This window comes from Oryctolagus cuniculus, chromosome 12 (assembly GCF_051225735.1).
Source record: "Oryctolagus cuniculus isolate XC-2025 breed Fujian yellow rabbit chromosome 12, ASM5122573v1, whole genome shotgun sequence".
Lineage (NCBI taxonomy): Eukaryota > Metazoa > Chordata > Mammalia > Lagomorpha > Leporidae > Oryctolagus > Oryctolagus cuniculus.
Window position 1 is genome coordinate 63,564,442 of NC_142878.1, and position 274,204 is coordinate 63,838,645.

At 56.2% G+C, this 274,204-nt stretch overlaps 11 protein-coding genes, 1 long non-coding RNA gene and 1 pseudogene across 37 annotated transcripts; 9 read left to right on the forward strand and 4 right to left on the reverse strand.

The window, feature by feature from the left end:
* The first annotated feature begins 5,135 nt into the window (after positions 1 to 5,135).
* Positions 5,136 to 11,827, forward strand: LOC138844667 (mitotic checkpoint serine/threonine-protein kinase BUB1 beta-like). The gene is made up of 5 exons (XM_089310060.1): positions 5,136 to 5,284; positions 6,244 to 6,386; positions 8,960 to 9,131; positions 9,873 to 9,979; positions 11,298 to 11,827. The coding sequence occupies exons 2-5, from the start codon at positions 6,295 to 6,297 to the stop codon at positions 11,527 to 11,529; spliced, it is 603 nt and encodes a 200-aa protein (XP_089166186.1). The 5' UTR covers positions 5,136 to 5,284; positions 6,244 to 6,294; the 3' UTR covers positions 11,530 to 11,827.
* A 13,980-nt stretch (positions 11,828 to 25,807) lies between these two features.
* PAK6 (p21 (RAC1) activated kinase 6) lies at positions 25,808 to 58,767 on the forward strand. Of its 7 annotated transcripts, XM_070053987.2 has the most exons (13): positions 25,808 to 26,568; positions 27,306 to 27,389; positions 28,980 to 29,174; positions 38,050 to 38,137; positions 43,724 to 43,820; positions 49,496 to 49,704; positions 50,411 to 51,064; positions 54,576 to 55,073; positions 55,200 to 55,333; positions 55,590 to 55,716; positions 55,795 to 55,920; positions 56,283 to 56,417; positions 57,538 to 58,767. In XM_070053987.2, the coding sequence occupies exons 6-13, from the start codon at positions 49,501 to 49,503 to the stop codon at positions 57,703 to 57,705; spliced, it is 2,046 nt and encodes a 681-aa protein (XP_069910088.2). In that variant the 5' UTR covers positions 25,808 to 26,568; positions 27,306 to 27,389; positions 28,980 to 29,174; positions 38,050 to 38,137; positions 43,724 to 43,820; positions 49,496 to 49,500; the 3' UTR covers positions 57,706 to 58,767. The 7 variants fall into 7 exon arrangements, with proteins under 7 accessions (XP_069910088.2, XP_069910085.2, XP_051678508.3 ...); XM_070053984.2 differs by lacking the exon at positions 28,980 to 29,174; XM_051822548.3 differs by lacking the exon at positions 43,724 to 43,820 and having other exon boundaries at positions 25,810 to 26,568.
* KNSTRN (kinetochore localized astrin (SPAG5) binding protein) lies at positions 28,348 to 161,833 on the forward strand. Of its 5 annotated transcripts, none has more exons than XM_089310057.1 (10): positions 28,348 to 28,393; positions 150,734 to 150,834; positions 150,986 to 151,077; positions 154,511 to 154,643; positions 155,240 to 155,287; positions 157,395 to 157,500; positions 157,727 to 157,820; positions 159,582 to 159,637; positions 160,337 to 160,411; positions 161,061 to 161,833. In XM_089310057.1, the coding sequence occupies exons 3-10, from the start codon at positions 151,011 to 151,013 to the stop codon at positions 161,190 to 161,192; spliced, it is 711 nt and encodes a 236-aa protein (XP_089166183.1). In that variant the 5' UTR covers positions 28,348 to 28,393; positions 150,734 to 150,834; positions 150,986 to 151,010; the 3' UTR covers positions 161,193 to 161,833. The 5 variants fall into 5 exon arrangements, with proteins under 5 accessions (XP_089166183.1, XP_089166182.1, XP_089166184.1 ...); XM_089310056.1 differs by lacking the exon at positions 150,734 to 150,834 and adding an exon at positions 150,460 to 150,566 and having other exon boundaries at positions 28,351 to 28,393; XM_089310058.1 differs by having other exon boundaries at positions 28,373 to 28,393; positions 150,761 to 150,834.
* On the reverse strand, positions 59,608 to 64,868 carry ANKRD63 (ankyrin repeat domain 63). Its single transcript, XM_051822556.3, has one exon. The coding sequence runs from the start codon at positions 63,457 to 63,459 to the stop codon at positions 62,293 to 62,295; it is 1,167 nt and encodes a 388-aa protein (XP_051678516.1). The 5' UTR covers positions 63,460 to 64,868; the 3' UTR covers positions 59,608 to 62,292.
* On the reverse strand, positions 67,873 to 85,876 carry PLCB2 (phospholipase C beta 2). Of its 2 annotated transcripts, none has more exons than XM_002717795.6 (31): positions 85,027 to 85,876; positions 82,517 to 82,594; positions 81,851 to 81,919; positions 81,257 to 81,397; positions 81,046 to 81,125; positions 80,906 to 80,959; positions 80,726 to 80,801; positions 78,409 to 78,509; positions 78,071 to 78,237; positions 77,829 to 77,975; positions 77,512 to 77,669; positions 77,175 to 77,257; positions 76,862 to 76,946; positions 76,233 to 76,395; positions 76,020 to 76,132; positions 75,802 to 75,898; positions 74,866 to 74,950; positions 74,604 to 74,728; positions 73,999 to 74,153; positions 73,326 to 73,490; positions 72,657 to 72,756; positions 72,076 to 72,180; positions 71,826 to 71,920; positions 71,635 to 71,710; positions 71,041 to 71,263; positions 70,791 to 70,953; positions 70,623 to 70,699; positions 70,451 to 70,546; positions 69,710 to 69,767; positions 69,064 to 69,150; positions 67,873 to 68,775 (listed from the first exon to the last, which is right to left on the reverse strand). In XM_002717795.6, the coding sequence occupies exons 1-31, from the start codon at positions 85,108 to 85,110 to the stop codon at positions 68,602 to 68,604; spliced, it is 3,480 nt and encodes a 1,159-aa protein (XP_002717841.3). In that variant the 5' UTR covers positions 85,111 to 85,876; the 3' UTR covers positions 67,873 to 68,601. The 2 variants fall into 2 exon arrangements, with proteins under 2 accessions (XP_002717841.3, XP_008267425.3); XM_008269203.5 differs by having other exon boundaries at positions 71,635 to 71,725.
* Positions 93,004 to 96,657, reverse strand: LOC149123083 (uncharacterized). Of its 2 annotated transcripts, none has more exons than XR_016217568.1 (3): positions 96,597 to 96,657; positions 95,565 to 95,679; positions 93,004 to 94,613 (listed from the first exon to the last, which is right to left on the reverse strand). It is a non-coding gene; the product is annotated as an uncharacterized LOC149123083 (long non-coding RNA). The 2 variants fall into 2 exon arrangements; XR_016217567.1 differs by lacking the exon at positions 96,597 to 96,657 and adding an exon at positions 96,158 to 96,584.
* Positions 94,518 to 99,896, forward strand: INAFM2 (InaF motif containing 2). Of its 2 annotated transcripts, none has more exons than XR_016217566.1 (2): positions 94,518 to 94,655; positions 99,574 to 99,896. XR_016217566.1 is itself a non-coding variant. In XM_089309436.1 (2 exons), exon 1 carries the CDS (start codon positions 97,326 to 97,328, stop codon positions 97,791 to 97,793), a length of 468 nt encoding a protein of 155 aa, XP_089165562.1. In that variant the 5' UTR covers positions 96,907 to 97,325; the 3' UTR covers positions 97,794 to 98,237; positions 99,574 to 99,896. The 2 variants fall into 2 exon arrangements, 1 of the variants encoding a protein (XP_089165562.1); XM_089309436.1 differs by lacking the exon at positions 94,518 to 94,655 and adding an exon at positions 96,907 to 98,237.
* CCDC9B (coiled-coil domain containing 9B) lies at positions 104,238 to 112,982 on the reverse strand. Of its 10 annotated transcripts, none has more exons than XR_016218029.1 (11): positions 111,953 to 112,164; positions 111,084 to 111,197; positions 110,721 to 110,828; positions 110,073 to 110,228; positions 109,857 to 109,982; positions 109,138 to 109,276; positions 108,792 to 108,850; positions 108,307 to 108,360; positions 108,118 to 108,208; positions 107,570 to 107,615; positions 104,238 to 107,485 (listed from the first exon to the last, which is right to left on the reverse strand). XR_016218029.1 is itself a non-coding variant. In XM_008269198.5 (11 exons), exons 1-11 carry the CDS (start codon positions 111,962 to 111,964, stop codon positions 106,949 to 106,951), a joined length of 1,485 nt encoding a protein of 494 aa, XP_008267420.5. In that variant the 5' UTR covers positions 111,965 to 112,881; the 3' UTR covers positions 104,238 to 106,948. The 10 variants fall into 10 exon arrangements, 8 of the variants coding, with proteins under 8 accessions (XP_008267420.5, XP_089166179.1, XP_051678473.3 ...); XM_008269198.5 differs by having other exon boundaries at positions 109,095 to 109,276; positions 111,953 to 112,881; XR_016218028.1 differs by lacking the exon at positions 111,953 to 112,164 and having other exon boundaries at positions 111,084 to 111,938.
* On the forward strand, positions 129,580 to 144,070 carry DISP2 (dispatched RND transporter family member 2). The gene is made up of 8 exons (XM_017348144.4): positions 129,580 to 129,757; positions 135,239 to 135,565; positions 135,819 to 135,848; positions 136,015 to 136,138; positions 136,418 to 136,533; positions 136,705 to 136,832; positions 137,155 to 137,252; positions 138,507 to 144,070. Exons 1-8 carry the CDS (start codon positions 129,642 to 129,644, stop codon positions 141,759 to 141,761), a joined length of 4,194 nt encoding a protein of 1,397 aa, XP_017203633.4. The 5' UTR covers positions 129,580 to 129,641; the 3' UTR covers positions 141,762 to 144,070.
* A 10,830-nt stretch (positions 161,834 to 172,663) lies between the features above and the next one.
* Positions 172,664 to 183,458, forward strand: IVD (isovaleryl-CoA dehydrogenase). Its single transcript, XM_002717982.6, has 12 exons — positions 172,664 to 172,815; positions 174,302 to 174,391; positions 174,561 to 174,612; positions 177,136 to 177,305; positions 178,114 to 178,207; positions 178,405 to 178,541; positions 179,648 to 179,744; positions 180,764 to 180,857; positions 181,168 to 181,249; positions 181,982 to 182,086; positions 182,158 to 182,230; positions 182,616 to 183,458. The coding sequence occupies exons 1-12, from the start codon at positions 172,672 to 172,674 to the stop codon at positions 182,747 to 182,749; spliced, it is 1,272 nt and encodes a 423-aa protein (XP_002718028.2). The 5' UTR covers positions 172,664 to 172,671; the 3' UTR covers positions 182,750 to 183,458.
* A 14,862-nt stretch (positions 183,459 to 198,320) lies between these two features.
* Positions 198,321 to 223,471, forward strand: BAHD1 (bromo adjacent homology domain containing 1). 4 transcript variants are annotated; one of them, XM_017348141.4, is made up of 8 exons: positions 198,321 to 198,449; positions 200,164 to 200,304; positions 215,090 to 216,529; positions 218,450 to 218,832; positions 219,739 to 219,898; positions 220,251 to 220,327; positions 220,813 to 220,913; positions 221,329 to 223,471. In XM_017348141.4, exons 3-8 carry the CDS (start codon positions 215,104 to 215,106, stop codon positions 221,516 to 221,518), a joined length of 2,337 nt encoding a protein of 778 aa, XP_017203630.1. In that variant the 5' UTR covers positions 198,321 to 198,449; positions 200,164 to 200,304; positions 215,090 to 215,103; the 3' UTR covers positions 221,519 to 223,471. The 4 variants fall into 4 exon arrangements, with proteins under 4 accessions (XP_017203630.1, XP_051678469.1, XP_051678468.1 ...); XM_051822509.3 differs by lacking the exons at positions 198,321 to 198,449; positions 200,164 to 200,304 and adding an exon at positions 201,267 to 201,606 and having other exon boundaries at positions 220,822 to 220,913; XM_051822508.3 differs by lacking the exons at positions 198,321 to 198,449; positions 200,164 to 200,304 and adding an exon at positions 201,267 to 201,606 and having other exon boundaries at positions 218,453 to 218,832.
* Positions 223,472 to 226,063: 2,592 nt separating this feature from the next.
* Positions 226,064 to 228,235, forward strand: CHST14 (carbohydrate sulfotransferase 14). The gene has a single exon (XM_008269193.4). It carries the CDS (start codon positions 226,279 to 226,281, stop codon positions 227,407 to 227,409), a length of 1,131 nt encoding a protein of 376 aa, XP_008267415.3. The 5' UTR covers positions 226,064 to 226,278; the 3' UTR covers positions 227,410 to 228,235.
* An 11,891-nt stretch (positions 228,236 to 240,126) lies between these two features.
* Positions 240,127 to 241,095, forward strand: LOC100346904 (protein BTG4 pseudogene; annotated as a pseudogene).
* Positions 241,096 to 274,204: the final 33,109 nt, after the last annotated feature.

Genomic DNA, 274,204 nt, shown 5'->3' on the forward strand with positions numbered 1-274,204 from the left:
CCGGGGAAGTGAGACAGCGCAGGCCTGGCACCAGAAAGAACAAACGTGGCACCCACCGCTCCTTTTAAGGACTGGCTGCAGAAGCTGCAGGCCCCCGGGCGGGAGGTGAGGCCCACACAGCAGTACCTCTGCCGGGCGGGCGGGAGGCGGGGACCCTGGCCAGCCTGCCTCCTCCTTAACGAGCTCTCCAGGGTCCCTTCTCCTCAACTGTCACAACTAACGGACGGTGGAGGCTTTTTCCTTTTTCCTACAAACTCTGGGGACACAGCTTTTCCTCCCCCAGCAGGGCAGCTGGCTTCAAGCGAGAGGAAAAGGGTCGCAAGTCACGTTGATAACCATCTGTCAAAACAGAAACATCCCAAGCTTAGGCTCCAGAATCCCAGGGCCAGGCTGGGCAGCTGGGGTGCCAGGTTCTGTTTCCTGAGGCTCACTCACACAGCAAGGGGGCCACAGCCTGGACAAACTCCCAGGCGATGCCAACGCTGCTGGTCAGGGCCCACAGCTTCCTACTGCCGTCGTGCATCAGGTTTTCCCAGAGGGGCAGACGTTCCCTCGAGACGGCATTACTCGGTGTGTACACACTGTGCTTTTATTCCCAGGGTCTCAGGGCCCTTTCACACCTATTACCTCATGAATTCCCACTTGGTTGGCAGAAGAGAGAGAGGTCAAGGATTTTCCACTAATGCCATTGCTCAGTTCCCAGGGTTCCTATCTTCCGGTTCAGGGGTCCCTCCCCAGCCACATCCAGGCAGCAGATGATGGCGCAAGTGCTTGAGTCTCTGCACCCCCATGGGCGACCCACATAGATGTCCTTGCTCCCAGCTTTGGCTTGACCCTGCCCTGGCTGTTGTGGGCATTTGGGGAGTGAACCAGCAGATGGAAGATCTATTTTTTTTCCCTGTCTCTGCCACTGTGCCTTCAAGTAGATGAAGACATTTTCTAAACGAGAGGTTATTATATAAATCTCACAATATATCCAAACCTACTGAGTATTTTTTCAGTTTTATCTTTTTGAGGAAATCTTTTCTGAAACTCTCTGGCCTGCTCCAGTCTGGACAAGTTATACAGGCTTGCCCCACACTCAGTGTCACCTGAAAATTTCCATTCATGCTGGGTATTTGTATTACCTTTCTCTTCCATTGGATGTGTAGTTTCTTGGAACTCATTTTTTCTTCTTTCTTGGTTTAATCCTTGATATTTTGAATAAACACATCTTTTAGTGGCTTCCTTACGAATGGTACATACATTTATTAAAAACTGTGTATCAGAAAACTGCTCATTCTGCATCTTTTTTTTTTTTTTTTTTTTTGACAGGTAGAGTTAGACAGTGAGAAAGACAGACAGAAAGGTCTTCCTTCTGTTGGTTCACCCCACAAATGGCTGCTACGGCCGGCGCGCTGTGCCAATCCAAAGCCAGGAGCCAGGTGTTTCCTCCTGGTCTCCCACGCAGGTGCAGGGCCCAAGCACTTGGGCCATCCTCCACTGCCTTCCCGGGCCACAGTAGAGAGCTGGACTGGAAGAGGTGCAACCAGGACAGAATCTGGCACCCCAACCGGGACTAGAATCCGGTGTGCAGGTGCCACAGGCAGAGGATTAGCCAAGTGAGCCGCGGCATCTTTACTTAATGATAATTTGTCTCAAAGAATTCTGGGGCTGGCACCGTGGCTCACTTGGTTAATTCTCTGCTTGCGGCGCTGGCATCCCATATGGGCACCAGGTTCTAGTCCCGGTTGCTCCTCTTCCAGTCCAGCTCTCTGCTGTGGCCCGGGAAGGCAGTAGAGGATGGCACAGGTGCTTGGGCTTCTGCACCCACATGGGAGACCAGGAAAAACACCTGGCTCCTGGCTTGAGATCAGTGCAGCGCCGGCCATGGAGGCCATTTGGGGAGTGAACCCACGGAGGGAAGACCTTTCTCTCTGTCTGTCTCTCTCACTGTCTAACTCTGCCTGTCTAATAATAATAAAAAAAAAGAATTCTGGGGGCTGGCACTGTGGCATAATCAGTTAAGCCTCTGCCTGTAGCGCCGGCATCCCATGTGGATGCTGGTTTGAGTCTTGACTGCTCCACTTCTGATCCAGCTCCCTGCTGATGGCCTGGGAAAACAGTGGAAGGTGGCTCAAATGCTTGGGTCCCTGCACCCACGTGGGAGACCTGCAAGAAGCTCCTGGCTTCAGATCCACCTAGTTCCGGCCATTGCAGCCATTTGCGGAATGAGCCAGCAGATGGAAGACCGCTCTCTCTGTCTTTCCCTCTCTTTGTCTGTAACTCTACCTCTCAAATATATAAATAAATCTTTAAAAAATTTCTGAACTTTTTTTTCTCAGAATTTTGAAGAATTCCATTATCTTTTGGCTTTCCATATTGCTTTTGGAATTTTTTTTAAGATTTTTATTTATTTGCTTGAGAGGTAGAGTTACAGACAGGGAGAGATAGAGGTCTTTTCAAAGATTTTATTTATATGAGAGTATAGTTACAGACAGAAGTAGAGACAGAGGTTTTTTTTTTTTTTTAAAGATTTTCTTTATTTATTTGAGAAGTATAGTTACAGATAGAGAGAAGGAGAGACAGAGAGAGAGGTCATCCATCCACTGGTTCACTCCCCAGATGGCTGCAATGGCCGGAGTTGGGCCGATCTGAAGCCAGGTGCCAGGAGCTTCTTCCAGGTCTCCCACGTGGGTGCAGGGGTTCAAGCATTTGGGCCATCTTCCACTGCTTTCCCAGCACATAAGCAGAGAGCAGAATCGGAAGAGAATCAGCCAGGACTCAAACATGCCCATATGGAATGCCGGTGCTGCAGGCAGAGGCTTAGCCTGCTACGCCACAGCACTGGCCCCATGGGATGTTTTCCATTCTGAGTCTTGAAGCTTTGTATGAAACTATTTGGATCCTTGGAGGATCTTATGTTTGTCCTCAGCATTCTGAAATATCAGTTACCTATTTTGGTAACATCTGTTGTCACCCAGGCCATTTTGATCTGGAAACTCTTGTAATTCTAAGAAATTTTCTTCGATCGCTTCGGTCTTCTGTTTTTTCTGTCTGTAACGCCCTCTACTGGGATAGGGGTCTCCCACATAGTGCCTCTGACAATCTTACTTTTGGCCTCCTAGTTTCTATCTCTCTGACTTTTTGCATCTGACTTGCAATCATCTCTAGGTATCCAGGCAGGATTGGTTGTGCAAATCTATCCCCACTCCACCCTCCAAAGTCTGCAAATGCTGAAATCTCTCAGATAATATGGCACAGTATTTGTATATAACCCATGCACAACCTCTGATATACTTTAAACCATCTCCACATTCCTTCTCATACCAAATTCAATGTGTTTGCTTTGCAAGTAGTTACACCGTATTGGTTAGGAAACAATGACAAGGAAAGTGTGCATTTTAAGCACAGGCATAGTTTTTTTCCTCAAATATTTTCAATCTGAGGTTTGGTTCAACTTGCAGATGCAGAGGGTTGACTGTATTTTATCAACTTTATTTTCAGTATTTTTACTGGGCTTTTTATTTCTTTCATCTGTATTTGATTTGCAAGAGCTCTTTTTCTCAGAATTTTCTTTGTGGCATTCCCTTCCTTTCAGAGGTAGACCATTTGTGATCTCTCTGAGAGATTAATGATGCTATGAGGGTTTTTTCTCTCTACATCATCTGTTTACTTTTGCTTGTTTTTGTCTGTCTTGACCTCTGACTTTCACATTGAGGCTGCCTCTCTGCGTATTTACATATGGGCCACTGGAAGCTAAGGGAGAGCTCTGAGCCTGCGCGCCTGGGGGGCCCTTGCTGGCTGCCGACCTCTGTAGGATGATGGAGCCTGGACGTTTATTGGAAAACCGCTGATCTTTATGATTTTTGTCTTGAGCTGATCAGATCCCTCCAAGAGGACTTCCAATTTCCTGCCTGGAGCAGCCAAGCCTGGCTGCTTGCTTTCTGAGAGCTGAGTGAGGAAATGAGGCTGGAGAATGGGAGGGCTGGGAGGTGCCTCTTAGCATCTGAGACATGAACTTTGTCCCATTGGCCGTATCCCCAGCTTCAGTGGTGCCTGGTGTCCTGTGCTCCGGAGCCTTTCTCTATCATCCTCTCTAGGAAATGAGCTGGGTCAGCAGGAATGGGGCAAGGTAGTTGCTGGGTTGAGCTCCAGGACAGGAAGGGAAGTCTGGGGTCTCCCTTCCTCTAAAACCGGGTCCAACCCCTCCTGTTCAAGCTCTGTTCTCAGCCCTGCTTGCATAGGTACTCGGCAGCACCAGTCACTGGCCGGAGCTGATCTTGGCATATAAATGTGGTTGCCCTTCAGTGTTTTCTGCTGCTAGAATCCAGCTTTCCTGGTGTCTTCTAAGTAGATGGTTACCTCTTACTTTCTTTCCAGCTTCCAGAATTTTGTTGTTATTATGTCCTTTATTGTAGATTTATGCCTTTTAAAATATCCTTTCACTGTTCTGATGGGTTATCAGAGGGGCTGGAGAAATGTGTTTTCAATCTGGTAACTGAAGAGTTAAAAATTGTATATGTGCGGGTGTAGAAAGTTAAGCTTAAGCTTACAGGTTTGAACTTTCCTGGTGCAGCTGTGAAAATAAGACAGAGTAGAGTAGCACCTTGACAGTAGGGACTCCATTTTGGAGCACTTGAGACTGCATTCTGGGAAAGCAACACCCCCCCCCCCACCCGCCCCGTGAGACTCTGGTCTGAAACTATGATCTCAAATAGTCGGACAATAGCAGTGCACTACATCACCCTTGGCAACGCACAAAAACCCCCTAGCATGATTGCTCAAGCTTAAAAGTAGAAAGGTTGCACCTGGGTTACCTGGGCTAATAATGAAGATGTGATTTGTCTATGTCTTAAAATCATAATTGCTGATTGTAAGATTTTAGCAACCGCTTAGCAACCGTGTATTCTCTCCCTCCTCCTGATTTTGCGGTTTTTGCCTTTATAAACCCTACGCTGTAGTTCCTCACTGCTCCTCTGTCCTTGTCAGAGGGCCCCAACATGTTGGATCAATAAATTTAACCCTTTGCTGGTTGCATGAGAGAAAAAGTCTCTTGAAGTCGTTCCTCGGGCGGTGGGCTTTTTTTAGACCCTAACAGTAACCATAACCGTGGGTCTAATTGCTCTTATTTTTAAAATGTAATGTCTTATAGGTATCGGCTCAACCTGTCCCATGGGACTTGTACATCAACCTCAAGTTAAAGGAACGTTTAAATGAGGAGTGTGATCATTTGTGCAGCTGTTACCAATACCAAGATGGCTATATTGTTTGGTACCAATATATAAACTGCTCCACCCTGCAGGTTTGCAATCATACTAAACACATGTAATTTAAAGGGCTTGGGTAGAAGGATTCAGGCTCCATTTAGCAAAGGAATTCAGTACAAAATTCCCATCAGTCTTCTAAAAATAGAAGTTCTAAGTTACAAGATAAAAGCATTGATCATTGTCTTCTCCCAACTTATTTTGATGAAGGATCTCTTAACTTTTTGACACTTTTCAAACATAAACAAGAGTAGACAGAAGTTTACAATGAAATCCCAGAAGCTAGTCCTCCAACTATGGTAATGATCAGCTCATGGCCACTCGCTTTTTCTATGTTATCCCCACTGGGTTTTGTTTTAAACCCAGACACAATAGGTCATTTTATTCTTTGTTATGTTCTTAAGAAAGATTTGGGGGCCAGCAATGTGGCACAGAGGGTGAACCATCATTTTTGACGCCAGCCTCAGCTATCAGAGCATTGATTCGAGTCCCAGCTGCTTTCCTTCTCATCCGGCTTTTCTGCTAATGCTCCTGAGAAGGCAGTGGATGATGATCCAAGTGCTCGGACCCCTGACACCCATATGAGAGATCAAGATGGGGTTCCTGTCTCATGGGTTGTGTAGCCATCTGGGGAGTGAACCAGTGGATGGAAGGTTGATCTCTCTCTCTCTCTCTGACACTCTTTCAAACAAACAATAATTAAGAAAGTTTTACTGCAGATTTTCATAGTAATATGAGTTCCCAAACATGGCTGGGATGAAGGTATTTTAAGCATTTATAGGGTATCTGATATGCGCCAGGGTCATCCTTGGTGTTTTTCATTCATTGTCTCATTAAATCCTTACAAGTAGTCTTAAGAGAGTGCACAGTGGTGTTAAAACTAGGCTGGAAGCCCAGGCTACATTCTAGTAGAGAGGGAAGCAGCAGTTCTTGAGGTACTGAGATAACGACAGCTGACCCCACTTTGGAAATTGAATTTTCTGTCCCTCTTTTCCAGGATCTTCTCCAACACAGTGAATTTATTACCCATGAAATAACAGTGCTGATTATGTATAACCTTTTGGCAATAGTGGAGAAGCTGCACAAAGCGGAAATAGTCCACGGCGACTTGAGTCCGAGGAGTCTGGTTCTCAGAAATAGGTTGGTCCTTTTCGTTCTGCTGCAGTTCTGTCAGCTTTCTCTCGAGACATCCTGCCGTTTTTAATGTCTTCTGATAAATGCCATGTCAGTAAGCACATTATGTTGAGAAGGTTTGCTCTTATATTTAAAATGTAATGTCAAAAATAAATAAACATTGGAAATAGTTAAAGGCATTCAAAGAAAACCACACGTTAAGGAAATATATGGATTCAGAAAAAAAAATTGACCAGTCTATATTGTGATGATTCATTCAAAAAGCAATCTAAAACGTGAGTATTTTGAGGCACATGAAGTAGGGGATTTGCTCATTCTGCAGGTGGGACCAGTACCATTCACGCAAGGATGTTAGCAAAATGGAAGCACTGCTCGGTTTCTTAGGCCAAAGTTTTAGCCCACACTGAGGTGGTAGCCAAAAGAGGTTGGTAAAACCAGAGTGCAAATACAAGTTATGCCACAAAAGGGGGCTTAGTATTTCAATTAAATCCAATGTGCCCATCAGGTTCAAGGGGAGCACAGAGCAGGAAGTATGGAATGAAGTGCAAATACTAAGGCCCAAAAAATACAGAAAACATTGAGGCATGAACGAAGTAAAGATAGCCCACGATTTCAGTTTTGGGAAAAGGATCAGAGAAGCAGCCTACCCTTTCAGTGATCATTGGCTTCATGGTATCTTAGGAGAGCAGTCTGGCTTCGAGATGCTTTGTTGGCCGCTTGTCTCTCTCTAACTTTCTTCCTAAGGCTGTTTGTGCACACTGATAGCTGGAGTCCTTTACGTTTCTTTTGGCTTCCTAATCTTTAAGAAGAGACTGAACTAGACTCTAAATCGGGGTGGGGAACATCTGGACGACGGGCCCTGTAAGGCCTACAGAGTCATTTGATTTGGTCTGGCCCAGGCCAGGCAACCTCAGGCAGGACTTGAAATTCAGTAAATCTAGAACAGGCTAAATTTTAAGTTGATAATTTTGTATGGCCCACGAATGATGCTATAAATATCCAAATGGCTCTTTGCAGAAAATAAGTGTCCTCACCCTTGCCCTAAATCATAGGGCACGGAAACGAAAAGCACCCTTGATGTATTTCAGCAAGGGTAACCAAAAGAAGCAAAATCCCACCTTCTCTCCTTCGGGGCAGTCAGAAAGGCTTCCCCAGACACAGTGTAACAGCATTTCTCATCCAGGCCATTTAGGATGAGACCATTTTTGGTGCAGGCTTGTTCCAAGCTTCACAGGATGTTTTATATCCCTGCTGCCTCAAAACTCCATCTACCCACCTAACTAAGGGCAAGGAACATTCCTCCAGCCTTTGTGACCACTGACAAATCCCCCACGTTAAGCACAAAAGCTCAGAGGCCGATGCTAGAATTCTCAGGGCTATGGGAATTGGAAGCAGAGGTATTTCCTAAGCCTTTTTAAAGTTGGGCATCTGTGGCCTGCCTATTCAGATAGGCCTTCTCTCAGCCACCAGGGACTCCAGGAAAGGATTCAGTAGTAAAGGGATGTTTACCTTTGTCACTGCTTCTCAAATATGAAGGGAAATTTCATATAAATTCACAAGGAATTAATAGCCAGAAAGAACCTTTGAAATCACTTATTTCAGTTTCTACTCTTTTTTGTTATTTTCGTTGTTATAAGGAAAATAAGATCCCAGAATGTAGAAAGTCTTGCCCCTGGACACAGTGAGTTAATAGGAGCTGATTAGGAAGCTCATGCTTCCTTTTATTAATGTAAGAAAGTTTTTCCGACCTCTCTCAAATTTAAAAAGTATTTTTAAAATACGTCGTTTTATGGCGACTAAAAAAGTTGTAGATTTTATAGTAAAATAGTTCATTCTGTGCCTGGGAGGTATATGATTGAGGATAGTCTATATTTAGGAATATAGTACCTACACTGATACCAGGAATTTGTAGGAACTAATTGAGAAAGAGACATGAAATAATCCATTCTTCTCTCTCAGATAAATGGTTTCTTTGTTTCCTTGGTAAAAAAAAAATGTCTTGCAAGGACTGAGTGAACCCAAGGACAATATAATTAGTTGATAGGAATTAGTGTTGGAAAGTATTTCAGGAAATAAGAATTGAAATTACACATAAGATACAATATGACCCCAGATTAATAAAAACAGGAAGTTTTATGGTATAAGTAGCACTTTAGCCAAAACAGCCTATGTATCATATTTTTCATTAAACTCTAGAAGGAAGACTTTGAATGATACTTGGAACACCCATTTGTAATAGGCTATGGCACCTGTAAAACTCCGTTTTCCCCATCATAAATCTTGTTAGTGTATATGAATCCTTGCTATTGTACGTGTCATTGTGGAGATTCCGGTTCAGAAACCTGCACTCTACTTCCAGGCTCACCCTATAGAAGATGAGAATCTGTGTGTGCTGTGGTGGCCACACCACCACTGCTCTTACGGGTGCAAATTCATAACTCACCACTGGAGGGAGCAGTTGGCATAGCTAAGACATACCTGCAGTCTTTTTTTTTTTTTTTTTTCTCCCCTAAAGACTAGCTATGCAGCTTCCTTCATGGCCTGTTTTTATTCTCTCTTTCTCTTTAATCTGCACTCAGAATCCACGATCCCTATGATTGCAATAAGAACAGTCAAGCTTTGAAGATAGTGGACTTTTCCTACAGTGTTGACCTTAAGGTGCAGCTAGATGTTTTTGCCTTCAGCGGCTTTCGGACTGTCCAGATCCTAGAAGGACAAAAGATCCTGGCTAACTGTTCTTCTCCCTACCAGGTAAGTGTCAAGCAAGCCTGAGCAAATATGGAGAGGATTGCTGCTTCTCTTCTTTATCTAGATAAGCTATGAATGCTAGTGTTTGCTGCTATTGACTCTCCAAGAATAGATGACCTAGTTTTTGAATACTGTATCACCCTGTCAAGCAAAATGTACTATTTTCCTGTCACAACGCTGAAGAATATATACATACACATCCAAACACACAACTTGCTCAGCCACCTAAGTGACAGGGCCATTTCTACCAGTCCCCATCCACGTGGTCTTTCTTAAGACATTTTCTGTGATCTCCGTAACGGGATAACATTATCTGCTCTTTGTCTATCAGGGTTGTTGTGAGGATTAAATGAAATGTGTGGGAAAAGATGATTAGGATATGTTTTTCTGTATGGTGGCATTTTATGCAAAAATCTCTTGACTCAGTGTTAGACATGAGGCGTTTGCTGACTGTGTGCAGGACGAACCTGAACTGCTCGTGTGGACCACATGTAGAGTGCAGCTGGTTCCGTGCAAATTCAGGAGGTACACACATTCGATAGTCCAGATACTTGGTCATCTTTTGTTCCGAAGGGTAATTCCTGGAGTTGGCTATACTGATCACTTCCTTGGGGAGCTTCTCCCCTAGTGTGAGTCTGCTCAAATATATGCCACAAAATAAAGTTAGTGAAGCCCTGTAACACCTTTCAACTCCTGCATAAATAAGCAGAGTCACTTAGCTGATGGTGCTTTTTGTGATTTCAGGTGGACCTGTTGGGTATAGCAGATTTAGCACATTTACTGTTGTTCAAGGAGCACCTACAGGTCTTCTGGGATGGGTCCCTCTGGAAACTTAGCCAAAACGTTTCGGAGTAAGTATTGGCGGCTTCAGGGTCTTTGCCCGTCCAGATAGGTTTTGGGTGCTTCCTCTGCTTTAGGAGCTTGCCTTTTCTTAATCCCAAGGCAGTGATTTCCAGAATTCAGCCCAGTTTCCTAAGAGTATCGGGAAACACCTAATGCAGTCTTCGGGCTGCTCTGACCCCAGGCTGCCACACATACTACACTGACACATACTACACTGACCGTGTGGAAGCTCCTAAGTGTGGAGTGTCAGCAGAAGCACTTAATGAGAATCATTTCCTACAACTGGTGCTAGCCTCAAGCCCCTTTTCAACAGGTGTTGTTATCACAAGTGAATAAGCATTGTTGGAAGAGAGAGAACTTTCTAACTTACATGCTAATTTGAGGATATTACCTATTTAACGAGCATGTCAACTCAAACCAGAGCGCTGAATCCCTTGCGGAAGTAAATGACCTCCTAATAAGAGCTGCTTGGTCTCAGAACTCCCTCACGCCTGCTCATAAACCTGCTCAGTATTACATGTTCCAGTTCAGCTTCTCTTGGCTAATAACTTTCTCCCATAAACTTACCAATTTATGATTCCTTTGATTAAAAAAAAGGATTCAGTGTTGAAGATTTGATGTTCCTTCCCTGTTTTATCCTCCAAAGCATTGGATTGTGCTTCTCTCTTTATTTAGTTCAGAACTTGGCCATTCTTACTTGTCTCTTAAGTGTATTTTAAAAATAGGTTTTAAACACAGTGTAAGATGTAGAGGCTCGAGTCAGGCCCCTCTGATGGCTGTGATCCAGGTGTTTGTGGACCACAGTCAGAAACTCGTGGGGTAAGCTGGAGTTCCCAACAGCCCTGCCCTGTGCAATACTAGAATCTTCTTTGATAGAAAGAAGCTCGTAGTAAGCAGAGGCACAGACATCAAAGATGTAAGTGGGTTTACTCAGTCAAGCTCAGGATTCTCAGAGAGTGGTGAAGACGAGGAATTCCTGGGGTGGGGGTGGGCCGCTGTAGTTTTTCAGTGGCCTCCACGCTGGGCAAGTTGGAGAGGAGACCAGCTCACCTCTCTTCTTCTTGCTAAAGAAACATGCTACGTCTTAGGACACAGAGGGAACTGATTCTGATCGGAGTTTGTTTCTCTTTCGGTGCACCGAAATGCGGCTTCTCCCACTCTGGTAGTCCTTTTTGTTGTTTTCTCCCTGAGCTTTCAAAGGACTGTTTGAATTCTCTCTGACCCTAGGATTCTCTTAAATCGTCTATGTGCCATAAGATTAAACACAAACAGAATTCCAATTGTCATATGCCTGATCTTGATGGAAATGGTTTGTTGTATTTTTAGGCTTGAGAATGGTGAATTGTGGAATAAATTCTTTGTGCGGATTCTGAATACCCGTGATGAGTCCACGGTGTCTGTTCTGAGGGAACTTGCATCAGAAATGGCTGAGGTTTTTGACAGCACCTTCCAAAGTCACCTGAACAAAGCCCTGTGGAAGGTAGGGAAGTTAATTAGTCCTGGGGCTTTGCTGCTTCAGCAAGACAGGCCATCGAGTCTCACACAGCTTCCTGCCTAGCACCAGGGCTTGTGTTGTGGATCCATATACGCTGTCTAGTCTAATTTAGGACACTCTATGTACACTACCAATGCTTTTCCACCTTCGGGTAGAAGCAACTGGGGTGTTTTTACACAGCAGTGTACCTACTTGCACCTTTTTCTGATTTTAGCAAAGAACTGTTTTATTATAAATGGACCCCATACAAACGGGTACCTTGTTACCATTTAGCCCGTTTGTGTCCACTCTTCCCTTTTGTCATTGGTGACATGACTCATGATCCCCATGTGTTTTGTAAATAATGAAAGTATATGTTCAACTTGTGCTGCTAACATTTCATCTACTTTTTGCAAACTAAGATAATAAATGGCTTAATTTCACAGAGAGGAGCTATGTTACCGTGGAAATGTATACATCTTCGATTTGGGACCATCAAGATGGGGTTGTGGTGAGAAAGGATATCCACGCCTTCCCCTGGGGGTTCCTGCCCTTCCATAGTGGTCTAGGTTGAAAAGTAGGCGGAATGATACACACAAGCCCAAAGTTCCTTACATGTCAAGTGGCAGAGCTGTGCGGAAGCCAGCTGCTCTGGTGTTTTCACTTTGATTCTGCGAGCCCCTTGGCCCTTTTATGTAATCTCAGAGTGCTCCACCACTGGCCGCTTGATGGGAATGTGGTGTTAGAAGGAAAGAACATGAGGCCGGCGCCGTGGCTCAATAGGCTAATCCTCCACCTTGCGGCGCCGGCACACCGGGTTCTAGTCCCGGTTGGGGAGCCGGATTCTGTCCCGGTTGCCCTCTTCCAGGCCAGCTCTCTGCTATGGCCAGGGAGTGCAGTGGAGGATGGCCCAGGTGCTTGGGCCCTGCACCCCATGGGAGACCAGGAAAAGCACCTGGATCCTGGCTCCTGCCATCGGATCAGCATGGTGCGCCGGCTGCAGCGGCGGCCATTGGAGGGTGAACCAACGGTAAAGGAAGACCTTTCTCTCTCTGTCTCTCTCTCACTGTCCACTCTGCCTGTCAAAAAAAATTAAAAAATAAAAATAAAAAAAAAAGGAAAGAACATGTTTGAACGTGGTTTAGCAACCTTTCAGAAATGGAATAATTACCATTCTGTCGTCATATGCAGAACAAACTGGAGAGGGCAAGGCCAGCAAAGGAATTTTTTTTAAAAGATTTATTTATTTATTTGAAAGTCAGAGTTACACAGAGGAGAGGCAGAGAGAGAGAGAGAGAGAGAGAGAGGTCTTCCATCCAATGGTTCCCTCCCCAATTGGCCGCAATGGCTGGAGCTGCACCAATCTGAAGCCAGGAGCTTCTTTGGGTCTCCCATGTGGGTGCAGGGGCCCAAGGACTTGGGAAATCTTCCACTGCTTTCCCATGCCATAGCAGAGGGCTGGATCAGAAGTGGAGCAGCTGGGACTAGAACCAGTGCCCATACGGGATGCCGGCGCCTCAGGCCAGGACAATAACCTGCTGCGCCACAGCACCGGCCCAGCAAAGGAATTAAAAAGTGATTTGTTTGGAAGATCTGAAGAAGCAGGAATTCAGAATAAAAAGATAGCTTTGAAGCATGGGATGACTTGGGAGAGCATAGGTCTTTTTTTTTTTTAAAGATTTATTTTATTTATTTGAAAGACAGAGTTACAGAGAGAGGTAGAAACAGAGAGAGAGGTCTTCCATCCACTGGTTCACTCCCTAGATGGCCGCAATGGCCCGAGCTGTGTAGGTCCGAAGCCAGGAGCTTCTTCCTGGTCTCCCAGGTGGGTGCAGGGGCCCAGTGACTTGGGCCATCTTCTACTGCTTCCCAGGTCATAGCAGAGAGCTGGATCGGAAGAGGAGCCCATATGGGATGCCAACGCTTCAGGCCAGGGTTTTAACCTGCTGTGCCACAGCGCCAGCCCCTGGAGAGCATAGGTCTTGAGAAAGTATCAGACACCCAAAGGGCAGCATTGAATTACACCTGGTCTTGGAAAGGGGAAGAGAGTGGGTAGAAAATGTCCATGTAAGTACTTAATCATCCATTTCATATGTAAATATGAAAGTTATCTATTATTCCCGTTTCCTGGGGCCCCAGTTTTTTGTTTGTTTCCCTCTGGCTCTCAGTGTTACTGCTGTAAGATTGCTGGAGAGCAGAAAATCCCAAGCATTTTTCAACTAAAAATATTTAAGTGTGGTGTATGTTGTTGAAGCGCTGAAACATGACTTGGGTCTGAAAGGTAATCAACTGAGAAATATTTGCTCTTACCCAAAATACAGCTCTTCAGACATTCTCACGTCAGCCCCTCACGCAGCTGCTGGAGGGATCGATGTGCGTCTCCCCTGTCATCAGTCCCTCTGCACATTTCGCCGCCGTTGACTTGGCCCTGGAAGCCATTCCTCTGGAACCGGACCACACGTTTACACTCTGCCTTTACACGGTCTTTGCTATCATCCAGGGAATTCTTAGGCAGCCAGGCCAGCGAGGCCACTATAAGGACAAAGCTTTGTCCCTGCAAGGGAGAGGAGGAAAGGCGGGAGGATCTGAGGGGCTACTGTATTAGAAAAGCTGCGACTATTTCTACTCCTCTCCCTCGGTTCGCCACGTCCTCCAACCCCAGCCCTTCTTTGAAGAGGGGAGAAAATGGTGCCTAGCCGCTTAGTGCCTGTGAGGCCTTGGGCTTGGGCTGGCCCTGAGCATAACAGCACACAGTGGGATCCTTCCCATTTCCCTTCTGTGTCATGCTTGTTGGTCTTGGAGAAGGAGGCCTTTGTGTTTGGCAGAGCTTTCAGCCAATTCATAGTTCTTGTGTCGCTCAGGTGGGCAAGGGTGGGAAGGGATGCACACAGCCGAAAAGCCAGAATTCGCACTCGTATTTGGAAAGAGACCACGTGTGTCTGTCCACCATGTGAGAAGTCACATCCTCCTGAGAGAGCAAGAAACCTTCCACCCAGTCAGAACCCTGACTCTGAAGGAGTGGGCCTTGAGACTGTTGGCAGAACTGCTATCCCAAGGTAGATTTAAAATAATAAACATAAAATCTTTCAGGGGAGTAGCGGAAAGTTCTCTGAAATAACTCTTGTTGATGTCTGGAGGCCAAGGTCTTTAAGTAAAGACAGCAAAGAAGTGCTTTTCTGGTGCATTTCAAACAAACTTTTTAATATAGAAAACTTCAGCCTCAGTGGGATCCTTGGTTCCAACAAAGGCATAACAGGCTACAAATGTTGAATAAGACAAAGATGGCATTTTAAGTCAATCTAGGAAAGGTGAATTGTAATAGCTCATGTTGAAACAGTGGGTTAGATCTTGAACTCTATTTCCAGCTCCCTGCTATTGTACATGAGAAAGCAGCAGCAGATGGCTCAAGTACTTGGGGCCCCTGCCACCGTGTGGTAGACCCAAACGGAATCCCAGGCTTGTGCGTGCTCGCTCACTCACTCTCTGTCTCTCTTCCTCCCTCACTCCCTCCATCCTTCCCTCCCTCTCTGTAACTCTGCCTTTCAAATAAATAAATTTTTTTGAGATTTTTATTTATTTTTTTGTAAGACAGAGTTACACAGAGAGAGGAGAGGCAGAGACAGTGAGAGGTCTTCCATCCACTGGTTCACTCCCCAGATGGCCGCAATGGCCAGAGCTGTGCAGATCCGAAGTCAGGAGCCAGGAGCTTCTTCTGGGTCTCCCACACGGGTGCAGGGGTCCAAGGACTTGGGGCATCTTCTATTGCTTTCCTGGGCCATAATAGAAAGCTGGATAGGAAGTGGAGCAGCTGAGTCTCAAACTGGCGCCCATAAAGGATGCCAGCACTTCAGGCCAGGGTGTTAACCTGCTGCACCACAGGGCTGCCCCCCAAATAAATAAATCTTAAAAAAAATAGATAAATACATGAACAACCCACCAAAACATTTTTTTCAAAAAATTTATTTAGTCTAGGCTAAGATATGATTGGCTTTGTTATTGAAATCTTTTCCTTCTGTTATCCAAAAAAAAAAATTTTAGTCTTTTTAAAAACTGGGAAATTTGGAAAGACTTATCATCCAAATATAAAAATAAGATTGATTTGGAGCTTATAAGAGAGTAAAATAAGATAATATATCTAAATGTCTATTTTTAACACATTGCAAAATCATTCATGTTTAAATGTTTTGTAACGTTCTGAGATATGCTTTCTAAAATTACTGTCTTCCTACTATTAGACTTTCCTAAATCTATCAGCAAGGTACTGAATTACATATAATCCAAGCTTTTTTCAAAGTAAAATACATTTTGTGGCTTTCATATAAAAGCTTGAGTTTGCACACACTGCTGTGTGATTCAGAAGGAAACATGATGATGAACGCAGGCTAAGTTTCTATCGGCGTGGTCTTTACTTCTCTTGGGAGCATGCTGCTTCCAGTAATCGCTCCTGAGGGGCACGGGGAGACTTTGGCCGCTGAGCAGTGTCATCGCCTAAGTTCATATTGGCCGCTCTGTGGGGAACAGTGGCTGCCCAATTAAACTGCTATTTTTTAAGCAAGAGACTGTACCTATTAATTTTATAAACTCCCTGAAATTAGCACATAGTTTCAAAAAAATCAGTAGTGAACTAACATACTGGAAAAGAGCCTTGTCAGCTAAAAAACTTCGTTGTGTTAGAAACTTTCACTGTCCTGCATCCTCCTTTGAAAATTAAATGTTCTGGGGGCCAGCGCTGTGGCGCAGCAGGTTAAAGCCCCAGCCTGTATCCATATGGGCACCATTTCGAGTCCTGGCTACTCCACTTCTGATCCAGCTCTCTGCTGTGGCCCGGGAAAGCAGTGGAAGGTGGCCCAAGTGTTTGGGCCCTGCACCCGAGGCAGAGAAGCTCTTGGCTGCTGGCTTCAGAACAGCTCAGCTCTGGCCATTGAGGTCATTTGGGGAGTGAACCAGTGAATGGAAGATCTCTCTCTCTCTCTCTCTCTCTATCTCCCCCCTCTCCTCTCTCTCTCTCTCTCTGTCTTTCAAATAAATAATACAAATTTTAAAAAGTTAAAAGTTCTTTTCACAGATATTTTTCATCAAAATGTGTACTTGAATGGTTACATGGATCAGCTAATGCTGTATTTTGAAAGTAATTTAATTTCACTGGCCTGGTCATGTGATGCATTGTATTTAATTACTTCAGTCTTGAAATCAGCAGAGTGAGGATGTCATTTTCATAAAAACAAGTAGCAATTAAGATCTATAGGCAGAAAGCTAGGTGGATGTATATTTATTTGTTAGCTCTTGCATTTCAAACAAAATTCAGAAGGAAATGTTTTGATGCTAGAATTAAGTGATAACAAAGTTGGAAAAGGTGACAGTTGTGAAGTTCGAGTGAGGTTGGCTCATTCAGGGGACTGCTAGCCCAGGGCAGCAGTGAGTCAGAGTCCCGGCCAGCGGAGGGAGTCAGGCTGGCAGAGGATGAGTGAGGCAGAGTAGACAAAAATGGTAGCAGTGCTGGGGGGACCTGCCATATCAAGCGTACCCCACACCACAGAGGTAAGAAAGCCGAGGCAAGCACATCCAGGATCCTGGCCTGTGGGCTGGTGGTTGCAGTTCCGCGGTGCGGACCACTAGGGCAGTCCCATCGCTCCTGTGCCGCATTGTTGTTGCCTTGAGCTAGTGTGTGTAGTGTATGCATTTCCTTGCCGGCTCAGGGGAGCTCCTCGGGGCAAGCTCTCTGTCTTGGATGTGGTGCTTCCCTTGCTGAGGGGTCCACTTTATAAGGCCGAGGCCTGCTAAGAACCTTCTGATGTTCGGGTGGCTCCCTGTGTATGGTGCCAGCCCAAATGCTGGCATGGTGGTTGGAAATGCTGTCTTCAAAGCCAGATGGCCTGGGCTTGAGTCCTTGCTGTGTGACATTGAGTAAGTTATTTCACTTCTCTGAATCAGAATCACCAGCTATAAAATGAGGACAACCTGAGGTCCTGCTTTTAGCATGGATACTTGTAGATGATTCTATTGTTTAATGGGCTGAGATTCTCTGGAAACCTCTCAGGTGGATTTTGATCCCAGCTGGTTGATTAGAGTCCACTGTCTTCATGATACTAAGTATAGCTAAACCCATATTATGATAAAAGTGTGAGGGTCTGGGGAGCCAGCACTGTGGCGTAATGGGTTAGGCTGCTGCCTGCAGCACTGGCATCCTATATGGACACTGGTTCAAGGCCCGGGTGCTTTCTTCTGGTCCAGCTCCCTGCTAATACATCTGGGAAAGCAGCAGAGGATGGCTCAAGTGCTTGGGCCCCTGCACCCATGTGGAAGACCCAGAGGAGGCTTCTGGCTCCTTTCTTAAGTCTGGCCCAGCCCTGGCCATTAGAGCCAAATAAATAAATCTTAAAAAAAAAAACAACCTAAAACACTTGAAAAACAGATGTAATGGTCTGTAATGTAAGGGAAAGGAGGAAATTAGTTATTTCTATTGGAAGTAATAGTTTTACTCGCAGCAGAAACATTTGTACATTAAAAACATGATCTTAGAGCAGGCATTTGGTATTAGCAGTGAAAGCACCGCTTGGGACGCCTGACACCTGCATCCCATCGGAGTGCCTGGGTTCGAGTCCCAGCTCTGCCTTCAATTCTAACTTCTTGCTGATGTGCACCCTGGGAGGCAGCAGGTGATGGCTCAAATACTAGGGTCCCTGCCACTGTGTAGAGGACCCAGGATAGAATTCCTAGCTCCTGGCTCCAGCCTGGTCCATCCCTGTCTGTTGCTGGTCATAGCCCTGGTTGTTGCTGATGGAAGATCTCTTGTCTATCTCTGTCTTTGCCTCTCTCTGCCTCTCAACCTAAGAAACAAAAAGCAAAACAAAGACTTGAATTAGGCAAATACCAAGGTAGCAGAAAGGTCACTGTGACCCCCTGCTTTCAGTCCCAGTGCAGGGTCCCCTGGGGGCTCACAGCTGTGCTGCCGGGCCACAATGGAAGCGCAGGAGGCCTCCGAAGGCTGCCTGGGTCCTGCTTGCTCTGACGCACCGGCATGGCCTCGCTGCCCACCAGCCACTGGCAGACTCCCCTCACCCCCCGCCAGGAGAAAGGCTTTGCGGCTTAGGGAGCAGAGCTCACTGACCCCATTTAAGGCCAAGGCATTTAGCCCTCCCTGAGACTGTTCCTGCTAGAGCTTTGGCTTGCGGAGCTATTTCTATCTGGTGCTTTGCTACAGCCCTCTCCTGAGCCAGTGACTAAAAGGCTCAGTAGGGAAAAGGCATGGGGAAATGCAGGAAGCCCTGAGAACTCAATTCAGATGCCCTTGTTTTCCCATCCATAAGCGAAAGCCATGGCTCCTCCCCGAAAGGGTTGTTGTGAGAATTAACATGAGCTGGATGATGGATGTCAGAGTTCCCCAGCTTAGAGCAAGCAAGCTTTCAGCCCGAGCGAGCCACGTGGGAGGCTGTAGGAGCTGGTGTGAACCACTTCTGGATCTGAGCCACTGCCGAGAGCCCTGGTGTCTGCACTCACTCCGGCCCCCAGCTGCCACCGGTTGACTCCTCTTTCTCTTTGTTGAAACACGTTCATTGATCCCCTCCAGGGCAGCCAATAACATCTGGGAAGGTGGCAAAAGAAGATGAGCCGGCAAACATGTATTAAGCTCCACTAGGGGCTCCAGGCTGATGACAAAGATATAAAGAAACGCAAGGCATGCCCACTCCCTTCAGCAAGCTTGTAATTTGCTTAGAGAAACAGGATATAACCGCTGGAGAGCCAAGAGAAAATGGGAAGTAAGTCTGTCAAAAACATCTTCAGGGAAGCCGGAAGCCAGATGCCATGAGGTGGAGCAGGTGATAGGTGTGTGGGAACTCAGAGGAAGGCAGGGCGGGGGTGCGGTGGCCTGGAAGCCACCATGGTCTGGCAGGGACTGGAGCTGGCTTATATTAAGGAGGTGGTTTTCACCTGCAGAATCAGACCATCCACAATACCGGAAGGGGTTCCAGTGTCTGTTCAGCAACCAGCCTGAGCCCAGCAGCTCGAACTGTTTCCACCTTTCTTCTTGAGCCACCACCTGCCTCCCACCACCTGCCTCCCAGGGTGTGTATTCACAGGCAGCTAGATGAGAAGCAAAGACAAGACACATACAGGATGCAGGCATCCCACGTGGCAGCCTAACCCGCTGCACCGCGGTGTCCGCCCGTTGCCACCTTTCTGCTCTGCCTCCCTCAGCACGTTGCCTTCTGTCCTCAGGCTGGGCCCCTTGGGGAACCCAGTTGGCGACCACTGTTCCAGGCTCAACAACTTGGAGCAGCCTAAGAAAGTTTTTCCCAAAAGCCCTTCCAGCCAGTTTCCCCTCATGGCTGTCGGCCACATTATCAGATATCTGGGGCTTATGCCAATACCTGGAAAAGGGAAGGGAAGTAACCAGCTCGGTCTACAAGGATCGCAATCCGCCCTGGGCTGGGGCTGGGGAAGGGCCTTTGGCTGAGCACACAGGTGGGGAAGGGCGTAGGTTCAGATCATTTGGACTTCTTACAGCAACTGACAAGGGAGATGAGATGGACCTAGAAAGGCAATCAACAGTGTCTGCCACACAGGTCATGTTGGGAAGAAAACAGGACAGATCTGACCCCAAAGTAGCATCCTCGACACTGAAACAGATGGCCTGTCGCTTAATGACCTGAGCAAGTAAGATAACCACAGAAAGCCTCAGTTCCCTTATCTCTGAAATGGGATAGTAACGGTCGCACCAAGATGTAAATTCTGGGAGGACAGGGACTTGTCTTGCTCCTAGCACAGAGCACTGGACCCAGCAGATTCGTCATTGGTGTTTGTTGAATGGACTAATTAGCCAGATTATTGTGAGGATTAAATGAGTTCTGGTATGCAAAGGCTTAGCATGCTAACGTACAGTATGTACTCAAAAAATGATTGATTTTTAGCCGCAGCCTCTGCATAGGCCTGGCCCTCTACCTGTGCCCCGTGTAGCCAGCTTCACCAGCAGCCCTGGGCCATGGAGGAAGCTGAGGCTTGTGGAGAAGGCTAGGCTCCTGGTGGGCTGAGGTGGCCCAGGTCCATCACATACCCCAGGGAAGAGCCCAGAGCTTGGGGCTCCGCAGTTCGCGAGTCTGACTTCTGAGTAGCTCCTCACAGGTCACCCAGGAGGCCTCCTTGGACCAGCCTCACTCACATCTAAGGCCGTCTGGCTGGATTCAGAGGGACAGCCGAGGCCACCAGCCCTGAGGTTTCGGGCCCAGCCACAGAGGCAGGCAGCAGCAGCAGGTGGTGAGCCGGAGAGAGCGGCTCCCTTTTCACCACCTGCACCTCGGCACAGTTCCGTCAGAGCTCCTGCCTGAGCCGTGGGCATCACAACCTAAACCAGGGCTGTGCGTTATGTAGACACGCTGGGCTTGGGCCCCCACCTGCCAAGGGGATAATCCTCCCACCTTGTGGTGGCCCGAGGAGCCAGCAAGATAGCAGATGGCGAGAGCCTGAACAAGATGACTCTGCCTCCACCACCACGCCATGCCACGCCACACCATGCCACACCATGCCAAACCAGGCTTTTTCACACCTCTGCACACCTGATCCTGGGGAACATAATTCCACTCCCCGCTTACTGCCTTGCCAAACCCTGTTTGTCCCGAGGCAAGTCTGGAGGCCAACAGTGGAGTCCCTTGCCAGGGTCAGTGCCCATGCTGCCCTCCCTCCTAGCCCTTACCTTGCAAATGGCACCCACCGTGGCCCTGTCTTCTGAGGCTGTCTTCCTGACCAGGCCCCTGCTGTCCCAGAGGCAGGGCATTGGCCAGCTGCTCAGGGAACAGCTCTGCCTTCCCCAGACCGCACTGCAGTCCCTTCTGCTCACCACTAGCCCTGTCCACTGGGACCCAGGCAGGGGCCAGAGGGGCACGGCCGGGCAGCACGTTCTGCTTGTGGGCAGCACTGCTCTCCCACAACACTGCCCTTGGGAAGGAAGAGGCCCTACAGACATTCAGTCTCCTCCATGGAGCATGCTGGGAGGCACGCACTCCGCCCCACCGGCTGCCCTCTGCACACCTGGTCTGGCCTCCCCAGCCCATGCCCACCGGGGGGAAGGGGAGCAGGACCCAGGGCAGTGCACAAAGGGGCCCTAAAGGGGCCCTACCTGAGAAGGACCTTGACCTAGTCATTCTGCCCTCTGCTGCCAACATCTTGGCAGGGGGCGCTCTGGCCCTCAGGCACGCACCTGCCAAGCAGGAAGCCACTGGCAAAAATCCCTCAAAGGTGGGGCCCCGCCTCTGTCCTAGCTCTCAGGACTGCAGGGCACCTCCAAGGAGTGGAGTGGGGGTGGCACAGGCCTCCACGGCAACACCTGAGCCTTCATCCAAGCTCTTTTCCGGAGCCTGCGTGCCACCGCTTGGGTTGTGGCAGGGAGGGGGAGGCAGGTGGAATCTGTTCCTCCCTTGCTGGCCTGGTGAGAGGTGCTGACGAGTGGAGGCAGGCCCGCGGCGCCATCAGAAAGGCCTGCGTAAGGCACTCCCTACAGGAAGCACGAGAGAGGGCTGGAGAAGAATCTAAAGATCTAGAAGAACGTGGCAGTTAAAGGGAATTTCTTCCCACACACTGTAACCCAAGACTGTTCCTAAAAAACGCTGTTCTTTGGGAAAACTTGGGAAGCACCGGTTTATGAGACTGTTAGGAGCTGGTTGTGAATGTGGCTTTTCCGAACACACGCCCCTGTGAATTTAACAAGCCGGGCCAAAGGACGATGCTGCAGCCCACACAGCTGAGCCCGACTGGCCTGGCCGGGATGGTGCAGGCAAGGCGCGCCGCCTTTAAGCAGACCAGTAGACGTATGTCCATTCACAAAAACAGAAGAGAGTAAAGTGAAAGGCGTTAGGAAGAAATTGTAAGGCACTGGCGTGGCTAATGCAGGCGCTGCAAATCCCTGGGAGCCCAGCTTCAAAGGCGGAGCCCTCTGTGTGACAGCACGGCCACTGTCTGTGACCGAATTACAGAAATGTTACACTCAGGCTTGCTGTGTGGGCAGCACGGGGATCTACAGGGGCCTGAAGAGACAGCTGAGCTCCAGCGCCGACTGCCTCGAACTTCCTCTGCGGCTTGGCTGAGTCACTGACTCTCCCGGGACTGCAGCTCTCCGAGGCCCAGGACCCGGGAGTTCCTTTCAGCTCGGCGGCACAGAACCTCGCCAGGTGTCTGTTCTTCCGTTCAACCAAGTTTAGGTGAGCATCTGCTGTGTGCCCAGCCTCGGTTTCCTGCCATGGAGAGCTCAGGCGTCCAGGCTGGCAGAGAGGTGACTCCACGGGGACAGAGAGGGCAGAGGGCCCCCCACTACTACCGGGCAGCCAAGCCTGGGCAGGGCACCTTCCTAGAGCTAGATATACCTCCATCAGTGAGAAAAACTAGATCCAGCGTGCACTGTCAGCCGATCCCGGAGTCACGCCGCCCGATAGAGCGGAGGAGCCGGTCTCAGTGTGCACAGGACAGCAGTTCCTGAAGTTTGTGAAGACAGGAGGGACCAAAGGTGGACAGTCGCTGGCTGTCAAGCTCGGGAACTGAGAAAGACTGGAAAACGGCAAGCACACTCTGGCGACCCCTGGCGGGGTTTTGGCCTCCAGCCCCCATCCCCTATCCAATTCTGAGAACAGAGGCACCCCCGCCAAAGTTGAGAGGAGGCATGTGGCCCTCGTGCAGCTGTGGTGGGAGCCCCTTACTCCTGGTGGGGGCCAGGGTAGGCTGTGGGGTCAGTTGCACCCACCCCTGGCCCGGCCTGGCCCCTGGCTGATACAGACAGAGGTGGGGGAGGGAGGGGGCTTGGTTCTCCCTTCCTTTCATGAAATGACTTTTCTCTTCCTCTCCCTCTCTCTCTCTCTTAAAGATTTATTTACTTATTTGAAAGGCAGAGTTACAGAGAGGCAGAGGTAGAGAGAGGTCTTCCATCTGCTGGTTCACTCCCCAAATGGCTACAACAGCCAGAGCTGCGCTGATCCAAAGCCAGGAGCCAGGAGCTTTTTCCAGGTCTCCCATGCTGGTGCAGGGGCCCAAGGACTTGGGCCATCTTCTACTGCTTTCCCAAGGCCTTAGCAGAGAGCTGGATAGGAAGTGGAGCAGCCGAACTCAAACTGGCGCCCATATGGGATACCGCCGCTGCAGTTGGTGGCTTTACCTGCTACGCCACAGTGCCGGCCCCGACTATTCTCTTATCTGCTAGCCTCTGTGGCATAAATCCGGGGGAAGGTGATCTTTCCCGATTTCTGACATTGTGGATGATTTCTTCAGGCATTTCTGCCTGCTGTATTTCTTCAAGAGAGTAACGGCGATTGTATCTGCAGGAACTGTTGTTCCAGAGCATTGCTCCTGCCTTAGCACCTTGCCCCGGCCTCTAAGACGCGGCGTTTCTGGGCATTTGGAAGACAGGAGGGAAGACCGAATTTTCCTTATCTCCACATTGCCTTAACGTGGAATTTGTGCAGGCAAATGCTCGCAGACAAGCTGTAAGGACCCGTCACAGCCTTGAGTATCTCAGTTAGTGTTAAAGGCATACACTCTGATTTTTTATTTTATTGTAAGTACAAACAGTACACATTCAGCGAAACTCAAGCAACAAAAGAGTAAAAAGTCAAAAGCGGAAGACCGCCGCCGCCACACCCACTCCCCAGGTACCCGTGGCGGCTTTGCCGTTAGACACTGAGACTCCCGTTCAGCAGGCACGGGATTGTGCCAGTACCTCGCGCAGCAGCCCTCCGGGCACCCTTCCCCCCCACACACAGACTGCGCGACCTCCCTCTGCCCACAGCCACAGACCTGGCACTGCATGGGGCTTCTGCTGATGCACGTCTTGGTGGCTTCCAATATCTGGCCGTTAGAAAAGCTGCTCCCTTGCAAATATCTCTGGGCCTTCGTGCAACTAATTACCTCGGACTCCTGGGCCTGCTTTGTGGGACCAAGTGAATGCAGATTTTGAAGTTTTGATCAAGACTGTACACTTGTTCTCTGCATAGTCTGCATCAGCTCATTCTCCCGCCTCATTTTCCCCCAGCTGATAAGGGGCTGGTCTACATCTTCTGTCTTAGTTTGCATTCCTTGGATCATTAGTGAGGTGGAGCAGAAGTGGGTTACTTATAAATGAGTTAATTCACAACATTATGTTGTGATACCAAAACAAAGATTACAGAGTTGGCCACTAACTGAAGTATCATGTTGAATGTCACGGTGCCCGGCCCTGTGCAGGTCCATCCCAAGGTGTATGTTTAGCTTGAAACCTTCGCACAGGAGGTGAGGTCACGGGTCTGGGAGATGAAGCCGCCGCTCACTGGTGAGTGGATGAGGATGAGCAACACAGTCACACCGGGCAGAGGAGAAAATAAAGTTCACGAAGCTCACAAGATGAGTAGTTGCTTTGCCAGGAGCTTTATTCGTGTAATTCCCATAAGCTCATGAGGCAGGTGAAGTCATCTCCATTTTATGGATGAGAAAATTGAGGTTCAATTGGTTAAATAACATAATGGTGGCACTGGGATGTGGGCTCAAGACAGGAAGCAGAACCTGGGCATTTACCTAAACAACTGCTTCTGTAGAAGAAAAACCTCAGAAAAGGTTTTTAAAATATGTGTAACCTAGAGCCACCTCAGCGTGAGAGGCTGGGAGGATGGCAAGCCAGGAGAAGTCCCCGCTTCCCACCGCTCAGCAGCAGTGGCAGGGGGAGCTGGCCAGTGCCTGGGGCAGCCACACCATGGGTTCTGGGGCCAGCATGTGCCAGGCTGATGCTGACAGCCACGGGGAGAGAGCCTTCAAGGAAAATGGTGGGCGATCGTGGGCGGAGATGAGCAGCAGCATGGACACCCACAACTGGACGCTGGGAGAAGAAAAGGAGCCGGCGAAGGTCAGGGAGGGAGAGCGCCATGGGACCTGGGGAGCCCGGCAAACGCCCCTGCTCCTGACTGGGGATGAAAGGGGGGTGGTGCGGGAAAGGAAGCTGTTGGTGGCGGCCGGCTCTGTGCCCTGCCTCTTTTCCCTGCCGACCCAGGCAGCGGGCACAGCAGGACCAGCCCGGACCCCAGCCAGGGGAGCTCAGCCCAGCTGCGGCCAGCGCCCCCTCCCCACCCCCGTCCGCCCCAGGTCTGCATTCCGCAGCTCGGAGACTCGGCCCCCACCTCCGGGGGCTGAGCCCCGGAGGACCGGTTCTGGCTCGAGGGTGGGGCCGACGGGGGCGAGGCTCGCCCGCAGCCGCCACGCAGCCCTTCCTCCCCCTCCCCCTCAGGAAAGGAAGGCAGAGGAAAAACGTGTTTTTATAAATAGCTCCAGCCCCAGCTGATTTGTAAATTCAGTGGGGTTTTTTTGTGTGTGTCAATGACATCACCCTCCTCCCCATGGCAACCCTCGACGATATCAAAATTGCCAAGCAACGTGGGAGCAGCTCGCGCCCCAAACCAGCAGGTCGCTGCCTGCGGGGTTCGCGGAGCAGTCGCCGAGGGCGCCGGGGCGCGGCGGGGGAGGGGCGCGCGGCCGGGGCGGCCGGGCCCTGCGGCCCCAGCGGGGCGGAGCGGCCGAGCCGCCTGCGGGCCGGGGCCGGCGCCCGCGCCGCGCTCCCCGCGCCAGCGCCGCGCTCGGCGGCAAGGCGGGCGGGCAGGCGGGCAGGCGGGCGGGCCCCGCTCCCTTCCGGACGCGCCGGAGCCGCGAGCAGCCATCCAGGTGGCGGAGCCGGCCCACCGCCACTGAGTCACCCGCCCGCCCGAGCTCCCTGCCTGCCCTTCGCCATTGGATTATTTCGGAAGCCCGAAAACTTGGAGCTGCACCTGAGTCCCGCCCCTTCCAGCCCTCCCCTCCCTACCTTGGGCTCGGAGGAAGATGGGGCTCGCGGTGGGTCTGCCGTCACCCCCTACGGATACGGAGGCCGCGGCGGGGGCCGGGCGTGCCTGCCGGGAGCTGCAGATATGGTGACCAGGCTGCCGCTGTCCCCCGGAGGTGTGGGGACAGAAGGGGAGTCTCGTCCCTCCCAGCTGCCTGGAGGCCGGCCCGGCTGGCTTTGAACTCTCCCTCCCCCCGCCCCCCGCCCGCCCGCTACCCCACCCCCCCGGGGGTGTTGCTGGGAAGGAGTGGCTTCTAGGGTCCCCGTGGCATTTGGAGAGCGAGGCTGCATTGGCTTAGGCCGGGCAGGTAGGTGGCTGCGCAGGGCGGGCGTGGGCCCACGTGTGTGCGGGTGTGAGGGTGTGTGCACCGGCCCCCTGCTGAGGACTGCAGCTGCCTGTGGCCGGGCTGCGGGTGGCCACTTGACAGCGGTTCTCCTAACTGGTGCTGGGGCGCTGTCCGGGAGGGGTGCTGGGGACAGAGGAGACCACCCGGCACATGGCCTGAGCCCTGGGCCCAGCAGCTGCCAGGGTGGGCTGGCGCAGATCCTCCCTGGGTCCACTGGACAGAGACACAGCCCAATGCCAAGGTAGGGAGTGGTCTAGAGGGGCTGGCCAAGGTGGGAGCCAACCAGCCAAGGGCATCAGCTGCCCCCTCTTCCTGAAAACCGTTTCCTACCAAGAATCACTTCTGCGGGGCCGGGCAGCACCCATGAGCTCACCGCTCGGCGACAAGGGTGCTGGGGTGCTGGTCACTGCTCCACTCTGCATAGTTGGGGCCCAGTCCAGGCTGCCCCAGGGCCTGGCCCCACAGGGCATGCCCCAGTGTGGCAGGCAGAGGGGCGTGGGCTCCCTGCCAGCCACCCCCCACCCCACCTCCCCCACACAGCTGGCAGCCTCGCGGGCACACCGGTGAGTAAGCTGCCAGGGGAGGAGGCTGTGTGCCCACAGAGGCAGGACGCCACCAGCCAGGAGCCTGGGGAGAAGCGGCTGGGCTGGGCGAGAAAAGCACTGAGCTTTTCTTTTCTTTTCCTTTTCTGCCTGAAGGGAGAGGCGCTTCCTGGGCTAGGAACAAGCACCAGCCTGCAGTGGGAGAGCGCCGGGCGCAGCGGCCCTGGGGGAGCAGCCCAGGTAAGGTCCCTGCCCCTACCACCGCTGTCCCCTCCTGGGCCACAGAGCCCAACCCTGCGCTCCTCTTGAGTCTGGGGGTTCCTGTGCTACCAAGCCCCATGCCCCAGCTGATCCCAGCAGGCCCCGGGGCCCCAGGTCAGAGGGAGATCATGCTCACTTCTGCTGTTCCTGTATTGGCTTCTGGGGCCTGCTGGGTCAAGCCAGGGCCACCAGGGCTCCCCTCCTGGAGGCCCCTCTCACCTCAGCCCCTCGGGGCCATTCCCTGCATGGATTCATTTCACAAATATTCATGCAGCATTGCTGGGTTCCAGGCACTGAGTCACACCCTTTGGGTGAGCTTGACTTGGCACAGATGCTGACTCTGAAACTTGGCAGCAGGCCAGGGTCAGGGGCCACCTGGCTGACTGCTCCTCAGGGGCCCCGGGCTCCCTGATCTGCTGCAGGGTTCCTGACCTGGGCAGCTGTGGGGACTCTGGGCCAATGCAGTGCCCTGGCGTCGACCACCAGCACCAGAGGTGTGTGCATGTCTGCTTGGGGTCTCACCTGAGGCTTTGTTCTGTGGAAACTGGGCTCTGGGAGTATTGGACAGTGGGGGCTGCCTGGCCCTCGGAGCCTGTTAGACCCAGCACTTGGCCCTGTAGAAGCTCATCTAGTGGCCATTGAGGCCTTTGGGGGGCCTCCTCCCGTTAGGGGGCAGTAGCCCTGGTGCCCGGCTCAGAGGTGGCAAACTAGAGCCTTGGATGACAAGGGCGCCAGCGCAGGGGGTGGGTGGCACTGGGAACCGTGGATGTGGATGGAAGCTCTGTGCACTGGGGAGGGGCCATTGGGAGGGAGCCTGGGGACTGCAGGTCCCGTCTGGTCCCCTGGGGGCCAGACTGAGTCTTTGTGAGTTGTCTGGGACATACGAGGCACAGGAAAGGTGCAGGTGGTGGGGTCCCCAGCCAAGGCAAAATCCAGTCTGCACAGCTCTGAATGACCAAGAGTGTCCTGGCAGAGTACATGGGACCAGGGTCCGAGTCTCCCCAGGCGAATCAGTGAATTCCCACACCTGGCTCCAGCTGTGGGTGCTGCCTGCCTCCTTGGCGAAGGCCTGGGAGTTCTCGGTGTGCAGAGCAGAGAAGCGTCCACCGCCCAGCTGCTAGGCCGAGTGACGGAGGCTGTAGGTGGCTGCTGCCTGGGCCTGCAGGGGGCGGGGGCAGAGGGCAGGGGGCAGGGCCTAGGGGCAGGAGAGGAAAAGGCCGCCTTGGGGTTTCTAGAGGACTCTGGAGGAAGGGCTTGGGACAGGTGCTGCCTCTGGGAACTGCTCTGCACAGGGGACTGGGCCCTGGCAGGCGGGGAAGGGGCTGGCTAGCTGAAGCAGCGCCACTCACCCGGGCGGCCCAGAGACTCCACCAGTGCACTGAGTCCCGGTGCAGAGGGCATGGGAGGCTGGCTGTGGCCCGAGGCCGAGGGCTCTCCCCAGCATGCCCTTCCAGGAGGATGCCCTCCACACCATCGCCAGCGGTTGGGGGGCCCTGGAGTCAGGAGCCATTCCTAAGGCTTGGGGCATAAGAAGGAGGTCATCGGATCTCAGAAATGGGCTTCTTGCAGCCTGCCCCTAGGGGGCTTGGAGAACGGAGCTCATGTCTGCGAGCCTGCTGAGAGCAAGTAGGGAGCAGCCTGCACCGTTCAAAACTGGAAACCCCTGAGGCAGCGAGAGAAGCCCTCCCCAGGCCTCGAAGCCCAGGGCCAGCAGTCTGACGGGTCCAGGGAAGCTGCCCCTTTCTGCAGAGCCTGCAGGCCGAGGTGAGCGGCGCGAGGCATGCGAGACAGGGTGTCTTGTCTTTCCCTGGTGGCTTCATCCCCTTCCTGCTGACATACACGAATCCCTGAGACCCGGCAATTGCTAGTAGACGGTAGTCACTAGCTCTAGCAACTAGTAGTCATGGTTCTAGAGGCCGGGCAGTGCGGGCTGGGGGGGTGGGGGGCTGCTCTGTGGGCCTCTGCGTGGCACATCCCGTGGCAGGAGGCAGAAGGGCTGGAGAGAGCCAGAGAGCCAGAGAGCCGGAGGGCCAACCCCTGTGATGGTGAGGACTCTGCCCTGGTGACCCAAACCCTGCCCTCCACACAGGTAAACCCTAGCACCCGGCAAGGCGGGGGTCCAGGCACTGTGTGGTTCTGGCCCGTTGGCTTGCAGGCAGGAGCCGTGACTGCCTGACTGCTGAGCACACAGCAGTGGAGGCGGGGGTGGGGGAAGGCGCCGACAAATAAGCAGGACGTAGCTCCTGCCGGGGGAAGCCTGCGGCCCACGGAGGCCTGGGATGGGACACTGAGCGTGGGCCCAGCCGCAGAGACGTGGCCAGCAACCTGGTGACCTCATCTTCTTGCCCACACCGGGCCCCCGGTGACCCGTCCAGTCCAGATGATTTATAGATCCAGACCGATACCAGGAAACGGGGCTGAACTGTCTAAAGATGGGCACAAAGAGACGGGTGGAGAATGAAAAATGAAGGCAGCAGCAGCTTCTCGCTTCCGTTCGAGGCAGGAGATGAACGCTCAGGGGGACAGGACAGCGCGGATGGGGGCACAGCACAGTCAGCAGGGTGAGCCTTGGGCCCAGCCTCACACAAGTTCCGTCACGTCCGTTCCTGTCCACGGAGGCTGTTACAGTACCCCTGGGAGAGGGTTGTGGAGAGGGCCGAATGAAACCATATGGCAGTGCTGCTAGGATCACTGCGAGAGCAGAGTGCCAGGAGCGATAATGGCCACCGCTTGTTTAGGGGAATCAGGGAAGGCTTCGTGGAGGAAGTGGCTTTGAAAGAGCCTTGCCCACATACAAACACACACACACACCAAGAGAGCCGAGGCTCCTATGGCCAATCCACCTATACCCAATAAAGCTGGGGGAAAGGTGACACGAATCCAATCGAGTCTCCCGGAGGTCCACTAAGGAATTCCTTGGGGCTGTTTGCAAGTTCTCTCTCCTTCCCAGAGCTAGAGTTTGAGGTCTTGAGGACCCAAGGGAGCTGCACCTAGCAGGCCCTGTCCCCTCCTCTTTGGGCCTGGAACCTCTTGCCACATAGTGGCCCCAGCTCCTTAAGGAACTGCAAACAAATAAACCCCAGGAAAGCGCAAAGCTTGGAGGTACTGTGCGCAGGGGGCCGGCTGGAGACCCCCGTGGGTGGCTTGGAAATGCCTGCTCACAGAGAACTTTTGCTTTTCCTATCAAAGGCTTAGCTGTCTTACGAATTTAGAAAAGAAAATCCCAAGTTTCTAGTCCCCTAAAGAAGCAAGACAAGCCCAGAGCGTGAGGGGCTTCCACACGCTGGGGGAACGAGCGTGTGGCACACGGCTTCCCACGGCCACAGGAGAGGCCACATCGGCCTCGGCCCCAGCAAGGGGACCCCGTGCTGGCCAGCGTTCTCCGAAAGCCTCACCATGACCCCTCAGGCCGAGAAGGGACCCAGGAGGTAGAGAGGGACAATGGTGTCCTTTCTTTGTACACCGTGGGCTCTCCGGGGCATCCTGTCCCCCTGAGGCACTGCCTCTGTCAGCAGACCCTGGCATCCGCCTGCCCGGCGACAGCTGCCCTGGGCCTCTGGCTTAAACGGGGTGGGAGGCGGGCCGGGTCCTTCGTCCAGGACCAGGAGAGGGGTTCTGGATGCTCAAAGAAGCAGGTGAGAAGGCTGAGGCTGTGCTGCACTGCCCTGGTCTCTGACCCCAGGGCAAACAGCTGCGAACCCGTCTCCCCTGCTTTCCGGGCTCCGAGGGTGCAAACCGGGAAGACTGGTTCTGTGCTTCAGCTTCCCCGCCAGGGCACCTCCAGCCTCCATTTTCTGCATCTCAGCTCCTGTGAGGCTCCACAGGGAGCAGGGGAGGGAGCCCGGAGACCACTTACCCCAGCGCCTCCCTGCGGCATTGGAGGTCAGCGCGGTAGGAGCCCCAGGGAGTGCAGGGCTGGTCCAGGAAGGAGCTGGCCCCCTCGGATCGCTCTGCACAGGAGCCAGAGGACGCCCCTCTGAAGGTAGAATCCAACCCCCACGGTGGTCTAGAGGGAAACCAACGGCCAGAGGAAGAAAACGGGTCCCAAGATGACCCAGCTACCTGGCAGCAGTAGTAGACGCAGTGTCAGGCCTGGGGTCCCCGACTCCCTGTCCAGTGCTCTCTTGCTGCCCAACAGCTGCATCAGAGGCCGGAGCCAGCGAAGGGCCAGCTTGATGGCTGCCTAGAGGCAGCCTGACCTGACACACTGGGACGCTGGACAGTTGGTCGTCGTCCTCTGTGCCTCCTGGAGGTGGGCCCAGCCATCCGCCCTGCCTCCTGCTCAGCCCCCGGCTGGTACCCCAGGGAAGACCCGGGCCACTGTCACACAAATAGAGCACACTCGTTCGTAAAGGAATTGACTCTGGTTTCGTCTGGCCCAGGGAGCATCTTCCATTTTGACCAGAAGCACCTTAATGTCTTGAGCCTAAGAAGGAAGCCATGAGGAGCGGGCCTGGAGATGCAAGATGCTGGGCCGAGGGGAGCGGGGTGCTCTCCTGACCCCGGGCCACCACCAGGAGCGAGAGGCCTGTCACCTGCCACCCAGCCTGGCCTGGGCCAGAAGACGCTCCCATTGCACTCAAGTGTACCTTGCTGGACGGCCGTGTGTCTGGGGTGCAGGTACAGAGAGGTGTGACGAGGTGGAGGCTTCAGCCCTTGGGGGCAAGGATGCAAGGCCAGGACAAGAGGAGGTGCTGGCTCTGGGGCATCCATCACCTTGTGTGACCAGGCCCCACATGAACGTCCAGCAGGCTGGCGGTGGTCAGAAGTTCTGTCAGTGTGTGCCACGGGGAAGGAAAGAGCAGGAGGAGAGATGGCCGCACAGCAAGGGGCAGCTGTGTGCAGTGAGCCAGGTCGGCCCACCCAGGGCAGTCCCAGAGTGCTCAGGCTTCCCAGGAGGCCACACTGCCCATAGCCTGTGTCCTTCGTGCGTTGAGGGCTGAGGGAAGGGCTTGGGCAGCCAACATGGCACCTCCTCCCACCTGCTTTCTTTCGGTAAATCCCCAAACCCGGTCCACCTGTCCACGGACGGAGAGCCAGTCACTGACCCCAGGGTGCTGGAGGCTGTCGCTTACCTCCCGGCCCCCCCGCGCAGCCAGGAGTGAAGTCCTTATACACTGATCCTGGGGCTGAGAGGTGTGTGCTCAGCTCCCGTGCAGGCTCGTGGCCCTCCTGGGAGAGTGTTCTTTGGGGAGTTTTAGTGATGGCCCCGTGGGCTGCCGTCAGTCAGCTGGCAGTGACTGTCCCAGGCTTGGGTTCCTGGAAAAACCGTTGAGACTGAACATCAAGATGTTCTAGATAAATGACCTCCTGAGTCTGATCGAGGACCCTGTGGGGCGGACTGCAGCGCCCCCTTCTGGTCAGTGAGGGGATTTTACTAAGAGGTTGATGTGCAAACTTTAACTTCCCTCCCTTAATACTCCTTCCCTTGAGGGAGAGGAGACCTTGAGAGATTCAGGCCTGATAGCAGCTCCTTCTGCATCAAAGTCCCAACACAGGGGGCTCAGTTTCACTTCCCTGGGGCTTGGGCCTGGGCCCTTGCCTGGCCACGCACAGGCCTTCTGCTCGCCTGGCCCTAGATTCCACGGCAGGGGTGCCACAGTCGCAGCCCTGCCCCAGCCAACTCTCGGAGGCCCAGAAGAGAGAAGAAAGGCTAGGAAAAGCTTCCATTCAAGGGGAATTGCAGCTGTTGGTTCTGCCAGCTCCGGAGCTGCACTGCAGAGAACTCTGATGGAATGCGGGGGCCATTAAGAGCAGGAGCTGCAAGAGCAGTGGTAGCGGGAGATACTGAACGAATCTGTCATGTCTCTAGAGCGAGTGTCCCCAGCACCGAGGTGGCACTCGCTGGGCCCACAGGAGCTTGGCACAGACCCCCAGGTGCCTGGGAAGGGTGCTGCAGTCGCAGCCCGCAGCCCGCAGCCCGCCACACTCCCTGCAGCCCAGTCCCATCGGGCCGCTGTCAGTTGGTGTCCAGGGAGGCCAGTCCCGTGTATTCCCATCGGGCTAGGAAGCAGAGACAGAGGCAGAGGCAGACCTGGGAGAAAGGCTGGCGGTGCTGGGAGTGCTGGTTTCCCTCTGCTGAGGTCCACGATCTGTCTGTTCAGGAGCCAGGCGGGGGCCTCTGCAGCTGGCCCCACCTGTCTCCCTCCTGGCTGAGGACTCCCTCAGCCCGGAGGTTTGCCCTGCTCCTGGGCCCCATCAGCAGAGATGGGTGGTCCCAGCAAAGTGAGGGGCATGGCCCAGGCCAGCCCAGGAGCAGGAGAGGACAGTGTTTGGCAGCCTAGGAGAGGGGGACGGAAGGGGCCTTTTCCGCAGAGTTCTTTGCTCCTGGGGCTGGGGGCTCCAACGTGAGTGGGCAGCAAGCCCTCTGGGATCCCAGCCCCATGGGCTGCTCCTGCTGAGTGGGGAGCAGGTGCATGGGTCCCTGCACGTGGGCCTGGTGTCTTTGGGAACCATCGGTGGCCTGAGGCAGGAACATCAGGCCTGCACCTGCTTCCTAGCAGGGGACTAAGTGAGAGAGACAGTGAGGAAGGGACCTCTCTCTCCTTCCCTCCCAGTGCCATGTGGCGGGCCTCGTGCCAGTCAGCAGTGGGCGGGGGGCATCCTCCCCTGCCTCTCCATACCTCACGTGACCCACCTAGCTGGGCAGTGGTCTGAGCTGACCCCTCCCACCCACCGTTCGGACAGCTCTCACAATGAGGGACCTCTGAGTGCACGGTTAAGCTGGGTCAGACAGGCTAGGGCTCAACTGCTGGTTCTTGCATTCACTACCTGGCTTATTCTGTTCCGAGAACCATAGACTGGGCAGCTTGGAAACAACAGAAACGCATTTCTCAGGGCTGAAGAAGCAGAGAAGCTCAGGATCAAGGTGCCAGCAGACCTCGTGTCTGCCGAGGGCGGCTTGCCAGCTCACTGGGGTGCTGCCTTTCTCCGTAACCCCACAAGGCAAGAGGGGTCGGGGATCTCTCTGGGACCTCTTGTGGGGGCACCAGTCCCACTCCTGGGGGCTCTGTCTTCATGACCCCGTCACACACACCCCCAAAAGCCCACTGCCCAACATGTTCGCACTGGTGATCAGATTTCAACCTTCGGATCCGGTAGGGGGCCCTTAAGCTAGTCACCACTCTGAGGCTGTCTCCCTGTTTGTAAAGTGAGAATATTAGTGTGCTGCTCACCTGCCCGGGTCGCTGTGAAGGTGCAGGTACCATGTGCAAACAGCCCAGCGCTAGAAGCATGTGGTGTTGGGAGAGCTCGTTATCACTGCTATTAGAGGAGGGCGCAGGCCTCCCAGCGAGGGCCCTGGAAGGAGGTGAGCTTGCTCGCAGCCTCCCTGATCCCTGGGACCTGTCTCAAGTCACAGCGGCGGCGCAGAAGGGTGTGGAGATAGGAGAACGTGTTTGCATTCCTCAGCTGCGGAGCAATCCTCTCTTTCCTCCTTGGCCCTCACCTGGGCTCCCAGCGCTGGCTGTTGTTGCAACAGGACTGGCTGAGAGACAACCAGGAAGTGCCCGCCCTAACGCCCTCCCAGACCATCCTGGGTGGCCAATGCCCAGGCCTGGCAGGAACCCAGAGTTCTTTCCTGTGATGAAATGTCTGTTCTCAGTGCCTTGTCCACACCTCCTGCCCAGCTGGTAGAGGGGCAGTGCCTGGACCGCTCCCTCAACCAGCAGGCCTCTGCCAGTGGCCACGGCTCTTCAAAGGAGGGCGTGCCTGGTGCTCGTCCTGGGCTCAGCGCCAGAGGGAGGCGCAGGGGTGCTGCCATTGTGCTGGCCTCCTGGCACTTCCTGCACTGTCGCTGTGCCCTCTCCTGGGTAGGGCTGAGCTGGACATGGGTCCGAGACTAGAGAAGGCGAGGGGTCACACCCCAAAGTTAATCACTTGGGAGCTATTCTGTGTGTCCCAGCCATCCCACTGGCAGGGGTCATCCAGCCCCCATGCAACTGAACCCTGTGCAGACTAGACTGGAGGTGCAGAAACAGCTTTGTGATGGACCCGAGAGGTCACCTCGTCTCATCTTCTATCTGATGGGAACTTTTTCTCTGGCATATCTAATAGTTTTTTTAATTTATTTATTTGGGAGGCAGAGAGAAACAGACATACACATAGCTCTTATCTGTTGGTTCATTCCCCAAATGCCTGCAGTAGCCAGGATTGGGCTGAGCTGAAGCCTAGAGCTGGGAGCTCTATTCCGCCCTCCCACACAGCGGCAAGAACCCAATCCTCTGAGCCATACTCTGCCTCCCAGAGTCTGAATTAGCAGGAAGTTCAGAGCCAGAGAATCAGGCGTTGAACCCAGGCATCTTGACTGCTGTGTTAACCACTAGGCTAAAAGGCTGCCCCCAGTGGATATTCTCGAATATCAGCGTTGGGGAATTCATTAACTCCTTGGTCAGTCTCGCTTAGAAGCCTCTTCCTGTCTCACGCCAAACCCCATTGCAGCTGCCAGGGTGAGAGGAGGCCTGGCTTCCTGTATTTACTCCCTATAGGTTGAGGATGGGACTTGGCCAAGCCATCATGGAATACCCAAGCCTGGATTCGCATCACGTCTCACAGTATTCTGATATCCACACTTCATCATAGTTCAACGGTTCAAAAGGGCTGCTTGGACCTGTGGTTTTATTATTGAAGTCATGTGTATTTAATGGAGATAATTCACATGCACATTTGTGAATCAGCAAAAAAAAACAATTCAGGGTGTTGATTCTAGGTTCAATGACATAACACATTTCATTCTAGCTTGGTTCCTTGCTCATTTCCCCCTTGGTCTCCCTCACCCCACAGCACAACCTGCTTCCCATAGCCTTCATCCGTGCACCTGTGTCCCTGAGTAATTAATCCAAGAGGAAAGCCACACTGTATGACCTGTGCCCGTCCACTTCTTGTAGCCACAGGAGGTCAGGGTTTGGGGATAGGGTCAAGCCTACGGTGGTGTTAGGTCAGCAGGAAAGTGAAAGGATGGTTTGGCAAAGACACACAGAGGAGGAGGGAGGGGCAGAGGAGGTAGAGAACAGAGACAGCAAGTGTATGGGCTGCAGGGATGGCAAGAGGACCCTGTGTTCCCCGGCTTCTAGCCACCCTCCCACGGCACACAGGGCCAGTGTCACCACTTGGCACCGTGCCTTCCCCAGGGAAGATGAGGGCATCCGGCTTATGGTGCAGCCAGGCAGGGTGCAGTCCTGACGGGGCTGGGGAGTTCCCTCGTGTCACCTTAGCTGTGTCGTGGGAGCCCTGGTGTAGACTGCGCAGGCGCCGTGGAGTCCAGGAGGCGAGTGACGTCACCTTCAGTAGCCCTGATGTGTCTAAAGAAGTGACCAATGTGGCCATGTGGCAATGGTGGCCTCAATTAATAACTGAAGTTTGTGGTCCCCAATAGTAATAGGCACTGGACTGTGACTCTGGCTGTTGCCACTCGAGGGCAGCCGCGGGGACCCCAAAACGTCCTGAATTTCCAAGCCAGCACAGAGCCCTCAAAGTCAGCAAGGGTCTTCTCACTTCCTTGTTAGGGGAAGAGACAGACAAGAGGCCCCTGCCCCTGCCCCTCAGAATGGCCATGCTAGGGCCCAGCTCGGAGATGCCAGTTCTGGAACAAAAATACAGGTGGGGGCGGGGACCGTGGGGGCTCCAACTTGCCCCATTGTCAGTTTGGGGCACCGATGCCTTGTAAGCTGCCTCCCTGAGGACCACTATCCTCAAAACCTGAGGCTAGAGGACTCAGCAAAGTGTGGCAAGGGAATTGGAATCCCTGAAATCCTGATTTCCTGCCTGCAGAGGAGGGCAGTCCCAGGACAGCCAGGGGCCTTGCCCGGCGGGGGCAGACAGGTCACACTGCAGGTTTTAGGACTGAAGCCGGGCTCTCCAGGATGTGTGGGTGGAAACGCAGCCTCTCCGAGGTCGGGAAGAGTCGGCCCGCGGCTTCCAAGCGTGCATCTGCAATGCAAAGCAATGAGTTAATTACACACCACCCGCGCTCCACAGATCCTGCAGGTCTGTGTCCGCGCAGCTCATCCGGGCGCGGCGGGGTCAGTACCCGGAGGCGAAGGGCGGGCGGGCGGGAGCTGGAGCCGAGCGAATGCAGGAAGGAGTGGGGCCCCGGCCCCGGCGACTCTTCCTGGGCCCTGAGCTCGCTGAATCTACCTGAGGCCACGCCCTAAAATCCAACTGGCGGCCAGGTGCGGCCGGCGCGGCCCAAACAGGTAAGCAGGGCACCTCCTCTTCTTTCCCGGCCCCGAGCTCCCTCCCGCCTTGGGCGGGCCCGGCTCCCGCGTCCTCTGCGAGCGCCCCTGCGCTTCCCGCTTGGCAAGTGAGTGTCGCCGCCGCCCTGCCAGGCTGGGAGCCATCTCCGGGCGGGGGCCGCGACAAGGGGTCAGGCCTCGCCTTGCGCGCCGCCCCCGGACCCGGTTTGCACTCCTGAAGTTCAGGGCTTGCGGCCGGCCGGGCAGCGGCGCTGCGCCCCCACCCCCACCCCGTTCCCGCCTCCGGCTGGGCTCGGCTCGTCTCAGGCACCTGGGACTGTCGCCCGGTCGGTCGGGAGGCGGGGGCGAGGGGTGGTGCCCACTGCGCTGGACTCCAGCCAGCCGCCAAAGCCCGCTGGGACACTCACTGCATCTGCCCCAGTGTGCCTGTGTGTGTTTCCGCGCAGGCTTGCGGAGGACTGGCCCCGCGCCGCTGACTGCCCAAGAGAGCTGCCCACTGCAGGAGCCTGAGGAGCCTCGGAGAGCAGTGAGTGGGTGAGTGAGGGGTCTGCCTTCTCCAGACCTGCTTGACAGACTGTGGGCAGGCAGGTGGCCCCCGGGGCTGGGGCCTCTCTGCCACACTTGGCAGCGGCAGGGGTCCTATTTCCCAGTCCTTAGGGGTGCAGGGTAAGTCACTTGCATCTCAGCCCATGGTGGGTGGGTAGATCTGCATGGCTTCAAACAGATGCTAATATTTTTGTGAATTTTTACTTTTATTGCTTAGAAAGGCAGAGAGAGAGAGAGAGAGAGAGAGAGAGAGAGAATCTCCCACCTGCCCACTGGTTTACTTCCCAAATGTCTGGGCCAGGCCAAAGTCAAGAGCCCAGAACCCCATCTAGGTCTCCCACGTGGGTATCAGGGGCCCAAGAACTTTGAGCCATCATCTGCTGCCTCCCAGATGCAGCTCGACCCAGAATTGGAGCCCCAGGCACTCCAGGATGGAATGTGGGTATCCCATGCAGCATCGCACCTGCTGCACCAGGTGCCCACCTGTGACCTGTGGTTGTCATCAGGTCTGACACCTGTCTGGGACGAGGCAGTGTCACCAAGGCCAGGTGCACTAGATGCATGCTTGGGGAAGAGGCCTCCCCAGCAGGACGGTGGTAGCAAGCTCAGCCTGAGCTGAACAGGGCTGGAGGCGGCCGCAGAGGTACCTGCTCTGCACGCCGCAGCCTGCCAGCTCACCCCCGAGGTCTCCCACAATGAGTGGCATTCGATCTGGGGTGTAGATGCTGCTATGAACACCAAGGGTAAGATGCGGAGAATTCCCAGGGCAGAGGCTGCATTCGTCTTTTTCTTGTTGTTGTTGCTGTTCTTCTTTTTCATTTACTTATTTCAAAGTCAGAGTTACAGAGAGAGAGAGAGAGACATCTTCCATCTGCTGGTTCACTCCTCCAGGTAACCACAACAGCCAGGGCTGAGCCAAACTGAAGGCAGGAGTCAGGAGCTTCTTCCAGGTCTCCTGCATGGGTGCAGGGGCCCAAACATTTGGGGCATCCTCTGCTGCTTTTCCCAGGCGTGTTAGCAGGGAGCTGGATCAGAAGTGGAACAGCCAGGACATGAACCAGCCAAGGCTGCATTTTCTATATCTTGCCCTTTACAGTGAGAGGGAGAGGCAGAGAGAGAGAGGTCTTCCATCCGCTGGTTCATTCCCCAAATGGCTGCAAAGGCTAGAACTGGGTGGATCTGAAGCCAGGAGCCAGGGACTTCTTCCAGTTCTCCCACTTAGGTGCAACCCCCTCCAAACTTTTTTTAAAGTTGGTTTATTTATTATTTATTGATTTGAATGAGCATCAGAGATGGGGCCAGCATTGTGGTGTAGCAGGTAAAACTGCTGCCTGTAGTGCCGGCATCCCATATGGGTTCGAGTCTTGGCTGCTCCACCTCCGATCCAGCTCTCTGCTATGGCCTGGGAAAGCAGTAGAAGATACCCCAAGTCCTTGGGCTCCTGCATCCATGTGGGAGATCCGGAAGAAGCTCCTGGCTCCTGGCTTTGGATCGGCGCAGCTCTGGCCCTTGTGGTCAAAATAGATAAAGATCTTCCAACTGTTGGTTCACTCCCCAAATGACTGTAATAGCTAGGGTGGGCTGGGCTGAAGCCAGAGAGCCTTGCTGGCCTACACACCTGCTGGTCTCCCACATGAGTGGCAGGGCCAAGCACCTTTTGCCATCATCCACTGTCTTCCCAGTGCATTAGCAGGAAGTGAGATCAGAGTTGGAGCAGCCAGGACTCCAGCTGGCACTGCAGTACAGGAGGTCTGCATTGGAAGGGAGGCCACGATGCCAGTCCCCTCTGCACACTGTTTAGCGTCCTCGTCTGTAAAGTGGGGATGATAATGCCTTCCTCATGGGACACTTGTGAGGCCTAACTGCAGTAGTGAATGTCACGCAGCCCTGGCAGGAACTGCCTTTCCAGCCTCCAGTTGCTAGGACTCCTTTTCGGGAAGACTTTGAGGATGTTCTGGCTTTTTGGCAAGATGCTGCTGGAGGGAGTTAGAGCAAAGCTTTGGTAACAGAGTGAAGGCAGGTCAGTGGATGCACCGTTACTGCAGGCACTGCCTGGGCAGAGGGCACCTGTGGCCTGAGACTTCCAGATCCATCTTGGCTCTAAGTGGCTGTGTGATCTGGGGAGTGCACTTGATTTCTCTGGGCACTGGGCTGGGTGGAGGAGCTTGAAGTCAAAGGGATCTGGTTTTGAATTCCAGTTCCACGTTTACCACCTTGGATGATAGTTTCTCCCTGAGCCTTGGATTTTTATTTTTAAAAAAATTTGTTTATTTGAAAGACATAGAGGCAAAGAGATTTCCCATTCATGGGTTCAATCCCAAAGAACCAAGAACAAATACCAAGGTCAGGTGCATTGAATGCATGAGACCTAGAACAATGCAAATACCAAGAACAGCTGATGCTGGGCCAGGCCAAAGCCAGGAACCTGGAGTTCAATCCAGATCTCCCAGATGGGTCCTTGAGCCATCACCTGTGTTTTCCCAGTATGTACCTCAGCAGGAAGCTGGAATGGAGGGAGGAGCCAGGACTTGAACTCATGCACTCCACTACTCAGTGTCCTCATCTGTGAAAAGCAGCTCATAATACCCACCACTAACTGTCGGAGACACTGATAAAAGCGCCTGGCACAGTACCTGACATGTGGTGGGCACTGGGTGTGTGCCTGTTTTCTTTCTCATCTCCCTCCTCTCCCTGGTCACCTGCCTTCTTTGACAATGGACCCACTGAAGCGTGGCCAACCTATCGTACTGTGGTTTTGTGAGCAGAACGTGGGGAGATTAACAAAGACCCAGCAGTAAAAGGCTGTGGAAACGGGCGATCTCGGGATGTGGGGCCAGAGGATCTTTCTGGGCGGACATTGGGGACTCGGGCCTTTGCAAGGTGAGGCTACTGAGAAGCTGGGAGCCCAACAGGAAGTCCCAGTGCCCTGCACCAGAAGGGGAATGGATGAAGGTTGGAATTCTAGGTATAGCGCGCAGAGGTCAGAGGTCAGGTGCTGCTGTGGTCTGAGCCACTGTCTGTGCAGCCTAGAGCTGGGCCCAGAGACAGCCCGAGTCAATATTGACCTTCCTCCTGGCCAGTCTGGCTCTTGTGCCTCTCAAGTGTTGACACAAGCAACAGAATGAGCTTTATTAGAGTATTCTTTCCAACAACAGCCCATTATCTCTCCCTTGGGGATTGACTGGGGCCCTGTCCTGTGGGAATGGTGACAAGGACAGGGAGCCCAGACATTGTGGCATGTGTGCAGTGCCTTTGGCCCTGGCAGATGCCACATTTCCCTAGCTCACTTGAGAGGCACAGTGGAACCTCAGCCTCTCGGGGACTCCCCTGGCTTCTACAAAGCCTGTGGACAGTGGGAAGAAGGACCCCGCGGGGCAGGTGGGCAGAGAAGCAGGTGAGGCTTTCCTCCCCTGTATCTGGGGAACCGGGAGAGGGTGCTGCGGTACTGTTGCTCCAGCCACGTGTCACGTGCAGAGGAGCAGATGGCAAGCACAGACCTCAGGGGAGGCTGGAGGGAGAAGAGCTGAGCTTCCCACAAAGGGTGAGCAGGGAGAGGACCGAGGGGAGAGAGGGCAGGGGCCTTGGCCGGGGGGAGTAGCTCACCATCACTGCATGCACTCAGCCAGAGGGCAGTGCCACAGGGGGGCTGAAATTTGGGCGGGGGGCTGAGGGCCAGGGCAGATGCCGCCATGAGCCCCGTTCATGCACATCACCGCCTCCCTTTGGAAGATGCAAACTGCACAAGGCAAGGATTTTGTCTCGCTCACTGTGGCCCCAGGGCCTGGGGTAAAAGGGGTTGCATAATCAATCCTTTTTTCAGTAGAGGAATGAATAATACAGATTTATATTTAAACAAACTCCAGAAAGTCAAGTTTGAGAAGAATCCTCCTAGCGGATGAGACTGTTCCAATGAACGGCTATTTGTGGAAATTCCAAGCCAGGGAAGCAGCCGAAGCCTGCCAATCCCCAGAGGGCTGCATGGGGTGCTGGTTCCCAAAGGGGGTTCCAAGAGGCCAGATGACCCTGCTGCAGATTCAGGGTGTCCGGGCCCAGCTCCTCCTCCGTAGGCACCAAGGTCTGTGGACTGTGTCTCCCGCGAGTGGCTGTGGCGGGCCTGGGAGTGGTGCGGGGTAGGATCAGGGTGTGGGGCGTCCTCAGGTCTACCTCTTCTGTGCTAATCACTTAGCCCTTTTGGAGCCTCGCTCCCTCGCCCGTGTAGCGGAGACAGGGATCACTCTAGCTCATGGGCCGGGGAGGAGATGGCACATGTGACACTCTCAGCCCTGAGCCTGCTACTGACACCAGCTCTCCCTGAGTGACAATTATTAAAAATAGCCCAAACTGCTCCTTGAGCAAGAACACGCTGTTCCTCCCGCCTCGTTGCGCCTGCAGAAACTGACAGAGGTGAATGAGTCCCTTCCTTTGTCACCGATGGAAATGCTGAGGCCTAGAGAGGAGGCGGAGAGGAGGCCAAGGTCGCAGGCCCCAGGGTCCACCCTGAGCCTCGCAGCCCTGGATGTCCATGCTGATAAGCAGTCCCCGAGCCTCCCCACTGGGGCGCACTGCACCCTTCTGCAAACGGGGCCTCCTAGTGTGCAGCCGCCCCACCCCCCCTTCCAGATGCCTGGAAACAGTGAATCCCACCAGCCTCACGCCCACCAGACAGTTCACCAACATCCCAGACCTGAGGCAGCCGGCCAGACGCGCCCCCTGCACTGGGACAGCAGCCCCCCAGACACGCCGTCTGGGAGCCACCTTCCCAGGCTGCAGCCCCTGCCTGGGGCTGAGAGCCCTCCCCTTGCAGGGATTCTGTAGGAAGAAGCCAAAGCCGCTTCTGTGTCAGGTGCAGAGGTTCAGCTGGGTGACCACGCGAGACACCAGCACGTGCAGCAACAGCAGGGGCCAGCATTGTGTCATGGCAGATTAAGCCACCATCCACAATGCCAGCATCCCATATGGGCAGCATCCCATATGGGTGCTGATTCCAGACCCAGCTGCTCCACTTCCAACCCAGCTCCCTGATAATGCTCCTGGGAAAGCAATAGAAGATGGCCCAAGTGCTTGGGCCCCTGGACCCACGTGGGAGACCTGGACAGAGTTCCTGGCTCCTGGCTTTGGCCCAGCCCAGCCCCTGGCCATTGTAGCCCTTTGGGGAGTGAACCAGCAAATAAAAGATTGGTCTCTCTCTCTCTCTCTCTCTCTCTCTCTCCCTTTCTCTCTCTCTCTGTGACTCTGGCTTTCAAATAAAAAAAATCTTAAAAAAAATTCATTTTTATTTATTTGAAAGATAGAGCGACAGAAAAAGAGAGACACAGAGATCTTTCATCTACTGGTTCACTCCCCAAAATGCTGCAACAGCCAGGGCTGGACCAGGCTGAAGCCAGGAGCCTAGAACTCCATCCAGGTCTTCCAAGTGGGTGGCAGGAACTCAAGTACTTGAGTCATCACCTGCTGCTTCCCAGGCGCATTAGCAGGGAGCTGGATTGGAAGTGCAGGCCTCAAGTGGGGCTGGAACTGGGGCTCCGATACGGGATACAGGCGTCCTGGGCCACAGGGCTTGCTTTTGCTTTTCAGGTGTACCAGCTCTGGCCATTGTAGGTCCTGATACAACTCTTTGAAATATTTTATGCCGCCCCTTTGAAAGGAGCAAAAATCCCCTGGTTTGGACAAGGTGAGGATTAACCCGTGAGTTAGAACAGGCCCAGTCTGCACTGGGCTCTGACCAACAGGTCAGCCCAGCAAGGAACTTGACAGCTGTGCTGGTCAGAGCTGGGCCTGTCCCATTCTCTTCACTGCCCCCAGTTTCCATCAGGCTGCTCAGCCCCCTGCTCCTGGAGAAACCTTGGGTGTGTGGGGGGAGACTGCCAGCTGCCCGATGCCCTCCCGAGCAGGCAAAGTGGACGGAGCAGGGGCTTTGGAATCAGATCCAACTCAGTCCCTCAACTCACTCATTTCCTGGTCTGTGGCCTTGGGCGAGCTGGTTAACGTCCCTGAGCCCCATGGGCGTTTGTGGATAGTAAGAATAATTCCTGCTGCCCCGGGTTGCTGTGAGGCTTGAGAAATCCTCAGAAAGGCCTGACGCTCAGCAGGCTCTCACGACAGGCCACCTCCTTGTCTGGCTCTGAGCCTCCTGCCCCTGACCCCGCAGTCCGGTGGCAGCCCTGGGCCTGGGCGCCTCCCACAGTCCTGCCCTGGGCTTTGCTGGTTGTGCCGCCATTTCCTCTGGGAAGCCTCTGCCGGGTGCTGCCCACCTCCCACCTGCGGCCACTTTGGGCCGGACCCCCTGCTCCCTGAGCTCCCGCTGGGGCCCTGCCCCCTCCATTTCTACCTCAGGTCTCGGGCGCCCCTCATCTCTCTGGGGCCAGGCAGCAGGAGGAGAGCTCCCCCTTCCCCAGAGGAAGGGAGGGTGGATGTGGGGTGACAGTCACAGGGACGTCAGCCATATCCCTCAGCCCCAGGAGCCCTGTGAGCACAGGTGGAAAGGGAACCCAGCACCGGCAGGGAGCGGGCGGGAGGCAGTGCTGGGACTTGGTGGGCGGGCGTCTCCCAGGCACTCAGTGTCTGTGGGTCACTCTTTAGGTAGAAAAGCCACCCATCTTCAGACAACACTGAGAGGATGAGAAAGGCACGGTAAGGGGAGGTGGCCGTGGCAGTGCCACCTCCATGTATCTCCTTCACGTGTTCGTGGGTCTCACAGCACTGACCAACTAATGCAGGTGAAATCTTTAGAGAGAACCCCTCCTCCAAACCTAGGACTTCACCAGTTCTGCTTTGGACAAAGGAACCCTTGGTGGCTTCATTGGTCTCTGGGAGCCCTGAGCGGGCAGGTTTTGTCTCCAGCAGACTCGGAGCCTAGGGGAAGAGACAGCCAGAGTGTGGGCCTCTCCCTCTCCCACTCCATCACTGCCTCTCCTGGCGGGTCAGGGACCCGTGTCCGGCTAGCTGGGGTGTGATATGAACTCAGGTTTCTGGTGTGCTGTCTCATCGCTTCAGCTGCACTTGCTAAAGAGATCACCCACCCCCTCATTGTACTGCGGTGTCACCTTTGTCATAAATCAAATGACTTCATAGGAGTGGTCTATTTCTGGGTTCTCGTCTGTTTCCTGGGCTAGTTATCAGTCGTGGTGCTGATTCCACGCTGGAGTAACGAGTGAGGCTTTATCATCTGTCTTGGTATCTACTTAGTGGAATCCTCCAACTTTGTTTCCTAAGATCATCTTGGCTATTGCTGGTTCTTCATATTTCTCAGTACATTTTAGAATCCGTTTGTCAATTTCTACCAAAAGACAGTCGCTGAGATTGCAATAAATGTGCAGGTTAATTTGCAAATAACTTCTGTGAACATCACTGAACCGTGTCTTGCATTTTTTTTAAGGTAAAGACTTTGCACATCTTCCATTAGCTTTATTCCTAGGTATTTGCTATTTCTAATCTAAAATGGTAAAGGGTATCTTTTCATTTCAGTTTCTACTTGGTGGTTATGGATTCACAGAAATTCGATTGATTTTTGTCATCTTGACCTTACACCGGGGACCTTCTAAATTCACTTGTTTAATCCCAGTACTTTGGATTCTTCTGGATTTTCTGCTTACAATCCGGGTGTCCCAGTGTTGGCCTCCCCACGTTTCAGAAAAGTCCTCGCAGCCTTCCTTTAGGTTGTTGATTTCCCATGAACTCAACAGCCCCCTGCTGGCTCCAAGCCCGAGCTCAGCTGCTCGCTTCTGCCAGCCCCACCCTCACCTCTAGAGCGCAGGACCCCAGGGCGCCCGGCTGCCCTTTCTTCTCCCCAGGTCTTTTCTGCTGCCTTCAGGAAGGGGCTGCTCGGCAATCACTTACTGTGGACGCAGGAGCGGGGACCCCAGGCTCCCTCAAGCTCTTAGCTAATGCTACTCTCCCGTGCATCCCTGCCACGAGGCCTGAGCCCCGGGCTGGGGCCAGGCATGTTCTGGGGGAAAGTGTTAGCCAGCTCTGCCTCAGCTCCAGGGTGCATCTCTGCACCCCTAAAGACTTCCGGAGCTCAGGAAGAGGGTGAAGCAGTCGGCTCGACTAACACGGGGCTGGGGGCTGGTGGGGCTGGCCAATGAGGCTGTGAGGACAGGCCTGCTGAATGGAGCCAGAGGAACTCCAGCCCTCCCACACCCCAGGAGACCACAGCATGGAGATAGGCGGGGCCCCCAGGAATCAGGCCTGGCCTTTGACAAGTCACGCGAGAGGCCAGGGGCTCAGCATCCGTCCCAGACTTGGATCTTAGGATCTGTCCCAGCCTGAAGACACTGAGCTGAGAGGTGGGGATGCAAAGGGAGGTAGCGCTGCAGCCGAGCAGCCTCTGTGTGCTGGGAACCTGCTGACCCCAGCCCGCCTCGGCCCCGGAGCTGTCTCTCACTCACCCCTCGGGGAGACGGAGGACGCTGAGGCTCGGATCATGTCGGTAGCTTGTTCCAACTCTCCAAATTAGCATGAGGCTCCCTGCACCTCGATCGCAGTTCCTCCCGAAGCCCTGGGTCTCTCTGGGGTCCTGCACATGTGGCTCTGCCTTTAGGGGGTGTCTGGTGGACTCCTGACCCTCACAGTCCACCACAGCAGCCAACGGGCCGAGACATGCAGCAGACACCCAGACTGAGTCACGCAAGGTGAATTCCTGTGGGACACACGGTGGTCGTTCAGGCCCCCTGCCCTCCCGAGGGGGCACCAGCTGCCCTCCAGGTCAGAGACCTCCCTCAGAACTTGCAGGGGGAAAAAACAAAAGACCAGGAAGGCACCATTCCCAGAGCAGGAGCCAGGAGAGAACGCGGTGGCCTGCACTCCAGGTCTGTGGGCGGATGAGAAGTCCAAGCATTCACGTGCCTGCGGTGACCTCTCCAGGTGCCGTAAAAACCACTGAGCTGTTTGGAGCCCCTTCAAATCTGGAGCATTCACGTGGGCACCCGACCCTGACCGCCAGTGTGGTCCCAGGCCTGGGGCTCCCTCTGGGAGAGGCCCTGTGCCTGCCGGCTCCCCGCTCCCCTGCCCGTCCCCGGCCCTGCTGTCCTCCTCACTGGTGGTCGGCGGCACCTCACGCAGACCTCAGGGCAGCAGATGAGGAGGCAGGCTTGATTGGAAGTGACTTTTTGGTTTTTATTTTTAACTGGCACCTAAAAACTGTACATATTGATGAGCTCCATGTGATGTTTCAGTGCATGTACACAATGTGTAATGTTCAAATCAAGGTTAAAAATAGCAATCCTCAAACAGTCAGCTTTTCCTTATGGCAAAAAATATTTAGAATCCGTGCTTCTAGTTTTGTTTTAGAAAAATATACAATTCACTGGCATTATTTATAGCCTTCTACCATGCCATAAAGCACCAGAACCTACTCCTACCTAGCCGTGACTCAGTGCCCATTCATCAGCTTTTCCCCATCCCACCCTCGCCGCTGGCCCCTAATAACACCGCTGTGGTGCTAGTGACTGCATGAGGCCCGAATGGTCAAGACTCCACCCCGGAGGGAGCTGTGCGGCACTTGCCTTCCTGGGCCCGGCTTACTTCACTCAGCATGATGACCTGCAGCTGCAGTTGTTGGAAATGCCAAGATTTCGTCCCACTCCACGGCATTTGTGTGCATTTATCCGTTTATCAGTGGAAGGACACGTAGGCTGCTCGCGGCAGTGGATGTGAGAGTGCAGATGTCTCCTTGACAGGCGCTTTCCTTTCCCTTGGCTGTCCACCCAGGGGTGGGATTGCTGGCCCACGTGGCAGTTCTCTTTTTCGTGTTTTTCCAGAAGCTCCGTGCTGGTTTCCGCAGGCTGTACTTATTTACATTCCCGCCTGTGCTCGGAGGCTCCCTTTCCTGCAGCCCTCACCGAGCTTATCTTTAAGGTGATGTCTGCTTGTGACTTTGGTCCCATTTCCCTGATTAGTGGTGTTGAGCACTTTTTCATCGACCTGTTTGCCCTTTGTATCTCTTCCTTTTAAAAATGTTTAGACCTTCTGCCCATTTTCCAGTTGGATTATTTTGGGGTGTTGGCTATTTGAGTTCCTAATATCCATGCATGGATTTCAGGTATTATTGCAGCAGGGCCGGTGTTATGGTGCAGCAGGTTCCGCTGGGGTGTGTAATGCCGGCGTCCTATAGTGGAGCACCAGTTATAGTCCAGGCTGCTCCGTTTCTGATCCGTCTCCCTACTTATGCACCTGGGAAGGCAGCAGAAAATGGCCCAAATCCTTGGGCCTCTCCCACCCATATAGGAGACTTGGATGGAGTTGCTGGCTTCTCGTTTTGGCCTGACCCAGCCCTGACTGTCGTAGGCATTTGGGGAGGAAACTAGCGGATGGAAGGTCTCTCTCTGTCTCTGTTGCTCTGCTTTTCAAACAAATAAATAAATCTTTAAAAAATTTTTTTCTTGCACCAAAATAAAGTGATGGTTGAATTCCATTTCCCACAACCTTTGTTAAGTACTCTGTATTCTGGTTAGTAGCCCCTTGCAAATAGTCACTGACTGTAGGTTGCCAGCATTTTCTCCCATCCTGTGGGTTGTGTCTTCTGTCTGTAGATGGTCACAGTTCTGCACTGGGAGGGGCTCTCTGCCTTCTTTGAGGGCTTCACTCTTGCCACCCTTCCCCCACCCCGGGCTGTGCCCTTGGCTTTGTGCCTTTCTGGAATTCAGGCAAAGCACCTGATAGCCACAGAGGCCCTTCTGCTGTTCCTTGGTCCCGTATGATACGTGGTTCCAGCCTGGACAAAATGTCTATGAATGAGCTGGTTGGGCTTTTATTAATGTGTCTACTACATTAGCATGTTTGCTGTTGTCGAACCATCCTGGGACAAACCCAAGTTGACCGTGACCCAAAACCAACCAACCAAACAAAAACAACTCTAACATACTGTTAGGCTTAATTTCCTAGTTTTGTGTAGGATTTTCACATTTATATTCACAAGTTAGATTGTTCCAAACTTTCCTTGTCTGGTAAAGAGCCAGGGGCTCCCTGGTGTCATAAAATGACTGGCCGATTCCCTCCCTCTTTCCTGCTTTTCCAATTCTTTGACAATGAATGAAATCCTACCAGGCTTTGGATTGTATCAAAGCACACCCCCAGAGTCTGCCTGCTCAGCGGGGGACTTGGCACCACTAGCAGACACCTCTTTCCTTGTTTATTTCTGGTGCTTTTGTTGCTTCTGGGCACATTCTGCTGGGAGCCAGCCATTTCCCCGGGGAAGTAGGGGTGAGGGTGAGGGGAAACCCTGGGTGGGACAGAGGAGCTGTGCTGGGGGACAGGCACGGCAGAGGGAGCCTCGAGCCTGGGGCCCCAGCACCCGCTGCAGCCAGCCCGTGGTTCCGGGCACGAGCTTAGCATGAGTCCCTCTTGCAGGCACCATGTTCCGCAAGAAGAAGAAGAAACGCCCCGAGATCTCCGCCCCGCAGAACTTCCAGCACCGCGTCCACACCTCCTTTGACCCTAAGGAGGGCAAGTTTGTGGGGCTCCCCCCACAGTGGCAGAACATCCTGGACACTCTGCGGCGCCCCAAGCCTGTGGTGGACCCTTCACGCATCACACGGGTGCAGCTGCAGCCCATGAAGGTGAGGGGGACGGGCGAGGATGGCGGGGGGCCCAGGTCAGCTCCCTCACAGCACAGTAAAACCCAAAAGCATCTGGAGGAACCTCCACCCCAGCCGTGAGCAGTCAGTGAGCCGGTTGCCAGTCAGCTGGCCTGGAGAGGAGGGACCTGAGAGTCCCTCTCTGCAGGGTAGGAGGGCGACCAGGCTAAACAAACAAAAATACAAGATGCTCAGTTGACCCTGAACTTCAGATACCAGCGAATCATCTTGTAGCTTGAGTATGTCCCAAGCAGGTATTTGCACCTAGAGCCCCCAAGGGTCTGGGGGTTCTCACAGAATGGGGCAGTGTAGTTGTGGGGATCAAGACAGGTGGAGCCAAGGGCCTGGTAGGAGCTGAGGTCCAGGGCCCGGTCAGGGAAGCCATGAAGCCTCCTGCGGGTGGAGGACACCCCTGACCTGTTCTCTGCACACTTCTCCAAAGCTGGAGGACGCCCCCTCCCCACCCTGCACTGTGTAGCTCCGCAGGCTCGGCTGGCACTGCCACTTAGCGTGCTGGGTTGTAACCCCCTGGTTACCCACCCATCTGCCCTGTTGTGTCCCTGTGTCCTGCACCGGCACAGGCCTAACCCGCAGGGAACCTGGTAAATTAACAAACGGGTGAGTGGTACAGCAAGGGGTCCTCCCACCGAGGGGGCCCTTCTTCATGCTCCTCTTCCTCTCCCTGCAGACTGTGGTGCGGGGCAGTTCAGTGCCCTCCGACGGCTACATCTCAGGGCTGCTCAATGACATCCAGAAGTTGTCGGTCACCAGCTCCAACACCCTGCGCGGCCGCAGCCCCACCAGCCGGCGGCGGGCCCAGTCCCTGGGGCTGCTGGGGGACGAGCACTGGGCCGCTGACCCGGACATGTACCTCCAGAGCCCACAGTCGGAGCGCACCGAGCCCCACGGCCTCTACCTCAGCTGCAACGGGGGCACACCAGCAGGCCCCAGGCAGGGGCCGGGGCCCGAGCCGCAGAGTCCGCGCGTCCTGCCTAACGGGCTGGCCGCCAAGGCGCAGTCCCTGGGCCCCGCCGAGTTCCACGGTGCCTCGCAGCGCTGCCTGCAGCTCGGTGCCTGCTTGCAGAGCTCCCCGCCCGGCACGTCTTCTCCCGCGGCAGCTGGCAGGCGTGGCACAAAGGCTGCCAAGCACGGCTCCGAGGAGGCCCGGCCACAGTCCTGCCTGGTAGGCTCGGCCGCAGGCAGGCCCGGAGGGGAAGGCAGCCCGAGCCCCAAGGCCCAGGAGAGCAGCCTGAAGCGCAGGCTGTTCCGAAGCATGTTCCTGTCCACTCCCGCCTCAGCCGCTCCGGGCAGCAGCAAGCCAGGCCCTCTACCGCAGAGCAAGGTAGGCGGAGCTGGGGCCTCCCTTGGGGGGTGGGGGGCCGCTCCCAGGAGGGCAGGAGCCTGGCCTGGCAGGCATCCACTGTGGCTTGGGTGTCAGGGACCCAGGCCATTCATAGGACGGGGAGAATGTGAGGGACCAAAAAGATCACGAACCCAGCTCAGCCTCAGCTGAGGAGTCCACCCTGAACCAGCTGCTGCCCGCGTCCCCCTGAGGCCTAGCACATGGGAGGCACAGGTTGCAAGCCAGGCCCCTTCGTGGGACCAGGGCTCCTCCAGGGGGCTTATGATAGGCCCTTGCTGCCCCCTGGGGCCTCGGTGGCCCACATCGAGGGCAAACACCCTCGGAAAGGCAGCTCCCTACCCACCAGCCCAGAGCAGACCCCACCCCCACCCAGGCATAGCTGGGTGCTCCAGCCCTGGGGGTGGGAGACAGGTGGCCCTCAGAGCACTGCTGCCTCTGCCTCCCGCCTGCCCTGAGGCACAGGCCTGCTCTCCTTTGCTGAGGCTGGCCCTTGTTTGACCTCACGTCCTGTAATTACTTCCTCCTGGGCAGAGCCTGGAGGGTGGGTTCTCCTGGGTCTGGTGACAGCGCAGGTGTGGCACCTTCTTCCCGCGAGAAGGGTAGAGGGACCCTTGTGGGGACCCTTCCTGGTGGGCAGATCAGAGCCCGGCTTTGCTTCTCACCTGCCGGCCCCTTCAGCAGAGGAGCAGACACACTCACAGCGAGGGAGAGGACCCCCAGGTGTGGAGAGCAAACCAGAGAAGGAAGCCGGAGAGAGCGCCCCATGCCGGCTGCCTCCGTGCCCTGCCGGGCCCTCGCGCTGGGCCTCAGAAGCTGCTGCTGGCAGTGGCCTGCGTGATGAGGGTCTCCCCTTCGTAGTGGTGGTCGGGGGGGGGCTTTGAGAGCAAGCCCGGGGGGAGGGGTGACCTGGACCTACAAGCACGCCAAGTCACCACTGGCTGCGGCCCCCAGGGAAGGCTCCAGGCTTTGTGCACTTGAGCTCTGGGGTATGGCGGGTGTAGCTTGCGTGTCCTGTCCCTGTGAGGAGCATCTGAGCTGAGTGGTCTGTGGAAGGCTGTAGGTGGGGGAGGCATCCCCGGAAAACCAAGGTGGGCACAGGGCAGTGCCGGCCTCTAGAGAGGCACGAACTGGAGCTGGAGCCCTCTCTGGCCCTTGCAAGTCCTGCTGGGTGGGCTTTGGGATGTGGAGAGAAGAGGCACCGACAGTGGGCTGGGCACTGCCCTGGGTCTTCCTGGGCTCTGCCTGGTGCCCCACAGCAGAGGCACAGGCCTGTGCGCCCAACCTCTGCCCGCCTCTCCGTCTCTGCACCCTCTGCCGGCTGCCCCTGTACTTGTGGAGGCAGGTGGTGGTCCTGGGCTCAGAGAACCACTGGTCCTAGTGCAGGGGAGGGGTGTCCTTCCAGGCACCCTGAGCACCCCGAAAGGGCAGGGCTGAGACCTCCAGCTGCTCCGGGCCGGGGCTCCTGAGTTGACGTGAGATGCCATAGTTTGCCTGGCTCCCACCCACGAGATTGATGCTAGTACCACCCCCAGCTGGGACAAACAAAAATCCTCCAGACGTAGCTCAGTGTCTCTTAGGGGGCGAAGTGCTCCGCAGTTGAGAATCACCACGCTGGGCCAATCCTAACACACTAGGGCACACCCAACTTCTTCCTCCTCCCTCCACAGCCCACCCGGAAGCCCTGGACCCATCCAGCAGCACAAGCCCGCAGTTGGCACCGGACTCACAGCAGCTCTCACAGCGGCTGTCCATGCTCCGGTGCCCTGGGCAGGCAGGCCCGTGCTGGTGTGCCAGGGCAGCTGCGCAGGCTGTGAGCAGAGGCCCTGGTCCCCTGTACTCAGACCCGAAGCCTCTCACTGTGGCTGAAGAGCAAAAGAGGATGAGGACTAGAAGTCAGGGGCAGGGAGGCCAAAGAGGTAGGACAGGCGGGTGGTTTGGAGTTTAGCAGCAGTTCCACCTAGAGCCGGAAGGGCAAACCCTGCTGAGATACCCACTGTGAACCATGAAGTACAAAGATACAGGGCAGCAATACGCCCGCGGCATAGGGGCCGTAGGTGAGGTCCACGGGGACTGACGTCTGGCTGTGCCCCTGGGCGAGTTGCTTGACCTCTGGGAGCCTGTTTGTTTGCACAGATGGAGATGCAGCAGCGCCCACGGGATAATAAAACAACCCACAGGACTAGGAGGACCCAGTGAGATAATGAACCCCGGGCACTTGTCCAGGAGGCAAGTTTGATGATTTCTGACAACCTGTGACATGGCCTTTGTCTTCAGGACACTCATGGTACAGCCCCCAAGCCCCCAGCCAGGAGCCCTGGCCCCGGGGGACACGAGGCACTGTCAGAGCACAGCACTCTCCTAGAGGCTTCCTTTGCCCAAGGTCCCCAGCACCAGGTAACTCCCGGAGTAATCCAGAGCCTGCAGCGATGCATTAATCCTATCATCGGCCCCCTCTCCTTTCCTTGTCATGGCTCCATCTGTTTCTTTTCCTTTTTAAAGATTTTATTTATTTATCTGAGAGGTAGAGTTACAGAGAGAGGGAAAGACAGAGAGAGAGAGGTCTTCCATTGCTGGTTCACTCCCCAAATGGCCACAACTGCCAGAGCTGGACTGATCCGAAGCCAAGAGCCAGAAGCTTCTTCCGGGTCTCCCACCTAGGTTCAGGGGTCCAAAGGTGCATTAGCAGGGAGCTGGATTGGAAGTGAAGCAGCCAGGATTCGAACCAGCATCCATGTGGGATGCCGGCACTGCAGGCTGGGGCTTTAACCTGCTGTGCCACCGCGCCAGCCCCTCCATCCATTTCAGTTGGTCCTTGCCCATGGTAACCTCTTGCAGCAAGGCCACCGAAGGACATGTGGACAGGCCGCTGCCTTCTCTCCCTGCTGAGGGGTCCTTCGCCGGGAGAAAGTGGGGGCTGCTCCCGGGAGTCCTGCAGACTCTCCTTCAAAGCCTCAGCCTCAAGCCTCAACCTCGCTGATCTTGAGCTCCAGATCTCGCTGGCCGCAGGTCCCCAGCACTGGGGACCACCGAGCCCTCTGCTGGGGACATGGCCTCCCAGGGCACACACACAGGCTCCCTGCGCAGGCACAGCACTCAGACCCAGCTGCGGCCTCCCTGCCCTGGCAGTGCAAGTGGAGACCCGGATGCCCAGGGCCACCTCCCCCCGACGTGGGCCTTGAGGCGGGCGAGGGAACTCAGGAGGGAAGAGCGCTGTGACCCAGCAGCAAGGAGGGACGCCTCCTGGGGGCCCGGCTGTCAGTCACCCAGGAGAGGGACTCTGCTCTGGGTGTCTTCCCAGGGGCAGCAGAGCAGGTGCAAAGAGCTGGGAGTGGGGGGCCAGCTTTGCTCACAGCATCCTCCGGTTTGCTCTGGCGCCCTGCCTGGCCAGCCAGCACCCACAGGTCACAGGGGCCGCCCCTGCCCCCTGGGAGGGTTCCTGCACACAGTCCCACAGCCACACACCTTCTTGTTTTTTGCCTTGTCCCTGCAGCCCAGCTCCTCCTTCCGCCAGCCGCAGAAAGACTCCCTGCCAAGCCTGGTGGTCAAGGCCCAGTCCTTGCCTTCAGACCAGCCTGTGGGGACATTCAGTCCTCTGCCCCCTTCGGACACCAGCAGCCCCCTGAAGTCCCTCCGTACCAACCCGGCCACCGGCCCACTGCCCAGCCGGTCCTCACCGGCCGGCTCCCCCAGGACCCGGCACGCTCAGATCAGCACCAGCAACCTGTACCTGCCCCAGGACCCCGCAGCGGCCAAGGGCGCCCTGGCCGGCGAGGACACGGGTGTGGTGACTCACGAGCAGTTCAAGGCCGCGCTCAGGATGGTGGTGGACCAGGGTGACCCCCGGCTGCTGCTGGACAGCTACGTGAAGATCGGCGAGGGCTCCACTGGCATCGTCTGCCTGGCCCGTGAGAAGCACTCGGGCCGTCAGGTGGCCGTCAAGATGATGGACCTCCGGAAGCAGCAGCGCCGGGAGCTGCTCTTTAATGAGGTGGGCTGTGGGCCATGGGCTAGGTGGGGGTGGGGGGGCTGGGATGGTCAGCCAGGGCAGGGGTGAGCAGCGGCGGCGAGGCTCTGGGGCGCATGCCGGGCACTCAGGGCCCCCTGCTGCCCGCAGGTGGTGATCATGCGAGACTACCAGCACCTGAACGTGGTAGAGATGTACAAGAGCTACCTGGTGGGCGAGGAGCTGTGGGTGCTCATGGAGTTCCTGCAGGGTGGGGCCCTCACCGACATCATCTCCCAAGTCAGGTGGGTAGCACTGCCCCAGCCTCTGGGGACCTGTCAGATGGGCCTGTTTGGGGTAACTGAGTCCTAGAGGTGTCAGGGGAGTATGTGGGGAAGAGGAGTGGTCTGCACCATAGGTGCTGGCTCAGTTCCCGCCAGGCCGTGACCTGACCGGGGCTCCCCAGCACCTTGCCCGGGGGGAGCCCTGTTGTGCCCAGCCCTGCAGCCCCAGCACAGCTAACACCTGTGGCCCGTCCGCGGGCCCTGCATCCCTGTGCAGGCTGAACGAGGAGCAGATCGCCACCGTGTGCGAGGCCGTGCTGCAGGCACTGGCTTACCTGCACGCCCAGGGAGTCATCCACCGGGACATCAAGAGCGACTCCATCCTGCTGACCCTGGACGGCAGGGTAGGCCCCGCCCTGTCCCTGACACGGCTGCCGCCACCTCCCTCCTGCTGGTTCCTCACCCTCCCCTCTCAACTCCAGGTGAAGCTCTCCGACTTCGGATTCTGTGCTCAGATCAGCAAAGATGTCCCTAAGAGGAAGTCCCTGGTGGGAACCCCCTACTGGATGGCTCCAGAAGTGATCTCCAGGTCTCTGTATGCCACCGAGGTAACAGTCCACCCCCCCAGCATCCCAGATATGTGGGACGTGAAGTACTGTCCCCCACCACACCCCCGGGACTCCCCCACCACATAGCCCAGTTCCCAGACCCCACATCAGTCAGTACCTCGCCCCCTTTCTCATGGGGCTGCTTTCACCTGTGACTTCTCTGCCAGTGTCCCCCGCCCCCCGCTAAGTTCAAGGGCATGGAGAGGCACAACCAGGCTTCTCCACGTGTGCTGGCCTCTCTCAGAGAGTGGCCAACAGCCATGTCCCTACAGTCCATGGTCGCTTGCGCAGGGGAGGGAGGAGACAACCATCCTATCAGGCCGCTCCTGAGGCCAGGGGTCAGGAGCAGTGTCCTCCTGCAGGTGGATGTCTGGTCCCTGGGCATCATGGTGATCGAGATGGTGGATGGGGAGCCACCCTACTTCAGCGACTCGCCGGTGCAAGCCATGAAGAGGCTCCGGGACAGCCCCCCGCCCAGGCTGAGGAATTCCCACAAGGTCAGTTGGTGCACAGACCCCTCCCTCCTGCAGCATGAGGACTGAGTCTGGGCTCCAGGCCAGCACCAGCCCTGCTTGTCTACAGGAAACCTGTGCCTGGGTGTGTGGCCACATCTGCACCAGCTCCCAGGGTCATGCCACAAGTCCCTATCTGATGCAGGCCCAGGCCCTAGGCTCCCTGTGCCCCATTTGCCAGGGGATCCGACTCAGCTGCCCCTCATCCTGACCACAGCTGAGCCCCAGCTCCCCCCTTAAAGCCAGCACAGCCCTCTGTCTGTGGAGCTAGTTAACCCTTTTCTTTCAAGTACCCCTCAAACAGCCCCTGCTGGTGGGTTAACAAAGGACTTCTAGGTGGCACTGCCATCTGGTGGCCAGGGCTAGGAATGTCCCAGGGGGTTGGAGCCCAGGGTCTAAATGGCAAAATCGGTCTGTGGTCACCACAGTAGGAGTCTAGCTAGCAGCTAGCGTCTTGCAAGACACCTGGTGCTTGGACCCTATGCTGCTGACCTTGAGATTAGCAGACAGGAGGGATTGGGCTGGCTAATTCTACACCAGCCCAGGACTCGGCCTCACCCCAACATACTGCTCAAAATGAACCAAGATAGCCTTGCCTTCGACTCTAAGGCTTAGAGCAACAAAGAAATCTTCCTTTGCAGATTCTGCCTTGCTCTTTTCTATTTTTTTTAAAGTATTGCATCCCTAACCCCGACTTCTTCTTCTTAGGTGGTAGGCAGGGAGGGGGCAAGCACACCTTATCCTAAGGCCATTTTACCCGGGTTGGGGGGGGCGGACTGACTCCCACAGAAAACTGCGACTTGCCCTAGATCCAGGGCAGACCCAGGACAGTCCCTCCCACAGAGCCACAGAGCCTTACCACTGGGGGCCCTGAGAGTAAGGCAGAAGGGATGAGCTATCTTGGAACTCAGCTGTCCTGAGTCCCAGGCATCTTGGCTTGGCAGCCCCCGCTCCAGGAGAACTGGTCACTTTTCCTGGACTGACGCCACCTCCTTCACGTGCCTGGAAGGAACCAGGACACAGGAAGCAGCAATGGGGCCGGGCAGCCCGGTCACCCCGAAGCGCCTGCAGACGGTGACTTCCTCTTGGGGCCCTGTCTCCACAGGTCTCCCCGGTGCTTCGAGACTTCCTGGAGCGGATGCTGGTGCGGGACCCCCAAGAGAGGGCCACAGCCCAGGAGCTCCTGGACCACCCCTTCCTGCTGCAGACGGGGCTGCCCGAGTGCCTGGTGCCCCTGATCCAGCTCTACCGCAAGCAGACCTCCGCCTGCTGAGCCACTTCCACAGTGCACCTGCCACCTGTGCCCACAGGCAGGGCACACGGGGCGGCCAGCCTGCCCCACTCTCAGTATTCTCTCCAAAGATTGAATGTGAAGCAACCCCACCCCCCCGCCCCTCTGCCCACTGGGCCAGGCCGGACCTGCCCCCTCGGTCTCTCCCTCCCTCCCCACAGTCCCCAGCTGCCTTTGGGCTGATGGAGACTCCTGCAGGATGCCCTTTGTTATTTGCCCAGGGATATTTCTAAGAAACAGAGACTGGCGCTCCTGGCCACTGGGGCCAGCACAGCAGGCAAGGCTGCTGCGGGTTTGTCTGTGTTTTTTTTAAAGGGAGTTGTACACGGGCAGTCTGCTCGTCTAGGGGTGGGGGTGGGGGGTGCGGGGAACTGCTGTCCCCGGCGCTGGAGTCAAACCCCGGGGTCTCAGGAGCCAAGGGGAGGCTCTGACTACCTGAACCCTTCTTCCTCCCAAGTGTCTGACTTCCTGAACCTGCCCCTGACCCACCCGCACAGCCTGCTCCGAGGCCCTGGGCAGCACAGGGAGCATTCTCTGAGCGAAAGAGGAGGAAGGGGTCGCTGTCAGAGTGGTCTCACTCCACAGGATGCAGAGGGGGAACACGTGTGAGGGGGGAGAAGGCTTCCCGCCAGCCTGGGTCCCTTTGGGTCACCCACAGCCAGCATCAGGAAGGCTGCCCCCACCTCCCTCCCACTCACCAAGAGCCTGCTGCCTCGGCCTGGCTCCCCACCCCGCCAACCCACGATTCTCCCCACCCAAGGAGCGGTGGCAGTGAGTCTAAGGCACCTTCGGGGCCTCCGGGGGCTGGTGCCATGTGAGGGCTGGAGCCCAAGGGAACACGTCTGTTTCTTCTGTCCATTTCATCTCAATCACCAGGTCATCAGGGACCCATGCTTCTCTTCAGAGCCCTGGCCTGGGGGAGGTGAACCTGGCCAGTGTGAGCCACCTGCCTCCTGTACCCCACCCCCACTCCCACCTTCAGGGCTGCTGTGAGACAGGGAATTCCAGGGAAGAACTTCCGGCATCTGGGCCCTACCTAGATAATATTTTTAGATTCCTCTGCTCCCTAGTGGCCTGCAAGGAAATTTGCAAGGACTTTTTTTTTTAAGGGTCAGAGTTTTAAAAACAAAAGCATCTTCCCTAGAAATTTTTGTGAATTGTTTGCACTTGTGCCTGTTTTAAATTAAACTTGAGTGTTCAAAACCTCCCGGCTTCCTGCTGTCTCTGGGATGGGAGCTGGATGCCAGGAGTAGGTGGCAGGGGTGGCCCCCTGCTGCCCCTCGCCACACAGCTCAGTGGTCCCAGCGGGCTGCAGAGTACCCAGGCCCCTGCTGACCGAGGCCAGAGGAGGGACACAGGAAGTGACAGGCCCCTGGGACTGAGGGAGACAGGAAGGCAGGGCTCCTTCCCTCCCCCGGGAGAACGCGCCTTCTGGGAAAGACCGGGTCAAGCGCCTGCCCACATCGCTTCTCCCTCCTCCTGCCAGCTGCCCACTCCCTGGACCCCCAGCAAGTGACCAGAAACTTCCAGCGAGAAAGCCATCCCCATGGAGGGAGAGGGTGTGGCCCCAGAGGAGAGCAGAGCGGGCCTGTGGTTCTGGATAGGGGCGCGTCAGTGGATGAGACTATCCTACCGATTCCAGTACCCTCTTCCTTCCAGAACTCCCAATGTTCACGGACATCTCTTAGGGGTAAGAGGCCATCCAGACCGCTGCCCGGGGGCTGTAGTCCCAGCCCCAGTGGCTCCGTGGGAAGCGGTGCCTGTGACTTCCCCGCTGGAGGAGCCCTGGGAGGCTGGGATGGAGGGGACCTCCCCAGGACGCAGCGCCTCCCTCCACCTCCGCGTCAGGAGAGGCTGCTAAGGCAAACAGAGGCCAGTTCTCACGACGGAACAACACTGGGTTTATTAACTGCTCTTCTGAGTTCTCAGAGTCCTTCCTCCACACGCCATCACTCCCAGAGCCGGTGGCTGTGTCCCTTGGCTTCACACACAGGCCAGCGCTGCCTTGATTTCCGAGTGCTGAGCCTCGGTGGCCTGGGCCACTCTTTGCAACAGCGAAAGCCACAGAAATGGGAAGGGCAGAGTATCTGGCGCAGTCTCTTCCAAAGTGGACAGAGCAAGGGGGGGCCCTAGGCTCGCTGCCCTGAGGCTGACCCCGAGCCGGAAGGACAGCAAGGCTGGCAGACGCACAGTTCTGTTCAGACGGGAGCCAGCTGCAAGGCTGCACAAACACGACTCAGCGGCCAGGCCCCGGCTGTCCCACAGGGAGAAGCCCTCACCCGTGGGCTACCCAGTAAAGAGGGTCCCGGGTGGCATCCATCCAGGAAGCCGCTTGTCAGAGACGCTGGAGAGATGACCCCTCTTCTGATACAGTGCAGGACCCAGACCTCCTGCTGTTTTTAAGCCAAAATACTAGTCTCCTTCCATCACCATAAACTTCCTTCAAAGTCAACCCAGCGGAAGAAGGGCCCAGTGACCAGGCAAGGATCCGAAGGAAGCCGTTTGCACGTAGGGGGCCCGCCAGCCCCTCCTCATCCCCTCGGGCTTCTCCGGTGCTCCCGTGTGGCTCGCCCACCCTGCAGACCGCGGATTCTTGGGGAGAGGGCAGAGCAGCTCAGCAAAGGAAGCAAATGTCAGGAGAGCGGGACCCGAGATTTGGAAATCCTAACGGAAGGGCTGGCGGCTCCCGTTTGCGGGCAGAGGGCAGGAGCTCTTGGGGCACGGGCCCTTAACTTGAAAGATGAACCCGAGCTCCCACTGCTCCCCTGTGAGAGTTTTTGGTTCACTGGCCCTCACTTCATGCTACGAAGGGACTTCAAGTATCCGGATTTAATGTTTCACAAGAGGAGGAGGATGCGCGCGGGGGAAGAACCCGAGACGCGCGGCTTTGCTGCCGGGAGAGCGCGGCACCGCCACCAGGGGGCACCAGAGATCACGTCCGGCTCGCGCGCCTCGGCGGCCTCGCGGATCTGGGGTGGCTGGGTGCCCACACTGCGCCTGACACCTGCACCGGCCCCGTTCCCCATCTCCTTCCCACACGCCCCAGGCCCAGTTTCTCCGCACGGCCATTTTCGCTTCGGGCAGTTGCCTCGGAGTTTCTGGTCTGCAACCTTCCGTTCGGGAAAGACGTCTTGCGAAGACCGCAGCGCAGGCAGGTGAGGAGCTGTGCGCTGCACCCTCGAGGTTCAGAAAATGAGCCCCACCAGCCGCCACAGGCGGGCAGAACGCCCCGACACGTGCGCTGGCGCCGCCGCACGGTCCTAGAGCCCACGGGCTCCTACACGCCCCCCTTGCCCGCCCCCTCGCTAGGCGGGTGGGTATAAAGAGTCGGAGGGCGCGGGCAGGAGAGGACGTGGGACTCCGCGGGGAAGAGGCTTTTCGCTGCCTCTCCGAGGTGGCCCGTGACTCACTAGTCCGCCCGGAGGTGAAGCTGGGCTGGGCCGCGTTCCGCGCGGCGGCGTGGACGCAGGGGTTTCCACCCCTACCGTCCAGCATCCGCCTGCCTATCGCGGGGCGGTTCCGCGGGCGCCTTCCGGCTCTCGCCGGAGTCTGATGTAATTTAAGCCCGTACCTGCAGCTCGTGTGGGCTCCCGACTCCCGCGCGCTGCGGTTTCACGCGGCAAACACTTCAGTCAATTATCCCCCTCGCGGAGCTGCTATTTAAAGAGATATTGTCAGGTTCTTAAGCCTCGGATCAGACCCGCTGCTTACTGCTTCAGAGACAAAGGCTCAGAACACGAGTTCTTTGGGGATTGGAAGCAGCACAATTAAGCAAAGCCGTTGCCACCGTTGCACCCTGCTGAAGCACCCACGTGCGGGCCGGGGGCGCGGGGAGGGGCGGGCAGGAGGCGCCGAGTGTCTGCCTGTTTCACGCCTCTGGCAGTGGAAGGAAGGCTGGGCCACGAGGGGAGCGGCGCAGCCTTAGTCTGGGGAGGGGGTGCTGGGGCGGTGACCCCACCTTGCCAATTAGGTCCTGGGTCTGCCTGGGGCAGAAGCAGAGGGACCCGGAGTTAGCCGGAAGCTGGTTCAGGGGGCTCTGCCACCCGCAAAATACCAGCTCTCCTAGTCTTGAGGCAGGAGTTTGTCCCCAGATTCTTTCCTCATCGCGCTGCTGTCCAGGAAGGCTCGGGGACCCCTCTCGGTCCTCCCCAACTCTGACTTCGGGAGGGAAGGGAGGCGGGTACGCTGGCATTGCCAGCAGCGTAACTTGGTGGGGGTCGAGGCCTTTGCCCAGGGAAGGCCATGGGGCAGGGGCCTACAAGCACCTAGCAGCCTTAGGGATCCACCATCCGAGCAGGGAGGCAGGCTGCAGCCTATGGAACCAGTGTCCAGGGACGAGACAGGCAGGGGGTACGGAAGCCCAGCCGCTTGGGCAAGGGCATACCAGCGAGCACAAAAGGCTGGGGGAAGGGGTTGGTGGGAGTATCGTCTTGGTGGCGAAACGGGCTCTGAGGCGGGGGCAGGAGTCGAGGCGGACCCCCGAGAAAGTGAGGGACCTGGAAGGCAGGGAGAAATGTCAGCGGAGCAGAACGGAAGCCCGGGGGTGCAGGGCTCGCGTCTCGGGGCGCTTTACCGCGGGGCTTGCAGCGCCACAGCCTCGGCGCCAGCCTGCCAAGCCTTCGGCCCAGGCGTTGAGCCCGGCAGGGCGTCGGCCTCGAACTCCGGGCCACTCTCAGACCCTGGCGCATCTCCGACCAAGCTCGGGATGTCTGGGGCTGTGGAGCGTCGGCGCAAACCCAGGCGGCCAGAGCCGGGGCCGCCCTCTGGGTGGGGGCTAAGGCCGATGGGGGCTTGCACCGAGGCTGGGGGCGCTCCCTCCAGCACCTCGTGGGAGCGCCACCGCCCAGTTCCCGAAGACTGGGGTGAGTTTGGCCGCGCCATGAGGGCCCCCGCCCGTAGGCGAGCCGCCTCCTCCTCCGTCACCGCACCCAGCGCCAGGCTCATGCTCCGGCCCAGCTCGGGCCGCTCGCAGCCCTGCGCCCGATGCCGGCCCGAGCCCTTGCCGGCTGAGCCGGCCTCAATGCCGTGGCCATGACCCTGGCCGTGGCCGTGGCCGCCCGCCGCTCGTGCAAAGCGCGCCAGGAGAGGCCGCGGTAGGCGGCGGGGGCTGGGTCGTCGACGCTCCGGGCTGGGCGCGGGGGCTGGGCGGCCAGGGGGGCTATCGGAGTTGGAGCCCCGCGCCGCGGCGGCGGCCGCAGCACGGCCCCAGGGCCCGGTGAGGGCCTGCACGCAGGTCCCGTGGCCGCGGGAGGCGGCCAGCTGCAGCGCGGTGAGGCCTGCCCGGTTGGTGCGGTCGAGGCGCAGGCCGAGGCGGCGGAAGGAGCGCACCAGGAACTCGAGCACTGCCCCATGGCCGCACGCCGCCGCCCACATAACGGGGCTGTTGCCCGCCGAGTCGGCAGCTTCGGGGTCACCGCTGAACTGCACGAGCAGCTGCACGGCGTCCAGGTGGCCTCGCTCGCACGCCAGGCTGAGGGCCGTGCGGCCGCGCTCGTCCCGCAGGTTCACGGCCGCACCCTGCTCCAGCAGCAGCCGCACGAAGCGCGCGCGCAGCGCGGGGTCCGGCAGCCCCACGGCCACCATGAGCGGCGTGCGGCCCTGCTCGGCGCGGCAGTCGATGATGCTGCGGTCCAGCGCGTCCAGCACGAAGCGGGCCAAGTGCACTTTGCCCGCCTGCATGGCTTCCAAGAAGGTGCGCGTACCCGCTCGGGGGCACAGGTCCTTGGGCTTGAGCATGGTCCCAGCCGCCGCCGCGCTCGCGTGCGGGTATCCCGGCAGCTCCGCACGGGGGCGCCCCTGTTCCCGTGCCCTGCGGGGCCCCGGCCGGAGTCTGAGCTCCGGCGCCGCTCCCTTCGCCAGTGGGCGGCTGCGGCCGAGGATCCTGCGGTGCCTACTCCGGTCGCCCCAGCGCCTCCCAGGTCGCACGCGGGCGTCTCGCTGCTCCTTCCCCGGGTCTCCCGCGCCTAGAGGCGTCGGTGGCTCGCAGCTCGGGGCGCCGCTCCCGGGCCGCCACGGGACGACGGGAGCTGAAGCTCAGCCCCCTCCTGAGCCTCCCGCTGCTGTCCCCGCGTCCGGCTCCCCTCGGTCTCTCGCGTTCGGGAGCCGCGCCACTCACCCGCACCCGGGACAGCCCCCGCTCTCCTGCTGAGACGGTGGCGCCAGCCTCCAGCCCTGGCGGGGCGCGCCGCTCCTCAAGCTGCTGGCGCCGCTCCTCCGCCTCCTCCCCTCTCGCGGGGGCCGGGCCTCGCAGCGCCGAGGCGCTTGCTCCTTGCTTGGGGGGCTCAACGGCCCGGGAGCCGCCGCCCCGCCTGGGTACCCGGCTTTATAGCCTCGGGGGTCTCCATGGCAATAGGTGTCCTGGGAGCAAGCTGCTCCGTCAGGGCAGAGACGGACGCGGCGGGGGAGACCGCCCCTGACCCCCACCGCTTCGTGGGCCACGAAGTCGGGGAGCGGCTCCTCCTCCGCGCTCCCCTGGGAATGCGGCGGCGGTTGCGGGGCGGGGGCGGGGGCTGCTCGCCGGGGGCCACATGCACCCGACCCGGCCAATCCCAAAGTCGCAGTCTTCTCTCCCCGCCCTCCGCCCCCACCGGAGTCGGCTCCTTAGAAACTGGCGGGACCCCGGGCTCGTCCGAGGAGGATGGAGAGCTGCTTCCAATGGTCCGTGGCGAAAGGAAATGGAACCCCACTAGGGCGAGGTGGACGGGGTGCGAGTCTGGGGTGGCGGCGAGAGGCAGAAGACGAGGAGTCATTTGGGAGAGGGTGTACCTGTATCGCAGGCTGGAGGGCGGCGCTCAGTCTGGCTGCGAACTGCCACTCGAAGTGCAGCGAATCACGCGCTCACTCACAATTGTGCCTCCCGCACACGCTCTGAGTCCTCGCAGCGAGGGCGGGCGAGGGTGTGCGCGCTCAGAGCTCAGACGTCTCCCACCCCGTCAGTGCGCCCGCGGTCGGCTCCGCGCCTGCCGAGCGGGCGGAACGTAGACGCCGCGTCCTGGGACCCGAGAGGGTGGTGGGCGCGCCGGCGGCTCCCCGGCGCCGCCATCCCCAAAAGAGCACGGAGCAGGGTTCCCTCTAGGGTGCAAAATCACCCACTCCCGGACCACAGGGTTCTGGCCCTGACCACCCGCGGACTCCTTAGGAGAAAAGATCATGAGTTCCATTTTCCACGAGATGCTCGGAAAATGGCGACGCCCCGCCTGGCTTGGGACGAGGGGAGGCGAGGAGCAGGGCTGCGATGAGTATTTGTCATGGAAGAAATGGCTTCGCCAGGTATCGGCGCAGTCCGGATTCCTGAGAGTTTTCCATGAGTAGGACGTTGTGTTCCCAGCGGCGGATTAATAGAGGCAGAAGCGGCTCTGGATGGGAGAGACCCCCTTCTTACGGGGTTGGGGGGTGGTGCAGTCACCCGGGGACCGTACGCCTCCGCCTCATCCCAGGGCACGCGGTCCAGGGGATCAGAACAGGCTTTGGCGCTCGTTCAAAGAGGAAGCCGACCTGGGGGCTCAGGAATCAGCAGGGACATTCCCGCTGTGGCTTGGGAGCAGGGGAAAACGCCCCTAGGTGACCCTTCCAGTCAGAGGCAGGAAATAAGGGGAAGAATGGAGGGGTCCTGGGCAGAGTAACAGATGCCAGGGAAAGGCAGGGTCGAGGTGGGCTCAGACCAGGCTCACACCTCTCTCCAGCTCCAGGCTCTGCAGATGCCAGGCCAGGTCTGGGAACAGGGACACCCCACACACACACCTCTGTCATGGGGTACATATGAAGTAGACTTGCGCACACCTTGAGCACCCCCTTCTCCTTTTCCTTATTGCATTTTTTTAAGCCCTGTGTGGAGGCTCTGCCAGTGCTTTCCTGGTGTCCCAGAAAGGGCTCAGTGTTTGACATCAGTGAAGTCGCAGCTTGGAGGCATTTACTAGCCGGGTGGCTCCAGGCCTGCATATTCTCGTCTGCTCCACCCGTGGGCCAGGCAAGCTTAAATGAGAGTGTCAACAAGAGAGCTACAGTTATTTAGAGTGTGGCCCCAAAGCCCAGTGCCACCCCCAGAGCTGGTGCTCTGGGAGTGGGTAGAGATTCGCCACCCCCAGGCAGCAGAAGGCTTTTCTCCCCTCCCCCAGAATCCGCGTGTGGCCTGAGGCTGTGTGGCACCTCCCAGTTGGAGGAGTGAGGCAGCAGGCGCCCAGGACGTGCATCTCTTGGTCTTGAAGAGCCATGCCCACTCCTCCCTGAGCTGGCTCGGCTTCCCTTAAACAGCTCCTTGCAGTGGCTGCAGAGAGTTCCTGGGGAGAGCAGGTGCCCTTCTCTGGCTTGGCAGAGAGCAGAGGGCTGGGCGCCCGGGGGGAGGAGCAGCTGGTTCCATTCAGCCCAGCGGGCATGGCCATCCCAGCCAGGCCTGTGTTGGGCTGGAGACATGGCGCTGGGTCTCGGGCCCCTGCTCTGACTTCCCTGTGGCTCTGGTGTGTTCTGAACAGAGCAGAAGCAAAGCTGGGAAAAGCTGAGCCTGCCGCAGAGCACAGAGGCAGCCACCGCCGGAATTAGAAGCTGTCACTTAGGGAGCTGAGGGCTGACAGGAGCCGGAGCCGAGGCAGGCAGGGGGCAGGCAGGCGCGCCACACTCCGCCTCCCCTCCCACCTGCCCAGCCCCGCCACCCAGCTGCCAGGAGGGCTTCCTCCAGGGAGTGCCTCAGTCTGCCGCCTATCGCTCTGTCTGCAACTGCTCCCACTCCAGGACCCCCTTCTTTTCTCCTCAGGTGTCGCCAGCCCCCTCTCCGTGTCACGTTGCACCAGCTCGGCAGGGCTGGGCCTGGTGGCACGTGTCGGAGATCCAGAGAGCTGCCGCTGGGGCAGGAGGCAGGGTGAGTCAGCCGGGCACTCCAGCTTCTGAGTCAGCTGTGGGACCGGGAAAGGGGCAGGGACCCCTCCGTCGGTGCCGAAGCAGAAACTGAAGCATGGCAAGTAGAAAGGGACTCATGCCGCAGTCACCCAGCAGGGCTGGAGCCCAGGTGCCCTTCACCTGCCCCTGTGCCCCAAGGGGGAGCACCAGCTTTTCCTGTGCACATCCCAGCAGCCAGAGCTGAGTTCATCTCCAGGGCCCAGACTGGGCCTTGCCCAGGGGACAGAAAGCAGCCAGGTGGGGAGCCAGGCTGCACAGAGGCCTCTCTCAGGGGCAGGTTACGTCCCTGCCCCACTCCTGGACTTGACAGCTGGTGACAGACACCAGAGGCAACAGCCTCAGCTTCCTCTTCTCCTGAACAGTCCCTGGCAATATCTATGGCTGCCCGGCGTGGGCTCCGTCTGGCTTCGGCTCTGGCTCACCTCTAGCGCGCCTGGGTCAGTAAGTTTCTCTGGGCCTGGATCATCATCCTCACAGCTCCTACCCTTGGGGGGCGGGAGGAGAGGCAGAGATGGAGGAGAGGCCAGGGTGGCTACATCCAGTGCGTGCCAGAGGCAGGGGACAGGCGGATCAATGCCAGGCTTCAGGCTTGGGGACGAGCAGTCTCCCTAGCCTCACCCTGCAACCAGGGCACCACTAGATCCCAGCAGGCAGGCCCCCAGAGGTCACGGACAGGGGGAGTTCTTGTTTATTTTCCGGAGGCACAGGTGCTCACAGCTAATGGCATCGCTGTAGTCTCTGACGGGAAAAGCACCTCTTCCCGGAATCAAGCCCCACCCTGCCTCTCCCAAGCCAGTGCCTGGCCCCCTTTGGGATTTGGGACCATGCTATTGACACAGCGAATGGCTTCCCACAAGCCCCTGGGGAGCAAGTCTGAGGGCTGCAGCAGGGGCCTGAGCACCTGACCGCTCGGTGTCTTCCCACAGGGGCTCGGGTGGGAGGCACCTTTGCACTGGGCTCTTCCCCAGCCCTGAGGGTAGAGATGAGAGGCCACACCTGGGGGCCAGAGGAGGCGGGGAGGGATGTCATTTTCCAGTGCTGTGGCATCAGGGCCATCAGAAGGAAAGAGTCCTGTTCAAGCACAGTGGCAGGGCCACTTCACTGGGCTCTGCAAGGGACGTCACCAGTGGCGCCGGGTTCAGCTCCTAAGGGGATTCTTCCTGCCTGCTTCACGTCAAGGACATTCCACTGCCCTGCCCCCTCCCCCCCCCCCCCACCCGGCCCCGGCTGCGGAACAGAGGCCAGTGTAGGCAGGAAGGCTCGGGACAGGGCTCTTTAGTAGGGTAGGAAGGACAAAAATAAATAAACCTTGTAAGTTCAGAAGGGAAAATGATGGTACCCTTGTCAGGCAGCCCGAGTAGGGTGCATGCCGGCAAGTACCCACCCCAGACCTAGGCCTCCGGGTGGGTCGAGGGCCTGAAAGGCCACAGCCCTCCAGTCTCTGCTGCCCTTGGGCCACTCAGCCCAGCCGGCTTTTCCCTGCTGGCCTCCCATCCCCCACAGGCAGGAAAGACCCTCAGCCTGTGATTCTGGTTGGGGGTGGGGGGAGCCATCCCCTGGGAGCTTGGGAATAGCACCCGACTCTGCCTCAAGGAGCTGACCAGGAGGTGGGCTCTGAGCAGGCCTGAGCTGGGGCTTGGCAGCAGGGGTGAGCTGCCCATGGTGGGGCAGGCAGGTTTGGGATTTGGTCCTGCCTGAATCACAGTGCTAGAGGGGAAGTTGCAGGGGGGAAAGGGTGGGCATGAGGACAGGCAAAGTGGGGCCAGCACCCCGTTTTCTTCCTCCCAGCCCAGGTCCTCCTGCCCCCAACCACAGTATGATGCTCCTCTAGAGGCGGGCAGAGGGATGGGGGTACGGACTCAGCTTGGCCCCAGAGAGGCCCCTGCCCGTATCCTTGCTCCTTCTCCGGCCTGGAGTGCCAGGGCCCTGTGCTCCTCGGGGGATGGAGCCGCATCCCAGGGAAGGGCCTGAGCGTCCTCGCGGTGGGCATCAGAGGCGGCTCTCCTCTGCGTCCTCCGTGGCTGGGAGTGGATCCCGGTCACTGGGCTCCTTGCCAGGCTGGTCCCCAGCCTCGGGGAGGGCACAGGTCCTCACCAGCTCCTTCACCTCGGCCTCCAGGCCCTTCATCTTGGCCTCGTACTCAGCCAGTGCCTCCTGCTGGAACTGTGGGGACAGCAAGCACGGCTGCCTGGCTCAGCAGGGGCCCCTGCCCACTCTCCCTCCCCTGAACAGTGGAACAAGGAGCTGCCCAGCCCACCCAGAGCTCCCAGGAGATGGTGATGGGGGGATAGTAGGGCCTGTCCAGGATGCCTGCCAATGACAGCTGCAGAGTGGTCTCATCTGAGAGGGTCTGGGACCCACTGGTGAGGGAGGCTGGCCCCCTTGCCCTGGCCTCGGATAGGCAGGGCCCCGTCCCAGTTCTGCGGGGGGCCAAGGCAGTGCTCCTCTCACCTGCTTCTCCATGTCCCGGATCTGTTCCAGGCAGGCGGCCTGCTTTTCCTCCAGCTTCTCCTGGTACCGCTCCAGGTTCTCTGTCATCTGGGTGGGAGAGAGAGAGAGGCAGGGAATCAGGACAGCACCAACAGGAAACCTGGGTCAGAATCCAGCTCTAACTCCAGCTAAGCAGTTCTAGACTTGGGACAGAGACTGCAACCTTGGGCGGAGCTTTAACTTTGTAATCTGAGGATCGTGGTGCCTGTGCACTTGTGAAGCTTGTGTGGGCTTGTGAAGGAGCGTGTGAGACAGCCCAGGAGAAGCCCCTGGCACAGGCAGGGTGCAGCGGACAGCAGCCCTCTCGTTGGGCTATATCATCCCCAGGGAGCTGTATGTCCCTCTTTGGACTGCTCTTCACCCACTCACTGTAATGCCACCCCTCCCTGGCCAGCTATAGCCACGTTTCTATCCAGGGAAGCTGGCCAGAGATACCCCTCAGGCTGGCACTCCATCCTCCACACACAGGCCAGAAGCCAGGAGGCCCCTCCATTCCCAAACTACACGGACACTGCATCTGCTAAAGGCAAAGTCAGGGCCTGGGGCCCTGGCACTCAGGTGCGGAGAGCAAGGAAGATCCTCGGGGAGGGACGAAGCCTACTCTCACCTGTTTGACGACCTGTACCACTTCCTGGATGTGGGAGTTGTTGATCTCTCTCTTTAACCTGTTGGGGCAGTCAGAGTGTGAGAAAGGGGGCCAGCACTGTTGCGCAGTAGAGGTTGATCCTCTGCCTGCGGTGCCGACATCCCATATGGGCACTAGGGTTCTAGTCCTGGCTGCTCCTCTTCCAGTCCAGCTCTCTGCTGGGGCCTGGGAAAGCGGTAGAAGATGGCTTGGGCACTTGGGCCGCACCCACGAGGAAGACATGGAGGAAGCTCCTGGTTCCTGGCTTTGGATAGGCACAGCTCTGGCCCTTACAGCCATTTGGGGAGTGAACCAGCAGGTGGAAGACCTTTCTCTCTGTCTCTCCCTCTCAATTTCTGTAACTCTACCTTTCAAGTAAATAAATAAATTCTTTAGAGAAAGAAAGAAAGAAAGAAAGAAAGAAAGAAAGAAAGAAAGAAAGAAAGAAAGGCAGGCAGGCAGGCAGAAAGGCAGGCCAGGGGCCTCTGAGCACAGTTTGGTGGGATGAATGACGTCCCTTCAGGACGTGGGTGAATGAGAATCTGCGCCAGGGGAAGTGTGGCTGGGTCCCCAGCCTTCACCTCTCCCTGTACTCTCCTCAGAGCGCTCCACCCAGAGGTGACAGGTGGGCTCAATGCTTTCAGAGCCAGGGGCAAGGCCCCTCTCCCGGGAGCGAGTCCGGTCTTTCCACTCCGCCCGGGGCCTGCCCTGGCCGGGCCTCACCTTTCCTGGGCCATCTTGTCTGTGGTGACTCTGGTCATGGCCTGGATCCGCTCCAGCCTCTTGGCCTCCAGCTTTTTCTTCATCTCTTTGGTGTCACTGCAGAGAGAGGGGCATGAGGGAGGGGGCTGGGGCGGCTGAGCCCTGGCCGGGAGAGGGGGCTGGGGTCTCGTACTTCTCCGAGGACTCCCTGAGGGTCTTCAGCTCGGCCGCGTGTTTCTCTCGGGCCAGCTCCATCATCTTGGCGACTTGCTGCAGGCAGAGGAAGCAGTCTTGGATGGGTTTGGCGGAGCAGGTGCGGGAGGCCGGCCGTCCCCTGCCCCGCCCCCGCACTGTACCACACCTCGGCCGCGTGCTGCTCCCTGCGCGACAGGACGCACTGGCACTGCTCCTCGCCCTGTCGCTGTAGCTCCAGCCGCAGCCGGTCCTTCAGCTCCCGCACGAGCGTGTCCGCGCCCTCGCCCTCCGCCAGCACTGTGCCGGGGGCCTCCTCGCCGGTCAGCGTCCTGCGGAAACCACGTGGGGCCAGGCCATGAGCCCGCGGCCACTGGTGCACGCGAGGTGGAGCGCAGGGGCAGCGGCACCGCCCTTACCTCTTCTTGCGGGAACCCTTGCCCGGGCCGAGCTTCCAGACCCCGCAGCCCCCGGCGCTCAGCGGGCCCAGCTCTGCCAGCTGCGCCGCGCCCCGCTGCAGCAGCTCTTCCCAGCGCCGGGCACCGCGCCGCTGCAGCTCCCGCAGCTCCTTCTCCTGCCGCCGCTGCAGCTTCACGACGCTCTTCAGTTCCCGCAGCTCTTCCAGGCTGGCCGTGTGCGGCTCTGCGGGGGCCTGGGTGAGGCACTGCCGCCCAGCCCCCCACCCCCACCCCCACCCCCGCCCCGAGAGCCCTGGCCCCTCTCCTGGCTCAGCACCAAGTCCACCGCACTCAGCGGCCTTACAGGTAGCTTCTTTCGCGGTGCCCTCCTTCACCCTGGGGCTTGCGTGGGCCCGGGGCCAGGCTAGACTCTGCAGGGTTCCTCCCTGCCCCCTACCGTGGCCCTTGCCTGGACTGGCCTTCAGACCCAGACTCTCCCTCCCTCGCCAGGTGAAAGGCCTCGTTTTTTTTTTTTTGTTGTTGTTTGTTTGTTTGTTTGCTTTTTTTTAGAGCTGCTGAGTGCAGTCAAACAGGTGGCGGACCCCAAATGCATACCTGCTGACCCGTTGTTGGTGGGGGCTGATGCCCCATTGACCTGGCCAACAGCTGGGCTCCCAGATGAGAAGGGTTTCTGCACAGAAGCAGTCTATTGGGAAGATGAGGGGCAGCACTCCGCCCCTCCCCCACTGCCCCCGGAGAGGGCAGGGTTCCTGGGGTCCCCTGGCAGGGGTCCAGGTGACACTGACCTCAGTCACACCACCTGTGGCCTCCTTGAGCTTCAAAGACTTCTTGTCGTGGGCGTTGAAGAACTTGATGGGGTTGGCGAGGGCCACAGTGAGATCTGGGGACACAGGGCGTTCCGGGCCTGCTGTGTTGGGGTACATACCTGGAAGTGGCCCCTGTCCTCACCCTCCCGGCATGACGCACTGTCCTGGCCCACTGTGGAGGCTGGCTGAGGGAAGGGGGAAGAGAGAATGACAGCCCGGGGGCCCCTACCTGCCCAGGCGTCAGGGACGTAGTCTTTCATCTCCAGGAAGACGAAGAGCGCCGGCATGGTGAGGGGCATGTTGCTCTCGCTGTGCAGGCACAGGTGGTGGTATCCTGGTGGGCGGGAGGGGCGGCCGGTGAGCCGGCCCCACACACTGGCTTAACAGTCAGCTGTAGATACCGCACCTTCTTGGCTGTGTGACTTTGGTAGGTTACTTTAACCCTGAGACTTTCCCCATCTGTGAAATGGGGATGATGGCGTCTACCGTGTGTGTTTAAGGTGGGGATGCGGTGGGACTGTGTTCTTAGCTGTGAGTGCATTTTGAGTGTGTGTAGCCATTGGCTACTTGGGGAAACTGCCCCAGCAGTCTGAGAACATGACATTGTGTTGGGTGGGCGGGGCCCCATCCCTGTGAGGTGCCCGGGAGTGGTCCAATTCCTGCCCCGCCCTTCAGGGCTAATAGTGGGAGGGAAGCAGGCAGGGCCTCGGGGTCCCCCCTCTGAGGTTTCCGCTCCCTCTAGACCGGTGTCTGGTGCTGGCTGGGGGCTCGGAGTTCCTGGAGACCCTGCAGAAGGACTCTGCTCCTCACCAGCATTTAGGGCGTTGATGGGTATGATGCGGTGTCCGAGAAACTTGCTGCCTTCCTCCATCACAGCCACCCGGAGGGAGGCCAGCTCGGGCACCAATATCTGGGGAGAGGGGAGGACAGGCCAAGCTGGGGAGGGGAGAGGGAGCTAAGCTGCCCCTGTCGCCCCTGTCCCTGGCTCCAGAAGGCTTTGCATCAGTGTGAGAACACGGCAGGTGTCACCAGACTCGGTGAGGACAGACTGAGGGCACCCTCTAGGCCACATACCTGGACATCCTCACAGCTCATGCATGGCTAGTCTTAGTGGTGGGAGAAGGGCTGGAAGTACAGCCCAGGGCTGTGGGGACCTGATGCGGACAGCCCTTGGCAGCTTTGTCCACCTATGTCCCATGGGCACAAGACTCCCATGATCCCACGGGAGCCTGAACCCTAGGCCAGGTGTCCATATTTCTGCCTCGAATCCTAGCATGTACACCTGCAGCAACCGTCCACCAGGTGAACATCTATAAACCTGAGGTCGGGTCTCTTGAAGCTTGGGGGGTGCAGGCGAGGGGTGGGAGAGGAGTGGGAGGAGCAGGAAGCTCCTTTTATATATTTTGTGTCTGTGAGTAGAGGCCAAGAGCCAGGGACAGAGCCAGCTCCTGCCCTGCCCTGCCCTGTCCTAGCCCGAACCTTCTCAAAGACGAAGGGCTCCTCCTTCCACACAGGATTGATGGAGTTGGTATTAGGGGACAGCTTGGTGCGATAGCGCCTCTTGGGGTCCCCGGGAAGGCCAAACAACTCCACTTCCACATAGGTGCGCACGCTGCGTTCCGACAGGAACTGCCCCGAGATCACCTGGGGGTGGGGGCCGTGAGGGGCCGCATCAGACCCCCCCCCCAGGCACCCAGGGCCCGGCTCCCTATGGCTGAAGCTTCCATTCCTGAGCTGCGTGAAGAGCCCCATCAGCTCTGGCCCCTGGGGAGAGGCTGTGGGGATCCAAGGTTATAGCTGAGCTCTGAGGACCGGGGTGCTCCCAGGATCCTCGGAAGAGGTCCGCCCCCATCCTGGCCACCCTCCCCAGCCACGGAGGGAGTGACGCCCTCCCCAGGGCCTGGGGCTCCTGTTGCCCCACTCTGCCCACTCTCTCCCCTCCCCCCAGCCCAGCCTCAGCCCTTCCCGTTGGTTTCCATGGGGACCAAGAGGCAGCCTCCAGCGTGAGGAGGAGGCAGTTTCCAAGGCAACTTGCTGCTGCGAACTGGCTGGGGCTGAAGTTTTCAGGATGTTGGGGGAGGGGTTGGGGGGGGCGTGCCCTTCTTTTCAAGACCCCAGCCCTCCCGGCCACTTGTCTGCCTCGGGGCCTTGCCGTAATGGCGAGGGTGGTGGCTACCACCACGTCGATGCGGTCCACTGAGAAGGGATTGAACTGCTTGTCCGGCCGGCGCATGAACTCGTGCTTGAGGAGGTAGCCGCTCTGCCCGTTGAACTCAAACAGCGCCATGTTCTGCTGCATGGGCAGGTCTGGGGGGCCGAGGACACCGGTGAGGAAGGCCTGGGTCTGTGCCCGGTCTCAGGCTCCTACGTTCCCCAGCCTCTCTGGTTGTGGGAATCGGGAGGGTGTAGACACGAGGCTGAGGGCTCCCCTTGGGGCATCTCATCTCTCAGGAAGTGTCTAGAGTCAGCCGGGATGGACACACACAGGGGGACGGCGCGGCAGGTGCATTCTCATAGGCAGCCAGAACCCATGCCAGCCCCCTGGCGCAGTCCCCTGCGTACTGACGCACGTGCAGCCACGCAGGCCTGAGCGAATACCTTTGTACCCCCAAGTGCTCACACATCTGGGCATGTTCCAGAGCCTGAACAAACATCAGGGCACCTGTTCTAAAACCCCCACCCCGCCCATCGGTGACTGGGTGCAGGTGGGAGTGGCCAGGCCAGGGAAGGGTTTCCAGGGCCTGGGAGCGTCCTCACCCATAGTCTGGAAGTTGAGGGCGACCATCTGGCAGCCGGCGTTCCAGAACATCTGGGGCATGTAGTTGGAGGAGTCCATGCGGGTGCCCTTGGGGTAAATGCGGCTCATCTGGCGCTTGTTGTATCTGCCCACGGGTATAGGAGACCGGCCAGGCTGTGTGCACCAGGAGGCCCCAACAGGCTACCTGACAGCCCTGCCCCCAGGCCTCACCCCACTCCCCCCTCCAGCCAGGGACCCCAGCAGTTGAAGCTTCAAGGATACTCCACAAACTGCACGGAGGCCTTGGAGAGCAGGTCATAAGCCTTGAGCTCGGTGAAGGAGGAGATGACATAGCTGCGGTTCTTCTCTGTGTCGGGACAAAGAGCAGGGGGGTCCTCTGCAGGCCGCCCCTCCCCCGCCGCGCAGCCCTCCTCTTGGGGGCAGCTCCCTCTAGCCGGGAAATGCCTCCACCCCAGCCTTCCCACCAAGGTCTGAGGGTGTAGGGGCCACCTCTGCAGGGAATGTGTGGGTGACTGTGTGTGCTGGGGGCAAGGGTACTCGCAGCTGTGTGCCGTGGTCCTGGATGGGTACAGGGTGTGGGGAACACACACACACAGAGTATGAGCACGTGTACGGCAAGGGTAACACATGCCATGCGCATGCCCTGTGTGGGCGCGGGCTGCAGGCTTCGGGACGAGGCATGGATTCTGTGCAAGGGCCAGCAGCTGTGCACAGGGGTGTGCGGGAAGAGGCGCTCATGTTGGGGACATTGCTGGGGGGGTGGTGAGAGGAACACCCTGTGTGTGTGTCCAGAAGGAGAGCAGCCTAGGCGTATGGGAGAGAGGAGAGATCCCAGGAGGTGGGTGTGCACTGGCCACAGCTGGCTCCCAGGAAGTCTCAACCCCAGGAGCCACAGTGCCTGCAGCCTAGCTGAGGTGGCCCTGTCATGATGACCTGCCTGTCACTGACATACTCCAGAGCATTCTGCTTGGTGCCAAGTTGTCAGTACGGCACCAGCAGACTGGGAGCCAGGGCCACTTAAGCAAGCCCTGGGCCGGGCTCCTCTGCTGGGTGTTTATAGACAGGGCCCCAGGCCAAGGCAGGAGGGGCCGCCCCTTCCTCTGGCCACGCCCATGCAGCTGCTCTGCTGTGCGCTGTGCGCATAGCCCTCTCCTAGCCCAGCCTGCCCTCTGCTCACCCTGCCTGCTGCGCACTTACGGGCAGAGAACTCGAAGGAGATGAACTTGGTGGGCTGGATGTAATTGACCAGGCTGGACATTTCCTCGTAGGCTGTCACCTCCAGGCCTGCTGTGCCCTGGGAGTGAGGGACGAGGAGGATGGGGCTGAGCCTGGGAGCCTGGTCCTCTGGGCTCCGCCCGGCCCACAGAGGACTCCGAGTGGAGGAGGACAAAGGGGCTCAGGGCCTCTCCACGCACCTCATCCGACTGCATCTTCTTTATCTCTTCTTCGTCCAGGTTTCCCGATGACACCTCCTCTTCCTCCTCCACCTCCTCCTCTTCCAGCTCAGGTGCCGCCTCTCCCATCCACACTGCCACGCACAGTGTGGTCAGCCCCAGCTCCCTGGCCCCAGGCCTTTGACCTATCACACCCCACTCCCGGCTGGCTGAGTCGTCCTTGTCCTCGCCCACCTGTGTCCTCACCACCGGGAGCACTGGGTGGGCAGCTGCCCTCGGCCTCCCCACCAGGCTCTTCGCTGGGCACTGCTGTGGCAGCAAACTGGTTCTTCTTGTTCTTAATGAGTATCTTGCCCCGCAGATCCTCAGGGCTGGGCAGAGGGATGCCTGGTTTCAGCTGTGGAGAGGAAGAGGGTGGGTGCCATCTCATCTTCAGGGTAGCTGTGCTCCTCTGCCCTCTGCCTACTGCTCTCCACTTGCCTCTCACCAGTCCCCCTCATCCCCATCCTCACTGACATAGACCCAGTTTATGCCTCAGCCTTCAACTTCCTCCAGGAAGCCTTCCCTGAATTCCCAGGACCAGCTCAGGACTCCCAGGGTCTCCCCTAACAACACTGGGCTGCAATAGCTCGACAACCCATCAGTCTCCTCACTAGAGGGTAGCAAACCCAAGGGACTGCCTCTTTGTCACTAACAGACCCCAAAGCCCAGTGCGGTGCCTGACACAGGATCCCAGACCCAAGATCCCGCCCTCCCACTTGAGTCCCCAGATCCTCCAGGGACATGGCCTCCCTAACCTGGTCCCCACTCGACCCCAGTGCCCAGCCCCCAGGCCCAGATGTTCCACAGCCGAGGGCACTCACAGGGAACTTCTCCAGGGGCTCAGTGAGCAGCATGTCCCCGAACATCGCCCGGCAGTACTCGGCCATCTTCGCCTGCTGGCGGGGTCTGTAGGGAGCGCGAGAGGGAGTGGGGGTCAGCGCTCGGCTGCAACCCTCTTGTCCATCCGTTTCTGCCCTTGACCGCCAGCCAGGGGTCCAGGAGGTGAGGGAGGCAGGTGTACTTGGTATCTCAAGGAGCTGCAGAGGGTGGCTGGGGGCAGCTTGGGAGAGGGCTGCCGTAGGCAGGAGACTGGGGCCGGGTCGAGAGTCAGGCCACATGGGCCTGGGTACGCACGAGTCCACGTGGTTCTCAAACGACAGGATGACAGGATAGGGGGATGTCTTAAAGGCGCTCTCTGCGATGGCTTCAATTGCTTCCTGGAGGAGAAGGCGCTCGCTGGAGAGCAGGGCTGTGCACTGGCTGCCCCTCCCCCATGGCACCTGTCCCCACCTCCACCCCTCCAGGTTCAAGATGCACAGATACCTGCATGGCCACGGTTGGCCTGGTCCCTGCTGCCCACTCTGTTCCCCGCTCTGGCCTGAGTTTCAGCCATTCCTCCCAGGCCCCCTACAGCTTCTAGCCCAGAGAACTTCCCTACGCACCTGCCACCGCTGCCAGGCCCCAGCCTCACCTTGAAGAAGATGTCTGTGGTCATGGTGAAACCATGGGTGATAATGGGCTCCTCGTCGGGGGGCTTCCCCTTCCAGCAGTCCAGCTCCACACAGCGGCAGCCGGACAGCAGCACCTGGCGGTACATCTCAGCCGAGGACAGGCCTGAGAACTGACCGGCTGAGCCAGAGGCGGGGGGAGGGCAGGGGCATGACTCAGGGGCACTCTGGCTCCCCCACCCCTATGCCCCACTCCCCCCGCTCCCCCTTGCCCCACCGCCGCTAGCAGGGTCTGCCTCTCCCAGACAAGGACGGGTCAAGAGTGAGATTGCCAGCCCACCCGTCAGGTAGGTGTTGTGCGAGGAGTTGATGAAGTAATGATTCAGGGGCTGCGTCATGTCGTGGTGGAGCAGCAGCTTGTCCTGGGCCAGCACACTGTTCTCTGGCCCGCAGAGAAACCAGACCATGCCCTCGGGGGACAGCTGGCCTGGGGCACAGGGGAGAGCAGTGGTCAGGGCTGCCTTCGTTGCCAGCGCAGGCAGGGCAGGGCCACAGAGGGGTGGGGGGTCCCCACGTGCTCACCCCTCTGCACATTGATCCCGCTGGGCTCATACTTTTCGATGAGGCCTTGCACCTGCTCGGGCCGCGCGGGTGGGAACAGCAGGGAGTTTAGCCGTGGGTCCCGCTGTTTCTGGTTGATGAACTTGGTCAGGTGCTCCTTGGTCATGTATGGTTTGGCCTTAGCGTGGCTGCAGGCCAGAGAGAGGAGCACGGGTCCATATCCTTTGGGCCTGGTGGCTTGGCCAACCCCTTTCTCAGGTGCCACTGCCTGGTTCCCAGTGTGGCTAAGGGAAGAGTGGATTTCCAGCCCACAGCCCTCCCCCTGCCTAGCCCAGGCCAGCCTAGCCCAAGAGGCTCACTAGGAAGTGAAGATCTCGTCTATTTCTGGCCGAGGACACAGGCTCATGAGGAAGCTCTTGTACACGGATTCTGGGAAGTCCTCAGGATTGATGGCGTCGTTCTGGGGGAACAGTCACCTTGTCACCCCTGTCCCCACCTTCTCGGCTCAGAGCTGAGTACCACAGGCTAGGCCCAGGGGACCCAGGCAGACAGAGGAACATCCCAATGCCACGAGCACCTGCTTCTCCAGGCCCTGGTGGCCGAGCAGGGGGTGTGCTTAGCTGATCTGCCTTGCCCCTGACTTTGGACAGTGGCTGCTTCCCTAGCTGGAATGGGAGTAAGTGGTGCTGCTGCCAGGGCAATGAGCTCTTTCTAATTTTTTTTCTTTTTTTTTTTAGGCAGAAGACAAACTTTCAACTTGAATATAAGCAAACAAACAGAGCCCCAACATGGTAAGAAGCAAAAACTGGTAGAACTGGAGGGAGAAGCAGGGGATTCTACAGTAATAATGGGAAACACCCAAGGCATAAAGACCAAAACAAAGATAAATCAGATGTCGTCAGAATTGGAAGCCTTTGTGTTCCAAAGAACCACATCAAGAAAGTGAAACATAGAAAAAGTAACCATAGAATGGTTATTTGCAAATTAGGTATCTGATAGAGAGAGCAGTACAGACAAACCCACCGAAAGAAGGGCAATGGATTGGAGTAGACAGCTCTGCACAGAAGCAACACAAATGACCAGCAAGCACGTGACAGATGTCAATATCACCAGTGATTAGGGAAATGCAAATCAAAACCACAGCGAGATCTCACTTTCCCCTCGCTGCCCCGGCTGAAACAGCAGGCAGAGAGCAACAAGTGTCGGCAGCGTGTGTGAACGCTGGGCCTCCCATCCCACACTGCTGGGGTTGTAACACGATGTGGTCGCCTGGCAGTTCCTCCAAATGTTAAATATAGAGTCGCCACATGACCCCAAAACTTCACCCCTAGATGTGTATCCGGGAGAACTGAAAACATGTCCACACCGAATGACGTCCACAAATAGTCACAGCAGCTGTATCCAGAACAGCCAGAGTGGAAAAATCCCCAACTCTGACAATGCAAAGGAATGAAGTGCTAACCCATGCCACGACATGGATGAGCTGTGACGACGTCACACTGACAGTGAAGCCTCAACTCAGACGGCAGTAACCCGTGGTCCCCTTTACGTGCAGTGTCTGGAACAGACACTTCTCTAGCAATAAAACCCAGAGTAAGTTAGCAGTGTCCAGGGAGTCTGTGCCTTTGCAAGCCACCTCCAAAAAACCCTTAACTGTCCTTCAGGCCTGCACCAAGGGCTGGCAGACGGTCTGAGCAGAAGAACCAGAGGGGGTGGCTCCAAGCAAAGGGGACCTCTGCCAGGGGGACCAGAAAAGCAGTAAAATCAGAGGACGCAGTAGAGGCAGTGGCTGCGGACTGACAGCAGGCGAGCTGGGCCCCAGCGCGGCCTCGCCCATCCTCTCCCACCCCTGTGCCACTGACTTTGCCACAGGGAGTCACTAACTCCACAGAGCTATTTCAGGGGCGGAGCAGGGAGAGGGCATGGAATGTTCCTCCCGGGGCGCATGTGGGCAGGTGACCGACAGGGTCTTAGTTGTATTCATTGCTAATGTTCCAACCTCTTAGCAGGAGAAAACCCTCCGCAGGGCGCAGGTTATGACGCACACATCGGCTCTGGCCAAGGTGGCGGGGGCTGACATCCATCCCCCTGCCAGCCTCCAGCCCAGAAAGTTCTTTACTGTGATTCATATAAGACACCTCATGGGGTGACCCTGCTCACAATTTGTAATTTAAAAATAATTAACTAAAATGAATGGGGTTGGGGGGGAATGCTTTTCTGTATTGAGCTGAAGTCTGTGTCCTGGCAGCTCCCACCCTTGGTTCTGTTCCTCTCCCCCGCGCCCGCCCAGCAGAGCCAGCCCCTTCCTGTGGCTGTCAGATCCCCGCAGACTGCCTGCCTCCTGTCCCTGCTCACCCGCCAGGGTGCACACCACGCCTGCAGCCGGCCCTGAGCACGGTCCAGCAGGCACTTCCCCTCCCCTGGCCCACTGCCACCCAGGGCAGGGGATGCAGACCTGCCCGCCTTGAACCTGGCACCTCACCCTCCAGCCCTGGTTCCACCTCTGTGCCTGCATCGGTAGCTGGTGGCTCTAGGGAAGCTGGCTTTTCAGGCTATTGATGGGACTATGATGTCATCCGTGTGCCTCCCCCACCCCTGACCCCCATCCGTGGCCAAGGTGCTCTCTGGTGGGAATGAGAGCACCGGGGCTGGGCCGTGGGATGGGGAACCGCTCACCTTGCCTTTCGGGAGGTGGCAGGCACCCAGAGCAGCTTCCACCCGCTTGCGGTCAGCAGGAAACATCTGGAAAAAACTGAAGGTGCGGAGAAAGGCAGCAGGCGGGGAAACAGGTGTCAGGCCTGAGAGGCAGGGCCGTGGGGAGCCAGCGGAGGTTTGGCCGGGCAGCTGGGCACTCACTTCTTCACAGGGATCTTCCCTTCAGGGTTGAGCTGCATCTTGAGCTTCACCAGGCTGCAGGGGCAGACAGCACCGTGAGAAGGCCCTGCGGCCGGCACACCAGGCCCCACGGGCTCAGGGCGGGCAGGCCGCGCGCTCACATCTTGTCCAGGAAGGTGCTGCGGGGGGCGTTGGCTGTCAGCGGGTGCTTGGCCAGGGCCAGGACATCCTCAGCCCAGTCCTGTCGGACAACAGAGCACAGCGGGCAGGCCCTTGACCACAAGGCTGAGCCTGGCCACCCTCACGGGGCAGGCAGGCGTCTCCCGTGCGGTGGCAGGGGCTCCAGGCCGGCCCAGGGGCTCCCCGACGCACCTTGCCCACGTTCTCCTTGTAGGAGACGAAGTTGTGGAAGGTGAGGTCCACCATGTCGGGGCCGGACACCACGGTGAGGGTCTTCAGCAGGAAGTGGTTGTCGGGGAAGTCCATGTTGAAGACTTCACGGAGCTTCTGGCTCTGCAGCACGTGGCGCCGCGGTCAGGGTGGGAGGGGTCCACTGGGGCAGAGGCCCACTCCCGCCCCAGGTCTCAGCAGCTGCTATCCCGGAGAGGGCCCCAGGAAGAGATTAAGCAGGGCGCCGGCCCCAGGCATCCAGTCTGTTTTGTTCTCCACTTTTGTTAGATGAATTCTTAGCTCCCAGACTCAGGAAAGCCTGCTGCCCACCAACTCCTTGCCTCCCGCCAATTTCTCGCCCAGCATTAGGAAAATCAGCCTGGGCAGGGTGTAGGCAACACCTGGGGTGCCGGCCCTTCCCAGATCCTGGGGTGCCATGCCACCTCCTTGGCTGGGACTAGGGCCCTCCCCACCGCTTCCGGGAACCATTCTCCTTGCTCCAGGCATCAGGCCCCGGCCTCGGCCCAGTGGAGCTGGTGGCTGCACTGAGTCTGGACGGCTGCTATACCCACCTACCTTAGGCATCTTGGCAAACTTCCCAAAGCGGGTATCCCGGATGCTGGTGACATCCAGAAACTCCATCTCCTATGGCAGCAAAAAGGATGAGAGACCAGAACAAAGGGCAGAGAGCAGAGGGCTCCCGCACTGCTTCAAATCGTGGCCAACTGCCCTCGCTGGATGCTACAACTAGGACCCCTGGAGTCCCACCTTCTCTTCCTATCCACCAGGTTCCCCCTGCTCATGCCCCCCCCCCCACTCGCTCCCTATCCCTTACTTCCCTGGCACAGGGGCTGTGACCAGCAGCCTCTCCCCCACCATCCCGTTCTCCCCCAGGCTCCCCTTGCCTGCCTCCTGCCCGGCTCTGAAAGCTTCCTCTGACCTCTGAGCCCCCGGTGCCCCCCGAGGCGCGGGCAGACTGTCATCCACGGCAGCAGCTCTTCATCCTGTCTCTCTCCCTCTACAGGGATGCTAAGGCTGGAGCACCTGCACCCCAGGTCCCGTAGGCTGCAGTGACCGTGTCTCCCCCTCACAGAAGCCCCTGTCCATAGAGCAGCCCTCAGAGCCCCCATTCCCGGTGATTCTCTCAGCCCCAGCATCTATGCCTCCACCCTCGCGTGGTCAGCAGGCAGCCTGGACTCTGGCTGACAGAAGCTCAGGCCACGGGAGGGAGGGCTGCCTCACCTTACTCTGATATGTCCAGTACAAGTAGTAACCCTTGGGATCCACACGGAGGATAACGGGGGAGGCCAAGGCGGTTTCCTGCAGAGAGAAGGGGTCAGCTCTCAGTTCTTCTTGTTAAAGATTTATTTATTTGAAAGACAGAGTTACAGAGAGCGGGAGAAATAGAGAGAGGTCTTCCATCTGCTGGTTCACTCCCCAAATGGCCGCAATGGCTGGAGTGGGCCAGGCCAAAGCCAGAAGCCAGGAGCTTCATCTGGGTCTCCCACGTGGGTTGCAGGGGCCCAAGCACTTGGGCCATCTTCCGATGCTTTCCCAGGTTATTAACAGGGAGCTGGATCGGAAGTAGAACAGCTGGGACTTGAACTAGTGCCCATATGGGATGTCAGCCATCGCAGGCAGCAACTTAACCAGTTACAGCACAATGCCAGCCAACAGCTCTCAGTTCTAAGACCTGGAGCCAGCTCCCCTGCCTGGGCTGGGGACTTCTGAGCTCATCACCGTCCTGGGAGGTGCCTGCCCCAGCAATCTGAAGGCATCTCCCTGTGATTTCTAGAGCCAAGAGCAGGGAGGGATAGGGGACAGGAGAGGCCATTTCTGGAAGAGAAGAGGTTTCCCCTCTGGACAGGATGTGGGCCCCCACCTCACCCTGCTCTCAAGGGTCACCCAGGACAGTTTGACACAGAAGAGCCAAGAGTCCAAACTCTTGCACCCACAACCTGACTTGTTCCCCTCCATGGATGCCCCCTGCCCCACCAGCCAACCAAGAAGACACTCAATGCCTTCCCACCTTCAGACCTAAGCAACTGAAACGCCTCTGCCTGAAGCACCAAGGACCAGGCTGCCACCCCCCCCAAAAAAAAGCCTTCCCTGAACCAGGCTGTGACAGCTGGGGTGTGGGGGCTGCTGGTTCACAGCTGGGGCTCATGGACTCCAGCCTAGTCGGCTTGCTGCTTGGGCCCTGAGCTTGGTGTTTGCTGACTGCACACAGGAATGAATGAGTGACGGGCCTGCCCCATCAGGGCAGGCCGAATGCAGCGTTTACAAAGGAAATGATCAAAAAGATCAGAGGCGGTCATTCTGGATGGGAAAGAGAAAGTGTGTGAGAAAGCCGATTCTGGAGAAAGCTGTGTTGCAAGCGCCACTCCCTTCCCCCACCCCCCAGTGAAGGGTTGGGGGTGCCTTGTCCCTTGCCATAAGCCCAGGGAGGAGCTTCAGGGCTTCAGGGACAGCTTTCGTGACCCCTGCAGAGTCAGGTGAGGCCAAGATTAATGATGGAGTTTTTAGTAAAACCAGGTTCTGAAATAGGATTGCTTTTTTGTCATGACCACTGGACAGCTACCCAAGAGGCAATACCGCGTCCACAGCCAGGAAGAGAGCTTGTCCCACCGAAGGGGCTGTGGAAGGTTACCTGGGGCCAGGATTGGATCACGTCACGTGCGCATGCGCGGTACTTATTCACCCTCACAGGTGCCTGTGCCCTGGGACGAGGCCTGGACATTCCTGCTCTCACAAGCCAGGGTCCAGGGAACACTCAGCGCCCCACAGAGGGAGAGGGAGCAGCCAGGTACTCAGGGGCTGGCGTGGCCTGTCTCCCCGCAGCTGACCCTCTCCCCATGCTGGCGCCTGCAGGAACTGAGAGACGCCACTTCATTTTTCACTCTGAGCCACTTCCTTCATCCCAGTGCCCCCCCCCCCCGCCCCGCACTGCTCCCAGGGGAGCAGGAAGTAGCTCACTACAGAGCCCTCTCACAGTCCAGGCAACCAGACTCCTCAGCCCGGCCCGCCCCAAAGGGCCTGGACCTGAAGACCTCTGAAGCCGGACAAGCCAGCCCTGGAGGCGCTCTCCTCTCTGTCTCCCCGCTGGGGCCTCCACACTGCCTGGGACCAGCACACTGGGCCAGCCTAGCCGCCACTTCTCCTGGAAGGAGGTCCCTAGGGGTCCAGGAGCAGCCTGACCTACGGCAACAGTGTTGGGGTCCCAGTGGGACCGGAGGCTGGAGGCAGGCCCCAGATCAGAGACAGGGTGCAGGGTGGAGCCAAGCCTTCCCCCTCCCCTGCTGACAACCTGGCAAGGGGAAGCAGAAGTCACGCAGCTGCTTCCCAGGCCTCCGCCGGCCCTTATGTCCAGGGCCTCTTGTGGCTGCCCCCGCGGCAGCTGGAGAAAAGCAGGCTTCCCTGCGACAGGCCCAGCGCCCAGTGGAGCCGGGAGAAGGAGCGGGGGTCTGGGATTCCTGCCAAAGCACACACAGGCCCAGCCTCCCTCCGCCCTGGGCACGCTATCCTCCCGTCCAGGCTGGGGGCTTAGGGAGATCCAGACCCCTGGGAAACCACCTCCGGGGACCCTCGGCGCCCACCCACTTCCCACACCTAGACCCGGAGCCTCAGCCCCGGGCTTGTTTATCCAGACAGCCACCCAGGCGCCGGGGTCCTGGGCGACGACGTCAAAGAATCCCCCACCGCGAAGCCGCCTGCCCGCCCCCGCAGCCCCAGGCCCGCCCGCCCACACTCACATCGTCCCATTTGATGAAGCGCTCGCCTTGGCTTAGATAGGCCTTCACCTGCGGGGGCAGCAGGACAGGGTTGAGTAGAGACATGGTTCCACGCGTGATCGCCGGCCGGGCAATGCAGACTCAGGCGTGCGGGAGGCGGAGGAAAGAGAGCGGGCGGCAGGACGGGCAGCCAGGCCAGGCTCACATGGTACCCGCCCCAGGTCTGTCCGGAAGTCTGGGTGCTCTTATAGCCCCTGGGGTGGCCGGGGCTGGGTGCAGGGCTGAAAGCGCGAGCCAGAGGCCCATCTGCCTTGTAAATCAGCCTCCTCCCGCCCTGCCCTGTACTGCCCTGGCTGCCAGCCGCGGGGGCTCTGGTCGCTGCTGCTGCCCTGGGGAACCCCCGCCCTTGCCGGTGCCCCAGCACTTCCTGCTCAGGGCTTCCTTCCCCGTGCTGGTCAGAAGCGAGAGGCGGGTAGTGACGCCTGGTGGCCTTGCAGGCAGGGCCTCCCGGTCCCACAGGTGGCCCCTGGTGGGATCTGGCCCGAGGAGGGGCCTGGAGGAAGACAACATGGAGGCCAGCTGGGACCCCAGTGGCTCCGGCCTGAACTGGGGGACTCTCTGGGAGAACGCACCCCCACGGGTCTGTCCCCAGAGCCTGGGACCACCCGTGGAGGTGAGAGTTTTGGGGGATAGGACAGAGCCCAGCAGGGATTGAGTGTTTTGCATAAGCAAACTTTGCTGCACCCAGCTTCTCTTTCCCAGTCCTTCCTCTCCATGAAAATGAGCTGCAGGTGAGGCAATTGGTTTCTCGCCCCCTGCTGGGACTCCCTCCTGTCCGCCACCGGGCCAGATGGAGGCCTGGCCCTGCACTGCCCAACCCCGGGAGTGGCCGTGCCACCAGCGTGCTCCCAGGCACCTCCTCCGCTCCGTATCTAGGGGCCTGGGCTGGGGCACTCAGGCCAGGAGGGCTGCTCTGTCCAGGAGAGGCTCAGCTCTGGGCCTCTTCTCCGGTGTGGGACTCTTACACGGCCCAGTCCCAGCGCGTCCAGCCCGGGCCCGGCTCAGCCCCCGCCCACATCCTCTTGCCTAACTCGCTCCTTGCTTATCACCCTTCCTAACCCAGCTCGGGAGGCAGGGTCTCTAGCCAAGACTTCCTTCCCTCTCAGGGCCTCGCTCTCTGCCCCAGGCCTCCAGCACCCTCCATCACAGGCCCCCACCCAGATTCCACAGCTGCCCCTGCTGGCAAGGGCAAGGGGATGAAGGCAGAGGGAGGAGAATTAAGATAGAGCTGGGGGCCGCAGCTCTACTGATTCTGAGCAGAAACATAATCTCTGGGAAAAGCAAGTCTGGGGCAGGTAGAGCTCCCTGCCTCCACTCCCCTCCTCTTGATCTCTCTCCTCCCTCCCTCCTGCCGGCATTGGGCCGCTCTGGCCCCCCTGGGATCGGGTTCCCTCTCTGTCTGTTTGAATGGATTTTGCAAGGGAAATCCCTGCCCCTTCCCAGAGCCCCTGCACCTGTCACCTGCAGGGCTTCGGACCCAGCACCCAACTCCCTTCCTCTTGTCTGCCCTGCAACCATCCGCCCTCTGTCCTCTGTGCACCTGGACAGCTAGATGCTGCCTGTCCCTCGGCCTGGGGAGGGGAAGGGGCAGCCTCCCTCTTATTTCAAGGATTCCAAGACGCCTCACTCTGGCCCTTTCCGTCTTGGGCTCCGGCTGCACAGAACAAAGCCTGATCCATCCTGAACCTGGGATGGCACTGGCCGTTCTCAAGACTCAGGGACCTTTGCTCTCTCGCCTGCATCTTGGCATCCCACAAAGCCAGGCCTGCAAACACAGAAAACCCAGGTGGCAAGGGAAGTGTTCACCAGAGATGGCCTTTATTGCTCATAAATCCGTTCAGGTTTTTCCATCTGGGAGCTGATTAGGAAAAATGCTAAATAGTAATAATGAAGTGGATGTGAAGAGAGTCAGGGAAGTCACACACAAATACCCAGTTTGAGAAACTGAGGCCTTGGGCTCCTGGGCTGAGCTGGGTGCAGGGCCAAGCGTGCCCGCAGGTGGGCAGCAGAAGGGTGAGGATGCCCCCTGCTGGGCACACATGAGAGCGTGCGCCCCTGGGGAAAGGCCCAGCTATCCAGGGAAAGCGAGCACTCAGTTCCCGGCAGACGCCTGTCCGTGGCGATTCAGAGACGCACGTGCTGTCAATTGGCCTGGGGCCAGCGAGGGCGCTAAGAGCCTGTGCGCAGCCTGGTGCCACCTCCCAGGAGCAGATCCCAAGTCCACTTGCTCACTTGGCAGTGTTGGGTGCCAATCACCTGCTTTGGCTTCCCAATCTGTTCTTCAGAGATGTTCCGTGGTAGAAGTTGAACTCAGATCTTCTGGTGTCACTTCCAGCCAAACAAGGGAGTCAGATTAGCTCAGCCTCTCGCCCAGTGCCTGGCCTGGCCTAATGAGGCAGTGAGGTTTGAGAGTGGGAAGATCTGTGTGTGTCTTGGGCCAACAGCTTGCTTACTTTTGGAATGGAGGTGGCTTGGTTATTACATCCTCTGGGGCCTGGCACAAGGAGCTACACTCACTACTCTATGAGCCCAGCCACTTACTAGCTGGTTTATCTTGTGATACTTAATCTTCCCGTGCCTCACCTTTCCTATCTGTAAAATGGGGATAATAATGGGTGTTTGCTTAAGATGCTGCGTAGGACACCCACCCTGCCCATATCAGAGTGTCTGGGTTTGAGTCCTGGTCCCTGTGCTCCTGACTCCAGCTTCCTTGCAATGCACACCTGCAAGACAGTGATGATGGCTCAAGTAGCCGGGTCCCACTTGGGAGACCTGGGTTGAATTCCTGCCTCTTGATTTCAGCCTGACACAGCCCAGGCTGTTGCAAGCATTTAGGAAATAAATCAGTGGATGGAGGCTCTTTCTCTCTCGCTCTCTCTGTTAGTCTCTGTCTCTGCCTCTGTCTCCACACTATAAATAAATAAATAAATGCAGCATTCAGGTGTATGTTCTTTCCACAACTCGTATCTTCACTGGTTCATTCTTTGGATTTTTTTAAAGATTTATTTATGTTCGAAAGGCAGAGTTACAGAGAGACAGGGAGAGACAGAGAGAGTGAGATCTTCCATTCATTGGTTCGCTCCCCAAATGGCTGCAATGGCCGAGGCTGGACTAGGCAGGAGCCAGGAGCCTGAAACTCCATCCTGATCGCACACATGGGTGGCAGGGGCCTAGGCCTTCCCAGGGGCATTAGCAAGGAGCTGGGTTGGAAGCAGAGCAGCTGGGGCACTCACATGGGATCCCAGTGTTGCAGGCAGTGGGTTAACCCACTTCTCCAAGCCAGTCCCTGTTCTTTGGATTTTTCTCCCAGCACTTTGTGCAGATTAGGGGCTGAATCCACCTTCCCAGTGCAAGCTGTTAGGGACACTCCTAGCTATGGGCTAAAGCAGGTCCAAGCTGCCTGAAGTCATGGAGTCAGGAACACGGGAGCTCCAGTCACGGCAAGTGCCAGCCTCCCAGCAGCCTGATACCCACCAGCTCCACCGCTGACGAGACAGGCACGAGAATGACGACAGCTGTCGAGCCGCCCAGCTGCGTGCACAGCTGTGGCTCCAGAGCCAGCACTATGCCCGCAAAGAGCTGAGTATCACGCAGAGCTGGGGCAGGGCTGGGCTGCAGGTGCTCAGCGGGACAGGAGAGGCAAGGGATTAAGACCTCACGTGTCAGGGCTGGTGCTGTGGTGTGGCATAGCAGGTACAGCAACCACCTGCAGTGCTAGCATCCCATATGAGACCCGGCTGCTCCACTTCCTGTCCAGCTCTCTGCTATGGCTGAGAAAGCAGTAGAAGATGGCCCAGTCCTTGGGCCCCTGCACCTGTGTAGGAAACTCAGAAGAAGCTCCTGGCTCCTGGCTTCGGATCAGCTCAGCTCCAGTGGTTACAGCCATTTGGGGAGTGAACAAGTGGATGGAAGGCTTCTCTTTCTCTCTCTCTCACGCTCTGCCTCTGCCTCTCTGTAGCTCTGCCTTTCCAATAAATAAATAAATCTTCAAAAAAAAAAAGAAAGAAAGAAAGAAAAAGACCTCACATGTCCTGCCATCACCACCCCCTCTAGGACACAGAAGGAGCCGTCTGGGACGGGAGGAGGAAACGTGTGTATCCTGTGGCTGTTTCCCTTTGAAGGGCCATTCAGAATCAAACTCACCTGGAGGTGTGGCGAATGAACACTGGATCGGTCCTCAAGAAGCCCAGATTTTAGACCCAGCTGGAGCCAAGGTTTGCTGCGCGATCTTGGCAAGCTGCCAGAGCTGTTAAGCTTTTGATCGCTTCTAAGATTCCTTCCAGCTCTAAACATCTCTCTCATCAGCAGGGCCCACATTGGTTTTTCTTTTTTTTTCTTTTTTTTTTCTCCTGCTTTCCGGAAACTCTGAGAGATGACAAACCTAGATAAGAGAGTTGCAGATGGCAGGAAGGCTTGGCTCTTGCCCCAGCATGGTATTCTTGGGCACATTTACTCATCTTCTCTGCCTCTGTTTATCCATCTGAGAAATGGACCCATGTTTGTAAGCATAATGGAAATAAATGAGGTGATGTCCATCTCCAGGTAGGCACAGTGTTTTGCACATGGGCAGTGCCTTCAGTGTTAATCAGTTGCTTCTGTCCTTTCTCCTGTCCTGGCTCTCCTTTGTATCAGGATTTGACACAGTGGCTAAAACGCTGCCTGGGACAAGGGCATCCCATAGCAGAGTGCCTGGGTTTTGAGTCCTGGCTTACTGATTCCAGCTTCCTGTTAATGCACCAAGGCACCAGATAGCTCCGGTTCTCAGGTCCCTGCCACCACGTAGGAGAACTAGGTTCGGTTCCGGCTTTCAGGTAGCCCAGCCCTGGGTGTTGTGGGCATTTGTGGAGTGAAACAGTGGATGACAGAACTCACTCTCTTTCAGATAAAATGGCAACAATCAATAATGATGATACTTGATCACAGCACAGCCATGACCACAGAAGTCAAGCCCTCAGTGTGGATGGCGGGAAGCTGGGGAGCACAGGAATTTGTCGAGTGATGGATTCAGGATCCAGAAACACCCCAACCTGCTGGAGCAGTGGCCTAAACCTCACTAAGAGAAATGATCAGGGCTCAGCTGAGAGATCCGGGCTGGGCTCCAAGGCACCGACTGTACAGGACAGCGTGGAGAAGAGGCAGCTTAGCAGAAACACGTGTGAATAAAACTGAGGGTTTTCGCTGACAGCCAGCTCCATCTGAGTCAAACGACAGAGCTGCCAATAAAAGCGGACAGACTCTCAGGCTGCTGGATTGAAGTGGCGTGCCAAGCCCAGGCTCCATCTTGGTATCAGACGAGAATAATCTGCACGGCTCCGGCATCGCTGTGTCTCCCTTGCTGCACCCAGAGCCTCTGAATCAGCTCTGGGATCAGCAGGCAGGGAGTGGTAGGGTAAGGAGTCTGGATTTCTCAGAGCTTCACCCCTGGTTCCAAGGTGCAACCAGAACTCCGGAACACAGACAAGGAAGACTGCACCTGGCATGCTTGGGAACACCGTCCTGAGCCGTGTGCCTGGATCACAAGGAAGCACACAAGCTGGAAGACGTTTGGCGGCCAGGATGCACACACGCTCTGTGGGGATTGGCAAGGGGTGAACCAAGGCACGGAGACAGGGAGGTCCACCTGCACGTGGATGAGACTTGTTGTCTTAGGCCCCCAGGGACAGAATCCAAGGGGGCTGGTTTAGGTCAAGTTTCTCAAGCAGCATTCTGAGATGGAGATTGCTCGCAAGGAGTTTATTGGGGTTGGGGGGTGGGGCATGTTCAGAGACGACGGTTCCAAGGTGGTCATTGAAGCAGGATTAAGCAGAGATAGAGATGGGGTCCCAATGTGGTCCCCACACAGAACACCACCTTATGCGCTGCACCCAACACCTGTCCCCACACAGAACACCTCCACAGGGAGTTTGGGGTTGAGATGACCCCTCCAAGTTAGCCCCAGCTGGGGAAGAGGGTCAGTCTTTTCAATCCCACACTGCCCAGGTGACTACCCCTAGGGATGGGTCATAAAGTGAGGTACCCACCGCCCCTGGGTGAGTGAAGAAAACACTAGGGGAGACACAGAGCCGTGAGCCATCAGCAGCCCACACTTCCAGCAGCTTGGGGGACAAGCTTGTACCCACTGTCAGAGCCTGGGAAGTGCACGCAGCGACACGGCAGTCCCCGCTCTGGCCCGGCTCCGAGCCGCTCGCTTCGCAGAGTAAGTTCACTGTTCCTGCGAACAGCTCCTTCAGAACACTGGGGATGGTTTCCTGGACACTTACAGGGGTAGCCCCATGACCGCAGCCAGTCTTCGTGTCACAACTGGTCCTCATCAGCCCCCACTTCTGTTACTCAACTCTGAATTCTCTCTACCTTCAGTTTGAGTCTGCCAGGCTTGCCTGGTAGGGTGAGCAACCACCAACCACCTCATCCTGCCTCTCCAGGCCACGCTGCTGAAGTTTCCCCTTGTCACCAAAATCAGGCAAGGCAGTGTCAAGAGCTCCTGGATCACCTGGCTGCCAAGCGTATAGCAGCCGTGACGAGGGTCACTTATGCCCACCGGGAAGGGAGTCCTTTCTTTGCCTGCTGGTCTGTGGGCACAAGAATGTGAAGGAGAGAAAGCAGCCATATTAGAATGTATGGGGTTCATGTTCTGTCCACTAGTGGAATCTCAGAGAGCCTGAAACCGTAGGAGCAGGAACTACAAATTCCCCCGGAACTGTGGGAGTGGTGGGAAGTGGGCTCATTCCAACTTCTACTCCCAGTTTTCTAAACCTCTGCATTCTACTCGTTGAGCCACAGCACCATACGTTAGTTGTTAACTCGGGGCACACTTCCTGCTGCTCCAGCACCCACAGAAGGCTGCGCTGTGGCTCCCTCTGCTCTGTTCAGCCCTAGGTAGTGAGATACGCACTAAGCCCCGAAGAGCCCGTCATCGAGCACGAGGTGGGATGATGCTGCGTTGAGACCTCATGTCAGTGAGTCAAACACTCTTCAAGCCCCTCGAGAGCAGCCTTTGGGCAGGAAAGACAAATCTACACCCAGAATCCACATCAACTCAAGCAAAGACGAGTCAGTTAACCCTGGCAGAGTAGAGAAAAGCCAATGCAGTCAACTTGGCCACCAAGTCAGTCACTGGCTGGCCATCAGTTGCTGGAAGGTTGGACACCGGCAGTGACAACAGCAAGATCTGCCTTGGTGGGTGGGAGTCCATTCTCCTGCACCACACCTGCCAACATACCCACGTGCTGCCCTCTCTGCCACCACGGCCACTGTTAGGGTACAGTAGGACTCGTCTCCCCCAAAACTCATGCAAGATGATTAAACTCTGATGTCTTGATGGTTGACAATCAAGGGTGAAGGCTTGATCTAATTGTGGGGCTAGGAGGTGAGTCTGGTGGGTAGTGTTCAGGTCGCTGGAGCATGCCCTTAGAGGATGGCTCTCAGGAGAGGGTTGATTATTGTTTGACTTCGAGTTCAGTCTGGATTCTCTTTCCGTCTCCACTTCCTAGCTCACCATGTCATTGTTCCTCCACACCTGCCATGGCCAGCCTCCCACAGACACCAGAAGTAACCCACCCGATCCTGAACTGGGGCCAGCACTATGGCGTAGCAGGTAAAGCTGCCACCTGCAGGGGCTCTAACATCTCAAATGGATGCCGGTTTGAGTCCCAGCTGCTCCACTTGTGATCCAGATCCCTGCTAATGCGCCTGGGAAAGCAGCGGAGGATGGCCCAAGTGCCTGGGCTCCTGTACCCATGTAGGAGACCTGGAAGAAGCTCCTGGCTCCTGGCTGTGGATTGGCCCAGCTCCAGCTGTTGCAGCCATTCAGAGAGTAAACCAGCAGATGGAAGGCCTCTTTTCCCCCTGCCCTCTGGCCTATAAATCTGCCTCTCAAATAACAAATAAATCTAAAAACAAACAAACAAACAAACAAACAAAAACTCCAAACTGTAAGCTGATATAAACCTTTTATTTCCCAAGAAGCTCCTCTAAGCTATTTAGTTAAAGTAAGGAAACATGGGTTAATACAGCCTCCTCACTGGGCCAGCACAGGAGGGGCACAGCGAAGACCAGCGCACAGCAACTCCAAGTCAATCCATCTAGCAGGTGTACAGTGTCTCCTCCATGGTGGGTGCTCTCCGGGGGACGCCGACAACAACACGCAGCTCATCACACTGTTCTGCCCACCCCCATAGACCCTCACAGCCTTCCAGTAGTTCCCTTTCTGGGCCCCTAAGCAACCAATCCCTGGGCCTGTGTGTTTTTACATCAGGCCACTCTGCTGGGACCACGAGAGTGATTCGGTTCCTAGTCAGGTAGCAGTGTCACCCAAATCTTTAATGGGTTTGGCTGCACCACTTTCCCCAGCGCACAGCTACCCAAGTAAGTGACGTCGGGCCTGTTTGGGGAAGGGGAGGGGACATTAGGACTATATTGCTGCAGTATCGCGGGAGCCGTCCTCTTGGGGACCTGACCTCCAAGTCGGGCTCTAAATCTGGAAATTGAATCAAGTCTGGAAGCCAGACAAGGTATTGTGACTTTTCATAGGAACTGCTGCCACCAACCTCCTGGTCTTTCTTCCTTGATTTAATTTACAGCTCAGCCATTCTCAGTGTGTAGTCTACAGAGCCCTGGGGTTTCGCAAGGTCAAAATTACTTTTATAATACTAAGATGCCATTGGCATTTCTAACTGTGTTGACAATCGCACTAATAGTGCAAGAGCAATGGAGAATAAAACTTCTGGTGTCTTACAGACTGAGCCAGTCACTTGTTGTAGATAAAAAAGAAAAATAAATCACTTAAGAATATCCTTAACAAAGCAACAAAAAAATTCAGTTCTATTAAATAATGGCCCTTAAATCCATGTATTTTTTTAGCACTTCCTGTGTTCAAACGGAAACTACTGCACACAGAAGTATCATGGTTCTGCCAGCAAAAGGACTTGTGGGGTTAAATTTTTTTTAAGATTTATTTATTTTTTAATTTATTTATTGGGGTCAGCGCTGTGACTCAGTGAGTTAATACCCTGGCCTGAAGCGCTGGCATCCCATATGGGTGCCAGTTCTAGTCCCGGCTGCCCCTCTTCCAATCCAGCTCTCTGCTATGGCCTGAGAAAGAGGGTAACAGATCACATTTACAGACAGGTGCTCCCTACCGGTCAAGTATGCCTCATTCAACCAAATGCTCAGTCCCGCCTCCCCTGTATCCGTCCTGGCCGTGCCTGTTGGCGGCTTCTGCAGCGCCTCCCCTCCTAGGCCCTCACATGTCTCTGACTGGGATTTGTTGCAAATTGGCTCTATTTATTGGTCCTGTGGTTGGGGGTGGGGGGGAGGCAGGTTCCCTTGGCAGCTGTCCCAGGGATAGTTGTAGCTTCGAGCCATCACCAGGCGACGCTCCTGGCAGCGTGGCCCCTCCTCCACAACATCCATTGCAAAGTTCAGTTCCGTGCGTACGTACGAGGCAGAGTGGAGCGGCGATCAAGACCCCAGCGCCCCGGCTTGGAAGCAAAACCTCTGGTTACGTGACCTTGGGCAAATTCCTTAACCTCTTTGAGGCGTTTCTTCACCTACAAAATGAAGACACGGTGTAACTACCTGAGACAAGGAATGTAAGTACGTGGTATAACGCCTAAGGGCGTGGTCGCTGTCCCTGTTAGAATAGATCCGAAAGAAGCCTGGAAGAGCTGCCCCGGGGAGCGGACAACGAGGTACACCACTGTGCAAGGTCTTTCGTGCTCTGGGGGATGTTGTGGCGGAGGCTCCAGGATCAACCCTGGGAAGCACAAAGGCTGGCCTTTTGGGCCCATTCTGTCCCCACCCTGCCTCGATTCCAGTGGGGGAGAGGCACTTAGAGAAGCATATTCACTTTCAGGCCACTAGGGGGCCATTTAGTTGCCTGCAACAAGAATACGCTAATGGTTTCTTAATGGCTCAGGCACCAGGGAGATAGGGCTCAATTAGATCTGAAAGCATTTTGAGTTCCTGGGGTAAAAGACACTATGTAAATCCCGATAATAAATAGGGCTTATTGATGACAGGTTAAAGAATCTGGCACTGTTTGGTTTGGAGAAGAATAGGGTAAGAGGAATTGAATAAGGACTCCAAGTACATTATTCCTCAGTAAAAGAGTGGCATGCTGTTTTCCGACTCCACTGGGTACAAGCAGGAAGAAATGCTTAATTTGCAGTAGAAATGGAAATGCAACATGGAGGTGCGTTGAAGAAAGGGGGTGGAAGGAAGCTTTGTATTGGCCTTGGGGAGAGAAGCAGGATCTGTATTGCCAGATGAGATCAGGGGAGAGAAGAAAGGACAACCTCAAGTCAGGGATTTTAACCCAACAGGCTGCCCGGCCACACCAGCTCCGGCTGGCCTGGGAACAGGGTGCCGGAGAAGTTCTCCATTAACCTACAAAAAGCAAGACACATTCGGAACTTCCAATGCCCTTGACATTTCTAAGTAACAAAGACAGACTTTTCCTAATGGCATCCAGCTGGCCTCGGTTAGTGGCAGACCCATACCTGGGCTAGAAGCCTGGGGTCCCAGCCGCATGCTGGGGAGGCAGGGCTGGTGTGTGTGTGTGGGTGGTGGTGGGGGTGCTTCCTCCTGGGGGAGGGGTCTGAAGACCAAAGGTTCCTAGAGGAAGAAGGAAGTCCTGTCAGAAGCCAGGTCAGGCTGACAGTCGCTGGGCCAGGAGGACTCACCCACAGACCCCACTAGAACCCAGTCCTCCCGGCCCACACACTCACGCAGGCACCCGGGAGGTCCACACACCCTGTGTTCTGGGAGCACAGGAAGTAGCATCATTCCAGGAGGAGGGAAGCAGAAATTCTGGAGCCTTACAGAGAGGGAAGGAGGGGAGGAGGCGGGGGTGGGGGGAGGGCAGAGGAGGAGACCCCCGGGTTGTCAGTAGGCAGGAAGTCCAAAGAGTGGGCTGGAAGCCCACTGCCAGGCCCCTGACCTGGAGCCAGGGAAGACAGATTTCAAGTGGGAAGGGGACAGAGAGAGGAGGGACCACCCCCAGCCCCCACCACAGGTTCTGAGGCACCAGAGGATTAGGGAAGAACAGCGCCCTGAGCGAAGGCAACCCCCTGAGTCCAAATCAAGGCCAAACCTGGGGAGTCCGAAGGCCAAAAGTGGGACCTGGGACCTGTTACGAACGTGGGGACCTAGGTGGCAGGTGAGTGTCTAGAGTCAGTTAGCCCGTGGCTCTGTCTCAGAGGCTCCAGCAGCTTTGGACAGCCTGATTCCGGAGCACCGAGCGGACAGGGAATTGGGAAAGTTCCAGCAGAATTCTGGGTCCAGATCGCAGCCTGGACTGCGAGAAGGAGCGCGACCAGCTGAGGCCTCCCCTGGACGAGCACCCGGCTCCTTAGGGGTGAAGGGACCTGGGAGACCTGCCCAGCAAGTGCGCGGAGCGGGGCGCCAGCCGACAGCGCTAACGCGGCATCACCTGCGCGCGCGCACACACACCCGCGCGCACACACACACACACACACACTGCAGGGGGTAAGCTGAGGCCAGGGAGCCGCAGCGGGATGCTGCCGTTGCACCTGTCACGGCGGAGCAGGGACGCGCCCGCGGCCGCAGCTCCGCGCTCCGCCCGCGCTCCCCGCCCCTCCGCCCCCCCTTTCAGCTCCGCACCCCGCCCCGCTCTACGCCGTTCCCCTTTTAAAGAAGCGCCCGGGGCGCCAGTCCGCGCCTCGCCAGCCGGCGCGGGGCCGCGGCGACGTCGCCCTTTTAAGAGCCCGCCTCCCGTCACCGTGTCTTAACGGGGCGTCCCCGCGGGCGCGCGGCGCCCGGCCACAGCCCGCCTCCCCGCGCGGCACTTCCGGGCCTCGGCGTCGCCCTTTTAAGAGGCAGCCCCAGCGGCGCGCTCCCCGCCCCGGTGGCCGGCGCGCGAGGCGGGGGAGCCGGCCGGAGCAGCTCGCGGTCCGCGCGGCCACTGGAGACCGGGCGGCCGGCGGCCGAGAAAGCAGCGGCGGCGGCGGATGGGGACGCGGAGCCGGGCGGCTGTGGCAGCTGTGGCTGTGGCGGCGGCGGGGAAGCAGCTGACGGGGCGGCGGCGGCGGCGGCGGTGGCGGCGGTGACTGGCCCAGGCCCCGTCGGCGGCCGCAGCGACGCGGTGGCGGGCGACGGGCGGGCGGCGTGAGGAGCGGCGGCGGAGCGCCGAGCCGCCGGGAACCGAGGGCGTCGGGCCGCCCCTGCCCAGTCCTCGCAGGCCGCCAGGCCCCCCTCCAGCCGGGGCCGTGGAGCACCGGGGCAAAGGCCGGGGCCCCCCCATGAAGGAGCGCGACTCGGCCCCGGCCGAGCGGGGCAAGCCGGCCACCTACACCGGGGACAAGAAGGCGAAGATGGCGGCCAAGACCAACAAGAAGTGGGTCCGGCTCGCCACCGTGTTCGCCTACGTGCTCTCCGTGTCGCTGGCCGCCATCGTGCTCGCCGTCTACTACAGCCTCATCTGGCAGCCGGTGGGCGCCGGGACCTCGGGCGGAGCCTCCGGCCCGCCCCCCGGCGGCTCCAACGCCACCGGCCCGTCGGGGACTTCGGGGGCGGCGGCGGCGGCGGGGCCCAACACCACCCGGTCGTCCCGCCGCGAGGCGCCGCGCGCCGCGCCCCCGCTGCAGGCTGCGCGGCCCGCGCCTCCGGAGCCCCCTGCAGGCGATGCCCCGGCCGGGCCGCTCGAGCGGCCGCGGGGCCAGGACGAGGACCCGGAGGAGGCGGCGGCGGCGGCGCCCGGGAGTCGATGAGCCCCTCCGCTCTGGGGGCGGCGGGGAACTACCCTCTGCAAGCCCGGAGGCTAGACTTGGCGGCCGGACGGCGCGGGGAGCCCGTGGGAGTGCCCCCCGCAACCCCATGATCGCCCACTCAGTCCAAGAGCCGGTGGCCCGCAGCCCGATCTTAAACAGCCACGGGACCACGATTCGCCGGGGGCTCAGGCTTTGATCTTCCGAGGACCGTTCTGCGCCAGGGCCTTGAGCCATAAGGGGGATGGGGTGAAGGGTGGAGATCCCAGCGAGGAACCCTTGTGTGCCGCTCGCTCGCTCTGGTGTACCCTACGCGCAGGGGTGTCTCGGGCTTTCCCCTCCAGACTCAGGGGAAAGAGAGAGCTGTTGGCTCCTTTTTTTTTTTTTTTTTTTAATATAAGCTGAAGCTCTCGCCAGGAGGAGGGCACCAAAAGTAGTGGAGCTCAGGTACGTCAACCTAGTTGCAGTGGCCAGAGATGCATTTAATTTATAGATCCCTGTATATAGTTGTCGACATATGCACTAGAAGATATAATCACATAGAAGCGCAGGACCCCTCCCCCACCCTGGGTAGCTACTGACTGATGGGGTCACACCAGGGCGGGTTGCCGGGCCCCAAAGTGCACCTAGCCAGAAGGGCACAGAGACAGTTCCTGTCATCGCCCCTCTTTTCCCTGCCCCACCCTCTCATTTCAGAGAGAGAGGTTTATGGCTTTCTTCCACAAACGCTGTGATGGTTCTTGGGCTGTGGACAACCTTAGCTGTGAGAGCGGGGCCGGGGCGCAGGGGATGCACTGATGCCCTGCTCTTCCCGCCCCAGTCCCCACACCACAGTGGCTTCTTGCTGGGGCCCCAAGTGTCTGGATGCGGGCCAGGGAGGAAGGCAGGGAAGAGCCCTGCCGCCGCCGGCTTCCACGGCCACCCTCCCCTCTCGGAGGTCTTTTTAGAAGAGCAGGCTTTTCTAAGGAGAGTGGCCGGCAAGTGTGTGTGTGTTCCTGCTCCTCAAGGTCCCCTCTCGGTCTCGTCTTTCTCCCCTTCCTCAAGCTCTCATCTGATTCACCTTCGCGCTCCCTGTTCCTTGAGTCTGTAGTGACAAAGCAGCCCTGCCCTGGGACAGCACCAGCGCTTTGATGGGGTCCTCCAGCTGTAGGACTGGGGCAGGCCGGGGGGAGCTTCCGTAGCCCAGCCAGGCCAAGGCTGAATGCTGCCTGCAGCCGTGCAGAGGGGTGGCGATCAGCTCTGGGGCAGCGGAGTGGTCCTTCCTCAGTGTGGATCCCACTTCCTCCTGCTCTTGCAGTTGGGCAGTTGAGTGTGGGTAGTGACAAGATAGCAAGCCCTCTGGCGTTTCCTTTTTGGGAAATGCACTGGCTTTTTTTTTTTTTTTTTTTTTTTTTTTTTTGACAAAAACCTGACCCACCTGAGTCCTGAAGCAGTTTGTCTTGCAGGCTTCTGGCCTGCAACCCGAGCGCTGAGCCAGGTTTACAGGGGAACAGCCTTGCTCTAAGCCATGTCCTGTTGTGGGCACAATAACAGAACTGAGCTGTCGCAGCCTCCCAGCTGGCTGGCAGCACCCCCAAGGTCTCTGGCCTAGAGGACATTTCTTAGGAGCCGACCACGACTTCAGCATTAGGAAGCGTGGGAGGCCTTTTCCATTTTTCGGTGGGAGACTAGAGGGAGAACCACAAGATGCCACTTTATAACTATAATAGCTGTAATTTATATTTACTGTGTGAATTTTTAGTCCTATATTTTAATAATTTGTAAATTGATCTCTTATTCCAAGAACCCTTTGAACTCACAGGAGAACGTCTGGGAGTCCAGTTCCCTGTCCCCTTCCTGCCCCCGCTTTCTGGACTGTTTAGATCCACTTTGGGATGGATCAGAGAGGCTGGAGAGACCACTCGTAGATCCAGCTGCTGGCCTCCCGACCCTCCGACGCCTTCGCTGGAATTGGGACATTGGCTCCAGCCCTAGCTGTGAACATAACCAGAGACATTATTTATAATTCAGCCATTCAAGATATACCTGTACTCAAAAAGTCCTGTATATTTTTTAAAAGTTTTATTTTTCAGGTGAACAAAAATACATTCTAAGAACTCTGCGTAAGCTGTGTGAGGCGATCATTTCTCTCAGCATTACGTGGTGGGGCAGTAGAGACTGAGGGGTTAAGTGGCCTGAGATGTGGATGGGTGGTGATGAATAGGTTTAGGAGGCAGAAGCAATTGGCCAGCTGTCGGCAGTGCCCCTGGCTGGACTGGATTGATTAGTGAGGGCTGGCGGAGCCCATCCTCACCGGGAAGCCGCCCTGGGGCCAGCAGAGCGGTGAGCTCTGGCTCAGCCACTGGAGAAAGCCAAGAAGATGCTGAGAAGATTGCCGTTGCCCGACTGGGGGCAGATGTGTGGCCGAGGAAGCTGAGAGCCCGGTAAGCGTGAATGTTAAGATTTATGGCAAACATTTAGCTGGCTGACAGCCGTGGCTGCGGCCAGGACGTGCTGCCTGATAATATCACCGTTCTCACCTTTAGACTGTTGGCCCCTAGATAACTCCAGAAGTGCTTACACGCTAACACAGGGACGGACAGACCCATGCATCCTCGGCGCTTGGCCAGGTCTTGGGCCTGCTGCGGAGGAGGTGAGCGAGCCGCACGGCTGAGAGGTGTGGGTTGCTTCAAAGGTGAGGCTTTTCCTCCACTTAAAGCAAACAAAGAAGACATGTGGGTGAAAAGCACAACTATAAGGGATTAGTTATGCTGCAAAATACACGGGAAGCAATCGAGCTCAGCCCATTATTAGACAATGCTGCCCAGAGCAAATCCGGAGTGAGACGACGGTGTCGGTGGGGCCCCCTGAGGCCTGCACTTGAGCAGAGCTGTTGGGGGGCAGCCACTGTGCTTTTCCATCACCTTGTAGTCTGCAGGGAGGCGAGGGAAAGGTCCGCCCTTCCTTTCTTTCCCTCTTCAGCCGACACAATGCTTTCTGTGAGAGGGCTTGGTAAGGCAGAGCAGAGGGGAGTGAAAGAGTTGCCGAGTGCTTGGAGCCAGCCCCTCCTTTCTGCAGACGGGGACATGTGGCTTCTGCAGCTGCACATGGCTTCACGTGCTGGGCACAGACAGCAGGCGCTGCTGGCCGACCCCAGCAGGGCCTGCCTGGCTGGGGAGCAGTGGCGAGAAATTAGCTGTAAAACTGGCCCCCCAGTTTTAAGCCAGGAAGGAGAGTTCTGTGCACAGGGTGGGGTGGTTACTGTGCTACCACTGCTTTGCACTGGGACCGCCAGGATGCTTCCCAGGTGCCTGCTGCCTTGGAAGTGACTGTGCCTGGATTTGGAGGAAGGAGTACCCTCCTTTGAGGGGAAGGTTTGGGAAGTCGGGGCCAGGGAGCCCTGTACACTGAGTTGATGTCCTCTCTGCCCAGCCAGAGCTGAGATGTGAGCAGGTGTTTCTTGGAAGTTCTAAGCATAAGCCACACCTCCTCCAGACGATTCTAGATTTCTGCATGGCATGAGACCACAGTTTTGGAAGCTTTTCTGGCTACCTTGTTTGTCCGTTTTCCCTGGGGAATTCTAAGCAAGTGTGCTCCTCAGTATTTATTTATATCCTGCTTTGCAATGCTGAATGCGGAGCATCTACTTGTTTCTACATGCTTCTTTAGGGAGAACTGGAAGGTCAGGTCCCCGACTTTAAGGCGACCACAGCCACTTCAAAGAGGTGATGATAGGCCTCCCTCTCCTGGCTGTGAGAATGGAGGGTGTTTGTGGGATTGCAGTTCAGTAACAAAAGGGGCGGGGTGGGGTGGGGGGCTGCAGTGGCTTGGCTCATTTCTCATGAGCAGTGCTGAGCGACTGGTGCAGAACCGAGGTTCTGCGAGGATGTGTGGACCGCTTGGGACAGCACCTTGTTGGATGGAATTGGCCTGGCTCTTCTGCCATTGTGGGAGTCCTGTCATAGTCCAAGTTTGTGCCTGTATCCACAACCCGCAATCTAATTCTATTAGGTAGATGGCTGAGAGGAACCCCTGCAAACTGTGGCTTGTCCTGACCTCTCCGGCCTCAGTTTTTCTATTTCCAAGCCGAGAGACTCAGGCGTGCCCTTCTCCCTGGTCCCAGGTGCCACAAGTCCACAGCTGTGTCCCATGTGACGCTTAGTGGATGCGACTGAGGCTGTGCCTCTGTGCCCCAGCCCTGTGGTCTGATGAGCTATTAAAAACACCTACTCCGTAGACATGTTTTTGGTCCACACCTGTTTCACTCACTGGCATAGCCTCTGGTTTGCTGCTGCCAGAAAGCCTGTGTTATACTTTTTGCTGTCCACATTGGTTAATGAACAAGTGAGCACAAAACCACCTCCTCCCCACATCCCCAGACTCACCAAAGCTCTCTATCCTAAGGGCAGAAAGTGTCGCCCATTTGTGCCAGCTGCCTGGTCAGTAGGGAGCGCTCTGACCCAGCCAGTTCCCTGTGTCCTGTTGGGTTCCATCAGCGTCTCTTTTCATCCCCCAGAGGAGGAACTAGAGACTACCACACAGTCTCTGCCTCGAGGGTTTACAGTCTTGCCCACAGGAGATAGTCCTTGGTAACAACTTGTCCTATTGCCCTATCTTCATAATCTGCTTTGGAACTAGCTTATGTATTAAATAGCCGAAGGCATGTTTCCTATAAACCACTATCAGGAACTAAATAACTATTTGTCCTTATAAAAAAAAAAAAAGGTAATTGGGTTGATTACGTTCTCCGCTGCCTCATTGTTGGGAGAGACTTCCCCCACTGTGCCCCTGGGCCACCTGCCCTCTCAGCTCTCTGGCTGGTAGCCTGGGCAGTGCCGAGTCATGGCAGTGGGGTCTGGGCTGGCAAGCGGCTCACAGCGTCAGGAGGATGTGGCTGGGGAGGGACCCCTGAACTGGAAGATAGGAACCCTGGGAACTGAACAATGGCATTAGTGGAAAATCCTTGACCTCTCTCTCTTCTGCCAACCAAGTGGGAATTCATGAGGTAATAGGTGTGAAAGGGCCCTGAGACCCTGGGAATAAAAGCACAGTGTGTACACACCGAGTAATGCCGTCTCGAGGGAACGTCTGCCCCTCTGGGAAAACCTGATGCACGACGGCAGTAGGAAGCTGTGGGCCCTGACCAGCAGCGTTGGCATCGCCTGGGAGTTTGTCCAGGCTGTGGCCCCCTTGCCGTGTGAGTGAGCCTCAGGAAACAGAACCTGGCACCCCAGCTGCCCAGCCTGGCCCTGGGATTCTGGAGCCTAAGCTTGGGATGTTTCTGTTTTGACAGATGGTTATCAATGTGACTTGCGACCCTCTTCCTCTCGCTTGAAGCCAGCTGCCCTGCTGGGGGAGGAAAAGCTGTGTCCCCAGTTTGTAGGAAAAAGGAAAAAGCCTCCACCGTCCGTTAGTTGTGACAGTTGAGAAGAAGGGACCCTGGAGAGCTCGTTAAGGAGGAGGCAGGCTGGCCAGGGTCCCCGCCTCCCGCCCGCCCGGCAGAGGTACTGCTGTGTGGGCCTCACCTCCCGCCCGGGGGCCTGCGGCTTCTGCAGCCAGTCCTTAAAAGGAGCGGTGGGTGCCACGTTTGTTCTTTCTGGTGCCAGGCCTGCGCTGTCTCACTTCCCCGGCGGCAAGTGGATTCTTAATGAGAGGCGGTGACCGTGACGTAGGCCCAGCAGCCTGGGTGAGAGCCAGCAGGTTCCAGCCTGCTGCTCCTCTGGCTCCCGTTCCCAGCCTGGGGTCTCCCCGTCCAGGGGGGCTGTGGTCACCCGCACGGCCCTTGCTCGGAGCGCTGACTGCCCTTGCTCAGGAAGAGGTGCCTGTGAGGTCTGCGCGCAGATAAAGGATGAGACTGAAGTGGAATGGTGCCTCCAGCCTCTCCGACTCCCTGGACAACCCCACCCCCAATTTAGAAGACAGGAGCGCATGGGAGTTTTGGCCACTTTCTTTGCTCTTGGGGGGCGCCAGTGCCATCTTGTCCTGTTCTTGCTCACTCTGAGGCCAGGGCCAGAGCTGCAACTGACTGGTGACCAGGCCATCCAGACAGGGGCCTTGGCAGGTAGCTTCCAAGGGCCCCCAAGGCCTCCCCTTGACCATAAGAACGTGGGGACCTGCTGCGGCTTTGAGTGGCAGAACTTAGCCCTGGAGGCTTGGAGAAGCTCGCAAGGGGGCTGGTTTCTGGGGAGAATGAAACAGCAAAAACTGGTGTGAGATGGCTACTGATGGACGCAGGAGGAAGAGGAGCAGGAGGAGTGGGAGAGGCAGCATGCAGGGGGGCGCGGGTGGATGGAGCCAGTGACAGGACAAGAACACTCCCTGGAAACCACTAGACCACCCGGAGGACCCAAAGTAGCCAGCTGCCCAGAGAGCTGGCTCAACAGTACCAGGCAGCCCTCCCTTCCCTAAAACGGCATTGGCCCCAGCTAGAGAGGAGATAAAAGAGAAGCCAGAAAACACAGACAGAGGTCACACCAAATAGCTACTTCATTTATTCAACGAGTATTCACCGAGAGCCTTTCGAACAGCAGGCTACCAGTGACAGTGTCTACTGCGGGCCGGGTGCATTTTGCATACTCTTGTCCTTGTTTTTTCAACAGCCCTTCAGGGTGGGAATTACAGCCCCATTTTGCAGACAAGAGGACCAAGGCTTTAAGAGGTTAAAGTCGAGCACGGCCACCCAGCTGCCTGGACCGGGGGATCCTGGCCTGTGCCCGTTCCACCCTGTCGTCCAACACGTGCCTTTCTTGCAACCCTGCTCCACTGCTCCTTCTGCCAAGGTGAGGTGGGCCTGGGACACAGGTGCCTCCGCCTCTTCCGCCCTCCAGCCCCGTGCCTTGGTTCCTGATGGCCATGTGAAGCCCTCCCACATTTGAAAATAGATTTGTCCTGGATGCCTTCCTCCTTTCCAACCAAGTAGAAGGCTTCTAGCCTGACCTTTGAACACAGGAGCCAAGAGGAGATAGAACCAGCTCTACATGGCCCTGAGGTCGGCGGGGGCCGTATCTGGTGACACCTGCCTCCTGTTCCATCCTGGAGCCACAGTCAGGTTGGGTAGCCGAGGGCTGCCACCAGAGCCACTGCCCTCTTGAGGACAGCTCAGTGCCACCTACCCACAGTACAGTCTTCCTGTGAAAGCAGCCCGCACCGGTCTCCACTCTCCAATCTCGTTGCTCCCCCAACACCCCCCCTCCTAACATCCTTCCAGCCCTATTTCCCCATAGCCCTTCTCCCTGACTCTCTCCTGCCCCGGTCCCTGTGTGAGGGCTGAACCCGGGCCTTGTCCCATTTCTCCGTCCCCCTGGCGGCTACCCTGTGTGCAGGCACACCTGTGAGTTGCAGCTCCGGGGTTTGGGAGCAGACTGTGAATCTTGAATTTAAGGTCTCTGCCCGAACCTAACCCCATCCTTTGCTCTAACCCAGCCCTGTCCTTTGCCCGCCATGGGGCCCCAGGGCCTGTGCCACATTCCAAAGCCTTGTCCTTGTGACTGGAAGGCAAGAGGAGAACTTGAGCGTGGAGTCTCCAGCCTGGCCAGGCTTTTCCAGGATGCCTGTGATCAGCCCCACACTGCCCTCTTCTGCCCTCTTCACCCCACCCCATTCCTGCCCTCTGCAGCGTCTGCCCCCAGCCCTGCAGCCAGCCAGGGCCTAGAGTCTGCCTCTGTCCCCAGCCCTCCTTGTGTCCTAGTCTCGGCCCTTACCACACGCATAGTGTGGCCCAGCCCAGCAGTGTGGGCCTACCTGTGCCTACAGCAGCGCTGGCTCCCAGCCCTCCCCAGGCTGAATTAGAGCCGGCATCATCCTTGGCATGCCGGTGTGAGGACAGCAGTCTCAGCTGCTGGGAGGTACCCACTCCCCACGCGGCCACATCAAAGGGTGGGGGGATGGAGCTGCCAGCCAGCGAAGCCGCCTGAGCTGGGACCCCACTGGCCTCCCATCGAACTGTGGCCAGGGTCCAGACCCTCCTGGGGGCCTCAGAGGCCCATGACCCTCAGCAGAGAAACCAGCATGGCAGGGCCAGGGAGGAGGGGAGCAGAAGGGACCACGTGGTGAGCTCCAGGCAAGGGCGTGGGAGCAGAGGCGGGCTGGTTCCCTCTGGGCTCCCACCGCACTCCTGCCCCCAGCCCTGTCACGCACCTCAGGCCAAGAGCGGCCCCTGCTGTGTAGCCTGGATCTGCTGGTTGACTGGGTCCCTTCCCTCCCCCTGTTGGCTAAGTCACCGTCGCCCACCGGCTGCGGTACTGGTCGTGGGTGCTCAGGAAATGTTTGTTGAATTGAGAGGAAGCCACAGCTTGTGCGGAGTCTGGATAATTCCGTGGGCCTCAGGGGAGGGGCGGGAACGGAGACTAAGTGGGAAAGACAAGTTCTGATGTCGCCGCCCTTAGTTGGAGTCATTGTTTATCTACTGAGCTTCTCTGTTTCTCTGGGCCCTTGCCTTGCAAGGCCCTGGTGGGGGTGGGGGTGGGGAAGAGGAAGTAGGAGAGGGCAGGAAATGACCCTGGGCCGCAGGAGCAGGCCCTGGCCTCTGTCCAGGGTGCACGTGATGCCTCAGCGCCAGCCGTGAGTGCTCCCCACCGCCCAGTCCACCCCATGCCAGGGGAGCCACTCCGGGGACCCTCCTTTTCATAGGGAAGCCCGATTCTGCTCCTCTGCTCCCAGCCCGGGCAGTGCCAGCTGTGTCCTTTCTCCAGGCCTCGGCCTCCTCTTTGGAAGAAGCAGGTGACGGCCGAGGTTCTGCCAGCTCAGCCATCCTGTGAGCCTGGGACCACTCATCACCTGGCCGTGAGACAGGAGGGTGAGAAAGGTGCTGGCTTGGGTGGCCAAGGGGGCTTGCGGCTGCCGGGAGCTGAGGGCATCTGCTGGCGAGGGAGGCCAGGTCTTGGGGCATAACAGGACCAGGAGGGCCTGGCTGTCAGGGTGGAGATGGCTCATGGCCTGGGCATCAGAGCAGGGCTGATGGGCGTGGGACACCAGAGGCCAGCATGCTTGTGCTTGCACAGGAAAACACACGGGCCCACGAGGTACAGGGCCCGAGGCAGCCCCTTGCCCTCACAGGATCAGTCTGCTGGCAAGCTGACCACACTGCTCAGCCGGACGGGCACGAGCCACACAGAAGACTGGGCACTGAGTCCTTCCCTCCTCCTCTCCCTAAAGCAGCCCCCATCTCCCAGGAGCTCTGCTCAGCACCGTCCTGCAGGGCCAGCGCCCCCTCTCCTGCCCCTTCCCCCCGTGCCCCTCCCCCTCTGCCCACTTCCTCTGGGAGGCCTGCCTCTTGGGGCCAGGGCCTGCTGCGCCCCAGCCCTGCCAGACCTGCCCTCTCTGGGCTCTAGGGGGCCTGTTCCTTTCTGCGGCTCAGAGCACATCCAGCCCTCCAGCTCAGCCTCGGGGTCGCTGCACCCCGGAGGCTGCCGGGAGCCATCTGGCCGGGATGCAGGGTTCTCCTGGGCCCCGGGCCCGGGGCTGAGAACACATTGGCTCTCCCCAGGCCCAGGGCTGCCGGCCCCTCCTAGGGAGAGGTCCAGGGGAACCAAGTCAGTCTGTTGTGGTGAGCCGGGGGCGGGGCTGCTTGTGGAAGCTCCTGACTTCTCTTCTGGCCGCTCCGGGGGTGCTGGCGCTGGGCTGGTTGCTGGAGTCCTTCCCAGCCTGCCCGGCTGCGCCCCGCTCTGCTTGTCGGCCTGTTCCTCTGCACTGACAGCCGTCCTGGTGCTCTGGCCTGCCTGAAAGGAGAGAGTGGCCCAGCTGCCTGGCGCGTTCAGGGCTCGCGTCCCGCCCGCCCGCAGGGTGGAGGCTCGAGGACCCACCTCCTGGCTTTCCAGGTCCTCAGCCACGTCTTCCTTTGTATCCCACCTGTGGAGCACAGCACGGGGCAGCCCCGCCCCCGAAAGTCACCCCTCTGTAGCCTGTGGCCCCCAGGGGGCAGCGGACATCTGAGGGGCTCAGAACAGGACCCAGGGCAGCCTGACCTCGAGCCCCCAGCCCAACAGTCTCCTCTGAACGCCACCCGCTCGGCCCCTCCCGGCTCCCCAGCTGCTGTTTATGGCCAAGCCTGCGGCACCTGACGCTCTGTGGGGACCCCAGACGTGTCCCTGCCCGCCTGCGCTGCCTGGGAAAGGCGCACCTCGCTTCCCGGGGGGAAGGCAGCTGCTGTAATTACCGCCAGCCTCCCTGGGCACCAGCTCCTGGGCTGCGGCTGCCTCTGCTGATGGCCTCTCCCCGCATCTCATTAACTTGAGCCAGGCAGCAGGCAGCGCAGAGGCAGGGGCCCAGGGACACAGCAGGCACCTGGGCCCACGCTGGGGCAGGAAATCAGGACACCCAGATGCCCTGCCTTGATTCTGTCCCCTGTTACCTTCGGGCCCTGCCGGTCAGCCTCTCCTTGCCCCGGGCTTTGCTGCCTGTGGCTGGTGCCGCTGAGGGTCTGCTGGGCTGCCCACCCCGACCTGCAAGAGAGGGTCCACAAATCCAGGAGAGAAGGGGCCCCAGCACCCAACTGAGCCACCCGCGGGCAGCGCTGGCTCCTCCTCCTCTCCCAGCACACCTTTGCCATCCGGGGACAATGGCGGGGGCTGTAGCTTCCGGTGGCTCCTAGGACCTAAAGGGGTACAAAGGAAACAGGGACAAGGTGCTGTATCAAGGACGCGAAGCGGGAACGCTGGTTCCTGCAGCACCGGGAAGCTGGTGGGCTTTTCTGCCTGGGGTCAGGAGAGCCGGGTTCCTGGGCTGGCTTGGCTATTCCAGCTTCCTGAGCCCCAAATCCTCGGGTGGTGGGTGGGGTGCCTGCAGCGGGCCAGGGGCGGGCCGGCCAGCACCCTGGCCTATCAGGGAGCAGCGCCCCGGGAGGACCCCGGCACATGCCCCTGAGCCTCCTCAGGGACCCCGCGGTGGGGAAGGAGGGTGTTCTCCTGTGCTGGCTTTGTGCTCTGAAAAGAAGTGGGAAAGTGAGAGACCGAGAAGAGAGAGGATGAGGGAGGGGACAGGATGAGGCGAAGAAAGCCAAGAAGGGGTGAGGGGGCACCTGCTTACCCCGTCTGCCGCCCTCCCTCACCGGGCCCACTTCCCTAAGCTTGCCGCCGTCCTGTAGCCTGTGTAGACAGAGGAGGGAGGGAGGTTGCAGGTGGCAGGCAGGACAGAGTCTCCGCGCCTCCTGCAGCCCCAGAACTGAGGACAGCAGGAGCAATGAGGGACTCAGGGTCTACACAGAGCCCTGAGCCCGGAGCCTGCCCTGGCGGTGCAGGCAGGGCCTCTCCAGCCCGGGGAGGGTCCCATCAGCCCTATTCCAGCCCCACGTGCATGTCAGCCAGCAAGCCGCCTCGCCCTGCCACCCACGTGGGCTTGGCCTTGTCCATGTCCCACGGGCGGCGCCAGTCACCCTGTGCATCTCTGTGCCGGGCCACGCGGGCCTGGTCCACCTGCTCGCGCTCCTGCTTCCACTGAGCGTAGTCCCAGCCCACCTCTGGGGGCGCCCTGAGTGGCCGTGGAGGGGCTGGGCCCCGGGCTTCCCCTGCAGCCTGCAAGAAGACATTGGGCATGGTGGTGAGTACAAGCAGAAACAGCGGACCTAGAGATTCCCTTCCTCTCTCAAACTCTCCACACCCCATCTAAAAACTAGGACTACGCCATGTCTAACAGGCTCTATTGGCCGCGGGCACGCTTCCTGTCCACTTGTTAGCTGAGTGTTTGGGGAAAGTAATTTTGCCTGTCTGTGCATCATTTTCTCATCTTTGAAATGGGGACGGCAACAGGGCCTACCCACAAGGCTGTGCCCAGGTTGGGAGGGGCACCTAGACCCGGGAGCAAGAGCAAGGGCGAGAGGCTGCTGCCACCTAGAGGTCACAGCTGGCTCGTGGCCAGTCACCTCCACCCTCCGCCCACCAGCAGGGATAGATCAGATGGGGGCAGGATCACGTCCCCCCCCCTGCCCAGCCCACCCCCAGTGGCCAGAGAGGAGAAGGAGCCATGGGAATTCTTGCAGGTGCTGCCCGGGGCTGTGTCCCTACACACGCTGGACAGACACATCTGACTGGGTTTCTCTGCCCTCTGCAGATGGGGAGCTCCACGTTCACGCCTGGTGCACTCTTGAAGATGTACCTTCTGCACAGAGTTCGAGCCGACGGCCAACTGTGTCGGGGGGCTTTGGCCTCCGCCCCTTCCAGGTGACCCGTCTGCCCCGGGGGCCCTTGCTCTGGTGGGCTTTTCACTTACGATCCGTTTGGCCTGGGGAAAGTGACCGATGGGCAGTGCGACCAGGCCAGGAAAGAAGAGGCTGTCCACCAGCACCTGGACTCCCCTCCCTACCCTGCTCACCTTGGCCCTGTTTTCCATGGTCACGGCCAGGTCCACGCGCTCCCCCAAGAAGAAGGTGCCCACGCAGCCCCCCACGTCCTCGTCCTCCAGCATCTCGCCGGCGGCATCGGGTCTGAGGGGGCTCCTTGCCCAGTTCCTGCTGACCACCCGCTTCTCCTGCACAACGAGGGCCACGTGGGCAGCACTGGGCAGGACCCGGGTAGGGAGTCCTTTGGGGGCTTCCCTGGGCCCAGGTTCCAGCCTGACCCTCCCTGGAATGCCCACAGAGACGCCGACTCCCGCAGGCATTCACATACCAATGACATTAGTTATCCAGCGCCTAGGGCCGCCGGGGGCCCGAGATGCCATGGCGGCTGGCGGTCAGCTCTGAGCACTCAGACAATAAGGCCTTGTCCCTCAAACACTGCTCCTGGTCTTAGCCCCAGCTCTCCCCCACTTCTTACATTGGAAGCCCCTCAGGTTTGGGGTTTAGGAGCAGCTTGTGCGTGGGGCGTACATGTGGGGCTGAGGCCCTCGGCTGGGGACAGTGGCCTGGGCTGCATGAGGCTGGGAGCTGGCAGCAGCCTCCAGAGGGGTAAGTTGCGCTGTCCCCCACCATCTGGGCCTCCACCTCTTTCCACCCTCCCTGGCTCCCAGGGTGAGGCTTACACCAGGAACCTGGCTGATGGTGACAGTGAGGCTGTCGGGCTGGAGGAGCCCCGGCGTGGTCACAGCCATGCCCCCCTGCTCGGCCTGCCGACGGTCTTCCTGGATCTCCTAGGGGAGGGCCTGGGATCAGCACAGGCCACAGCCCCCCAGACGCACAGAGACACAGACTCGGACAGGCCTACACAGGGAGACACTGGTGGGACACCAGGGGGCAGAGGCACCACGTCACAAGTGCCTGACACCCTGCCAAGACTCCAAAGTCACCGTGTCCACCCTCACCCTGGCTGCAGGCCCAGAGCCCACAGGGAGAGGCTACAAGGCCGGCAGCCCCCCGTCCTCCGGCCCCTGCCACAGCTCACTCACCTGGTACCTGCGCAGTAAGGCCTGGTTCTTCTTGCGCAGGGCAACTATCCTCCGGTCCAGCTCAGCATCCTTCTCCTCCGGCCTGCTCATCAGCGACGCGGCCCTGGGCGGCCCCTGCAGAGGGCAGGGGACCCAGGCTCCCGGCTGCTGCCCAGCCACCACCATTCCCCCACCTGCACACTCATCCCCCAACCTTATTCTCACCACGCACAGCGCCAGGGTCCACAGGAAGAAAGAGGGCTGTTCCCTCCCATCCCCACCATGCTGGGCCTGTCTGCCTGCACCTGCCTCCTCCGGGTCGGGGCCTGACACCCAGGGCAGGCCGCGGGCCGCCCCTCCCCCGCTCCCCAGAGAGCACCAAGCAGCCTGGAATGGGAGTTATAAATGGCTCTGGCCGCAGAACCTGCATGACTGGGAAGCTGCCAGGGCACTGGGGAGGTCGAGGAGGGGGGAGCTGTTTGGCTCCCAGACTCAGAAGTGCAGGAAAAGAGAGGCCTCGGCTCTGTCCTGGGCCCTCAGGCCCGGGCCCCCACTCTGCGGGCCTGTGCCCAGCCTGGAGAAAGAGCCGCCCCACAGGCCCAGCCTCTCCAGGCCTTGAGCCGCTGGCTGCCAGGGCAGGAGAGGTTGGCAGCCCCACCCTGGGCGAGCGGGGCCTCGGCATCAAGATCCCAGGTCGTCCCCCCGCCCCGCCTGGCTGCAGGGTCTCCGCTTTGGGCGCCAGTACCCCTGCCCGGGCCGCCTCTGGCCTGATCGCAGCCCTCTTCCTCCCAGGCCCAGCTGTCCCCAGCTGCCCCCAGAGCATGGCTGCCTGGTGTCCCAGCCTCCTCCCACCCCAGGAAGCCCCCTGCCCAAGGCGAGGTGCCACTCACAGCCGAGTGCATGGCACCAGCGGGCACCGAGAGGATTCCAGAGCAGACCCTGGGGGAGCCGGAGCAGGAGGGAAGCCGGAGCCGCCGGAGCCGGGCCTCTGCCCGCCTCTCCCTGCCGGCTCCACTGCTCAGCACACGAGATCATGTTGTGATTACAAAAGACTCCTCTGGGCTCCCAGCCAGGAACGCCGCGGCCTCCACCCCCACCCTTCCACTCGCACAGGGGGAGGACCAGGGAGCCGGCAGCAGCTGGCCCTGCCCTGCCCCAGCGGCCCAGACAGGACGACAGGGTCGTCCCCCTGGTGGTCAAGCCCACCCAGGAGGCCTGGCCGCCAAGACCCAGCCTTCCCCTGAGGCCGTGTGCCCCAGGCCTGGGGCTGCCCGCAGACACGATGGGCAGCCACATGGCCGGGTCTCTCCCTTGAGTAGCAAAAGGCCTGCAGAAGAGCCGGCTTGGCAGGTACCTCCAGGGTGCCTCCCTCTCCCACTGGCTGCCCCATCAGCACTGGTGCAGGTGACATGGGTCAAGCGACAGCCCCAGGCCCCCGCACACCCGGGACAACACTGTCAGTCACTCACTCCTCTGGTCCTCTCAGCACTCCTGGTGTCCAGCGCCTCACGGTGGTGAGCTAGGCCCGGCTCCAGCTCCGTCCCCACCCCGGCCCAGTGCTGCTGGCAGCCTTCCTCCCACAGGCTCCCTTGGAAAGCCCTCGCTCACACCCCTGAGCCTGGCAGTTCCCTCAGGGGTCCTCGAGGCCCTGAGGCCTGGGGTGCGGGGAGGGGGGGACCTGGTTCTGTTTCAAGCATGGCAAGGCCCCGAGGCCTGTGTCCGAAGCCCCTGCATCCCTGATTGACCAGGGCTGTTTCCATGACCCCGGGCCCCAGGCGCCAGCGCTCCAGCCTCTGCTCCCCTGCAGCTCCCCCTCCCTCTCCCCCACCCGGGCCCCACACCCCATCCTGCTCCCTCGCACATGCCAGCTCGGCTCTCTTCCCTTCCTGCCGGATGTTCCCACTGAGTCAGACTCATCTCCCCTCCGGCGACAGTGACACACCGGGCTCCTCTCTCGCACACTCACGCACACACACACACACACACACACACTCCTGCTCTTCTCCCCGCTCCCTCTGCATCCTGCCCCAGCTCCGCCTCCACGGGCTTCAGGGGCCCCAGGCTCCCCCTCGCCTGCCCCAGGCCTGCCCAGCCTGGGAGAGAGACCTGATGCTCCCCTTTCCCTTTGGAACTCCAGGTGGGGACGGGGTGTGCCAGTGGAGGCTGCAGGCACCCCAGCCCCTGTTCCCAGCCAGCAGGCTCCAAGTGAGCAGCAGCCACGGGGGGACTTACACAGCCATCCTGCAGCGAAGGGCCTCCTGGCTCTGTAGGCTGCAGCCTCACGTGCCCAGGACAAAGCCACAGCCGGGTGGGGCCGCATTTGCTGGCCATGTGCTTCCCAAGTGTTACTCACACAGTATGTCACATCTCGGAGCAGCCCCCACATTCCCCTCCTTTCTCCCGAAGCTGTGGTTTGCCCGTCTGCTCCCACAGCAGACAGAGGCTCTCTGAGGGCAGGAGCCCAGTGCCGAGCGCCTCTGGGTGGCCAGGGCCTGGCAGTGTCCCTGCCTGCTGCAGTGCCTGCCCCAGGGAGTGCTTGCAGAAGAAAGACATGAGAGAGACAGGCTGTCTTGTCCCTGGGCCGTGACTGCCTCTCTGTCCACCAGGAGCGCAGGCAGCCCTGACACAGCTTGGGGTGCTTCCCCCTTGTACTGGGGAGAAACGCAGGGGCAGCCGGCTGGGACACAGGAGGGCCTCCAGCGCGGTGTTACCCGGGGACCTCGGCGCCACCACCCAGCGCAGCCACTAGAGGGCAGCAGAGTTGCAAAGGCCTGGACTTGGCGGTCGGGGGCGTTTCCTGGCCGGCCCCTCCCGCCCCAGTCCTCTCTCGCAGGTCTTCGTAACCCTCGCCCCACGGAGCTCCAAATCACTCGGTTGTTAAAACCTTGTTTTACGGATGAGTGAAACAAGGCCCAGAGGGGGCGCCATCTGCCCGAGACGCACAGCCCCCGCGTGTGCACAGGTGAGACTTGAGGCCGGGCGCGGCCCCCTCCCTGGGTGGTGGCCGCCAAGAGCTCCCTGCGCCTTTCCTCCTTGAGGCCAGAGTTCCCCGGGCTGCCCCTCCACCCTCCCAGGCCCACCCCGACCATGTTTGGACTTTATCTGCTATGGTAAGAACACAGATCTGGAGCCCACCCTGGGAACAGGATGGCGGGTCCGGAGTCCAGTTGAGTTGGGGAAGAGGGGTGGGAGGCCTGCCGGGGCGGGGCATGCAGACTCCTGGCTCACACACCCAGTCCCGCCGCCAGAGGCCCATGCTGGGGGAGCAGCGGCCGGGCAGAAGCCCATGCAGGTGCAGGAGCTGAGCTTGCATCCCGCGCGGTTACAGAGGGGGCGGCCTATCCTGGCAAGGGCTGTGGCCTTGCCCTTCTCCCCGAACTTGTCACAGGTGAGGGAGGGTGTGTCCCTCTGTTGCACTCATGAGCTAAAACAAAATGTTACAAAAACTAGTGACAGTCACACATGAATTTTATTGAAAATGAGAAGCAAATGAGAGGCAAGGTAACCGATCAGGACCTGCCACCGATCGGGACCAACACTCCTTACCAGAGTGCGGCCCCCAACAGCGGGTTACGCAGCTTTTTATAGTATTCTGTCCACTAGGGCTCACAATTTTGAACCGGACCCCTGGTATGCAGTGAACAATAAAGAGAAAAACCAGAATATGGTTGTAAGATACAGTTAACAATAACAAACCCAATAGCAGATCCAAGATAATGGTTGTAAGATAACAGTGGAGGACACATTTCGGTCAACCTAGTTCCTAGGAATTTGGGCCCATATAGTTTCCCAAGGTACAGCCTTAGATGTTAGCGAGCATAGCTAATATGTACAGAAGCAAGAGATCTGCAATTGGCTTTTAGGCACACTCACTCCATTTTGACTGATTCTACGCCTCCTCTCTCTGGTTCCACTTATAAAGTGAGGTGTTGATACTGGGCAGTCATCCGGAAATAAAAGGAGGTGACATCCAGGCCTGCAACCACGTGTGGCTCAGAGTGAGCCTCGGGCAGCTCACTGCCCCTTCCAGATGCTCCCTGCACAGCGTCTCTCCAGGCCCCCAGGCTGCCTCCTGCCTGCTGTCAGGGGTGGACAGCTCTGAAGACTTCTGGGTGATGGGGACCGTGTGTGACCCGGTAGGGGAGACCCTGCGGCCTCCCCAGCACCCTCTCTGGGTCTCCCTTCATGCCCCCTACCCAGCTAGGCTTCCCTGTCTGCTCCCTGCCGTGCCTGGACCCTGAAGGCCCTAGGTGCCGGCTGCCATCTCTCCCCAGCCAGCTGGGAGCTGCTCCTGGCCGCCATCCCCACCCCTACCAAGTCCAGGTTCAGACTCTCATCCCCAAGCCCAGGACTTCTCCCTGGCAGGGGGCTGAGTGCTTGGAGGTCACCCATGCCTCCTGTCAGCTCTGGGTGGTGGAGCGAGCCCAGCTGTCAGGTCTCACTCAGGGGAGAAGGCACCAGACGCTGGCTTGAAGCCCAGTGAGCCTCTTCTGCAAATGCACCCCTCCCTCCACCCCAGCAGGGCCACTCCTGTCTCAAGATCCTGCTGTCCTGACCCCTGTGACTACAAGTCTGCACGTAGGCCTCGGTCAGCCAGCCTGGCTCTGGCCAGTGGGGGGTGGGGTGGTGGTGACTCAGAGTCAGAGGTGGGGCTGGGACCAGCCCAGGGTAGGTGCCAGCTGCCAGGACAAAGTCTGGGCCACACCATACCTGAGAGCACACATGGCACGACAGGGTGGCATCTGGAGGCCGAGGCAGGCTGGGCTGGGACCCTCTGGGCACTCGCAGCTCGGGGGAGGGGAGCCCCAGCGTGGCACTGCAGCCCTGGGCTCTCCCTTGTTGTGCTGGGTGCTTGGGGAACTCACAGCAGTTTCCCAGAACCCCCTGCCTGGATCCCCAGCCCAGAGTTGCCCTGCCAGGGCTTGCCCACGATGTGCCATTAGCTGGCACCTACTGTGTGCTTCTCCTGAAACAAGGAGGTGAAGACCCCGGCTCCAGGCCAGAGCCACCTGCCAGCAGCAGACACAGTAGCCGTAGCCTGGGCCCACGAGGAGTTTTCCAGAAGGAGCAGGACTCGGGCAAAGGGATCACAGGGACGTGAGAGGGCACCCGTGGACCCACGCCAGGGCGACGCGGGAAGAGGCAGGGCCCTGGTGGGCTTTCCCCGCGAGAGGGCACCCGTTAGGAAAGCCCCAGGCAGACTGGGGAGGCTGCAGAAGGGCTCACCCAAGGTCTTAGAGCAGGGGCTGGTGAGGTTCCAGGAGCTTTAGCCAGCCTGGTGCAGAGGGCTGCTGGGCTGGGCTTAGGGTGGGGCCACTGGCAGGCTAAGTCCAGAGAGTCACTGCAGGGAGGTGGCGTGCCACGCCCTGGGGAGTCCAGGGAAGGGGTGAGCAGGGGAACCTTCTAGAGGCCTCAGAGCTTGCGGGTGGCCTGGGGTGGGCACGGCAGGCAGAGGAAGAGCCAAGACAGCATCAAGGTCTCAGGTCTAGGGGCCTGCAGAGGCAGGGAGCAGGGGGGCAGGTGTGCAGGTCCCAGGGCGCTCCTTTCTCTGGGCGGGGAGGAAGGAGCCCCCACCGCCAGGCTCACCACAGCCTCTGGAAGGCAGAGAAAGATCTGGCAGTTCTGAGGGGTGGAGAGGACAGGAGACAACTAGAAAAGCCAGAGAAAGATGGGGGAGCTGGCCAGGCCCCCTAAGGAGAGGGAGGGCCTCTGGTGTGGCTGCGGGCAGCCTGGCTCCCGGATTGTGTCCAGCCTAGAGACAGGCAGCCCGGGTGACAGACAGCACCGGAAGTGGCGAGCCTGGGACGACATGGTCACCACTGGGAGGGAGGCAGGGTGACCCATTGACTGGATGTGCCGGGCACTGTCCCCGTTTTCACAGAGTCCTGCATTCCCGAGCATGCAGGGCCTGGATGTGTGGAGGCCCTGGGGAAGGCGGGTGTTGCAGGAGGCCGGGCAGGCTCTCCGCGGCTGTCAGTGACGGGCTCCGAGTGACGTGGAGGCCGCCGGCAGGCAGTGCCGCAGCACACGGAGCCGGGGGAGGACAAGGCAGAGTCAGATGGGTCAGCAGTGCTGACACAGACAGCAGTAGCTCCTCGCACTCCCAGCTGACGCGGACGAAGCCCTCACACACGTGATGGCATCTGTCCTCGTCAGCCTCCGAAATCTGACTTAGCTAGCACAGACAGGTGCTGTTGGCGTCTCCTGGGAGACCAGGGACCTGACCTGTCCTGGAGTCTCTGGGGATGGGAGCACTCCCCACCACCCCAGAAACCCAAAGGCCCACCGCCAGGGCCTGAGCCACCCTCCCAGCACGGCTCCCCAGGCGGCTACCCCTGCGGCCATCCCTCCAGGGACACGACAAGGTGCACCCTGCCAGCCAGCCCAGCTCTGATGACAAGCACTGGAGGTGGCAGAGGGGCTGGGACTGCACCTCTGGGCCTCGACTCTAAGCCTACACGGCACCTTCTCCCCTGCCTGTCGGCTTGCCCTGTCCTCCCTCTCCCTGACCCCAGTCCTCTCAGGCCAGAAATATCTCCCGTGGCCCCAGAGAGCTCCTATCTTCCCCAACTCTGGGGCTTTCAGACGAGGAAGCCACCTGTGTTGGCCAGGCACAGTGGGCACCCACTGTCCATCTGCAGGCCGTGTGCCAGGAGGGCCAAGGGGACACAGCTGTCACCGGGGCTCTCTGTTTGCCCTCCACATCCTAGGGCTGGGCAGAGGGAAGAGGGCCATGATCAGATGCACTGTGCGACAGATGACACCAGGGTGCTCACCTCCTGCAGGCCTCCTGGCCCACCCAGGGCCCCCGACTGCCCCTGGCCCTTCTCTGTCCACCTCTCTACCCAAGGCCTCGGGACCTGCACTGCCTGCCTGCCTGCCGTGCCCGGACCTGGGGCTCAGGACTGACCTGGGGATGGCAGGACGGGGCTGGCTGAATCTGGGAGCCACAGCCCTGGCCCCATGCACTCCCCAGCCCCCACATTCCCACTTCCCTCACAGGGACCTAGGCCTCTCTTTTCAGCTTCCTGCCAGAGGCTGGGACAGGGATGTGTGTGTTGGGGGTGGAGGTGGGTCATGGCATCAGAGTCCCTGATGGAGAAGAGGGAGACGCCTGGGAGAGGAGGGCTGGTGAGGCAGGGTGGGGCGGGCACAGGAAGTGCTGTGTTGTGGGGGCCCCCAGACCCATGCCCACTGGCGTGGCGTGCAGGGAGTCAATCACTGTGCTCAGGTCGGGAGGGAAGCAGGTGTTTATCGCGAGGCCAGAGCAGGAAGCCGGGCAGGTACCGCTAAGTTCCCGCGCTCTTGGAGGGGCTGGAGGTGAAGGTTCTTAGGGGTGGAAGTGGGGGCAGAGCAGCGCAGGCCCCTGGTTGGTCAGCAGTGCTCATGGCCCTCCTGTGATTGGTCAGCAAGGGCGTGTTCTTTGGCAATGTTGGTGATAGCCCAGGGGGCTGCGGTCAGCCAGGTGTCAGTGACTTCTTGCTCAGGGCCCGCAGTTTCTGGAAAAATCCTCAAGACAAGAACAAACGTCAAGTTGTTATCAACCGGGGACATAAATGACCTCCTGAGTCCAGTGATCAGGGACCGTGTGGGCGGGCTGCAGCGCCCTCTCTGTTCAGTGTGGGCATTTTCCTAATTTGAAGCTAAGGGAGGGAGATGGAGCCCTTGGGGGAGACCAGGGGAGTCAGGCCCCAGAGCAGCTACACGTGCACGACAGGCACTGGACACAGGTGCTTGGTTTCACCTGTCACACAGCACGGGCCTAAGCATGCACCTGGCAGCACCACACGGCCCCTGCCCAGCAACCCACCGCCTCCCGCCCTGGCTCCCTGCTGACTCACAGCCAGTGCGCTCCGAAGGAATTAATGCCCGCGTAGGCAGAAACCAAAGTCCTTCGGCCATAACTGTCCCGGGGCGGCTGTGGTCTCTCAGAGGAGCAGTCCTTTTGTTTTTTAAGTTAAGGTAGAGAGACACAGACAGAGCTCTTCCATCTGCTGGTTCACTCCACAAATGTCTGCAACAGCCAGGACTGGGCCAAGCCAAAACCAGGAGCCCCGAACTCCCTCCGGGTCGCCCATGTGGCTGGCAGGGGTCCAGGTACTTGAGGCATCACCTGCTGCCTCCCAGGGTGGGATGAGCGGGGAGCCGGAGTCAGAGGCACGACTGGGACTGAAACCCGGGCACTCGGATGTGGGGTGCAGGCGTCCCAGCCAGCTTCCCAACGGCTGTACCAATGCCCACCCCCCCAAAGACCACTCCTTGAAGAAGAGATAATCCAAGGTGGAGCAGGCACCCAGTCACTAGACTCAGACTATAGGCACTGTGGCTGGACAAGCCCGAGCTAGTTTCTAAATCTCTGGACCCTAGCTTCTGAAACTCTCTAAAAGGGGAAGATGGTAACCTTACCCCCAAGAGCTGATTGGAGGACGGTGATGCTGTGAGACAGCTGGAGACAGAGACAGAGACAGATGCTCGGCCTTTCCTGCCACCCCCTCCTTAGCATTGTTCACATCATTTCCTGATATGGTTTCATTACCTTTGCTTTTATAGCTCTAACTGAGGTACTGCACACATTTTTATTGTAGATGCTGCATCATATGCACGCTCCCAGAAACCACCAGTGCAATCAAGATAATGAACATAAGCCCTGAATTCCCTGCGGTCCCCTTCTTTTTTCATTATTTTATTATTTGATAGGCAGTGACAAAGAGAGGAGTGACCGAGAGAATCTCCCATCCGTTTGTTTACTCCCCAGATGGCCACAATGGCCGGCGGGGGGGGGGGGGTGATGGCCAAAGCCAGGAGCCCAGAACTCCAACTGGGTCTCCCATGGGGGTGGCAGGGGCCCAAGCGCTCAGGTCGTCTTCTGCTGCTTCTCTGGTGTGTTAGTTGGGAACTGGTTCAGAAACAGAGCAGTTGGGACTCGAACTGGCGCTTCTTCTAGAAGCCCCTAAGCCAGCCCCTCCTCCAAGACTCTTTTTTTAATTTATTTTTTATTTGACAGATAGAGTTAGACAACAAGAGAGAGAGACAGAGAGAAAGGTCTTCTTTCCATTGGTTCATTCCCCAAATGGCCACCACGGCCGGTGCTGCGCCGATCCAAAGCCAGGAGCCAGGTGCTTCCTCCTGGTCTCCCATGTGGGTGCAGGGGCCCAAGCACTTGGGCCATCCTCCACTGTCCTCCCGGGCCACAGCAGAGAGCTGGACTAGAAGAGGAGCAACCAGGACTAGAACCCAGTGCCTATATGGGATGCCGGCACCGCAGGCAGAGGATTAACCTAGTGAGCCATGGCACAGGCCCTTCAAAACTCTTCTAATAGCTCCTTCTGCCCCCTCCCCACTGCCACAGCCCCACCCCCAGGTAATCTGCTGTCCCTATCAATGAGTTCATGTGTTCTGGAACTTTACAACATTTTATAGACGGAATTACATAGCGTGTGTTCTTTAAGTCTGGCCTCTTTCATTCCACATAATTATTTCGAGACTCAGTTATGTTTGGCTGTATTAATAGTTCATTCCTTTTACTACTGAGTAGTATTCCATTAAATGCATGTACTAGGGCTGACCTTGTGGTATAGAAGGTAAAGCTGCTGCATGCAGTTCCGCATCCCACATGGGTGCCAGTTTGAGTCCTGGCTGCTCCACTTCTGACCTACCTCCCAGCTAACGGCCTGGGAAAAGCAGCAGAAGACGGCCCAAGTACTTGGGCCCTGCAACCCACATGGGAGACCTGGATGAAGCTCCTGGTTCCTGGCTTCAGCCTGGCCCAGCCCCAGCTATTTGGCTATCTGGGGAATGAACCAGCACATGGAAGATCTCTCTGTTGCTCCCCCTCTCTCTGTAACTCTGACTTTCAAATAAATAAATAAATAAATCTTTTTAAAAATGCATGTACCACCATTTTATTAATTTACCTAGTGTCAGACATTTCAGATGTTGCCAGTTTTTAGTTATTCCACAACCTACTCTAGGACCAATGTTTTCATTTCTCTAGGATATTTGTTACTATTTTAAAATTAATCTATCTAGACTGTTGAGGAACAGGTCTCTTAGTTTCTTTATTCCATTGTTTCTTTCTTTCTCTTTCTTTCTTTCTTTCTTTCTTTCTTTCTTTCTTTCTTTCTTTCTTTCTTTCTTTCTTTCTTTCTTTCTTTCTTTCTTTCTTTCTTTCTGTTTCTTTTCCTTTCTGGGACTAAACAGGAGAGGGAGGAGGAAGGGGGGAGTGGGTGGGAGGCTGGGTACAGTGGGAAGAATTACTATGTTCCTCATGTTGTATTTATGAGATACACACAAATAAAATCCATGTGGGGGAGCAGGCATTTACCCTAGTAGTTGGGACACGGCCAGGATAAGCACATCCGTTCCTGGCTCTGCCTCCTGACTCCAGCTTCCCCTCAGTGCAGACCCTGGAGGCAGTGGTGGGATCCTGCCGCCCGCAGGGAGACCTGCATGCGTTCTGGCTTCTAGCTCTGACCCTGGCCCAGCCCTGAGCACTGTGGGTATTTGGGGAGCGAACCAGCAGATGGGAACTCTGTCTCTTTTTGCCTCTCTAATAAATAGAAAGTGAATAATCCAATGTAGTTGAAGCCCAGCAAGTTCATCCCGACTTTTTTTTTAATATTTATTTATTATTTATTTGAAAATCAGAGTTGGGGGGAGAGAGAGAGAGAGAGAGAGCAGAGAGAGAGAGAGATTGAGATTCTATCCACTGCTTCACTCCCCAAATGGCCGCATCAGCCGAAGCTGGGCCAATCCAAAGCCGGGAACTTCTTCTGGGTCTTCCTCGTGGGTGGATGCCGGGACCCAAGGACTTGGGCCATTTTCTGCTGCTTTCCCAGGCACATTGGCAGGGAGCTGGATCAGAAGTGGTGCAGCTGGGACTTAAACTGGAGCCCATATGGGATACCGGCACTGCAGGCAGACGGTGGCTTAACCCAGCGCACCACAGCGCAGCCCCTCACCCAGATCTTTACAGGCAAATGTGGAAGCAGCGAGGGGCTTGGCTTTTCTGTGTTTGCTTTTGCAGAGTTGTCGTTGCCCTTGACTGACAGGGGCCAGCCAAGCCCCTTGGCCTTGCTGCCAGTGGGAGTTTCAGATGCAGTATAGCCAGGCAGCACGAGGGGCAGCCGGGCAGCAGAGACCTAAACATGTAAACAAGAGAGAAAAAAACTAAACACAAACATTTACCATAGAAACGGAAGCCAGGTGTCACTCAACAGTAACTGATTCCTGCCCTTTATTCAGTCACCCTGGGTTTATGGGCACTGCTGAAGGCCAGGTGACTAAGGCCCCTCCTTTGAGGAGCAGAGTCCAGTGGGAGAGAGGGCCACTGGGAGAAAGGACCCCGGGGGCAGGAGAGCTCGCAGGGGGCACCTGGGCCTAACTGCAGGAGGCCGGGGGGGGTGTTGTGGGGGCCCAGCAGGGCCGAGCGCCCTGAGCTAGAGGTGGTGACGCCCAGCACAGACCACAGGGCTCAGTGAGCACTGCAGAGTGAGTGAAGTTGCAGTGTGAGCCTCAAAACTCGTGCCTTCCTCCCCCTTACCTGGATCCCATCCCAAAAGCGCCCTTTGCTGGGTGGGCACAGTTCCCACTCTCAGGCCAGCTCCCTGGGCTGGACGGCACAGCAGAGAGAAAACTCAGGCCCAGGGCCGGACACCTGGGCCAGGATCCCACCAAGCCTTCCAGGAAGGTCATGAGTTCCTCCCCGAACTGCTAGGCAGAGGGGATGGGTCACTGTGCTCTGTAGGAGTCGGCGGGTTACCACGGGTGTGGGAAGCGGTTCCCACATGGCCTGGCATTCAGTGCACGAGTCGCCTGTGGCTGGGGACCCTGCCTTGGTTATACAGCACAGATCTACTAATAGAACGTTCCCTCCCTGCCGCTCCCCACCCCCTACACACACACATCCTGCTTCCAGCGGCCATTGCAGATAACACAGGTGAGACTGGCTCGTCCTTCCTCATTGCCCCCACCATCCACCCTGCACCCACTGCCCGTGACCTCCCACTGCACAAGAATGACTCATCCCAGCCTCTCCCTATCCCATATAAATACACCTGAGGCCAGGTGGAACGTTGCACTTCTTGCCCCTGCTCTGCACTCCACAGGTAAGGAGCTGGCTCTGCAGGCTGGGGGCTGGGGGCAGCAGGGTCTGCAGAGTTTGTTGCATTACCATGAGCTCATGGTCACTCTGGGTAGGGGTGTGTGCACCCCTACTGAACTGAACCTGTCTCTGTGCCTCCAAGTCTGTGTGCGCCTTGTGCATCTGCCTGTGTTGCTGTCTCCCAGTGAGTGCAACCTGTGTGTGTGTGTGCTGTGTGCCTGTGTACCTCCCTGCATGTCTACCCATCTGCCCTGGGCTCAGTGCCATGCTGGGTTATAATTGGCCTGCAACCTTGGCTATGCCAGGCAGAGGGGTTTAGCTGAGGGTTTCAGGGACTGCATTGGGTCCACTCCAGTGCTGCCAACTCCTGTCCCCAAACACCAGTCCCTGAAATGGGGGGAGTTGGTCCAAGGACTTGAATGCCCTGAGGGTTTCCTTGGGAAGATGTATTTTATTTATTTGAAGGCTAGAGTGATGGAGAGATAATTAGAGAGAGAGATGTCTTCCATCCACTGGTTCACTCACACCTGGGGCTGGGCCAGGTTAGAGCCAGGAGCCTGGAACTCCATCTGGGTCTCTCACAAAGGTACAGGGGCCCATGCACTTGGGCCATCCTGCACTGCTCTCCCAGGTGCATTCGCAGGGAGCTGGATGGGAAGCTGCTGAGCTGTGATGCGGGCCCCCTGAGGTTGTTTTTATGTCCTTCTCTCCAAGTCCATCCCCAGCTGTCTCTTTGAGCCTCATTATTGAGGGAGGAAGGATGAGGGGACAGGAAGGACCAGGGCCATAGTTCAGAGGCTGAGTTCACCTGAACATTGTGGGACAAGGAGGGGTCAGTGAAAACGGATAGCTCAGGAGGTGCAGGGCGCAGGGCCTGGCAGGGGTGGGGCTGTTGCATGGGGAGGAGGGGACAGATCTATGAGCATGTGTGCTTGTGTACCAGAAGGCCCTGGTGGCAAGGGTTTGGTCCTGCTGGCTCATACTACATTCTGACTTGGGGGTGAAAAAAGAAAATGAGCATGCTGTGTGTGCACTGGGTCCACGCTGGGCTGTCCCTTGTGAATTGCATGCACACCCAAATAAGATGGAGGCAGACCTGCATCTGATGAGAATCTTATTGATGCAGGACAGATCGGCTCAGACTCCAGGCCTCCCTCCCACTTCCAGTCCTGGCAAGAGGAGAGAGGAGCAAGCAGGCAGGGCCCCGGAAGGTTTCCATTCACTTGGATTGCAGGGGCAAAGATCACAGGGTCCCTGGGGTCACCAGAGACCCCTGCTCACCACCCCTAGTCTGCCCTCAGTGCCTGGGGACACAGATCTCTCCCAGCTTCCCTTCCCAACCCTGAGCCAGGTGTTCACACAGGGACAGGTGTACCAAGACCTGGCACACACAGGCGGGCAATGTTAATAATTAACGTGATTGAAATAGACTCAAGGGGAATTGAATTAACACATGAATGTAAGTCTGGGGGGTGGATGGGGGTGTCGGGTGCAGGAATACAGGGTTCAGGGGCTGCTGCATGGTACTGCCTTGTCTCTGCTCATCACACAGGCAAACCCTCAGTGTCCGTTTAGCACCTGTGCCCAGCACGTGGAGTGCCAGCTCCATACTGGGTGCCAAGCCCAGCCAGAGGGAGTTTTATTTCTTCCATCCTCTGAAGGGGCTGCGTGTGTGTGTCCCTGGGAGGGAAGAGGGAAGGTGTTTGAGATTTAGATTACAGCCAACTGAGACGCTGCCTGTTGAACCACAGGTGTTCCTTGTGTCACTCGCGGCTCTTGCTCCTTAGAGATGCACCCAGGTAAGCCCAGTGGCCTGGAGGCCGTCGGGTGGAAGAGGAAGGGAGGAAGGGAAATGGGGGAGGCAGGGCAGTCAGCCACGCTCAGTGCCTGCCAAAAATGTGTGTGTGTTTGTGGAAGGTGGCAGTAGGGTTCCAAAATGAAAACGCCCTGAGAGTTGGAGAACAATTTACCCAACCTTCATCTCCCTCAGTCTCCGACCTCCGGAGTGAAACCAGCAGGTGCTTTTCCCACTGCACACGGGGCCTGGGGAAGTTAAGGGTCACATAAAAAACCACCCAGCTTCCAGGAGACAGCAGGTGATTGCCCCCCAAGGAGCACTTCAGGACGCCAGACCACTTAGTCTGGTCACTACAGAAGTAAGCCCACGGGCCCCACAGCTAGGAGGCTGGATGGGCCCCTCTAAGTGGGTTTCCTGTAGGGGGATGACATGGGGTCGAGCCACAGAGAGCTCCAAGTGGCGGGAGGCAGGAAAAAGGCCAAGACCTGGGACCAGAAGCTCATAAGCAGGAGCCAGCAAACCCCTCTGGGAGCTGAGCAGAGACTGGGCTAAGTGGGCCACAAGGGGGCACACTGGGGGATGGGATGTGTAGGGTTGGAAGCAGAAGAAGCAGGGTTCCCCTCTGCATGTGCCTCCCCTATTGTCATGGAATTTGGCCCAGGTTGGGAGGGCAGAATATCCGTGGAGTGAAGACAGGAACGCACTCCTCCTAACTGGCCCCACGCCAGCCACCGGGGGGGAGGGGGGGACCGAGCCAGCTCCTGCACAAGCTAATGAACTTGCGTGGCTTTGAATATGAGTCTGTTGTTGGGAGAGTGAATGAGGGAATGGTTGGCAGGCGAGTGACCAAGTCTCAGGAGCTCAGTTGGGGCTAGGGGTGTGGGTACAAAACCAGCACCAGGGGGAAGACAGGTGTTTTCAACAGAACAAAATTACCAAAGCGGCTGCTTTTCTTTGCTTCCTCTCCCACAGGTCCCAAGGTAGGAAAGTTCTCCTGTTCTCCACCCTGCTGCTGTGTCCTCCAGACCCCAGCCTCCACCCCAGAGCCTTGGGAAACAAGCCACCACTTCCCCCAGATGAAGAGCAGGGCGCAGGCTCAGGCAGCAGCCCCGCAGGGCGGGCACTGCCGCATTTGTCCACCCCCTGTCGGCTGCAGCCTTCCCCTTGGCATTCTCTCTGCTTTCCCATCTGTCTACCCAGCCACCCGTCCTCTCTCCTGCTGCTTCCCGGCCTGTTCCTGCTTCTCTGCTTTCCTGCTACCCCCACAGCACTGCTGGATGGCTGGCTTGCTCCCAGTTGCCCTGTGGGGGCCCCCTGGACCTGCCTCTGCCAAGAAGGAAGACTGCCCTCCCTCCCCCCTCTCCTGCCACCACCACCAGCAGATGCAGCTCCCAGGCCTGGGTCTGTGACCCCGCCAGGAAAACAGCCACGGAGGGAGAGGCAGATGGGGTGGGAAGAGGCTGTTCCAGGCATCGCTGAGCCTGGATGAGGAAGGGGCTGGCCTCAGGAAAGCCCCCAGCCCTGGAGCCAGCCTCTTCCCCATTGGTGCCAAGCCCTATCCAGGCCCTAAAGGCAGAAGTGACCTGGGGAGTCCTCCAGTGCCTGCGGTGGGGGCTCAGCTCCAGCCTGGCTTCACAGGGCCCCAGGCCCACAGTGCGGAGCACAGAAGCAAGGCGGAGTCTCCCTCCTTTTCCTCGGCCCTGTAGCAAGAGGCAAACAAACCTCTGTGGTCTTAGGGCCTCAGGAGGGGTTCCAGCCAAGACAGAAGGTTAAGCCACACTTTCCCCAGGCCTTTTCTGCCTGAGGCAGGAAAGCTTTGACTTTACTTCCATTTAAAAAAAATCATGTAAAGCTTTTTTTCTTTTTTTTTTTTTAATTTTATTTATTTTATCTGAGAGTTAGAGTTATAGACAGTGTGAGGGAGAGACAAAGGTGTTGCTTCTGTTGATCTGATGGCCACAACGGCCGGAGCTGCACCGATCTGAAGCCAGGAGCCAGGAGCTTCTTCCAGGTCTCCCATGTGGGTACAGGGGCCCAAGGATTTGGGACATCTTCTGCTTTTCCAGGCCACAGCAGAGAGCTGGATGGGAAGTGGAGCAGCCAGGACTAGAACCGGCGCCCATATGGGATGCTGGTGCCACAGGCGGAGGATTAACCCACTGTGCCATGGCGCTGGACCTGCTTTTTTTCATTTTAAAAATCCCCATTTTTGTTTTATTTGAAAGGTAAAAAGACAGACAAAATATCTGTAGCAACCAGAGCTGGGCCAGGCTGAAGCCAGGAGCCTGGAACTCAATCCCACGTGCTTGGCAGGGACCCAAGCACTTAAGCCATGACCTGCTGTCAGTGCGCATTAGCAGGAAGCTGGAGTCAGAAGCAGAGCCGGGAATCAAACCCAGGCACTCCGACTCGGGATGTGAGCATCCCTAGCAGCATCTTAACCACTGCAAATGCCTGCCCCTGACTTCACCTTTTATTCTCCCTGATTTCTAGGGTCTGGCACTTGCTCAGGGCCATGGGCTCACATACACCCATTCTCATATATCCATGCATCCTATGCACGTATCTACGTACACAGCAGGCATGTACCCACCCATTCACATGTCCACAGACACGGCTGTTTGTATGTAGATGAAGGATACCCTGCCTGCCACCACAACCCTTGCTGGTGCCAGGAATCCCAAGTCCCCTGGGGAGGGGCTTGAGGGAAAGCTGATCTCTAACTCATTGCCCATTTGGCTTTCCACAGGGACACTGCCCTGGTGGCCATCCTCCAGGTCAGTGTGGGCTACCCCCTGGCCATGGCCCAGGGCACTGTCATGGAGGGGGCCACCCCCCAAAGCCCGGTGGGCCCCCTCCTGGCCATGGCCCAGGGCACTGTGGGCCCCCTCCTGGCCATGGTCCAGGTGGTCCCCATCATGGCCATGGGCCAGGGCACCATGGGCCACATCACTGAAGAAACAGAAGAAAACAAGCCGAAAGAAGGAGGAGCCTGAGTGGACTGCCCCGTGGATCTGGCATGAGGCCCGAACAGAAATCCTGTCTTCCTAATAAACAGCCTGTTGAAGGCCATGTCTGTTCTTCAAAGAGCCTGTCTTCCTTCAAATCCAACCTGGGGGCCCAGTGTCTCTGATTCCAGTATGAAAACGAGGCGTGCAGCCTGGCCGGCTCAGAAGCTTGGCTCAGTGGCGCCCACAGCGTGTGGTACCTCATGTAAGGTCACAACTCTTCCTGGTCACCCTGCCCCCTCCCATCAGGGGACCCCGAGTATGGCCTCGTCAACTCCCCCTGCACCTGCATTCCCAGAGCCGGTGGGCCTTCCAAGGTTCCAGTCTGCGTGCCTCAGTCTGTGGGTCAGAAGCCTTCCATGGCCCCTTACCACCCAGATGGCTTTCTTACCATTCCCTGAAACACGCTGAACTTGGCAATTCCCCTGCCTCCCACCTCAAGTCAAGGCTGCTTTCCCTCTCTCTTACCTCCACATTCCCAAAGGCCCCCAAGCCAGGGCAGCACCACCATCTCTACCCTTCCCGGGCCTGTTGGGAAGGAAGAGGTTGTCCCTCTTTGCACAGGGCTCCTACCTTGCAGCAAGCTCCAGGGAGCAGAGGGTATCACCAACTCACGGCCCCGCCCACACCCAGCTGGCACCAATTTAGGGCCTGGCCCTTTATCTTTCCAACCAAACTGTGCGCTGCTCGGGGCAGACCTACCATTTGCACACCTCTAGATTCTCCCACCCCAACCTCTAACCTGTGCCTGGTATGGAACTGGCACTGGCACACATTTCAGGGAAGGCTGCAATCCAATCACCCCCCGAGTTCTGACTCTTCCCAGCCTAATGCCTTCAGCCACGGCACCTTCCTGTACCCAAGGCCAGGCCCTGAACAGCCTGCTTGCTGCGAAACCCTTTCTGCTTACCCTATCCAAACCCCAGATCCTGACCCGACCCCCCAGGCTTGGCACACCGCCCCCATTTCTTCTGGCCCTGCCACCCTCTAGCCAGGACTATCTATGGGTCACCAGACCCAGATGTGCCCTACCCTCTGCCCTCACGTAGCTGCCTCCCGAGAAGGGGGCCAGCCAGCGGCCTGGAGTCTGGAGCCTGGGTCCCTGCCAGGCAACCGTGGGACCCAGGGGTGACTGTGAGAAAAGAGGCTGGGGAACCTCCGGGGTCTCCCTTCTCCGTCTTCTCCATACCCCGAGGCCCGGTGCAGACAGATGAACGGGAAGAGACTCGAGCAGATACCCCGCCGAGGGGGAGAGGAGGGCGCGAGCGGAGACAAACGTGGGACTCCCCAACCTCTCGGCCACTCGCTGTCCCGCTCTACGAAGCGCGGGCGTGAGGCCGCCCTCTGTGCGGCTGGATGAGTCTGTCTTTGGAGCTGCGAGGCTCTCTGCACGTTGTGAGGATCGAGGCCCACCACAGGAGCCGCACCGCCAGGGAGGAGGCGCCCGCCGCGCCAGCTCCGCGGTCTTCCAGACAGCCGGGCTGCAGTGCCGCGCGGCGCAGCCCCGGGCAGCCTCGTCCCTGCCCTCCGCGCCGCGCCCATTGGTTGGGTTTCTTCTCGGCCCCGCCCAGCGACGGGAGCCAGGCGCTGACGCATGCGCACGAGCTCTCCGCCGCCGCTGCTGCCGCCGCTTCAGCACCAGCGCCCGGACAGCGGCGCCGCCCACGGGCATGGACGGTGGGAGCAGCGGTAGCGGCGGCAGCGGACCGGCTCGAGGCCCGGGTCCCGAAGGGGAGCAGCGGCCCGAAGAGGAGCCCTTGGCTCCAGACGGCAGCTCCCCGGACAGGTACGGCGGTCGGCTCCGCAGACCCAGCTCGCAAACCTTCCCAGCCCCTCCCCCTAGGTAGCCCCAGTAGCCGCCATATGTCGCCCCACTCATTCCCCAGTCTTCCCAGAGCCCCTGCCCGGAGTCGTGACGTTCCCGGCCTCCCTCACCGCTCCATCCATCTTGCTGGGTCAATTTGCTCGCTCCCCGACACCCTCGGGTGCCAGCCTCCCATTGCTCTCACTGCCTGGGGGACTTGCCCCACCCACTGTTCGAACCGATTCCCCTGCCTTGCGTGCGCCACCCCCCTCCCCGACCGCGGACCCTGGTCCTGCGTCTTTTCAGGATGTCACTAGCCCGCAGCAACCTCAGTGTAGGTCCAGCAGGTCCGTGTGCACGGGGACGCGCACGGACGGCAGATGGGAGACTCGCCAAGGCGGGTATCTGGGGGAGGGCAGCCACGTCAAGAGCTGTCTTTGTCCGTCCCTGTCAGTCGCTTGCCTGCCGTGCATCGCCCCAGGCTGTGGATGTGTGGCAGTCACTGCCATTCTCTGGAGCCGTTAAGGGGGAGGCAGGCTGTGAGGCTCAGGCCCTGGGTCTGCACCTCCCCCGAAGGCCGGCCGAGATCTCCGTGTCTGGCTGTATCTTCATCCACCATATGTGTGAGGAAGAGCCCAGCCAGGTAGCAGCAAAATGGCGCAATTCCTGTGCCCTGCCTGGTTCTGCTGCCCCCAGAATCCCTCCTTTGACAGGACACTGCCTTTTTCCTGCCTCGACTGAAATCAAAGGAATTTTTCAAGGGGAAAAAGCAGAGGTGGATATTGTCTCCAGACTGCCCCCAGTTAGAAGTGTACATTCTGTCCCTGAGAGAGAAGAGAAAGCCCCACAAGTAGGGGGAACCTCTCACTTCTCTCCGTTGTTACCGCTTCAGCCCAGATAGGTTGTCTGAAAGGCACAAAGCTTTCTTCAACAGGGTGAGAGGGTGGGTGTGTTCCCCTAAGGGAGGGGGCTAGCCTGGAACCTCAGCCTGAGAAGCTGGTATGAAGCAGTGACAGTAAGGGAAAGACCTGGGGCCAGAAGCATCCCTGCAAGGGACTGGAGAGTCGTGCTCTGTCTCAGATACCTTTATCTTGCAAAGGATCAGTCCTGTCCCGTCTGCTCATTTCCCTGGGCACAGGAGCCACTCGCTCTCTTCCGGTGATTCCCTGGACCCGACACCTCCCTTTGCCAGACACCAGGGACACTAATCAGGCATAGGGACTCAATTTGATTCAATTCAAGAAACAAAATTATGCTCCTGCTGAGTTCAGCTGCACTCTGCAGATAGATACCCAGTGAATACTAAGATGGCACACACAGCACAAACACATTGGCTGCAGAGCCATTCGAAACAGTTACATGTTTTTAAAATTACCTTTTGATTTCCCTGATGGTGTGAGCTGCTCCTCACCTGTCCTGGCCATTCTGCATGTGAGCTTGTGGGCTTGGGGGCTCCCAAGCTGGAGCCGTGTGTCCGGGGTGCTGTGGCCTCTTCTGTGAGGTCTGTACCACCACTTTCCCTCCCGCCGCCTGCTGTCTGTCTGCCTCAGTCACTTGGCTGACAGGGCAGCAGGCTCAGGCAGGCAGCCCAGAAAGTTACTCATCCCCATCAGGGGTGGAACTAAGAGGGTGAGAGTGAAAAGCCCAGGAGAAGCCAGGCCGGGGGTGCTTAACTCCCTGTGGTTATTGGGCTCTCCTGAGAAGGGAGGGCAGCAGGGGCTGGCAGGAGAAAGTTTTTATTATGAGAAGAGTGGAATCTGGCTTTTTTCATTAGGAGGGTTGAGAAACAGGCCTGGCTCTACAGCAAATAGAATGTGGAAGGGTGAGGGTGAGGTTGGAGGCAGTTCATCCTAGGTCCCTGAGGAGGAACAGAAGGAGCTGACGGGACGGAGCTGGGACCAGGGAGACCCCGGCGGCAGCAATCTCATGGAAGCCAGGATCTCCCTTGAACAGCAGCCAGCTAAGGAAGGGGTAGGCTCCCGGGGTCTGGAGGCCTGGTTAGGACGCTGAGGGCTCCCACACTCCTGCAGTGCCCTCAGAAGTGCTGGCTTCCCTGACTCAAAAAACTGACTCTCCAAACAGGGGGCTGGCTCCCAGGAAGTCCAGCACTGAGTGCTGCTGTCAGGCTGTGGGCAGCTGGCACGGACCACTCACCTCCACCTCAACTCCCCATCCTCCTGACTCTGGGAAGGCAGGCCCTGCTGTATAGAGGGAAGCCAAAGCTGACAGATCATCCTCAGGCCTTCAGGACCCAAGCCAGACCGAGCCCAAGGCCAAGCACATGGCAAGTGCTCAAAAAAACACTTGCAGAATTAAAAATCTCTAAGACATGGATGTTTGCCCATGTCTCCCAGAACACTCACCTGGCTTCCCTTTGGTCCACAGAGACTGGCCTGCGAGTTCTTTACTAGGACACTGATTGCTTATGTCAATAACTGTGTGGGATCATCTGAGGTCTTGCTTTAAAGCTGTTTTATTTATTTATTTGGCAGGTAGAATTACAGAGAGAGAGAGAGAGAGAGAGAGAGAGACAGAGAGAGACAGAGAGAAAGGTCTTCCTTCCATTGGTTCACCCCCCCCAAATGGCCAGTACGGCCAGTGCTGTGCCGATCCGAAGCCAGGAGCCAGGTGCTTCCTCCTGGTCTCCCATGCGGGTGCAGGGCCCAAGCACTTGGGCCATCCTCCACTGCACTCCTGGGCCACAGCAGAGAGCTAGACTGGAAGAGGAGCAACCGGGACTAGAACCCAGTGTCTATATGGGATGCCGGCGCCACAGGTGGAGGATTAATCAAGTGAGCCACGGCGCTGGGCCCTGAGGTCTTGCTTTAAAACAGCTTTGGTCCAATAGGTATTTTTCTACATGTTGAATTGGGAAAAAGGAGTATCATTAATTCAATTCAAATCATGAGGTCAAATTTTGATGCAGCTTTTGGCTAAAAAGGAAAGCATTAACAATTAAATATAGAGTGAGATTCTCAATGTATGAGAAGTTCTAAAATGGAGATTATGTTACCTGAAGTGCCAAGAGGACAGGTGGTCAATACAATACACTTCTTTAGGTACCTGCTTCCTGCTGCGGTGAGCGTGCGATGCAGCGGGAAACCGAATGCGTCCTACACACGCCAGGCTGCACGACAGGCATCTCGCACGCGTTAGCCACCGCAGTTCATGCCCATCGCAAGCCCGAGAAGTGGGCTGCGCAGCACAACCTCAGCAGACAAGGATGCCAGCTTTCCTGAGGCTCCAGGACTGAAGGAGGAGGGAGTCAGGAGCCCACCTCCACTGCCCTGGCGTGCTACCCTCAGCGTGGGGTCATTCCGCCCCAGACTGTGGGGTCAGCCTTCTAGAAGAGCTGCTATTCTGTCCCTCCCCTTGCCTGTGGGCAGAACTCAGCCTCTGTGTGTGATGTCCACCTGCTACGGAGGCTGGACTCCAGGCCACAGCTCCCTAAGCAGTGCTGCAGGAAGGGCTAGAGGCCGCGGTCTGCTCAGCTGAGACTCCCACGGCAGCAGTGAACGTTCTGGTGGCCTTGGTAAGCCAGAGCGGACAGGGGAAAGGGGATAGGGCTGTGCAGGGTGGCCCAGCCCTGAACCTCCTTGAGAACCCCCATTGCCCCCGGGCATTCTGTTCTGTGCTCAGCCTTTCCTGTCCCACTTCTGGCAGACCTGCTCCTGGGACGACACTCCACCTCCAGGAGCCAACCAGTGGGGCTGAGTCCATGTGCAGAGTGTTGCCCTGGTGAGCAGTTTTGCGGGAGGAATCCATTGCTGATTCCTTCCCGGCCCTTTCCACGGGCGCTCCAATTCCCTCTCCCAATTGTGCACACACTTGCGAAGCAAACCTGCTCTGTGCAGAGCCAGTGACAGGGTTGGCAGAAGGGCAGCAGCACTTTTGCAAAACTCTTGCTGACTACCCCCAGCCCTATCAAAGTCTGGCCCCTCGCTGGGCCCCCTCAGACCTCTGTGACTTCCTGTCTCACAGCACTCAGAATGCTCGCCTGGCCACATCTCTCACCCCCTGGGAGTGCCTACAGGGCAAGGACTGGGTCCTACGCATACCAGCACCAGGCGCAGTAGCCAGTCTAGCCCTCAGTATTCATTCAGCAGCACTTCCTGGGCACTGCTGTGTGCAAGGTGCCATTCAAGGATGCACTGAGGATGCAGATATGAACTAATGCCTCAGGTTCCTGTCCTCCCAGGGCTCACAAGCCATCTGAGAGACAGGTGAGCAATATGACAGAGGCAGGCATTTGGTGCAGCTTAGAACACAATATCACAATGCCTGGTTTTAGTCTCGGCTCCTCCGCTTCAAATCCAGCTTCCCACGAATGTACGCCCTGGAAGGTATCAGCTCATGGCCCAAGTGCTTGGAGTTCTGCCACCCAGAGTGAGTTCCAGGCTCCTGGCTTTGGCCTGTCTCAGTTTTGGCTGTTGCCGGCATTTGAGAAGTGAACCAGAGGATGGAAGATCTCTGTCTGCTTTTCAACTCAAGTGAACCTAAATAAGTTTTTAAGAAAGAAATATGACAACTATATAATGTTTGGTTCAGAAAATGCTTTGAAAAACATCAAGTATAGAAAGGGGACGGAGACGTGCTTGCTGATATTTTAGAGTCGTTGGGGAAGACTTCTGTAAGGGGCGAGCCATGGAGAGCAGAGTAAACAGAAGGCAATAAACTGGGAAAGGGGCAAGAAAGCTCAAGACTCTAGGACGGGGGCAAGGGTGCAGCAGGTGGACAATAATTGCCTGTCAAGAGAACGAGCAGAAGCAGCACAGGCCTGCCAGGCAGAAGAATGGGGGTCAAGCTCTTCACCTCTCCCCGAACCTGTTTTTGGAACCTGAACCTCAGGGGCAGGTGTTTGGCCTAGCACTCAAGCTGCTGGTTGGGACAGCCACATCCTCTGTCAGGGTGCCTGGGTCCCACTCCCAGTTCTGCTGATTCCAGCTTCCAGCTAATGCGCCCCTGCGAGGCAGCAGGTGATGGCGTCAGTAGTTGGGTCCCTGTCACCATATGGAAGACCTGGATTGAGTTCCTGGCTCCCAGATTCAACCCTCAGCCTAGTCAGCCCATTTGGGGAGCAAATTAGCAAATGGGAGTTCTCTCTCTCTCAAATAAAATCAATAAATAATTGATGACAATCTATAAAACAAGGAAAATATTTGCCTTATGAGATTCTTGTAAAAAGTAAATAAAATCATTTCTGGAAAAGCATATTTTGTGTCTTGCACAGTGCTTGGTGCACAGCAGGCTGCCAGCAATGTTCTTGAGTGCACAGCTAGAGGAGAGAGTGGCTGCCAGGAGGCAGGCTAGGGGTGTGGACTTTAAGCCCCTCTTCTCACCTCTCCCAGGACTAGTACAAAAATAACCGTCAGCCCTGTCTCCTTGTCTTCCTGACCGCACAGGGCGAGGGCATGGGAGAGCCCACCAGCACCCTCCACCCTGAACTTCCCTCTCTCTCCGCAGGTCCCAGACCAAGGCTGTGGCCCCTGAAGCAAGCCCGGAGCGAAGCTGCTCCCTCCACAGCTGCCCCCTGGAGGACCCTTCCAGTTCTTCAGGACGCCCACAAACAAATTCCATCCTCCCGCCTGTGGGTCCATCCAGCCCCTTGGCCCCTGCCCACTTCATCTATCCCCAGGCACCACAGGACTACCAGGGGGGCAGTTCTCTGCTGGGACCGGGGGACCAGACAGCTCTCTGCTCCCATGGCTCCAGCCTCAGCCCCTCCCCAGCCCCCTCACAGCTTGATGGGGCCTGGAAGCCACCCCTGCAGCACCATGTGGTCACCGTCAGGTAAGGAGCGGCCCGGCAGCTGCCACCTGCCGCTGCGAGGCTTCGGAGTGGATCTAGCCCTGGGCGCTGGACTCCCTCATCGCCTGAAGGGGGGCCAGCCTGGATGGAGTAGGAAGCGAGGGTTGGAACTGGGGCATTGGAAGGTCCTAAAAGGGTTCATACCATCTTGTGCTGTCTGCCTCCCCCTCTGTCCCTCAGCCCCTGTCCCCCAGCCCTGCACACACAAGCAAGTGTCTTTTCTTCTCTTTCACAGGCAGGAACAGGCCTTCCAGATGCCAAAGAGGTAGGCCTGGGCCTTCCCTGGACCCCTAGGGGTGACCAGGACAGGCCCGTTAAGCTGTGCTCCAAGTGTCCTCTGCTCCAACACCCCTTCTCCGTGGACCCTAAGCTCACCAGCCCTGCTACCACACCCAACCCCAACTCAGGAGGGCCCCCTCCTTCTTTCCCAGCTATTCCCAGCTGATTGCTGAGTGGCCAGTGGCCATGCTGCTGCTGTGTCTGGGTGTCATCCTCCTCTGCACCATGGCTGGACTGCTGGGGAGCCGGCCTCCTGACTTCTCCGAGCCTCTGCTGGTGAGGCTCCCAGGGCACAGAGAGGGGCTCCCACCCAGGCCGGGCCACTTCAGCTCAGTCTGGGGAAGAAAGTCAGAGTGGCCCAGCTGGGGGAAGGGTAGCAGTGGTGGGCTGTTGACCTCCAGGGGGCTTGGGGAGACAACACAGAGGGCTCACACCCACAGTGCAGGGACCACAGAGGCAGAGCTGGGAAGGGCCCAGGTGGAGAGCTCCTCCTCCGCCCACTGTGTGTCTCTGCCCTCCTCCGCCCACTGTGTGTCTCTGCCCTCCTCCCTCCAGGGTTTCGAGCCTCGGGACACGGACATCGGGCGCAAGCTGGTGGTCTGGAGAACTCTGCAGGTCCTCACGGGCCCCAGAAAGCTGCTTTCCCTGTCCCCAGACCTGGAGCAGAACAGGTAACAGGTTCCCAACTTTGCACTGTGGGTGGGAAAGGGAGGAAGAAGAGGGTGTCCAGGAAGGGGACATCAGGTGACTTCCCCAAAGGGCCAGACAGGCTTGCTGGGGCTCCCAGGGAGGGGGCTCTGCCTCCTTTGAGGCCTCTGCCCCAACAGTGCCCTCTGCCTCAGCTCCAGCTCCCATGGCACCCGGAGCCCAGCACCTGGGGTCGTTGCCCAGGCGAATGTTGTGCGGTCTCGGAGGATGGTGGAGCCCCCAGAGGAAAAGCAGGAGGAGAGCTTCTTCTGCGGCCCCCCAGGTGAGTTCCTGGCCTAGTGGGACAGGCAGGCCAGATCAAATGTGGGCAGAGAGAGAGAGAGAGAAGGCAGCCGGCTGACCACATTCAAACCAAGGAGGCTGGTGACAGCTGGGAGGAAGAGGCCTGTTTCAGAGACTTCAGCCAGGTAGGGTCAAGCTGGGTGGGGGAGGGGAGCCACAGGGACAGGACCAGGCAGCAGGGCACAGGTGGCTGGCTCCTGAGAATCGGAACATCACATGGTCCCGGGGAATAAGCATCTTCCCTTTGGTGGGCCCAGGACCTGGGGCCAAAGGGCTGAGCTTTGTGTGTGGGGGTGTTGCAGAGAAGAGCTACGCAAAGCTGGTGTTCATGTCCACCTCGTCGGGCAGCCTGTGGAATGTGCATGCCATTCATTCCATGTGTCGGATGGAACAGGACCAGGTGAGCTGGCTGGGGAGGTGCCATGGACTTGGGGGTTGAACTGAGGACACAAGGGACCTGATCCCAAGAAAATACAGCCGAGCCAGGCCCGCTGGGTGGGGTGGGGGTGGGGGTGCTCAGGAAGAACATTCCTTGCTTAGACACCAGCCTTGACCCTGCTGAGAGGCCTCAGAGTGGGGTGGGAAAAGAGTGGCCATTTTGGGACCAGCCAAGGTACGGGTGTTGAGAGAGCCCGTGTACAGCCTGGGGATTTGCAGCAGGTCTGAAAAGGGGGAGTTGGCACTACAGGCTTCAAGGCCCAGCCCTCTCCACCCACGCGGTGCCAGTCTGGTCATGCTGACCGGGAAACCGTCCAGGGAAACCTGTGACGGGGATTCTCCTCCTAAAGCCAGTAGCCTAGGCCCTCCCCTTCCTGTGAGGGCACCTGGAGGACCACCAGACACTGGTTAGGAGCAGGTGCTCTGCAGTGAGATGCTAGAGTTCAAGGCCAATGCCCGGGCTCCCTTGCTGCACAGTTTCAGGCATGTTTGTTAACCTCAGTGCCTCCGTGTCCATGGATGGTATTTTCTTCATGAGGACGTTGAGACAATTAGACAAGGCAGAACTGGGGGAAACACAGCATAATGCCTCACCACAGCAGTCACTCGGTAAATGTCCTGTTGGTGTCGCCAAGATCTCACGCCCAGGACCACACAGCCAGTTAGGGCAGAGCAGGGCCTGGGACTCCCACCATGCCACCGGCTGTTGCGACGTCAGCAGCAGGGTGGGAGAGAAAAGGAGGCACAAGGTCTGAAAGGGAAACAGCTCTGGCCCCAGAGGTTGAAGCAGCCCAGTGGACAGAGGTAGGGCGCTGGGGGTTGCCAGCAACCCTCGTCCTGGAATGTCCTGGCTTGTATTTATCTTACTGCTTGCTTCCAGCTCCCTCGGCCCCGTTCCTTCTGTGGCTGCCACCTGCGTTCCCCCTCCTGGGGTGTGTGACCCACACAGGTCCTAAGGGCAGGGCCTCCAAGTCTGGGGCCTCGGGCAGCAACCCTGAGACTCCTCTCTGAGAGAGTCAAGCTGTAGCTGCTGGCCCTCGGGGCCAGGAGCCAAAGGCAGCTCTGGGAGAGCTGGGTCTGCAGGGCTGTCTGTCCCAGCTCCTCTTTGCCTGTGCCTTGCAGCCTGAAAGGAAGTGAGAAGGCCCCGGACAGGGCTGGGGACACTGGGCCCCTGGCACCGCCCTGAGGCCTCCTCCTGCTTGTGTGCGCCCTACAGATCCGCTCCCACACCCGCTTCGGGGCTCTGTGCCAGAGGACAGCAGCCAATGAGTGCTGCCCCAGCTGGTCTCTGGGCAACTACGTGGCTGTGCTCTCCAACCGCTCCTCCTGCCTGGACACCACCCACGCTGACACAGCCCGCATCCTGCTCCTGCTGCGGGCCTGTGCGCTGTACTACCACCGGGGGGCCCTGGTGCCCTCCTGTCTGGGACCCGCGCATGACAAGTCCCCACACTGTGCCCAGGTTCCCACCAAATGCACCCAGAGCAGTGCCATCTACCAACTCCTGCACTTTCTGCTCGATAGGGACTTTCTGAGCCCCCAGACTGCTGACTACCAGGTGCCCTCTCTCAAGTACAGCCTGCTCTTCCTGCCCACCCAGAAGGGGGCCTCCATGATGGACATCTACCTGGACGGCCTGGTCACCCCCTGGGCGATTTCTGACAACTACACGTCCATCACGGGAATGGACCTGGGCCTTAAGCAGGCGCTGCTGAGGCATTACTTGGCCCAGGACACGGTGTACCCCGTGCTGTCCCTGGCTGCCATCTTCTTCGGCATTGCCCTCTACCTGCGCTCGCTCTTCGTCACGCTCATGGTGCTGCTCGGGGTGCTGGGCTCCCTGCTGGTGGCCTTCTTTCTTTACCACGTGGCCTTCCGCATGGCTTACTTCCCCTTCGTCAACCTGGCAGCCGTCATTCTGCTCAGCGGCGTCTGCGCCAACCACACGCTCATCTTCTTTGACCTGTGGCGCCTCAGCAAGAACCAGCTGCCCTCTGGGGGGCTGGCGCAGCGCGTGGCCCGCACCATGCACCACTTTGGCTACCTGCTGCTCGTCTCGGGCCTCACCACCAGCGCGGCCTTCTATGCCAGCTACCTGAGCCACCTGCCGGCCGTGCGCTGCTTCGCCCTCTACATGGGCACGGCGGTGCTGGCGCACCTGGCGCTCACGCTGGCCTGGCTGCCCGCCTCCGCCGTGATCCACGAGCGCTACGTGGCGCGCGGCTGTGCGCCTCAGGGCCCGTGGGGCCGCAGCGCGCCGGGGCGCCTGGTGCTGGCGCTACACCGGCGGCTCCGCGGCCTCCGAAAGGCGGCCGCCATGGGCTCCCGCCTGCTCTTCCAGCGCCTGCTGCCCTGCGGCGTCATCAAGTTCCGCTACATCTGGATCTGCTGGTTCGCGGCGCTGGCGGCAGGGGGCGCCTACATCGGCGGCGTCAGCCCGCGCCTGCAGCTGCCCATCCTGCCGCCCCGCGGCGGCCAGGTCTTCCGGCCCAGCCACCCTTTCGAGCGCTTCGACGCGGAGTACCGCCAGCAGTTCCTGTTTGAGCAGCCTGCTCAGGGCAAAGGAGGCCGCATGCCCGTGGTTTTGGTGTGGGGCGTCCTGCCCGTAGACACGGGCGACCCCCTGGACCCTCGCAGCAACAGTTCCCTGTTGAGCGACCCCGCCTTCTCAGCCAGTGGCCCCGAGGCCCAGCGCTGGCTGCTGGCGCTCTGCCACAGTGCACGGAATCAGAGCTTTTTCGGCCCCCAGCCGGAGGGGGGGCCCACGCTGTGTTTCATGGAGGCCCTCCAGCGCTGGATGGAGGGCCCTGGCTGTGCCCGCCTGGGCCCCGACCTCTGCTGCGGGCAGTCGGGCTTCCCCTGGGCCCCCCAGCTTTTCCTGCACTGCCTCAAGATGATGGCTCTGGAGCAAGGCCCCAATGGCACCCGGGACCTAGGACCCCGCTTTGATGCCCAGGGCAGCCTAGCTGCCCTGGTGCTGCAGTTCCAGACCAACTTCGAGTACAGTCCAGACTACAGCCAGATTCACCACTTCTACACCGAGGTCAGCCACTGGCTGGCCACGGAACTGCGCGCGGCGCCCCCTGGCCTCCGTGGCGGGTGGTTCACCAGCCGCCTGGATCTGTTCAGCCTGCAGCACAGCCTGAGCACTGAGCCTGCGGTGGTGCTGGGCCTGGCTCTGGCGCTGGCCTTCGCCACGATGCTTCTGGGCACCTGGAACGTTCCGCTCAGTCTGTTCTCCGTGGCTGCCGTGGCTGGCACTGTGCTGCTCACCGTGGGACTCCTGGTTCTCCTCGAGTGGCAGCTCAACACTGCCGAGGCCCTCTTTCTCTCTGCCTCCGTGGGCCTCTCCGTAGACTTCACAGTCAACTACTGCATCTCTTACCACCTGTGCCCACACCCTGACCGCCTGAGCCGCGTGGCCTTCTCGCTGCGCCAGACCAGCCGCGCCACCGCCGCGGGGACCGCAGCCCTGTTTGCAGCTGGCGTGCTCATGCTGCCTGCCACGGTGCTGCTCTACCGCAAGCTGGGCATCATCCTCATGATGGTCAAGTGTGTCAGCTGTGGCTTTGCCAGCTTCTTCTTCCAGTCTCTGTGCTGTTTCTTTGGGCCCGAAAAGAACTGTGGACAGATCCTCTGGCCCTGTGCCCACCTGCCGTGGGACATTGGAACCGGGGATCCTGCCGGGGAAAAGTCAGGCCACCCGCGACCTGGCTCAGTGGGAGGGGGGTCCGGGTCCTGCTCAGACCACTATGAGCTGCAGCCCCTGGCCCGGCGCCGGAGCCCCAGCTTCGACACCAGCACAGCCACCAGCAAGCTGTCCCACCGGCCCTCAGTCCTCTCTGAGGACCTGCAGCTGCACGATGGCTCCTGCTGCTCCCGGCTCCCGCCAGCCCCCGCCTCCCCCAGGGAGCTGCTGCTAGACCACCAGGCAGTCTTCAGCCAGTGCCCAGCCCTGCAGACCTCCTCCCCTTATAAGCAAGCTGGCCCTAGCCCCAAAACCCAGGCCAGGCAGGAGCCCCAAGGGCAGAAAGATGAGCCCCTGCAGGCCTCCCCTGAAGCCCCGCCCCACTCCCCCAAGACCAAGGCCGAAGAGCTTCCTGATGGCCTCTGCTCGTCAGCCAGCACCCTAGAGGGGCTCAGCGTCTCCGACGAGACCTGCCTAAGCACCTCTGAACCCAGCGCCCGAGTGCCAGATTCCATGGGCGCCTCCCCGGAGGACCTGGATGACACTGGGCAGCCAGTCCCGGAGCGGGGCCAGCTGAATGGAAAACGGGACACCCTGTGGCTGGCCCTGAGGGAGACGGTGTACGACCCGTCACTGCCCGCCTCCCACCAGAGCAGCTCATCCTGGAAGGGCCGTGGAGGGCTGGGGGATGACAGCCCTGTGATGCTGCCCAATAGCCAGCCCGATCTGCCCGATGTTTGGCTGCGCAGGCCCAGCAGCCACACCTCAGGCTATAGCAGCTGAGGGGACCCAGGGAGGCAGCACCGGGGCTCAGAACTCCTGCTGGGGGAGGGTAAGGCAGGGGAGGTCCCACCCCCAATCCACATGGGGAGGTCCCACCCCCCAGCTGTGGGTTTTAAACCCTGCCCAACGTTCTGGCCTTGATCAGGCCGTTACTCACCCTTCTGGTCTGGAGGCCTCAGCGGACACCAGGCTGTCCTTATGGCCTGCTGGGGACCTCTCTGTCCCCTACAGTGCCAGCCAGGAGCCCTCCTCTGGAAAGGGGAAAGGCCAGATGGGAGAACCTGGCCCCCATCCCCAGTGGCCAGAAGACCGTGAAACCGAGGGCCCCTGTCCCCAGGCCCCTGTCAGGTGCCTCACTGACCAGCATGGCCCCCGGGGTGCCCCGCAGCCTCCTGGGTCTCACCTCCCTCCCTCATGGGCTATTGGTCAGGGCACTGCCCTAGGCCAGAACTGGGCGAGGCCCCTGTGCTCAACTTCCCTGCTCTCCTCGCTGTCCCCAGGCTGAGCAGGAAGTCCCCAAGGCCAGGCAGAGTTGCTTGTGGGAGTGAGCAGGAGGAGGAGGGAGAACGGTCAGCCTCGGAGCACCCCAGAATGGCATGACAGTCCCTGCGGGAGCAGGCTTGGGTGCTGTCCTAGTAATAGACAGCAGCAACCCTGTCAGTCCCCGGAACCTCGCTGCCTCACCAGGGGAGCCTGTGGCTGGTCAGCTGCTTCTATGCCAACTTCAAGGTCAAGACATGGAAACTAAGTAAGGCTCACTGATTGACCCCACGCGCTACAGCTGTCCAGTGGCACAGTGCATTCCTGACTCAGTCCACCTCTCCCTTCTCTCCCCCGGCTACCTGTTTCAGGGATGTTGTCCTGTGGCTGTCTCGACCCTTCATGGCTCACACCCTGTCCACTGGCCTCCGCCAGTGTCTCTGAGTAGCCCTCCCTCCCTCCCTCTCCAGAGAGAGCTGGATTCTGAGCAAACCCAGCTTTCCTGCCCATCTCCCCGAACTTCCCTCTGAAACGGCTGAGATGCCTGCCAGCCGTGGGGCGTCCTGGTGGCTCTGATTCTTTGGCTTGGGGCAGGCCTCTTCCTCCCAGGGGCAGTGCTGCAGGCGAGCAGAACCCAGCTGAGGCAGGAGCTCAGACCTGCCCTCTGTGGGAGTGCGTGAGTCTGAAGCTGCTCCCCAGGTCGTGTGCCCCCCCCACCCCCGCTCCTAAGGACTTGTTTCTCTGCAGGGCATGCAGCGGGCAGGCTGAAGCTTGGCTCCCCCACCCCTAACAGTGTGACGTGTGACAGCCTGTGACTCTAGGTAGTGTCCACATGTCGACTGAATGCCTGCTTTACATTATTTGCATGGTTATGAGGCGACAGGGCTGTGGAAGGCAAATCGAACAGCCGCCCTGGAAGAGCTCGCCTGCCAGCGGGGAGGCAGCTCCTGTTCACACGCAGACGTCAGTGAGGGCACTGAGGGTGCCCACGCCTGGCGCCGTCATTGCTGCCGGAGCTCAGGCTCCCAAGACGAGGTGATCCGGAAGGCTTTCTGGAGGAGGAGGGACTTGGGCTGGGCTTCAGCAGACCCTGTGCCGGACCAGAAGGGGCCTTAGCAATCATGTAATGCGCAATTTTCAAGCCTGGAACCTTTAGGACCCTTTCTTCAAAGAACCCTGTGTAGAAACCCAGCACGCAAAACGGATGCAAAGCAGCTCCTCCGGTGGGCGCCAGGCTGAGGAGTGCAGGAGCAGCGTGGCCTCGGCCTGAACCGCAGCCTCTCGGGGGCCCCGGGGAGCCCTTCAGGCCCCCAGCAGCTCTACAGAATGTGACAGGAAAACCACTGGCTGTGTCACAGACGGGCATCAATCAGGAAAGGGCCAGCCAGGCAGCCGGGGGCAGAGCTGCAGGCACAGGAGAGGTGATTTTGTTTTACTTCTCTATTGAGACCTACCTCCCACCCCAAGTCACCCATGAGAAGTGGAGCAGAAATCCCAGTGAGACCTGGGAGTTGTGCAAGAGACAGAGGACAGTACCATCCTCCCTATACCCACAGGGACCTTGGCTCCAGGACTCCTAACCCCTCCCCACCCGCCCCCATGGATACCAAAATCCCTTATGTTCAAGTCCCTTATAGAAGACGGCGTAGTATTTGCCTATAGCCTGCACATATCCACCTGTACACTTCGTCCTCTCTAGATTACTTATAATACCTGATGCAATGTAAATGCTATGGAAGTTGTAGTTATATTGTATTGTCTAGGGAATTGTGGCAAGAAAAAAAATGTCCCTACTTGTTCAATACAGACGCAAATATTTTTTTCCACTACTTTTGAAGGTGTGGTTGATTGATTCAACTGCTGAGCTCATGGATACCTAGCTGTCGATTCCTTTGCAAGACGAGTAAGGTAGATAAGTCCTGACACCCAGAGAGGGACACGCTGACTAGGCCTGTCACCCTGGGACTGCTCTGTCTTCATGTCCATCGTGTAGCATTCAGCCTCTCTGGCCTGGGGCTGCTCCCCAAGGTCCTGGCTTCTCTGCCCACGGACCACGTCCCTCACGGCCAGACTGCCTGAGCAAGAGCCCAAGTCCTGCTTTGACAAGAAAGAGAATCCAGCATCATAGTTGCTTCTCAGCAACTCGTCAAGGCTCTTCTACCCCGTGCTGGGGGTACCAACAGGCCCCTTTAGTGTCATGCAAAGGAAGGCATTGGTATCGGAGACTGGGGCTTTAAACAGTGCCTGAGCACAACAAATGTTGAAAAGATACACGGAGAGCTGGGTAGGTCCCAGCAATTTGGGCACACATTGGGGCCCTACTTGAGGATTTTTGCAATCTATGGCCACACAACCCTCAGGGAGGCAGATGAGCCAGAGTAGCTGGTATATGGACTGGGTTTGGTGCTTTTGGTTTTTGTTTGGGGGGGGGGGCTCTTAAAAGATTTATTTGGGGCCAACGCCATGGTGTAGTAGGTTAGGCCATCTTCTACAGTGCCAGCATCCCATATGGGTGCCAGTTTGAGACCTAGCTGCTCCACTTCCAATCCATCTCCCTGATAATACACCTGGGAAAGCAGCTGAGGATGTCCCAGATCCTTAGGTCCCTGCATACATGTGAGAGACATGGAAGAAGCTCCTGGCTCCTGGCTTCGGCCTGGCCCAGCCCTGGCTTTTGTGGCTATCTGGGGAGTAAACCAACAGATGCAAGATCTCTTAGGGTGGCCCCAACCCACAGCAGGGGTCCAGCCTGCTTCTCTAGCCCTGCCTTTGGAATGTAGGAATTAAAGCATTTTCAATTTCTTCTGAGATTCAAAGCAGAAGATCTGTTCACTTGGTTCTTACTATGGGCGGTCACAGTGAAGGTGTGGCCTTGGACACACATGGCTTAGCAGCATGCTGCCAGGCACGAGATAACCGGGACACCCACGTTTGCCTTGCACTGTGACCTTGTGAAATAGAACGGGTGTAACATTCACATGGGGCTCGAGGTCGTTGCTCCTGTTTGTGCCACAGAGCCTTGAACTCACACTTAGAGTGCTCGTGTGCGTGCTGAATGCCTTTGAAATAAAACTCCATGCAGTTTGTTACCGTGGGGAAGCCCATCCTTCCTGGCAGTGGTGCTCTGGGGCGTGGAGAATGACAACGCTAGACGGAGATCCATTTGACTGGCAGAGTTTTAGATTTTACTGCCTTGTGGCACATCTCACACCATGATATTTAGACATTACCTCAGCTTGAGCCAACTTAAAAACAGCCATTTCTGCTGGTTCAAGTCCCAGCTGCTGCACTTTTTTTCTTACTTGAAAAGCAGAGTTACAGAGACAGAAGGAGAGGCAGAGAGGTCTTCCATCTGCTGGTTCACTCCCCACAGGGTCACAATGGCCAGTGCTCAGACAGGTGGAAGCCACAATACCGTGACTCCGCAACCTCCCCACCCCCACCCTGCCACCTTCTCCCATCCAGGCTGCTCCACTTCTGATCCAGCTCCCTGCTGATGTGCCTGAGAAAGCAGCAGATGATGGCCCAGGTGCTTGGGCCCCACCACTCATATGGAAGATCCAGATGGAGTTCCATGCTCCTGTTTTGGGCTTGGCCCCATCTCAGCCATTGAAACCATTTGGGAAGTGAGCCAGCACTTGGTTCACTATATATAATTTATATATAATTGCCTTTCTTTTTTTTTTCTTTTTTTTTTTTTTATTTGGCAGGCAGAGTTAGACGTGGGAGAGAGACAGAGAGAAAGGCCTTTTTTCCATTGGTTCACCCCCCAAATAACCACTATGGCTGGCGCTGCGCCAATCCAAAGCCAGGAGCCAGGTGCTTCCTCCTGGTCTCCCATGTGGGTTCAGGGGCCCAAGCACTTGGGCCATCCCCCACTGCCTTCTCTGGGCCACAGCAGAGAGCTGGACTGGAAGAGGAGCAACCGGGACTAGAACCCGGTGCCCATATGGGATGCCGGCGCTGCAGGTGGAGGATTAACAAAGTGAGCCACAGTGCCGGCCCCTAATTGCCTTTCAAATAAATAAATAAGAGCCATTTCATAGGTTTCTAAACCAAACTTCCTCAGTACCTTCCCGTTCAATCCATTCTTCCAGTGCATGACAAGACAGGGGAGCAGGGGAGCAAGTTAGGCAAGAGGGTACCTTGGTTGCATCCTCTGCCAGTTGTCCAGAGAGTTTCTGAGCCTCATCCCAACCTTTGATAACATGCCTGGGCAACAATAAGTTCTCTGGCACCCCCTGCCAAGCATGAAGATCCCATTTACCAGGGATTAGCAAAGATAGCCATTGCTCATCACCCTTATTCATAGGGACCTTAACTGGAGGTCCACAGGCATTTATGCCTAAGAGGGAGAATTGTAACTCAGGGCCAAGCATCATGGCAATGGGTTAAGCCACTGCTGCACAACACTGGTACCCTGTATCAGATCACTGGTTCAACTCCCAGCTGCTCCACTTCCAATGCAGCTCCCTGTTAATGTGTCTGGGAAAGCAGTGGAAGATGGCCTCTTTCTCTCTACCCCCCCCCCATTCTGTCACTTTGCCTTTCAAATAAATATATTTGAAAAATTTTAAAAAAGATTGCTGAGGCCAACACTGTGGTTTAACTGGTTAAGCCACTGCCTACAACCCATATAGGCACCAGTTCGTGTCCTGGCTGCTCCACTTCCCATCCAGCTCCCTGGTAATCACCTGGGAAAGCAGTGGAAGAGGGCCCAAGTGCTTGGGCCCCTGCACCCACGTGGGAGACCTGGAAGAAGCTCCTGGATTTGGATTGGCCTAACTGTGGCTGTGGCTGTTGTGGCCACCTGGGGACTGAACCTGTGGATGGAAGACCCCTCTCTCTCTCCCTCCCTCCCTCTCTCCCTCTCTCTCTCTCTCTCTCTCTCTCACTCTGTAACTCTGCCTCTCAAATAAATCTTTAAAGAAATTTTAAAGTCGATTACTAACAGTTTAGACATTGCAGGAAAAAAGACAGTAGATCTGAAGACATAACAATAGAAATCATTCAAAATGAAACACCAAGAGAAAAGGAAATTTAGAAATGAATAAAAAGCAGACACAGTACACAACAGGCAAAAGATCTGTCCCTCACAACTATTTAAAGTTAGGAAAAAAATCTAGGCATCAACTACCCAGTGAGGGAACACATTGATTTTTAAAGTTATTTTGTGGGAGTGGGAGGGAGAGTCGGTGTTTTGGTACAGTGGGTTAACCAGCTGCTTGCAACACCGGCATCCCCTATGAGCACTGGTTTGAGTCCTTGCTGCCCTGCTTCCAATCCCACTTCCTGCTAATGTGCCTGAGAAAGCAGTAGAAGATGGCCTACATGCGTGGGCCCCTGCCATCCACATGGGAGAACTGGATGGGGTTCTAGGCTCCTGGCTTCAGCCTGGTCCAACCCTAACTGTTGTAGCCATCTGGGGAGTGAAGCAGTGGATGAAAGATTTCTCCATTTTTCTTGGAGCCAGTGCTGTGGCACAGCAGGTTAAAGCCACGGCCTAAAGTGCCGGCATCCCATATGGGCGCTAGCTCGAGTCCCGGCTGCTCCACTTCCAATCCGGCTCCCTGCTATGGCTGGGAAAGCAGTAGAAGATGGCCCAAGTCTTTGGGCCCCTGCACCCACATGGGAGACCCAGAAGAAACTCCTGGCTCCTGGCTTCAGATAGGCTAAGCTCCAGCCATTGCAGCCCTCTGGGGAGTGAACCATCGGATGGAAGACCCCTCTCTCTGCCTCTCTGTAACTGTCTTTCAAATAAATAAAATATTTTTTTAAAAAAAGGAATATTTCTGTTTCTCTCTCTTCTCTTGCATAGCCTTTCAAATAAATAAATAATTAAGCCTTTAAAAAAGTTCCTTGCAGGGAGGGGTCTCTGAACAAATGGATTTGAAGCATGCTCTGGATCTCTTCATTCCCCTTCAGTCCTCCTGCTGCCTCCTGAGCACTTCTCTCAGCCAGCGCCGTCCCTCAGCAGGTGCATCTCTTAACATCTGCGTCTTTGAGCAAGCCCTTCCTTGACGCCCACAGCCCCCTCCGGTGGCTGCCTGATGGCTGTGCTGCAGTCACACAGCCTCTAGCATCTGCACCTGCCCTGAGAGCGCTCCCGGATTCTTCAGCTGTTCCAATGTGTCTTCCACTCCAAACCCTCCACCAGGAATTCCTCTGGTTCCACCCGCCCAGGGCTTCTTGACTGCTAAATTCAAAGCAGCCACATTTGTTCTCACCGTGCTTGCCTTTTCCACCATTCCCTCCCTCCTGTGCCCCTTGCCACCAGGAGGCCTTCCTGGTGTCTGGGATACCACTCTGTTTTCATTTTCTTCTCACCTCTCTGGCACCTCTTTATCAAGTTTCTTGGCAGGCACCTTTTTTTATCACTGCAAATTCTAAATGCAGGTGTCCCTGTCCTTGGCCCCAGGGCTCCTGCTACATTTATTCTTGATGGTGGTCTGTCGTTACCCATCAAAATGAACCTGGGCTGCTCCCCCCTGGGCAGCTAATTCAGCAGAGACCAGAGTCAAGATTCGACACAAGGGAAAAGTGTATTATGAGTAGCCGGAAGAGGAAGAGTGGGTCTCCTGGTGCCAGATATGCTCTTCCTAGTAAGCAAGTCAGCAGGACTTCTGAGGGGAGACGGCAGTTGAGAGAGGGTGGGAAGACAGTGAGTCTGGGACTGACTCTCAGGCAGGTTTTCATGGTCCTTTCCAATGGTCATCCCGGTGCTAGCTAAGTAGAGCTGCTTTGGTGTGAAGCTTGGCTGCTTACAGCTAGTGGGCTGTGTCTCCCTTATCTGAGGCATGATGCCTGCCATTCTGGCCACTTCCTTGCGGTTCACTCCTGACACTCTTAGGCACACATTATTTATCGATTTGTACATTCTGATTAAGTCACAGGGCTAGTAGTTAGTTTTTGCTAAAGTTCACGGAATGGAGGATATAATCATTACTGCTGTGATTTCTTCAAATCCATATGCATACTAACAACAACCAGATTCCCCTTTGTACACAGGCACTTCTAGAAGTTCAGGGACAGACATTGCAGCACAGTGGGTTTAGCCACAGCTTGGGACACACATCCCATTTTGGAGTTCCAGTTCAAGTCCTGGCTCCCCTGCCTTTTTTTTTTTTTTTTTTTTTTTAATTTATTTATTTGAAAGGCAGAGAGTTACAGAGAGGCAGGGAGAGAGAGATAGAGAGAGAGATCTTCCATCCACTGGGTCACTGTCCAAATGGCCACAACAGCTGGAGCTGGGCTGATCAGAAGCCAGGAGCCAGGAGTTTTGGAGTGCAAGGACTCAAGCACTTGGGCCATCTTTTGCTGCTTTTTCCAGGCCATTAACAGGGAGCTGGTCCCCACCCAAACAGCATCTTAAAAGGCTGTTGTGTGAAACATCTGCCCTGACTCATCAACTTAAACTAGGTTTCCCCACTTTTCTGTCTCATAGCGTCTTGTAATTTTCCTTCAGTTACCACAATTGGCAAATTACTTGCGTGATTTTTTTTTTTTTTTTTTTTTGACAGGCAGAGTGGACAGTGAGAGAGAGAGACAGAGAGAGAAAGGTCTTCCTTTTGCCGTTGGTTCACCCTCCAATGGCCGCCGCTGCAGCCGGCGCACCGCGCTGATCCGATGGCAGGAGCCAGGATCCAGGTGCTTTTCCTGGTCTCCCATGGGGTGCAGGGCCCAAGCACCTGGGCCATCCTCCACTGCACTCCCTGGCCATAGCAGAGAGCTGGCCTGGAAGAGGGGCAACCGGGACAGAATCCGGCGCCCCAACCGGGACTAGAACCCGGTGTGCCGGCGCCGCAAGGTGGAGGATTAGCCTATTGAGCCACGGCGCCGGCTACTTGCGTGATTTTTTAAAAAAATATTTACTCTCCGTTTCCTAGAATATAAACTCCATGAAGGTAGAGCCAAGGTCAGTCTTGTAATTTGTTCTCGCTCACCCCGACCCACCCTCTTAGAGTGAGTGCTCTGTGAATATTTATTGAATGAAATGAGTACAAGTACTAAATGACTGACAACTCTGCCCGGTCTATTAGGAACAGCTGTGGATCTTTAAAATATGGGTAAGTGCTATTTAAGTCGGACAGGCAGGTAGGTGCCTCAGGCACCTAAGCACACAGGCACAGGTGGCCGCCATCTTCAGCCTTACCTGTTACTCCGCACCCTGTAGTGCGCAGTTCTCATATAAATAATCTCCGCTCCTGACAGCATCCCCAGCCATGACAGACTAAATAAAGAGGATTATGACACTGACTCTAAACGCGGCCACGTTTGCGTCCCCAGGCTGGAATATGACGCCGGCGGCTCATTAGCTCCAATCAGGTACGCGAAGTGCGGCTCACTATCTGGCCGCCGGCCTCCGCTCGGTCTTTCCGTACAGCATGGCAGCCCCCAGAGCGGCGGCCTCCGACAGGGCCTTCCGTACAACAGGGCCACCTCCGGAACGCGAGCCGCGCCCCTTCCCTCCCAGCTACCGGAAGTTGCCCTTTGAAACCGAGGCGGCGGGCTCAGCCGGCGGCGCGGCGGTTGCTGCTGAGCGTCTTTTGAACCAGAGCAACAAGGACTGCGGGCGGGAGCGGCGGGCGCCTGGGTTCGACTTTTCCGGGACGAGGGAGAGGGCTGGATGTGAGGGCGGGCGGGCAGGGCTGCGAGTGGAGGGTTTGCTCTTCCCCGACGCCGGGCCCGCGACCATTCGGTCGCCGTGGCCGAGCGCTGGGTAACGTTCGTCTTGCTCCTTCCAGGGCCCAGCCGTGCAGCCTGCTTACGATGACCAGCGTGGTTAAGACGGTGTACAGCCTGCAGCCCCCCTTGCTGAGCGGCGGCTTGCCCGCAGGTGGGTGTCGCCCTGCGGACCCGCCGTGGGTGTGGCGGGGAACGAGATGCGGGCATCCCGTGGGCTCTGAAGACCTGCTGGGCCCCCTAGAACCAGGCTGTCCAGGTTTTTGATGGCAGTTAGGATTTTTTAGTCCTGGCCGGAACCCTTCCTGTCTGCACCACGCCGACCGTTCCGTTCTCGCTGTGGGTTGTATAATACGATGACCGTTAAGCTAGGGACCCCTTTTTAGACGGTGGTCCGTTTTATTTCCAGACTCGGCTACCTGGCGGAACCTTGTGGTCAGGCAGGAATGTAGGGGCAGTGAGATGCTGGGGAGGGGAGTCGTGGGATTGCTGGTTCACCTTGTGTCTGCACAGGGGCTCTCTCATAAGCACGATCAATAACCTTTGAGTGAAGGCGGGGGTGTGTGTGTCAAGCCTAGCCAGAGGGTTTGAGACCTGGGAGGAGAGAGAATGGCTGTTAGCTGCTTTGCCATCTTGCTTTGCTTGTGCTTGGAAGTCATCTCCGGGGGTTAGCGGTCCTGGGACAGCCTCATGGGGAGATGATGGCATGGAGTTAGCTCTCGACAGGAGAAAACTGTCGTGTGCGTGCCGTTATGGCGCATCTGTTTATGGCCCCTTCCAAGAATTCTCTGCAGCTGGCTGATGTGCTAGGGGACAGTTAATCTTCAAGGTAAATAGGCTTTTCTCTGGAGGCTGAAAGGGTTTTTTTGTGTGTGTTACCTCAGAACACCTGAGGAGTGGCATTCTTGGCATTGGCAGGGACTGGGCGTGGCGGGAGGAACTGGCCCCAGGTCTCCACAGCGCCTCTGTTCCCTGCAGGTGCAGTGCCCCTGGCTCAGCACCAGTGACTGCCTCTCCCTGCCTCCTTGCAAGCTTTCTGCAACTGCGGTAGATGAACAGTTTTAGGCTGTCACTAGGTTTTCTGTCTTGACTTAGAGCATAAGTTGGTTGTTTTTTAAGGTGGTTTTTTTTTTTTTTTTTTTTTTGACAGGCAGAGTTAGAGAGAGACAGAGAAAGGTCTTCCTTTTTCCGTTGGTTCACCCCCCAAATGGCTGCTACAGCCAGCGCACTGCGCCCATCCGAAGCCAGAAGCCAGGTGCTTCCTCCTGGTCTCCCATGCGGGTGCAGGGCCCAAGCACTTGGGCCATCCCCCACTGCCTTCCCGGGCCACAGCAGAGAGCTGGACTGGAAGAGGAACAACCAGGACAGAATCCGGCGCCCCAGCCGGAACTAGAACCCGGGGTGCTGGCGCCGCAGGCAGAGGATTAGCCTAGTGAGCCGCGGCTCCGGCCCAGTTTTTATGAATGATTTATTTATTTATTTGAAAGGCAGAGTAGCAGAGAGGCAGAGAGAGAGAAATCTTCCATCTGCTGGTTTGCTGGCCAGTCCGAAGCCAAGAGCCAGGAGCTTCTTCCAGGTCTCCCACACGAATGCAGGGTCCCAAGGACTTGGGGCATCTTCTACTACTTTCCCAGGCCATAGCAGAGAGCTGGGTTGGAAGTGGAGCAGTGGAGTCTCAAACCAGTGCCCATATGGGATGCCAGCACTACAGGCAGTGGCCACAGCGCCGGCCCCTGCTTTTTAAGTTTTTTTTAATAGGTAGTATATGCATATTAAAAAAAAAAAGTTAGGAAATGATAGTGAAAAGCAAGTTTCCTTCCCTCAATTGACAAGAGCTGGTTTTCCTCCCTGTCTCCCCTTTTAAGAGACAGTGTTTGTTACATCCTACCACATTGTTCCTACAAAGCAAACCATGGTTTCTGACAAATGTGGGTTAATAGAATCAATTCCAGTCAATGAAGTGTGAATTTTTATCAGTTTACCATTAACTCTGTTTTACATGAGGTCTATTTGTTATTATATATACCTTGATACTTATGGTAGAAGAAGATAAATATATTACCCCAGAGTTTCCTTTTACTTCAGACACCTTAAAAAAAAACATGTAATATTTGCTTTTGTTAAGAGTAATGAAAATAGAGAGGACAGGTGTCCAGTAAATGTACCTATAAAAGAAAATTGGCCTGAGGCGCCAGTGTTACAGCATAGCAGGTTAAGCTGCCACCTGCGTTGCCAGCGTCCCATATAGGTGCCAGTTCCTGTCCGGGCTGTTCCACTTCGGGTCCACCTCCCTGCTAATGTCCTGAGAAAGCAATAGAAGATGACCCAAGTGCTTGAGCCCCTGCACTCTGGAAGAAGCTCCTGGCTTCAGCCTGGCCCCATGTTGGCTCTTGTGGCCATCTGTGGGGGTAAACCAGCAGATGGAAGATCTCATTCTCAGTCTTTCAAAATAAATAAATAAATCTTATAAAAAAAAAAATGTTGGCCTCATTTATTTCAAGCTTGTACAGCTTGTTACCCAATTAAGATTTTATCAAGTCCGGTTATGAAATTTTCTAATCTCACAGTCGTATTTTTTGCTTTTCTTGTTAAGATTTGTTTGAAAGGCAGAGATACAGAGCGAGAGCGAGACACAGGCAGAGATCTTCCAGCCTCTGTTCACTCCTCAAATGGCCACAATGGTCAGGGCTGGGTCAGGCCAAGGCAAGGAGCCTAGAACTCCATCCAGGTCTCCCACGTGGGTGGTTGTGGCTTAACCCGCTGCACCACAATGCCAGCCCGTGTACCTAGTTTTTTCAGCTTGATAAGCCTCTGAAGTTGAGCTCAAAGGACCATTTTACATTTGTGTGAGTGTTGTGTGAGTGTGAAGCTTAACTCCAGAATCAGTCGCTTGGATTTGCTGTTACCGTGCCTGGTGGTCATAGCATGTGTAGTTGTAACGTGAGGCAAGGAGGTGCGGTCCTTGGCAAGGCCATTTCTCTGATCATCCAGCAAGGCCCAGAGAGCAGACCAGAAGGGTTGCCAAATAAAGGCCCTCCAGACTTAGTGAAGGATAAACACGCTGCAGGGGCCCGTGGGGGAGGCAGCCAGCCTGGAAGAGGGGACGAGGAGGGGTCCGACCCGAAGGTCAGTGGACCTCTACGCAGGCACCGGGGACACAGAGATGTCTCTGAGAGGGGTTGGGGAGACATTCTGGTGTAAAGGACTTGGCAGCCACCAAAAGCAAAACTCAGAGCAGCTTGGGCACTGCCTTAGGGAACTGCTAAGTGGCACGATTCCTCTGGTGCCTGAGTGAGCAGTGTTTGCTTTGCTCTGCTAACTTCCACGGTCGTGTTCGGGAAGTGCGTGGCTCAGATCAGCCTCTGCTCACAGCTCTATCTCTGTCCTCTCATTTGATGTGTCATCAGGCACACTGCTGTGACGGTCAGGTATTTTAATCTCTATTGCCATTTAGTGTAGAAGGCTTATTCTTTAGAGTTGACCTGAGCAGACTGAGCGTGGCTGGTGTGAAAATGCAGCGTTTGTTACAGGGTTGCACCTGTCTGGTCTTGATGCCTGAGGTTTCACCTGCCTGTTTTCCTTTGCAGACACACAAGCTCGAGCCACTTCTAAGAGTCTTTTACCTGTTAAGTCCAAAGACGTGGATGTTTCCAGACACGTTCATTCAGGAGGCTCAGAGAACGAAATCACGAAAATCACCAAACCGAGGCGAGAGAATGGGTGAGAGTCACCTGTTGGCATCCAGTGGGAACTTCTTGCTAGAAACTGTGCAGTACTGAGAATTAGGAAATAGGGCTCTGGGTGCACAGGGCTCCTGAACGACTGGCATAGTGTTGAGCTGTTTGTCAGGGCCTGTGCGTTGGCCCCTTCTGGAGAGACAGCAAGGGCTCAGGTGAGAGGTGTTCTCTCCTCTCGCCACCTGCTTTAAGCATACAAAGGGCAGTGCCATGGTCACATAGCAGCCCTGAGTGGTGGTCATGGGGGGCGAGACTTAGTTGTTAGCCGAGGTTGCCAGTCAGAGCAGACTCCACCTGCAGTGGAGCACGTGTGTGCCCCCTGCTCAGGTCTCGGTTCCGTGGTGAGCGAGGCTGACATGCTGACTTGGGCAGGGCCAGGAGCAGATTGTTGGTCCCGAGAGCCCTCTCGCTGACCATGAGCCTTTTGCGTAGTCCGTGCTGAAGCAGTGTTGCTGGGGCCCCCAGAGCAGGCGAGCCGGTGCTGTTTGCCTCGCGTGTCATCTCTGTTCTGCCTTGTTCGCAGCACGGCACAGTGGTTCCACGGCTCTCTAATTAGCTGATCTGTGCTTGCTCCTCTAGGCAGCTGAGAGCTGCGGACACTGCCATCAGGAGGAATGTCAAGAAGAGGTGAGCACCCAGAAAAATGGGCCCGGCTGCCGTTTTGCAGTAGTGGATCTCAATCCTGGTTGAGATCACTCATGGGATTTGTGATCATCGAGCTCTGTGTACCACCCCAGAAACCTGAGTGGGTGTTTCAGCAGTGAGGCCCGGCCAGTTGTAATCACTGTTGAGGTGTAAAATCACTGGTGCTGCATCTTTTGGGGCTTCCTGTCGAGACCGTTGCTAATCAGAATCAAGCCCAGCACAAACTATGCCACAGCAGTAGGATTGTGAAGCCTTCACGGGAGGAGGGGCCGAGGGGAGCTGCCGATCTCAGCATGAATATTGTGGTGGTGGTGGAGGTGGAATTGGAATTCTATAGAATGATCCATCTCTCCCTGTTCGAAGCTGGCTTGGAAGTTTTACAGTCCTGAATTTTAAAATAATAAATTAAAAGTTCACAAAGATACGTTCTAATTCCAGATTTGTGTTTAACAAGTTTGGAGGGCCGGCATCTGGGGTGGTAGTTGAGACACTGCTCGGGAACCCGCACGCCATTGTGGGTCGCCTGGTTCAAGTCCCAGCTCTGCCTTCACTTCCGCCTTCTTGCTGATGCGCACCCTGGGAGGCAGCAGTGACGGCTTCAGTGTTTGGGTCTCTTCCAACCACACGGGAAACCTAAATTGGGTTTCAGCCTGGCCCAGCCCTGGCTGTTACTGGCATTTGGGGAGTTGACCCATGGACGGAAGGTCTCCTTAATGTTTTGAAGACAAAATTGTAGTGGGAAAGATTGAGGCACCATCCATATCTCCGCTTGAGAGGGACATGGGTGTCGAGCACAACTGTCCTGGCTTCCAGCGCTTGATGAAACCTGAGATCAGGGCCTCTGGCCAAACTTCTGCAGCTTGTGTCCTCGGAGTGTTCATTGTCTCCCTGCGGGCGGAAGTGCAGCTCTCTGTAAGTTTGCTGTGGCTGAACCAAGAAAGAAGGCATGTGCAGATGTTTACGGGAACTATGATCCTATGACAGCTGTTGAGATGCAGAAAGCTAGTATCCTGCATGGTGCAGAGAGATTTAGTGATGGAAAGAGTTCCTTTCTTTCTTTTTATTTTTTTAATTGACAGAGTTAGACAGTGAGAGAGACAAAGAGAAATGTCTTCCTTCCATTGGTTCACCCCCCAAATGGCCACTACGGCCGGCGCTGCGCCAATCCGAAGCCAGGAGCCAGGTGCTTCCTCCCAGTCTCCCATGCGGGTCCAGGGGCCCAAACACTTGGGCCATCCTTCACTGCCTTCCTGGGCCACAGCAGAGAGCTGGACTGGAAGAGGAGCAACTGGGACTAGAACCCGGTGCCCATATGGGATGCTGGCGCCACAGGCGGAGGATTAATCAAGTGAGCCATGGTGCCGGCCCTGGAAAGAGTTTAAGTTCTGTAGAAGTTTGTCACTGACCTGTGTTCCTGAACAGTGAAACATGATATTACATGCCTGAGGAATAGATTCTTTTGATAAATAATTGACAAATATGGAGGGGGAAGGGAGACTGAGAATTTCAAAAAGAAGTTTTGAATATTGATGGTGGTAATGGCTACTTATGAAATATTTATTGTGGACCAGTAGGCAGGTTCTGGATCATTCATGTTATCTCCCTTATTTTTTAAAGATTTATTTATTTGATAGTCAGAGTTACACAGAAGGAGAAGCAGAGAGAGAAAGAGAGGTCTTCCATCCGCTGGTTCACTCCCCAAATGACCACAACGGCAGGAGCTGGGCCGATCCGAAGCCAGGAGCTTCTTCCAGGTCTCCCACATGGGTGCAGGGGCCCAAGGACTTGGGCCATCTTCCACTGCTTTCCCAGGCCATAGCAGAGAGCTGGATTGGAAGTGGAGCAGCCCGGACTCAAAAACATCACCGATATGCACTGCAGGTGGCAGTTTTACCCGCTATGCCACAGTGCCACTCCCTCTTATAATAATATGAACTGCGAGTATTATCCTATTTTAGAAATGGGGAAACAGAGCCTTAGGGAGGTTGGGCAGCTCACTGTAGATCATCCACTATGATGTGGGGAACCCTGTTTGTGTAACTCCATAGCGTACATTCAGTCCCCCTCCATGTAAATACACCTGTTGCAGTTATAAACCACTGGGTAAGCAGAAATCAGAGGAAGAGCTCAAAGACAAGAACCAGCTCTTAGAGGCCGTCAACAAGCAGTTGCACCAGAAGTTGACAGAAACTCAGGTGAGAAGCCCACCACACCTCTTTCACTAGCTGCCACTGGGCACTGCGTGTGCGGTCTTGAGGGATGGCGCTGTGGGGAGGAGCAGGCTTGCAGTGCCTGACTGCCTGACCGCACAGAGAGAAGCAGCCAGGCTCGTGCTGGCGCTGTCCAGGAGCAAGGGGGAGGAAGGCTGTCTACTCGTGGAGTCTGGGAGGGTTCCCGACTGACTGTGCGCCACCACCACAGGGAGAGCTGAAGGACCTGACCCAGAAGGTAGAGCTTCTAGAGAAGTTTCAGGACAACTGTTTGGCAATTTTGGAGAGCAAGGGCCTTAACCCAGGTAAGAGAACACACACAGCTGCCTTCAAAGAGAACAGCACAGGTCCACCTTCCTGAGCTGACTAGCAGTGTGGCATCAGCTGGTCCAGGCAGGGCAAAGGTTGCATGACAAAGCACTAAAGTGCTTTGAGAGCTTCTGTTTGTTTCCATACAGTGTTCATTTGGCCTGCCCGACAGAATTTCAAATGACTGAAGACAGAAACATCTTTCTTTCTCTTCTTTCTTTTCTTTATTTGAAAGGCAGAGTTACGGGGGTTGGCGGGGGGGGGGGGGGGCGGGTTGGAGAGTCAGAGAGATAAAGGTCTTCCATCTGCCAGTTCATTCCCCAAATGGCCACAATGGCTAGAGCTGACCATGAAGAAGCCAGGAGTTTCTTCCAGGTCTCCCACGTGGGTGCAGGGGCCCAAGGACTTGGGTCTTCTTCTACTACTGTCTCAGGCACATCATCAAGAAGCTGGATTGGAAGTGGACCAGCCAGGATTGAACCTGCACCCATATGGAATAGGTGCTGTGCCAAGTGCTGGCCCCTATCTCTTTCTTATCTAAACTCTTTATGCCATTCATTTGGTGCCAACAGGTTTAAAGTTGCAAACAGACCAGAAATATTTTGCTCCTTTCATGGGAGATAACAGCATGCTGGTGACTCCTTGGTGGCAAGAGGTAAAGGAGAATACTTTTGCAAGGGGTCCTGAACCTAGCTAGTCACAGAATCCAGCAGATTCTGTGGTTGACATGGGACTCAAGTTCTGACCCTGTCCCTGGACAGCAGAGTTTAGCAAAGAAGAGACTGGAAAAAGGAGTTGCCCGAAGAGTGCAAGAGGAGCCACAGAATGGCCAGAAAAGGGCTGAGGCCTCGTGGAATTGAAGAATGCCAAGTCTGGGGCGAATGTTGAGCCCAACAGTTAAGATGCCTGCTGTGGCCCAGGCTTTTGACTCCAGCTTCCTGCTAATGCAGACCCTGGGAAACAACAGTGATGGCTCACGTAGTTGGGTTCCTGTCGCCTCATGGGAGACATGGAATGATTAGACCAATGATGGGAGCTCTGTCTGTCTCACTCTCTCTGCTTCTCAAATAAATGTATTTTTTTAATTTATAATAAAAAATGCTGACTGTGATTAACCTGTGGGTTACAGGTTTAGGATATTCTTTGCAGTAACTGTAAACATTTTGATGATTTAAGTTAACTGTGTGCACACACTGTTAACGAAAAACAACAATTTTTTAAGGCTTGAAAGGCTTTTAAAAACAGTTTTGTAGGGTAAGGGTTTAGCCCAGCAGTTAAGACACCTGTATCCCACATCGGAATGCCCAGGTTTGCTTAAGTAATTGGGTTCTTGCCAGTCACATGGGAGACCTGGATTGCTCCGGCCCAGCCCATCTCTAGCCATCGCAGGCATTTCTGGAGCTCTGTCTGTGTGTTTCTCTGTCTCATTGCAAATAAATAGATCATAATATTTTTTAAAGGTAGTTTTTATACTGTAAACAAAAAACTACATTTTCTTTGTACAGATTTTCAGCTGGGATAAGGAGAGTAGAGTGATTTTTTTGGCATACTGAAATCTAGAGACACGGGGGAAGTGCAGCAGCTGTGAATGGCGTGGGTGACCCTACCAGGGTGAGAACGCGGGAGAGAACGTCTAGGACTGGACACTTAATTTCCCTCATGAATAAAAGCCCTTCTGTCCCTGGTGGGGCCTCTGCTTTCTTTTGTTTAAAGTAAGTGTGCTAAATGAGACTGACTGTCATACCCATTGGTTTTAGGCGGTGAGACCCTGGTGCCACAGCAGACCCCTGCCACGGATCACACAGACTCTATGGTGAGGGTTGGGTGTGAATGGGTCAGGCCGAGGGATTCTGGGGCTCTGGGAGTCTCAAAGTCTCCCCCATGTGCACAGCAATCCTCAGAAGTAATCTTTGATTGTCCCCGATAGGAGAGAACGACCAGACATGTACTCAATATAGCATATTTTACTTTAGAGGTAGCTTTGTGCTTACCAGTGTGAGTGAGTCTAAACTGAAAATGTGCTACTGTGAAACCTAACAGGGTGGACCTGTATGGAGAGCTCTCTGGTTTGTCCGTTCTGCACTTTGCCACATCTCTTCCCTTATTCCCTTGCCAAGAACTGTGTGATGCCAAGGTCAAGGTCAAACCTGTTAAGTTTTAATTCTGAGCTTCTTTTTGTAAGAAGTAGGAAGGTAATTGTTTGGGCTTCAAGTCTCTCAAACTCCTGTGATCTTTCTCAGAGATATTTGTCACCTTAGAGATCGCAGAACACTAAGCAGCAACCAGAGACCATCAGTCACCTCTTCTGTGACTGCTACGTTCTGTTCATAAAGTGAGGAGCGCAGAGCGTGCTGTGGTGGGGTCATGACCGAGTTCCTCCCTGCAGGGAGCTCAGCAGGGAGCCCCGTAGGTGCCTCAATGCTCAGTGGGTGGCTGGATGAGCGGAAGGGCCTTCAGCGGTCATGACTGCTTTACATGGAGGTTTGTTTACTACATTGTACTTTCCTCTTAGTTGCTGTTAGAAACTTTGCAAGATGAACTGAAGCTTTTTAATGAAACAGCCAAAAAGCAGATGGAGGAATTACAGGTGAGAGGCTGGCATCACCCAGAATGGTTACCGTTGCCTTCCACGATAAATGGGTTCAGGGAGGAGTCTGTGTTTCCTATTTTTCTGTTTATTTTTATGAACTATTTTGAAAGAATTTTAGATTTATAGAAATGCTGAAAAGGTAATAAAGCAAATGCAGTTTCCTTAATATTAACTTCTTACGTTGTCTTCGTGCCAAGACTTCCTTTGGATTTCACTAGTGTTTCCTACTGAGTGTCTTTTTCTGTTCCTGAAGACTCTTAGAAATGTTCCGTCTCCAGGACATGAGGCAGAACAGTAGCTTGCTGCACATGGGGAGTTAAGACTTGTGTGGTCCATTATGTGGAAACTTGACATGGCCAGGAGACTTACTGAGAAGCCCAGGCTCTTGGGCTTGGATGGAATATTGCACTGACCAGACAGGATTTCATTGCTCCAGTTTAGGTATGAGAGTGTAGTGTAGAGGGATAGCTCCTCAGACCAGCCCAGATAAGCAAGCCCTAAGGAAACGTGATGTCTGCTGGTCTGTTGGGATGCCAGTGGACCTCTTTGGTGGATAGAAGCATGACGTTCTGTGAGGAGATTTTCTTTCCTCTGACTCGGGAGTTTCCTGTGTGCGTGTTTTTCTCTGGAATGTCTTTCCATGCAGGCCTTAAAGGTAAAGTTGAAGATGAAAGAAGAAGAAAGGGCTCGATTCTTGGAACAGCAAACCTTATGTAACAGTCAAGTAAATGATTTTACAGCAACCCTTGAGGAAATGGAGAAGCTACTAGAAATGTAATAGAAAGCAAGCGGTCAGGTGGCTTCCTCTTGGGGGTAAACTGAGAGGAAGCCTCCTCGGACATCTTCCTGGCCGTGATCTTCTAGGACTCACCATCCCCAGAGAGAAAACAGTTTCTGCAGTAGGACTAAGGACACTTGATGCTGGAGTGGCGGCTCCTCGAAGCTAGTTCTGCCAACTCTCAGACTGGACGGCTCTCCTGAGCCTTGTGGGTAAAGAATGGAGGCCGCAAGAGGGGACCTGGAAGCGTGGATCGGTGTCCTAGGCAACAAAGCAGCCCACCATTGCAATCGGGAGATGAAACCAGCCACAGCCAGAAGATCTAAAAGGTCACGTGCAGATTTGCAGGGGGAAAATTTGAATCTCAGTGGAGCGCAGGTACTCCACGGAGACATCCGACAGGAGCCAAGCTGTCACCTGCTGATCTGGAACACATTCTGTCCCCTACCTCCTTGTAAATTTATGAACTTGAAGTTGCCTGAAGCTTTTTGGCTTAGTAAATGGGGTGAAAGGGTATAGATAGTAATAACGCCTACCTGAAACAATACACCTTGGAGCTTTTAATCTAAATTGCATTTGTTTTGTTTTTTTTTTAAGTGCTACTTTTGAAATAAATATTTCCCTAAGTGTTCTGACTATAACATTAAGGAATGAAAACAGCCTTTAACCTAAGTATGTCAACTGGATGTGGTTGAACTAGGCTGGTTCCCAGGCACATGGTATTCTCATGTACCCAGAGTTGCCTGTCTTCCTGGAGCCTTGGGTGCTCCCCTGGGGGTGTTCTTGTTTGAGGCGGGAGGTGTCGTGCTGCATTCGCTGGCTGTGTGGCCGCTTACTGCCTCTGTTCTTCCTGTACTCTTACACGTGGTCCATACCTGCTGTTTGCTCTGCACAGCCAGTCCTGGGCCTGGTGCCCTAGGTAACTCCAGTCCCATGGCCTAAAGTCCAAGGTAGGTCTCCCCTCTGGCTTACGAAAGGCACAGTCAAGTTTTCCTTCTTAGTTTTGGTAATCTCCCATTCTTTCTACACCTTCCCCCATTCTTCACCAAACCTTCCCGCTCTACCCTTCAGCATCATTAAGGCTGCCCAGAGCCACCCAGTGAAGCCACATAGCACCCCATCCTCGTGTAAAGGCTGAAATGACGTGTCCCCTCACGCATTGTTAGCTGTGTCTCAATTTTTTAGACGTTATCTTTTAATTCCACTTTTCCATGATTTTTTTAAACTATTTATTTGAAAGGCAGAGTGACAGATACAGAGATCTTCCACTGGTTTACTCCTCAAATGGCTGCAATGGCCTGGGCTGGGCCAGGCTGAAGCCAGGAGCCTAGAACAGCATCTGAGTCTCCCACATGGGTGCGGGGGCCCACGTACCTGGAGCGTCTTCTGCTGCTTTCCCAGCTGGGTTAGCAGCAAGCTGGAGTGGAAATGGGGCAGCTGGGACTGGAGCAGGCACTCTGATACAGCGTAACAGGCAGCGGCTTAACCCACTGCGCCACAACCCTGGCCTGAAGTCTCAGATAGGAGGGTAATTAATTCTCACCGATAAGAGGGCTAAATATTCTACTCACTTTCAGAATGTTTACACTGTAAAGGGTTTGTTTACTTAAATTTGAAAGTGGCATTTTTAGTCCCCAAAAATGAACATTTCCTTCTTGGAAAGAAAGTGGAGACTTGATTATGGGAATCGCACCTCCCTGCCAGACCTCGAATTCACTGCTGCAACTGTGACTACCTGAATGCCTGTGGTTCCTAATTTCCCCCAGTTGGGGAGACCCTGCCCGCTCCTGGCTGTCTTCCAGAGGATCTTGACCCCAGAGTTCTGAGCGCTGCCAGCCAGTGTTTTTATACTCTTGCCTTTCCTCACTCCCTCTTTGATCGGTGCTACTCCGTGTGTCTTTCTGTGCACAGGGAGGTGTTCTGGGTACTCAGTCAGGTCTGGAGTTCAGCTATAGGAACTACAGATGCTACAGGAAGCTGGAGCATCCCAGGAGATTCCCAGCCTCAGAGGCTAAGAGTCTGGGGAAGCCAGTGGGTCAGGCGCTAGGGAGCAGCACTTTATTGACCGCTGCTTGTGTGGTGCACTGGAGTCTTCTAGTACTAAAGTGTGGCTAGTTCGTTGTTGAAGGACGTGAATGGGGCTTGAAGACAGAGTAACTTGGAGGCTCCCTGGAAAGCTGGGTGGGGGTGGGGCTCCAGGGAGTGTCAGGGCTCCAGGCTTGTTCTGAGGGTTCCAGAGGAGTGAGGATGAGCGTCTCCTGAACTGAGAACTTGAAATGGGCCACCCACGCTCGGGTCACCCCTCCTCCTGTGCTGCCTGTAACCCTCTCAACAGCCATGCACAGCAAGTACAACTAACCCTTTCATAGCTGGCACGCAGTCTTGGAGACGGCTAAACTGCCAGCAAGTATCATGTGGGATTGCACCGTAGTGACTATACCTAACAATGGTGTACTGTGTGTTTCAAGATAGCTAGAGGGAAGGATCTTAAATAGTCTCCCCACAAAGAAGTGGTCAAGGTTTGAGGAGGTGGAGGTGCTTACCCTGGTTTGAGCAGTGCATGATGGATACATGTATCAGAACATCACATCATACCCCTTAAAAACAGATGTTCACGTGTGGTTAAAAAATAATCAGGTGGGGGCTGGGGCTGTGGCATAGAAGGTTAAGCCTCCACCTGCACTGCCGGCATCCCACGTGGGTGCTAGTTCAAGGTCCGGCTGCTCCACTTCCAATCCAGCTCTCTGCTATGGCTTGGTAAAGCAGTAGAAGATGGTCCAAGTGCTTGGGCCCCTGCACCCACATGGGAGACCTGGAAGAAGCTCCTGGCTTGGGCCTGGCCCAGCATTGGCCGTTGTGGCCATTTGGGGAATAAACCAGTGGATGCAGACTTCTCTCTCTGCACTTAAATAAATAAAATTTAAAAATCAGGCATGGATTCCTCAGCAGCTGAACTCCTAGGATGGTGAAGGTATTGTTAAAGCTCAGAAGCTGCCTTTACAAAGGATTCCCTTCTTAAATCTCTCTCTCTCTCTCTTTTTTTTTTTTTTTTTAAAGATTTATTTAGTTATTTGAGAGAGTTGACACAGAGGAGAGGCAGAGAGAGAGCGAGTGCGCGTGCATGCACTTCCATCTGATGGTTCACTCTCCAATTGGCCACAACAGCTGGAGCTGCGCTGACCCGGAGCCAGGAGCTTCCTCTAGGTCTCCCATGTAGGTACAGGGGCCCAAGGACTTGGGCCATCTTCTACTGCTTTACCAGGCCATAGCAGAGAGCTGGATCGGAAGTGGAGCAGCCGGGTCCACTGCACCACAGTGCCGGCCCCCCTTCTTAAATCTCACTCCTAACTTCAGCTACAGCAACCCCTCTCCTCTTTACCCACACCAAAACATACTGCCCTGAAGACTCAAGTTACTATCAATTTAAAACTAAGCAGCCAAAAAAGAAAAGGAAAACCCTCGTCCCCTCTGACTACCACCTGTCCTGTCTCTAAAGTTGTGTTTGCTCCCTTGCTCTTCCTACATGGTTGAAAAAATCTGAGATGAGGTAGCTGGAGGAAGCACATTCATCCAGAGGTCAGCTGCCCTGAGAGAGGAGGTTATCAGGTACCAAGTTTCTATTTTGGATGGTGGTGACAGTTGCGTAATATTGTGTATGTGCTTAATGTCGCCGAATTGTACACTAAATGGCCAAGATGACAGATCCTAGGTACTGTCTATCACGTTTTACAAAGGGAACAGACTGACGCTTACCGAAGCACAGTAGCCTCAGATGCGCAGGTGGGTGATCGCTGCCCCTGCTGTAGGGGCAAGCACTACTGCAACAGAAACCCTCCCTTCCTCAGTGCTGCCTCGGACAAATGGGCTTGCACATGGGGACTCTCGCATCAGGTGTCCGTTAGCTAAACATGATGTCTCTGTCACTCATCCGTGTTGTTGAATGGATCAGTAGTTACCTGTCCTCCAGCTGATGGGCATTTGTTGCCTGGACCATCTTCCGCTGCTTTCCCAGATGCATTAGCAGGGAGCTGGATTGGAAGCAGAGGAGCACTCCGATACGGAATGCCAGCCTTACAGGCTGCGGCCCCAGCTTTCTGTTTTTTCACTTCTTTGCCTCTGATATTTTGGATACCTGCTTGATTTGTCAGTGAGTTCATGCTGTGTGGTGCCTGTTGGGGTGAGAGATACTGGGCTTGCCCAAGGCTTTTGCATGGGTTCTGTCTATGAGTTTGTGGCTTTGGTTTTGAATCTGGCTTGTGGGGCCTGGGCTGGTGGCCATGGTGAGATCGGCAATATGCACGTTTCCAAGTGCCTGAGCCACCAGTCCTGAGGCCAGGACAGACCCAGTGTGGTCCATGTGTCTTCTGCCCGGCTCTGTGTCCCGACCTTGCTGGGAAAGGTTGACTACACGAGGCACTATCTCCACAGCTGTCTATTCTCTGTCCTGGACTCTGCGCCTGGTGTGTCAGTCAAGGACCCAGACAAACCCTGCCCTTCATAGCCATCCTGTGTGCCAAGGACCCAGGAAAATGGTGTGGGATGGAGGGAGAACTGGAAAGGGTGCCTTATGTGCCTTAGAACAAGGCTGAGTGTTGCTGTTTTAGCTTGCTGGGTTTTCGCTGCCGAAAGAGACTTCAGTTAAGATGATGGCTAGCTTTGTTTCCCACCAGTTATTAAAAATTGTTAAAATTAGTAAAGGGGGTGGATGCTTACCCTAGTGGTTTAGACACCTGCATCCGAATTCTGGCTTCCAGCTAAGGCCGACTCTGGGAGGCAGAAGTGATGGTGTTACCCAAGATCAGCTGCTCAGGGGTTCCTTTCCTCATACAAGAAAGAATTCAGACATGAGACAGAGAGTAGAGGGAGCGAGGCTTAGTAAAGAGAAATAATGAAGAAAAGTACTCCTGATGGCTCAGGTGGGTGTCTTGGGAGACACTGAGGACCCAGCTTCGTCTGATAGGCCAGGAGGGCATCTTAGGAGAGTGCTGAGGGCACAGTCGGTATTCAGACTGGGGCCTGTACAGGAGGGGGTCCAGTTCTTTCCACCTTTCCCCCTCCCCCACCTCTTCTCCTGGACGAAGTTTTGCTGGGTGGGAAGCAGGTAAAACTCCTCCCCACGTTGTACTGCGCAGTGGCTGTGAGGAGCCAGCTTGGTTCCTCCAAAAGTTGACCTTCAGGTCAAAGCGCTGAATCTGGGGACCACCCTCCACAAAGAGGAGGAGGAAGGGCTAGAGGGAAGGAGGGAGGGAGGAAAAAAAGCGCTGAACCCCACTGCTGTTTTCCCTAAAAGCTGCCTTCAGCAAAGCAGACGTGCCTGCCCCGCTCCTTGGGAGCTTCCAACCTGTGAGAACAGCGAAGGAGCGACCATTCCATCCTGCTGCGCTCACAGTTTTACCGTGAAAACAAGTTCTCTATCCCACCCTCTAGAAGGCATTTTTTTTTTATCACGAGCAAGCCAGACAGGGCAAATCAGATTACAAATCAGGTCTCTTGAGGGGTTTTGTCCTCCCCCCTCCCCTGCGTTGTAATTGATTGACAAGTTTTTTTTTTTCTTTCTTTCTTCCCCAAAATTGTGCTTAAGAACCCAACTACCAGCAGCCCCTCAGGTCTTCCTCTCACGGAACCCTCCTCCCAGCCACTTCAGCAGGAGGTTTCCAACTTAAATAAATCCTGCTTTTCTCTCTCTGCCTCGTCTGAGCGATAATTCCCCTTTCGCCTGAGACAGAGAACCGAGGCCGCTTCTGCTTCACCTGTAACATTTTGGTTTCTTGACTAGGGTCCCCTTGTGGGTCCCCGCGGCATCGGATCATCTCGGCAGGCGGGTGAGCAAGCGGACCGCTTCTCTTCTGTTTTTCGGGGAGTTTCACTCTCCTCCGTATCAACTCTCTCTCTCTCAAAAACACTGGGTCCCTGCGTTTAGCGGGTAAGACTCAAGGGCTAGGCGTGCTGATGAGGCCTGAGCAATCCCCTGGAGCTGAGACTCTGTTCTAGCCCCTCTCTCGGGTGTGGATCCGCCCTTCGCTGGGAAAAGGCCTTTAGGTGACTGAAGCACTCTGGCGGGGTACTTCCCGGTGTGTTCTGAAAATCTCTTGGCCGGCTGCCAGTCCCTGACAAGCCGCCTCCCCCTTGTGTGGGACCCGGAGAAGGCCTTGGGATAACCGACGGATCCCGACTGGGGCTACTCTCCGGTGCTTCCAGAGATCTCTCGGCCAGACACCAGGCCCTGACAGCCAGATGGTGTTGGCGGGAGCCACGCTTTCCTGCCCAGAGTCGGCTCCCTGTACTTTTGGAGTCCTCACAAGCTGTAAAGCCGGAGGCCCCACCCATCATACTTCTCAGCTCAGCTGTGGGAGTGTTGGTCTGCTCCAACTCAGTTCCTTTTGGCGGGGATCAGCGCAAGACTGGGAGAAGAAGCTCTTGGCGTAACTTTGAAATTCAGGCCAGGGCCACTCACTCTCTGACGTTTGTCAAGGACTCCTCGACCAGATGCTAGACTCCGACAGCCTGTTAGGCTGTCGGGCCGAGAACGGCATTCTGCTCTTCCTTTCTCGGAGATGAATTTGTCAATGAGACAGGGAGCAGTTTTGAGCGAAGCCATGGGCTCCGGGCTCCATGCCTCAGTGAATCCTTCCTTTACCCCAGATCCTGACAAGAGCTCCATCCCTCTGCTCCTCTAAATGCCTTCTGTAAGGAAAAGCGTACAGAACAGAGAGGAGACAGAATACGAACTCACAGCCAGAACAAATTTATTCAAAGAAAATAAATCCTCAGAGGTGGATGACCAACTGGCAGCATGCACACAGACTGAACACGTCATACAGGTTAAGTTTGGCCCACGGGCTTCCAAGCTGGGGAAAGAATGCAGGGGGTGGGGGCAGGAACAATAGTTCGTGAGACTGAATTGGGATTCAGGGACAAGGGATAAATTCCAGTTTTATCTATCTTTTGGGTAATGGGCAGAATGACGGAGACTAGGTCTTTGTTCCATCATCTTCCTTACCTCGCCAGATCTCAGTTCCTGCAAACTTGAATCCCTGGTCCCTTAGAGGGTATTTCCTGGATATTTCATTCATTAGTTCTGGGTCAGAGTTCAATTCTCCCTTTCACAGACAGACAGCTTTTCAATCTGAACTCCCATTAAGTGTAGATCCCAGCATGACCCAAACTTATGTAGACAAGCCCCAGCACGTCTCTGGTATCCCCTACCTTCCTTCTCAAGTCCCTGTTTTGGGTCCCCTCTGTCAGGTCCTCTGTATGTAGTACCCAGCTCAGAGGAAGTTTACTGGGGAGAACTTTATTCCCCAACTATGCTTTTTCACCACTTCACCTGCCTAGTCACCAACCTAAGTGACTGGTACCCTCTTTCCAAATTCTAGCTTGAAACACCTTTGTTTGCTAAGGCTCTTGCCGTGAAGGCTTATTATTGAAATCAGGCCCATCAGGTAAGGTTGAAAAAATGTTGTCTTAATTTAGAGATTTTTAAAGGATTATTTCAATGTAAATCAAGGAAACTGGTGACTCTTGTCAATTTTCTAGCCAGCTCCAATGAGCTCTCTTCTATTCGCTAGTTCTGACTCTGTTAAAATTGTTCCAAGTTATGGGATGATTCTATGTACTAACTTTTATATTCAAGGTTTTTCACTGCTCATTTTGGTGACAGACCAAAGAGACATTGATTTTGTATCTTACGGAGGTAATTTTTGCATTCACTGTTATTCCTTAAGTTCTGGTTGTTTAAAAACAGCTGAGGTGTTTTTTTTTCCATTAAAATAATTATGGTTTGTTTGAATATATATTCATTCTAAAGCATCTGAGTGATTATTTTATTTTATTTTATTTTTGACAGAGTGGACAGTGAGAGAGAGAGACAGAGAGAAAGGTCTTCCTTTTCCATTGGTTCACCCCCCAATGGCCGCCACAGCCAGCGCACCACGCTGATCCAAAGGCAGGAGCCAGGTGCTTCTCCTGGTCTCCCATGGGGTGCAGGGCCCAAGCACTTGGGCCATCCTCCACTGCACTCCCTGGCCACAGCAGAGAGCTGGACTGGAAGAGGAGAAACTGGGACAGAATCCGGCGTCCCGACCAGGACTAGAACCCAGTGTGCCGGCGCCGCAGGCGGAGGATTAGCCTATTGAGCCGTGGCGCCAGCCAGTAAATGTCCTTTTAGAGATGCCACCTGTCTTCTATTCAGACCAGCTAGGTGATGGAAGTCAACAGGGTGCCTTCCCTAAGGAGGCTCTCACCTCCCTTATGATGGCTTTTTCAGTACCCCATTTGAAGAGACAGATAGGCCTGGACCTCACATATACCTGGCCAGGTCTTAGTGGCCATCTGATTATTATGGAGCCCCTCCTGTCAGTTTCTATTTGCCTCTCAATGGGAAAACTTCCTAGTGGTTTAGACAGCACCTTTCTTAGGTCCCCTAATAATGACTCTGTTCTTTGTTTTAGACTCTGTTTATTTAATCTGCTTGTTAGATTCGTTTTCTCCAGACTTGAAATAGTGAAATTCTTGATGGCCATGCATATGAAACCTGGGATAGAAGCAGTTTCTGGGACCTACTCTGCGACTTTTCCCAAGTCATTAACAGGGAGCTGGATTGGTAGTGGAACAGCTGGAACTTGAACCAGCACCCATCTGGGAAGCCAGCATTGCAGGCAGGAGCTTTACCTGCTAAGCCACAATGCTGATCCTAATCTGCCTGTTCTTAATGACTGAGTGATTACCATAACTTTTGATTAGATCTGGTCCACAGCTTTGATTAAAATAGAATAAATGGAATATTACTCTTTTTTTTTTTTTTTTTTTTGACAGGCAGAGTGGACAGTGAGAGAGAGAGACAGAGAGAAAGGTCTTCCTTTTGCTGCTGGTTCACCCTCCAATGGCCGCCGCAGCCAGCGCGCTGTGGCCGGCACACCGCGCTGATCCGATGGCAGGAGCCAGGTGCTTTTCCTGGTCTCCCATGGGGTGCAGGGCCCAAGCACCTGGGCCATCCTCCACTGCACTCCCTGGCCACAGCAGAGGGCTGGCCTGGAAGAGGGGCAACCGGGACAGAATCCGGCGCCCCAACCAGGACTAGAACCCAGTGTGCCGGCGCCGCTAGGCGGAGGATTAGCCTAGTGAGCCGCGGCGCTGGCCTGGAATATTACTCTTTCAACAGTCTAAGATCAGGGGATGGAAGATCTCTTGTAAGTAGATGAAAATAAACACTTTTTAAAAATCATACAATCTTGTTAATTGGGAATTTATCAATATGAAAATTATAAATGCAATATGAAAATACATTTACCCTTGGACCCAGCAATTCTGCTTCTGGCAATTAGTCCTACAGGTACTACAAGGTCATTGGCTGCAGCATTGTTGATAGTTCAAGTGTCCCTATAATGAAGATGCTCAAATAAAGTATATTATATTCATACAATAGAATGACCTTTTTAAAAAGAGTGAATGATATGCAAAAGATCTCCAAGATGTTTTGTTAAGTGTAAGAATTAGGAAAGTAAAAAAATTATGTATTCATAATTGCTTCAATCCACATAAAACACAAGAAAATAATAAATGATGAAGAGAGACAGGGCATTTATGTGAGTTCTTATATCTGTTTTGTTTTTATAAACATTTATTTTCATCCACTTGAAAGGCAGAGAGAGAAATCACTCTTCCATCTCCTTGATCATGCCCCAAAAGCCCACAGCAGCTAGTGCCTGGCCAGACTGAAGCCAGAAGCCTAAACTCAAACTGGATCTCCCTTGTGGGTGGTAGGGACCCAGGCACTTGTATCTGCATCATCTGTTACCTCCCAGGATGCCTTAGCAGGAAGCTAGATCAGAAGTAGTAGAGTTGGGGCCATCGCTGTGGCGCAGCAGGTTAACGCCCTGGCCTGAAGCACCAACATCCCATATGGGTGCCGGTTCGAGTCCCAGCTGCTCCACTTCCAATCCAGCTCTACTATGGCCTAGGAAAGCAGTAGAAGATGGCCCAAGTCCTTGGGCCCTTGCACCCATGTGGGAGACCCAGAAGAAGCTCCTGACTCCTGGCTTTGGAACAGTACAGCTCTGGCCATTGTGGCCAATTGGGGAGTGAACCAATGGATGGAAGATATTCTCTCTCTCTCTCTCTCTCTCTCTCTCTAACTCTGACTTTCAAATAAATCACAAAGAAAGTAGTAGAGCTAGACTTTAACTGCACCCCCATATGGGATGCAGGTCAGCCTCGAAATCCGCAGCTTAACCTGCTGCAGCACAACACCTGCCCCTGTATTGTTAAGTTTTAAATGGGTTGGGGGTGTGGGAGGTAGAAAACTTGGATATTGTTCTGGATCTTCCTCTGCTATTAGCAGCACTCATTCATCTTTGAGCTTCTCAACCCTGTTTTCCAGAACGTGACATAACATTGTGCAATGGTCAGTGGCAAAATCTGTCTGTTCATTTTTGCAGGGGGAAGTCTTTGGGAAAAGTGCCAAAACTCTCAGTTAACATGGTCATAGCTTTTATACAGAATCCCCTGAGCGCCCAAAACATCAAGAGAATCTTCAAACATCTAAAAGATTGATTTCAAAGGGATTTGACTCGGTAGAAAATTCCAGAATGTATGACTCTCAAAGTGCTGAGAAAGGTGGAGTAGAAGCTGGGGAAGGGGTTCTGAAAAGTCATGTGAGGTTGGAATGGGCTAAAAGGGAGAATGCTGTGCCAAAGGTTGTCCGAAGGGAGGGGCGCACCCCCTTTATTCTCCACAATCACCTCCCAGTGGGTGGTACTGTTCTCATTTCCCAGACGGAAAAATAGTCTGTGATGGTCCCGAAGGGGGATGGCGAGGGGCACCGGGGGGCACGAGGATAGAGCCTGATCTCCCTCGGTTCTCCTTTCCACCTCAAACACCAATGGAAGGAAGAAAGTTTCCTGCACCCATGCAACAAGTTCTGCGTGCTCGTTTGGAAGACAGCCTCTGCTTAAAACACAAGTCAAAACAAACCCTGTTATATAAGAATAAGCCGTATTTTACGGCTGTGTGCACACTAAGAGCGAGCACGCTTCTTTCCCAATCTCGGCTATCCCAGATTTGACACTCGCAAATTCTGGGCATCTGGTCACCTTGCTGTTGTTAACATTTTGCTTTCCTACGGATATAGATTTCCGCAGTTAGGGGCTGCTATTTCAACACAACAAGATACTGTATTAACGACTCAAAGGAAAAAACACTTTCCTTGCTCTTTTGTTCAAAAACACCAAGCTAGGCAGAACAAGCCCAGACTCCCCGCACGCACACCGACCCGCTGCAGGGGCGCTCCCGGTGTTGGAGGGCGATCTCAGCTGATTGGCTCACGAGGCGGCCAAGGGCGGTGCGGGCTCCGGGACTGCCGAGGGTGATTGGTTACTGGAAACCCACCCCCGCCCGCTATTGGGTGGGGAGGTGAGGCTAGGATTGGTGGGACCGGAAGAACTGGCTAAATTGCCGCTCTGGCTCCTTGCCCTAGGCAGAGATGGCGACTGCAGCTTGTCTTCTGGGGCGGCGTGTGGCTAGCTGGAGGCTGCGGCCGCCGCTCGCCGGTTTCCTTTCGCAGCGAGCGTATTCATTATTGCCCGTAGACGATGCGATCAACGGGCTAAGCGAGGAGCAGAAGCAGGTAAGCTACTGACCCCCCTGCCCGGCCCCCTAGGTCCAGCTCCGTGGTCGTCCCGGGGCCTCTCGCCCGTCCCCCACCTAGCCGCGGCTTGTGCCCTCCGGGGCATGGGAGCACCAGCTTGAGGGCGGGCCGGGCCGCTGGTCCAGCTGCCTTTGGGCACGGACCTCTGACTTCATTGTCGAGTCTTGGGGGGACGATTTAAGAGAGCAAGGCCTGGCAGCTGGAGGTAGATGAGAGGAGTCGAGGGAAAGCTCCTGGAAAACTTGGCTGGTGGAGCATTGGATGGGGCTCCCGCGTGGGGCAGAGGGCCCTCCGTCTGTGTGTAGTCCTCCCATCCTCGAACTATGGCAGGTTGGCTCCTGGAACGCGGTTCTCAGACCTGGCTGGTCTTCACACTTACAGTGAGTCTTCCGAGTAGACACTAGGGGATTTTGAAACGCGTTGTGTGGCTTACTGTCCTCCTTCATCCTGTTGGGTCCAATCTGGAGCACAAAGTTGAACAAGAGCTTGGTTTTTGTGTTTGCTTAGTTTTTATGTTTTTTTTTTTCTTTCGTTTTTTTTTTTTTTTTTTTTCTGTTTAATTTTTTATTTGGGAGCAGATTGGCCCAGAAAGAGTAATCTTCCATCTGCTGTTTCACTCCACAAATATTGGCAACAGCTGGGGCTGGACCAGGCCCAGAACTCCATCCTGTTCTCCCACTTGGGTGTCTGGGCCCGAGTACTGGGACCATCATCTGTGACCTTCCCAGGTGTCTTGGCAGGAAGAAGGGTCAGAAGCAGAGCAGCTGGGACTCGAACCTGGAGCTCCAGTTTTGGGATGCCAGTGTCACAAGCAGCAGCTTAGCCTGTGGTGCCAGTGTGGGCCCCTGGACACAAGAACTTGAAAGAGTTGATTTCAGCTGTAGCTGAACCAGAACCCTTGCAGGAGGAATGAGGTTGTGTTGAGTTGGAAGTTGGATCCCGTGCCAGGAATGTAGTCCTGTGGCGCTAAGCATGTTGGTGAGCTGCAGAGCTTGTCTGAATCGCTCCAGGCTTCGGCCATAGATCCTGGGATTCAGTCCTAGTTATCAGGCTTTCCTGCCAAGAGGAGTTTCTAATTCCCTTGAGTAATCTCTTGTAAGCAAAGATTTAGGGTCAGAAAAGAGCCAGCCACGTGCCTGGAACTGAGGGGGTGTGGCTGGAGCACAGTGAGTGGGGAAAGCCGGCAGTTCCGGCAGAGTCAGCTTGTGGGCCCAAGGAAGGAGCTGGTGTGTTATTCGAAGCACAGGGGGAGACTGTGGAATGATTTTATGTAGGGGAATGACATCTTACAGCTCAGTCTAGACTGAGGACCTTGGGAAAGAGGGGTGAAGTGCCTCTAAGGCAGCTTAAACTGGGGGACTCTGCCTCTGCTCCCAGTGCAGGCCGATGCTGCTTGGTGAGGTTCCTTGGCCTGTTTTCCTATATATACCCCTGGTCTCAGCAAAATCTGTCCACTTTGTCCTAGCTTCGGCAGACCATGGCTAAGTTCCTGCAGGAGCACCTGGCTCCCAAGGCCCAGGAGATTGACCAGAGCAACGAGTTCAAGAACCTGCGAGTGAGTTTGAGACCCAAGCAGAGGGGCAGCCTGAGAGCTGGGCTCGGACAGTCCACAGGCCCCCCTGCAAGTGTGGCTCCTCCCCCGATCTGTGGGGGGGGTCTCATTGCTGCAGCCGCATGTGACTGGCTCTCTACTCACAACTCACTCCACTCCATTCCATTGGCAGGAATTTTGGAAGCAGCTGGGGAGCCTGGGAGTCCTGGGCATCACAGCCCCTGGTGAGTGCAGTTTCTTTCCCTACAGAGAACTTTTCTCGTGTGCCCTTTGACACAGTTCCCAAAAGAAGCAGGAAGAGAGGGAGAAATCATGCTCAGAAGGCCCAGAACTTACTCCCCCTTGAACCTGAGGCAGTGGCCACTGGCTGTAGCCCAGACAAGAGGACACACGTCTGTTTTTGAGACAATCGTGTGGAGGAGGCAAAGGGATTAGGCCAGGATCACTCGGACCCTTGGACACGCCATACTTGATAGGCTACCCCAAGTGATCTGGGAAGTTTAGAAGACTGCATCGGAGGCTGTGGTAGGTCCTCGCCCCTACTGGCTCCCCTCATTCCTCAGCTGTGTCCTGCCAGCAGCTCCTAGGCAGGGGCGGTCAGGGCAGGTGTGTCCCTGGAGGGGCTGCCTTTGTCCTCTGCCTGAGGCGTGGCCCTGGAGCTCCTTTGGGAACAGGTGGAGTGAGAAGCATGCTCTCACTGCAAGCCTTAGTGGGCTCTCCAGGAAGAAGCTGGGCTCTCCTGGACTGCTTGTGTCCAGGCGGAGAGGGCAGTGAGCTGTAGGCCCTGGTTTGGTTGCTGGCCTCTGAAGACGAGGCCCAGCCTGGCTTCCAGTGAAGAGCTGAGCCTTTACCTTTCCCAGCCAAGGCCAAGACAGCCCACCCTGCGAGGGCCTATGCCTCCCTCTTGGCCTGAGAGTAGGGGTAGAACAGGATTCAGCCAACTGAAGAGCGAAGATAGTTCGGGTTGGTGGGGGAGTGCATCCATAGTTGAACGTGTTCAGACATTTTTTTCCTGTCATTATTCCCTAGCCAATACAGTAGAACAACTTTTAACCTAGCGTTTTCCTTGTGTTGTGTAGTATGAGTAATCTAGAGATGACTTAAAGTATATGGGAGAATTGCATAGAGCTGATGCATATACTATACCATTCTACATAAGGGACGTGGGTAGCCAGATTTGGGTGTCCTGGGGCCAGGGCCCAGGGATATTGAGGAACAATCCTATATATACTTTTCTTTATGCCCTTCCCCTCACCACTCGGAGGATGGTCCCTGGGATCTGAGCTGAGCACAGAAAGTCACATCATAAATAGCAATAAAATGAAACCACTTACAAGTTAGTTTGGGCCTCCTTAATGTCAAATGGTTGGGGAAGGCTGCCGGGAGCTCCTGAGCAAGACTGTCTGTGCCGTGGTGTCTCGGGCTTCTGAGACCCGCACCGAGCAGGTGGTTCTGAGTCGGACGGTATTCCCGGGAAGAGAGGCAGCCTGGGTTCCTGTGAGGCAGCAGCTGTTGGCCGCTGCCTGATCCGCCTGCCCGCTCCTTCCTTGCGGTGTGTTCAGTAAATCCAGCCCTACTCAAAAAAGGGTTAAACAAGAAGAAAGGTGAGAACACTTTTAAGGGAGAACTTTGCAAAGAAGGCCAATTCCAGGCTCTGGTTTCTGCCTGCTGCCCTGGGGGTTACCTTTAGGCTCGCCCCTTTCCAGCCTGACTTCCTGGTCAGAGTGAACCTGTGTAGACACCTCGCCAGGCTCCACCCTGACAACCACCCAGGCCAGGCCTGGTATCAGATGACTCAGCCACTTTGGTTCGGCACCTGCCATCAAGGAAAACCTCTTGATGTGGGCTCCTAGGCCCCTGCCTAGGAGCCGCTGGCAGGACACAGCTGAGGAATGAGGGGAGCCAGTAGGGGCGAGGACCTACCACAGCCTCCGATGCAGTCTTCTAAACTTCCCAGATCACTTGGGGTAGCCTACCAAGTATGGCGTGTCCAAGGGTCCGAGTGATCCTGGCCTAATCCCTTTGCCTCCTCCACACGATTGTCTCAACATGTGTGGACGCCTTGCCAGGCTCCACCCAGACAACCACCCAGGCCAGGCCTGGTATCAGATGACTCAGCCACTTTGGTTTGGCACCTGCCATCAAGGAAACACCTCTTGATGTGGGGAGTTGGGGATTCCCCGCGAGCACCTTTCCTGACCTCTGCCATACGGTGCGCCTCCAGGCTGTCCCGCAGGCCTGGCTCCCCCATCCCAACACCCCTGCTGCTGCTTTGCATCCATACCTAGGCTGTGAAATCTCATTAGGTGCTGTGCACATGCCTCCTTGGCTTTGAATCTGCTCTTGGTGCTCGGGACGCCTCCCACCCCTCCGCCTTGTGTTTATCTGTTAAACCCTGGGCACTCTCTCTCCACTTATTCCCCGGCCTCTGCACTTCTGTAACTTGCTGACCAGTGAGTGCTCAGGTTGCTTGTCTTCATTTAAGAGGACTGTCTGGGTAAAACAGGAATTGCAGTGGTGATTTTCTGAACCACACCTGAGCTGCCCAGCAGCAGCAGGCAAAACTAGGTCTGTGATCTTGTGAGCAGAGTTCAAGACCTGAGCCTCGTGGCCTCGCTGAGGGGGACTTAGAATAGATGCCACCCATGTTATTTCTCTTCTGTCAATGCCAGGTTTAATCTGAGCTGCTTTTCCCACTCCTCTCCATACCCTCTCCCCACTCCCACCCCCGGCCCCTGTAATCCCAGTTCAGTATGGCGGCTCTGGCCTAGGCTACTTGGAGCACGTGCTGGTGATGGAGGAGATATCTCGAGCTTCTGGAGCTGTGGGGCTCAGCTATGGTGCCCACTCCAACCTCTGCATCAACCAGATTGTGCGTAATGGCAATGAGGCCCAGAAGGAGAAGTACCTCCCCAAGGTGAGGCACCTGGGAAAGCAGTAGAAGATGGCCCAAATAAATACTTGGGCCCCTACACCCATGTGGGAAACCTGGAAGAAGCTGGCTCCTGGCTTTGGATCAGTGCAGCTCTGGACATTGTGGCCATTTGCGGGGTGAACCAGCGGAGGGAAGACCTCTCCCTCTGCTTCTCTCTAACTCTGCTTCTCAAATAAATAAATAAATAAATGTTTTTTAAAAAGGGAGGGAGGGCCGAGGTTGTGGCACAGTGGAACAGTTATGCTGCTGTTGCGACACCTGGCATCCCATATCAGAGCAGCGGTTCAAGTCCTAGCTGCTCTGCTTCTGATCCAGCTCCTTGCTAATGCACCTGGAAAGGCAGCAGAAAGTGGCCCCCAAGTGCCTGGGACCCTGCCACCCATGTGGGAGTCCTGGATGGAGTTTTTGGCTCCTGGCTTCAGCTTGTTGCGGCCACCTGGGGAGTGAAGCAATGAATGGACGATCTCTCTCCCTTTTTCTCTGGTGCTTTGCCTTTCAATAAATTATATATATATATATATATATATATATATATATATATATATATATAAATTGGGCCAGAGCTCCGGAGCTGGACCACAACTGGACACTGGGGCCTGCTGCGCTTGCAGAGAAAATGGGCATAGGAGGGGCATTCGGACCCTGTGGTTGCTGGCCTTCTTTTGAAGGACTTCCCAGTTCGCTGGTCTGAGAGAGAAGTGTGCAGGCGCCTAATGCAACCAGCACAGAGCAGCACCCGGGTCTTGAACTTGGGGTCCCTTGGCAGTGCTCACTGGGGTTTTCCTTGCAGCTGATCAGTGGCGAGTACATCGGCGCCCTGGCCATGAGTGAGCCCAACGCTGGCTCTGATGTGGTCTCCATGAAGCTCAAAGCGGAAAAGAAAGGTGAGGCGACGCTCAACGTGGGATACTGAGCCGGACAGCCCTTATCAGGGGGCAGGGCAACAGTGTGTTTGTGTGTGGGGGGGTGTTCCCGAACTGTTTCTCCACTGGGCAGCTTCTTGTGCGGCGGCAGGTCTGTGCACTCAGTGGCTGAGACAGGCCGAGGCAGTTTGAATCAGAAGCCACCATCCTGCTTTTAGGAGATCACTATGTCCTGAACGGCAACAAGTTCTGGATCACCAATGGCCCCGATGCTGACGTCCTTATTGTCTACGCCAAGACGGACATGGCTGCTGTTCCAGCCTCCCGGGGCATCACGGCCTTCCTTGTGGAGAAGGTGAGTGTTGGGTGGCCAACCACACTTCTTCCCCCCAGCTATGCTGATGCCCCCAGGGGCAGCTCCTTCGACTGATCACACAAACCATTGGCGTCATCTGCTGTGCAGGGCTCTCAGCCAGGAGGGCTAGGCCAACAGGAGACTGCCAGAGACAGAGCAGGGGGGTCAAGTGTGAGAGGGCGGAGCCAGGCCACGCAGCCAGGGGCAGACAGAGGAGGCCTGGGAGAGGCCCTGCCGTGCATCCAGGGCAAGCACAGGGGTGGCAGACTGCAGACTCACCTTCCGCCATCCGCACGATGAAAGCGAGAGGGCGATAAGGCAAAGGAGCTAGAATGGAACCTTGGGGTCTGGGTTTGTTTCAAGAACCAAGGAGAGCTACGCAAAGCTTTGGGTGAAGCTAAAGGAAAATGGGAGGAGAAACTGAGCTGTCTGGGAAGGAGGGAGCAAAGCACAATGGTGATTTGGAGCAGAGGAGGAGAGGTGGTGAATCCGCCTGATGACCATGAGCAGGGGTCAGGTGCCTGTGAGGGCGGGGCTCCCAAGGGAGCGGGGTTGTACAGGGCCTCAGCACCTTCTGTGGGGAGGGCTGGGGAGCTGGCCAGCATGGAGTGGGAAGGGCCTGGCTGGGCTGGGCAGCCTCCAGGTTGTGTAACAGCACCCTCCCCAGCCAGAGGGGCGGGGCGGTGACAAGTGCCACGCTCCGCTCCCGGGGCCCCTGCCAGCACATCTGCTCTGAGTAATCTGGGTCAAAGCAGAAAGGTGGCTGAATTCACTGTGGGGGCGGGGCTCCATGGGGAAGCTTTCAGGGCAGGAGGTGACTGGGCTGCTGAGACCCTCAGGGGGATCCATCCCCAGGGGCAGGAAGCACGGCCAGGGGGCGCCAGGAGTACTTGAGGCCTGGGCACTTCTTTGAGAAAGAACTGATCCCGTGAGAAGGGGGGAGAAGCAGGAACGGAGAGGCTGCATGGCGGGGAAGGCAGGCATGGATAGGAAGCTGGCGTGCTCCCTGCTCTGCAGGAAGAGGGGCGCACACTTCCCGGGGCTCCGTTGAACGTGGCCCCTTGGGGCTGGTCTGCAGCAAGAGCCTCCTTTTGTCCCCTGTAAAGAACATGCCTGGCTTCAGTACCTCCAAGAAGCTGGACAAGCTGGGTATGCGGGGCTCCAACACCTGTGAGCTCATCTTTGAAGACTGCAAGGTACCTGGTGAGTGTCGCTGAGAATGGGGGAGCCCAGGGCCTGTGGGCGGTGAATGACAGACGGCTGCCCTGGGGCCTTGGGCGGGGCATTCTGTCCTTCCTGACAGCTGGAGCCTGACTGGCTGAGCAGGAGGCTGGTCTCTCCTGGATGGGGAACACTGCCCAGGATTGGTCTTCCAGCAGCCAGCAGAGGTAAAATGTGTCCCAGCCCACAGATGCCCTGCAGGCTCTCTGTGTTGCCTGTGGAGCCTCTGTGCCTTGTTCAGGAGCCTGAGGTGCAACTGAAGATGTGACACAATGTAGCATGGTGGGAGGTGCAGGTGCAAAGGAGGCCAGTAGGCAGACTGGATCAACAGTTGATCAGCTGTCCCAGGAGCAGGCACCATAGTTAAGAGGAACAGCTAAGGAAAGGGATCCATGCAGATCCCAATTCAGCCTGCACTAAAGGCAGGTTTCTGATACCAACTTTTAGTACTCGAGTGGTTTCCCACCCACGCTTCCCATGCCATCCTGGTCCTGGCTTAGGCGGAGGGCGCTTCGCAGCCTCTGTCCCTGGCACCGCACAGCCCGTCTCCTGGACATAGACGCTGTCTCAGAGCACCCTGGGAGGAGGTGACCTTGGCCCAGAGCAGACTCAGCTGGGGGAAGAGTAATTCTCTTCTTCCTGAGTGGGCGGTCGAGTGGAAAGACCCAGGAGGGAGGAGTGGCTGCTCGAGCAAGCAGTCATGGCGTCTCCTGCTCCATCCCAGGGAGACCAGCGAAGGAAGCGAAGTCTTGGGGAAACTGTAGGGGCCTGGAAGCTCCCCTTCCCACGGGAAGTGGTACACTCGGTCCTTTTCTCTCCTACCTGGAGCTCCGGTTGAAGACCATGTGACATGCTTTAGTGCCTTGTGCAAGAGCCACGTTGCCAAAGCTTGTACCTTTTAGATCACTTGGCCATCCTGACACCCCTAAAGCTTGTACCTTTTATAAAAGGGAAGAGGCTATGGCCAGCCCCCTCCTTCTGACCAGCACTTGTCCCGGCAGCTGCCAACGTCCTGGGCCACGTGGGTAAGGGTGTCTACGTGCTGATGAGTGGGCTGGACCTGGAGCGGCTTGTGCTGGCTGGAGGGCCCCTCGGGTAAGTGCAGGGCTGCAGGGGGCGCTGGGCAGATGGTGCTGTCCCAAGCAGCAGCTTTCCCCACCTCCCAGCTGCTACACGCTGCCCTGGAAAGAGAGTGTCCTCCTCCCATGTTTCGTTTCTGCACATGGAAGGGAGATAGCACTAGGTGACGCCCAGAAGGCCTGAGGAGCAACGTTGCATAGCCGACGAGAATGTGCAGCGGGGGCGCAGCCTCTGAGGCCTGTCCACTGCAGGGGTCCCGCGCTCCCGCCTCTGTACAGCTGAGAAGAGGCAACGGGTGGCCATGGTGTCTTCCTCCTCTCCACAGGCTCATGCAGGCCGTCCTCGACCACACCATCCCCTACCTGCACATGCGGGAGGCCTTCGGCCAGAAGATCGGCCACTTCCAGGTAGCGGTGGGACGTGCACCACGGCTGTCCTCCTCCAGCCACAGGGGCTGAGCTCCTAGAGGGCAGGCTGCTCCTCACCTTGTCACCTCCACTCTGTTTTAGCTTTTTTTTTTTTTTAGATTTTATTTATTTATTTGAGAGGTAGTTACAGAGTGAGAGGGAGAGGCAGAGAGAAGTTTTCCATCTGCTGGCTCACTCCCCAGATGTCTGCAATGGCTGGAGCTGGGCTGATCTGAAGCCAGGAGCTTCTTCCTGGTCTCCCAAGTGGGTACCAGAGCCCAAGGACTTGGGCCATCTACTGCTTTCCCAGGCCATAGCAGAGAGCTGGATCAGAAGAGGAGCAGCTGGGACTAGAACCAGCACCCATAAGGGATGCTGGCACAGCAGTCAGAGGCTCAGCCTACTGTGCCACAGCGCTGGCCTCTCCGCTCCTGTTTTAGATGCTGGAGGGGCAGTGTGCAGGTTGCGAGGGGCGTAGGGCAAGGGAGTGGCATTTCAGTCAGGCACGGTCTGAAGGAGACACAGGAAGTCTGTGGCAGCTGTTGTCCGGGGCGCACTGGGAATGGCGCCTCAGAGGTAACAAGGGCAGTTTCCGGCTGCAGCGTGCGCAGAGGAATGGCAGCTCCCTGGCCTTAACTCCAGAGCTGCTCCCACCTCTGTCCTCCGAGACAAGTCCTCTCTGCTCCCCTGCTCGTGGCTGCATGTCGACCTGTGACCTCCCTTTGTGCCCAGCTGATGCAGGGGAAGATGGCCGACATGTACACACGCCTCATGGCGTGTCGGCAGTACGTCTACAACGTCGCCAAGGCCTGCGATGAGGGCCACTGCACCGCCAAGGTGAGGGCCAGCCCCTCGGAGGGCGCAGCCACATGATGGCGGGGCCCCGCTCACCGTGCCTCCTCCCGCAGGACTGTGCGGGTGTGATCCTGTACTCCGCCGAGTGTGCCACGCAGGTCGCCCTGGACGGCATTCAGTGTTTGGGTGAGCGGCCCCATGCCCCACTCCCCACCCTGTCTAAGCCACAGCTGAGCTGGCGCCATTCCCCAGTGAGGGGGAGGAAACGGAAGCGCAGATGGGGAGACAGTAGGCCCCCTCATCCTTGCCGCTGCTCAGGCCTGTTGCAAAGCTGCCCAGCGCCTGACAGCCCGTCTGAATGTCGGTTCTGCCATGCCAGTGTCGTCCTGTCCCTTTGGCCCCATGTCTGCCCGCGGTCTCCGCTTCCTGTGCCTGCTGGCCCCAGCACCACAGGTGGCCTTCGCACGCTAGCCCCTCGCTTGCCCCGGCTCCGCTGGCTGTCCTCGCTGTGCCCACCCCCCATCACCTCTCCCATTGTCCTTTCTCATCTGCCCGTGTGTGCACACTACAGGTGGCAATGGCTACATCAATGACTTTCCCATGGGCCGCTTCCTCCGCGACGCCAAGCTGTACGAGATCGGGGCGGGGACCAGCGAGGTGCGGCGGCTGGTCATCGGCAGAGCCTTCAACGCAGACTTCCACTAGCCCCGGCCCTGGCAAGAGAAAAGTGGTGGCTCCCGCTCCCCGCCCAAGGCAGGCCCTGCCACTCGGCCGTCCTGTCTGCATCAGCCCCGCTGCCACACTCCTGGAGCCTCACAGCTAAGCCTGCCAGCCAGGGAGCCTCTGGGGGCTGAGAGTGGGCCCTGCAGGAGTCCGAGTGGCTTCTCTGGGGATTGCTGAGCAGGACTCTGTCCTTGGAGCCTGAGGCTCCCTTCCTGGGGTGGGCACCCCCTTTCTTGGGTGAGCCTCTGGCAGGGAGCCCTCCCTGTTCTGGTACCACGAAGCATTGCCCCTCTGTATTTACTGAACTTGGTGGTCTCTCTTCTGGGACCAGAAACAGTGAAAAAGCAGTCTTGTCTCTGCCAGTCCCTAGAGGCAAACGCTGCAGGCAGCCTGGGAGCACCTGAGCCGCAGTTTGGCCGAGGACAGTGTGCTTGTGCAGGATTGGCTCACGCTGGCCTCCTTGGCAGCTCGTCTGAGCCCTTCTGTGCCACAGGCACTGTCCGGTCCTGACCACGTGACCATCCGCAGCTGGCTGGGCGGCCCACACAGGCCCTGCCGGGGCAGGCCTGGGTGGCTGGCTGTGCTCCAGCTGAGACTGCCTGCAGGCATAGCTCGAGATGCCCTATGGCTAATTTTGTTATGATTGCAATGTAGCTGCTGCCATTTTGTATTAAACGTATTGTGAAGCCAACCCATCTGCTTCTAAACCCGTGTGTATGGGGCGAAGCCTTCTACCTGCTGCCACCTCCCATGTGGATCCAGGCACCATCCCTGGCCCTGGCTCCCTCCATGCTGCTCTTTGGTTAAGGGGGACACAAGAGTCACATCAGCCCTTAGGACAGAGGTGTCAGCCTCCATTTCCCAGCTCTCTTAGTGATTTATTTATTTATTTAGGATTTACTTATTGGAAAGAGTTGCACAGAGAGGGAGAGACACAGGGAAAGAGATCTTCCATCTGCTGATTCATCCCTCAAATGGCCACAGTGACCCAAATGAGCCAGGCAGAAGCCAGGAGCTTGGAACTCCATCCTGGTCTCCCACATGGGTGGCAGGGGCCCAAGCACTTGGGTCATCTGCTGCTGCTTTCCCAGGCCATTAGCAGAGAGCTGGATGGGAAGTGGAGCAGCCGGGACTCAAATTGGTGCCCATATGGGATGCCTGTGTTTCAGACAGCAGCTTAACCTGCTATGCCACAGCGCTGGCCCCCTCTGGCAGTTTTTAAAGCAGGGCACCTGGAGTGACAGTAGAGTTTTGGAGTTAGAAGGAGGCTTATGCATTTCTGGAAGCCATCCCTACATTTTCTAAAATACTAAGACAGTTTTGGATTCCTCGAGATCACAGCTGGAGCTGGAATCCAGATGTGCTAGAGGCAGAAGTGCGGCGCCCGCTGCGCGGCAGCCTGGCCGGGCGGGGCACAGGCTGGGGCAGAACCAGCTCTGCCTGTCTCCATGCTCTCGGAGTTCTGACAGGAGGGAACTGGTTTCCTTGGCCCCCAGCCTGGCAGTGCCTGTTGCTGGCTTTTGGTCCTGGCCAGTGGCCAAGGGTTGTTCCAGGCCGGAGGCCTGAGACAGGTGGGGCTGGCTCCTTGCCAGGCCCAGGCCGTCCTGAGAAGACGGTGGGCAGATTGGGCTCCTCCTCTCCACCTCCGTGTGTCTCCTGCTACGAGGGTGCTTTGGGAAGGTCACGGATAAACGGGATAAGAGGTCCTGGGAACTTTCCATGAACTTTTAGAAGTTAGGTCGGACATGAAGCAGCTGCCGCTGTGGCCCTGGCAGCATTCCGAATGTCACAGGGGCGGCGTCCACCCGCGCCCCTGCCACCGGGACCCCGCCCACCTGCGGAGTGCTGCGGTTTGAATGTGCTCCCCAAAAATTCGCTTGTTGCCCCCAAGTCAAGTGTCAGTGGTGTTTGGAGGCGAGGCCTGTGGGAAGTAATTGGGATTAGGTGGGGCCACAGGGCAGCATCAGAGGCTTCGTAACAAGAGAGACTCAAGCTAGCAGGCTCACTGTGTCTCACCGAGGGACATGGCGAGGAGGCCCCTGCCAGGTGCCTCCGGAAACATGAGCTGAACCAACCTCTGATCTAAGTCTGCCCATGATTCTGTCAAACAACAGAAAATGGATGAAGACAGGGAGATGTGATTGTCCTGATGCTACGTGTTACGTAGAAGAGGAATTTTTTTTAAGGATTCAATTATTTATTTGAAAAGCACTTACACAGAGATTTTTCCATTCGCTGGTTCACTCCCCAAATGGCCATGATGGCCAGGGCTGGGTCAAACTGAAGCCAGGAACCAGGAGCTCCAGCTGGGTCTCCCACGTGGGTTTAGGGGCACAAGCACTTAGGCCATCCTCTGCCGCCTTCCCAGACACTTTAGCTGGGAGGAGGATGGGAAGCAGAACTGTTACTCCATTTGGAATGCTGGTCTTAAAGACGGTGGCTTAACCTGCTGTGCCACAGCGCCAGCCCGAGGAATGTTTAAAAGTAAAACAATGACAAAAAATTATAGCCCGAGACCTAATACGTTGGTTCTGGTGGGAGAGGTCCAGTGTCTTCACGAATGTGCAGCCTTTTGGGACTAACCCCATTGCCTCTGCCTCAGAAGCTAATTGAATGTTCCTTTAGGCGTGGTGGTCCAGGCACATCTCTTGGCAGAATCTGGCAACCTATAAAATATGCAGATTCCTGGATCCTGCCCCAGGCCTCCAACAACAGATCTAGTGCCCATGCCTGCTGCCACTTAAGCCGCTTTTATCTAGTGATAGCAGTCCCTTGCCTACCTAACCCTCTCAAGCCTCCTCTGACATAGCGGCTCTTAGCACCGGGGGCGGGGCAAGGTTACCCAGGGCCCCCTTCCTGAGTCTGGAAAGGGGAGTCGCCCTGGGGTCTGAGAACCAGGGACGCAAGCGAGCCGGCCACGCCCCGACTCTGGGTGGAGCCAGAGCTGGTGCAAACCTCGAGTGCGGGGTGGGGAAGGACGCCCAGCCCACGGTCAACCTGGCAGGACCTGAGACTCAGGTGGCCGTCAGTCAGGATTCCCCAGCCTGGGTCAGGTCTAGGGGCCTCCCTCTGTCCCCTGCCTCCCTGGAGGCCCCGTGCGCGCGGCTGAACGCAGCGCTGGGTCGCTTGACTCGGCTGGCGCTACGTAGAACTCGCCTGACCCCTGCCGGCCGTCCTCGGGGTTGCAGGTGCACGGGGGTTTAAAGGACTCTCAGGGTTCGTGGACCACGTTTTATTTTGCCAAATGAGGACCTCAGAGGGGATAAAAGGTAATTATCACGATCACATCATCCAAGAAAGGCCGATTTTAGCTATTAAAAGCTAGAAAGGATATAAACAAAAGCCACTTGTCTTTCGTATTTTAAATTTTTTTTATTTTTTATTATTTATGTTTTTGGGTTTTTAAAAATACTGTTTTTCTTGAAAGCTTGTTTAAAAAAAAAAAAAGACAACGCTGCCCTCTTTTCCTCTGAATCCCATTCCTACTCCTAGGACCAAGCCTCTTTTGAGACTTTGAGAGATTTCTTTCGGTAATTCACGCCTTCGAGCGATGTGCTTCCTTCCTGGTTTGGTTGTCGACAGGACACTCTAAGGGTGGTTCTTTAAAGCACTTGCATTTGAGTGACGAGAAGTTCATCACGTGCCAGTGTGTGTTTTCCCCTTTAGACCAACCCTGTCCACAGGCCAGCTCTCAGATCAGGCGATGCAGAGCCCCATCTGCATTCCTGCCCTGCCCCGCCCCAGCTCTCCTCCGCCTGGGCTCCACCTGGTGGAGAACCATGCCGGAAATTGGCCTCCCCAGCACCCACCACCCCGCCACTGTCAGACGAAGGCCGGCTTGGTATCTCCCAAGTTCTTCAACACAACAACCTGCCAACTAGCCTTCCTTCTCCCGGTCCGTGCTCCCAGCCCTTCCCCCGTACGGAGCCAGAGCAGTGTACCAAGCTTCTCCTGGTCCCCCGAATCCTTCGGCACCTCTGGGCTGCTTTGGCCTTCCTGTCCCTCTGCTGAGAACTGTGCTCTTGTAAGTCGTCCAATCCATCGCGTCTCCTACCCCATTCCTCTATCCCGGCTGGCCCTTTGCCAGTAGGTCCTTTGCCCTCCCCTTGTGTCCTGGCGCCTGGCACACGGCTTGCCTCCCTCAGGAAGAGCTCCCCTCCCCAGCTTTCTCTGTTCCTCTTGGGGACAGGTCTCCTTCCTCCTCTTCCTCCTCCTCTTCCTCCCTGGGCAAATCTGCACGTGCCCTGGGACTGATTTTTTTTTTTTTTAATTTATTCATTTGAAAGGTAGAGTGACAGAGAGAGGGGAGACACAGATCTTCCAATCACTGGTTCTCTACCCAGATGGCCACAATGGCTTAGGCTCGTCCAGGCCAGAGACAGAAGCTGGAACTCCATCCTGGTCTCCCACAAGGGTGGAAAGGAATCCAAGTTCTTGGCCCACCTTCTGCCGCCTTCCCAGGCACACCAGTAAGAAGCTGGGTAGGAAGCAGAGCAGGTGGGTCTGGAACCAGCGCCCGCCCCAGGACCGTGATTTAACTGTCTTTATGTGGTCACCATCCAGCACAGCCCCTGGCACCTAGAAGGTGCTCAACACGTGTTGACTGAGAGAGTAGCTGAGTGGGCACACGACACCAGGCTGGCATTCGGCTCGTACCATAGTTGCTTGTGTCTGTGGCCACCTGTAAGTGTACCAGAAAACCTTTGAGGGAAAAGACCAGCTCCCACTCACGGGACCTCTCCCAGCGGCACGCGGGGCTCACAGCAAGTGCTCTGTGGCTATGCTCACGCCCTGTGACTGAAAGGACAGGTGGGCCGGAGCCCTGGCCTAATCCCAGTGTTGGCAGAAACAGCAGAAGCAGCCGGCTTCGGCCGGCCTGGCTGTGCCCCGGCCTCTCCACCCTGGAGCAGCCAGCACCCAGCTGCAGGAAGGAGGCCCTCGCCCCTTCTCCCCCTCACCCCCACGCTCCTCGCCCCGCTGAGAAGCACAGGAAAGGGGCTGTGATGGCGGCGTGTGGCAATGGAGGCTGAGCACAGGGCAGAGCAGGGCCACCCCTGCTTGCTTGTGTGAGACACATGGCCTCTGTGGAAGGCTACAGGGCTAGGCCTGTATGCTGTGTGCAAGTAACGGACTCCTGTGCCGCCCGCAGCCAGCTCAGGGGCTGTGGCAGCCCAACCCCCAGCGCCAACATGTCCTCCCCAGGAAATAGCCATCCCAGTCCCTCACCTTTCTTTTTTTTTTTTTTTTTTAAAGGAAGATTTATTTTTTTATTTAGTTGAAAGGCAGAGTTAGAGAAAAAGGAGAGACAGAAATCTTCCATCTGCTGGTTCACTCTCCACATGGCTGCAATGGCCAGGCCGAAGTCAGGAGCCAGGAGCTTCCTCAGGGTCTCCCACATGGGTGCAGGGGCCCAAGCACTTGGGCTGCCTTCTGCTGCTTTCTCTCTCTGCCTCTCAATAAAAATGAGTTGACCTTTCTAGAGGTGGACTCCTATGTATCTGTACTCCCAAGCATTGCTGCTTTGGGTAGTTTTTAAAGCTTTGTTGATGTTAATGAGCAGAACTGAAATTGGTGCCATTTTTCCCTTGCATGTGGAAATACTACAGTTTAATAGCGTATTGCGCTGTGGGCGGGCCTTTGGGGTGTCTGCAGCTTGAGGCTACTTACTCTGAAGCATCCCCATGGGAACAGAGTTCCCGAGCAGTGCTGCACGCACTTGGTCACCTTTACTGCGGGAAGCAAAGCTGTTTCCCAAATTAGCTGCGCACCTGGATGCTTTACAGTGAGGCCGCCAGAGGTGACTCAAGGCACAGGTGGCCGTGTAACCCCATGGCTGACTCCATAGACTTCTTTTGAGCAAGAGCTGGAAGGGGAGAAGCCAGCTGGTGGAAGAGTGTACCTCCCAGTCCCTACAGCACACGCTCAGCAAACCATTTAGCAAAGCTGTGAAGAGCCCTGCAGTGGGCCCAGGGCTGGGCAGGCAGCAATGGCGTGGTGGGAGCAGCCACAGAGGGACAGTCACTTTGCTAGACGGTCCAATGCCCTGGCTTTGCCCTGGAATACACAGGGGAAGAAGTGCTGGATGGGTAAGCAGGAATTTTCTCGAAGAGAGGAAAGCTACTCCAGGCCGAGCAAAACCTCAGTGCGGGCAGTGTCTCTCTCCAGGAAGGTGGGCGAGGCCTCAGTGGAGTACAGGGGGCTGCCTTTGTGGGCCGTAGGGACACAGCACGGAGGCAGAAGAGAGGACCAGAGCCAGGTCTGTGCCAGCAGAGGGCCAAGTCACCAGATCCATCCAAACACCCCTGCATGCTTTGTGCCCTTCCAGGAGCAGGCACAGGTGAGCTGCACCCATGGAGAGAGGCTGTCAGACTCGACGGGGGGTGAGGGAAGGTTCGGGAACAGGGCTGCCATGGTGGAGGCTGTGGGGCGGGGTAGGGTCCTCCCTGCAGCCACCTGCCTGGAGAGTCCCCTCGTGCCATGGCCTGGGCTCCCAAGAGGTGGCCTCTGCAAAGCCCCATGTTTTTGGGACAACCTGGGCACCCCAGCCCCCAGAACCTGTTCTCCTTATGGGACTGCAGTAGCAAAGTTCCTTAGTCTACACTTGAGCCCTGCCTGATCCTGCCAGGCTGGGCGGGATGGGTTCACAGCAGGCCCCTTTCCGTGCTCAAGTAAAATTGCTGAATGAAATTTACTACAAAGTGAATTAAAATTTAAAGTGGGGGCAGGGTGCAGCACGTTAAGCCTCCACCTGCAATACCAGCATTCCATATGAATGCCAACTACTCCACTTCTTATTTTTTTAAAAAAGATTTATTTATTTATTTGAAAGGCAGAGTTACAGAGAGGCAGAGAGGGAGAGAGAGGTCTTCCATGTGCTGGTTCACTCCCCAAATGGCCACAACAGCAGTAGCTGTGCCTATCTGAAGCCAGGAGCCAGGAGCTTCTTCTAGGTCTCTGACGTGGGTACAGGAGTCCAAGGACTTGAACCATCTTCTACTGCTTTCCCAGGCCAGAGCAGAGAGCTGGATCAGAAGAGGAACTTGAACCAGCACCCATATGGGATGCTGGCACTGCAGCCGGCGGCTTTATCTGCTATGCCACAGCACTGGCCCCTATTCCACTTCTGATCTGGCTCCCTGCTAATGCACCTAGGCAAAATAGTAGATGATGGCCCAAGGCTTGGACCCCTGCACCCACGTGGGAGACCCGATGAAGCTCCTGGCTCCAGCCTGGCCTGGTCACAGGCCGTTGCAGCCATTTGGGGAGTGAACCAGCACATGGAAGATCCTGTCCTTTGTTTCTCTCCCTTTCTCTCTCTAAGTCTGACGTTCAAATAACTAAATCTTTAAAAAGTCAGCACACAAACACAAAATCAAAGGCTTTTTTGTTTTGTAATTTTAAATGGAGAAATCTGAAGGGAGAGGCCGGCCAGGGGAGATGTGATGTCTTTCACCACTGGCCTCAGCCTGCCCAGCCCCTGCCTTCTTTCTGGCTCAGAGTTGAAGGGTGGGGGTCAGGGCCATCACAAGGCTGTTGATTGAGACTGACCTACAGTCACGTGTTGCTTAATAAGGGGATGAACTTGGGGAGCCACATTGCTGGGCGATGCCTCACTGTGCAAACAGCATGGTGTACTTACACAAACTGTGGCGGTTACATCTGTACCGGGGATGCTGTGGGACCACCGGCGCTCCTGTGGTCTGGATGCAGGATGCAACTACGTGGCGATTTCATGACAGTGTCGTGGTGAGCCGGGGTCTGCTCCCCGGGCCCGGAGCCCGCCATGGTTTAGGCTAAGGCAGCGTCTCCTCTGTATTCTCTCTTCTCTCCCTGTTTCCACCTCCCAGGTGCCCTGGTGTGCTCCCTTGAGGCTGGGGAAGGGCATGGGGACAGGAAGCAGGCTGGCCTCTGGGGTCTGTGTCTCCCCCGTCCCCTCTTTCCACACTGGGCTGCCTGGCTTGCACCAAGGGAGGTGAAGGCCCCGGGGAGGGGGGGAAGCAGGTGGGGCATTCATCTCCTTCTGTGGCCGCGGGGTCCAGGTGCTTGGAACCCTACCTCGCACACCCCTACTGCCCACTTCCCTTGCCCGTGGGGCTGTTGAAGTCTTGGCTCTGCCCTTTCTCTGCCTCCCCATCAGGCGGCCCAGACCTCCAAGGGACTTGTGTCTCCTCTGGGAAGGTGGGCAGGAGCCACGGGGCGCCTCACAGTGGGGCCCATTGCCAGTGGGCTCGGGACACTGTCTGCAGCGTTCTGCTCTCTCACCAATGTTGCCCCTGCCCCTCCTGTATGCCCAGGAAAACTTCCCCCTTCCCCTCTGCGCCAAGGCTGGAAGCCCAGCATCTTCCTGATGAGCCTGCTCTCCACCTCGTCCCTGCTGCCTCCCTGGAATGTCACCTCTCTGTGCCACAGAGACTGCCACGGCTCCACATGGCCCAGCACACTTTCCCCCTGCCCTGGCATGGGTGCCAAGCTTCGCCAGTCTCCTCACTCAGGCAGCCTGCCCCATGCTCCCCCAAGCACGCTGGCCAGGCTGGTGTTTGGCATAGCAGTTAGGACTCACTTGGGACCCCATACCTGGGATTGAGCCTCAGCTCCACTTCCAATTCCAGCTTGAGGAACATTTGCAGAGTGGCCACTGCCGGTCAGGGTCAGGGGAGTTCACCAGGAGCTACACAGGGAGACAGACACAGAAACAGATGTTTCAATGACTCCAGTCAATTTCGCTGTTTCAATGTTTCCATTCTTTAAGACCCAGCTTGAGCAGCCTTCACCTGAACACCCCCACACCTCTGCTTTGCTGTTGCATCCCCTCCTCCTTGCACCTGGCTTAGGGAGGCACCCACCCTCAAAATATTTGCATACTGCGTGGCTGCCCTGGGGGTGGGGTGCAGGAGGGGATCACCCTCTTCCCGCCCTCCACCAAGCTTATCTAAATGAAATCAGATTGAACTGAAACATCAAGGGCAGCCTTGGAGGGAGGAAGGGTAGGAGAAGGCTGGAAACACTCAAGGCTGAGCCTTGAACTAAATTCTCTGATCTTTCTAGTAGCAGCTAAAAGAACTGGGTTCTGGGGCCAGAGCCCCTAGCTTCTTGGGGAGCCCATCTGGCCTGCTAAAGCAGAACCATAACCTCGAGCTTGCCTTGTCAAAGCTACCACCATTGCATTCCAGGTGGTGGATGAATCAAGCAGTAGATTTCATAACACAAATCTGCACAAATCACCAACATACAAACGCTGAAGAGTCAGAGGCCAAGGTCATGTCACCGTTACCCAGTCAGACTGGGTCAGGAGCGAGTGGAGGGGCAGCCGGGCAGACCTGACACACAGTGTGGCTGCAGGTAGCAGTTACCAGGCAGCAGCAAGGGGCACCGAAGTTTGGTGTCTCTGCAGGTCATGCATCGCTGAGCAGTTTACCAAGAACCTGCGCTGTCCAGGGCCCCTGCAGGCCACGGGGAAGCACTAAGAGCCAGCACAGATATGGTCCTCGCCCTAGCCCAGGAGGGGAACAGCTGGAAGATGGAGCATCCCAGCTGTAGAAGTGGACCCGTGCCCAGGGGATGAGATCAGAGGAACTCCTGGCTTGGGAGATGGAGAAGGGAGGAGAGGAGGCACAGTGGTCAGTTCCAGATTTGGGTCTTTATCCTGAGGGGGAGCAGGAGCCACCCAAGGGCTTAAGCAGTAGAGTGAGATGTTACAATCCGCAGGGACTGGAACAGAGGGGCTAAGGTGGGCCAGGACTGCGACTGGTCCAGGGGTGGGGAGGAGGAGCTGGGAGGCAGCATGAAGGCACCTGACACACAGTCTGGGTGGTGGAGCAGATAGAGGTGGAGAGGCTGGGTAGGGAGAGGGAGGTGCCAAGGATGCCTGGAAGGCTCTTGGCTTTCAAAACTAGGGGAGAGGGGGTGATGCATTGTTTGGGGAAGTTCACTTTGTAACAAGTGATGGAGGAATGATAACAAGCGACCAGGCTGAGTGCTAAACCCTGGCCCCAGCACTTATTTGCTTTATTCACACGATTCAGTTTCCTAATCAGTAAAATGGGAATAGTAAGAGGACCTCTTTCAGGAGACTGGCTGGAGACTGGAAGAGTGTAAAGAACAGATTTAAGCCTCGTCTGTGGGCTCTCTCCAGGATCCTCACCTATCACTACAGAATACACCCTGAAAGACAAAAATTAAAAAGGAAGGGAGGGAGGGGGGAGGGAGGGAGGGAGGAAGGGAGGAAGGAAAGAAGGAAGGAAGGAAGGAAGGAAGGAAGGAAGGAAGGAAGGAAGGAAGGAAGGAAAACCACTGCTGATCCCCCATAATACTCTCCTATGAAGAAGCTGTATTGCCCAGATAACTGATTTTCACAAAGCCCCTTGTAAGATCTTTAAGGGACAGAGTAAAATTCAAAAATCGGGAACAAGCCGGGTCGACCCTCGTGTCTAGGTCTTGGTGTCACCTGCTATGGACTGGCACTGTCTTGCCTGGCTCAGGTCCTCTCTACGGACTCCAGTTTCAGAGGGTCTCTGTTCTACGGTGTGGAGCGGTGGCTTTCCAAGGTCAGATGAAAGGTTCTCTGCACAGCCCCCCAGGTCCTCCTAGAGCCTGAGCGGGGCTGAGCAGAAGTGGTGCTGTGGTTGGTGGGCACCGTACTTGGAGCCCCAGCTGGGAAGTCTGGTCCTGGCTCTTGTAGGTTCGCTGAGGTTGACAGAAGATGGTCAAAGAGCCCCAGGTGATTCTCTGGTCATCACCAGGCTTCAGAAGACTATAGAGGTCAGTGGCTGTGGCTTCCAGCCACAGCAGATGGGGAGAGAGACCAGGGATGCCTTTCCAAACACAGAGGAGCCAGCTGTTGGGAGGGTGGGTTGGGGAGGCCAGGGGGAGAGAAGCTGAGCGGCCAGCACACAGCCACAAGCACCACGAAGTCTGGGGTCCAGAGAGGAAGCAGGGTGTGAAGAGGGGTTGCAGGACTGGATTCCGGTGTAGAAGCCAGCGGACGGCAGGCAAGGCTGGATGGGGTGTGATGAAGGGCTGACACTCAGGGCACTTGGCTGTGGGTCAGGCACCGTTCCGAGTCCTTTCCGTGTTTTAGGAAGCTGTAGAGCAGACTTCCACCCAGGAAGTCTGGCTTCAGAGCTTGCATTCTTAACCACTACGCTATACAAAATGCAGATGGAATTGAAGTTTTAGACCTACAAAGGGTTCGACCTCTGTTGAACTTTCGTGCTAAAGGCCATATTAAAAGAGAAAGAGAAAGAAAGAGCAAAGGTTTTGGAACCATGCCAAGCTTATGTGACCATGGGCACTTTCACTCTCCAGGTCTCAGTTTCCCCGTTTGCTTGTAAATTTGAGAATACTATTTGCCTGGTGGGGTTGTGGAGGATTAAAGAAAGGGACGCATGCTGAGGGCCTGTCTGCAGGGCCCCAGGCTCAGAGGCTGTCTGGACCTGGATTTCCTCATCATCCCAGGGCTCTGCGGCTCTGCATTCAAGGAGCCACAGGGGAGGCACCCCTGAGGGGTTCCTCGGAGAAGTCCCAGGAAAGGTTCTTGAGTTGGGCACTGGAGCAGAGAAGGAGCGGATCCTTAGCAGCTCACACCAAGGTCATCACACAAGTTTCCCGCTCCTCGCAAGGGCCTTCCCCTGGCTGGGAATGTATTCGTTCCACTGCTATTTACCAATCATTTACTATTCAGCTCACCAAACATTATTAGGCATCTACTATTTGCCAGGATTTATGCCACGTTCTCAGAAGCGGCCACTTAGAAGAGCGCACAAAATTCTGGACCACGTTTAATTGTCCTTCTCATCTCTAGCTCCGTCACATCTGCTGGGGGGCAATACTGGAGGTGCTACGGGGGGGGGGGTGAGAAAGCAAAGCTCTGTCAGCAGGTCCAAGAGAGGTGGGTGCTCCAAAGACCTGGACCCCAGGATATCCACCCACGACTCTGGCCACCCTGGAGGGCATGGATCGCAAACCTTGGAACCGAGGCTCATGCAGGTCTCATAAATATCCCAAGTAGGCAAGGTGGACCAGAGCAAACTGTGGCGTGCCTGCCTCATAGTCACCACAGTAAGCCACAATGTAGGCCACCGCGGGCAGCTCTTCTGACTTCTCAGGAGAACCCGAAACTCTTGGATTTTTATTTTAAACCTCCAAAAATGCCAGTATCGGCTCCTAATTTTTTTTTAAAGCTTCGTGAGAGCCAACTAGAACTTGTCTGCCTGGTAAATTCTGCTCGGAGGCTGCCGGTTTGGGACCCCCCCAAGGGGTGTGTGGGAGGGGAGAGGTAGAGGGTCGTGTGTGGCCAGGTACTGAGGGACACAGAATGTTCTCCTTCCTTGGGGCCAGGACTGTGCCAGGCTGCACCCAGGAAGCCAAGCGGCTGCCCTCCAAATGTTCAGGGCCATTCCAGAGGCCCACAGAGGGTCAGGCAGTGTGGAGTCCCCAGCGTTCAGGCCAGCAGGAAGCAGGGGGACTGAGCATGCAGAGCCCTTTCCCAGACTCAGTCCTGAGGGTCTGAGGATGAGGATTCCAGAGGCTGGGAGCCCAGAGCTGCAGACCCCAAAGAAAAGCTCTGGGGAGCGCTTCCACGTGCATGGGAAAGGGCTCCCCAGAAAGGGCAGGGCTATCAGTGTGTGTGGCTGGGCTGACCTCCCACCTCGGAGTGTGCACGCAGTGGCACTCCCAGGCTTAGGCTGGACTGGAAGACCAGAAGACCAGGACTTGATCTCCAGCACTGTCAGCCTTGGTGAGTGAGAGGCAGCTCCGGCTGGGGGGATCCAGGTTTGACTGGGAGTCAGGCAGGCTGGGGTCTAAGTCCCTCCTGCCTGACTTGGGAGAAGTATTCACAGCACTAACCCTCAGTTTCCTGGTCTGTGACACAGCAACAGTAATTGTGTGCGTTAAGTGGATATGGGGTGAGAAGGAACCCAGCTTCTGAAGTCGGATGCCTCTGTTTCTATAGGATTTTTACTGGCAATTCCCTCCCACCTTTCGAGCCTGTGGGGAGAAAGCACCTGGGGCACAAAGCTGGCCCTCCTATGCAGCCCGGCTGTCCTCCTCGTCCCTGCTCCATTCTGAGAGGACAGGGATGCCTGACTCAGCCTCAGCGGCCAGGGAAGAAGCTGGGGGGTACTGGGTCCCCCATCTCTTCCCCAAGGAGAGAGAAGGTAAGCTTGGTGGCCTGCAGGTGTGGCTGACTTAGGCGCAGAGCCAAGGACTCTTCCTCCCAGCATGGGCCCTTCTCGGCCACGCCCACCAGGGAGGGAGCGCAGAGCCCCTAGTTAAACACTCCTGGGGTGAGTGGGCGATGGGCGGAAACTGAGTGGCCCGCACCCCCATACACGCGCACCTTTGCAAGGGCTTCTCAACCTCAAAATCCTTCCGTGTCCCCCAACACCTTCGGGACCGAGCCCCTTGGCTGGTCTCACAAAGCCTGGGTGGTTCCAGCCCCCTAGCCAGCCCCACCCCCTATTTCAGAGCTCCATGCCTTGGCTGAAGCCGGCTCCCTGGATGATCCGGGGTGGGGGTCCTCGTCTTTCCCCCACCTGAAAAACGTTTGCCTGGGCCCAGTCCTTTCACGGACGGTCCCGACCTCACCCGAGCCCCACACCGGAGCCCGACCTTGGGAGCCGCCCCCGTCCCCAGCAGCCGTCACGTGTCGCTGTCATTAAGTTATCACACTGTTTTCCGTCTGCTGGTCCCCCCGCCCCCAGCCATCCCAACCCCGGACTGGAAGCTTCTTGAAAGCAGGAGAGCCGTCTGGGTCGCCGTGGTAAGCCCACGCTGACCCAATGCCCGGGGCGCTCTGGCCACCCCGGCGGGGAGGCGCGCGGGCGGCCGCGGGTGTGGGGCGCGAGGCGGGGTGGGGGTGGGGTGAGCGCAGTACCTCGCCCCCGTCGCAGGCGCCCGCCCTCTCAGCCCTCCCGGCCGGCTCCCGCGCCCGCGGGCTGTGCCCACCGGGCCAGGTGATCTCGAACCTTCTCCGTCTCACACCCCAACAACAAACAACCTTCCGCTCTCTCCCTCCGGAGAAAGGAGGTGGAGCCTGACCTCAGCCCGAGGCTGCGGCAGCTGCCCCGGGGTGGGGGGGGGGGCTCGCGCTCCAGTCCTTGGGGGAGTCTCTCCTCCCGGGAGTGGCAGGGGTGGGGGCCCAGGCGGGCTCTGGGCGCCTGGGAAGCCCTCCCCGGTGGCCTCGGCCCGCCGCCGGCGAAGGGAGGAGGGGCAGGCGTGGTGGCTTCAGTGAGTGCCCGCTTCCGACTGCGTCCCTCTCTCAGGCCGGAGTGCCCTTGGACGACTCCCCCCACTCACGCCCACTCCTCCTCGAACCCCGCACTCCCGAGCGCAGGATGAGACAGGGTGCCTAGGAAGCTAGGGGGGAGGATGCCGCCTCGCTGGGCTCCTGGGAGTGGAGGTGCGCCCCTCCCCCACCCCCTTGACGGGCGGTGGGGGGGCTGGGCCGGTGAGACGGACCCCAGGGACTCGCTGGCTAGTGCCGGAAGGAGCCTGAGATGGGGTGTAGCCTGCAGTTGTTGGGGATGCGGTAGAGGCCACTTGGGTGAGGGGCAGAGTGTGCACCCCAAGGAGAAGGCCTGGGGCCCCACAAAGGGCAGCAGTTGGATGTCGGAGGGAGGGAAGGAAGACGCAGAAACAGCCTCGCTGGTAGAGGCTGCTGCAGAGACTTCGCCCGGCCGGCAGTCGAGGCTAGCGCTGAACAGATGCGGGTCTGGACATGCGACCCCTAAAACCTGAGTGCACGCAGTCCCCCTTGTTTCTTCTCTGGGCTGAGACTGGTCCCACACAGGCCCCTGCCTCACCTTGACTCCTCCCCCCAGGCTGTGGCAGTGGATGATTTGGGGGAGATAGAGGTCTTGCTCTGGGCTGGGCACTCAATGGCTGGCGCTCTGGTGGCAGGGGGGAGCCTTGCCTCACAGGGGGAGCACTTCTGCTTCCTCCCTCCTTAGGGAACGGGGTCCAAGCAGGTAGGTGAAGACGTAATAGACTTCTGCACTTGGATTTGCCTGGGGAGGCAAATAATTTCTGGAGATCCCTTTAAGGAGGGGTGTTCCAATCCCTTTAAGAGGGAGTGGGTCACAGCCAAAGGACTATAAAAGTCCAGCTTGCTTTATTCCCCCACCCCTAGGGGCTTCCTATGATGGGGAGGGGGGCAAGTGCTTCAGGCACGATTAATTGATACCCTGGTGTTCCTCCCCTAGAGAGCTGTGCCCTTCAGTTTGCCCAGGGGCTTTCAGGGGCCAGGTGGCTCAGTAAGTGTTGCTGGGACCTCGAATTCAGGTGCCCTGAGGGGGCGGGGGAGGAGCTGCCCACTCCCAGAAAAGGAGGCGGGACCTGGATCTGGAATGGGGGGAGGAGAAATTGGTCACGTCCACCTCCGCGGGGACTTCGCTGTCCGCTGGGGTGCCCTGCCTGGTGCCAGGTGGCTGGCGGTCCGCAGGGACTGCGGCGGGCAGTGGGGGGAGGTGCTGGCGGCTGGACTGGGGATGACGGAGCAGCCGGTCTGTCCCGGCTGTCCGTCTGGTTGTGCGCGTTGGGGGAGGGGTGTGCGGCGTGTTCTCTCTGGCCCTGGATGTTTTCCTCTCGGCATCTCCTCTCTGCTCTTCTGCTCCCAGGCGGTTAACCCTTCCTGATGGGGCTGGAGGTGCCTGGCGCAAGGAGGGGGCGGCCTTGGAGACTGGTGAGAGCCGTTCCTCTTTCCAGATCCAGTGTCAGATCCTGTTCAGTGGGGGACATGCCAGGGAGAAGGAAGGTGACAGCCCCCTCCACCCCCGACGTTGGCGTGACTGCCCAGCGGCATGGGGTGGGGGCGGCACTCGCTCGGAAAAGGCTGGAGGAGCTGAGGGAAGGAGGAAGGGGTGGAGCCTTTTCAGGTGTGGAAGAGCTCAGGACTGGGGAGGAAGTCCCTAGAAGTACCCTAGGGAAGGCGGGAGAGGCCAAGAGGTGGCCTCGAGGGTCGGGGGGGTGGGTTTGCGCAGCCTCCTCTGGCTGGCTTGTTGACCAGCTGAAACAACCGACAAGGGGGAGGGGACAGGGACAGTCCTGGGACTGGCAGAGGAAGAACACCAAGTGCCTTCAGCCTCCTGGGGACAGGGACACAGGCACATCCCCCCCCCCCCCCACGGGGCAAGCTCTGATGGTGGAGCTGCTTCAGCTGCAGGACAGACTGGGCAGCTGGGGTGGGTTCGCAAAGCCCCCCTCCCTCAGCCCGTCTCCTCTCCAGTCTGGATTCCCTCTTTCCCCTCTCACCAGGGCCCCAAATGAGACAACTGCTGTCTCCTGACCCTAGGACCACTTGATCTTCACCCCATGCCAGGAGAAAGTCCAGTCCTCCGGCCCCACCCTGCCTGGGCTGAGCGTGGCCCTCCTGCTGCCTGTCTTTCCTCCCCTTGCCCAGGTTTGCTTCTCTTGCGACCCTCTCTGCCCCAGTCCCTGCCCATTAGCCAGCACACAGCAGCTGCCAAGGTCAGCCCTGTCCCCTCCTGTGCCGTTGGCCTGTGGCCTGGCTCGGATCTAGTGGGCACCAGTGCTGTTCTGTGAACTGCAGTCTGCCTGAGCGACAGGGCCAGGGTCGGGTTCAGCAGCCCCCGGGACAGACTGAGTCAGGGAGAGGGAGAGCCAGGGAGTATGGCTGCTTTGCTGTGTGTGTGCCAGGGGAGGGGCTGCAGGGAATCTTTGTCCCCCCACAACTCCAAGTCTCAGGGAGGGAGGAAATCCTTTAGTGCCCTACTTTTATGGGTTTGTAGATTTTGTTTTCCCAAAAGGTGGAAAGTGAGAGAAGTAGGGGCAAATGTCCTAGAAGAACCTGGTGCTCAGAGGAGCTCCCCGGGCCCAGAGTCTTAGCTTCCTGCTGGGTGGGCTCCTTCTTTAAACATGTCCCCCTCAAACGGCCCAGGCACCGTGGCCCCCTGGGAGGCTCTGGAGGCAGATGGGGAACCGATGTTTTGAGCTTTATTCCCCAGCCATGGTGGCTAGCAGTCCTGACTGAAGGCTTCCCAGGTGGGTGCTTGAGTCCCAAGAGCAGGCTGAGCACTGTGTGGAGGGGCAGGAGAAGCTCCCCAGCCGCACGCCCAGGCTGGTCTTTGCTGGCTTACCCAGGCAGCCTCAGCATGTAGGGCGCTGACCCTGGGCCCAGCCCCTCCCCGGGCACTGGGAACAGCCCGGAGACTTGATGCTGCCCTTTCTGCTGCTGCTCCTTTTACCTCCCGAAGCGCCCCTCCTCCCCGCCCTCCACCCCCCTCCCCTGCGAATTGGGAATGAGGCTTTGTTCAGGGTTGGACTCAGCATATCTCAAGCCCCTACTGTGTGCACATCCAGGGCTTGTTGAAAGTGAAGTTCTAGGCGGGCTCTGGCGTTCCAAGGCGTTCAAGGCGGTTTCTTCCCGCACCTCATAGGGACCTCCCACTCCTCGGTGTGACCTCAGCCTGCTGTGCCCACCCACCCCGCTGACCTCGCGAGCGTGCTCGGGCTTGGAAAGGCACGTCTGTGGGTGTGAGAGACAGAGTCACAGCACTCGGTGACTAGAGGGAAGCCAGGTAAGTGTCTGCACTTGGTCCCATCCTGGCTTGGGGACGCGAGGGAGGGCGTCCAGCCACGCCTGTCATGCTGCCCGCCCCCTTCCCCCAGCCCTCGAGAGCTCGGATGTTCCCCGCGGTGGTGGGAGAGGGTGTGTGGGTGTCAAGGACTCCCAGCCCAGCCTCTGCTGTCAGCTGGAAATGGATGAGGGTTCCACACTCAGCTTCTGGAGAGGGTGAATTAGGCGCTGGGGTTGGGGGTGGTAGGTGAAGGGCAGAGAGAGGAAAGAGATGCGGGTGAGGGGTTACCGAGCCAGGACCGACCTTGCTGGAAAGGAGACGTGGCAGACTGGGAAGTCGGAGAGATGAGGCAAGGGCGGGAGGGGCTTCTCAGCAGTCGGGGCCCTTTCGTGGGAGTCTGGGGCCCTTTCTGCAGGAAAGGGGGTGATTCTCGCCCGGTCTTCCCGCAGCTTTGCCCTGGGGGCAGCAGCCTCTGGCGAGGGTGGGGTGTCCCTCGGCCCGCAGTCCTCTCCAGTGGTGCTCGCGGAGAAGGCTACGGGGGTAAAGGAGATGTGGAGGGGTGACGGCCAGGGCGGGGGCGAGATAAGATTTCTCCGGGGAGGGGGGAGTGTAGCAGCTGCGAGATTGGGGCTCCAGGGTCGGGTCACCATGGGATACGGGCTCAGGCGCTGCAGACATAGAGAAAATCCAAGAAGCCGGCGAAGAAAATCACCCCCCGCCACCACCCTTGGCACCGTACCCCTCCCCCCAGGCCCCACCACTCCCCGCACCGCCTCCCCCGGCCGCCTCGTGCTGCCCCCTGCGTTGGGACGACCGACCCACGGCTCTGATTGGTCGGAGATCGGGAGGGGGAGCCGAGGGCCGGATTGGCTGGCGGGGCCAGCGCAGGGCGGGGCGGCTGATTGGCGGAGCTGGCCGAGGGGCGCGCTGCTGATTGGCTGGGGACGAGGAAGCAGGAAGGAGGGCGGCGGAGGCTCCGCTCTCGGGGAGTTTGTGGGGGAACCGCGAGCGGCGTAGCGGATCCCGGAGCCCGGCCCCCGCCGCCCGCCCGTCCGGCCGCCTGCCCCGCCCGTCCGGCCCCCGCCGCCCGCCCGCCCCGGCCAGGCGCGCCCGCCCCCCCGACGGCCCCGCCCGGCCGCGGCCCCCGCTCCGCCCGCCCGGCCCCGGCCCCCAGGAGGAGGCGCTGACGCAGCAGCGTGGAGCCCGGGAATTGAGCGCCCCCGGGGGGTTCCAGCCGCCGGATTCCAGCCCGGCCGGGGCCTGCGGGCGCCCAGAGCCGAGCCGTCCGCGCCGCTTGTCCCGGTGAGCGAGGGGCTGGGGTCGAGGAGGGGGAAGGGGCAGGCGGGCGGGAGCGAGCGGTGAAGGCGGACGAGGGAAGGAGAGAGGACCGGCCGCCCGTCAGCGCGCCCCGCCGAGCGCGCCGCGCCGCCGCCCCCGCCAGCCCGGGAAGGGACGGACGGACGGACGACGCGAAGCAGGTGCGGCCGCCCGCCCGCCCGCTCGCGCCGCCTCCTTCCCCCGGGTCCGGCGCCGCGGTCCCGCCATCGGGGAGCGCGGCGCGCCTCGAGGTGACAGCCCCCAGGGGCCGCCCGCCCCGCAGGCCGGGGGCGGGGTGGGTGGCGGCCGCAGGGTGGCAGCTCGGCCGGGCGGCGGCGGCGCGGGCGTCCCGGGCTGCGGAGGGCGGGAGGACGCCGGTCGTTTCCTCGCCGCGGCGGAGCCGGCTCGCCTGCGAGTGCGCGGGCGGCGAGGCCCCCGCCGCGCCCCCTCCCCCATCGCGGTCCCCGAGGCAAGGGGCCGCGGCCGGGGGCGGCGCCGCGGGATCGCCCGCTCGGGGTGGGGGGCGCCCTCCCGCGCTGGGAGCTGACCTGTTATTGCTGGGTGGGGGGGCGGGGGCAGGGGATGGGGGTCGTACCGGGCGGGGGGGCGGTAGTGTAGACCAGATCCGATCGGGCCAGGAGGAAGGGAGGCGCCGAAGACGGAAGGGGACCGGTTCGAAAAGCGAGTGTGGGCCGCGGGAGGCCCGGCGGGGACGGTGCGGGGCGGCGGCCGAGTCCGAGGTGGGGCGGGGGGGATCGAAGTTGTCAGACCGCCTCCAAGTGACAGCAGGACCCCGTGCTTGCGGCCGGGCCTGGTGCTGCACTGCCCGCGTCGCCTCGTCTCCTCCTGGGCCGGGGGCCGGGTCAGGTCGGCCCGAGGGGCCCTCTCCGCAGTGAAGCGCCGGACAAAGGCGGCGCCCGAGCGGGCGCAGGTGGTGGCGTCGGGGAGGGGAGCGGGTCCGAGGCACCCACCCCGCGGGGCGGGCGACGAGGCCGGACTCTGCCCCGGGGACTGCGGGGGCCAGGGCGCCCGCCGGGAGGAGCTGCGGCACTGGCTCAGCGCTCCTGCCGACGATGGCCTCGAGGCTCTGGGCAGAGTGGGGTCGGCTCGGCCAGGGCGGAGGGGCAGGGGCGGTGCGCGTGCCAAGCGCTCTGGCCGGTGGCGGACCCAGTGACTGGGCTCTCCTCGAGGTGACAGTCCGGTGACCCGCGTTGCGCCTGCCCCAGTGAGGGTTTTCAGCAAACAGAGGCGCCTGTGGGCAGAGGTTTAACCCCATCCGGGACATCTCCTAGTCACCCATTGTGGATAATTCAAGAGGGCAGAAGACTGCTTGAGCTGGGACTGGCAGCCACCCCCTGCAGCTGCTCCAGCAACCCCTGCACTCCATCCTTTAGCACTTTTCTTTAGGCAAGAAGGCACCCACATGGGAAATGAGGAGCCAAGTTTATAAATCCAGGGGGGAATTTCACGATTAAATTTGAAAGGTTTTGCCCCTTTTTTGGTGCCACCTGAGATGTTCTTCCCCACGCTCCTCACCCTTGGGTCTTCACAGCAGGGATAAATGGGCCCCAGAGGAAGCCCGTGTCTTGGAGTGACACCACCTGCTTCATTCAGCTGGAGGATACTGGGGAGCCCCTGGCTTAAGCTGTGAGCGCCTCTGACCTGTTTCCTCCTTTGTAAACACGCTTGTAGAGCACCTGTGGTCCCACATCTGAAGGAAGACAGGGTCACAGAGACAGGGATGCTTAGCTGTTCGGAATGTGCACTGGGGCGGACTCTGGGCTCAAGCCCCACCTTAGGTAGGGTTGGTTAGGAGCTGCCCTCAACTCTGGGTGGCTTCAGTCCTGCCTGGCAACCTTGCCACAAGGGGTTTGTGAGCATGGAGTCAATTCACGGCCACCCACCCTCCTCCCCAGGAGGTGTCGACCCCAGCCTGGGTGGGGTTGAGGCTTGTAGGAAGGGAAGGTGTTTTCTCGTGCAGACAGTGGTTCTGAGAGAATCTGATTGTGTGTCTACAACCCAAAGAACAACGAAGGATCTCAAGGGCTTCAAGCCTTCTGGAGGGCTACATGGTATGTGGCTTGTTCTGGTGGCACTCAGAAAGGGGTGCCCTGGTCTGGCTGTGGGAATAAGAGAGGAGTTGCCAAAATACCATTGCCCTCCCTGCCGGGGCCCTTACCTGGCCAGCCAGAGCCAGCCTCTCGTGGGTGGGTTTGCTCTGGAGAATGTAGCTAGTGGAGAGGCTTTCCGGCTACTTTGCTGTCCTCCTTTCTGGCCCGGTGTTAGGAGCCAGTCATCACAGCCTCCTCCTCCCTCCTCCCTCCTGGCTTATCAACCGTTCTTCCTGGGTCACTCCCCCACCAGCAGACTTGCAGTGGCTTCCCTGGGCTCTTCCCTGGCAGTGCCATGCCTGTTCTGGCAGCATCTTTGCTCCTGCCACTCCCCGCCGACCCCTCCTCTCCTCCCACTCGAATCCCACTTGTGGTCTTGCCGCCGCTCGGGCTCGCGCAGTCGTCTGCCTCCGAGCCTGTGGCCCCGAATCTTCTAATGTGGCGTCTTGAGTGGTTTTGCATGTTGGAAGTTTCTTAGGGACAGGGACAATGGGAGTGTTGACTGTTCCAGTGTTCTCCTGTAGTCCTGTGCACAGTCGTTTCTACTGAATGAATAAATGCTGCTGGTCACTGAGGGAAACTCTTGTTGGGGGGGCTTCTCCAGAAACACTCAGGAGGAAGTCCTTGGGGGTGTCCCACCTTGTCTGAGAGGCGCATGCATGAGGCATGTCTGGAGTGCTCCCACATGGGACGGTAGCTGCTGCTTCTGAACTTCTGCTGAAGAGTCTGTCCTGTGGATTGCTCACGTGACACCGTGTAAGCACAAATGGGAAAAGGGCTGTAATCCTGATTTCCGGTCACCCCAGTAGACCATCCTCTCTACGGGGCCTTGCTGTTCTTATGCAATTTTCCTTGTTGTCCATGCTAAATGAATCCGTATGTTTTATCTCTTCCCAATCCGGGTGTAAATGAGGGAGAAGACATGACTCTGGGAACAGAAAAGTCCTTCTGGGTTTAGCCCTTGAACTGGACTTTCTGGTTTTGGAGGAGGTCCTTACAGGGGCATGGCTGACAGGGAGGCTCCCTCAGCCCCACGCGAGCGCTGTCAGGAAAGCTTGGATCTTCTGGAACTTCCAACCCTGGATCGTGGTGGAAGTGGTACAATAGATTGGTAACTGGTTTGCCTCCAGACAGGGAGAAGGTAGACTCTGCATCCGTTCCCTTTCCCCCCAAACCTCCCTTTTGTGCCCCAGTTTGATGATTAATGGACCAGCATTTCACTTCCAAGCGGGAAGGCCACCCCTCACAGTTGCCATGGCAATGCAGACCGCTCCCCCGTCAATTAAAAAAAAAATCCCTACTACTCTTCTTCAGTAGCTGGAGGAAAGCTACCTCAGAATGCGCCTCCTGGGCTGCTCAGGCTGCTTCCGTTGTGTGTCCTAAAACGCAGGCTCCCTCTCTTCCTGAGGATTGCCTGAGTTTCCTCACCCGGAGAAAACCATGGCCCTCCAGAGCCAGCAGCTCCTGCCCTTGTATTCATCCGCAGTGCACATTAAAAACCTGTCTTTTCCTGTTGGGTTAAAACAGGTGCCCTCACACCCTCCGCTGTGTCGCGGTGTAAGGCTGGGAACATTTGACGTCCGCTAAGGAAGCTTCGGTAAACCTGGAAGGGTCTGAGCCTCCTTGGCTTGCCTGCTTCGCTTTGGGAGTTCCGTGGGGAGTTGCCGGTGATTTCTTTTCATTCTTCCCCACTTCTCTGTCCCAGCGTCAAGGAGGATTTGTGTGTTTTCATTTTATCTGTTCTCACTCCTCTTGGCCTTGCTCTGGCAACATCTGGCCTCAGAGCCCAGTCACAAGGTGAATCATTAAGGAAGGGAACGAACCTTAAGGAAAAACCAACCTCTGGAATCGAGAAGTAGGGTGTGTGGAACTAAGGCCGCAGCCAAGCTGCTGGAGTTTATGGAGCATTATACGAACAGCCCCGACATTAAAGGGCCTCCTTTTTATGAATGGGTTGTGAAGAATGTAAATAAAGCAGCATCTCTCAATGGGGCAGCATTTTACATATGCAGTACTACCCCAGCCCAAGTATTTATGGGAATTTGCTAGCACAGTCTGGCAAGGCTCACTTCCTTTGTGAACTTGCCATTGTGCTGGGGACTTTACAGGGACCAGAAGAGCACGAAGACGAGCCTCAGCACCTCCCGCTCTGCAGGCCTCCCAGCCTTGACTTGATGGCTCCTGATGATGAGACGCATAGGCCCCCTGCGGCTGGCGGCTGGGGTCCCCTCAGGCTGCATAGGACAGGGCCTGGGGAGGTCCTGGATGATGAAATCCTGCCTGGTTTTATGGGAGGCACCTAACTGGAGTAAAATGGACTGGTTTGAATTTCAGCTCCTTTATGTTTCCCCTGCCCACCTCCTGGTACTGCCACTAATGAGCAGTAAAAAGGCTAAAAAGGAGGAGGAAGAAGCCCAGCAGTGAGGCTGCGGACGCCTGCTAGGGCCAGGCACCCCCCTTCCCAGGGAGCAGCTGCCCAGCCCCTGGTGTCCTGCCCCAGGGCACTTGGTCTACAAACTGGGAACCAGAGTGGCTTTGGTGAGCAGGCCTCAGGCTGCTGTCACCTCTGGGACTCTGTGTTGTGTCCTTGGGGAAACCCCTGCAAAGATGACTGTTAACCCAACTCAGGGTCTGCCACACACAAACCCAGCGCTGTCTCTTAGACACTGCGTTTGTCTCCATCTCGCTCTGTGAGCTGGAGCCCGGCCACGTTACCTGGGTGAGAAAGCGACAAGAGATTTTCTTAGTTAAGAGTATTGGGGACTAGCCAAGAACTTGGGTCCCAATCTTTTTTCTGGAGGGCTTGGAGAGGAGAAATGGCATTGACCTCTGGGGCATCTTTCGGCCTTGTTTGTGAGCCCGGGGCCTCACCTACAGCCGTGTTCAGTGCTCCTACTTTGATTTTGTCCTCAGTGCCTTTTTTGGGATTCCAGCCTTCACTGATGCTGCTTTTTCAGTTTTCCTACCCACAAAGGAAGGGGTGGCCCACACCTGGACCTTTCTCTAACTGTAGCTACCTGTCTGTGAAACGTTTGGGGATAATTCAGTGTGTTAATCTCACTCCTGTGGGGCCAGGTGGTTTCAAGGTGAATCTTGGTATTTAGCAGATCTGGGTAGAAATAATGCTAAAGGTCTTGTTAGGGTGCTGCTGGCTGATAGGGGCGCCTGACAAGCACACCAGAAAGAAGGGTGTTGTTCTAGTTTCCCCCTTGGTCAGGAGAGGTGTCTCCTGCTCCCACAATTTGGACAGGAAGCAGAGAGGAATTCTACATGAGATGGTCTTCAGATAAAACACTTGGGTTCATTTGTCCCAAAGAAAGGAGGCCTTTGCATATTAATATGGCTGTTTGTAACCCCGGACCAATTTTCAGTCTCTGGCAGTCAGGCTGGGGGGAGGGGCTTTCACCTGAGTGCTGTGGAGTGTGTGTAGAGGGCTGGGAGGGGGTACGTTTGTAGCTTCCTTTTCCAGGTTTTACTGTAAAACCAGGCCATACGGCTTTGAAGCCTTCACTCCTTTCCGGGATAGAAGATAGGGTTGTTTCAGAAGTGCATGTAAGAATTTTTGGAGGAACTTTGAACAAAGTTTTCTGTAGAAATTTTTTTTTAAAGAATTATTTATTTATTTGAAAAGCAAAGTTTACTGAGAGACCTTCCATGCGCTGGAAAATCCAGGTGGCTGCAATGGCCAGAGCTAGGCTGATCCAAAGCCAGGAGCCTCATCCTGGACTCCCACATGGGTGCAGAGGCCGGAGCACTTGGGCCACCTTCTGCTGCCTTCCCAGGCGCATTAGCAGGGAGCTGGACTGGAAGTGGAGTAGCTGGGACATGAACCAGCACCTGTATAGGATGCCAGCCCTGCAGGTGGTGGCTTCACCCACTGTGCAACAGTGCTGGCCCCAGAAACAGATTTTCAAATGCTGTTTACAAGGGCAGCTAATTGGTGCATTGGTTAAGTTGGCAGTTGAGACAGCTGCATCCCATATCAGAGTGCCTGGTTCAAGTCTCCGCTCCTTTTCTGATGCCAGCTTCATATTAATATGTGCCTGGGAGGCAGCAGATGTTGGCTCACATACTTGGGCCCTGCCTCCCATGAGGAAGACCCAGATGGAGTTATAGACTCCTGACTTTGGCCTAGCCTAGCTGTGCCTGTGGTGGGCATTTGGGGAGTGAACCAACAGATGGGAACACACATGCTCACCTTCTCGCTCTCTTTCTCTTCATTTTATTTCTTTTCTTTTAGATTTATTTATTTGAAAGGCAGTGACAGAGAAAGAGAGAGAGCTACCATCTGTGGGTTCACTCCCCAGATGACTCTAATGACTTACCTGGAACTCCACCCAGGTCTGCCAACTTCCGCTGCTTTTTCCAGGTGCATTAGCAGGGAGCTGGATTGTACTTGAATTGATGCCCAAAGGGGATGCCAGCCTCACAGGTATGGGCTTAACCCTCTGTGCCATAATGCCAGCCCCTTCTCCATTCTGTCATTCTCATATTCCCTGTCTCTGTGCCTTTCAAATAAAATAAAAGTGAATAAAGATCTTAGAAAAATGATTATGTTCCCTGGTCAACCACAGATGCCGTTTAATGGGAGTACATTTTTAGTTCCTGTGTGGTGAAAATTCAGGAAAACTGGTAATGTGATGTGATGCCAGTAATGCGGACGATCAGATGTGCAAATTGTCGCAACTGCTGCTTCGTGACCCAGCAGCCTGCCCAGATGCCCTAGACAGAGGCAGTGTGGTGCAGCGCCAGCGTGGGCTTTGAGACCTGGACACCCGCCTCTGTCCACCCTCCCACACAGGCCAATGTAGCTTGTTCTTTTGGCTCTTTGTTCCTGTTTGCTCTGTGGGATGAGGTGGTAACAACCCCGGCATAGGGCTGCTCTGAGGATAGCAAGATGGGGAGTGTGATGTGCGCGGGGAGTGCTTGGCAGACTCTGGCCACAGGTAGAGCAGAAGCCCCTGGCGAATGCAGAACTCCCTGCTCCACACACTTAGGGGACTTGGAGACCAGGAGGGCTGCCTCTGATTTCACGTTAATATCTGTGGCTTCTTCGCATGCCTTGTGCCTTGTACTGCACTCGCAGGCTTGCTGGTTTGCAGGTAGCCAGTGGAACGTTTTTCCAAGGTAGCCGGGCAGATTAAGAGAGAGAAGGGAGAGGGTGGCAGCATACGTGCTGTAGAGAGACCCGTCCCCTAACCCCACTGGACTTTGGTTGTCAGCAGAGAGGACCAGTGGGGCCGTTAGCCTCTAGTGTAGAAGTGTTACGTGGGGAGGGGACTTGTGGAAAACCAGATCTTTATTCATTCAACAAGCTGTGGTGAGCCCTGGGGGCCTGGGGGTGGGATGTGGTGGTAAGGACAGCAGAGCCCACCTGTCCCCATAGAGCTTGTATCCTGTTTGGGGTGGCAGAGTAGGTTATGTAGGTGAGAGAGGTGGGGACAGGGACGGGGTGTTTCCTGATGGGTTCCCCTTGTGATCCTCCTGCCGGCAGAGTGCTGGGAATGCCTGGTCTTGGATCTTGTTCTTTGGGGCTGTCTCACTCCCTTTAGTAGGGAGGCTGGGGGCAGAGCTCCCGCCTGGACGTGGCTGGAGGTGGTGCTTCCAGGCTTGGAAAGCCATCTTGGAAATCTGTCACTGGCTCCTGGGTTGTCCTGCTGGTTGAACCAACACGGATCCTTTGGTGCCTCTAAATGGGTGCCCAGAGCTGGCTGGTGAGCTATAGACATTTTTTGAGGGATGATGCATCCATTGCACAAGGTTTCTCCCTGGCTCTGCTCAGGGCCTGTTGCTCTGAGCTTTGGGTGCCCAGGCCCCATTTCTGTTTTATTTTCCCCACATTGATAACTGCCCAGACTAAATTGGTTTCTTGGTGCAGGCTTGCTTCTGGCCCAGCCAGGGCAATGTGGCACCCAGGTGGGAGGGCCTGAGGGAGCTATAGCCTGGAGCTTCCATGCCCTTCAGCTTGGAGGACTCCCTGGTGTAGCCAAAATGGGTGAGTCTGGGGAAAGTTGCGTATTTGTCTCCTGCCTCAAGATTGCAGCTTTTGTCTGTTGCCCCTTCTGCATCCCAGTGTTACAAAATGAATCTGTGCTGCCCTCCCTCTTGGGCCTTTGTTTCCACAGTGCACCTGGCACGAAATAGGCCCTTCAGTAAGCTGTGAATGGAGGCTCAGCTCACGCGTGTGCCCTTTGAGGAGCTGCCTTGGAGCAGGAGCTCCCAGCAAAGCCCAGCACTGCCTCCCGGCTCCTAACACGCTGTCTTGTCTGTCTGCTGCCCGACTGCGCTCCAGGTTCTTAGTCTTTCCTGTGTGTCCCTAGCACTTAGCCTGGTACATATAGGGGAAAAGGAAAAAGAATGAGCTTGTATTGTGCACCTGGTGTATACCAGAAGCTCTGTTAGACACTTTGCACACATTCTTAATTAACTTAAACTTCACAGCTACTTTATTGTGTAGACAAGGAAACCAAGGCTCAGAGTTCAAGCCCTCGATAAAGCCCACTTAGGATTAGCAGCCCTGGCACAAAGTGGCTTCCAGCCCCTTGTGGGTCTCATTTTTAACATGTGGGACCCTGGCAGGGGGCCAGCAAACAATGACAGACTTGGTAAGGTCACAAGAAGTTCCATGTGCTTGGGGGAATGAGCAGCGAGTGCTCTGGCTTAGCAGGGGTCAGTACCTGCAGATACGGGCATGTCTCTTGTGCGCAGGTGTGCTAGGAAGAAGCTAGGGGAAGGCAGGTGGCCAAAAGCAGGAACACATGCCTTTAAGAAAAAAGCCTTAATTTTATCCTACACGTGATTACCTTCTAATTTGTCAAGGTAAACTAACTTACTTTCTTACTTTCTCTCTCTTTCTTCCTTTCTTCCTTTCTTCCTCTCTTTCTTTTAAAGATTTAGTTATTTGAAAGAGTTACAGAGAGAGGGAGAGAGCATGATCTTCTGTTGGTTGGTATAGTGCCTGCTTCGTGCCCTGGTGCTTCAAGGGTCCCAGCCTGGCTGCAGGTGAAGTGAGTGCCTGCAGCACGGAGGGCTGCCTGGGCATCAGGAGGCAGGGCTGTCTCTCCTGGGGTTGGCGCTGAGACTTGACCTCGTGGTGGAGGCCTGCACTGAAGCCTCAGTGAGGTGGCGGGAGCAGGTGGAACACGTGCGGTGCTCCTGACCCCAGCGCCCAGGGCTAGCCCTTCCCTTGGCATCTGAGGAACTTGGCCTTGCTGTAGAGCTGTGTGGTTTTTTTTGACAGCCCAGAGCTGCTGTTGGGGTCTGTTGGGATACAGTTTCTGCTCCTGTCCTCTTGCTGTGTTTCAGGCTTAGCCCTCCTCAATTCCCCCTGTCCCCCAAGAGCTGCACGGTCATCTGTCTTTGGGCTGGATGCTTAGGGACTGGTCGGTGGAGTAGTAGCAGAGGCGAGTTGGGGTGTGGTTCCCTGGGCGGCGGCAGGAGCAAGCTGGTTTCCCAGCCCTGCTGCCCTGGGCTCCTGTGTGTGGAAAGGCTGCCGGCCCTGTCTGGAGGCAGGAGGGCCTTTGGCCTGCCCGGTTCCTGCTCTGTGCCAGGCTCCTGCACGGGGCTGTCGTCCCGCTGCCGTGCGGAAAGAAGGGTTTTGGCACTGCTGTTTTAGAGGAGGAGTTTAGCAAGCTGCTCCGTGGGGACAGGGCCAGCACAGGCGTCCCGGGGTTCAGTTCAGAAGACAGCCATGTCTACCTGCTTTGTCACCCCTCTGTTTCTCTAAGAGGTGACATCAACACATCTGCCTAAAAGGGAGAAAGGGAGCTTGCCTTGTGCTCTTGCCCCTTCTCTGCCAGAAGTTTCCAAAAACTCAGTGCTCCTGAGAAGTGTTACTGCTTGCAGGGGAGGGGCGGTTATCCCAAGAGGAAGGCCGTGCTTAACCCTGCTTCAGTTGTGTGGCTTTAGCTATAACTGGAGGGAGGTGACTTGGGGTCATACTCCTCCTGGCCCTCACCCAGGTAACTGCCTGCTCTACCCTTTCCTGAGACACCCCCCTACACTGCTCCCACTAAAAATAAACCAGAAAAGCAAAATTTAAAGTGCAGTGGGGAATGGAGGATTCTGAAAAGGCCCAGCAAGGTGGGGGATGTGGGCAGTGGCTACGCTGAGGGCCTCCTCCCCCCCACCCCCGGAGGCGGCCTCCGTTCTCAGGAGTGATCTGTGCTGTGACTTGCCCATCAGGCCCCTGCCCCCACTGGCCTTCAGTGCCTGTTGCCCACGGCCCTCCAGGCTCTGACCTCTCTTGCTTGAGCCTTCAGCTGGGTGCACAGCACCTTGGGTGACCTCTGCCCAGCTGGGGGTTGGGGGTACTGTGCCGTTGTAGCTGGAGGGCAAATGACAGGGCACCCTTCCCTTTTGCCCCTGGGAGACAGCTGGCTTCTCCCAGCCCAGGGCCAGGACTCTTCACCTGGCCCAATGTCCCCCTCAACCTGGAGATTTGCCCCTGGGGTGGAGGCCTGTTTGCCAACTCTGGAGTGTATTTTCGGGGTTTTGGGTTCGACCCATGGCTCTCCGGGTCTTTTGCCCACAGGCCCAGCAGCCAGAGTGTTTCATGCCAGCTAGTCAGGGCTGGGGACAGTCAGACTGGTTTTCCCCAGTGGGAGTTTGTCTGACACCGTCCAGGTGAGAGGTAACCTGCCCTGGGGAGTCCCTCCTAGGAAGCTTCTCCTCAGGGGGCCTGGACTACCTGCCCAGGAGGACACTGCTTCCCAGAGAGGAGGGTGGTGCTGCGAGAAGCCAGCACACCTTGTCCCTTGGCAGTGGCAGGCAGTTCCTGGTTGAGCCAGTGTGCAGGTGGGAGGGTGTCCGTACTGCAGGAGGATCGGCACGGCTGGGGTAGTACCAAGCCGCTGCTTCCCTGGGCTCTTTCTCCTCCAGCCGACCCGCTGCCCCCCTCCCCCACCCGGCCCCACCCCAGGGAACCTCCGCAGCCAGAGTTCCCACACGCGTTTCAAAGCATGACTCACACATGCTCTGCTCAGGTTGGTGTGCAGCAGGGGGAGGCAGCAGGGACCCGGCCTCTCCTCAGGCCGGGAGTAGTGAGCGACCACGTCACTGCCTGACACTACGTGAGAGCTGGGAGTTGTTTGTCCTGTGCTCTGAAGGCCTCGGGCGTTTTTAGCAGGTGACAGGGGATTTGGAAGATTCAAGAGAGGTTCACAGAGGCTCTTGGCTTGATTTGGAAATGTCCACCCCCTGGGGCCGTGGGTGTCTCCTAGGGACTGGAGAGCTGACTGGGAGGTAAAAGAGCGAGACATTTGTGAAAGTGCAAGTGTACAGCCAAGGCTCTGCCTCTGCTTCCCGCCATCGTCCCGGGATCCCGGGCAGCCTTCGCCCCCGCTGAGAGCGCCTCCCCATGCCAGGCCTCACGGCTCCCTGGGCTCGCTCTCTTTCCTGTCGGCCCCCTCCTTGCTCTGCACTTGGTGTTCACATCCTCAAAGGCCAAAAGCCCAGGTGACCTCAGTCTTGGCGTCCAGCCATTCTCAGGCCCAACCAGTCTGGTAACTTGGGGCCTGTTGAGGGGCTTCAGCTGCTGGTCTGTTCACTCATCTTCCACCTCCCAGCCCCTGGGGGCTGGCCTGAGGCTCGCTGGCTTTCCCAGGGAGTGCAGCTGTGCAGTGGCCGCTGCTTGCTGCTGGCCCCTCCACCTTTGCACCTTTAGCCCCCGGGTACTCTGGGTTTCAGGAAGGGGCCTGTGGGTTAGAAACCACTGGGATGCTTTTGAGAAAGAAATGAGGCATTGCTGATAAGCAGGCTGGGCAGACGGACGGGTGGACACCCTGATTAGAAGCAGGCAAGAGTCTGAGGCCGCCTAGCAGATGCCGGGGGTTTTAGGAGCTCTTGGTGCATCAGGAATGAATGGATTTGCCTGTGTGACTGACGTGCCTGGAGCCTGGGCCCTGGGCAGTGGCAAGTCCCCGCACATGGCCTGAGCGGAGCCTGGCAGGCTGCCTCCCCTTTGCAGCTTCCCTGGCCACACTGCCCTCAGCCAGTTTCTCTGAGCACTCTCTGGTGCGGCAGGTCTCCTCAGAGAGGGTTCCTGGCCACCCCAGCCCTGGCCCAAGGCCACAGGAGCCAGCTGGAAGGAACTGTATGGGAACCCTCAGGCTTGGGACTTTGAGGGTTAAATCCTGGCCCAGCAGGGACTGCTCCGAGCTCCTGGAGCTGAGTGAGTGTGAATAACAATAGCAGTGGGAAGTTAAGCTGAAAAGCCTGGGCTTGCTGGGTGGGGAGGGGTCGCAGGGGTGCTGCTGGGGGGCACGTTGTCTGGCACCTTACTTGGCAGGCCTGTGCTTTGGGTTGGGGAGTGGGTAGGAAGAGGACCCCTCAGTGGTCTCTGACCACCAACGGCCCCTCCCCACCGGCCTCTGCTGTTCTTCATTGGCCATGCCAGCTCCCAGCACACAGCCAGCTCTAGCCTCGCTGAACTGGGTCCAGCCTGCTCCGGTGTATGTTGGCCTGTTTTGCCAAGCAGAGTTAGGGGATGATGATGCATGTTGTGGGCATCCTTGGTCAGCGGCTCTGGGCTGCCTAAGACTTTCCTTGCCTGCTCCTGCCTGGCATCCTGCCTGCAAAGAGGGAGAACCAGGGAACAGGGCAGGGCTAACAGGGCAGCCCCGCTTTATCTTCTGCATTAACTCTCCTCTGATGAGTTCTTTTTCCCAACTCTCGGTGCCTGGCAGGGCTTTGGGGCTGTAGCACAGGCCCAGCGTGCAGCCCTGGGTTTCCCACACTCAGGAGCCTGCTGATGCCCTCCCCCCCACTCTGGGTTACACGTCCCTGGAGTCTGAGCCTCCATTCATTTGGCTTGGAGGGGTGGCTGAGGCCTCCCAGACTCCCGTCTTCTCCAACCCAGGCACACGGCAGGCACACCCAGGCACGGCCATCCAGCTCCATGTGCTAGGTAGGGAGTCCTCAGATGCTGCACTTCGCCTGCCCCAGAGCCCAGCAGGCAGGTTCTTCACTTGCTGCCCGTCTCCTCCTCCTGCAGCCTCTCTGGGAAGCCCAGATTCAGGGGAGGGCTGGGTAATGATCTAGCAGTGCTCATGACAGGCACTGATGGAGGGACTCCTGTCGCCCAGGCTCCCAGCCTGCCTCAGCGTCTTCAGAGCTGCCCCCTGGTAGGAGAAGACCACACAGAGCAAACAGAAAGCTGTGCCTCCATCCAGCTCCTCGGGTCCCTGACCCTGGGATCTGCATTGCTCTAGGAGCTCTCCAGGGGCTTATTTGGGCTAAAAGAGGAGGAGCAGTTCCCTGCTCAGCTGCTCCACTGGACCTTAGCACTCTAAAGGGGGGTCCTGGGGAAGCCCAGGCAGGCCAGGGGCACTCCTCATTGCCTGTCTTGTGTCCTGCAGGTGAGAGGGACTCCATGACACACACTCGGAGAAAGTCCCTTCCCATGCTGAATTCAGGCCTCCCCGGCCGCCGGGAGCCCCTGCAGATGGAAGACAGCAGCATGGAGCAGGGGGCAGAGGGTGTGGAGCCAGGTATGCCTGACAGCCCTGGGCACCTCACAGGGCGCCGCAAGAACTACCCACTGCGTAAGCGCCCACTGGTTCCTGAGAAGCCCAAGGCCTGCAAAGTGCTGCTGACCCGCCTGGAGAATGTGGCTGGTCCACGGAGTGCAGACGAGGCTGACGAGCTGCCCCCTGACCTGCCCAAGCCCCCCAGCCCGGCCCCATCCAGCGAGGACACCAGCCTTGCCCAGCCCCGAAAGCGGCGCCTGGCCTCCCTCAATGCAGAGGCCCTCAATAACCTGCTGCTGGAGCGAGAGGACACTGGCAGCTTGGCAGGCACCCGCCGCAGTCGGGGAGACCCCCAGCGCAGCCGGGACCGCGACCGGGCCGCTGGCGCCTGGCCTTCCTCCAAGAAGCGGCCCCGGCTTGGAGACCTTGGGGAAGGCAATCGGGACCTGTCCCCAGAGCCAGCTCCAGATGAAGGTGCCCGTAGAGATGGAGACCCAGCACCCAAGAGACTGGCTAGCTTGAATGCAGCGGCCTTCCTGAAGCTGAGCCAGGAGCGCGAGCTGCCCCTGCGGCCACCTCGGGCCCACACAGAAGCGGATGGGCGCTCGACCGAGCTCCCGGCACCCAAGGCGCCAAGGCCAAAGTGGGCCAAGATCAATGGCAAGAACTATCCCAAGGCCAGACAGGGGGCTGGCTCTGGGGAGGCTGCAGGCCCACCGGGCTGGCAGGGACACCCTGATGAGCCAGGGCCAACTGCCACTCCTCGTGAGCCATCCAGCCAGCCACCTTACCAGCCCCTGAGTAAGGCTCTGGAGAACCCCTTGGGGCTGCGCCCACACCTGCCCCTGCTGATGGGTGGGCAGGCAGCTCTGAAACCGGAGCCTGGGCGCCCAGGTGAGGAGTCACCTGCCCCCAAGCAGGAACTGCATCAGCCCTCTTTTCCTGCCCCTCAGCTGTCCCCGCTGCCAATGCCTGGCAACTCTGCCGACTACAGTGGCCTGTGTGCTGGGCCTGAGCTCACCACACTGGGCAGCTTCTACCTGTACTGTGGCCAAGAAGGGCTGCAGTGTGGTGGCTACTCCGCATGCCCCATGCTCCCCGAGGGCAAGCTGTCCCCAGTGGCTGCCCCTAACGAGGGGCTCCTCTTGGCCCCAGGCTCAGTGCCCTCAGGCACCCCTTTCCAGCACCCTGCCTGGGGTCCTTCTCGCTACTGCTCCAGCGAGGACACAGGGATGAGCGGCTACAGCATCTGCGGAGTGTTGCCCCTGTCTCTCACCCACATTGGCACTACCTGTGGCGGCTGCCCCTACAAAATGCCTTTTGCAGCAGGTAAGCCTTCCTGGGAATGGGGAGCCTCTGAAACATGGCGTCCAGGGTGGGCTGTGGTTCTGGGCAGGGGCTTGGTTTCTAGCCACTACTACAAGCCAGAGAGCTTTGAGAAGGGAGGGCTTGCCTGTGGAAATTTCCTGGGGAGTGGCAGCCTCGAAGTGGCCGAGAGAGCAGGAGGGCCTCGCCGCCTGCCTCGCTGAGATACCTGTCTGGACTCTGAGTCACAGCTTACACACTGATTGGGGCTTTGACCAGGTTGTCCCGTGACCCTACGGCCCTCCTCAAGGAAAGCTAGAATTCCTTAGTTTGCAGAAGCCCAAACCTTCTGCGTGCCTACTGGGCTCAGCCTTCACAGGGAGGTTGGTAGGTAGTGCCGGTGGCAGCTTCGCCTTAATGTACAGGCCTGAGAGGTGCAGTGCCCAGACCCAGCATCTTTTTTTCTTTTCTTTTTTTTTTTTTTTTTTTTTGAAAGACAGTTAAAAAGAAAATGTCCCCTCCATTTGTTCACTCCCTGAGTGGCTGCAACAGCCAGGGCTTGGCCAGGCCAAAGCCAGGAGCCAGGAGCTTCTTACGGGTCTCCACATGGGTGTAGGGGCCCAGGAACTTGGGCCATCCTCCGCTGCTTTCTCAGGCCATAGCAGAGAGCTGGATTGGAAGTGGAGCAGCCGGGACCCCAGCCAGCACCCGTATGGGATACCAGCACTGCAGGTTACAGCTTAACCCTCTCACCACAGAGGTGGCCCCATTTTTTTTCTTTTTTTAAACACTGGCATCCTCTTACTTGGTGTGGACAGGGTGGGCGTGTCCTCAGTAAGAACAAGCAGAGTTTCCTGGCATGGGTAGGGTGGTGTCTGAGGTGAGAGGCTCCCACTCCAGCTGATGAGACACCCTAGACCTGTAGTGGGGACCCTCACCTGGCTCCTAGGTGGGAGTGAGAGGATCTGCTCCATCCTGGCCAGCAGCTCTGCCCTGCTGTGGGGTGTGGGGGGTTGGTGGTGAGTGCTGGGCCTTCCCAGAGCTGCCCCTCCCCCCATTCCCTCTTCTCATAGGGGTCTATAAAACAATTTTATAGACCACTTGGCTCTCGCCAGACTGGTTGTTTCAGGTTCTAGTGTGAGTTGGAGCTTTCAAGAAATGAGAACAGGCTGCTGCTTGGGCTTTTCCTTCTCTCTTGTACCAATCCCAAGTGTAGACCCCTCCCCTTGCCCTAACAATAGGGACACCAGCAAACACCATGCGGGCTGCTCTGAGTGCTTTGTGTACGGAGGCCGCGTGGCATGTAATTGAGCACAGACTCTGGAGCCAGACTGCCCGGAGTGAAATGTTCTCCCCCACTTCCTTTCCCTGTGGCCACAGGGCACGGCAGTGCCTGCTGTGTGTCTCAGTTTCTGTCCCATCCCCGTGGAGTGGGGTGATGGTACCTGCCTCACCGGGTTGTTGTAAGCATGAAATGAGCTCATGTGTTCACAAGGAAAACAGCCGGGGACGCCGTGTGATGTGCATAACTACTGCTTAGATTGCACTGAGGGGCACAGTCACTTGCCTGAGGTCACGCCGCGATTAAAGGGCAGGTGTAGGATTCATGTTCTGGGCCACCTGACTCCGAAACCCATGCTCTCGCGGTGTGCAAGCATTAGAGCCGTTTAAGTTGGAGCCAGAAGAGCTGTTCCTACTGGATCTCCTCCTTTCACGCTGGAAGGGGAGATGCAGATGTCTGCTAGCCAATTGCCAAGGTCAAGAAATATCCCTGCCTGCTTTGAGCAGTTTCTCTGGCAACCCCCCATAAGGCTGCTTTCCCCACCTGCCCTCCCGGCATCTTTGGGACTCTCTTAGGATTAACACCGCGGCAGGCTGTAGGGGCAAAAGGGCGAGGGGTTACTGCTGACCTTCCTGCCCTGACCTACTCTCTCCTTGTCCCAGAAGGCTGCAGGTCCCTGGGCCAGTTGGAATTTCCTCTCCCAGAAGCTGGCCACCCAGCCTCACCCGCCCACCCCCTCCTGGGATGCCCGGTACCCAGTGTGCCACCTGCAGCGGAGCCTGTCCCCCATCTTCAGACACCCACCTCGGAGCCCCAGACAGTAGCCCGTGCATGCCCGCAGAGCGCCAAGCCTCCCAGTGGTTCCAAGTCAGGTCTGCGCACAGGCTCGGGCTGCAGGCACACCGCAAGGAGCAAGGCTGCCCGCAGGCCCAGCCACCCGAAGCAGCCGCGTGTCCAGCGTCCCCGTCCACGCCGCCGCCGCCGCCGCCGCACTAACGGCTGGGTGCCCGTTGGGGCTGCCTGTGAGAAGGCTGTCTATGTCCTGGTGAGTGCTAGCTCTTGGCTGATTGGGAAAGGGAGGGGGTGGCAGTAGGGAACAGCACTTGGCACAGGTGGGTCCTAGGAGTCCCTAGCCCCAGCTAGTCTGAGATGACAAGGGGATCCAGTTCACCTGTATCCCAGAAGCCAGTCATGGTAGCCTAGCCCCCCCCCCCCCAAGCCTCTGCTGCCCCTGTGCTGGACTCCCCTGGGGAGGTGGGGGTGCATCTCTCTGACTCACGGCAGCCAGCTGAGTATCTTCAGCCCTCACCCCTGCCTGTTCCTTCCATGCTGGATTTTCAAAGTAGAGGATTTCATGGAGGTTTAATGGATATGTGGGTATAGGGATGTTGGGATGGGCAGAAAAATTGGTGATCCAGGAATGTCTAGGATGATGAAAAGAATGTCATCTGAAGTTTACTGAGCACTTCTTAGAGGCCAGAACTGAGCTAAGCACTTGGCATGCATTATCCCTTTAATCCTAACCACTACCCTATGTGGTATATGACCCAAGAGCCTATAATTATCCCCGCTTTACAGATGAGGAAACTGAGTCTAAGCAATAGATAAAATAATTTGCTCAAGGCCATGCTGCTCACAGTGGAAGTTTAAGGGTTCAAACCCAGTCTTCTCCGTCAGAGAATGTAAGCAGTTACCTCGTGTTGGGGGGTTGCTGGCTGGAGCATGGGGTCAGAGCTCAGCCCCAGAAGCCTTGGGCCACTCTCCCATCCCATTCCCATTTCTCATTCTTCTGCTATGGGAACTCCCCACCTGCTCCTGAGAGCCAGGCTTGGGGAGAGAGGTCCACGCACAGTTGGGTGACCCCTCTGAGGAAGTGCGGCCAGTGCCTCGCTCTCCGTCCTCACTGAGTGTGGCCCTGCAAGCCCACGTGTGTCATTGGTCTCTTGCCCAGGATGAGCCGGAACCAGCCATTCGAAAGAGCTACCAGGCAGTAGAGCGGCATGGAGAGACGATCCGTGTCCGTGACACTGTCCTCCTCAAATCAGGCCCTCGGAAGACATCCACACCCTACGTGGCCAAGATCTCTGCCCTCTGGGAGAATCCCGAGTCAGGTACTACCTCATCAGGTTGGGGAAAGCACAGAGCTCAAACGGGGGCTTGACCTGGTCTGACCCCACCGTGTTCCTGGCACAGAGGGTACCTTCCTCTCAGCCGGGGAGTGTGGGCTGCCGGCCCCCAGGGCTTGGGCACCTGCCTCCCCATCTCCCCTGGCAGTGCCTGCTTCCCCTTCTTCCTCCATGCCTAACAGCTCCCAGGCTGCTGAATGCTTGGCTTGGGCCAGGGACGCAGGTGGCCTAAGCGTTGAGGCCGGACGAGGTTCTGGGGCAGGAGGCCTGCCTGCCTGCCTGCCTGAGTGACAAGGGTTGCCAGCTGTAGCCGTGACCACATTTGTTGTCCCCCCAGGAGAGCTGATGATGAGCCTCCTGTGGTATTACAGACCCGAGCACTTGCAGGGAGGCCGCAGCCCCAGCATGCATGAGGTGAGCTGCCTGGTGTGTGGGTGGGGAAGGACAGGGCACAGTCACAGTGGCCTCCAGAGAGTCTGAAGAAGGCTCTGGGATTTAGCCTCTCGCCAGCACTGCCCCAGTTTCAAGTGGAGTAACCTTTATCTTAAAAGGAAGCCCTTGCGGTGGGGTTCACGGGAATGGGGGCATGTGTCCTCCTGGCAGCAGGAAAGGGAAGGTAGAGCTGCATGCCTGGCCCCATGGCCTGGTCGGTGGCATGGTCTCCCACCCTGGGCAGGCAGCAAGGGCTGGAGTGGGAACCTGGCTACACCTGGGTAGGATGCAGGAGGTGTGCCTGGGGGTGGTGGGTGAGGCGCCCTGGGTTGCTTGGGAAGCCCCCTCCGCTGGACCACTAGAAGCAGGTCAGGTGCACAGCCCTAGCGAGGGGTAAGTCTGCCTTGGCCCTGAGAGTTTGGTGCCTTCCAGCCCCGGTAAACAACTTCCTCCTGTGTCCCCTTGAGCCTTTGCAGAATGAAGTCTTTGCATCGAGACATCAGGACCAGAACAGCGTGGCCTGCATTGAGGAGAAATGCTACGTGCTGACCTTCGCTGAGTACTGCAGGTGCGTGCGGCCCTGCGCCCTCTGACCCGCCTCCCTCCTCACGCTCCCCATGGCTGGTTGGGGGCTACCTGGGATCATTCTCCCCTGGGCCTGATCTGGAACTTTGTTCCTTATGACCTGCCTCTACCATCTGGATTTGTTAAAAGAAAGAAAAACTTGTTGCCCCACTGAAGCGGAGTACTTGGAGCAGATTTGGGGGTGGGGGTGGGGGGCAATAGGACTGCTCTCTGAGGAAATCTAGGAGAACTGGCCCTGGTGGGTGTGGCTCCCCAGTGACAGAAGGGCTGGCTGTTGGCCGAGCAGGTGAGGCCCCTGGGGGTTGGGAGGGGACATCCCTGTGCTTTGTGAGGGGGCAGGGAATTGGTCTCCCTGCGTGTGTGGCTGCAGTAAAGAGAGCCAATGGTATGTCCCACAGGTTTTGTGCCATGGCCAAGCGCCGAGGCGAGGGCCTCCCCAGCCGGAAGACAGCACTGGTGCCCCCCTCTGCAGACTACTCCACCCCACCACATCGCACAGTGCCCGAGGACACGGACCCTGAACTGGTGTTCCTTTGCCGCCATGTCTATGACTTCCGCCATGGCCGCATCCTCAAGAACCCCCAGTAGCCTCCTTGTGCCCACAGCGGGGATGCCCGAGGGCATGTGGGGCTCAGGGCAGGGGCACTGCTTGAAGCACAGCACTTGGTTAAGGGGCCACAGGGTCTGAGGTCCTGGCCTGTGGCTCTCTTGGGAGGGAGGGCAGGGGCCCACTTGGGTTCTGGGCCCCATGGGAGGGAATGGGAGGCCAGGGTATAAAAGAAGCATCAGAGCCCTCAGCGTGGCCCAGGGCAGCTGTCTGTGGCCCCCTGGGTGGAGACTCCCCAAGAAGTAGTCTTCCCCCACTGCTTGGCTAGGCCTGAGCAGCACAGACCCAGGCAGGAGGGGCAAGGTCCTTCAGGAACTCGGCCCAACAGGCCTTTCTGTAGCCTCCCTGGGCCTCCAAGGGGCAGTGGGAGCCAGCTTTACCTCACCCACTGTGTCCTGCGGCTTCCCCGCAGCCTGGGACCAGGCTCTCCCAGATTCCAGCACAGCTCTTAGCTTATTCTTTGAGGCATAGAGGGCCAGAGGCTGGCTTCCGGAGCATGCACTCCTGCCTGGCTTTCCTCCTTTGCCCCAGCAGTAGCCACTGGTGCTGGGACACGTTGACCTGGCCTCCCCTCCTAGTCACGGGTGTGGCCCACTTGTCAGCCTCCTGTTGGCCTCCAGGAAGGTCACCCAGCAGAGTCCACTGATCAACCTGGGGTTTGTCAGGTCTGGGAGGGCAGGTGGGTGCTGGGAGAGAGGGTAGGGGGCAGGGGCAAGGAAAATTGCTACCTGATTTGTTGAAGATTTTTCCTCTTGCCTTACAATTGGAGGTTCTGGGAAACCTCTTGCAGAATTTCACACATGATTCTTCAAGCCACACCCACCGGAAATCAAACCAAAGGAGTGCTGTGGCTCCCCTGGCCCTGTCACCCCTTCCCCTAGTCTTTTGTAGATTGCACTAATTTACATCCCAGCGAGAATCAACACTGTATCAGTCCACAGACCTGCTGAGCTGCAGCCGCTCACTCTAGGAGCTAGGGATCTGCGTTTCTGTTTGTTTCTCTTGCCCAGAGGCCGCTCCTCCCCTCCTGCTGCTCCCCAGAGATCAGGAGACCCAGCCCCTTGTCTTAGCCCAGACCTGGTTATTCTCTATTTGTACCAAAGAGGAGCATGGCGGGGCAGGGGCGTGGAGTGCTGTGCGCTGGGGCCTGGCCTGCCTGCAAATCTGGGAACTTGCACGAGTGCACACCCTGGGGGCAGGAGCCTGGGCAGACGGGCACTGGGTCCTCCCCCAGGGAGGGCCGGACACAGACCCAGCAGGCTGAGGTGACCGCACTGGTGGGGCCTGCAGTGAGAGGTCAGAGGTGAATCCTGAAGGCACCCCAGCAATCCCCCAGACTCTGTCCTGTCAACCCCCCCACTGCCCCAGATGGGTTGCTCCTGATTGGTCACTGGGCTTGGGTGAAGTCTGGAGGCTGCCCAGGTGAAATCTGTGCTTGGGGAGCCTGATCCCAGACCTGAAGGGAAGGGACTGGGTCTCTGTATTGAATAAGCTGTTTGGAGGAAGGCGTCAGTCTGGGAGGGCGGAGATTGGCAGAGTGGCAGCAGGGCCTCTGCAAAGCCAGCGCGGAGCCCTTGCTGCCCAGGAGCCCAGCCTCACATGCAGGAGAGATCAAGGCCCCTCCTCCCAGGAGGCAGGGTCTGCTGCCCAGAACTTACATGCTTTTGAAATCTCTTAGATGTGGAAATATTTTTTCGAACCTGAAAATGCAGCTGGTAGAATTTGAATGGAAGCATAATCCATGTAAAATATATTTTAGTTGATATTTTGTAAAATGCACTTTTTGTGTGTGTTGATCCTGGTTTCCCAGATCTGTATTTCAGTGTTTACAAGGGAGGGAGGACCTTTCCTTACCTCCCTTTTGACAGAGATTAGAAGTACTTCTTTAAGAAAAAAATAAATTTGAGAAATTGTATTGATTTAGAAAAGGGTCATTTCCTGTGTGTCCTGTCGTCTTTCGGTGTGTGGGCTCGGAGGGACTCCCTCGCATCACTCACGGTGCAGCTGCACGGTGAAGAGCAAAGAGGGACTGGGAACTTGGAGTTGACTCGACATGGTGTGGCCATAGCCACCTGTCATGCTGTGTGAAATGCTTGGGTTGCCAGGGACCTGGGGACAGGGTCCTAAATAGTTGCTCTGTGAAGATACGGCACCTCTGGGGACTGACCAGCAGAAACTGCCAAGGCCACGGGATCGTGTGGCTGGCACTGCTTGCTTGCCAGGGAAGGTAGGGCCTCATCATGGGGCCAAAGGTCTGGACTGGCTCCCCTGGTTCAGCCCAACCCCAGACCCAAAGCCTCAGAGTTGACCGTAGTTAAGGTTGAGGTGGCTGCAGTGCCAAGGGGGTGGGGGTGCTCAGGAGGCAGAATGTGATCACCCAGCCCTCTTGGTTTTGGTGAGGACACCTAGCGTGGGGGCAGGTGCATTTCCATAGAGGTTATTAGCGACACAGCTCTCGTGAACTTGACACAGCACTGCCCTCAGTGTGCTACTCACAAGAGTCCCTTGAGATGTGTGCTGGCCTAACATTATTCTACAGACAAGAAATGTGTGGAGCTAAGTGCCTTGCCCAAGGACTCCACCAGAGTAAGCATGTCTCCCTCTCACTGCCAGCCCTGAGAGCTGCCCTCAACATATGGCCAAATTATCCAAAACCCTTAGAGATCTGCTAGTATAAAAGAAGACTTAATGGGGGGGGAGGAGGCGAATAGTGGAATGACTTCAGTGGGAAATACTCCCACCACCAGAAATCTGTTATCTGTCATGCTAATGGAAAGGAGCAGTGTGGTGAAGGCTAAACCCTGACCAACACCTGAAGCAGTAAGTGGCTGGGGGGTGCACCTGGCGTTCATCCTGCTCCAGGGAGCTGGAAGAGGCCATTGGCTCCCATTCCTTGCCCTCAGCCCTCCTGGGGTCAGGGGCCATCCCTGACCCCTCTAGCTTTGTCACCAAGCCCTGTCACTTTGTTCTTCTACTGTGGGGGCATCTTACAGTCTTTTTTTTTTTTTTAAGTTATTTATTGGGGCTGGCATTATGTAGAAAGTAAAGCTGCCATACCTGGGATGCCTAGATCCCACGTGGGAGACCCAGATGAAGCTCCTGGCTCTTGGTTTCATACTGGCCCAGCCCTGACTAGCAGCCATCAGGGGAATAAACCAGTGGATGAAAGTCCCCCCATAACTCTGAAAAAAAATTAATTTTTTTAAAAAGATTGATTTGAAAGGCTTCAGAATGACTGGAAAAGATCAATGTCCCCAGATGGCTGCAACCACCAGACCAGGAGCTAGAAACTCCATCCTGGTCTTCCAGGCAGGTGACAGGGAACCAAGTAGTTGGGCCGTCATTCCTTTCCTGGGTGCATTAGGAGAGTGCACTCCCAACATGGGATGCTGCATCGCAAGCCACTGCTTAACCCACTGCACAATGCTGGCTTCCTTTCGTTCTGTTTTCATCACTCTTACCGCGTGTCCCCAGGTCACCTGCTTCCTCCCTCCCGTCCATTCCACTCTGCTCCATTAATCTCTAAAGGATCGTAATTAGGAGTTTAAGTTTTACAGTCAGACTGACCTGTATAGAGTCTCCGCTTCCCTGGCCGCCTCTTTCAGCTGTGCAGTGGGAATGCCCACTGTCCTACCTGCTAGGGTGGCTGTGACAATTAGAGGAGACAATGAACACAGAACACTGAGCAGCTGCCTGCCTCCATACACTTGGGCTTTAATCACGTTGCTCCTGGGTTCGGGTGCTTAGCTGGGTTCCTAGAGCAGGTGGGCAAAGGCTGGCCACCAACAGAGAGTGCTTCTGGACCTCCCTGCAGCCCCCATGAACTGAACACACAACGCTTGCCATTTCCCTGCTGCTCCCTGTCCCCAGCTGGTCATCCTTAAAAATGCACCAGCTGCACCACAGCAGCCCCAGCCCAGGGCGACCCAGACACACAGGAGGGAAGACTGTACTTCCAAACACTGGATAAGCACTAGAGTCCCCAGCTATTGCTAAACCCGAAGGTCACCATGGAGACACTGGTCAGTGCCCAACAGTTCCTCTTTCGGAGAATGGCCAGGACCTGCGGGGCTGGGGCCCCTAAGGCTGCGAAGGACTCCGCTTTCAGCCGGAAAGACCAAGACCGACCTCCGCGTGCCTGGACTCGCAGGCAGCGCTGCGGGCCTCCAGGCCTCCCGGACCGGCTGCAGGAGGAAGGGTGCGGCCAGGCCAGAGTTTGCCCCGGGGTGGTGGGTGCGGATTCTCTCCCGGCAGCTCCCAGAGGGCACGCGCTCCGTGCGTCGGGATACCGCGGCCTGGGTCTTTTCCGCCTGCGAGGTCTCAGCAGCTTTTGTCCCCAGCCCTGGGGCCCCTGGCGGCCTCACTCAGGCGCCCTCCCCCCACCGTGGGGGTCCGGTGCACCCACCCCAGCCCACTCCCCGCTGGGGCGCCCGCCCTTCTCCCCGCCCCTGGCGCGGGCCCGCCCTGCGCCTGTGTCACGGCGGGGCCGGGGGCGGAGAGCGGCCGGGCGGGACATCCGGCCCTGGTGCCTCGCCGCGCCCGCCCGCCGCCCGCCGCCCGCGGTCCGCTGCCGCGCCGCGGCCCAGGAGCCGACCACCCCCGCTCCCTGGCCCCCAACCCCGCAGCCCCCTCCTCCCCGACGCCTCCCGGCCCTGCCGCCCGACCCCTCTTCCCGATCCCGCCTCCTCAGGCAGCCCTCGGATCGGCCGGGCCTGCGCAGGCCCCCACCCCCGGGAACACCATGTTCCCCCGCCCGCTGACCCCGCTGGCGGTCCCAAATGGCGCCGAGCCCCTGGGCCGGGGGCTGAGGCGGGCCCCGCTGGGCAGGGCCCGGGCCGGGGCGGGGGCGCCGCCCCTGCTGCTGCCGTCCATGCTGATGTTCGCGGTGATCGTGGCCTCCAGCGGGCTGCTGCTCATGATCGAACGGGGCATCCTGGCCGAAATGAAGCCCCTTCCCCTGCACCCTCCCCGCCGCGAGGGCGCCGCCTGGCGCGGGAGCGTCCCCAAGCCTGAGGGGCTGTCCCCGGGTGCTGAGGACTCAGACTTGCAAGTGCGACAAGACGTCCGGAACCGGACCTTGCGGGCGGTGTGCGGGCAACCGGGCATGCCCCGGGACCCCTGGGACCTGCCCGTGGGGCAGCGGCGCACCCTGCTGCGCCACATTCTCGTGAGTGACCGCTACCGCTTCCTCTACTGCTACGTCCCCAAGGTGGCCTGCTCCAACTGGAAGCGGGTGCTCAAGGTGCTGGCGGGGGTCCTGGACAGCGTGGACGTCCGCCTCAAGATGGACCACCGCAGCGACCTGGTGTTCCTGGGCGACCTGCGGCCCGAGGAGATTCGCTACCGCCTGCAGCACTACTTCAAGTTTCTGTTCGTGCGTGACCCCTTGGAGCGGCTCCTCTCTGCTTACCGCAACAAATTCGGAGAGATCCGCGAGTACCAGCAGCGCTATGGCTCCGAGATCGTGAGGCGATACAGGGCTGGAGCCGGGCCCAGTCCGGCAGGTGACGACGTCACCTTCTCCGAGTTCCTGAGATACCTGGTGGACGAGGACCCGCAGCGTATGAATGAGCACTGGATGCCCGTGTACCACCTGTGCCAGCCTTGTGCCGTCCGCTACGACTTTGTAGGCTCCTATGAGAGGCTGGAGGCCGACGCCAACCAGGTGCTAGAGTGGGTGCAGGCGCCACCGCAGGTCCGCTTCCCGGCCCGCCAGGCCTGGTACAGGCCTGCCAGCCCTGAAAGCCTGCACTATCACCTGTGCAGTGTCCCCCGGGCCCTGCTGCAGGATGTGCTGCCGAAATATATACTGGACTTCTCTCTCTTTGCCTACCCTCTGCCTAATGTCACCAGGGAGGCCTGTCACCAGTGACCGTGGCTGGGGGGCCAGCAGCTGCCGAGACCTGGCTTCAGCAGTGCCAGCACCTTGCGCTTCTGCCGGCAGTTCAGAGAAACCCTGGCTCTGGGGCTTGGGGCTTCTTGGATGGCGGAGGTGGGAGGATGCCCTGAGAAGTTCCTTGGACAGGGCGGATGCTTGCAGTGGTCCAGAGGACACGGCTGGAGAGGAGGCCTGTGGCTCCACAGTGGGGCACCTCTTGAGGGCCCCCCCAGCAGAGACGGATACCAGTTTGCCAGCGATTCAGCACTTGGGTCTGAAGACTGATTGCAGTCCCCCACCCCCATTCCCCTACTGCCAGCTGCAGGACTTACGCCGTGCACCTGGTCTACCTTCCTTTAACCTGTGGCCAGACCCAGAGGCGGCCCCTCTAGGAGTGGACCCCGTGGCTGTGAGCCCTGGTCCCCGCCTCAGGACTGGAGTGAGCAGTCATGCTTGCTAAGTGTCTTTTGTGCCTTCTGCTCCAGACTTAGAACTTCCAGCGCTTGCCAGATCCTTTCCATTTTTGCAAGGAAAGGTAAATTATTAAAGCAGGGCACTTGCCTGGTGGCTCCAGGACCTGGCCCCGTAGGCATCCAAAGACCCCCGTGCCCCAGCTCTTCCCCCAGCTCTGGGAGCCTCACTGCCAATTCTTCCTTCCCTCCTGCCAAGGCCTTCAAGGCTGTGGCTGTGGTTGGTTGGTGTATCTTGCTGCCATTTTTCTGATGCATTTATTTAAAATTTGTACTTTTTGATAGAACCCTTGAAAGGGCTTTGTTTTCCTACTGGCTGAATTTTTTAATAAAGCTGTTTTGTATATAAATTGAGCCTCTCCATGATTCTCTCCTCTGAGCTCCTGCAGGTCCCTGGGTCAGGGGAGGAGTCTGCAGGTAGAGGCAGTGGGAGCAGGTGTCACTTGTTTGAGCGAGCCCAGTGGGCCACTGCCAGCCCAGGGAGCCTTTAGGGGGCTTCTCTAGGCCACAGATTGGGCTGTCACCAAAGGACAGGCACGGCTGGTTTGGAGTGGCCCCAGATATTTCCCTGTAGGCGATACAGGCTACTCCTCCCCTGGGGCAGGAGCACTGGAAGAGGAGGCTGATACAGGCTACTCCTCCCCTGGGGCAGGAGCACTGGAAGAGGAGGCCGGGCAGAGCACTTCCCAGTGGAGGAAGGGATCACCGTGTGAGCAGAGGGAGGTTTTTGCTGCCATGGGGAATGACGAGGAAGGCAGGCGAGGGGCTACTTAGGTCCCGAGGATGTTGTGGGCAATGCGGGAGGCATGGAGTCAGAGCGGGTGGCCTCCAGGAGGCCTGGGCTCACCAGGATACAGGCAACAGCAGGTCTGACCCTGGGAAGGGTGAAAGGCTGGAGCAGTTGTCCTATATCACTCCCTCAGTGTTGCACCGCTGTGCTTCGGGGTTGGCGGCAGAGAGGCGGGAAGGAGGGGCCCCTTTGTAGGTGCTGCCAATAGCTAGCCTTGCTGTGTGCCTGGCTTTAGGGAGGAAAACTAGCCCCAGGCTGGGAATTTGGGTGAGGGGGGCTTCTCTGGGCACACAGGGTTTTCTGCCTGGCCCACCAGGTCACATGGGCTTCCAGAAGGCTTTACAGGCCCGCTGTCTAGTTCAGATGCCCTGGGGACTTCGCCGGCACTGGGCAAGTCACAGCTCTGCTCCTCCAGGCTCCTGGCCACTTCTAGGAGCTTATATCACATCCGTGTGCCCACCTTACCTAGACTGCGGGCGGAAGTCAGGACAGAGTACCTGGCCCAGCGGGTGTTCTCAGTGGCCAGCCCTGAGCCGGGGGCCTGAGCGCTCTCTGGGCAGCGCTCCTTGGACATCTGGCTTCATTTCCTCTGCCCACGAGTCAGGTCCCAGCCCTGCCCACCCTGTGCCCCTTCCTCCTAGCCTGGGGCTATGGCAGAGAAGCCAGAGGTAGCTGCTATGTCCTCCTCGGCTCGGGTAACCCTCCCAACGCCCAGGGCCAGAGGTGTCACCCCATCCCACAGACAGGGACACTGGCTCAGTGTCCCGCCCAGGGCTGTGTGCTTGCAAACAGGAAGGAGGGGAGGGGAGAGGAGAGGGCATGGGCAAAGAGGGAGACTGAGGAAGGAGGTGTTGGGGGGGAGAGCAGGGGAACCAGCAAGGCTGAATTAGATGAAGGCTGAAGGGCCCACGGGTCGTTTTGAGGAGCCTTTGCAGGCGGTGCAGATGACTGACCGCTCCCTGCCCTAGAGGAGTGGGAGCAAATGAAGCCCCCGGATGTGCTGAGAGGGGTGCTGGGCCACAGAGAATCCTGAGCCGGACACCTGTGGTGTGCGGACCACGGGAGGGGACAGGCAGAACAACCGCCACCTGCTGGGCCATTTCCCCCCCACAGAGAGCCCCTGAGGAACCGAATGTGTCCCCTGCCCTTCCTGTCAGGAAAAGGGATTTCTTTCAAGGACGGTGCCAAGGAGGCGGCAGAGAGGGGTGGGGTGCAGGCAGCCTCGGTGGGGCCAGCGTGGCAGTGGCCTTCTCAGGCCCGGCTCCACCCAGAGACAAGCCCTGAACTACTGCTTGGTCCCTAAGGGGGCAAAGGGCCCCTTCAGCCGGGCACAGACCGGGGATGGGGCCAGCACTTGGTTGACTTCTCCCAGGGCTGAGAACAAAGGAAAGGGGAGGAGCCCTGAGGGGTCTGGGCCATGGCTCCCCTTCCAGGTTCCAGTTCTCATCCATTGCTCATCCTGTGAGAAAGCACCTTGAATCCCGAGGTCCTTGCCCCGCCCCTTCCCTCTCCCACCCTTGCCCCCTCCCAGGAAGCAGCAGGGCAGAGCTGACCCAGCCACTGGAGGAACACAGACCTTTCCCTTCGCCCAGCACCGGAGTGGGGCTGCGCTCCCGGCCCCTCCCAGCAGGGCTGCACCGGTTTTCCTTCTGCGAGCCAGGGGAGGCCGTCTTTCTCTTCCTCAGGGGAAATGCTGCTGGTTAACAATAGCTGCCGTGCCAGTGCTGCCCATGTATTACCCTCAGCCCAGCACAGCCAGATTATTCCCATTTTATAGATGAGGAAGTGCCGTTTCATTGATGTGTCCAAGAGGTGGTGGGCTCGGGGTCAACACCCAGCTCCATCTAAGGTGCGCCCCATGTGGGGAGCAACTCGGACTAGACTGTTACTGGAATTAAGACTTATTCATGCATCTGCTCTCCCACAATACGGCGCTGAGAAGGGAGTAAACAGCTTCTACACAGCTGCCTTTCACCAACTTGACAAGCTGCAGGACCTGCTCCTGATTGGAGGAGAGCAGCGTACTCGGCGTGTGGGTAGCAGAGTTGGGATTGGTGGAAGAGGACTATAAAGGAGGAGAGAGACACCATGCACCAGGAACATCTATCTGAAGGAACACCTGAGGAACACCTGAGCAGCCCCCGAGAGAGCCGGCCGGCGGTGTGCCGCTCCCCCGTGGAAGTGGGGAAAGTGGCAGGGGGAACCGCCCTTCCACGGAGGTGGAAGGGACGGTAGCCAACCCGGGAAGAACCAGCAGCAAACCCGGGGAGGGCCGAGCAGACAAAAGAACAGCGCAGGGTCCTGTATCGTTCCTCCACGAAGACGGGGAGCAACAGCCCCACAAAAGGAAGATGCATTGTTACCCAGTTCGTTGCACCTGCTGTTGAGTGTCGTGTTGGATTTCTCTGCTTTTTTGCACCCATCATCAGCCCTCCTCTCAACACTGCACAAGCGATTTGTCCTCAGACAAATGATGCAGCCATCATAAAATTCACCAGATCTGCCCATTGGAGGATCAGCAGTCCCAGACGACTGAACTCAGACCAGGAATGTACTAGATTGTTAGTTCAGGCCCTCTAAGCAGCAGGTGCAAAGGCAGCATTGGATGCATGAGAGTTTTATTGGAGAAAGCATCTGTGCAGTATAAAGGTGAAGGGAGCGGGAAGAGCCTACAGGTGTGAAGGGAGAACTGGAAGCTGACCCGTGTGGGCGGGCTCTCAGATCTCAGTGCTGCTGCGAGGCTCAGCCTGGGCAGTGGGGCATCCCAGGCAAACGGCACCGGGAGGAGCCCTCTGTGGGCAGAAGCTGTCCAGGGTAGTACTGCTGGTAGGTGCAGTCGCTGGCTAAAAGCAGCCGTGGGGAAGGAACGTGAACACTGCGGCAGGTGGAAAGGCGCAGCACTGGGAGGCTCAGGCAGTGTCGGCAACCCCCAGTGGGTTCTCAGGAAGCAAGTCGGGCACGGTGCCCCCCCCGGGGGGGGCTGTCATACAGACCCGACCTGGCCATCTGACTTAGGGGCACTGGCCACCACAGTTCTGGGGACAAAACAAAATGACCTCTTTTTTTTTTTTTTTTTTTTTTTTGACAGGCAGAGTGGACAGTGAGAGAGACAGAGAGAAAGGTCTTCCTTTGCCGTTGGTTCACCCTCCAATGGCCGCCGCAGCCAGCGCACTGCGGCCGGCGCACCGCGGCCGGTGCACCACGCTGATCCGATGGCAGGAGCCAGGTACTTATCCTGGTCTCCCATGGGGTGCAGGGCCCAAGCACTTGGGCCATCTTCCACTGCACTCCCTGGCCACAGCAGAGAGCTGGCCTGGAAGAGGGGCAACCAGGACAGAATCCTGGCGCCCCGACCAGGACTAGAACTCAGTGTGCCGGCGCCGCAAGGCGGAGGATTAGCCTAGTGAGCCGCGGCGACAAAATGACCTCTTGAACAACCGTAAGGCAGCTGTTGGCCTCACAAGAGCCTCTAGGTGTCTGGGGATTCTTTCTCTCTCTCTCCCTCCCTCTCTCGCTCCCTCTCCCCCCTTTCTTTATCTTTTAAAAGATTTATTCATTTATTTATTTGAAAGGCAGTGTTTGAGAGACAGAGATCTTCCATTTGCTGGTTCACTGCCCAAATGCCCACAACAGCTAGAGCTGGGCCTGTCTGAAGCCAAGAGCAAAAATCCTCCTGGTCCCCCACATGGGTGCAGGGGCCCAAGTACTTGGGCCACCTTTCACTGCTTTCCCAGGCACATTAGCAGGGAGCTGGATCAGAAGTGGAGCATCGGCGCCCACATGGGATACTGATGCCACAGGTGGCCACTTCACAGGCAATGCCACAGTGCTGGCCCCTCTGGGGATCTCTTTTTTCTTTAAAAAAAAAAAAATATTTATTTAAGGCCGGCACCGCGGCTCACTAGGCTAATCCTCCACCTGCGGCGCCAGCACACCGGGTTCTAGTCCCAGTCGAGGTGCCGGATTCTGTCCCGTTTGGGTTGCCCCTCTTCCAGACCAGCTCTCTGCTCACCAGGGAGTGCAGTGGAGGATGGCCCAAGTGCTTGGACCCTGCACCCCATGGGAGACCAGGATAAGTACCTGGCTCCTGCCTTCGGATCAGCTCGCAGCCGCCCCAGCCGCGGCGGCCATTGGAGGGTGAAGCAGCGGCAAAGGAAGACCTTTCTCTCTGTCTCTCTCACTGTCCACTCTGCCTGTCAAAAAAAAATATGTATTTATTTGAGTGGTAGAGTTATAGGCAGAGGGATCTTTCATTTGCTGGTTTACTCCCCAAGTGGCTGCAACAGCTGGAGTTGGGCTGATCTGAAACCAGGAGCCAGGAGCTTCTTCTAGGTCTCCCACACAGGCCTTCCTCCACTGCCTTCCCAGGCCATAGCAGGGAGCTGGATCGGAATTGGAATGGCCAGGACTCAATGGCTGCGGCAGGCAGATACTTAATCTATTAAGCCACAGCACAGGCCCCTGGCAATCTCCTGAACTAAACTCTTCCCCATGGCTGTCCCGGCTGCCCCTGCCCATCATGTTGGCACTGAAGGCCACGTGCCAGCACCATGCCCAAATGCCCGTGCTATAATTTTCAGGATGTTTTCTCTGCAGTTTACCCAGCTCACTGTGGGTTTTGATTCTGTTTGCTTTGTGTCTTTGCCAGAGGATATTCACGATGGTCTTCACCTAGATTTCCTCTGTTCTAGGCGCACATCCTTCCAGCTGTGATGGGGAAGGCAGACTCCCCCAGGTGTTGAGTCAGGGTGCTGGTGCTGTGGACCTGGCAGGGGGTGTAGTCCCAGTGTGACCATCCAGGGGCAGCCTGGGAGGACAGGAATGGTGCCTCCCTCAGAGCTCCCAGGGAGCCACATGCATTCGAGCCCCAGACCTCCTGCCGCACTGCCCTCCTGAGCTCTTCGGCCCCTTATCTCCGGATCCTGGGTGCCTCCGAGGACCCATCTGCATGGGAGTCCCCACAGAGGCAAAGAATTACAGGAGGAGCTCTGATTTTGCCTTTGTGAGGGGATGTGGAATGTCAAGGTCAGGCCAGGTCACCCACTGCCCCTCAATCCGCCAGCAAGAAAACTATGCCGGTCTTGACCTTGGGGTGGGGCTTTGGGGAGCAGAAAGATACGAGGAGCTCCAGGCGCTCAGCCAGGAGGAGCCTGCGGTGCCACTCCTGCCAACGGCACAACCGAGCCGCGGGGCCTGCTGGGCTGCTGCCTCCCTGGCAGCTCACAGCTGGAGGGACCCAGGACTCAGCCTCACAGCTGCTCCAGCTGTGGGAGACCAGCAAGTGCCCACCTGCTGCTTTCTCTCTTCTCAGCCCAGGGAGATTAAGCAGCCCCTGGGACCCCAGCCAGAGCCCAGGGGCGGCAGAGCCCTGAAAGTCCAGGTGTTGTGGCCTCATAGCCCAGGTGCTTACTACCTAGACCAGTTAACCAGCCCCTTTCTGAGCTGTTTCCACACAAGTGAAATGTTGGGAGTTTTTATTATTATTAATTAATTAATTAATTTGAAAGGCAGAGTTAGAGAGAGAGAGAGGTCTTCCATCTGCTGGTTCACTCCCCAAGTTGCCACAATGGCCAGAGATGTGCTGATCTGAAGCCAGGAGCCAGGAGCTTCTTCCAGATTTCCCATGCAGGTGCAGGGGCCCAAGGACTTGGGCCATCTTCTACTGCTTTCTCAGCCATAGCAGAGAGCTGGATCAGAAGTGGAGCATCTGGGACTCGAACCAGTGCCCATACTGGATGCCAGCACTGCAGTCAGTGGCTTTACTTGCTATGCTACAGCACTGGCCCTGGGAGATTTTAAAATAAGTCACAGGGGGAGGGAGTTTATTCTAGCAGTTAAAGGCACTGGAGTCCCTGGTTTAGTGCCCCAGCTTCTAACTCCGGCTTCCTGCCATACAGACCCTGGAAGGTAGCGGTGATCGCTCAAGTTAGTTGGGTCCCTGCTTCCTATGTGGGAGACCTGGATTGCATTCCTGGCCCCCGGCTTCACCGGGCCCAGCCCAGCTATTGTGGGCATTTGGGGGAGTGCACTGGTGGATGGGAGCTTCCTCTTGGTTGCAAATAAAAGAGAAAGAAACAAGTCACAGAAAGGGCCTGATAGGGGCCTGATAGGGGCCTGGTGCTGTAGCGTAGCCAGTTAAGCTGCCACTTGCAGTGCCGGCATCCCATATGGGCGCTGGTTCAAGTCCCGGCTGCTCCACTTCCTATCCAGCTCCCTAATAATGTGCCTGGGAAAGCAGCAGAGGATGGCCCAAGTGCTTAGGCCCTTGCACCTATGTAGGAGACCTGGAAGAAACCCCTGGCTTCAGATTGGCCAGCTCCAGCTGTTGTGGCCATTTGGGGAGTGAACCAGCAGATAGAAGATCTGACTCTCCCTCCCTCTTCGTTCTTTAACTCTGCTTTTCAAATAAATAAATAAATCTTTAAAAAGAAGAAGAAGAAGAAGAAGAAGAAGAAAGGGCCTGATACCCAACAAACAGAAGCTAGTAGCACACAGAGGGTGTGAGGGCAGTGTGCATGGGGGTCGCCCAGAGAGGAGCACCTCCTTCTCGTCCTCACATCTGCTCTCTAAGGCCCAGCCCTCAGGGACTGCCTGCCCCATCCCCGTGTGACAAATGGCATTGCCAGCTCTGACCCCTTACCTGCCTCAAGGGCAGTCTTTGAACTTGACAGGTGACCTGGGCCAGGGAGCTTCAGACATCTTCCACAGTGTGAGGAACAGGAGGGGAGGAGCGCTCTGTCGTGGGCCTTGAAGGGCCGGGGTCGGGGGGGACCCTCTAGCACCCCACACCCTGCCGCCGCACATGCTCTTCTTGGTCCGAGAAGTCATTCCCACATGGGTGCCACAGCCAGCTGATCATGGCGAGGAGCCATCACTGTGCCTGTGCCAGGCCCTGTGCTAAGACAGTTCTACATCTTTCCCTATTTTTTTTTTATTTTGAAACTGTTCAAACCTACATGAAAGTTACAAAAATAGTACAATGAACACTCATGACCTAGATTCTCCAGTTAGCGTTTGCCACGTTTGGTCTCCCGTTCTGTTCGTGTATGTGTTACTAACCATTCCAGAATAGCTTACAGACCTCACGATGTGTCACCCCGCACCCTGAGCATGTGTCTCCTGAGGAACGGACATTCCGCTATGTAATCCCCTCCACAGTCGGCACCGGACATCTTACGTCACTTCAGCAATATGACAGGAATCCACACTCAGATCTTCCCAGGTGTGTGAATTATGTCCTTTAGGACATCTTCCTAGAAGTCAGGATCCAATCAAGGACCATGACAACATTTCGTTGTTAGGACTTCTCGTCTCTCTTAAGCAGAGACAATTTTCCATTTTTTTCCCTTGCAGGCAGTCTTTTTTTTTTTTTTTTTTTTTTTTTTTTTTTTTTTTGACAGATAGAGTTAGACGGAGAGATAGAAAGGTCTTCCTTCCGTTGGTTCACCCCCCAAATGGCCGCTACGGCCAGAGCTACGCCAATCTGAAGCCAGGAGCTTTTCCTGGTCTCCCATGAGGGTGCAGGGCCCAACCACTTGGGCCATCTTCCACTGCCCTCCCGGGCCACAGCAGAGAGCTGGACTGGAAAAGGAGCAACTGGGACTAGAACCTGGCGCCCATATGGGATGCCGGCACCACAGGCAGAGGATTAACCAAGTGAGCCACAGCTCCAGCCCCTTCCCTTGCAGTCTTTCATGTCATTAATATTCTGAAGCCATTGAATCTGTTGTTTTGCAGAACGTCAAAATTTAGATTTTTTGATGGTTTCTAATGGTTTCAGGTTGACTTGCATGTTTATATATTGTTTTAATTTTTATTCATTTGAAAGGCAGACAGAGATTGTTCATCTGCTGGTTCACTCCCCAAACGCCTACAGGTGCCAAGGCTGGGCCAGGCTGAAGTCCAGGACTCAATCCAGGTTTCCCACATGGGAGGCAGGAACCCAAGTGCTTGAGTCATCATCTGTTACCTGCCAGGGTGTGCATTAGCAGAAGGCTAGAATCGGGAGTGGAACCGGAACTTGAACTTGCACTTGCACACTCTCAAGCAGCATCTCAACTGTCACCTCCGTTGGCGGTCTCTGACCTGCACGCTTATCATCATAGTGACTCTGCTGCATTGTGCTACTTCCTGTCTTGGAGACGGAGGCCTGGACTTGGAGGGGGCTGACAGGCTGCCCTGGGAGTGGAAGCGGTTCTGAACTCTACGCCCACACCCTGCCCTGCAAGGAGCCCCTTTGAAGTCTTTATTTTTTCCATTCGATTTGAAAGGCAGAGAGATAGAAGCAAACTCAGATCCTCTCCCCATCGGGCTGCTCCCCAAATGCTCAGCAAGGGCTGGGCAAGGCCTGGAACCCAGAGCTCAGCCTGGGTTTCCCAAGTGAGTGGCAGAGGATGGCTCAAGCTCTTGAGTCCTTGCCACCTCCCACGGTGCACATTAGCAGGACTCGGGATCAGAAGGGGAGGAGGGACTGAAACCCAAGCACTCTGATGTGGATGTGGTGTCCCCAGCGGCACTGCCCCTTCGAATCTCATCAGCTGGGTTCCTTAGGAGGGCTTCCATTATCAGCCCCTTTGGACACCTTGGCCATGAACACCGTGGATTTTGACAGGGCCTGGTGTGGGAAGAGGAGGAGGAACTCCGAGGGAAGGACCCCTCTGTCCTGCTCCCTGGGGTGCGCCCTGGACACCACGCTGAGTCCTGGTGGGAAGCCGTCCCACCCCACCCCAGGAGCTCCTTGAGGCCACTTCAGAAATCTTTTTCCTCTCCTTTCTCCTGAACCTCCAGGGGAGGTGATGCGTCACATCACACACACTGCTCACCACTCACTACTGAGGGTGTACCGATCCTCTGGGTACACTGAATTCTGTCTCGTTGCCTAGCAACAAGAGGACATTCCAGCCCGAGGGGGAGGGGATGGGCAGCCACGTGACTGCCTGGGTCTGGGTCCTTCTTGCTCAGGGGTTCTCCTTCTGACTAGTTACCTAATAACCACGGAGGTCCTTGCCCTCCAGGAGTTCCCCTCCTCTTCTCAGGGACTGCAGACTTGGGGCCCCTTCCAGGGTGGGGCTCGGGAGCTAAGAGGAGGGTGCACACCATGTCCTGCAGAGATGCTGGAGGGAAGGGTGAGAATTCCCAGGGAAGGGTCTGGCCGTGCCAGGAGACTTCGGCTCCTCCTTACTTGGTTCCACAGATGTTCTGAGAGCTGAGGTTTGGATCCTGGCCTGGCTTCTCTGTGGAAGGAGACATGGGATGGTCCACAGGCTGGGGCAGCCCCTTAGTAATCCAAGACTCCAGTTAATCTTGAAGACAGGTGTATGATGGGTCTTTGGAAAGTTTCAGAAAGTGCATATTATTATTAATAAAGATTTATTTATTTTGAAAGAGTTACAGAGAGAGGGAGAGACAGAGAGAGAGATCTTCCATTTGCTGGTTCACTCCCCAAATGCCTGCAACAGAAACCCAGAACTCCATCCAGGTCTCCCCTGTGGATACCGAGCACTTCAGCCACCACCTGCTGCCTCCCAGAATGCACTGGCAGGAAGGTGGGTTGGAAGCAGAGAAGCCACGACTTAAACCAGCACTCTGGTGTGGGATGGGGACTTTGCGAGTGGCACTTAACCTGTGCCAACCACCTGCCCCCAAATTTTTAAAAAGATTTTTATTTATTTGAAAGGTGGAATGGCAGAGGAAGAGGGAGAGAGAGAGCTTCCATCCACTGGCTTACTCCCCAGATGGCTGCAATGTCAGGGGCTGGGCCAGGCTGAAAACAGGAGCCAGGAACTCCATCTGGATCTCCCGCTTGGGTAGCACAGGTCCAAGTCCTTGAGCCACCTGCTGCTGCTTTCCCAGGCACGTTAGCAAGGAGCTGGAGCAGAAGCAGAGCAGCCAGGACTCGAAGGGGTGCTCCAATACGGGATGCCAGTGTTGCAGAAGTGGTTTAATCCTCTGCACCACAAGGTTGGCCCTTGCCCCCCAATTTTTAATTGTGTATTTTATTTATGTGAAAGGCAGAGAAACAGATACATATATAGAGAGAGACAGACTGCCCATTTTCTGGCTCATTCCCCAAATGCCTGCAATAGCTAGAGGTGGGCTGGGTCTAGACTGGGAGCTGGGACCTCCATCGGGTTTCCTGTGTAGGTGTGAGGGACCCGACTCCTTGAGTCATGACCTACTTCCTCCTGGGATTTGCATTAACAGGGAGCTAGAATCAGGAGTGGAGCTGGGACTTCAACCCAGGGACCCCAGTATGGGATGTGCACATATTGAGCCAGGGTCTTACCCACTGCACCAAATACCTGTCCCTTGCATGAACTTTTTGAAGTCTCTCCATGTAGCTTTAACCATTTCAACTAGGTAAAATTTAGGCCAAAGGTTTACCTGGGATCTTTAAGGCCCTCAAAGATCTGTGGACAAAATTCAGGCAGTTGGTAAATTTTAGGGGAAAATTTCCATCTTTACTTTTACTATTCTAAGGTGTGTGAACTATTGTATGAAATATTAGTAAAATCTGTTACCTTGTCATTTATAGAAATGAGATCTTTTTATATCACTTTACAGCTACTGAAGTATCTATTATACTCTGAAATTATTAGGCTTGGGGCCAATGTTGTGGCATAGTGGGTAAAGCCGCCACCTGCGATGCTGGCAGCACATATAGGCACTGGTTCGAGTCCTGGCTGCTCCACTTCCCATCCAGCTCCCTGCTAATGCACCTGGGAAAGCAGCAGAGGATGACCCAAGTGCTTGGGCCCAAGCAGCCACGTGGGAGGCCCAGATGGAGCTCCTGGCTCCCAGCTTCGACCTGCCCAGCTCCAGCCATTGCAGCCATTTGGACAGTGAACCAGCAGACAGACGATCTTTCTCTCTGTAACTTTCAAAATAAATCTTTTCTGGGGGTCCAGCACTGTGGCGTAGTGGGTAAAGCCACTACCTGCAGTGCTGGCATCCCATATGGGTGCCGATTCAAGTCCCAGCTGCTCCACTTCCAATCCAGCTCTCTGCTTTGGCCTGGGAAGCAGTGGGAAATGGCCCAAGTCCTTGGGCCCCTGCACCTGCAGCGGAGACCCAGAGGAAGCTCCTGGCTCCTGGCTTTGGATTGGTGCAGCTCCGGCCATTGCAGCCAATTGGGGAGTGAATCCATGGACAGAAGACCTCCCTCTCTCTGCCTCTCCTCTCTCTGTGTAACTCTGACTTTCAAATAAATAAATAAAATCTTTAAAATTTTTAAAAAAATATTTTTAAAAAAATTATTAGAAGCAGGCAGGGTTGAGAGTTAGAAACACAAAGTGTAGTACAATTGGTCTTCTACCTCTGGCCCGTGTTTTGTTGGAGCTGAAGAGCTTTTGCTGGCAAGTATGCTATGTGTTTGATAAATCTTAAAGTGTGCAGTTTATGAACCACATTTTAGAGCTACTGTCTCCTACAATGTTTTGCTCTTCTTGGTCTCCTCTTAGAATTTCCTCAAATCATGAGAGATGAAATTGCAACAACAGTTTTCTTTCTCACAAAACTGGTAAAAAAAACATGACAAACTGAGTAAGCAACAAATAGAAGACTTTGCAGAAAAGCTGATGACAGTCTTGTTTGAGAGCTACAGAGGTCACTGGCACTCCGATTGCCCTGCTAAAGGGCAAGGCTTCAGGTGTGTTAGGATCAACAGTAACCAGAATAAAGATCCCATTTTAGAAAGGGCTTGTGCCGGGAGTAATGTAGACTTTTCTCACCTGGGACTTCCAAAGGAGATGACCATATGGGTAGATCCCTTTGAAGTGTGCTGCAGGTATGGTGAGAAAAATCATCCATTCACAATAGCTTCTTTTAAAGGCAGACGGGAGGAATGGGAACTCTCCCAACAAATCGGTTATGCTGTTAATAAAGCCACGTTGGCCCACTCCTCCGGCACGTCCTCTGATGAAGAAAATTGTTGCAGAGAACCTCAGATCATCCCTAAAGTCAGCAATCTGAAGAGCATTTATCAGGTTGAAAACTTGAAACAGAACTTTCAATCTTGGTTCCAAATGTCCCGCAGAGAGCACGTGGCAGATGGCCACGTGGGCCTCCTGGGAAGTGCCTGTCGCACTGTATATAAGAACCCCAAGTGTCACAGGCCTGCTGCTATGCACCGGGTGGACCGGTACCACTGGGTCAACACAAACCGCCAAGACAGTGACTAGGCATGCAGCGGGAAAAGGCTACAGGACTGGCTTCGTTTTACCAAAAAGAAAATGAATCTGAGGCTGAGAGGCCCATGAAACAAAATGTTCAGGTTGGGCCTGAGGTGTACGTTTACAAGTCTTATCAGATGATGACTCTGTTCTGAAAAGTACTTTCAATTCTTCATTTTATGTGACGTTTTATGTAATACTAGTAAATGTACCCAGTGAAGTAATAGAATGAAGATGCTGACCTATAAGATTCAATGAATTATGAAAAGTAAGCTTAAATAAACATACCATAAAAAAAATTATTAGACTTGTCATTAGATTCTCAATGTGTTCATAAAGAAATATATATCAATAAGATATTTTTGTTTTTAATATTTTGATAATGAAATTTAAATATAACTGGTTTGCTTTGCAGCTGTATGCATTTGTTTTTACATTTTTACAACCAGAGGTATTTTTAAATTTTTTTTTTTTTTGCACTTACACGAATTGCTCGGGAACGAATTCCAGCGGCTTAGACTTCGCGTGGGTTCTGACAGAGCGGGCATCTCTCGGTGGAGCAGGAAGTGCTGTAGTGGAACCCAGGCCCTTCTCATTGACGTCTTCTGTTTCTGACCATTTTCCTCCACCTGTTTCAGAAAGCTGTTCGCCCCTTAGAGTGCTTAATACATTCAACACGCACATTCATTCTCTCGGCAAGAATCTTGCCCTTAACTTGCTAGTTTACAACAACGCCAACAGCATGCTGGGTATGATTGCAGACCCTTCCAGTCCTGCCCTGGTAACATTTATGGGCATTCCTTTGTGAACAGTACCTGCGCCCTTGACACCCCGTTGCCGTTCTTGTAGATGTGCATACATGTGGCCAAAGGAACAACACTGTTTTCTTTTTTAAATATAGATAGATAGATAGATTTATTTATTTATTTGAAAGGCAGAGTTAGAGGCAGAGAGAGAAAAATCTTCCTTCTGCTGGTATGACCTCAACAGCCGGAGAAAAGCTGATATGAAGCCTGGAGCCAGGAGCTTCCTCCGGGTCTCCCCTGCAGGTGCAGGGGCTCAAGCACTTGAGCCATCTTCCACTGCTTTCCCAGGCCATAGTAGAGAGCTGGACCGGAAGTGGAGCACCTGGGACTCGAACCAGCACCCATATGGGATGCCGGCACTGCAGGTGGCTTTTAGATTCCGTATGATTTTGGGGATTTTTTTTTTTTCTATTTCTGTGAAACAGCCCTTTGGTAGCCCAGGATTTCTGTGGGTTTTTTGTTTGTTTTTAAAAAATTATTTTATGTATTTGAAAATCAAAGTGACAGGCAGAGGAAGACCAGAGAAAGATCTTCCACTTGCTGGTTCACTCCCTAGTGGCTACAATGGCCAGGGCTGGGCCAATCAGGAGGCTGGAACTCTCTCCAGGTCTCCCATGTGAGTGGCAGGGGTCCCGGCACTCAGAGCATCCTCTGCTTCCCCAGGTCCCTCACTGGCATGCACAGTGCAGGGGCCCTCTGGAACTGTTCTGGAGCTGTCGTGTCTGCCTCTAAGCAGTGCTAGCTGATTGCTGCTCAGACTGAAGAGTGTTCCCCAGGAACCTGCAGATGAGGCTCCCGACCATACGTTCCACCAAAGTCAAGAGTGATGGTCATGGGTGCTGGCGCTGTGGCGTAGCGGGTAAAGCTGCCGCCACCTGCAGTGCCAGCATCCCATACGGGCAATAGTTCGAGTCTCAGCTGCTCCATTTCCGATCCAGCTCTCTGCTGTGGCCTGGGAAAGCAGTAAAAGATAGCCAAGTCCTTGGGCCCCTGCACCGGTATGGGAAGACCTGGAGGAAGATCCTGACTCCTGGCTTTGGATTGGCACAGCTCTGGTCAGTGCGGCCAGCTGGGGAACGAACCACAGGGTGGAAGACCTCTCTCTCTGCCTTTCCTTCTCTGTGTAACTCTGACTTTCAAATAAATAAATAAATCTTAAAAAAAAAAAAAAAAAAAAAAAAAAAAAAAAAAACAAGAATGATGGTCATGGGCAGTTGATTTGTCATCATGCAACAGGGAATCACAGATAGCCATGAAACCCAAAGGAGCTCATGGAATACAAATCTGGCTTTATCCTTACTTAAGATAGTTGCTGTTGGATTTTTCAGCTAGCATTATTGACACTTTGGGGACAATGTTGCTGTTTCAATATGGCCCCTTTGTTACTTGGAGCACATTATCGGATTATTGCTACAGTCTGTGTTGCCCTGAAGTGGATATTGGCTTTTCTCAAAACCTGTCCTTTTCCGTTTGGGTCTCTTGTGACTGTATCCTCTCACACTGGAGCAGGCGGCTTTGCACGCCCCTGCCCGCATGGTGCTAGGTGAGGGAGTTGGGGATGGTGTCGTTACGGCGCACACGCCCTAGTGCTGTCCCAGCAGGTCATGAGGCAGCTGCACGGTGTGGGGACACATTTTTCTTCAGCAGCTTGCGTTCTTACGCTGCTCATGGCAATCACTAACTTTTAAAAATAATCGTCAATGTAATTGTTGTTAATGAGACTCTTACTGATTAAAACACAAGTCAAATAACAAGATTTTATATTTTAGTTTTCATAATTCAAGCTCCTGCTTCCTCCTGGAAACTTCCACTTGAATTGCAAATGTGGATAGTGATGCCTCTACTGGGCATTGCCCTGCCGTGGGGCGAAGCCGCTGCTTGGGACACCAGCTTCCCATGTTGGAGTGCCTGTGAGCAAGTTCTGCCTTTACTTCCTGTCCAGCATTCCTGCTATTGTGCCCCCAGGGGACAGCAGATGATGGCTCAAGTGCTTAGTCCCTGCTACCCGCATGGAAGGCCAGGATGGTGTTCCTGGCTTCTGCCTTTGGCCTGGCCCAGCCCCAGCTGGTGTGGACATTTGAGGAGTGAAGCAGTGAATGGAAGATTCATTCTCTCTCTCTCTCTCTCTCTCTCTCTCTCTCTCTCTCCTTTCTAATCAATAAAAACAAACAAATAAATCTTAAAAACAACAAGAAGAAAGATCCAGGTGTAGTTCCTGGCCCCTGACTTCCACCTGACCCAGCTACCAACTGCAACGCAGGCATCTCCTATGAGTGCTGGTTCTAATCCCAGACCTGGCTGCTCCCCTTCCAATCCAGCTCCTTGCTGCTGCTCCTGAGACATCAGTGGGCAAGGGCCCAAGCTCTGATCCCTTCCAGCCTCCTTGCTTGGCCTGGCCCAGCCTCAGCTATTGCAGCCAGTTGCGGAGTGAACCAGAGGATAGAAGATCTCTCTGTCTCTCTCTCTCTCTGCAACCCTTGCCTTTCAAATAAATACATCTTTTAGAAAACTAAATAAACTTTTTTTGAAATATAATGACTCCTGGGACCAGCAAAGCAAACTTGTCCATGTTGCGTCGGCTCACTCCCCCGTCCCTCTCTGACTAGGGTGGCTGTTACGGCTTTGCTCCCTGCCTTACTCGGGGCTCCAGAGACATTTTCTCACCCAGAGTGTCCTGTCACTGGCAGCAGTGGTCAGGAAAGCAGCGAGGTATGCCCTGGCCATTAGTTAGGGCCTGCCTTGGGCCAGCACCTGCTACTGTGTCCCCAGAGGAACACCAGTTGTATTCCGGTGACAGGCCCTGTGAGAAGTTTTGCTCACATATGTTGGAGACGTACGGAGTTACACAGAATTTGAAAGATTGCTACAGGGTGCTCTTTTCCTGATATGGTCATGTGTCTTACAGATTTGCACGGAGAGCGGAGACAGCAGAACACACCAGAACACATAAGTTCTCCCAAATTTATTTGACTACATAATCCCTTTTCTGTAGTTCCTCTGATCCACTTCAGGGAAGACAAATCCCTGGGAGTTCACCCCAGCTCCTAAACCCATTTCTCTACTTTGACGGTCCTTGTAGATAAACACGTGCCTGCTATTTTCTGCTTGTGATTTCTTGACTAGGAGTTGTGATTCAGGAAGAAGGATGGGGTGTGTATGTGTGTGTGAGACAAGAGTGTTTACTACTCTTTGTCCAGCACATATATTTTTGTCTATGCTTTTGTATATATATATATCATTTTTCAAAAATTATGTTTTTCTCTTTAATACTAAGTTGCATAGCTTTTTTTAAAATGATTTTATTTATTTGAAAGTCAGAGTTACACAGAGAGAGGAGAGGCAGAGAGAGAGGTCTTCCATCCGATGGTTCACTCCCCAATTGACAGCAATGGTTGGAGCTGTCCCAATCTGAAGCCAGGAGCCAGGAGCTTCCTCCAGGTCTCCCACATGGCTGCAGGGGCCCAAGGACTTGGGCCATCTTCTACTGCTTTCCCAGGCCGCAGCAGAGAGCTGGATTGGAAGTAGAGCAGCCGGGTCTTGAACTGGCACCCATATGGGATGCTGGCGCTTCAGGCCAGGGCATTAACCCACTGCACCACAGCACCAGCCCCAAAGTTGCATAGCTTTTAAAACCTACATGGTATAGAAATGCAGAAATGAGATTCCTGGAGTTGTTTTTTTTTTTTAAGATTTATTTATTTATTTATTTGAAAGTCAGAGTTACACACAGAGAGGATAGGCACAGAGAGAGATAGAGAGAGGTCTTCCATCCGATGGTTCACTCCCCAGCTGGCCGCAATGGCCAGGAGCCAGGAGCTTCTTCTGGGTCTCCCACACAGATGCAGGGGCCCAAGGACTTGGGCCATCTTCTACGACTCTCCCAGGTCACTGCAGAGAGCTGGATAGGAAGTGGAGCAGTCAGGTCTCGAACCGGCACCCATATGGGATGCCGGTGCTTCAGGCCAGGGTGTTAACTCATTGTGCTACAGTGCCGGCCCCTGGAGTTTTAGTTATAGTAAGCAAGTCTGAAAATTGGTAGAGTGGGCTTCTTCTTGTCTCACTCACCTGCTGCTTTAAGTCCGTTCTCTCTAAGTATACATAGATCGATCTAAGACTTGGAATGCCATAAATAGCGCGCAGGTGAGCTGTGGGCCACCAAGGTGGGAATTTCACTCTCTGTCCCTGCAAGTCCCCGTTCCTTCCAGGAAACCCAGGAAGCATGGAAGTTAGGAGCACAGCGTGGGAAGCCAGGCAGGCTTGGGCTTATCTATATGCCACTGGGTGTGTTGTTTGACTTCTTGTAGCCTCAGTTTCTGGATCTGTAATATGGAGTTTGTTTTGAGTTTTAGATGAGAGAATGCATGTAACCCTCAATAAATTACAGCTGTTCACATAAAGCACTTACCAGCACCGTGGCTGGGTGTAATCTGTAGGAGGCAGAGCAGATAACTACTAGGTGATTTTAGGGGCTGTAAAAATCTTCCTGCCCTCAACTTTTGTGATAGTTAATTTTGTGTGTCAGCTTGACTGGTCTATGGTTTGCCCAGATAGTTGGTTAAACATTGTTCTTTCCTTTTAAAAGATTTATTTATTTATTTATTTGAAAGGCAGAGTTGGAGAGAGAAAGAGAGAGAGAGAGAGAGAGAGAGAGAGAGAGAGAGAGGGGTCTTCCATTCACTGGTTCACTCCCCAAATGGCCACAACAGCAAGAGCTTGGCTGGTCCAAATCCAGGAGCCAGGAGCTTCTTCTGGGTCTCCCACATGGGTGCAGGGGCCCAAGGACTGGCGCCATTCTCCGCTGCTTTCCCAGGTGCATTAGCAGGGAGCTGGATCAGAATGGGTGCAGCTGGGACTCGAACCAGTGCCCATATGGGATGCTGGCACTGCACATGGCAGCTTAACCTGTTGCACCATGGTGCCGGCCCCTCAAATAGGATTCTGAGTGTGTCTGGGAGGGTGATTTTGGAGGAGATGAGCATTTGAATGGGCGGACTAAGTAAAGCAGATGCCCTCTGCTCCACAGTGGGTGGGCTACATCCAATTCTTTGAGGGTATGAGTAGAACAAAAATCCTGCACCTCCCTTAAGAGTAAGGGGTGAGTCCTGTGTGGCTGCCTTGAGTGGGATGTTGGTCCCTTCCTACTTCCCTTTGAACCTTGAGCCTGCTTGCTGTTGGCCTGGAACTGGCCCTCCTGATTTTCATACCTTTGTACTTGACCTGGAACCACACTTTCAGCTCTCCCTGGTGTCAGCTTCTCAGCTGTGGACCTCAGGACTTCACAGCTTCTATAATCACACGAGCTGAATCTTTTTTTTATATATATTTTTTATTTTTGACAGGCAGAGTGGACAGTGAGAGAGAGAGACAGAAAGGTCTTCCTTTGCCGTTGGTTCACCCTCCAATGGCCACCACGGATCAGCACCGCGCTGCGGCTGGTGCACCACGCTGATCCGATGGCAGGAGCCAGGTGCTTATCCTGGTCTCCCATGGGGTGCAGGGCCCAAGCACTTGGGCCATCCTCCACTGCACTCCCGGGCCACAGCAGAGAGCTGGCCTGGAAGAGGGGCAACCGGGACAGAATCTGGCGCCCCGACCGGGACTAGAACCGGGTGTGCCGGCACTGCAAGGCGGAGGATTAGCCTAGTAAGCCGCGGCGCCGGCATAAGCTGAATCTTTACAACAGATCTTTCTGTGTATATACAAGTCCCAGTGCTCCCATTTCCCTAAAGAACCCCAACAAGTGCAACTTTGATAGATATTCTTAACAGTCACAATTAAGATGATCACAATGACGGAAGAAGCATCCACCTAAGGACTGATGGGAGCATGAAGGAAACAGTTACTCACAGAATGAAATACAATGCACAAAGGCCACGTGCTCGTAGAATCTAGCTGTAGCTGTGGCAGGAGAATGAACGCAAGAAATCACTGTAATTACTCTTTGTAATTGTGTCAATGGCGGAAGGTTCGTTCTGAGAGTACCGTGTGTGTGAGATGCGGGACAAAGGAGCTTGCCCTGCGTCCTTGGGAAGCAGGCTCCTGGGAGAGGCAGGAGACACAGATGTGACACCGAGAAGGTGAAGCAAGGATCCTGTGGGTCAGTGCTCTCCACACGAGCCGCATCGCCCTCCTTGGCCCTTCAGCTCTTTGGTTCCTGCACCCAGCAGGGCACAGACTCCAAGTGAGCAAGACTTGGGCCATCTTCCACTGCTTGCCCAGGCCATAGCAGAGAACTAGATCAGAAGTGGAGCAGCCAGGACTCAAACTGGCACCCATATGGGATGCCTGCACTGCAGGCAGCAGCTTTACCCACTAGGCCACAGCGCAGGCCCTGAGAGATAACTTTCATACACTCGTTTACTCTCCAAATGCTTGCACCAGCCAGGGCTGGGTCAGGTGGAAGTCAGGGGCCAGGAACTCCACCTGGATCTTTCTTCTTCTTGTTTTTAAGATTTATTTATTTATTTGAGAGGTAGAGTTACCGATGGAGGGAGAGACAGAGACAGAGGTCTTGCATCCACTAATTCACTCCCTAAGTGGCCACAACGGCCAGAGCTGGGCCAATCCAAAGCCAGGAGCCAGCAGCTTCTTCCAGGTCTCCACATGGGTACAGGGGCCCAAACACTTGGGCCATCTTCTACTGCTTTCCCAGGCCATTAGCAGGGAGCTGGATCAGAAGTGGAACAGCCGGAACTTGAACTGGTGCCAGTTTGGAATGCCAGCTCCACAGGTGGAGGCTTAGCCTATTCGCCACAGTGCTGGCCCTCTCCACGTGGGTCTTCTACAAACCTCCCAGAGGGTGTTAGTAGGACACTGAAGCAGAAACAGAGTGGCTGGGTCTCCAAGCAGCACTCTAATGGAGGCAAGCACCCCAAGCAGTAACTTAACTTATGTGCAGCACACCTGCCCCAAGGGCGAGGCGGGGCTTGGGGGTGGTGTGTGTGCCACTTGCCGTGCCTACTGTGCAAGAACCCAAGCCAGCCAGCCCACTTCCCTAGCACCTTGCTCAGGCTCCCAAGAGCAGGAAGAACTCCTGCTGGCTCTCTTTTCCCCTCCCTCCTCAAAGCCACCTGAGGTAGCACCTAAGTGTGAGTTCTGCTGCCTCGGACTGGCCCCACCCACTCTGTCCCTTACAGCACCCTTTGCCTGCATGGGGCTTTCTTCCACGCTCCCTCAGACACCACCAGTTTTCTGGAAGCACCGCTTATGCCTGAGTGTGAATTTATGTTTCAGGATGAGCCGGGATGCGCTGGAAGCACTTACACTCTCTCTCTGACCCCTGTGAGGGGGGGGTGGGTTCCTGGCCAGAACCCAGAGCAGGTTTTGCAGTTGCAATTTCACACTGCTCCCGTCCCACTGCCGGAGTCCTTCCGAGTGGTTTCTGTCCATCCCAGGCTGGAGGCTGCTCTCTACCCCCAGTGATGAGCAGGTTTTCCAGGAGACCCCCAGGGTGGGGGACGGGGTGGGGGTCGCCAGGCTCAGCCCATGCTGGCACCTGCTTGCCTCACTCTCCTCCTCTGGAGACATGGAGAAATCAGTATTTTCCTCCTCAGCTTTCTTGAGATGTAATTGACAAATAAAACTTGCGGGTCTTTAGGCTGTGTAATGTAAAAGCGAAGAAAAAAATTAACAAAAAGAGACACAAAAATGAGAAGGTGTACAGTGTGATGTTTTGACATCCATGTACTTTATGAAGTATTTACCACAAGAACACTAATTGACATATCCATCACCTCATATACAATACGTCAGTATGTGTTTGTATATGTGTGTGTGTGTGTGTGTGTATGAATGAGAACTGCTCTCTGGGGCCTGGTAGTGTGGCCCAGAAGTTTGAGCCACCACCTGCAATGCCAGCCTCCCAAATCCCATTAGGGCGCCAGTTTGAGTCCCGGTGCCTCAGCTTCTGATCCAGCTCCCTGCTCATGTGCCTGGGAAAGCAGCAGAGGATGGCCCAGGTACTGGCTCTGCTGCCACCCACTGGGAAGACCCGAATGGAATTCTAGGCTCCTTGCTTCAACTTGGCCCATCCCATTCCAGCAGATGGAAAATCTCCCTCTCCGTCACTCTGCCTTTCTTTATTTTCTCTTTTCCTTCTTCTCCCTCCCTCCCTCCCTTCCTTCTTTCCTTCCTTCCTTCCTTTCATTTATTTGACAGGCAGAGTGACAGAGAGGCAGAGAGATCGCCCATCTGCTGGTTCACTCCCCAAATGACTGCAAAGGGCCAGAGCTGGGCTGATTCAAAGCCAGGAGCCTCCTCTGGGTCTCCCACGTGGGTGCAGGGGCTCAAGGGCTTGGGCCTTCTTCTACTGCTTTCCCAGGCCGTGGCAGAGAGCTGGATGGGAAGTGGAGCAGCTGGGACTCAAACTTCATATTCTTTTTTTTTTGACAGGCAGAGTGGACAGTGAGAGAGAGAGACAGAGAGAAAGGTCTTCCTTTGCCGTTGGTTCATCCTCCAATGGTTGCCGCGGCCGGAGTGCTGCGGCCGGTGCACCGCGCTGATCTGAAGCCAGGAGCCAGGTGCTTCTCCTGGTCTCCCATGGGGTACAGGGCACAAGCACTTGGGCCATCCTCCACTGCACTCCCTGGCCACAGCAGAGAGCTGGCCTGGAAGAGGGGCAACCGGGACAGAATCCGGCGCCCCGACTGGGACTAGAACCCGGTATGCCGGTGCCGCAAAGCGGAGGATTAGCCAATTGAGCCACGGCACCGGCATATGGGACTCAAACTTTACCAGCTACACACAGAGCCGGCCCCAACTCTGCCTTTCTAATACATACATAAATAAGCCTTAGAAAACAGATCTATTCTCTGGTCAGATTTTGAGTACACCATGTTACTATTCACTCTGGTTACCACACTGTACGTGGGAGACTTTGGTATGTATTGAAGGGAATCCGGGGCAGGGATGAAATACCTGGGCAGCCCTGGTGTCGTCCTAAAGCCCAACAAGGAGCTCACAGGTGGGGAGAAGCAAGCACAGATATCTGAGCACAGGTCACTGTCACTGTCACTGTCACAAGTCGTTTTTGAAAACCCTTCCCTTTATTATGCATGCACCCTGTGAGCAAACACGGTTCAAGTGTGCACAGGGCGGTTTCTAAGTACCGGCGCGGCTCCGCTGCCGATGGCGTGCTGGCGAGATGTTTGCCTTCGTGAGCAGCGGTTTCAGAGTTTCCAACGCTCTCATCTCCTGATGTGTATTTCAGCTTTGCAAGGTCTGCTTCCTTCCAGGGAAAAAGGCTAGGCTGGCAGGAGAGGAGTCCCTGCTAACAAGGAGACAACAGGTATCAGAAATTCAGGTTAGGAAAATTGTGGCATAACAGAGATCAGAAAAACGTGCTGATGCCTACTCAGAGCCAGGCATCTTCCAGTGGGTCAGCGTGTCTGAGGTGCCAGGACCCAGGCTGAGTGACGAGAACCCGCTCTGACATCAGGGATCAGAGCTGCGGGCTTGCGTGTGTGGTGCAGCGCCCCACTCCTCTGTTCCCTTGCAGTTCTCATTTGTCAGCAGAATGAGTGCCACACGCCTGAGTTTCCACGGCACGCTCTGCCTCTTGGTTTTAAGGGGTTGGGGCTGTTTGAAGTGTCACGGGCAATGACGGTGACACCTGGGTGCTGTTACCTGCTGCGAGGCAGGAATTCTGACGCTTCCATCCATCACGGTGCTTAGTCTCTTTTCCTGCCACTTCCTGTTTCTGGCAGATCAACGGGCTGTAAAGGGCCCCTGTATCAGTATCTGCCTACCAAACCATGTGCACGTACAAATCCCACTGTTAGCTGTACAGGTGCAGACCCCAGATGAAGGCCGTTTGTCTTGTTGCTGTGGTGACGTAGGTAGCGATCCCCCCAGAATCAACACTCCGCAGATCGATTAGGGGAGGCTCGGTTCTGCATCAGTCGTGGGTTTTCTCCAGGCTGTAGCTCTCTTCCCGTTGAAATATGGTACTTGTGTCTACGACCATACCACCCTGAACGCGCCCGATCTCGTCTGAAATACGGTACTTGCTTCACTGAGTCCTGACGCAAAGGTTTCAACAGCACGAGTGCATGCTCCAGGCGAATAACCAAGCTTCTAGAAAGGTGTTTATGCTTCTTCCGTTTATTCCTCTTACTCATTCCTCGGCACCAAAACAGCCCTCACCTTGGACAGCAATGCCCTGTGACTCACCAGGTCCAACAGGCATCATCAGGCTTTGTCCTTGACTTCCCAACAGCACGTGGCCATGTGGGTCAACCCTCTTTGACCAAACAGCCTCCGTTTTGCTTTCTGGACAACGCCCTCTGCTGCTGTTCCTGCTCATTCTCCAACCCCCACTCCTTGGGCTGTCTGTGCACTCAACCCCCACCCTTAGTCGCTGAGTGCTGAGGTTCATCAGGGTCTTTCCTGGCCCCTCCTCTTCTCACTGTGTCCCCTCTCCTCAGCTGTCTTGCTCACGCCCTGTGTTTCAGGGACCATAAATGCCAGCGACCTCAGACCCAGTTCTCTAGCCCAGTCCTTCCTCTGAGTTACAGACTTGTGTATCCAGCAACTGATTAATACAACCACTTGGATGTCCCAAAGGTGCTGCCACCTCACCGTGTCCCAAACTCCTGGTTTTTCCTCAAGGAAAAGGAGGAGGACCGGGGAAAGAGGAGACAAGAAAAGGGAATGGAGGGGGAAATGGAAAGAGAAGGAGCAAATGAAACAAGCAAGCCGAGAGAGAGAGAGAGAGAGAGAGAGAGAGAGAGAGAGAGAGAGAGATTGTTCTTCCATTTGCTGATTCACTTCCCAAATACTTGCAACAGCTGGACCTGGACCAGGCAGAAGCCAGGAGCCTAGAACTCAGTGTAGGTCTCCCACATACGTTGGCAGGAACCCAACTGCTGGAGCCTCCCAGGACTTGGTAACAGGAAGCTGGAATCAGAAGCAGAACTGGGACCCAACCCAGGCACTCTGCTACGGGATGTGGATGTCCCAAGTGATGTCTTAACCGCTGTCCCAGACGCTTGCCCCGATGTTTGCCTCTTGCTTTCTATCACAATGAACCTGACCTCCCTTCACCGAGTCCCACAGGCCACACGCCTGGGAATCTCGCTTAACACCCTTTTTTCTACTCAGTCCTCGGTCCTGACTGCTTTATCTCCAAAATGCCCCACTTCCCTATCTCTGCTTCATTTCACTAGTGTCACAACTGAGGTCACAACATCACCGTGGGCCTGAACTATTGCAACAGCCTTCGTCCTAGCCCCCAAATCACCATTGTCCTTGCTCCCACCCAGCTCAGCTGCCATCCTCCAATAGCTTCTCTCTGCTCATAGCATAAAGACCCACATGCCCGGCACAGCCACGGAACCGGCGTGTGCAGCCCATCTTCCTCCCTGCCTTCCACTGCTAGAATACTCTTCTTCCAGCCGTGTAGGGCTTTCAGCCCACCACAGGGCCTCTGCACACGCCGCTCCCTGTGTGAGCTGCTCCCCGCCTCTGGGAACTCCTTCTCATCCTTCAGATCCTCTCATTTGCCACTGCCTTGGGGGAATCTCCCTAACCCCCTGTAGTAGACCAGTTGTCCTATCCTCCCTGCCCCCTTGTAGTAGACCAGTTGTCCTGTCACAGTTCTCACTGCAAGCCATGCCTCATTTTCTAAGGCGTTCCTGTCTGTGAGTGATCACATGTCTATTAGTGCAATTATCTAATTTACAGCTGCCTTCCCATTAGCTGAAGAGTTTCACGAAGCCGGTGCCTGTGTCTAATTCTGCATACCTTTATACTCTCAGTCTAGCTGTGGCGTCTAAGCTATTACAAATACAAAAATGGTAAGCTGTTTAATAACCAAAGTGCCTTTTCATTTGCTTTAAAGAAGTATTTTAATGGGTCTGTGTTTACATTTCCTTAAGTGACCATAAACATAAAGGTTTTCTACTCTCACCTCTTTCCTTTGGACACGTGTTTCAATCAAAATCTATAAAAGGGGGTGGAGAGCTGTGGCGTAGCAGGTTAAGCCTCTACCTGCGGTGCTGGCATCCCATATGGGCGCTAGTTTGTGTCCCAGCTTCTCCTCTTCCGATCCAGCTCTCTCTGTGGCCTGAGAAAGCAGTAGGAGATGGTCCAAGTCCTTGGGCCCCTGCACCCACGTGGGAGACCTGGAAGAAGCTCCTGGCTCCTGGCTTTGGATGGGCCCAGCTCTAGCCGTTGTAGCCACTTAGGGAGTGAACCAGTGGATGCAAGACCTCCCTCCCTCCCTTCCTCCCCCCCCCCCATAACTCTGCCTCTCAAGTAAATAAATAAATCTTTAAAGAAATTTTAAAGAAGATTACTAACCATAATCGTTCACTCCCACTTGAAACTGTCCCCACTGTTCTCGCCTCTCCCACGTCTCCCGCTTTCTGTAGCTGCTACTTCCTAGCCACTCGCTGCCAAAAAGAGACCAGGGCTACCACCCGGCCCTCGTGACATTCGGCTGCAGCTGCCGTCCCCGTCAGTGTGACAGGAGGGGTGGTTCCTGGACTGTCACCAAGCCCAGATCTCTTGGATCTGGGCCAAAGCCTGAGCAGTCTAGCGTTCACGCCGGACACCAACTTGTCCCTCCAGACAGTGTCCGTGAGACCCGAGCCTCTCCCACCTTACAGGGAGTTCCTGCCCATGCAGCTCAGTTCTCACAGAGGCTAGAGGAAGCCTTTTCCAGCTTCCTCATGTAGGAGAGCTGATTCTGGGGTTCCCAGTGCCCAACCTGGAACCCTAGCACCCTCTCTGCCACTGACCCAGGACACGCACTGGGCCTGCATATAAAGGTAGTTCTCATCTTCTCTTTCCCCTTCTCTTTCTCCTCCTCTCCCTCCTTCTTTTTAAGATTTATTTATTTTATTTTAAAGGCAGGGTTACAGAAAGAAGAAGAGATAGGAAAGAGAGATCTTCTATCCACTGGTTCACTCCCCAAATGGCCATAATGGCCAGGGCTGGGCCAGATAAGGCAAGGAATCTGGACCTCCATTTAGATCTCTCACGTGGGTGCAGGGGCCCCAGCACTTGGATCAGCTTCCGCTGCTTTCCCAGACTCATTATCAGTGAACTGGATCAGAAGTGAAGCAGCCAGGACTCGAGCTGGTACCCATATGGGGTGCCACTGACCCAGAGGGTGGCTTAACTCACCAAATGGCGACAATGGCAGGGACTGGGTCAGGCTGAAGTCAGGAGCCTGGAGCTCTACCCAGTCTCCCACATAGATGGCAAGTGTCGAAGCTCTTGGGCCATCTTCTATTGCTTTCCTTGGTACATTGGGAGTTGGATCAGAAGTGGTACAGAGGGCTGGTGTGCCACTGACTGCAATGCTGGCATCCCACATGAGTGCCTGTTCAAGTCCCAGCTGCTCCCCTTCCAATCCAGCTCCCTGCTAATGCCCTGGGAAAAGCAATGGAAAATGACCCAAGTGTTTGTGCCCCTGCCACTCACTTGGGGAGACTCAAATGAAGTTCCTGGCTTCAGCCTGGCCCAGTCCTGGCTATTGTGGCCATCTAGGGAGTGAACCAGCAGATGGAAGATCTTTCTCTCTCTCTCTCTCTCTCTTTCTCTCTCTCCCCTCCTCCTCCTTTGTAACTTTGACTTCCAAAATAAATCTTTAAAATAAACAAATAAAAATAAGCATAATACCAGCCCCTAAAAGATGCTCTTTTTTTAAAAAAAAAAGATTTTATTTATTTATTTGAAAGAGTTACACAGAGAGAGGAGAGACAGAGAGAGAGAGAGAGAGAGGTCTTCCATCCGTTGGTTCACTCCCCAATTGCCACAATGGCCGGAGCTGCGCCAGTCTGAAGCCAGGAGTCAGGAGCTTCTTTCAGATCTCCCATGCAGGTGCAGGGGCCCAAGGACTTGGGCCATCTTCCACTGCTTTCCCAGGCCACAGCAGAGAGCTGGATTGGAAGTGGAGCAGCTGGGTCTCAAACTGGCACCTATATGGGATGCTGGCGCTTCCGGCCAGGGTGTTAACCCACTGCACCACAGCACCAGCCCCTAAAAGATGTTCTTGATAGCCATCTCTGTTACCCTTGATCCCAAGGTCACTCTCACACAATCCCCGCCTGCTTCCCCCTGTGCTGAGACTTCTCCCCTGTCTGTCCCCCGTCCCACCACGCCGCCCACGCCTCCTCAGCTCAGGCATTGCTTGCTCGGGGCAGCCTCTGGTGATCTGCAGACCAGATCAGCTCTCTGTGGTTTGCTCCCTGATCACCATGTCCCTCTCTCTGTAGCTCTTACTACGGTTTGTAATTCTATACTTGATTTGTATCTACACCCCCTCTAGAAGACACAGGCATTAGAAGCAGTGCTTCTTGCTTTTCCTCCACCACTGTGTCCCCAGAACCCTGCACAACACCAGGTCCATGGTGGGGTGGGGGTGGGGTCCATCAGTGTTTCTTGAATGAGTGAATGAACTATGATTCCCTTCATTATGCATCAGCTACTGGAGAACCCGTCTTCTATAAGCCCATTTCTCTATGGAGGTAAGTAAAGCACTTAGGGGGACATTAATTAGCCAGCGTGCGCCACATGCGTGAGCCACAATATTCCTACTTGTGGGTTTGATGCTCCAAGCACATATTTTATTAAAGTATTTATTTTGGGGTGTCAAGAAACACTGTGTTGCCAGCTTGCAGGCAGTCAGACCTGGCCCTGGGGGAAGGGGTCATGTTACGACACAGCAGATAAGGGAGAAGGCTGTACGATGCCCGGCTCCTGCCTGGGGACACTCTGCCCCTCCTGCGCAGACGGCAGAGGGCCTGAAGGAGGACATGGGCAGCATCAGAATCAAGTGGCCGATATAGCCCGGCCGTCCCTGCTGTCATCAGGTGCTCTTTGGCAGGGTCTCGGAGTGGGACTTTGTGGACAGGCTTCAGATACTCCCAGGTTTGCTCTGTGGTTTGTCTGTCACATGCTGTGCTGTTGGAAGATGACAGCAGTGCATCCAGCAAAAAGTGACAGCAAAGCAGCTGGGTGTAGGGGGAGGAAGCTGGACCTACACAGACCTCATCCAATTCACTGGTTCTTCGTAAAGGTCACATGTCAAGAATGAACCTGGGGGCCACGCCGTGGCTCACTAGGTTAATCCTCCACCTTGCGGCGCCAGCACACCAGGTTCTAGTCCTGGTCGGGGCGCCGGATTCTGTCCCGGTTGCCCTTCTTCCAGGCCAGCTCTCTGCTATGGCCTGGGAGTGCAGTGGAGGATGGCCCAAGTGCTTGGACCCTGCATCCGCATGGGAGACCAGGAAAAAGCACCTGGCTCCTGGCTTCAGATCAGCGCAATGCACTGGCCGCAGTGCGCCAGCCGCAGCGGCCATTGGAGGATGAACCAATGGCAAAAGGAAGACCTTTCTCTCTGTCTCTCTCACTGTCCACTCTGCCTGTCAAAAAAAAAAAAGAACCTGGAGGCAGACATTGGCCTGGTGGTTGGGACACCTGCGTCCCGTATTGGAGGGCTTGGGTTCAAGTCCCAGCTCTGCTTCCATTTCCAGCTTCTTGCCAGGATAGACCCTGAGAGGCAGTAGGAGATAGCTCAAGTGGCTGGGTTCCTGTCAGCCACAGGGAAACCTGGGCTGAGTTTGTGATTCCAACAGCCCTCCTTGTTGTAGGCATTTGAGGAGTGACCCAGCAGAAGGAGATCTCTGTCTCTCTCTCCCTCTCTCTGTTTTAATTAATTTATTAATGAATTAATATTGATTTATTAATAATTTATTAATAATTTTTGGACAGGCAGAGTTAGAGACAGAGAGAAAGGTCTTCCTTTTCCATTGGTTCGCCCCCCAGATGGCTGCTATGGCTGGCGCTGTGCCGATCCGAAGGCAGGAGCCAGGCACTTCCTCCTGGTCTCCCATGGGGTGCAGGGCCCAAGGACTTGGGCCATCCTTCACTGCACTCCTGGGCCACAGCAGAGAGCTGGCCTGGAAGAGGGGCAACCCAACCGGTACAGAATCTGGTGCCCTGACCGGGACTAGAACCCGGTGTGCCGGTGCCACAGGCGGAGGATTAGCCTAGTGAGCCGTGGCGCCGGCCCTTCATTAATAATTTTATTAATAATAAATACATATTATAATAAATATTAAAATTAAAAACAAAAAAGAGTGAACCTCATGGAATGGAAGGAGAGTCTCCTGGGAAGCAGTGTGGGAGGCAGAAAGCGCGCCGGGCCTGGGGCAGGACAATGACCTTGGCATTTGCCATGGAGCACTTGCCAAGTCAGGTGGGCGCTGTGCTGAGCACTCTGCGTGCCTTATCTCGCTTAATCCTACACTACACTGCGAGGGTTCTTATTGTCACCAGTTTTCAGATAATGAAACCAAGAGTCAGAGTGACAAAATGTGCCCGAGGTAACACAGCTACTCAGCGGCAGAACCAGGATTTGAAGTCAGTTCTGTTTGACTACATGGAACCACTCAACCCTGGGATATTCCAGCCATCTCAGCTACGTGTTTTGGGATAATTACTTCACTTCTGTAAAATTTTTATTATCTGTAAAATGTGAATAAAACTGACCATGGCAGAGAGTTTATATGAAACTTCAATGAGACAATGTAGATGAACTTTTTAAAAATATTTTGCTTTTTAAGATTTATTTTATTTATTTGAAAGGCAGAGTTATATGGACAAAGAGAGATCTTCCATCCACTGGTTCATTTCCCCAAATGATTGCAATGGCTGGGGCTGGGCCAGACTGAAGCCTGGAGCCTGGAACTCCATCCTGGTCTCCTACTGGGGAACAGGGACCCAAGTACTTGGGTCATCATCTGCTGCTCTCCATGCACGTTAGCAGGAAGCTGGATCAGAAGCGTAGCAGCCCAGACTCCAACCGGTGCTCACATGGGATGCTGGTGTCCCAGGCAGAGGCCTAACCCACTGTCTCACACTATGGCAGTCCCAGGTAAACTTTTCAATACTGCACTGTCTAATACAGCAGTCACCAGCCCCATGAACTTGAAATGTGCCTACTCTGAATTGAGATGTGCTCCAAGTATAAAATATATACCAGATTTGGAAGACTTGGAATAAAAAAATAGAATGTAAATTGTTCCAATAATTGTTCACATTGAACATATGCTGAAATGAATATTTTGTATATATTGGGTTAAATAGAATATCCCACTAAAATAAATTCTTCCTGTTTGTTTTTGCTTTTTAAAATTGTGGTAACTAGAGATCCCCACTCTGAAAGGGGATGCAGGCATTGCAAGAGGCTGCTTAGCCCACTGGGCCACAGCGCAGGCCCCAGCCTGCGCATTTCCTAAGCCTGGACTGAAAGTGCTACACAGTTGCTTGTGTTCACATTCTAGTCATGTGTTCACATTTCTCACATGGCCCTTCCTGGCCAGGAGGGCACTGGAAATAGTTCTGAATGGGAAACCCCTTCCTCCCAATATACTGTCCCATGAAAGAGAAGCATGAGAGTCGGCACAGTGGCGTAGTGGGTAAAGCCACCGCCTGCAGTGCCAGCATCCCTTATGAACACCGGTTCAAGTCCCAGCTGCTCACTTCTGATCCAGCTCTCTGCTATGGCCTGAGAAAGCCATAGACGATGGCCCAAGTGCTTGGGTCCCTGCACCCATGTGGGAGATTTGGAAGAAGATCCAGGCTCCTGGCTTTGGATCAGTCGAGCTCCAGCCGTTGCAGTCATTTGGGGAGTGAGCCAGCAGATGGATGACCTTTCTCTCTCTGCCTTTCTATAACTTTGCCTTTCAAATAAATAAATAAAGCTTAAGGGGGGAAAAAAAAAGCATGAAGCCTGACAAACAGCTCTCAACATCTACTACAATCTACTTCCCTAAGGATGAACACAAAATGTTGAGATCATTTCTAGATGTCATTGCCCAATGCTGCTCATTGTCACTGTCCCCAGACATACTGCATAGGATGATAATCATAATAATAAAGATGGTGACTGCACCAAAGACAGTGGTCATTGAACTGTACCCCCAGGATGGAATGAGTTAGGTGTAGGCGACAAAGGAGGAAGTTGCGAGATGACTGATACCCATCTCCACTCACTGCTTTGGGGGCAGATGAAGGAAAGGACAAGATGATTCGGTGTGAGGGAGGCTACACACTGCTCTCCTCCCAATCACTCTTCAAGCCGGTGACAGAGTCAAGTGTCAAGTGTTTTCTTTTTGGAATTCTCGTAACAAAAATCACATGGCTATTCATATTTACTCTTTCCTGGTAGAAGCTTTCAGAAGTCTCGCCAGCTAACTACCTTGGAAACATGGCCTAATACCCAAACTGCCATGTAAATATGTGCAAAATTACATAAAACATTAAAGGGCATATATGAACAGTGACCCGCAGTGTCTTCATGTCCCCCCACAAGGCCTGGAATTGCATTACCAACTGTAGGTACCTGCTAAATATGTATTTTTTTTTAAGATTTATTTTTAGCTATTTTAAATAATCACAGAGGGAGGTAGAAACAGAGAGAGAGAGAGGTCTTCCAGCTACTGATTCACTCCCCAGATGGCTGCAATGGCCGGAGTAAGCCATCTGAAGCCAGGAGCCAAGAACTTCTTCTGGGTCTCCCACATGTGTGCAGGGGCTTAAGGACCGTGGCCATCCTCTGCGGATTTCCCAGGCACATTAGCAGGAAGCTGGGATGGAAGTGGATCAGCTGGGGTTTGAACCAATGCCCATATGGGATGCTGGCACTGCAGGCTGGCACTTTAACCCGCTGCACCACAGAGCTGGCCCCATGTGTTGATTTTTGATGGATGAAGGGGGATCCATCATGTTATGATGGTGCCTTGCCTGGAAATTTTGACCTAAAATATTCATATATTTATTTTCATTTTATCTGAAAGGTGGAGAGACAGCGAGAAGGAGATTTTCCAGGAACCAACAGCAGAGCCAGGATTTGAACCTGGGCACCCTGGAATGGGACGTGAGCATGCTGAGTGGGCACACCCCAGTCCAAATGCCTGCCCCTATTTCAGATACCTTTATTTATTATGTTTTAATGAACAGAAAGAACACAAATTCAGTTCTTTGGTGAATTGCCCAATTCAGAGGTGGATAGTAGGTTAAGAACTAAAGACAGGGAGCGGGACAGCATTTGGCTTAACAGGTGGGATGCCCGTGTCCCGCGTTCGAGTCCCTGGGTTCCATTTACAGCTTCTGCTCCTGACTGCAGCTTGCTGCTCACGTAGACCCTGAGAGGCTGCGGTGATGACTCAGGTGAGGGGGTTCCTGCCACCCAGGAGGATCTGCATTACATAACTGGTTCCTGGCTTTGGCTTCAGCCCAGCAGTTGCAGGCATTTGGGAAATGAATCAGCAGATGGGAGTGCGTGCTCCTTCTCTCTTTCTGTTTCTCAAAGTAATAAACTAAAACATTGAAAGTGTCAGGCACTGTGGCACAGTGGGTGGAGCAGTCACTTGGGGCACCTACATTCTGTATCGGAGGGCCAGCTGGAGTCCTGGCCACTCTGCGTCCAATCCAACTCCCTGCTAATGCTAATCCCTGGAAGAACAGATGACACCTCAAATACTTGGGCTCCTGCCTCCCATCTCCAGTGGGCAACCGGATGGAGTCCTGGCTGCTGGTGTTGGCCTGGCCCAGCTTTGGCTGTTGTGGGCATTTGGGGAGTGAACCAGTAGATGGAAGGGCTCTCTCCCTCTCTTGCTGTCACTCCACCTTCAAAGTAGATGAAAAGAAATAAGTATTTTTTAAAATCTAAGAAGAATTTTTAAAGAGATGGGGAGGCCTCAATCTAGGGTACAAAACATTCCTTTCACACCAAATAAAGAAATATCTATGAGGAGCATTGGTGCTTCTGTGTGTGTGTGTGCGTGCGCGCACACGTGCGCGTGCGCCTGTGTATTGCCACCGCCTCTCGGTTCTGTCTCTCATCTTGAACACTTCTCATTATGGCCACTTCAAGTAAATGAAAACACTGACGCCCGAGTCGGTAAGGTAGAAAAGCACCCAGTTGCCAGGTAAATTGGGCCTCCTGAGAGGGTATTTTCAGGTCTAAAAGGAAAAAAGGCAGTTTCGATTTTACTGATGAAAACGCGCTGGCTTTCTGTTCAGTCCACTGCCCGTCGTGGTTAGATGGTCTCTTCTGGCTCGAGCGAGTGACTGCGTGGAACGCCAGCACAGCATCTGTCTCCCGCTCCCTTGTTACAACGTCGCATCGCAAGCCGGCCGTAACTCAGCTGAAATGCTTGATCCCGCTTCTCCACGCTAGCAGCTTCCTGAAAAGTCAGCGGAGAAAAGCGCAGGGGACGCGCTGAGCGGACCACCGTGCCCCTGCGGGATCCGCAGAGAGCTACCCTGGCAATCGTGTCCCGGCCTCGCGTTTGCTGGGAGCCCCGGTGCCCAGGGCGCTCGCCTCGGCTCGGCTCGATGCTTCCGGTGGGGGGAGCCGGGACAGCTGCGCAGTGGCAGACCTGGGAACCCAAGGCCGTGGCGACCAGCGCTGTCGCCTGCCAACCGCAGACAGGAACCGCAGGGTCCCGCCTCGGGCAGCCCAGGCCCCGGGACTGTGCAGTTCCAGGCCGACGCCCCCGGGGTCCCGCGGCTGCCCGCCCACCCGCCCGCCAGCCCGCAGGCCTGGCTTTCCCTTTCCTAATTTATGTCGGGCTGGAGAGACTCCAGAACGCACGTGCTCCAGCAGGCTACTCAGTGTCCTTTTCTGTGTAGTAATACTACACTCACAACCCCTTTAGCAAACGATTTGATGGCTTTAAATATGTATATATATATAATATAAATATTATATACACATATATAATATATATATTACACACACACACACACATATATATTTGAAAGGCAGAGTTACAGAGAGGCAGAGAGAGAGAGAGAGAGAGAGAGAGAGAGAGAGAGAGAGGTCTTCCATCTGCTGGTTTAGTCCCCAAATGGCCACAATGGCTGGAGCTGTGCTGATCCAAAGCCAGGAGCTTCCTCGGGGTCTCCCACACAGGTGCAGGGGCCCAAGGACTTGGGCCATCCTCTACTGCTTTCCCAGGCCATAGCAGAGAGCTGGATCAGAGTGGAGCAGCCAGGACTCAAACTGGCACACATATGGGATGCCAGCACTGCAGGCGGGGCTCCACCCACTACGCCACAGCGCCAGCCCCTTGATAGTTGGTAAAGTACAGTTAAATATACGCTCACTCTGTGTCTGGCAAATCAATTTCTAAGTGTTTACCTAAGAGGAATTAAAATCTGTGTCCGCCAAAACACTTTAGGCATCATAGGCAGACTAGACAAAACCCAAATGCGTGTCAGCAAATAACGTAACAGCAGATTGTCCCCCGCAATGAAGTCCCGCTCAGCAACAGGAACAAGTGTCCGGCACCTACCACAGCATGAACGGGTTTCGCAAGCATCTCCTGAAGGGACTAGGCCCCATGCATCCATTGAAGTCCTAGGAAAAGCGAAAGCAGCCGAGGTGTCTCTGGATGGCATGGCCCTGGGAAGGGCGGGGAACTTCCTGGAGTGAGGGAAGCAAGCGCTCCTGTATCTTGATCCAGGCGGTGATTGCGAGAGTACATACACTTGTCAAAGTTCATGGAGCTGTACTTCCACATCCGTACGTTCTGTTTTATGTCCACTAAACTCCTTTTAAGATATTTTTAGTTAATTAAGAGGCACACAGAGAGAACCCCCATCTGCTGGCTCACTCCCCAAAGGCCCACAACGGCCAGGTCTGGACCCAGCTGAAGCTGGGAGCCTGGGACACAGTCCAGGTCTCTCACATTAGTGGCAGGAGCCCAACAACTCGAGCCATCACTGATGCCTCCTGGGACCTGCATTAGCTGGAAACTGGAGCTGGGACTTGAACCCAGGCACTATAATATGGGATGGATGTCTTAACTGCTAGGCTAAAAAGCCCACCCTAACATATATATATATATATTTTTTTGAGGGGCCTGCACTGTGGCATAGCGGGTAAAGCTGCCACCTGTAGTGCCAGCATCCCACATGGGCGCCGGTTCAAGTCCCGGCTGCTCTGCTTCCAACCCAGCTCTCTGCTATGGTCTGGGAAAGCAGTAGAAGATGGCCCAAGTGCTTGGGCCCCTGCACCCGTGTGGGAGACTGGGAAGAAGCTCTTGGCTCCTGGCTTCGGATCAGCCCAGCTCCAGACATTGCAGACATCTGGGGAATGAACTAGGGGATGGAAGACCTCTCTTTCTCTCTCTGTAACTCTGCCTTTCAAATAAATAAATCTTAAAAATAAATAATTAAAAATATTTTTTGGAAAAGTAGTATATACTTCGTAGGGCGGTTGTAGTTATTAAAGGAGTTACTATGTAAAGTGTTTAATGCAGTACCTGGGACCCACAGGCATTACCATCTAAGTATGTGTAGATGTTACAGTACACACATGTAGTATTTATATGTAGTGCATATAATTAGCCTGAAATCTGAGACATTGTGGGAAAGGGTTATGTTTTAAAACAATACATGTCAAAAATAAATAAAGTACATCAGGATTTTCCATTAAGGGGGTTCACATCGGGGAAGGAGGAATCGCTTCACCACGGTCTCAGCCTCATGGAGGTTGTGAGGCTGAGACTCAGATGGGGCCACACAGCTCAGCAATATTTGTGTTTGATTGGCACAGAATGCTACAAATGCGGTAGGATGACATGATTTCAGTGTCTGAAAAACACTGCTTCAAATGCAAATACCAAAGCAGGACAGGGATAGCACACATCCCCGTGACCTGGAAACAGCAGACGCAGCACATCTAAGACATTGGGCAAGGCAAGCTGCACTGTTTCCACTGCCCTTCTACGGGGCTCTACAGGGAGTGGCAAAGCCTGGCTGCCTGGTTCTGTCATGTAGGACCTGTGCTGTGCAGGAAGTTACTTAACCTCCTCAAGCCTCAGTTTCCTCATCTGTAAAATGGGTATTCCTATCTCATGTGGTCCTGGGTAAGTGGGATGAGAGCATGTGTTTCCGAAATAAAGACCACAGCTGACCACTGCACAGCGGGGAATGCTGGCCATGAGAGGGGCTTTGTTCAAAGAACAGGCTGTCTGGCACGAGTGAGAATGGCTGCTTTTTGCACAAAGAGCAAGGGATGGGGAAGCCTAGGGGGAAATCTTAGGGGGCTTGGAGGGCTGGGCAAGATTCAGGCGAGAGCTAGAAAGGTAGATTAGGGATTGCATGTCCAGGGGATGAAACGCTGCACCCGTGCCGCCGGCGTGACCCTCTCCTCTTCCCTTGGTCTCCTCCCCAAGTCTCCGGTATAATCTATGAGATTTACTAAAGCTCTTGGGTCGCAGTTTACTTAGTAGGCGTGGGAGACGGCGAGTCCTGCTTCCAAAGGACCTTGTGGGCAGCCCCCACCAGGGTTTCCTGCGCCCTGGGTTCGAGGGCTGACCTCCGTCAGGGGCAGACATTTTACGCTGCGCTGTGCTTCTCCTCATCCTGGCAACACAGACTCCTTCCACAGCCCGGGCTCCCGCCACTGCTCCAGCTTTTGTGTCCGCAACAACAAAGGCGTCTTTGCGCCTTCGGGTGGGCGCCGGTGCGGTGGGGATGTGGTTATAGTGGGCGCCGGCTCCGCCTTGCCTGTGGCCCGCAAAATCTCCCTCCTTCGGCACAAAGTGTGCCCTCCCACTCTCCGCTCGGCTTCCTGCGGTCGGAGACGCGGGGCGCTGAGCAGCGTCTCAGCCATCCCGCCCCGCAGCGGCCTGGTGCGAGATGGCTCGCGTGCGTTCCCGCGCACGCCGCCCCTCCCCAGGGCCGATGACAGCCGCTGTGCTCTCGCCTGGACGCCTCGCACAGACCCGAGCTCCGAGGCGGGTCCCGGGGCTTCCCTCGCTCGCCGCGAGCCCTCGGTCCGGAACTCTGGCCTCTCTCCAGGAGGGCGCCCCGTGCGATCCCAACAGTGCGCTGGGGCACGTTGCCGGCCCTGCGCGCGCTCCCCAGGGGCCCGGCCGGGGTCAAGGTCTCGGCTTTGCCCGCCCGCAGCGCCGCCCCCTGGCGCTGAGCCGGTGGAACGTGCCGGCCGCTCGAGCGCGGACCTAGCACAGCCGGTTCCGCCGCCGCCGATGGGGCGGAGACTGGGCGTCCGCGCGAACCCCGCGGCCCCGAGGGGCTGAGGTCGCCGGGCCTGACGGCTAAGCGGGTCGTGCGCTCTGCTCGCCGCGGCCCACGTGGCCTGCGCTCGGCCTGACCGGAGCCTAATGTTTGAGATAGGAGTTTTAAAATGACCCTCCCTGGGCTGCTTGGGCGGGGGCCGGCGTGTTTAGAAACAGGTTCCCGGGCTTTGTGAGGCGGGTCCTGCAGCGGTGAGAGCAAGGAGGCCCAGGTGGGCAGCCCTGCAAACCCAGCCGAGTGAGCTCCTGAGCCCTCCCGACAGCTGCACCCCGCTCCCTTTCCTTCCTGCCTTCCCCAAGCTCTGGGGAATAAGCATAACCCTTGCTGGCTGGTTGCCCCACCTGCTGAGTGCCCATCTGCACCTCCTGCGCCCTCCTGCTCCTCACCATTGCCATCTTCCCCTAGATCCTTCATCAGCCCTGCTCCTGGCTTCAGGCAAGTCGGAGTCCAGCTCACTTGGCTTCTTCAACTCTAACCCTAGAATTCCACTCTCAGACCTGGGCGCGTGTTTCCAGTCTTCATCAGTTGTTTCTGGCTCTGTACTCCCCACCACCACCACCATCTCCATCCTTAATGACTCCCAAGTGCCACCGTCCCCTGCTGGAGGCACCCCCTCCTTCTTCCCTGGAATCATGCCACTCAGCCTTCCCCTGATGGGGTCAGGTGGAGTCTGTGTGGCCCGCTGGTGTCCTCGTGGCGATCAGTGGAGTTCCCTGGCCAGGCAGGCTCCTCTTCCTGTCCAGTAGCTCTGCTCAGGCCACAGAGCAGATGCACACCCCTACGTCTTCCATCCAGGGGATTCTGGCCTTGGCTCACCTGCCTCCTGCTGAGACAGAGGCCCTGCCAGCCTTCGTGGCAAGCCTGCCTCATCCTTCCTCTCTGTGCACCCAGGGGTGATGCTGGGTCAGTGAAGCGCTGCCCCCAGGAGCGGGTCAAGCAAACAAGCCGGGCTTGATCCTGGGAGTCCCAGCTGCCGCTGGTGGCAGCGGCATCCCTGCTTTCTGAATGCACTAAGGGGCCCCCAGCCGAGGAGAGTGTCCCCCTTCCTTGGCTCAGCTGAATCCCAGCCTGCCACCAAGACTGAGTTAGACCCTGCACTCATCGCTTGCAGTGGTTTCCTATCTGTGTCATCGCCACTTCCTGAAGGGACAGTGCTGTCACCTTCGCCCCTCTGCTCAGCTCTGGAGCACCCACCACACCTCAGGCCGGACAGCCAATCGCCGGGGCGCTCAGGATGTGAGCTGTGGGCGCGTGCCCAGGTACGGGCTGGAGGCCCCTCCAGCCACACAGGGCCTGCCGTTGCTGGGGACACACTGGGTCCTGCCCCTGATGAAGGCGGGAGCTCATCCTTTCAGTGATGCACCCCACAGAAGTGCTCCCCACATCTTGGGATTTCTTGGTAAAACCTTGAGGGAGGTGCCACCAGGTGGGGAGGGAGCTATCTCTGTTCATTGAAAATAACCGGCATTTGCAGTTAGCATCATTTCATTTATAAGTGCCTTTTTAAAAAATGTTTATTTATTTATATGAAAGTCAGAGTTAACACACGAGAGAGAAGGAGAGGCAGAGAGGGACAGAGAGAGAGGTCCTCCATCTGCTGGTTCACTCCCCAGTTGGCCACAAAGGCAGGAGCTGTGCTGATCTGAAGCCAGGAGCCAGAAGCTTCCTCCGGGTCTCCCACGTGGGTGCAGGTGCTCAAGCCCTTGGGCCATCATCTAATGTTTTCCCAGGCCATAGCAGAGAGCAGGATCGGAAGTGGAGCAGCTGGGACTGGAACTGGTGCCAGCACTGCAGGTGGAGGCCTTACCCGCTACGCCACAGCACTGGCCCCTATAAATGCTTTTTAATTCCAAAAATATGGGAATGACATCATTTCAGGATTAATCACAAAACTTTTACCTTTTTTTACCCTTTGTTTTGAAATAATTTAAACTTATAGAAAATTTGCAATAATAGTATTGTATATTTCTATATGCTCGTCTCCCAGATTCACATTTTGCCACATTTGGCTTATGATTCTATCATTTTCTACACACACAAATATGTATGTGAGCATAGTATATACGTAAATATATTTTGTGAACCATCTAAGAATTGTAGACATTGCATCTCTTTATCATGAAACACTACAGCAGTATCATCAGAATCAGGGAGTTTAAAATTGTAAAATGATTTATTGGGGCCAACACTGTGGCATAGCAGGTAAAGCCGCTGCCTGCAGTGTTGGCATCCCGTATGGGCACCAGTTCAATTCCCAGCTGCTCCAATTCCAATCCAGCTCTCTGCTATGGCCTAGGAAAGCAGTAGAAAATGGCCCAAGTGCTTGGGCCCCTGCACCTGTGTGGGAGACCTGGAAGAAGCTCCTGGCTCCTGGCTTCGGACTGGCGCAGCTCCGGCTGTTGCGTCCATCTGGGGAGTGAACCATCAGATGGAAGACCTCTCTCTCTCTCTCTCTCTGCCTCTCCTTCTCTCTGTGTGTAACTCTGACTTTCAGTCTTTTTAAAAAAGATTTACTTATTTATTTGAAAGTCAAAGTCACAGAGAGAAGGAGAGACAGACCTTCCATGCCCTGGTTTACTTTCCCACCTGGCCTTAAAAGCCCAGGCTGAGCCAGGCTGAAGCCAGGAGCCAGGAGCTTCATCCGGGTCTCCTACATGGGTGCAGGGACCCAGGTACTTGGGCCGGCTTCTATTGCCTTTCCAGACACATTAGCAGGGAGCTGGAAAGGAAGTGAAGCAGCCAGGACACAAACCCATGCCAATATGGGATGTCAGCAACAGCTTTATCTGCTGTGCCACAGCGCCAGCCCCTAAATCAGGGAATTTAATATCACTGACACAGTGTTATAATCTGCGTATGTTAGAGTTTTGCCAGTTGCTGCGATAGGGTCCCCCCTCCCCGCTGGCCGCCGCCCCGGCCTCCCCCTTTCCTTTCGCTCTGCGCCCTGCTGTTCCCCACCCCGGCTCCTCTCCTCTTCCCTCCTCCGCTGGTTTCCCGGGCGCAGGGTCCACTCTGAGTGCCGGGGTCTCTCCAGTCCCTTTGCCTCTGCACCGGCTCCTCAGCCCTCATTTGTCATTCAGGACACTGACGTTCGTGCGGGTGTGGTGAGCGCAGCCGGTTAGTAAGTAGCTTGTCCTCAGCTGGAATGTGCCTGATGTTTCCTCATGATGATAGGTAATGCGTTTTTGCCAAAAATGCCAGAGAAAACGATGCTTTCTTTCTCAATGCCTGACGCCAGAAGGCGCGTGACATGGGTTCGTCCTATTTAAGACGTTAACTTTGCTTGGTTAAAAATGGTGGCCGCCGGTTCCGTCCCTGTTAAACGACTGTTTTTCCCTTTGTAATTAGTAACTAATGTGTCAACAAATCTTTTGAATGAAATAACACTGGCTTGTTAGAAAATGTATTACCTAATCCTTATCTTCCCCGTTTTGCTCTTGTCTGGTGAAAATATATTCAAGACCATCAAGGATCCAGACACAGACTTCAAAAATCTGGCACAGGGATGCAAGGGAATCCTTCACTTACCTGATGAAAGCTGGGGTCCGGTGTGTGCCAGCGCCCACTGTCTCTGTGTAACCCCTTCCTTGGTTGGCCTGGACAGACTGGCCAGTGCTCAGGTACCCAGAGCTGTGCTAGGGCAGAGAGCAACACGGAGGCACACGGGGTGGTGCTTCTGGAACGTGGAGGACCCAGACCGTGCCGTGGAGTCGCCCTCAAGTGCACAGGAGCAGCGAGGGTTCCCTGCCAGGAAGTAGCACCGCTGCAGCGCCCCTAAGTTCTCCTGCAGTCACAGACAGCACCCAAATCCCCGGGCGGGAGACCTAGCTGCTCTCTGGATGGGTCATCCTCGTGGCAGAGGGGAAGGAGGAGTGCAGGGAGCCCACCCTGGCTCTCAAAGGCTCCACACAGAAGGGCATGGTTATCTCTGCTCACCGCAGCAGCCAAAGCAGGGCCTCTGGCCACACCTGCCCGTGTAAGGCCAACGCAGTATACTGCTTCTAAAACAAGGGAGTCTGCACGCCACATAGCAAAGGGAGGGGATGTGTCATCACCCCCCAGAAAAGGCCAGAATATAATCAGAACCAGTGATACAATCCAATGTCATGCAACTCTTTTACTGAGGGTCTCTGGACCCAACATCTGATTTGCATAACACAAGGAGCAGAGGAACAAGTTAAACCATGCCAGGAGGAAGCACTCACTAGATCCAAAGTGTAGAACATTCTTTGTTTTTTTAATGTTTGACAATTGTGCCTATTACTACTACTATTATTATTATTTTGTTTATTTAGTTGAAAGAGTTACAGAGAGAGGTCTTCCATTCCTCTGGTTTACTCCCCAAATGACTCTAACGCCCAGAGCTGAGCTGATCTGAAGCCAGGAGCCAGGAGTTTCTTCCGGGTCTCCCATGTGGGTGCAGAGGCCCAAGGATTTGGGCCATCTTCTATTGTTTTCCCAGGCCACAGCAGAGATCAGAAGTGGAGCAGAAGTGGAGCAGCCCAGACTTGAACCGGCGTCCATATGGGATGCTGGTACTACAGGCTGGGGCTTTAACCTGCTGCACCACAGCGCCAGCCCCAGAACATTCTTCTTAAATTTTAATTAATTAATTTTAAAGTGAGAGTTCCCATCTACCATTTTACCCCTTAAATGTCCACAATACCCAGGGCTGGGCCCAGGGGCCAAAGCCAGGAGCTAAGAATTCAATCCGGGTCTCCCACATAGATAGTGGGAACCTGACTACTTGAGCCATCATCAGCTGCCTCCCAGGGTTTGCCTTAGCAGGAAGCCAGATTCCGGAGCCAGAAGCAGATATCAAAGCCAGGCACCCTGATACAGGATGTGGCTGTCTTGACTTGTGTTTTAACATCCCACCCAACCCTTAACTGTTTCTGTGTAAGCACTGTAGCATAACAGGCTAAGCTGCCTCCTGGGACACCTGCACATTGGAGTGTCTGGGGTCAAGTCCTAGCTCCACTGCTGTGTTAGCAGGAAGCTGGAGGCCACTGATGATGCCTCAAGTACTTGGGTCTATGCCACCCACATGCGAGACTCAGGTGGCTCCTGGCTTCAACCTGGCCCAGCCCCAGCTGTTGCAGACCTTTGAGGAATGAATCAATGGAGGATCTCTCTCTCTCAGTCTACCTTTCAAATAAATTAAAATAAAACAATTAAAAAAAAAACTCCTATGGGCAGGTTTTTGGCATAGCACGAAGACATTTGCATCCTTTGGAAAGAGTACCTGGGTTTGATTCCTGGCTCCAACTTGTGAGTCAGCTTCCTGTTAAAGCTGACCCTGGGAGATGGCAGTGCTGGCTCAAGTAAACTGGCTTCCTGCCATTCACGTGGGCAACCTGGATTGAGTTCCCAGCTCCCGGCCCCCAGCCTCAGCCCCTCCCGACCCAAGCTGTAGTGGGCATTTGGGGGGTGAACCAGAAGATGGGAGAGCTCTTTCTCTCTCTCCCTTTCCCTCTTCAATAAATGGGCAAGTTAAAAAAATTCAAGTCTCCTAATTCAACTTTCCTGAAAAGTCTTGCTAATATACAAGTATATACACATATATGAAACATCTTTTTGTTAAAGATGTATTTATTTACTTGGAAGGCAGAGTTACAGAGAGGCAGAGAGAGAAGGAGAGAGAAAGAGATCTTCCATCCTTTGGTTCACTCCCCAGATAGCCACAACGGCTGGAGCTGTGCTGATCCAAAGCCAGGAGCCAGGAGCTTCTTTCAGGTCTCCCACGTGTGTGCAGGGGCCCAAGGACTTGGGCCACCTTCTACTGCTTTCCCAGGCCATAGCAGAGAGTTGGATTGGAAATCGAGCAGCTAGGATTCGAACCACTGCCCATATGGGATGCCAGCACTGCAGGCAGCAGCTATAACCACTAGGCAATAGCGCTAGTCCCCTAACATATTTTTTTTTAAATTTATTTATGTATTTGAAAGCAGAGCAAGAGCGAGAGCGAGAGAGAGAGCATTTCTATCGACTGGTTCACTCCCCAAATGGCCTTTATCAGCCACAACTGGGTTGGCTCAAAGCCAGGAGCCAGGAGCTTCTTCTGGGTCTCCCACGTGGGTGCTGGGGCGCAAGCACTTGGGCCATCTTCTGTCACTTTTCCAGGCCATAAGGAGGGAGCTGGATCAGAAGAGGAGCAGTCAGGACTCAAACTGGTGCCCACATGGCATGCCGTCATTGTAGGCTGTGGCTCCAACTGCCATGCCACACTGCTGGCCCCTGAAACATCTTATTAACCATATCCACTTTGACTTGGAAATTTAATCAAGGAAATAACCATGGATTTCTTTAGAGTCAGCAACAAGTATATTCATTTAAGCATCGTTTACTGCAGTCAAAATAATGGGTATAATTTAAATGTTCAACAATAGATGATTAAATAAAGTCTGGCCCAGTCACCCAAAGAAAGGAACAGGATTCATCCATCAAAAGTGATATCATTGGATTAGCCACGAGTAATAACCATGGAGACAGGGTGATTTGGGAATAGGGGCCCATTATGCTAGGTTCTCTACTTTTGTACATTTTTTTAATTGTCCTTAATTTAAAAAAGGTGGCATTGCAGAGCAAGATATGTCAAGATATGGTAAGAATGTAGATATTTTGTTTATGAGAAAAGCAGTATGCAGTGTATAATTTCATTTTTGTTTAAGAAAAAAAGCTACGGGCCAGTGCTATGGCACAGCAGGTAAATCTGCCACCTGCTGTGGTTCTGGCATCCCATATGGGCGCCGAGTCGTGTCCCAGCTACTCCAGTTCCGATCCAGCTCCTTACTAATACACCTAGGAAAAGAAGTAGAAGATGGCCCAAGTGCTTGGGCCCCTGCACCCACATGGGAGACCTGGAGGAAGCTCCTGGCTCCTGGTTTCGACCTGGCCCAGCCCTGGTGGTTGCAGCAATTTGGGGGAGTGAACCAGCGGATGGAAGACCTCTCTCTCTGTCTCTACTTCTCTCTGTAGCCCTGACTTTAAAATGAATAAATAAATAAATCCTTTAAAAAAAAAAAAAGAAAGAAACCTTAGGCAAAAGACTAGAAGAATACATCTCCACATGCCATACCTTGGCTAACCCTTGGGCTTGAATTTACAGGTAATCTTCATTTTCTTTTCCATATTTCTTCCTTCTGAATTTTATAAAATGGACATGAATTATTCTCAGATTAATGAAAACAGTCTCTGAAGGAATGCTACTGAATTACTGACGGTTTTCTTCTGAAGAGCCTGATGGAGACCCACGAGGGTCCCTGGAACCTTGTGCAGAGGTGGAACCATCCCCAGCCACAAGGTGGCAGTGCTGCTTGCTGAGGCTGCCCTCCTTGGGCCCAGCACCCTGTGCCACACCCCTGACACTCCTGGCCAGCTCTGCACCCACCATAAGGGCTCCCCAGATAGTGGAGAGAGACAGCTTGGCGTGTGCAGCCCAGCTCCCCTGTCTGCACCCAGGCTGAAGGGGCAAATAGCGCAGGGCAGTGAAGATGGAGATCAGTGTCCCTGTCCTTGGAGGAAACTGAGGGACTTCCCCCCACAATGTGAGTGTGTGTGTGTATGTGTGCGCACGCGCACACGCACATACCAACAGATTCTGCATGCTTTGCTTAGTGTATTGTTTTCCTTGGGTCTTTTGTCTGTTTGTTTCACAGTTTAGGACGTGTTCTTTTATTTTAGAATAATAACATGGACAGAATGTTGAGGAACACTCACATTTACTTCGTGCACAGTCTACACGTCTTTTCTTCTGCTTTGCAGCCCACACAGTGTTCGGTGTATTGGAAATCCTTTATATGCCTGCTTTCGGAACAAGATCAATGCACTGAATTTATACCATTTCAGCAAATAACTCAATCATCAGTATGAAGCATATTACAAAAAGTCTATCATTTTGCATTCTGCTTTGTGGATTTATATTAAAAGCACTTCATTGCAAAATAATTATGTAACTGCATTTATACAACCATTTTCTAATCAGGAAAATGTTTAGTAATGTGCAAAGCTGGGCATTCGTACAATCTTTTTCTTTCCGTCCTTCTTTCCTCCCTCCCTCCCTCCCTTCTCTCTCTCTCTCTCTCTCTCTCTCTCTCTCTCTCTCTCTCTCGGCAGACAGGGAGAGACCTTCAGTTCCTAGGTTCACTCCCCCAGATGCTTGAAACAACCTAGACTGGGCCTAGCTGAAGCCAGGAGCCCAGAGCTCCAACCAGATCTCCCCCGTGAGTGGCAGGGACCCAAGGCCTCGAGCCTCACCCTCTGCCTCCCAAGGTGCCCATGGGTAGGAAGCTGTTTGGGAAGTGGTTGGCAGTGACCAGTGACCCAAGTACTTGGACCATCATTTCTGCCTCCCCAGGTGTGCATTAGCAGGAAGCTGGCTGGAATGTGGAGCTGGGACTACAAACCCAGGCACTCTGGTCGGTGCCTCGGCTCACTAGGCTAATCCTCTGCCTGCGGCACCGGTACCCCGGGTTCTAGTCCCGGTTG

Bases quoted from the DNA above. Each gene is read 5' to 3' on its own strand.
- LOC138844667 (XM_089310060.1), top strand. From the start codon at position 6,295: ATGTATAACCTTTTGGCAATAGTGGAGAAGCTGCACAAAGCGGAAATA. The intron at 9,132-9,872 runs GTAAGTGTCAAG...TTGTGATTTCAG, and splicing joins ACTGTTCTTCTCCCTACCAG to GTGGACCTGTTGGGTATAGC. The intron at 9,980-11,297 runs GTAAGTATTGGC...TTGTATTTTTAG, and splicing joins CTTAGCCAAAACGTTTCGGA to GCTTGAGAATGGTGAATTGT.
- PAK6 (XM_070053987.2), top strand. From the start codon at position 49,501: ATGTTCCGCAAGAAGAAGAAGAAACGCCCCGAGATCTCCGCCCCGCAG. The intron at 49,705-50,410 runs GTGAGGGGGACG...CTCTCCCTGCAG, and splicing joins TGCAGCTGCAGCCCATGAAG to ACTGTGGTGCGGGGCAGTTC. The intron at 56,418-57,537 runs GTCAGTTGGTGC...CTGTCTCCACAG, and splicing joins GGCTGAGGAATTCCCACAAG to GTCTCCCCGGTGCTTCGAGA.
- ANKRD63 (XM_051822556.3), bottom strand. From the start codon at position 63,459: ATGCTCAAGCCCAAGGACCTGTGCCCCCGAGCGGGTACGCGCACCTTC.
- PLCB2 (XM_008269203.5), bottom strand. From the start codon at position 85,110: ATGTCTCTACTCAACCCTGTCCTGCTGCCCCCGCAGGTGAAGGCCTAT. The intron at 81,398-81,850 runs GTAGGTGGGTAT...CACGTGCTGCAG, and splicing joins AGTTTGCCAAGATGCCTAAG to AGCCAGAAGCTCCGTGAAGT. The intron at 69,151-69,709 runs GTGAGAGTAGGC...TCTCCCACCCAG, and splicing joins TGGTACAGGTCGTCAAACAG to ATGACAGAGAACCTGGAGCG.
- INAFM2 (XM_089309436.1), top strand. From the start codon at position 97,326: ATGAAGGAGCGCGACTCGGCCCCGGCCGAGCGGGGCAAGCCGGCCACC.
- CCDC9B (XM_051822513.3), bottom strand. From the start codon at position 111,248: ATGGTGGTGGCTGGGCAGCAGCCGGGAGCCTGGGTCCCCTGCCCTCTG. The intron at 109,277-109,856 runs GTACATCTTCAA...GTCTTCTTGCAG, and splicing joins GCTCGAACTCTGTGCAGAAG to GCTGCAGGGGAAGCCCGGGG. The intron at 108,361-108,791 runs GTAAGCAGGTGC...GTACCCCTTTAG, and splicing joins GAGGGAGGGCGGCAGACGGG to GTCCTAGGAGCCACCGGAAG.
- DISP2 (XM_017348144.4), top strand. From the start codon at position 129,642: ATGGACGGTGGGAGCAGCGGTAGCGGCGGCAGCGGACCGGCTCGAGGC. The intron at 135,566-135,818 runs GTAAGGAGCGGC...TCTCTTTCACAG, and splicing joins CACCATGTGGTCACCGTCAG to GCAGGAACAGGCCTTCCAGA. The intron at 135,849-136,014 runs GTAGGCCTGGGC...CTTCTTTCCCAG, and splicing joins GCCTTCCAGATGCCAAAGAG to CTATTCCCAGCTGATTGCTG.
- KNSTRN (XM_051822510.3), top strand. From the start codon at position 150,626: ATGGCAGCCCCCAGAGCGGCGGCCTCCGACAGGGCCTTCCGTACAACA. The intron at 150,835-150,985 runs GTTCGACTTTTC...TGCTCCTTCCAG, and splicing joins CGGGAGCGGCGGGCGCCTGG to GGCCCAGCCGTGCAGCCTGC. The intron at 157,501-157,726 runs GTGAGAAGCCCA...CCACCACCACAG, and splicing joins AGAAGTTGACAGAAACTCAG to GGAGAGCTGAAGGACCTGAC.
- IVD (XM_002717982.6), top strand. From the start codon at position 172,672: ATGGCGACTGCAGCTTGTCTTCTGGGGCGGCGTGTGGCTAGCTGGAGG. The intron at 181,250-181,981 runs GTAGCGGTGGGA...CTTTGTGCCCAG, and splicing joins AGAAGATCGGCCACTTCCAG to CTGATGCAGGGGAAGATGGC. The intron at 182,231-182,615 runs GTGAGCGGCCCC...TGCACACTACAG, and splicing joins GGACGGCATTCAGTGTTTGG to GTGGCAATGGCTACATCAAT.
- BAHD1 (XM_017348141.4), top strand. From the start codon at position 215,104: ATGACACACACTCGGAGAAAGTCCCTTCCCATGCTGAATTCAGGCCTC. The intron at 218,833-219,738 runs GTGAGTGCTAGC...TCTCTTGCCCAG, and splicing joins AGAAGGCTGTCTATGTCCTG to GATGAGCCGGAACCAGCCAT. The intron at 220,914-221,328 runs GTGCGTGCGGCC...TATGTCCCACAG, and splicing joins ACCTTCGCTGAGTACTGCAG to GTTTTGTGCCATGGCCAAGC.
- CHST14 (XM_008269193.4), top strand. From the start codon at position 226,279: ATGTTCCCCCGCCCGCTGACCCCGCTGGCGGTCCCAAATGGCGCCGAG.